At 47.4% G+C, this 288,358-nt stretch overlaps 5 protein-coding genes and 1 non-coding gene across 8 annotated transcripts in view; 2 read left to right on the top strand and 4 right to left on the bottom strand.

The window, feature by feature from the left end:
* Nucleotides 1–894, bottom strand: part of LOC144123456 (chitinase-3-like protein 1) — a 2,275-nt gene extending 1,381 nt beyond the window's left edge. Inside the window, exon 1 of the mRNA XM_077656279.1 lies at nucleotides 418–894. Within this exon, the coding sequence (XP_077512405.1) occupies nucleotides 418–741 (324 nt within the window). The 5' untranslated portion in view covers nucleotides 742–894. The remainder of the gene's footprint in view (nucleotides 1–417) is intronic.
* Nucleotides 895–4,619: 3,725 nt separating this feature from the next.
* LOC144124246 (chitinase-3-like protein 1) lies at nucleotides 4,620–6,324 on the bottom strand. Its single transcript, XM_077656888.1, has one exon. The coding sequence runs from the start codon at nucleotides 6,234–6,236 to the stop codon at nucleotides 4,620–4,622; it is 1,617 nt and encodes a 538-aa protein (XP_077513014.1). The 5' UTR covers nucleotides 6,237–6,324.
* Nucleotides 6,325–7,558: 1,234 nt separating this feature from the next.
* LOC144123455 (chitinase-3-like protein 2) lies at nucleotides 7,559–16,184 on the bottom strand. Its single transcript, XM_077656278.1, has 5 exons — nucleotides 15,938–16,184; nucleotides 14,943–15,136; nucleotides 13,945–14,155; nucleotides 9,062–9,744; nucleotides 7,559–8,381 (listed from the first exon to the last, which is right to left on the bottom strand). The coding sequence occupies exons 1-5, from the start codon at nucleotides 16,091–16,093 to the stop codon at nucleotides 8,090–8,092; spliced, it is 1,536 nt and encodes a 511-aa protein (XP_077512404.1). The 5' UTR covers nucleotides 16,094–16,184; the 3' UTR covers nucleotides 7,559–8,089.
* Nucleotides 16,185–34,264: 18,080 nt separating this feature from the next.
* Nucleotides 34,265–36,163, top strand: LOC144124245 (chitinase-like protein 3). The gene has a single exon (XM_077656887.1). The coding sequence runs from the start codon at nucleotides 34,265–34,267 to the stop codon at nucleotides 36,158–36,160; it is 1,896 nt and encodes a 631-aa protein (XP_077513013.1). The 3' UTR covers nucleotides 36,161–36,163.
* A 53,876-nt stretch (nucleotides 36,164–90,039) lies between these two features.
* Nucleotides 90,040–277,052, bottom strand: LOC144125366 (uncharacterized). Of its 3 annotated transcripts, none has more exons than XM_077658685.1 (4): nucleotides 276,931–277,052; nucleotides 153,540–153,614; nucleotides 113,548–115,898; nucleotides 90,040–90,332 (listed from the first exon to the last, which is right to left on the bottom strand). In XM_077658685.1, exon 3 carries the CDS (start codon nucleotides 115,875–115,877, stop codon nucleotides 114,306–114,308), a length of 1,572 nt encoding a protein of 523 aa, XP_077514811.1. In that variant the 5' UTR covers nucleotides 115,878–115,898; nucleotides 153,540–153,614; nucleotides 276,931–277,052; the 3' UTR covers nucleotides 90,040–90,332; nucleotides 113,548–114,305. The 3 variants fall into 3 exon arrangements, with proteins under 3 accessions (XP_077514811.1, XP_077514810.1, XP_077514812.1); XM_077658684.1 differs by lacking the exon at nucleotides 276,931–277,052 and adding an exon at nucleotides 229,762–230,533; XM_077658686.1 differs by lacking the exon at nucleotides 276,931–277,052 and adding an exon at nucleotides 229,762–230,533 and having other exon boundaries at nucleotides 153,540–153,610.
* Nucleotides 198,662–198,735, top strand: TRNAL-CAA (transfer RNA leucine (anticodon CAA)). The gene has a single exon. It is a non-coding gene; the product is annotated as a tRNA-Leu (tRNA).
* Nucleotides 277,053–288,358: the final 11,306 nt, after the last annotated feature.

The following is a 288,358-nucleotide window of genomic DNA, read 5'->3' as shown; positions in this document are numbered from 1 at the left end:
GCGGTAAAGGAAGACCTTTTTTCTGTGAAACCTCAACCGGTAAAATTTCTCGCTGCCTGTTCAAGTTTACCGCGAGGATCTATCGTAACTACAAGATATTCTTTCTGCCTGAGTGAGGCAGCCCCGGTAATAACAAAATATACCATTCCTGTGTATCAATCGTACAAAGCAAAAACGTCGATGGTGGCACGAGAATTGCACTCGAATCTAGCACCTACTGCCCCAATCGATTAAAGGTTAAGCGCATAAAGCCTTTATAAAATGGCAAGTTCATACATTTTGCAAGCGGACGTCCAAACATTGTGTTCAGCACCCAGAGTGCCGATTAAGAGCTGAAATGCCTGAAATGTGTCGATATGGTTGCGATATGGGTAGACGTACGCCATCGGAAGGACCGGGAATAAAGGGCAATCTGACCTCTTCGTTGTCGAACACCCTCTTCGGCAGATAGCTCCCGGAAGGTGGTCTCCGGCGGACGCCAGACTTGCTGGCATGGCCGGAGGCAGCGGCGACAGCAGCAGCAGCAGCAGCGGCGGCGGTGGCGTTGATGGGCCGCGGGACGCCCTCCTCGCCGGGCGCCGGAGGTTCCGGCTCCAGCAGGTCGAACTTCCCGGTGCGCTTGCGGCCCACGGTAACGCCGCGCAGGATCATGAGGTCGCGGAAGGGCGCGTTCTCTATCATGCGCGTCTGGAGCAGCACGACCAGGGCGAACATTACTACGAGGGTCATCACGATGCACATGACTGAGGTCGAATTTTCGAGTTGCGTCGGCCAAGGGCCTCCCGATGCTCCGGCCGCCTCGGGACCCGCATCGGGGCGGCCGCCAGGCCGAGCGACCGTCACGGGCACCGCTGTCTCCGTCTTGAGGGTTCGTCCTGGGGCCTGGGAGACTGCGACGCGTCCTCTCCGGCCCGCTTGCGCTTTTCTTCTTCTTCGTTTGACTCGCTGCGCGCTCGCGCATTGATGACCTCAGTGACCGAAGCGCACCCTCGTTTCACGCTTCGAATCGAGGAAGCGCTTCTTCTACTTGAAGAGCACCTTTTGGAAATAATTGCGCACACACAGGCAGGACATGAAAAGGGACACACACAGGCAAAAAAACATCAACTCAGTCATTGAAGAGCACCGCTTTTTTTCTGGTTGGTTGCGTTTTTTTCATACTTCCCGGGCCTTTTTCTGCAGGTGCTATGTAACTAAAACTTCTCTGTTCCGGCATATAAAACGGCGCATTTTGTCAAGTTATCTTTTGCCAAAAGAAAGGAACGGGCAGCCCACTGTCAGAACGTTGATGAACCGATGCTGCTAGCCCACTGCACTCTCCTGAGCTTCGGAGAGTCAGGAATCAAGCCGCGGCACGTCGAAAAAGACCAGGAGGTTTGAGTTTAAAATGATGCTTTTTACCAGCGGCGAAACCTTCACATATGAGAGCCGCAGCGTAGGACAAGCGTAGAAACACAACTATATCCTTAAGGTAGCAACGTAGAGTGAAAAAGACGGAGGAGGCAGTAAACAATACAGGTTTGGTACCTTTGTTTTTTGTCTCTGCGCTGTTCATTCTAGAAATGTCGTGCCATTTACCTCCACTTTCTCTTCTGCTTCGGTAAAAAAACTTTTTTTGTGTTATCGCCTTCCTCCAAACCCAGAATTCTTGGACATCAATTTTAATAGTGATGGAACTATGTAACATTTTAAGATAGTGCTATAGAAATATTGAACGTAATGGTACACTCGATGCGTAGTGAAATCTTTGTTTCAAAGTTTTTGCACCGCTCGCATCGAGTAGTTAAGACTCCCACAGAAAGTCAATGGACAACGTTTATGACGATAGCGAAAACGGCAATAGAATAAACGCGCAAGCCTGCCGAGGGAACATCTGGGTATATTTTGATTTTTCTAGCAGAATCTGACGATATAAGAAAAATTGCGTCCATAAACCATTTTTCGTTAAAAACTGCGCTTGTCTAAACTTTCTGGGTATGCAGGGAGAAGAAATCACAACGATCGTTGCCCTTTCCCCTGTCTAATACACTTTGACTGAGAGTACCTAACTGCAGCTAACACGTGCACTGTGACCTGTGGGCACTCATTATCTGCTGTGTGTTGTCATGTGATTCATGGCTACGGGATGATGTTGTACAGAGGCCGAGGCCCCTCACGAGCAGAATCAATCGATCCGAGCAATGCGTGTGTGTGGGCGAAAATTAAGGGAGGAGGCGTGCATTGGTGACACGGTTATAACACATGGATATAACAAATGGACGGTTTAATCCATGGATAGAACAGAGTGAATCAGGAACGTTAGTCAATTTGTATTTATGGCATACTACGCTTCGTCTAGCACCGGCGTCGTGGAGAAGCGGACGGCGAAAGCAGGAGAGAATCTCGTCCTGGATACTGCTACTATGTTGAAGTAAAAACAGAATGAGAACCTTCACTTCACTCCCCTTTTATCTCATTGAAACAAACAAAACATATCTCTGAGTATTCGTCGTCCTACCTTTGAATGATTGGAATGGTGAAAGAAGAGCTAATATTTTATGACAGCGAATCTGAAGTGTGCTTACTGTGAGCATTTGTACCGGATATAACTTTGATAGCGCATCTGCAAAATTAATTGATTGCATGCTTCGTCACCTTATACGATAAGTGAGCCATTCAGTATGCTTGTTAAACGGCGCATAATATTTCCTTGCGGACGCTGATAGACAATGCAAAATGAGCACCACCACAAGTACCACGTATCGGAAGATCCTGTCTATACCGGGCAAACCTTTGCAGGGACCTGCCGCTGGTCTTCCGCGTGCGTGCGCTTGGAGTGATGCTCCTTTTCCAGTTAGTGTAAAGGGTGCATATAGAGCTTCCACTGCCGATCATTCGTTCTCTTCTGGAATCCGGCGACAAGCCCTTTGCGTTGTAAATATTTAAAGCCGCGCTTTCGAATCGCCAAGCCCAGTCAACCGACGCAGCACTACTGCTGCCAAGAACATCGAAGAGTAGGATTCTCGTAACAACCACGAAGGGCGACTGATGGCACGTCGCCACATGTGCGTCTACAAAGTCAGTACCATAACACATAAAGAACTACCACGAGTCATCACTGTGACGACCTACACTCTTCCAAGTGACGCGATTTGTGTAAGGATTCTCGTTCTGACCAGCTGCTCCCCAGCAAGCGCGGAGCATTACCTAGGATACCTTCTAGGAACACAGATTGATATTTTCAGCGAAGCCGAGTGGTTGAAGGCTTCAGATAAGCAGGCTACTTTTCACGCACAAGTGAGAGTTCGTATCCACTTCATAGCACATCGGATTTCTTTTAAAGTCCGTATGTGAATATATGAACACCTTATGAATACTTTTATAACGGAAACTAGCGTCATTTTAGTATTCAGCTTTGCCATAACTTTCGGCTTCAGTTTGTTTGCTATTCTGGAACGATGTTCTACTTCGATTTCTGAGAATGGAGGATAAAAGCATGCCATGCTTAAATATGGTACTGTTAATAGTTACAGAAAAAAAACAAGCCGAAAACGAATACGTTCTTAAGTGAAGTAAGACTCATAGGTGACGCTGAGACACAATAACCGAGTTTATTCCTCGCAAAATTCGGCACTAGAGCAGGGCCTGCATGCGGAGTATCATCACTTGAACCCACTAAAAAAAACGCTTGAAATATCAATAATGGACTCAAAGAAACGCCAACATGCAGAAGCGCTGCTATTATGCAAGTGGGCACCAACGTCTATCTCCTTGAATTTATATTTCCTAGCTCAAAATCGCAGCCGAGCTACAACTGATGCACCCGGCTCCCCGCTGCTTGATCTCACAGCCTTCCAAGTTTCCCTCTCAAGCCTGGTTCGGCTGCAATCAATGATTACTGCCTATTTGAAGTGAAGGGAGGTTGCAATTTTTATTTCATTGTCTCGGCAGATTTGCAGTTATCAGAATACTGTATATCAGCTAATATTGCGCACAATGGCTCAAGCCAAGCTTCTTCAATGTTTCTAATAGTTAATCGACAGCCTTGCTGGCACTCCTTAATACGTGAGTCGCTTTTTAGCTTGATGTAGCCAGATACCAGCATTTTACTGACTGCGCTATAACACGCTTGTGTGGTGGCTATGCAAAAGTCAGCGAGAAAATTATTTCAACTGCACAAACGCTTACGTACTAATGATGTGAACAAGGCGCGAGAGAAACAGATTGTGTGCCAAGCAACAGCAGCTCTGTCTTATGGTCTAGGTGCAGCCCCAGCATAACACTTCTTAAAAAAATTAAATTGGCACGTGAAAGAAGACGACTGTCACCAGATATCTGATGGATCTACAAAGCCCCTGAACAAGTCGGCACTGTGTCCACAGCGTACGAACAGCCATTCTACAAGCAACGTCCGCGATTTGAGCAGGGACATTGACCGAGCCCTTTGTTCATTTTTTAACACCATTCGCCTTCGGTGAATAACGACGGCAGCACATGAAAGGTTTAAAATAAATGAAAACGATACATTGTAGGAAAGAAGAGACTAGCATATGAAAAGATGCGTGCACTAATAGTCAGGTAAGCAGGGTGATGTGAGAAGGAATGAATAGTGAAATAACGGTGCACTAAAGTGCACCGCTTCACGAGTAACCACTCTCGTCTCTGGCACGGGGTGGCCTCGTCGCTTTCCCAATGGCACGCTCCGTATTGAAGATAGTCTCGGCCAAAGGATAAGTCCCGTTGCCACAATGCCCGGCGAAGTCGTCCCACCAGGGGTCCCAGATGCCCAGGCATCGCGTGCCGCCGGTCACCTTCATGAGAGCCCGCACGAACACCTCGAGCGAGCGCAGTGTCGGGTGGGAAATCCACTGGTTTCCGTACAAGGACACCCGACAGTACGGCCGCTCCTGCGTCGTGTCCCAGCGGCTTCGAAGGCACAGCTCGTCGAAGGCCAGTCTGCCCGCCGAACGCGTGCTGCGACCTTCTTGACCGGGACCCGACGCGTCCACACCCTCGTCGGTCGTATTATCTTCGGCGTCGGTCGCGTACAGCGTGTACGATGTGGCTGCGACGTCGAGAGGGTAGCAGAGCTGGAATCGGCCGCTGCGGCGGTGGCCGCGTACCGTGTACTGAGTCTCACGGAAGGCCTCCGCGTAGCGCTCGACGACGTCCTGCGTCCACTTGAGCGCCGTGCGACCGTAGGTGGGTGGAGCGGACTCGGTGGGATCGACCAGGATGCTATAGTCGTCCATGAGGTCGACCAAGTCACGCATGTCGAAGCGTTCGCGGAACCGGTGGTCTAGCGGCACGACGACGCCCGCGTAGTGGTCCAAGCGCCGGAAGGTCGCGCGCATGATGCGCAGGAGGTCGATGAGCCCGTTCATCTCGTGGACCTCGGGGTACTTCCAGTAGAGCAGCAGCCCGTCGAAGTAGTGCGTCTGGAGCCAGTCGACCGCGTTGGCCACGAACAACGAGGCCAGCGACTCTTCGCGCGTGATCGTCGTGAAGGCGGCCCGGTCGTCACCGGCATCGCCGGCCCCCCTTCCGCCCACCGCGAGCCAGACGCGCAGGAATGCGTTCTTACTCTTCAGCTGGCTGAACTTGTGCCAGCCGCGCCGGAAGACGTCGACCGTCGCGTCGCCGGGCTTGATGGTGGCGTCGGAAGCGTTTATGCCGGCGCAACAGTACACGGCGTCCGTGCAGAGGTGGTAGGGGAAGACGTCGATGCCGAAGCTCCGGCCTGCGCGCGTCCGAGAGTTCCGGCGGGCCTTGTAGACGCAGACGGATCGGTAGCGGTGGTACATCACGTCCGGCCCAAGCGTGTACGACGCCGGAGCTGCCGTGGCGGGTGTGGGCGCGTCTCCGGCCTCCGAGGGCTCGGGACGGACGATGCCGTGCGTGGGTAGGCCGCCGAACTGCGCCGCCCGACGAGCGGTCGTCCACCGCGTCGAAGAGACGGATGCCCTTCTCGTTGTGGCGGCGATGGCAGGCGGTCGTGGCTGGCGCGTGGCGTTGGAAACGAACAGTGTATCGGGGTTGAAGCTCATATTAAAGCCGAGTAAGTCCTGGATAGTGGACGATTCCACGAGGTAGATTTGAAGCGTCACCATCAGGGCGAACATTACTACGAGGGTGAGCGCGACGCAGACGGTGGAGGTGAGCGCGTCCTCTTCTTCGCCGTGCGCCGGGGGCGGTCGGGGCGCCGCGCGCTGCACGACGCGGTGTGGGGGCAGCGCCGTCGAGGGTGGCGCCTCCATGGGCGGCGAGCACCTCTCGGGGTCTCCAGGCTGTCGCTGGTCGTCGGCGCTCGCCTCGGGTTCCAGAACGCGTCGTGGGGAGCTGGCCGTGCTTGCGGCCGTTCTCTTGGACAGCTGCTTCTTCTTCTGCGGGTGCTCGGAGCTCGCGGCCTCGTGGTGGCTTGCGCTTCTTCTTTATATTTCGGCTCGTTCGCATCAGCGTTTGAGGCTACGCACGGTGCGCAGACCGGCACGCAGTAACAATGGCTTGTGCTGCAAATGGTCTTATTGCAGCGATTACTCTTGTGCTTAAAGAGGATTCCCCTATTACTTGCAACTTTATGTACAGAGTAAATGATACCGACGTTATATTTGGATTACTGGCAAATGTCTTCGAAAATTATTGCGCTGTCGCCAATGGACGCCACCAGGAGACCAGGAATATAACCGCTGTGGACGGAAGGAGGGGGGGGGGGGGGGTGCGGACTAAGCAATCATGTATCTGGCACAGTTACAATTGGACGTTTTTGGTGTATTTTTTTAAGCGATGTTTATTGCCTCAGGGCATAAAAACTATGAGGTGAGAGATGAGTAAGATGCTTAAATAAATGAAAAAAAGTTCAGCTGATTTGATGAAATCAAGAGAACGATGATATGGACCTTGTGTCCATGCAATATATGAATCCGGATTGTCCGGTGAGGGTCCCACTGGCGCCAGGTGCCGATTTCTCGTCGGCTTCAGCGCCGGGCAGTCCCACAACAGGTGGTGGATATCCGCCTCACAGTCTCTGTTCTTGCAGACTGGACACCCGGGGAGGGGATATAAATCTTTGAAAGTCCCCTGCCGCGCTGACAGGTTGTATTTTCATGTGATGAAGGTGCTCATGAAGGAAAGGAATACTACCAGATACTCAGACATGTTTTTATGACAAGTAATGCGCTCACAAGTGTCCAAGTGTCTCTAAAGTGCGTAGAGCATGCAGTGTAAAATAGGCCTTCATACTATTAGGTATTGACATTACAACTATCTTCATTACGGTGCACAAGCTCTATTTATTTTAAGATAATTTCTAACATTTTTGCATTTCAGAGGTCAGCGACAAAAAAATCAAAGGTCAGCGACATTCTAGAAAGCGTCATGTCACTTGTCACAAACTTGATTAAGTATAGATGGTCAAAGAACAAGTAATATAACCAAGAAAGTATTACTACAGAAAACACGCAAAACAGAGCGGAAGAATCCTTTTAATAAGCACACAAGATATTCAATTACGTTAATAAACATGGATAAATGCTGCACTGCCTGTAGATGAAACACGATATCTCCATATGGAAAAGGCACATAAGCAGGGGCGGAACGCAAACATAAGGTACAGGTGAACAAACATATGAAGAGCAATAATTAGAGCACAGTAACAAGAACAGAGGTTGCACTAAGGAAAGCTTAAAGTAACAGAGCCAAATTCAAGAACAGGTGTTTAATATTTGGGGTTTAAGCGCGTTGTTAAAGTTCGATGTGATAAGCATGGCAAGTTTCACGACCTGCGGAAAGCAGCCATTGGCTCCATCACTTCACGAGGTTGCGAACGTAAAGGCTGGCTGTTGTCAAAACAAGAGGTCGTAAAAGGCATCGAAACGGTGACTGTGCGGCGGATACAAAGGAATAAGAGCAAAAGTGGCTCACGCTACGGGCTCTTTGTAGTGAAATTACCGAACTACTCAAATATCGCACAAACTGCGGTCGTGTCAAACAAAACGGTACAAGTTCCTGCAAGGCAAACAGGTTACGACAGATGGGGCGAGGAGGTTATCGCTTCTCATTTTATTATACGTAATTCGTTATTAGAAAAACGCGCTTATGGAAACACGCTGTTTTAATTAGACGTGCCACGCGACAAGTCTCTGGTTACGGGAGACAAGTGCCGCGAGCGAACTCTGCTCATGAAGACCGTCCTGGTCAGCGGATACGGCTCCAGCTTGGTTCCCTGCGCGCTGCAGTGACCTGCGATGTCGTCCCACTCCGGGTCCCAGACGCCCACGCAAGGAGCTCCGCCGGTCACCTGCCGCATGGCTTGCAGAAGCTGCTCCAGGCTGGTATTATCCTGGTACGCGACCCACTGAGACTTGCGCGCAGCCAGCACGACGAACTTGAGCCGGATACTCAACCTGCAGAAGTAGGCCCCCAACAGCGGAGATAACTCGAACATAAACGTGAAAGAGACGCGATTTTTGAGAACTCAATAAGCCGTACTGCTTTGACTTTCGAAGCATAGCCTATCAAAGGGCGCAGTCCCAACTGCTGCCTCTTATAGTGAGTAGGAGGCACTACGCGATAGGTGGGTCTCGTGTTGCACCTGTTGCACTAGAATTCTTTGCGTATTGAGGCCATAAGGTTGCATTTCTATTTCTCCAGACGAACGACGGTTCTGAGACTACGGGATAGCGCGTATCTCATACTCATTACATCAGTGAAGAAATACAAATTGACGTCTTAATAATGAGACCAGAAATATCTAAACCCTCCATCTTTACCCCAAATCCAAAAGCCTCATTCCTCTTTCGTTTAGTAGAGAACCAAAGCAGAAGGACACTATCAAGGTGAGTGGTCTCTACAGTTGCTTCTTACAGACCTTCTCACGACCCTCGGGAAAACCGGTTTTCTGGGCTGCGGGAAGAACGTGGGGAGCTTGATCCTCTACTTTTTCCTGTACTACGAGCACAACCCAGTGCCCAATATGGCGGCACCCAACAACCTTTTTTGAAAAGGTCTATAGTGAGTAGGCGATACTACACGAGAGGCGAGCCTCGTGCAGATTCCTGTCGCATGTACTAAAACAAGAAGTTACCTTGAGTCGGTGCCGTTGGCACACGTCGCGTCGTAAGGGGTCACCGCCAAGCCGGACTTCAGCTGGAGGTCAGCGACACTTGGCGGCATCGATCTCCGACCCCGGGACGCACCGGGACCGGCCACAAAGTCTTCGAGTGCCAGGGAGTAGCCGGCGATCGAGACGGGGTAGCAGATGTAGCGGTGCTTGCTTCGATCGGTCTCCACAGTGCGACCGAAGAAGTCGCGGTACTTGGCAACGCTGTCCAACGTGTAAGGGAAGAAGCTCCGGAAGTAGGAGTTGGGGCCTCCGCCTCCGGAACTAGTCGCGAGAGGGTCGACGAGCATCGAGTACGGCTCGAGCACGTTGATGAGGTGTCCCACATCGGCGTAGAAGTCCCTGCCGCTGGAGGTTAGCGGGACCACAACGCCCACGGAGAGGCCCCGGACCCTTCTGAAGGTCTTGACCATGTGGGAGACCAGGGCCGGGAATTGCGAGTATCCTTCCTTAAGCGGAGGGGACCAGCGCAGGAAGATTCCATCGTAGCGCCTCTCGATGACCCAGCGCAGCGCCTTGAGCGTGAAGTTGACCACGGACTCGGCGTCGTGAGAGATGCGCTGCAGACTCGCATCGTCGTCGACGCCGATGAAAACGCGCAGAAACGGGTTGCCGGACTTGAGTCCCGGGAACTTGCTGAAGGCGTTCTGCGCGAAAATATGTTTGCGTCTGATGAAAGGTGCTTGAAGTGCGGGAAACACACACGCGACCTTTGTGCACACAGCTGCCAGGAAGGCTGTTTGAAGCTGCTGAGTTTTTGTTTTTATTTCTACTGTGTCTATATTACCGATCGTTTTATGTTAACAGACTATGTTTAAAATTCAATCTGAGGTTCATAAGAGTGTCGTGGACATTCTTTAGGAAAGGCTCTGCATACAAAATGAATATACAAAAGTATAGAGTAACGTGCTGATTCTGGTGGCTGTGGTTATTTTTCATATTAATATTTAATTGCCCGCAAACCCATCGCTAAACCATTCAAAATTCATCGCTGCTTGATTAGTGTAAATGAGTATTCCCCATGAACTGCGCTAAGAATGATGCGGCTGGTTAGGATATCGCCATGCAGTGCATTAGAAAAGTTAGGTTTATGTTCGAATTTATAATTTTCATTAGCAAATTTTTCTGTTCTCATTTGATATTCTCAATAGTTTGTATTTTTATTGATTTTATACTTCCAGAGTTGTGCTGGTTCTGTTAATTCGTGTAGCGCAAAGGTTTCGCTTTTCATGCATTGTTTTTGAGAACACGCTGGTCTTATCCCCCTCCTGTTAAGCCTATTATAAGAACTTGAGCATAACAAAATAAAAACAAAAAATAAGTAAACGAAACCCTAGCTATATGAGTGTAATCATGGAAATAAGCTTAGATGTCTATGCGTCACTTTTAAGTACACAAGTGCAAAGAAGGCTCTCAGGCTCATCACAATTCAAATATGTGAGTTAAGCATGACCCGCCGCGGTGCCTCAGTGGTTATGGCGCTCGGTTACTGATCCGGAGTTCCCGGGTTCGAACTCGACCGCGGCGGCTGCGTTTTTATAGAGACAAAACGCTAAGGCGCCCGTGTGCTGTGCGATGTCAGTGCACGTTAAAGATCCCCAGGTGGTCGAAATTATTCCGGAGCCCTCCACTACGGCACCTCTATCTTCCTTTCTTCTTTCACTCCCTCCTTTATCTCTTCCCTTACGGCGCGGTTCAGGTGTCCAATGATATAAGAGACAGATACTGCGCCATTTCCTTTCCCCCAAAACCAATTATTATTATTATTATTATTATTATTATTATTATTATTATTATTATTATTATTATTATTATTATTATTATTATTATTATTATTATTATTATTATTATTATTATTATTATTATTATTATTATTATTAAGCATGTGGCCGCAAGCCTTCAATACAAGCGGTTATAAAATAACTATCCGCTAAAAAGTGCAGTTCTTTAAACTTCTTGCCTGCCTCTTCAGGACACATCGTCTTGTACTCTTTTAGAGCAAGTCGGTTGTGTCACGTTGCAGACTCCTATCCGCATTTTCTGCTTCGCGACGCATAGTGGCTGCATCTACAGCATGATCATGAATGACGTTAACTTCATTACTTCTGCGGTGGTTAACTTACCAGGAAACCGAGGAATTAGACGAGCCGCAGCCAGAAACGGATATGACAGCATACATAGGCATTACTGATTCTCCTTTCATCTTTAATCGGTAGAGGGGATTTCCAACCGAGTGATAGAATGGGAAATGAATACCCTACTTGCGGATTTTATGGATTTCACCCAGGCTAGGTACACTGACGTCAGTGTGCACAGGCGTTACTCAGTATTCATTCGTTCTTCATTTATAGAGTGGACCCCTACTCTTGCTCTTAATGAAACCGGAATTTTATTTTTGGATTATTGGAGCCCAAAGCTGAAGGCAGATAAGTGTCACTGACGAGGCTCTGGGAAACTAGATGTAGATTACAGAGTTACGTTTAGAGCAACACTGCAGGGCAATGTTTACAAAAAGATACAAATATCTATACAAAATAGAAACGAACACATCTGCTTCATTATTTGAAAAACGCAATTTATAAAGCACCAGGGACCTGGAACGTAACGCGTCAAGCCAACGGGATTCTTTGAAACAAGCACAAACAGTTGAAAGAAGGTAAAGTCTGGTAACACCTAAATGAACGAACCGTTTTGACATCTTGAGATAAGGTGCAAATGAAAGGGAGTTTATGAAAACAAAAGCAACATAAGAGGTCACTTGCATACCATAATTAGTTCTAATGCGACGAATCACATATCGTGTGTGTCTGAGGTAGTGTGCATCATGTTTTGAATTTTGTATTGAATGAATTCAGGTCGGCCTTTATCTCTATGTAGTCAAGTACAGCAGTTCGAAGGAAAATCATGCCTGCTGTAAGAAGTAATTTCGACTTAAAGAAGTAAGTGAACGCTTGGTCTTGCGTTCGTAAACAATAAATAGCGCAAATCGCTTTTTTCTCAAACTGAACAGTATAATAGTCTGATCTGTCGTGTAGCACCAGACAAACAAAAAATACCGTAGTCAAGATTCTATGAGTGAATAGCAAAGTTTGTTTTAAGTCTGGTGGGTAAACTATTTACATATTTGTCAATGGTGGCAAGATACCTTGAGATCCTTATTTTTAATTTCGCTACGTGGGCATTCCAGCATAAGATATGCTCATAGAAAATGACTCCGAGAAATGTTTGCTATTCATTTCGTAGAGTAGTTTAAACAATGTGGAATTAGCTGGTTTCTTGCATGAAACAAGACGTGATTACTTTTCACAGCATTTATTTGAAGCTAATTAGCGTTAACCAAGTGCTTATGTCCTACTAACCAATTATTACATCTTCTTTCCTAGCTTTCAGAGTTTTCATCTGAAAATAATACATTTATGTCATCCGCATATATTACAACTTCTTGCTTAATATAATATTAACAAAATCATTAATATACAATGAAGAAAGGAGCAGACACCGTATTGAACCTTGTGGACTCCCGTACTTCACATTTCCGCAAGATAAACGCGCAGCAATAATTTCAGTAAATTAAGGACGCTTCTGAAAGCATGTACTGCTATGTTTTAATGGCACGCATCTGATACTGAAATCTCTCCCCCCCCCCCCCCCTTTTTTTCAGTAGTATATTGTGCTTAACAGAATTTAAAGCCTCCCTGAAAAAAAAAGAAAAAAGCTGCGGTTAGTTTTTGCTCTTTAGGCTCTTTTCAGTCGTGTCTCTGATCGACAAAAGCGAGTCTTCGGTGTATTTTTGCTTTCAAAAACCATACTGCTTTTCAGTAATTATGTTATAGCGCGAAGATTGGACAGTCGCGTAAAAATGGTCTGATGACATCAGAGAAAACAGGCAGAAGCGAGATTGAACTGTAGCCACTGAAGTCATTTGTTGATGTACCTTTATCAGGCACGATAACTCGCGCTATTTTTAAACTGCATGGTAAACCCTAGTTACCAGCATGTGATTACATGTGTGTGCTAATGAACCACAAAGGGCTCGTGAAGCAGCTTTATTAGATATAACATTTACACTTTTATAACCAAAGCAGTGATCTAGTTTAAGGAATGTGATGAAATTCAGTACCTCTTGAGCATCACAAGGAAGCTGAATATCCTTCTTGCGGATTTTACTCATTTCGCCTAGGCCAGTAGGACAGACCAGAGCAAGCATTTAATTACGTGAACATAAAGAGGTTTCACTTTACTAGCTGTCATGGCCACATCCCTTTCCTCGCTTGTACGCGCATAGCGTGCGTTATGGCAGCTATCCCAAATTGAGCAGTGGCAGAGGTGCCCCAATTAACATTTGGAAGAACCGTTTCTGCCTTGGATATTAAGCTGTTCCATCACTGCCGGTCAAGCGTAGGCGCTGCGCCAGCTGTTCGAACAGTGTCCACCAAAAGTTGGTGTGACGCTGAACTGTAAGTGAACCACGGAAAAAGACTATAAGTAGTGGAAACTCTTCCGTCTGCGGCGACCAGAAAAGGTCACAAGCCCGGGGTGCCACTATCCGGCTGGCGGCGCCTGGCGGCCTGGAAAGAAACTACTGAAATACAACGTCACGCGTGCCCGCTGAAGCAAACACCCGTTTCGTCTGCTTGTCGTCTGGTTTTTGCTTGTCGTCCATTTTTTTTCCTGTTGCTTCTACGAGGCGCCGCAAAGCGCCGCCACTGCATGCGCCCCCGTCGGCGCATACAATTGTGACTGTATCTGGTCACCTGCGCTCGCTCGCGCAGACGGGAGTTTCACCTCCTGTATATTTTTGCTCCGTGAAGTGAACAAATCGCGGTGTTTAGAGGCCGTGCGCGCACCTGCAACACGTCGACCTCGATGTTGGCCGCCTGTAGCCGATTGGCGCCGTCAACGCTGGCGCTCCAGTACACGGCGTGCGTGCACAGGTGGTAGGGGAAGCTGGTCAGGTTGTACACGACGCCGTGGCGCGTCTGCCCCGAGCTCTTGGCATTGAAGACGCAGAAGCTCTTGGGCTCGCTCAGGTAGAAGTCGTTGGCCAGCATCGAATGCCTGCAAGCACGTCACGTGAGGCATACTAGGCATGCACATCGACTCGAGGGCAGTTTCGCGACGCTCTGCCAAGCGCATAGGTGGGGAGATACGGAGCGGATATAAAGGAAATAAAATGAAGTTGAGAATACCAGTGTACCAGAGGGTCAGAAAGCGCATAGGTGGGGAGATACGGAGCGGATATAAAGGAAATAAAATGAAGTTGAGAATACCAGTGTACCAGAGGGTCAGAAAGAGTGATGAGCTTAGAAAATACAGGGGCATGATGTAGCCGCGAGTTGCGCAGGACAGGAGTAATTAGAGGTCAGTGGGAGATGTCTCTATGTTGCAGTTGTCAGAATCAGGGGGAAGCTGACGATAAGCCAGCGAAAAATGCGTACTTTTACGAGAAGTTTGCGTCTAGTTGTTACTCGCATTGCTCCAAAACACCCTTGATTGTAACATAATTCGAAATGAAAATCTAGAAAGTGGACTGTTGATGGTTGCGATGGTAGGCAGGGACACGAGTGGTTATGGCCCCAGCTTTCTTCAGTTCTTCAAACGTATCATGTTAATTTTGATAAACAGAGTGACTACGTAGTGGCGAAGCTGTTGGGCCGCTCACGCTCGCAAGAACGGTGCGTCTGTTGTTCACTCGAGGGCGCTTTGCTAAGCGGGCCAAAATTCGTGTTTTTTTTCCGTCTAGCGGTAGACGCCCGCATACTGCTAAAAAATTGAAAACATGAACTTATTAGCGGGAAGCTGCTAAGTGGAGTGCCGCGACGCGAGTTATCCGCGGACAACACACCTGGGCTTGCCGGGAAAGTCCGGCGGCCGCTCTTCGAAGTCGACGTCCAGCGGGTCGCTGTCCGAGTGGGACATGGGCTCCCCGGCGAGAACATTGCGCCGATCGGCGTAGGTCTGCTCGGCGGTGCGCCACTTGGGCAGGAACTTCCAGTTACTGTCGACGGTCTTCGCAGTTATTTTCTTCACGAGGTATACCTGCAGGCACCATGCGTGGCTTGCGTTTTTATGTGGATGCATGGTGATATGGCTTCTTAACTCTGGCTATTTGGTTTAACCAACTCAGTACAGCAAAATATTAGCTTAATTTAGTTTTAACTTTTTAAACTCTCACCCTTTTGTGCTTGACCAATTGATCGACTGATTGATTAGTTGGTCGACTGACTGGCTGGCTGACAGATTGATTGATTGGCTGGTTGATTGATTCACGGATTGATCGATCGATGATCGATCGATTGATTGATTGATTGATCGTGTGATTGATTGATTGATTGATTGATTGAATGAATGAATGAATGTTTATCAGAAAGGTGAGAACAGTAGAGAGTACATTTTCAAGAGTTCGTGTGTTTTAAGGTCTATACCCCGATCCGCCTGTGTCTCATGGCTCCATCTCACCTCGTCCCCTCGCCCCTGCTCCACTCCCTTCCCCAGGCTGTGCAGTCCACAACACGCCTCCGGTATTTCTCGCATACTGGGACGCATTCCTGACCGGTGCCGCACATCAAGCTAACCGCCTTCGTTCCTGGAACATCGTTCCAATGAGCAATGACCCATGCCAGAATACCTTGATAAAATGAACAGAGGTATGAATTGCTTCTTTTCTTTCTGGGGAATTCACGCTTTCACTCAACTTGCGCAGGGCACAGAAATGTTCTCACATACATGCCGCTTGCGCAAAATTCTCCCCCGCAAGCTTTATCGGCGCGTAATTTCTCCTTCTAAGTAAGTCCCGCAGCAATCGACGGGCGTCAGCTGAGCATGGATTGAGCCACCCACCTGGAACATGACGGCCATGGCGACCATGATGGTCAGTATGAGCGCCACTGAGAGCACGGGCACTAGCGACCCGTCTCGGGCGGCCCGAATGAGAACGCGGGCAGCGCCTCCGCTGGTCCCTCTGCTGCGCCCAAAAGCCACGCTGGTGTCCTCCATCGGACAGGCCTGTCTTTCTGGTCCGTCCACTGAAAGAAACGCGAAAATTGCTGTTCCACGCAAGCTTCACGCCGCCGCTGGCCGGTTTCTGCGTGAGATCGCGGTTGTCAAGCACGCGTTCACTAGCGCGAGCCGCGGCTCGAGAAATTCTTGAAATCTGGCAGCTAGAAGAAGTCAAAGAAATCTCCTGTTATTTCATTAATCCCTCTATTTATTATTATTCTTATAATTTTGAAATCAAAACTCTCATTCCTTTTTTGTTCATGAGGAAGAATTCACCGGTGTTGCGCTCCTACGTGCTTTTCCGTTTTATTAACTGCGTTCAGGTGAACAGCCACCCGATTCTTGGCCGATCTCCCAGTGTGGGTATGCGCCATCTTTTCATAGGCTAATAATAATAATTTTTTGTCAGTTACTGAGTGGCCCTAAGAATATTCTCCGCAAGAAAATACCGCGCCAACCATACCGACGCAATTGCTATAGTACATATTTTGAATGCAATGCGGACACTAATAAAAAAAAGGCGCAGAAAAGGACGAAAAAAAGGAAACACTGGTGGTGAAGCCAGCGGGAAAATATGACACACGAGACATAAACCAAGTTAAACTAGGACATTAATAATTATTTTAAACTAAAAAAGAGTATCTTTTCCCCTGCGGACAAAACGCGACCTTTCTTGACATTTTACTTACTGTCAAAATTCTACGCCGGTGATTACACCCCGGAATGTACACTATGTGGCGAAATAGCCACTTGCGATCACATATTGTGGAACTGGAAAGAGGAGCCGCCACCGCAATCTCTAATACGAGTTCCTACTCTCGAGCAGTGTGAGGCCGTGTTCGTCAGCTCAAATCTGGCCGTTGAAACCCGGGCCATTGAATGGGCTGCTCAGATTGCTGTTAGCCGTGGGCTGATAGCCACCTAGCGCGGATAGTGTGCATTTCGCTTTTTCTGACGAAATAAATGTTTTTGCAATCCAATAAACTACGGATACATACACTTTCCATACCGATGTCGTAGTCGCATAGAACATACTAGAAAAGTTTATATTTCATGAATATTGCTGTAATATTCTGATAGGTTAAATGCTAAGTTTGTCCCTCCTAGGCCAGTGCTCAGACAACGCCGTCAATCCGTAGCTTTAGTCAAGTCGCTTATCTATTTCAGTGAGCGCTTTTTCTTGGCGGTCGCCGCCAGCTGTACTTAGGACATTTTTGTTTCTTTAAGTTTTTCCCCCTAGCTTTTACTTTTGAACATTAACAAGATCCTTAGCATATCTACACTTCAATAAATACCCTTCACTCATACCAGCCCAAGACTGCCATTTCTACCAGGAGTGCCATCAATTTTTGACAATCGCCTGCTGTTGTTTGAGGCATATGCCCAATTTAAATTAAAGCCCTTTAAGCGCGCATGCTCAATAAACAATGCGAGTGAAACTTAAACCAACATTATTTTTTTTATTTTCGATCTTGCATATTTCATATCAGGATGAAAACACGACGTTCCGTGAACTCATCAGCTTTGCTGGACGAGAGATACTACCAGAGAGCTCCTTAGAAGCTTCAGTGCCGCGCCGTCAAATTTCGGGATGAACTCCAGCGCGCAAAGTGGAGAAAAAAAATGAACAAATTTCACTTGATTATGTGCGTTGGAGAAATGTAAGCTTTATGCTTAATGTTATCACGGGTGATACACGCTGACATAAAGGAAAGCACGGTGATTCCACCCATTCCTTAGTTTCTTCTTTTTGCGTTTTCTCACGAATAGAATGAGCAACTTTGTTAGAATAAACCCCGTGCATGTTTTTTTTTTTCGCAAGTTTCCTTGAGTTTCCTTTCGAAAAAGGGAAAAGACGGAAAAGAAGAAGCGCTATCTCGGGAAAATGAGTTTTGCTTTAAGACTCAAAGGGCGCAGGTGGAGAGAAAGTCTCGTTTCGTCGAGCAATGTTGCCGTCGCGTGGTTGCCAAGGAGACGACTGCATTTGCATATTTCATGCACAGATGACACCTGCGAACCGCCAAGTGCCTCTCCTCTATGGCACGGGACTGAAGGGGCGGGAAAGAACAAAAAGATATCAAGCGAGCAAACGCGTTATTCGCGTCAGGTGTATACTGGTACCAGCGCGAAATGCGCCGAGGAAACACAGGCATCGGCGATTTTTTTTTTCGTTATCAAGAAAGCACCAACAAACGGTAAGAGGGCGTTCACTTAGCGCACGCCAGACAGGAACGCCGGAGAAGAATTAGATGTGAAAGAAAAATTGGCGGAAGTGTTCGCGAGCGATTGCCTAAATAAAATGGGGCGAATAAGGAGGAAAGTGAAAAGGAAGCGTACCTTTAGAACAGCTTTTTCATCGCGCACTAAAGGCGGAACAATAGCCGACTTGTAAGGAATTCGGCAGCGAGTTAGAAAGGGAGTCTTGCTCGCCCATTTCATACACGCACGGCACGTATTTTACTCTTATGAAAGGAAAGCAACGGGTGAAGAAAAGAATGAAGGCGTGGCTCGTCTGGAACGTCGGATTATGAAAAGTCAATAACACATTTGAAAAGCTGACGTTGCGAAGAAATATTAGGTGAAGCAACTAAAATTAAAAAAGAAGAAGCGATTGCAGGTGAGTTGAACTGAAATTGCGTGCGTTGTGTTCCTTTATGGAGGGTGCCGTCAATAAAGTAAACTGAGAGAATTATTCAGTGGTTAGGCTGTCAGATGGGGAAGGATGAGTGTGAGAACAAAGCGAGAGCTACGATTGTTCTCTGGTATTTTGCGAGACGTACGAACAAGATGGTTTAAAAGAAATGAAATAAGGCACAGGTGCGCAGGACTCGGATTAGGACGTCGTCAGGAAACGATGAAAAATTGTGTTTTGTGAATTTTCGCGCGTTAGTTATGCGCTTGCCGGATTTCGTTTATTCGAGTATGGATCATGAATACACCTGTGAGCACTTCATTTGCTTATATAGACGGGCGTATACAAACAGCTGCTTATCTTTGTAAGAGGCAAACAGAGTCCTTTCTGCAGTCAGATTTTCCTCGCCGCTGCTAAATCTATCGTGCAGACAGTTGCAAGAGTTCACTGTACTCATGTAATTAGTAACGGCCAATGCTATGTAAAGGACGGATCGCATTGTTCATGTACTGAAGGCATTGCCTATCTAACATTCTCAGTATTAATATAACAGGTCGCACATATCCGATTTAGTGCGAAAGAAAGGAATAGGTTTAAGGAGCGTCAATGCGTACCGATGAAGTGCCGCCATTCCCACGAAACAACCAATACGTTACTTGATTTAATCGAAGACAACTAAACGCAGTGTTAGCGGAATGTTATCTGGTATCGTTACGGAATTATAGGAGAGTCGGAGCCGCGAGACCGTCATGTGTGTCAGGTATTGAATAAGCGCGTTTTGGTACCTACCTTAACGAATCTCGCACCTTTGTTCAAGAGCTGAAATTGGTGATCCCTGTTTCTTGGTCGGAAATTTCTACGTTTCAGGGCTAAAAAAAAAGAAAGGATGTTCTTACATACATATATTACATTCGCAAGAGCGAAGGCAAATGCCCCAAACGGGAGTTTATTTTTTATTGCAAGCGACCATCATAAAGACGAGAACACGAAATTGCGAATTGCGCCAAGAGATGCAGATGACAAACTTATTTAATTTCTGGGTGTCTCATATTTGTTTCTACTGGTTGCAGTGAATAACACGCAAAATACATGACCTGTTTACTAAGTCCCATTAAAAGGGCACCTTGTTAAGCATAGCGGGCTCAGCCCATAACGTTTTAACGCATAAATTCATTAACAGTGCTGATATGAAACAGAATAATGATAGATCATGGAAGAAACACGAGAACCAAGCTCATACATTTAATTCTTGAGTAGGGAACCTCTACCAAAACCTACCAATTTGGTGATGAGAATTCTAAAACAAAAAACTAGGCATAATTAGCAAATAAAAGTAGGCTGAAAATTTGTCGCAGCGATAGTGTCTCCGCCTACAGCGTTGCTCATAGCCTGTGTGCCGTTTCAGGGCGTTAACCCCAACAAAGCACATTAAAATATCTCTTCGTATAGCGACTTGTTAACAAAGGCTAGAACAACACTACATGAGCCACATCATCCATGCGCTACGGGGAAACAGACGCGTCAGATACGTTAACAAAGATTTGACGTCACTCATCTAACTGTCGCGCAGAGTATCAGTGTAGCAGAGAGAACGAAACGATGTAAACTTTTCTCGCATCCTGTTTACATCGGTGCGCTATAAGACCACACGTAAGCTGCTCTTTCAGCTGGGAATTGCCGAAAGGAAGCGAGCATAACAGAAGTGACAAGACTGATAGTCCCTTCGCGCGGGCGCGGAGCACTCTACGAGAGAGAGAGTGGCATCGGCTGCAACGAAGCGCCGGTCGACGCAGCCGGCAGACGAGGCAGAACTCAATTTGCTCTTGCTGCTTAGCGGCTCTCCTTTTCTGGAGGCAACGATCCACCGACTAGGAGCTGGATGGAATGAGAAGAAGAAGAAGGAAAAAAAGAAAGAACGAAAGCTATAACAGAGGCAGAGAGAGGCAGGAGAAAGAGAGCGGCGGTGAATAGAAATGTGTAGAGCACGGGCAGAAGAGGCGCTTCGAGCACGTAAAGTAGGAAGGAGGAAGAGTTACAAGGAAGACGCGACGCGTGTTTCGAGGTAATTTGCATATTTTATTAGGTGCGCAGGCGAGGATGCGAAGTTGGATGCAGACTCGACTTCTAGGTGCTCGTGGCCCTTCCAGAGAGCCCTATAAAAGCAAAAAAAAAGAAGAAATGAAAGAAGATGAAAGGAGCCAGCAGTGAGGGAAAATAAAGCTGTGACCGCGCTCGGAATAGCACGTCATATTCCTTGGAAGGCAGGAGCGGACTTGTTTCGTTACCAAGAGAAATTGCGCATTCTCGCACGCCATGCTTACCTGCCTGCGCGGGCGCTGCGACTCGGTCCCTCACCTCGTGCCCACCTAATGCGTCGCCGTGATGAAGTCACGCGTGCTCTACGGTAGACAAGGCGCGGTTGCGAAATAGTCTCTTAGGTTGCCCAACAGCGCAGTTTGGAATGATGCGGCGAGGGCAGAAAAACACGCTGCAAGATGCCATCTACGTTGCGAAGTATAGGCGGCGTTGGGACGACCTGATATTATTATTATCTTCCTTTTTTTATTATGTCCTCCTTTTCGGGAGCAGACGTGTGGTCGGAAGGTCGTGAAGATTAAGAGGTTGGCGTCGGCCGGTGGTGAAGGACAATCTTTCTTTGACGACGCCACATGATGGTGAGGTTGGAATGAAATCTTTCTCGCGCAAAAGGGGGTCAAACCGGGGAGCTGCGTTTCTTTATGATTTCATTCCTTCTTTCTGAACAGCTTCGAAAGAACTAGGGTTTAAATTATCAGGTTCAATTTGAACTATGAAGCCTCTGTACATTTTCATTTCTGTGACCACAGGCAATTTACTCAAAGCAAACGGCGCATGCTTCGTGAGCCACGCGATGTAAACGACAACTCTGATGTGTCTTTGTCGCAGGTATCAGTACGAAAAAGATAAAAGAAAGACGAGGAGACGAGGCGCCTTTCTTCCAGTCCTGTCCAGAACTGGCGCCTTTAATCGAGGTGAACTGCAACTAACTATCCAACAACAAAATTTTTTAGGTGTGCCCGCTGCGTGTGGACGTTACTTTTGCGTCCTACTGCACAAAATGTCGGACGTGTAAAAATTCTTGTCCTTCGCATAGGACCAGTTCAAGATTCAAGTTGCATCACGGCATAAACACGCACCTTCGTGCGTTCCAAATTGCGTCCAAAGCAACAGTAGTGAAAACAACAAGAATGGCCAGCCGCTTTGCTGATCAACGATTACTGCAAACCTGGGCTAGGCGATAAGTCCATTAATAACCCAGCGCCGAAGTCGGAGCGTTTCGCACTAAACGAAGAACTCCGCTTATTCTACAAATTCTTCCCCCCCCCCCTCTTTTTTTTTCTATCCAACTAATGAACAAACCCGAATTTAAGCGAGCAAAAAAGTCCGCAAAGCAGTTTTCAGAGCTTCTTGACAGTCGTACTACACGCTCTGTCGAGAGGAACCGAGATTCGCTGGAGCTGCGCGCTGCTTGAAAATCGAATGACGTCCGCGATCATTTGCTAAGTGCAGTGTCAACGGAAACGCTGATGGAGTCGAGCCTTACAGCTCTTATCGCGCGTAGAGGAAAATAGCACGTGTGCGTGTCCCGCACGTGGAGTTCGTTCTTCGTTTGCGTTTCTGCGAGTCGTCGAGAGGCGCTGGGCTAATTCAGCTGTCGCAGCGTGCTCCGCGTGGCCGTCCCTCTTACTGACGTGCTCGAAAATTCCGCAGGACGTACGCCCCTGCGAAGGCGAACTGCCTACCGTTGCAGCTGCTTTAAGTGTTTCCGAATGTGTGCGCCTCTCTTTGCAATGACGCTGTATGTGCTGCTTCTTTTTGTTTTTATTTCTTCTCCGCAACTCCACGTGGCGAGTACGTTCGCTATGTGCTCGCTTTTCGGGCGGTAGAAATTGGCCGTACAGGCTTTGATTGCGAGGTCTCTTGAGCTAGGAGATGAATTCTGCGAGGACGTCGATAGCGCTGTGTAACACCGACTGCTATGCCGTCACTAATTTCACGTAAGTGTCAGAGAGATGGCCAAGTCAAGGGTATTGCTGTCTCTATTCGATGCCGAACAAAGCTTTCTCGTCGAAAAATGTTAGTCGATCGGAGGCACCCTTTTTCAGTTTTAATGTGAGACCATTAGGAGGGCCATGATGGCGGCAACTGCCCGGCGTGGGCGTCCTGCCTTCGGCATCTATGGAACGTCGGCGTGTATGTGAAGCCTCCACCTGCCAATCATGGCAGGTGGAAGGGGGCGTTTATTGGGAGTAACTACTTTCCACCTGCCACCACACCAGCTGCCACCTGCTATAACACCTTCTAGAACGCAACACCTGCTATAATGACACACCGACTATAACGAAACACTGGTTGTAGTAAAACACCCGCTATTATACAACAACGGCGACAGCAACTTGCTAAGGCCACATCACTGACAGGTGGGTGTGATTGGTTTCTAGTGATGAAAGTCGCTTAAGCAAATTACATGTAGAGGTAGTGGCTGCAGTAGTACAGTTCATGCTCCAGGCTGCAGAATGATAGCGCAAAGGAAGAGAAGGTTTACAGAACAATGCTTTCGCGTTTCGTCCAAATCAATACTGCTTGCTGGTCTACACCCTAACGCCTGTTTATTCAGTGTACCCTGGATTTTCACAGCTGCTAAATGCTTGCTCCTTAAGCAAAATGCGTCACTTCGCCTTCACGTGCTGCATGCGTTACTTTCTTAGACTGAGGTCCCAATACGCGAGTCTATACCATGCATGGCCACTCATGATGCAAGCTTCGAATAGCGATCCTGTTGCAAGAATGAAGGTCGAAGCCTAACTGGCCTGCAGGCTTTCGTCAGCCTTTGTATAGTATAGTTGGTCTTAAGTGCGCATTCCAGCACCTGATATTTCGTCTGCTGTTAGATATGACTATGCGACAAGCTGCGAAGGTGGCACACTTTTGTACGATGGACCTCGATTAAGCAAGCAGAATGTGGTATTAGGGACGGAAGCTACTTTAACCAACTTTTTCAAGAAAGAGAAAAACACTGTCTTGATGTTCCTGAATAGAGTTGTTCTCGCCCCTACTAGGCTAAACTTAGCCAAGCGGATCACTGACGAAAATATTTCCTCCTGTCCACCAGGAGTGTATTCTTCCGTACTTGACGATGTGGCGAACAGTTCACTTCATTTAAAAAGAACACCCGCGCATCACACGGCATCTCCTGAGAGAATATCGCGCGAAAAAGAACAAAGGGTTGGTAGAAGTACCTTACATTCGTAGAACTGCATTGTTCTGTACTTAAAATAATGATCACTTGAACAGCGGCTGCTCTCTGAAGTTGAACTGGATGCTCAAACCACAGCGAATTCAGAGCATGTTCAATCATTGGTCCTTCAGGAAAACTGCGATTAGTCGGCTTACGTTACGCAGTTCGCGGCTTTATTTCCTTATCTACGCTCTGCGTATAGTTGTGCTTTAACTGTTCCCTAACCAGCAGGAAACAGCTCGCGTTCCAGCTTCGTGCGAAGCACACTGTATGCGGTGTTCTCAGCGAATTCCACATAATCGCCTACAATTTTTAGTTTGCAGCCGAGACAGCGAGCTGCGTGACGCCGAAACAAGCTCGCGAACGCAAGCGGGGCTAATTGCGCAGCGGGTAATTCCATTCCGTTGGCCGCGCGGTGGTACCGTCCCCAGGGGATCCAGCTCTGGCGGCCGAAAACAGAGAGCTCGTCCCAGCCGTTGCGACGGGATGCATGGCTCGCGTGTCTTGCTGCTTGTTCGCTCGGTTCCACGGAACCCGCGGAGTTAGAGCGGTGGTGTGCTTGCGTTTTTTTTCGTTCTACGATACGGTTTCCACTACACGTCTGCCCGCTTCCTCTAACCATTTTACTCGTGTGCAGTGAGGGTAAAGCTAGTCCCACTCACACACTGGGCATTTCAAAGCGGGACAAAACATTTGCGAGTTTGACTAGTCGCTCAAACAGACGTTCCATAGCACGTACTGCTACTGAAGACACGATATATACACCCAACTGCTAGCCACTACCTCGCTAGCGCGGAAATGCACAGGGCGCGGAGCTCGAACTATATATACGCTTAAGCGCTCGTAGTCCAGGGACACGTGAGTGAAGGGGTGCAAATGCATATTTTACGAGCTTGGCACAAGCCTGTACTGTGTTGCATGGAAATGATGAGTTTAGTCTGGCTGTTCTTCGATTCGAGTTAACTACTGGCGGCCGTTCTAGCTAATGTATACTCACTGCAAACTAAAGGCACTTTGTAAACCTGCGCGTGATGCTCGCAAATGCATTACTCGAGCTATCAATCCACGTACAAAAAATAAAGTAGAACAAAGGACATGCCGCTCAGGGGGGCCCACACGTCTGCACGGAGTTCCTGCCCTTGGGCACGTACGTTTGTAAACACGACCTGGCTAAACACAGAGTGACGGCCATTCCTGCCATTGCGTGCCCCGGGGGTTTACGTTCTAGTAAGTTAAAGGCTTACAAGAAAATTCCTTAAAATTACATTTACGTGTGCTTCGAGTTTCTTGGCGGATGCTGTGGCTGTGGGTGCGGCGCAAAGCAATTCCTTGCAGTGCCTCCTAAAGCGACGTGAAAAGGAACATCGGTGCGGTACCTTTTCATGTGCGCAGTCACATTTGTACCGCTTGTGCTGATGTGCCGAATGTTTCGATGGTAATGCGCGCTCTATTTACTCTGAGCTGTCGCACATTTTGGCAACGTTAGGGGTAAAGCAAAATGATAAAAAAGGCGAAGATGATGCGCATGCATTGTCTGCTGAATTGTTTGCATTTATGAAATACTGCTGCACTTATTCAAAACAAAAAAAACTAACAGGTTTGGTTTGGTTTATTAGGGTTTAACGTCCCAAAGCGACTCAAGCTATCAGGGACACCATAGCTAAGGGCTCCGGGAATTTCGACCACCTGGGGTTCTTTAGCGTGCACTGACATCGCACAGTACAGGGGCCTCTAGAATTTCGCCTCCATCGAAATTCCGCCGCCGCGGCCGGCGTCGAACCCACGTCTTTCGGGTCAGCAGGCGAGCGCCGTAACTACTGAGCCACCGCGGCGGGTTAAACTAACAGGTTAATGAATTGCTCAGTAGCTTATTTCCTTGCTGTCTCATTTCCTCGTTTGATATCGATCGATCGATCAGTCAATCAATCAATTAGTCAATCAATCAATCAATCAATCAATCAATTGGTTGGTGGATTCACATGCTCCATGATACTGAAATTTTGTGCACCAGTCAAGCAGTGAGTGCATAGATTGTTTAATCGATTCTCACATTTTCTGAGAAAAATTCTGTCGCTCAATCAAGAAATGTGTGGATCGATTCTTTTTCGAGCCTCATAATACCTGATGTTTAAATTTCGTGTGCCTCATTTTATATTCTTTTGTTTTGTCTCGGCCATCGGACTCGCAACCCGTCGCCTTTCGAATACTCGGGAGTGCGATGTGTGCCGCGTATAATGGAATGGCGGCGGTTGGGCTCGGCGCGCGAGCAGATCACCATTTGCCGGCGCGAACCCGGAGAGAGTGCCGGCATGTTTGCGGCGCTGCTAAGCGTGATGGGCGTTTCGGAAATTGCGCTGTCAGGCCAGATTTGTGCCGCGTCATTTGCCGTCGGTGTCGCAGCTACTCGCGCCAGCGACGCCTCGCGCCGCGCGGCCTGCGATCACCGCAGATGTGACCGCGAGGTCGCACGCGTCCCGTCGAGCGCAGTCTTGCATGCCGGTGGTGGTGGCGGCCGAGAGATTGCTTTCCCTGTTCGCTGCCTTCACCTGACTCCCATCGCTGGGCGAGTGGAACTATCACGAGCTCGCCTTCATTTCACATTTCCCGCCGTTCGTATACTACTCTAAAATAGCTGACGCGTAACTGATTCGTCGCATCATGAGTGTTGGCATTACGCTGGTGATATCGATACAGGATGAGTATGCTTGCTGTTATTCGTTAAATCGGATCTTATACTGACGTAAAAGCGAATCCTTTGTCATTGAGCAGGTTTTCGCAGCTTTGCTTGTTGTGCGGACATCCTGCATTTTATTCACGAAGATATTGTGATAAACTGTTTCTATCAGAAAAGATTTTTTGATTGATATCAATTAGTTTATCAGTTAGCCTAGAAATTCCTGCACCAAGAAAACTGCCATTAAAAGCAGTGAGCAGTTAAGAGGGATGCGATCGAGAAAGATGCGAAATACTAGTTGGTTTGCTTTGGTTTTATGCAGTTTGACGTGCCAATGCGACTCAGGCTATGAGTGACGCCGTACTGGAGACGTGTGGATAATTTAGACCACTTGGTAGTGTGCATGCGAAAAAATGAATAGTGTGCGGTTACATAGAAGGACGAGGATGAGCCACGCGTCTGGGATCAAGCATTGCTATATCAGCAAATTATTAATTCTGCAACAGGCTCCTGCTGGGAGCGCCTGCTGTTGTAGAAGTGTGCGGTGGTCATCTCATTCCGTCATCGCGAAGTGAATTTGCATGGCCCTAAAAGCAGGGCGATGCAGCGACGGCGTAGACGTCCGACTCGCGTGCATCTAAACAAGGTTTGACACTTACGCGATTTTGCAGCGGTACTGCAGCTCAGAGACCGGACACAAATTTTCCAACCAAACAAACATTCTATTCCTGTCTTTCCATTAAGTGTTTTATTTATACAATAATTACCCGCCAAAAACCAAAGCGTCAATATCATCGCATTTCATTGCTCTTTAGGACTTAATAATACCGTCGAAAAAGGAAGTACGCCGTTTTAAGACCGAAACCAGTTCACTGCTACGTGCAAACGTTAGTTTTTACTTTTTTTTTTACTTGTTTGCGTTTATGGGGTAATCGTAAAGGTGGCTCATTGGCAAGTTTGTTGCTCAATCAGTGTTACGATGGTCAGCAGGATCTCATCGCGAGCTTTGAGGCGCACGTTACTGGAGGGCTCTGAATTAATTTCGACCTTTTGGAATTCTTTGACAAACCGGGTGTCCCAGCTAACTTTAGTCAAGGGTTCAAAAATAAATTATTAGGGGCGGGCGAGTGAAATCAGTTGCATTTTGGTGACAGCCATCTTGCACACCACACGCAATTTTCTGAATTAATAAATATTGACTTTCGACAAATAATTCCATTTGAAGAGCTGTCGAGCACCTTCAGAAAACCCCATTCCATCATTTATGACAAGGAAATCCTCACGTGCGTCTTTGTTTCGCAGCTCCAAAGAAAGCCCGCGAGAATACAAAATAAACCACGTGACTAACGCACTTGCGCGCCACGATCGTACTGCTCTCAAGCGTGGTTTGAGCGAACGAAATCCCCTGCAGCCTTGACTCGACGGCGCGGCACCAGCGGCAGGCCGATATGTTGGCGGCGGCCACTCGCACCGCCATGTGTGCCACTGGCTGACGTAGACGAGAAACCACCGCCAATATACCGGCCTGTCGCTGGTGCGCGGCCGTCGACTCAAGGCTGCAGGAGATTTCCTTTGCTCAAACCACGCTAGAGAGCAGCACGATCGTGGCGCGCAAGTGCGTTAGTCACGTGGTTTATTTTGTATTCTCGCGGGCTTTCTTTGGAGCTGAGAAAAAAAGACCCACGTGAGGGTTTACTTATAGTAAATGAAGGAATGGGTGTTTCTGAAGGTGTTCGACAACTCTTCAAATGCAATTTGTTGTCTAATTCAATATTTAATAATTTAGATCATTAAACGTAGACTATTAATTTAATGCGAAACAAAAATTGCCGGTGGTGCGCAAGATGGCTGTCACCAATATCCAACTGGTTTCACTCGCCTGCATCTAATAATATATTTTTTAACCCTTGGCTCAAGTTAGCCAAGACACCCGGTATATCTAAATGTAGACGCCGAACCGACTTGGCAAACGCGGATGAACTGAAAGCCAGATTCAGCGAAGTGCTTGCAGAATTCCTGAAGCTTAATCACGTCGTGAAGCGCCTTCATCGCCGTCGTCGTCACTGGTCAGCTGCGTACGTGACAGCCCTTGCTCGTGTAGGGCTAACAAGTGGACAATGTCAGGGTCCGTCCTGAGAAGTCACGTGAAGTTTCTACAATTAGTAAATGGCGCAGTGGTTTCTCGTTCTGCATTTAGCATTCGAGGGGTGCTGATGCTCTGGATATTGGCTTTTATTCTGACGGCGGCGACTGCGTCTCGGCGACGCAGCCGCTCAACTCGCGCTTCCTGACGGTACGCATTTATTTAACGAAGAGTTTGTAGTTCTGCGGATTGTTGTCAGTCGTTCGTATTCGTTCGTCCAACTTGCATCAGTGAGTTGAAAATTGGCAATAATTCAATCCAGGTTTTTATGTTTGGGATATGTTGCTTGATAATGATGTGTTCAAATGAACGTGTTTAGGTGCACTTTCGATCGATAGGTTCCTAATTACAAGAAAAGAATTTGTAAACTCGGGATCATACATTCAAATTCTATAAATTCTCCTGCTTAGACACTGCAGTCAACATGAAGAACGCGGAGTCGGGGATGCCAGTGCAATTTAAATATAACAGTCTTACAAGTAACCTATGCATCTGGGCTAGTTGGCAGCTCACTATAGACGTGATGCTCGCAGAGGTTAGGACATAAGACCACATCAAGTTTTTCTTAGGCTACCAACAAGACCACTTTCATAGGCTACTTTTGAGGCCCTTTTTGACTTTTACGTTATTTATTAAGTCGGCGTCATTTCCACTTTGCTCGGGGTATCAGTGCGGGCGCGTGGTCTCACCGCTGTCTCGGAGGCCTAGCCGGATGCTCATTTTGTCGCCGCCGTCCGCCATGAAGCATTTTGATGGCGAACGAACTGGTTATAAATGCCTCAGTACTTTTTCATGTAGAGAGATTCTTCATGCAGTAGAGGAATTTGTGAAAAGTATTTAATGTTGCACTCAGTCCCCATTCATTTCATGCAACGTTTTTTTGTAGAAACAAAACTACCGAGAAAAAACGTTATGTTCTTCGGCACAAATGTGACAGGAAATTGTCATACGGTTGTGATATAAATATCGTTACTTCAGGAGCGCAAAGGAAGAAATTCATTGCACTAGAGTACAGTCATAGAACGAAGTTCTCGGGATGCGGATTTTCGGTGTAAGTTTATTTCTACGCGATAGGACAAAGCTGGCCAATGAAAAGCAAAGATGCGTAAGGAAACATGCGTGCTGTTTAAAATTTGATGTAGCGCTTCATCGAATTTCTAAAGAATGATTGACCAACTAGTCCCGCACCAAGTTCTGCTGATGCATGCTTCTTCACCTGGAAAGAATACCACTGGCTGGCTAGCGACGCAAGACAGAAATATTTTTTGCCGCAAATCAGCATGCAGCAATACTTCGTTCATGAGTGTACAGTCAGGCCGGAATGAAATGCGAACAGCGCAAATTAACAAAACATTTGACCTGTATACTTTCAGCTGCAACGTAAAACTTGCTTGATTCCTGTTTCTGGTTAAAGGGTTTACCGAAGTATATTTTTATAAACAGCTGTAAAAGAATACCTCGCTGCAAAGTAGAAAAGTACGACATAAGTGTGTTCACATTTAATTCTGGTCTGACTGTATATGCACATGTTACAAGGTCCTTAACAGGACCAGCTGTTAAGGCGAATGATGCCGGTAAATGCATGATGGTGCTTGTTCCTAAAGAGATTCCGCGATCACATGACCACCCCGTGCAAAGAGCCAGTGCCGGCCGGGCGCCACGCGTTATCTTCGTTAGCAGATGGGGCACATGATTGGGATAAGACGGCACCAGACGCCTGGAAACGCCGCTCAATTAAGATTACATCCTGAGATGAGCGAATAGCACGGCGTCCGGCGCGCTTGCGCAGTAGCCGCCGCAGCAGTTATGAAAGAGCCATCGGCGGCTACTTGGCGCATCCCTCGCGTTGCGGGATTGCCATGAATGTAGCCGAGGCGGAACGTCGAGCCCTGAACGTTGCACGTATGCGGCCGGGAAGAGCCATAAACCAGCGGCTGGTCCAGCATAGGGAGTATGCTCTCGGGGCGCTTGCCGCAAACGCGATGCACGACTTGGTGCCACCGCATTTCTCACACCATTTAGCCCTCGTTGTAACCTCGCCAAGACCAAACCCAAACATCGCCAGCTCATGCGTGGCAGCAGCCTTCAAAGTAAATTCAACAATTGCAAAAGCACAAGGTCGAATAGCTAGTGCTGATCACCCACATTACCAGGGGTGTAATCACCAATAACTTTCCACGCAACTACTCTTGAATTGAAAAATAAAGAGAGAAATGCGCATTACTGCGTATTAACAGGTAATCGAACAACTTGTTGGAATGCTTGTCTTTGAATTGAACAAATTCATTAGTGATGCAGAACGTTTATTAGGCTTGCAATGTTTGACAGTTGCCCGCAGCGCAGCGCCTCATATGAGCTTATTAAACATGCAGCACTAGAACCCGGTAGAATGCAATAGAGTCAGCCTGACCTATGGTTTCTGCCTTATGTTTGCCTTTTTATGTGTTTTTACCGCTAAGCAAAAAACGTATAAATTTACCGGAGTCGAAACCACACTGTCACCTTACCGGAACCCCTGCATTCACGTTCAATCTAATTCGTGGAGCCTTTCTTTCTCTACGTATATAATACATTTGTACTGTCCCGAAAACGTGATTTGTGAGTACACAGTATAATATAATCTTGATTTAACTACCTGCTAGTATTCATTATCATGATTGCGTTTTTTGATGAAGCTGGATCCATTCAAGGAGCTGCAGGTATCTGTGGATTGGTCTGTTCGCTAACTAATTTGCATTCTACTTGTTTCGATCACAACAAGACGCAACGCAGAGCAAATGCCCTTGCTCTGTGCTGACCGGCCATCGCCCGTAACATAAAAGCCGCTTCTATTTCTATGCATTTCTCACAGCGTCAAGGCCGGGAAGTAGGTTAACGCGAGACGCGACGTCCCTGAAGAAGCTCTCTCCGGGCACGTCGATTCTTTTTTCTGTTTTCCTTCCGGGGTAGGTCTCACTCCGGACTCGGAGACAGGTGATATCTCAGTGCAACAGACAGGACTTGAGTGCCAAGCCGTGTCGCTCGCCTGCGTCCGACTCCCGAGCCGTGGGCGGTGTGGACCATAATGGAAGGAGGAATTAGCGGATCATTGTGGCGTTCGGCTAGCCTATGGGGGGCCCCAGACGCCCCGCTATCGCGCTGCTGGATTTCCCAGCGCCCGACGAGGCACTGTGTGACGAACCGTAATCCCCTTGGCGCTGGGGCTAACTCCGGTCACGCCAGGAGAAAAGAAACTTGGATGGTTCAACGCTGACTCACTCAATGCGGTAACGGAATCAGGTAAAGTCAGCTGTACCGTAGCAAATCAAAAACCCACTAAAGAATGTCCACCGCCATCTATATATGCTTTTGCGGTGGAAGTTTTCTTAGCTGTTGTGTCTATTGAAAGGCAGACGGGCGTGCTTGAAACAATGCATCAAAATAAATGTCATGTGGCAATTTCAAGATATGTGTATAACTGCGGTTTCCATCTCTCTCGAGAGAAGAGAGAGAAACGTCAGTAATAGGAAAGGCGCAGACGTTGTGTCACTTGAGCAAAATTTTTCTATTGTAAAGTGGCGTCATTCCTGTTTCTTATTTAAACTATACTTTGCCATTCCTCAGTGAATCAGCAGATTGAACAAAAAATTGACATATGATTCACGGTGGTTTTTCCCAGTTATTCAGGAGGATTGTAAACTATGGAACAAAGATATTACTAAATTATAGAAAACATTCAAGCCGACTGGAATGTTACGGTGGTAGTAACGAAATACCGGTGTTCCACGCACACAAAGGTAACACACGCACATACACACGCGCAAGCGCACACTAACTTACTGAGTGCGTTCACATACGTGCGAGCGCGAGAGGAACAAGTACGTTTACTAGTATGTATGTGGAGTGAAATTCGAATTTTACGAACTACCCTCCCTTGGCTCGGTATAACAGCACAGCCTGCAGTGCGGCACACAAGAGAGCTACTTGAAACAAATGATGGAATAGAATTGTGCGGCCGTTGAAGAAGCATATACATCGAACACAACATCACTATACCGCGCAGTGAAAAGAGACATAGAGAGAGGAAAGAAAAATGTGCCCAGCATACGCAGGCCTTTCTCTCAACGTTAAAAATCAGGCCAGTGTTTATACTTTTTTTAAATGAAAGAGCATCGAATGTGCCCCTTTCTACAATGGTCTCTTGTCCTTCGGCCACAATCTACCCGGTCGACACAGTTCCAGATCACAAATCTCTGGGGACTTCACATCCTCGTGAGAGACAGCGAGATATATAACAGGACAGATAAGCACAGACTGTCTGCATGGGCACGTACTGGGGCAGACAACGTAGAACGAAACATCAACAAGCACAAAGAAAAGGCGGAAGTGACGCTTTCATTTGTCAGACGCATTTTTTCCCCGCCCCTTTTTCTGCCTGTGTTGCTGTGTTTGCGCATTCCTTTTGTTGCCTCGTTGCGAGCCAGGCCTAAGTAATTGCTTTCGCAACTGGGCCCCATTTGTTTCCGCGCAAGAGATAAACTGTCACTGCGTAGATTTGGGACTAATTACCGCTTTCTTCATTAGGCGCTGCTGCGCCTGGGTGTACCATCCGCCGTGGAGTTGTTGCACGGCCGCTCCTCATGCGGTCCGCCTTTACAAAAGAAAGTTTCTGTCCCACATCCTGGGCGCGTGCACTGCTGACACGCAGCGAGCGTTCAGTCGCCATTTATCGTTCATCCAACTGGGCGCGCACTGTTGAGGAACAGAGCGTTGCGGCCTGAGCCAGATACGGAGCACACACCAGAGCATGAAAAGGGGCGGGCGTCTGTGACAATATGTCATCGCTGTTACGCAAGCACTGCCCGCTAGAGATTGCACAACGTCGGTTTGCGACACTGTGTGTAATCGGCTGAGGTCCTGAGAAGTGTTGTTTAAACGTCGCGAGGGCGTCAGAGCCATTACTTTCTATATTAAACCCAAGATACGGACAACTGGCTGCTGAGCTTCAATTTTTGGTATGTTTAGGACGAAAAACCGTCATCCAGAACTGATGAAGGTTCAAATAATAGTTTTATAGAGAAATCATAATAAGGAGAAAAGGCATCAAGACTTTTAAAGACTTAAGAAAGAAAAGTGCGAACTTTTGAGGTAACAGAATCAGCGACTACCATCAGAGAAGAAAACTAGAACTTTGAGGAACTGAGAAACTGACTGCCGCATTGAAAACTTCTTAAGAAACAATGTTCCTGCTTGACTGCGAAGCGCTGAAATGGCAACTCCTCTGCTACATCTCGCCAGCAGTGACGAAGAGCGTAAACTAGATGTTTTTCTTCTTTCTGCCCCGAAGCAGGATGTAGGCATTTCTTGAAGAAGAGGCAGACGAGCCACGAGGTCACACGCGCAGTGTTCACGTGCGGCGCATTCCACGTTCAAAGGAGCTGCGATTTGCTAAGCAGAACACGATGCACGACCGACCTCAGCCCAGCCCTCCGTCTCGAGCCTCCAAGAAGCCCAGACGACAGAGACCCACTGTTCCAACGCAGGCCACGGCTCACCGAGAAGGGGCCGGCAGTAGCTTCGAGTGCTGTGACCTTTCAAGTTGCAGCTACGAGGCCCGCAACGAGTTCCCTTGCTGCCGCCAGCCCAAGCGCCGATGCGGGGCTATCGCTCCCAACGAACCCTGCGGCCTGGCGAATGCCGAGCCGTGTCTGCAAGGCGCTGTCCCGGCTCCACCCCAGAGACAGGCTGTGCACGACGACGCTGAGGCTCCCGAACCAGCTCTGAACGGTCCATTTCCCGTCCTCGTGAATGCTGCTCCCGTTGACCTGCCTGGCTCCGGAACGCTTTTCTGCGCCGTCTTCTTCGTCGCCGTAATGTTCGTCGGTGCCATAGGCGCCCAGGTATACCTCATGCACATCAGCTCCCACCATGACTCTTTTCTAGCCATGCTTGACGAGCACGAGAAGGAAGACGCGCCACTTGCACCGCAGCAGTCGGCAGCGGAGCAAACCGCACATTCCAGGGAGACCCAGCCCACCGTCCCCAGGAAGATAAACCCGGGCTTGGGCTCCAGACCACCAGGCTCAAACTCGCGTCATCCCCGCGCCTACTGGAACACCAAGAAGAACGCTTTAGCCGAAAGTGACAAACCACTCGTCGACAAACGCGAGACCACCGCGGTGCCTGAGCCACCAGTGCTTCGCGAGTACCCTCTCCTGTTTCCTCGCGATTATCAGGGCGAGCGCAAGTCCATCTGCATGTTCCACGCTTTGAGCGCCGGTAGAACACGCAACGGCGTTCACTACAAGCCCTGGAATTTCCCCTACCACCTGTGCACGCACGTCGTCTACTGCTGCGTGGGCATATCCGCCGACCTCGAGTTAGTATCGCGCCACTTGGACGTCGACATCACGGAAGGGTCCATCGCGTATTTCGCCGCCATGAAGCACAAAAACCCATACTTGCGCGTCTACATCGCAATCGGCGGTGACGAAAAGGACCCCGCGGGATTTGCAAGGATGGTCGGCAGCGTCGGACTGAGACAGCAGTTCGCCCATAACGCTGTGACGTGGATGCGACGAGCTCAGTACGACGGCATGATCCTCTACTGGAAGTATCCCTTCATGGAGCAAAAGGCGAGGCTGGTGGACACCATGCGGTACCTGCGACAAGTGCTCCGAGGCGTGGGCCTCACTGTGGGCATCGTGGTACCCCTTGACGAGATGCTGCGCGAGCGCTTCAACGTGTCAGAGTTGTCGCGGACTCTCGAGGACTACACCATACTCGTGGACCCCATCGACACCCAAGAACCGTCGTACGACGCCACCTACGTGCCATTCCGAGACGGCACGGTGCGGATGTACGCCGGTCTGTTCATGAGCACTCTTCGCAGTGCCGGAGGGGATAGGATGAAGGACGGCCGCTTCCGGCTCTGCTACCTGTTTCCGATCAATGCCCTGACCTTCACCCTCGAACAGGCGGCGGAGACCGACATCAACGCACCAACAGTTGGTCCCGGAGAACCAGGCCCTAGCACCGAGGTACCGGGTTTCCTCTCCTACGACGAGGTCTGCTCCGAGAAGTGGGAGAGCACGCGCCGCGTCAACTACGGCTTGGTGTCCACTCGCGGGAACCAGTGGGTGGTGTTCCAGAACCGCAGCTCCCTGTACGAGCTGCTCAGGGCTCTGGACTTTGTCACCGGCCCTGCCAAATGCTTGGGCGTCTGGGACCCTTTCTGGGATGACTTCGCTGGAGTGTGCGGTGAAGGCCCATACCCGCTGACGCGAGCCATATTCGCCAAGGTCATCGGGCGTAAGATTCCCTTCCAGAAGAAGAAGAACCGCCTGAATTTACTTTAGGTTCCACTCCGTGCTTTAGATATAGCATTTTGTTTTGAATATATGTGTTTAATTCTCTTCCTAATCATTTTTCTGTTTTCGTATCATGCTCACCTGGCGCACCACAGATTACATACCAAATAGATGTGTAGAATCTCTAGGGCGTATGCTTTTGTATGGCGTTCATCTCATTATGCCGACGACTTATACTATGGTACAGCACTGATCGATTATGCGTACGTGTAGTCGCTCTTCTTCGTGCTTTACTTTTCCTCTAATTTCCCTCTTTTCTGTCTTTTCTGCCTTTTTTAGACTTTGTAATACGAAGCCTAAGTGCATTGCACTGTCTTGCCTTTTTTTTTACCTGCTCCTGATCTCGCTATTTAGTCTTTACACTTAAAAATATTTCCAGGAGACAACTCCAAAGCCCGCCATATATTCCCTGGTTTACCTCAGAGTATACACTCCCGAATGCCACCTCCACGCTCCGCACTCGCCCACTTTCTGCATGCATGTCTTAGACTGCCTGCAGTTATGTAGTCCCGAGTACTGGAAGGCTCCATTGCTCAGCTCCGACCTGGACGTCTAGCTCCGGTGCGTGTCACAAGCCACCGCGGTCGCCGAGCGCCAAGGACTAAAGGCCACCTGTTGGAGCTGCCACCCCGTGCACGATAATTACACGGCTCATCGAATTAACTTTTCCCTCCTCCTTCCAGTCGCCATCACGCAACCCTAAAACCACCGAATTTAGTTTCGAAAGCATGTCCACAGTGGCGAATTTGGCCAGCAGCTCAATTTTTTGCTTTGTCACGCGTTGTCATTAATGCAGGATACGTCTAATGAATTCCTATTTTCGGCAAAATGTAATGGTGAGGTTCCCTTCCGTGCTCTTTCATAGATTGCTTCCTGCTTACACTTTCTCTGCATGAGCTTACTGCAAGTTACACTCATATAAGTGTTCCAGCGCAAGTACTCGTAGACTGTCATTAAAATAAGCCACCAATAGGAAAGCTGCGTCGTAAGTCAGCAATTAAGGGTCACAATCACCTAGACTATTCGAAAAAAAGGTACGCACGACAGTAATGATCTGTCTCTAAATAACCTGGAAGAAGCAGTCCCGAACCAATTCATCGAGCGATTAGACTATAGCACTCGCAACGTTATTTGCTAGTGCTTTCTGTGGCATTTGCAGCGCTTCTTTTAGTGAGACACACGTGAGCATTTCGTAACTTGTCTTCGACATGAGCTCTTATTCCACAAAGAAATGAAATTGTATACGTCGACGGTGGCTGAAATATCTTATTTTCTTGCGAACAGGAGAACGAGATTATTCTCGGGGATGAAAAAAGGGACGAAATTATGACCTTTTGTTCTAAGAGTCTGCTCACTTGAAACTGTTCCATTTCCTCTTGACATATATTCTACACTCCCTACTGTGCCGCCTTTTACTCGTGCACGTTTAGTTTTTTTTCCCCTCATGATGACGTCGTCTCCTCTGCTTTCGGCGACGGAGGCACTGGGCGAAATCCAACACGGCTGGTGCTTTCGGGACAATGACGTCATTTTAAATTCGCTCGGGTTTCTGTCCGCTTATTCTGGCAGTCGAGTATTTCTCCGGCTCATTTCAGTCCTCCTGTTGCACTCGACGACAGATGAAAAGTCGTGGGCGGGCGCGTAGGCTGCCGCTTATTCGTTTTCAGGCTCGCTAAAGAACCGCGCCTGCCTTGGACTCGGCATTTGGTCTTGATTTATGCTCCGCGCTTCTCATAGGACGCATTTATTCTGTCTCCAGCAACTCGCAGGGCTCGACTTTTCCCCTTCTGACCTCGTTGCTCGGTACAGTCGAGTGAATCGACGCTTGCTTTCAGCTTGCGATGAATGATTCCTAAAGTGTAGAGGAAATACTGCGAGGTCGTTCTCATATTCAGGCGGGAATTCAAAACGAGCATCCTTTAGCTAAGGAGCTGGGTGTGTGTAGTCTGCGAAACTGAAAGGGCTGGGTTAAGGTTCCGTCACGATTGTCTTCGTATGCAGCGAGGAGTACTGCGTAGCAGTATTACCTTGGATAACCTGAAGTAGACTTAACAAAACTTGTTGAGATGAAATACCGATTGTGAAACTCTCAGTTCTTGATCGCTGAAGCTGTAAAACTACGATGAAAGATGTGAGTGCCGTTTCATATTACTAGTCCAATTTCTTGGGTCGGGATCAAGGGTACTCTGGTAGTAACCGCATGATTTGTGTTGACGTCAACAGTTAACTACTCTGGAAAAACGCTTTGCGAAGACGTCAGCTTTAAAACTACCACACTGTCGATCGCAATTGGAGGCCAAAATATATATGCTAGTAAAATTATGACTAAGTGTAAAATGCGGGGTCCTGTTGTGCTTCGCTGCAAAAATAGTGCCTATTTACTGCAACTGCACACTGTTCGATGAGTTTCACAGCGAACCTTCTTTAACTAACTTCGCATTGTAAACAATATTCATTTCCAATTAGAAAACGCTGGAACTTTTTGAATAGCCGTATTAGATAGCTGAAGCGTGTACACATTTTAATTGCAAGGGGAAGGTATGGTTTTTTTTCTTAGCTAAAAGCTACTTACCGCTTTTAGGGAGGTTGTCTTCTTCCAGCTTACAGACGCGCCAACTTTTGAGGCACTTTTGACGGCTATTACGATGACGCACATGATTTTAACAGTGAAATAAATTTCACACAACATTATGCATGATGATCATAAGGATATTCGACGATGTATTATTGCATGACTTTTAGGGGAACCCGCCAACGAATCATATCAGCACAGCTCACCACAGCGTGACACTTTATCCCCTAGCTTGCCTTCTGTACTCGAACGATCACGGTAATGATACCAGTGGGGGAATGGGAACAGCGGGCACGTCCATACGACGGCGAAACAGCGCTGCGGCGGTGGCCATGTCACGCGATTCGCTTTTAACCTTGGCCGCCATAAATTACTGGGTTGGGGGATGATGCGTCCGAGACCCGGCAGCCCTCTGGACTGCGACGACTTTCCCGCCATTCTCACTGCCCGCCCTGCTTACGGCCGCTCCGTGGCGTGCGCGGGGCGTTCTCGAGTTTCGCGCTGTCGCCGACACCGCGACTATAGGGAGAACCACCAACAACACACACGCACGATAAAGTCAAAATGGCGACCCTGGTTCTTACGTCCCTGCCCCGCTCTGCTGGAGCAAGGATGGGCGTAGCGACGTTGTACGTGCGTTGTCCCACAGGCCACGTCCGCTCGCTTGCAGCCAATCGTCCTTCTATGGCAGAGCGCTCGCCTTTCTGGCAACACGGACGCGTTGCGGCGGGTGCGGAGTCGATGGATGATGCACGGGAGCTGGCGAGACACGCGCCAACGCCTGCGCGATCCCCTTCTTCGCTTCCTTTCTGGGTCCAAGCGAAATGACCGACGGGTCTGGTCGCTGACGACTCCGCCCGTCCTATGGACACTTTTCGTGCGTGGGTCCTTCCTCTTTGTGATAGCTGGGGAGAGTAGAGAGAAGTGACAGACTGCGCACGCCCGGAAAGATTACGGGGCGAAGGTTGTTTATCTTTGCCTTATCGAATTAACTCGCTTTTATTGCTTAACTTAAGCGAAGCTGTGAGTGGTTTCAGTGTTTTTTGTACCTGGCTTCCACTTTCAGTATACTTGTATCGTTTACGGTCGAGGTAATATTTTTCTGCTCTCAATTACCTCAAAATGTTTTCTCTCTCTCCCCTATCTTTCCCCGGCATTTATGGATGAGTACTCGATGATGATGCGGGTTTAACAGCAGCGCCTCACGTTCTTAAAAGTGTGCTCAAATATGCGGCTGTATTCGTGGAAATTTTTTATATCCTTTTTTTAGTATTTCCACGGTTGCCTACGTTCAGTGCATTTGTAAGTTTAGTGGGTGACCTTTCTGTGGTATGACTTCCCGCATTTGCGTCAATTCCGTCTTTTTCACGCCAAAGCCGAAGCTTTGATATTTGCTTTACAAAACGCTTGTACGGCAGCACGAAAATACGAGGACGTCATGAGTCCGTAGTCTACATTATAGCAGTGGTGCAATGACGCTCTGTTAGTTCGCAACTCATAGCCGGTTTTGGTGTCGATAACAATATGAATGAACTGTAAATTGTCCCTTGGGGTTACTAAAGCAGCTTCCTTTGCTGCCATTGGCCTCTGTCAACAAAGAAAGTGGTTTTATCTTGATAGGGCAAGCCACTTAAAAAAATAGAGCAAGGTGGCTTCTCTCTCTACTGATGGTACTATGCTTTGGTGTACTTAATCAAGAAGCTATACAGACTTAATTTCCTTGCTCTGTGCGGTTATTTTATTGCTTGGAGGCTTGGTTAGGGAAGCCTGGAGCTCTGACCAACAGAGAGAAGGCGTGGCAACGGGCCTGGAACGAGACGCCATAGGTTGCTTTTAGTCCCGGTTAAATCGATTCAGCCAACTTTGCATTACTAGAAAAAATAGTACGGAAACTGCGCTACTTTAATGCGTTACGAAGCAGTCTCTCACTACTAGTCGTAGACATTGTGAAATGAGATAAGTGGTCTTCGGTTCTAGTGAACACAATACAAAACTCAACCTTCTTGTTATAGAAGTTTAAAATGTCGAAATGAGCCGACAGTCTAATAAGGCAGTGACCCAAGTAAATTAGACACAAGGAAAAGGCCGAGACAGTCATGCTTTGCTGAAGTTAGGTGCACTGGCTGAGGCGGGAATAATGAGGTTGAGAAGTTTGCTGGAACTCCGTGGCTCTGCATAGCCCAAGGCAAGGGTAATTGAAGGTCACTGGGAGACGTATTTAGAACTGCAGTGGACTGAAATTTCTTGATGATGGTGACGGGACGGCAACAACGTTAACGCAACCGAATTTTGAAAAGAAATGAAGCTTAGGCACTGACTAAATTTTATTTCTAGGCTGAGAAATGCGAGATATTCCTGCATACGTGTAAGCAAAACTATGCTGCCAAACCGCTCAGTAGCGGGATCAAGCAAAGTATTTTTCACGTCATTAGCATTAGGACTGTTCTCGGGCATTAATGATACAGGCTTACTCGCTTCCATGAAGGAATCGTGATCTACTGGGCTAATTTTTTTTTAGCAAGCTAGCTTTACACGTTTTCATTTAGCCTTCATCGAAGCATGGCGCAAAAATTGGTTTCGAAGAAAATTTTTTCCTCTCTTATCGCGCGTCCGGTAACAGAGGAAGGTAGGAAGTAAAAACATAAGAGTCACCTAGTGGAAGGCTGCGAAGAATTTCAACCACCAGGGGGTATTTCTTTAACGTGCACCGACATCGCACCGCACACGGGCGCCTTCTTGTTCCGCCGTCTTCGAAACGCGGCAGCCACCACGAGGAAACAGATGAAAGTATTTAAAATGAATAGTTTTAGAGCGTAAGCACTAATTCGATTGGTACGAACCCCGAGCAAAATCCTCCGTTGTCTGTTCTCTTCTCTGTTCGCAGCTTGCCTAACGCGAGCGCTCTGTCCCGTGGAACTGCCCGCTCATCGCCGTATTCAACGTGGCACTAATCCACGCCTACGCAATGGCAAACTGTTACACGTGCCGCAGGACAGTCTTCGTGAATCTAGACGCTGCTTGAAAGTCTGAAATATAGACAGATAATGAAATCGGCCATCATTTGCGTGCGTTGATAACGAAAAAATGCATGCTAATTTCAGGCAAATTTTCAGTTAGAAAAAACAACAACAGTAAAAGGTGTGCTCTCTCTCTGTATTCCAATGTTGTAAACATTCTCTGTAATATTTTTAGGTAAGGAAATGGCTCTGTAACTCTTTCACTTCTCGGTGGGCCCCTCAACCACGCTGTAAGAGAAGAGTGGAAAGCAGGCTGTCGATCTCGACGTAGAGAGCAGATTCAATCATGAAATGCATTACAGGAAAGGCGTACCGCATTCCAGAGCACATGGTCGGCACTGCCTGATTCAATGGGATTTTATATGTATGCGATGTGATCTTCCACGTAAAGTAGTGGTTTATTGATTTATTGGGGTTTAACGTCCCAAAGCGACTCGGGCTATGAGGGACGCATGCGTCGTAAATGGCGTAGCACATTTCAGGGACTCTGTTGTAAGCGCATGCGCTCATCCGGCGGCAGCGCAGCACGTATGCGCCATGGGGTGACTGAAAATTTCTCCCTCGCTGTTCTCCCTCCGTTGCACATGCGGCGTGCCGACAGAGGGGGCTAAAAGCATTTCGTGCCTAATAATGAAAGAGGAAAGCGTGACTCCGACTGACAGTAAGTCCCTCATGTGCGTCCCTCAGTTGCCGTAACTAATTCTTTACAGACAGCAACATTACGGCTTTCTCAGTCCTGTAGTCTGTCTCTTATTACGGCTGACACCTAGCTGACTAGCTCATCAGCCCACATGAACTGCGAATGTAGCCCACTAGAAGAGAAGCCCACCGGTAGTTACAGCTCCTTAGTAATGGCATCTTGTATAATATTGTTGTTGTTGTTGTTGTTGTTGTTCATATCAGCAACCTGAGCGTACGTGCTGCAACTTTGTTCCCAACTCTGGTTAAACGGAGCGAGGAACGGGGGAGCAAACAACACGACGAACGCAAAACAAGGCAGCAGCCAAGGCACCCGTGCACTGCACACAGCGCAGTCAGTTACCAGCATTTACACCACCTCGACTCCGTACGCAACCGAGCGAAGCGCGCGCTCTTACGCCCGAACAGTCCGACTTCCGCTGCGCGCCCGGCTGTGCCGGGTGATCGCAGGTTTTTGAGAAAAGAATATAAATGCAAGTGTGCTCCCAAACGAGAGAAATCGCGACGGCTCGTGGGTCGACGCAAATTTCCGCTTAATTAAACTGTCAGGTCTGCTTCGCGATCACGCCGAGATGCACCGCGAACCCGAAGGTTTTAAAGAGAGAGAAATAAAATTCTCGAACGCGCGACTCTGAAACGAAATTCGCGCTGTCGCTCCGGGCAGCCGAGCGCTGCCCGCAAATCGATAACCGGACGTGACAAACGCGTCGATGTAGCATTGCCGGACTGCAGGATAGTGGGAGAATCGAAGATTTACAAAATGGGAATAACAGTGCCCACACTATAAGAACAAAGTTTTTTTTTTTTCGACATAATCACAAGCAACTCGTCGGCCTTGCGTTTCTGGGGCTGGCAGGGAAATTAGAAGTAAAGAAAGAGTACAAATAGGCGATAACAGCTGCTTTAGGGCACAAATACGTTTTTATGAGAACAATGTAATTTGCAAAAATTTAGTATTGGAGTGAAGCAAACTATTATTCGTACAGGGAAGCTTCCTGGCTTAGCGCATTAATCAGAGAAACCTGCTAGAGCTTTGGTTTAGCTACTTAGCCGTCCATTTGGCCGTGGAATCTACATCGTCAGCTGTAAGAGAAAGCCTATAGTCGTGCGCATGCGTATCATCAAAATCCGATCTGGCCACCTGTCGCCACTTACCCTTTCTTTATCTCCCCTATCGCACTCTCAATCTCCCTCTTTTCTGCTAAACGTGAAAAGGTGTATTTCACTCTTTCCACTTTGCCACCTGTCAACGTTGGCAAGTGGCGGCCACTGAAATCGATTAAATTGCCATAACTTCAATTTCAATTCAATTCAATTCAATTCACGGTAGAATACTTGCACTATATGCCTTAACCAAAGCTGTAACAGCCTTCGCTGCAAAATTTATGAGCGCTCTTAGTCAAAAACACTTTGATTACAGAAAGCCGAGCAAATGCTGTCGAAATTGTGAAACAAGAAAAAGGTAAAAATAATCATGGGGTGTGACAGGTACAGACAGGCAAAAATTACGGTGGTCGCTCTCAAGTAAATAGACTACACGAGCTCCATTACGGCATATCAGCCACTTGTTAATGCCTGGATAGGCTACATAAAAAGAACTACGTACCCCCTCAAGCTTTCGTGTGATCCGTAATTTGATGGAGCTCAGCAGTTAGTAGCAGTCAACGATTAGTAACTTAACTATAAAGTTAAGGGCGACTTTAGTGCGTCTAGAGGAATGCTGGAAACGTCCAATGATGATTTTCTGATGCTTTTTTGTCGGGCTGCCGATGTTGAAAACGTTGAGAAACTTTCACCGCTCTTGTTCTAGCATAGCCTTACTTGGACTGAGAGCTGCCTTTCAGTGTGAAGAAGATATACCGTATCATATGGACGACACAATGAGCTTCGACGCCTGATAAACTCCCTGGGTGTTTGGAAACGAGAAATCTTTGTTTATGGTGTTTAATATCCCAAAGCTACTCAGGCTATGAGGGACGACGTAGTGGAGGGCTCCGTATAACTTCGACAACCTGGGGTTCTTTACAGTGCACTGACATCACGCAGTACACGAGCCTCTAGCATTTCGCCTCCATCGAAATGCGACCACTGCCGCCGGGATCGACGCCGCGTCCGATCATGCTTGCATGCGCAGCCGAGCATCATAACCACTGAGCCACCACGGCGGCTTACAAGCGAGAAATGTACTCAGAAAGCTTTTCTGAATGCGGGTTTTTCGCGCAGAAATTCTCAGAACGGGGTCGAAATAATGTCGCGGCGCCAAATTTCATGCTTGCCTGAAAGAGAGTAACCGTATATTTATTTACACATTACCAACTGTTCCCACAGAGTGGCTCTACTATAGAGCGGAAACACCACAAAAGAACAAACGTAGTATATGTTAAATTATATAGATGACAGTATGTGCAAAACTCTACAGAGATCGATGCACTTCGAAAGCAAAAGCATGACGCGAAATAAAAATGAACCAATTCTGAAAAAGGAACCAATGAGAAAAAAGTAACAGCACATTTCGAAACGCGGTAGTAAATTATAAATACGGGAGCTTTAAAAATCAGCAAGAAAATGAATGAAGCACACAAATATATGCAGAACAGAAAGCACAGCAGTCGTTTTAATAGGAGGTTTTGCAAAGAAGCAGAAAAAGACGTGGCAAGACCCGTAGTGATTTGCGTAGGTTGTCTGTTCCAGTCACTGACAAAATGCATTTTGAATTCTTGATCTCTCATGCCTTTCGAAAAAGGCGTCTGCTTTCTTTAATCTCTTTCTCCTATTCGATCGATCTACCAAACTGCGTTAAATGTATGTGTTAGATGTGTTTAATGTATGTACAGTATGTACGTGCAAGATGTTTGTAGAGATGTATGTATAGTCGAGGACAAAGGTCACTGCACCATGTGCGCCATAAACGAAGTCGAAAGCTCCTTTATTAACCGCCGGCTGGAGATTACACTTTACATCAAATTCAAAATCCAGTTCTTTACCTCCACAAGTGTGGTATCCAGTCGGCGACTAATAGCAGAGGTTTCGGCTTCGTTCACGGCACACTTTGGTCCAGAGACTTTTGTACCTGCCTCTACATACACCTAACACACACTTAACACAAGCATGCAAGTGCCACCTTTCAAGAACCGCCCAATTATTTCGGGACGTACGGCTTACTACAGAGGCTAAATACGCAATAACTACCGCTCTGTGGAAAAGAACGAAATATAAGGGCAGCGCCTCACCCAATAAACACTGCGCACGTCTAGGACTTCTATGCATGTCAGCGGACGTTTAAAGTTCACCCAAATCCATTTCGGGACTCTGCTACGTTATATTTCGTGGCGCCATTTGTCATACGTTCTGTAGCTGCCAGGACTGAGTCACGAGTAAAGTCAAGGCTTAATTCTTGGTTTCACTTCGCTCGAAAGCGCAACATAAAATTCTCATCTCCCCCAAAACCGGCGAGGTGGAAAAAGTGCGTCTGTTGAGAGTTTCGTGGCCCGCAAGTGGCGCCAGGTAACCTCCGCCAACAGCGGCGTCGTTGCCACTGCGTCAAGCGTCGTTCATCGGCCGCCGCCAAGGAGCGACGACGACGCCTGTCGCACACCCGCCGTCGTCGAGATTCCCCAACATCCTTTCGCTGGAAGCACAAGGGCACAAGGGTGCCGTCAAGTGCTGTCGTTATTAGGTTGACTCTGTTGCGCAGAGGCCGGGGCTTCAGAGAAGCGCTCGTACGGGTCGCACTTCGGTCGCTCGCGGCGATGAACGAGAGAAAGCGGAACTCAGCGCGAGTAGAGCTGCCGGAGAACTCTTAGACGGCGCCGACGCTTGATGTGCCTGCCATTGGCACTTATGTGGAAGCAGGCGCGCCCTCTTTTTCCGGCGGAGTTGCTACGACTGAGTCGTAGAAATGGGTTGGCCCGTCTCTGTCGAAGTGCTCTTAATGATTGTTAGAGAGTGTTCTGCACTGCGTGTGAGTTGCTTGCGCGTGAGTGTGCAAGATGGAGAGAAATTTTGGCCACCTTTATGTGATACTTTGATCCACTGAAGCCGAGTGGGGGATATACAGCGCTTTCTATTTCGTTACGTGAAGCATCACGCACGACCTGGGACCTAAATGTGACAAGTAGTGCTAAGCCGAAAAACGCAACCAAGACATACCGGCAAGTAAAGCGAAGAAGTTGCAGAATTACAATTGGACTCGCGATAATGACCATAATTAAAATATCTTCCATTTCGAAATTTTAATTATTTTACCATTTACTGCCGGCAGCACGTTTAATACGAACGCTCGAGTGCGTGTCTTCCACTGACATTAGCACTGCTGTGCGTCGAGCGCTGGGTCTGAGGCAACGTTAGGGTAGATGCAGGGAGCCGGCTGTCGCCTAACGCCGCAAACACACCGTGCAACATGGTCTCGGACCCAGCACCCAGCGCTCAGTGGCTCCAGTGCAGGACGCGCGCTCGAGCGTTAGCGAGCTGTCGGCGGTACTCTGACGGCGCCACGCCGACTTCATTACTGTGCCCGGAGGCTGTGAACATCGGATTACACTGAAAACAGTTGACTTAAAAGTTTAGCTGACTTAGGTTGCTCAGTCATTAATTTTATACAAATGCTTCGCTGCCTTTCGGAGACGGGTTTTTGATACCTCACTGTTTGAATTGCCCCTTGCATAATTCCTCTTATCCCGAAGTTTCATTTACAAAATGGATGACTCAGACCAAGGATACGTTAGTAACGCCGTGTTGGGTGTGGTTAATGTTCTTTTTCCTGAATTGATAAATGCCAATGTTGCCGGCCACGTGTACAAGCCCCACTTATCTGCCATATCCGGGGCAGGTGTCACACCATTTTCTTTTGCTATTCGAGCAGCCGTATGTAGCAAAGGCGTTCTGTGTGGGCACAAAATCATAGGCTGAATTTCGCATCTCAGCAACAAATTTTCTAATCAGATCAAATTTAAAAAGAAATGCTCGTGATTTCTCCACCAGTATAAAAGTCTCGTATGATTCGAAATATCTTTGAGCCCTCCACAACGGTTAATTCAGAGCCGAAGCGGCATTCAACTTGCAAACATATGTTAAACCTCGGCTTTTATTATACATTTGCATTTCATTCTTTTTTATGAGTGTTATACTGATACTCTGAAAAAAAAAAAAAACAAGGAGCATCTGTTTCCGTAGTTACTCATTCTTCACAACGCTGGAGAAAAGCTGTCGCATATTTTGTGCAAGACTTAGATAATTACTTGATACATTCGCTAAGTGGCTTCTTCAAAATAGAGCTTTCAGAAACGTAGAGCTTGGCTGGCTCGCTTAGGGTAGGTAGAGCGGTGAAGGAATTGGTGCGGCTGGATTTACTATACGAAGCCCGAAACCACAGATATACCTTAGTTCCAATGTCAGTAAGAGGCGAATGTGTTGAAATCAATGACGAAAAAAAGATACACCCGTTTACAGAGATTTTATTCCACATGAAAAAATTGAACTAAATACATGCCTTTCTTCGCAAGAAAGTTTCAAACGACCTATATATTACTTCTTGCTGCAGGATAAGAAGAGGTCGCAAAAACTGGATTCGCCTCAGGATGTTTTTACAAGTCGCTAAAAGTCAAGTGCTCTTTCTTCATCTCTCAGATTACAGAATTGTTAGTCTCGTAGTCTACTTTTTGCTGTTGTTTTCTTAATTCCTGCATGGCACTCTTTCTACCGATCATCATCAAAGTTTTTATCGAAGTCTTGTTTTTTTTTTCTTTTAAAATCCTCCAGGCGTCGCAGACAATGTCGAGGACGTAACACTCCGAGTCCTGTACTTTCCTCGAGGCGGCGTATCTCTCGGCTTCTGGCCAGGCGTCGACAACGTTCAACGGAAGGAAGTGCTTTCGCAGATGCGGAAGCGACAGTCACGTATTTTACTTTTCCAGCCGCCGGAACACTTTGTTGTTTTTCGGCTCCGTTGCCAGTCAGGCGCTGCTAAGCGCGTTCCCTTTCTCCTTTTGTTGAAATCAAGAAAAAGCGCGAAGAAATAGCACGAGGAGAGGAATCGGCAAAGGTGAGCTGGCGTTGACACAAGGCTTTGTATCGGTGCTAGCCGGTTTTGTCTGCGCTACTCAGCGGATCGATGCACTGATGGACGAAGTATTTTATATTTACAAGCATCCGGTTTGTGTGTGTTTTTTTAAGAATTTATTAACGGTGTCCCGGAGCATTAGCTAATATGGTCACCTGAGATAAAGAATCTTGTAATGAGGGAGTAATTACTCATTGGCATCCACCCAAGCGCAGCCATACGGCTACAAAAGAAAAGGAAAAAATTCGCCCTGGTCTTTAACTGCGAAGTTTCTGAGAAAGCTGTAAGCTTTCCTTTGTAGCCGTATGGCTGCTTGGGTGGATGCCAATGAGTAATTGCTCCCTTAGTACAAATCTACTCCACCTGCGGGGTTTCCCCTAAACATCTTACCCATAAAGAATCTTGCTTTGTTCAGCTTGGTTCTGCTATTTATCTCCGACTGACATGCTGTGGGAGGCATCGAACACGGAGCTGAGGCCGGAACACCAAAAGGAGCCCAAGGGCCCTATTTTATAAGCTGTCCATTTTAAAACTGCCATGTCACATCCGTATGGTCCTCTGTCATTGGTCACTCAGATATACCCGCCACTTTCAAGCGTCTGTGGAAAGCGACCCAGCCATTGGTTGGCTGGCGACTGGACCTCACCATTGGCTGCCATTGACTGCACTATGCAGCCACTGGTGAGGTGCACCGCAGCGCTCTGTCAACCGCAGGTGACCGGACTTGCCCACTGGCTACCATTGGCTGCGATATGCAGGCAACAATGAGCTCCGGTCGTCTTCTACCCAATAGCTGGGTCGGTTTCCACTGACGCTCTGAAGTCGCGAGTATATCTGCGTGGCCATATCGCACACCGAACAAGATTCAGCGAGTGTGTTAAAGGTGTGGTTTATAATATCCCTCTGGCCTGTGGAAAACAATATAATGGACAGACGGGAAGGTGCCTTAATGATAGGATAAGAGAACATGCTTCATCGCTATCAGGTGCCCCAAGCAGCAATCTAGCCCTGCATTGCAGAGATTGTAAAGAAAACAAAAAAGGCAAACAAGTGCGCAAGTGTGAGCCCAAGTTGCATGAAGTTCAAGTCATGAAAAGGTATGCAGACAAATTGACACGTGAGATCCTTGAGGCATTGGCGATACGGGAAACAGGACAGTGGTGCGTCAGCACACCATCCATCTCTCTATCAAGAAAAGAAATTTCCTTCTTGAACGAACCCCACGGGAGATAAAATCAAGATCTTTTTGACAAGGAAACAAAAAGCGCGGATTTTCCAATAAAAATTGTAGTTGACAGTCAGCCTCGTCTACGTTCTGTGTGTTCCTTTCTGTGTCTGCGTTTTGGTTTTTTTCGGCTGTTCACACCAAGAAGAATGAACCAACTAGCTCAGTTTTCTACTCTTTTAACCAATGACAAGGACCGGACGGACGCGAAATGCCGATTTTAAAATGGACAGCTTATAGATTACGACCCAGATCGCTAGTTTTTTTCTTCATTTGTCATTGCAACCGCAGCTGTTGACAACCACGTCTTCAATCTGCTCCGTGGAATCGCGATAGCTGTCCTTTTCGGTGTACTACAGTGGATGAACTCGATCCGAAGTTCACAAATAATAACTGCAAATTTTCCGAAAGCCAGACAACATGTGTGAATAGGCTATATCAACTTATCAATCAACGGGCACACTAGCTTCGACACCAGATTTTGATTTGGGCTTGGCATCTCCCCAGCTTTTGCCTCCTTGCATCCTCTGAACTGTACCAAAATTAATATTGCCCGATGCGTGAAGAGAAAGCTTGGCATAGCAATCATTCTTGTAGAAAGGGAGTTATGTGTATGGATCTATTTTGCTGCTATCTTGCCGTGTGGAACTGCATCGCTGTATAAAAAAAAAACCAAAGCAACACGCAGACAGCTTGAGCCAATACATCAGTGCAAAAAATTTTGACAATAGGTAACATCATAACTATCAAAGACTAACGCTTATCATTCGTTGTTCACTTTTCATACACGGAATAATTCTACGCAAGCACCTACATGCTTAACACTCTATGTCCGGCACTCATGTAACATTCTTTAGCCACGTTAGCAGCTGAAAATTCCTTTTCAAAAAGCGGCCATGTTTTGGGATCTTTTTGCGATTCTGGAGCATTCTGGCTACGCGCCGCGGTACCACAGGGACTACGCAGGCATTCCAGGGCTTCACCTAATCGCCAGAGAAGGCTTCACTCGACTCAACTAACATTTTTCATTCATTCCTCCTAACTCGAGGTCGCGGCACGAAATCCTGCCCGCGATGGCCGCATTTCGGTGAGGGCGGAATACAAAATCAAACGTGCGCTACGCGTTCTCAGTACTAGTTAAAGAACCTCACATGGTCGAAAATGACATGCAGTCCACCCAACGGCATCACTCAAAGCCCAAGTGCAGCTTCAGAACGTTCAAATCCACATACTTTACCACACGTCGCCATGAATAATGTCGGGCTTAAATGCGTGTTGTGCCCTTTGTTCTGCCTCGTTTTTCCACTGCAGTGAATGCCCGCATCCATGGGCGACTCTGATCTGCACAGCCGAAGCAGCAAAGGCTGTTACACAGAATCAGTTCGTTTTTCAATGCGTCAGCATTAGAACGCCCGTTATCGCAAATAGTGTGCAGCGTTGGCGTGTGAACCGTCGATTGGGAGGAGACAAAGTGCATAGAGAGAAATCCTCCTCTTCACTGTGAAGGGAGATGAGGGAGAGAGATGAAAAGTGGGAGAGGGTGGAGGACAACGGATGATGTGAGGAACAGCGCTAATCCTTCTTTCTTGTTCGTCGTCTCTGCGCTGTTTTTTACTTCTTCAATGAGGGACACCGAGCTAGGGTCGGAGGAGGGGAGAGAATGAGACCGCTCATACGGTCTGAACCCGTCAGTGGCAGCGGCCGTTCCGTCTAGGGGAAACACTAATGCCAACGCATACTCTGCTGCATGAATTGCATTGATCATCTGTGATTTTTTTTTACAATGATAGCTACGAAAGCCCCTTCCTAGGCTTCTTGTCGCTAGAGTAGTAGTAGGTGACGTAATCGGTCTACTTCTACATCTTCCAGGTTTTCTGGGCCATGTCAAGCGGTGATTTACAGATTTTAGCCCAGATATCCTCCCAAACTTCTGGTAAAATAACTTAAATTGAGACACTCGGAGGAGGGCTATCGTCGAAGGAGGAGGATATTACGAGGGCGTAGGTATCCTCAACCGGAGGATAGTTGCAGTGGAAGGAGGAGGGTGTGGCGATAGCTCAGGAATGCATAACCGGAGAGGGGTTGCTACTGGAACCGTTACCCGGAGGGTTGTTACCGCGGGATAAGGAGAGTACGGCGAGAGTTTAGGAAAGCACAACCGGAGGGTGCTTGGAACCACTCGGAGGGTAGTTACCCTGGTAGGAGAAGGAGGGTTAATGTAGAAGGAGGAGGGTTTGGCGAGGGCGGTGAATGAGCAACCAGAGGGAGTCTGCTACGCGAGCAATCTCACGAGTGGTTGCCGTGCAAGGAGAAGTGAGAGTATAGCGACAGAGGAGGATTGTTGCAGGGTTCATCGGTTCTGCGGTGGTTGCAGCGAAATGCGCCGCCTGCGAAGAGGGCCAACGGCGGTAGCACCGCACTACTAGGGCGGCGGAGCGGATGGAGGGGTGCGCTAGTCAAAGAACATGTGTGGAAAACTAAAGAGAGCATTCTATAACAGTAGAAACATAAAGTTGTCCTCATCTTCTCTGCCTAAATATATCGTGAAATATGAATACCTCAGCAGGTATCGCCGAATTTAGCTTTACGCGCCGGCAACCGTCATGTGAGTTTTTTTATATATTTATCAGCGGAGGAGTATCACTGCATTATAAATGACAACGCAGAGTCAAGCCCACATTTGAGAGAATGACATTGCGGAGCATCTTTTGATGGCTTTCCCGCTGTTCAGAAGATTCCGCTCATTCCTTGCTTTGCTTCTACTCTTCCAGCATCGCTCTACAACGGGAGACGAAGGTAGCAGGCGTCATATACGAAATCTTATAACTGAAACTCTTGGCTGAGCTGTCGAGCTCCGGGAGCCAACTAGTCTGTACTGCAAAGCAGCTGGCTGAATCATGAAAGACATCACACTCGCCTCAGAAGTTGCCTCTTCAAAAACGAGAGGAAAGAGAGACAGACGTCTCTCATCAAACGCGTCCGTCGACGCCACAACTCCCAAACGAAGCCGCGGCCCAACTTCTTCCCACGCAAAGTCTCCCGTTTCATCTCTTCCCACAACTTCGAATCTATCTGCCAAACTCTTCAGCACCGAGCGGCGCTGCAAGAACGATGACTCATGCCGATCCGCATAGCTTCTCCTTCTTGTTCCCTTTCTTCCCGAAACAGCGAGGCCGAAAAGGCGAGGCAACGAAACACGCGCATTATTCAAATCGGCCTCGAGCTCGGGCGCTTTCTCTCATGAGGAGCCCGCTGGGTATGCTCCTCTCGCGCCGTTCTCTTTTCGCACAGCGCACTGCTTATTCGGACTAGCAGAGAGAGAGAGGTTGAGACGGAGAGCGAGAGAGGCATAGGCACGGCTGCAGCTTCTGTCGGAGGCGCCCGTTCCCATTGGCGTTCGTTTGCATACACACTCGAAAAGCCAGGCCCAGTCCGGAGCCGTCGGCCGTCGTCGGTGTCTTCCGCACTCCACACGTGAGCCCAATATATATAAAAAAAGAAACGGGGAAAGGAAAAGTAACGTTAGCGCGTTACGAGCGGCTCGTGCGCGAGCTAGCTCCTCGGCACGTCGGCGCGAAGCATCTGCGTATGAATGCGGCGTAAATTCCATTTGCGAGAGTGCAGAACCAGCGCCGCCGCCAAAGCGTTGGTAGACCCGCGTGCTCGCGCGCGCCAAAGTCGATGCGAGTCCTTGTCTTTTGCGGGCTGTTGTGCGTTTCCGGCTCTGTCCTCGCGTGCTTGCGGCCCTGTGCCCACGACCTCTTTTTTCGGTAGCTGTTTTTCTCACGTTATTTTATTTCCTCGCCGGTATTTTCTGCTCAAATGGAGCGTGATGAAAGGGTTCGCGCCCTGTGGATATCGAGCGTTATTTTTATGTGAGGCCATACGCGTGGGAAAAATAAGGAATAAGAAAACAATCCCATCTGTTTCAAGACCGAATGTGAAGAGCACTTGTCGCCCAATACGGGTTCTTTTTTTCTGAAACTGTACTGGACGATGGTGCTAGAACTAGACAACGAACAGTCTGATTAAAAAAAGTTGCTCCGTGGGATGAAAAACGAGAAGGAAAGCGTGAAGTTTAGGCCAAACCACTGTACGAATGAAAGAAGAAACCAGACCAAGTGATCAGAGGCACTATATAGGTTTCCTGACGTAGCTAACGTTACCTTTGAACAAGCGACTGGACAACGCTACAAGAACGCTATTGAACAAGTTGCGCGTGTGGGCGCCGGAACGTCAAATTATTTTTTTCGAAATTTGGCGAGTGCTGTTTTTTTATATATTAGCGTTATTATTCTTCGGAGGAGCGTCTGATTATTCTTTTCGGCTCAGTGACAAGCATTTTTGTTGATGGTCGGTTAGAGCAAGCTGAAGAATTTTCAGGTTTGTTAATAACTCATGCAACGAATTAGTAGCGCTCAAGAAATGAATCCTTAAATCGCCCTCCAGAAAGTAAGCGCTGCAACTAAAAAATTGCATGCCGAGAAAAATCACTTTGAATGGTGTAATCCTAAGAAAGAAATACTTTTCGTTCCAAGCCACTGCTAACCGAAATAAAAATCGTTTCGAAATCATGCTAAAAGCCAGTGAAATCAGCTAAAATACAGTGAAGCCGAAAGCAAACATTTTCTGACCGGCCAGTATTCAGCAGCAAAACTCACAGGACGGTTACGACTATGTAATTAGAGATTCAGCGGTAGCTCTTTTGGCGTTTAGTTACTTGACCACTGGGTGCTAAAGCGTCACGTAACCGGTGGGTGCTAGCGTACCCACCGGTTTCACGGCGACGAGAAAGCCAGGGACGGGCACCTAACAGCTATAGCTGTAAAAAAAAATGTCTTTCTTATCCGAGTGCCGAGAGTGGTATCCGAACGTTGGATAAAATAGAGCAGTTCGCTTCCCAACGCCTAAGACCACTTGGCCATCACCGCATCATCGCGGCCTATGCATTGTAATCCTCATACAGCACTTGCTAGCGAATGTAACTTGTTCGTCGTCATTGTTCATCCGCCCGTCCTGCACCTATGTCATACACAGCAGCTCAATGAAGGCGCACACTAATGTGAGAAGCTGGTCAATGAGGTCGAATGCGTCACTAATGTAGAACAGTGAGCGAGCGCTAAGATTCGTCAGGCATAGAAATCAGTGCAGGACGCTGAGCATGCTGCCCAGCATGAAACAGAGAAGCCGGTGAGTGTGGCCGCACGTAGAGCACCAAAAACATCGAGGGAAGCCGAGCGCGCTGTACAGTAAAGAAACCCAGCTCCTGGCGGCGGCTCCTGAAGCCATTAAGAACGAAGGAGCCCAAGCCTGCTGCCCAGCTCCGCGAAGAGAAACCGGTGAAGACAGCGCAACGTCTAGCAACAAATGACCTGGCCGATATCTGAGTGCAACTACAAGCGTTATTGATCCGTCCTAGAATGCGCTAGTCTTCACTGCAAAACACTGCATGCTTACGCCTACTTTCGACGGCGAGAAAGAATGCAAGTTTTGTTTAAGCGCGCATTTGACGCGGAAAGGCACGAAAGCACTGAGGAATGCGCAGCAAACCTGAAATGCTCGCTTTCAAAAGGTTCTCCGAATCGTGCAGTATGCGGTTCATTTTCGTATTCGGCCAGCTTTAGATCTAAGCTTTTTGAGCGTCGTCCGAGTAACAAAAGAAGTTTTTAGAGTTTGATAATCAGTTCACCTAGAAGAAAACCCTCCCCCTTCCTCCGCTCCAAAAAAAGAGCCCCTTTATTAATGGCTGGTTGACTGACTGTTGGGGTTATTAACCGACCGACCGACCGACCGACCGACCGACCGACCGACCGACCGACCGACCGACCGACCGACCGACCGACCGACCGACCGACCGACCGACCGACCGACCGACCGACCGACCGACCGACCGACCGACCGACCGACCGACCGACCGACCGACCGACCGACCGACCGACCGACCGACCGACCGACCGACCGACCGACCGATTGACCGACTGACTGACTAATCAACTACGTGATTCCATTGGCAAAAACAATACTGTAGACTAATAGGCGCTCCATGGTAGAGGGCTCCAGGTGAGTATCGAGCACTTGGGATTGTTTAACGGTCATTGAAATTTCCATCAATGCAATTCAGCTGCCGCTGCCGTGATACGATTGGCGAAGGTGAGCTCAGCAAACGAACGCCACTTGGGCAGTCACTTTCTGTGATTCTTGGGCTGTAGCTATGCATATGATTCCTTGAAAAACGTTACGAGGAAGGAAAGTTGCTTGAGGAAAGCGGAAGGCAGTGAAGGGGCCAGCAAGACAAAGAACTGCGCTTCCCCTAGTGAGGATCAGTTCTCTTTGATTGTACTAGATGATGATGATGTTATTAAGCAAAGTCTAAGGTAATGTTACTAAACTGTGCGTTAAAGGCAGCAGTTGGTCGCAAATGACCGCATGACGGCGCCACTGTCGGCATCAGGAACAAGGCGAGTTTCGAGATTCTTTTTTATTTTTTCTTTGTCTCCTAACTTATAAAAATAAAATACCAAGCGTTGAGTAGTCGGTTTACCTTAAGCCGATGACAAAAGGAAGCCTTCCAAGACTTTTGGCATTATTCTTATATAATCGCTTTCCCAGACTCGACGCATTTGCATGGCTATTTACCAGTTAACCGCAGGACAGAAGATTTTATAGCGCGAGACGGTTACTGTGAAGGAGTAGTGAAAAACGGGACAACAAAAAGAAAAAGTGAGAGGGAACGAAACATGCCTTTTGAATATTGAGATATTGACTGTCAGTTTGCATTTACTGACATGACATCATGACGGTCATATCAGCACTTATGAGAACGCTAACAGTAGCAAAGCCTAAGGGTATTTTATTTTTATCTCTGCACTCGGTAACCCGAAAAACTGGTCAAGCGACAACGATTATTGATAGACCTTGAAGCCTCCCAACCAAAAAAAAATTGAAAGCACGTGGCAGAATGATAATTCATTTTTCGTGTTCCATCGAGTTTTAAAAAGTGGCTTTCTTTTTTCGAAATATCGCATTAGACTACAGCCCTAATTATTTGCAGAGCCGAATTTTTTCCCCTGGACCTCTACCGCCGTAATGATCCTACGCAATCTAGTAGAATCTCTGGTCGGGGATTACAAACCAGGTCAGTTCAGGTTAAACCCGAATTTCTCGGCAAGTACCTCTAGGGCGCATGCGCTCTGATGTTCTGAGGGTAAACACAAATCATTCAGTTAATAGAGAGGCAGAGTTATTTAAGGGTCTCCCAGGTAGGGTACAGTGAGGTCCAGTATAGGTAACAAGGATGCATGACGCCAATAATGCACTTAGGTATACAAAGGCAGGCTGTAACTTCGCTTGCGGTGCAAGGTAAACAGTGCTGCCGGGTTCATGTAGCGGCGATACTAGCGCGGCATCAAGGAACGGTGTATGCGGCATAAGAGCCCTACGCACACAAGAAAACTCGGCATCACCTGAGTACATTAGAGGTGAAGGCGTAGAGCCATTGTCTCACCCTCCAAGTTTTAGTCGATAAGACAGCACACGTTAGCCACTCGTTCTGAGTGGTTAGGTTATCAGCCATTGCGTACGTGGTTTAACTCGCCCTGATGCAATGCTTGCAGCAGAGGCGTAGATTACAGAGGCATAAGGACAGAAAGACGTAAGACACCCATTATGGAACTGGTGCAGTCAGGGCCTGAAGTTTCTTCTTATCTGTGAAGGTCTGCTTATTTCATTTTGTTTTGATTTTTGCGGGTTTTTCCTCACTTTTCAGCGGTTCTTGGGTCAGTAACCCACGTGCTTCTTTTACGGCGTACCCGGTTAGCAGCACAGTTACTTTTAATGCACGGATTTAATGGCCTAGTTAATGGTCCATGTTTTTAACGCACGCCTATGGTCTTGTTCTGCTAGTTTCTGTACCTTGCAAACGTGACAGCCAGTCATTACTTATTTCTGAAGCTTAAGACTCATAATAAAAGAAACAGGAGACGGAAGCTTTCGGTTGAGATTCACGGCAGTGCATAGAGAAGATTTCAGGAGAAAGACCGCCGGGATACGAAATGGCTGCGTCGTTATCTGATCGGGGCTCACTAATTCAGCAAAGGCGCGATGAGAAAGTAAATGGTGGTTAGGTGCGAAGACGGAGCTGAGAGACAAATCAAGGAATGGCGCAAGTTTTGGGAGTTGGTAGTTAGTGAGGACAAAATAAAATAAAAAAACTTACCCACCCAAGTTTGAGATGCGCCAGCTCCCACACTTGTTAGCAAAAGCTGCTGCCTTCTTTTTTTTCTCCCCATTTACGTACTCTTCGTCTCAGCTCCACCGGCTTTTCCGGCAGAAATTATTCTGCCTCCACCTCCACCCTATTCCCCTTCCAACACCCAGTCTATTTCTGGCACCTCAATTTCAGAGTCCAGATCTCGTTCTTTCCCTCACACTCTCACACGCATTCGCAATTTCTCACTACTGCTTTTGCTTTTTTTACTTGTGCTTACTCGCGGCAAGTCTGAGCCTCAGCCCACAGCACCCAGCTTGGCGCCAAAGGGTAAAGTCGGGTGGGGAGATTGCTTGATTTGCATTTGCAGAAATTTTTCGCAGCTGCAGGAACCCTTCTGTGTGAGTCTTTTCTTGTTTTTTTTTCACACACATTTTTCTCCTTCCGAAGTGGAGAACTAACGCTGCTTTGGTGATTCCGACCCTCCTCGTTCATGAATGTTTAACGAGAATTGTCTGGGTCAGGGTTGGGCTTAGCGGGGCTGGTCGGTTCGCGCCAAAGCTCGGAGTGTGCGAGATGGGGTGAGAGCAGAAAGCGGCCCCAGATGTGGGGAAACCGCTACACGGCTCACAATGAAAATGGAGGCAAGGGGAAAGGGTGTGGGATCAGGACGACGGGGCCCACTGCGCGTCGTTTGTGTAACCGCTGTACATGTGGATACCTGCTTGTAGAGGGCTGCTGCTCCTGATGTTGGGGAGGTTACCGCTGCTGTACTGGGGCGTGGTTCGTTTTGCTATTCCCATCTAAACGCAAATGGAACGCGCCACCATCGTTTGCGACTCCGAAGCAACGATTGGTGCCACGTTATCTGCGCAGTTGTTTACCCATGAGGCGGACCCCCTGTCTTTGTTTTGTGTGTTGTTGTTTTTTTTCCTGCTCTTTTCGTTTACAGTATGTATGCTCGTGGCTTTGTGTGCCCGTTTCCGAAGGGCTGTGTTAGGCTTGTGGGTGATGACAGTGTTTGCTCCTTCTTGGTAACACTGAAACTGAATTGCACTTTCTGTGGGGCCGGTTTGTTCTATGATCTGCCTCATGACAACACGCAAAGACACCGCGGCGGCGTGAGAACCAAGCCTGTACACACAAGTTTCGTTTCGATAAAGGATTTTCTGAAATGCGATTTCGCTGTGCGTTGTTTTCATAACGTAAATCTATTTACAGCAGAGCCCTTTAGATGAAGGAAAATAAAATATACAGGATATTCAACCGAAGTAAAACGTATATGGCAGTTTTCTTTCTTGCAATGCCTGAATAAGTGGTAGTTAGATAAGTTGGTTACTTTGTTTACACTGCAAACAGAATATATTTGCCAAAAGTGGGCTTAAACTGATGTCTTGCTTCTTTTGTTAGTAGCAAAGTTCTTAGTGAAATAGCTGACTCGATTATTTTTGCGAAGCACCCACTCTCCCTCATACACAGTTAGTTCTTACGCGTGTTTCTTTCCTCAGCACAGGATAATGAACATTTAATGATCTGTATATTCGACCTCTGCTATGAAGCAGCTGGGAGTCTTGTTTCTTTCAGTGGGGTCGCTTTTGAGGATCTTTTTTCTTCGCTTCCTAGTTTATGCTTACACAAGAGATAATACTATTATAGGCGTGCTCTGCCTTAGCAGGATTTCCGGTAATTAAAGGCAAAGCGCAAACAATGCTGTCATATTTACTGGAACAATGTAAGGAGGAAATTTAGAATATCCGTTGATCCTATTATCAAAGCAGAAGTTCGTAACCTCGCAGGATTCATCATTTAATGGGGTAAACACAACCCTAGCTGAGTGAACAGCAGCCCATTCCAAGGCAACTAAGTCTGATAGAGAGAACGTAGATAAGGCACAGTGGATCCCAAGCAAATTGTACTTTCTTGTGAGCTGATCCGTAACATGCTTTAAAAATACAGAGCGCAGGGAGCAGCGGCTCTTTGCGCTCTTGGCGGGCAAGACGCCTTCTATCGCCCCTGCGAGCCTCTAATCGAAGCGTGCGCTTCGCTTTGAGCAGCGTAAGAGCCACGGGCCCGGCGCGGGCTACGCCCGGTGGGCGATCCGCACGGTAAGCACGACCGCGCGTCTCCATTCCGCCTAGAGCCGGCGTGCGCTGCCCCTGGCCTGAGTACTCGATAAACGAGCACTTATTGATGTAACTGCCCCATGCAATGAACGCGGCCCCCAAGGTTGCATGTACCGAGCTGGAAGGGCAGGCTTCTTGTTTGAGTGCCGGAGCTTGTGAAGAGTTGTCTCACTATTGGGGATTGCAGTTTGGTCTAGGAACGGACTGCAATGAATGAATGAATGAATGAATGAATGAATGAATGAATGAATGAATGAATGAATGAATGAATGAATGAATGAATGAATGAATGAATGAATGAATGCAAATTCGGGGAATGATGTCTACCTTAATGGTCGTCCGGAAGTGTCTTATTCACCATATCCCTTCTTCCACCTACGGTGTTCCGTGGGCGTTATTAAATTTAAATTTTTTGAGAACGCCTGACTACGCAGCTGAAACTATTGGGGCTCCTGTTAGTTATTTTGTACCGTGTTATATGGTTATAGGCCTCTATAAAAAACGAACAGTGGAACTTCTTAAGGCTGAGCGTGTTACATGGTTATAGACTTTTATAAAAAAATGAACAGTTGAACTTCTTAATGCTGAGTCATAATTCAGAAATTCCATTGAATCTATCCAAAATCGCGCACCTGGATTTATCTTCAATGACTATTCTTCCTATACTAGTGTCACAGCGCTAAATACTATTACAAATAAAGCCGCCGCGGTGGCTGAGTGCTTATGGCGCTCGGCTGCTGTCCCGAAAGACGTGGGTTCGATCCCGTCCGCGGCGGTCGAATTTCGATGGAGGCGAAATTCAAGAGGCCCGTGTGGTGTGCGATGTCAGTGCACGTTAACGAACCTCAGGTGGTCTAAATTTCCGGAGCCCTTCACTACGGCGTCTCTCATAGTCTGAATCGCTTTGGGACGTTAAACACCCATAAGCGAAACCAACCTATTCCAAATATCCTCAATCTAGAAACAAGACGTAAAATAGCCAGGCTCTTTTTGTAACAAAATTTTGTCATGTTCGAACAGATAACACCATAATATCTCCCGCTCACCACCATTCATCCCGGACCATTCATTCCAAGCCAGCATATCCTCCGCACGCGCGCACATCATCGCATCATCATTCGTTTTTACCACATACAACAAAGGACTGGAATGATCTGCCTGAAGAAGCGATACACCACTTCCGTGTGACGAATTTCAGGACTACCATTGAAAACTCTTCTGTGAAGCCGCCTACCCGTCATGTAAATTGTTTTCCCTGTGGCATTAGATTACTAAATAAATTAAGGTACACACGTAACCTGTGTACATTGTGAGGTAAAACGGTATAAAAGCAAGTTTCGTACGGTTTTCTAAAAACATGGAATTTATGTATCATCATATCATGGCGTACAAAGAATGGTATTGCCCCTATAGTCCTGTCTTCGCATTCTGGTCCCTCCGGTGTAACCGTTGTATAGTCACGTTGCACACCACGTCTTCCGCCACACCAATGAGTGAATCTGGTTGGGACTGTGAAGATAAGACTCAAAACTGACACACGAAAAAATAGTGAACTGATGAAGAGCCTTAGCATATGGCTCATTTGGTACCGAAAACATTCCGTTGAATATTGCTAAAAGAAAACTATGCGCAAGGATCGCGAAAGTTTATGATTTTTTTCTCCTTAAAAAATGCATCCCCTTCGCTTTATTTCATTTATTCTCAACCTTATTTCGTTATTTTACTTGCCTTAAAACAGACCAGTTTGGCTGAGCCAAGCAATAGGCGCCTCAATAGGCTCCTCAATAGGCGCCTGTATGCTTAGCAAACTCCCTATTTAACTGTTTGCTTGAAAGCTCTTAATACGGAATGTAATCTGGCTCCTGACCGTCTTTATTCTTAAAATGACGAATTATGTTACTGCCGGTAGCCAGCTATTTAGATCGATTAGTAAGTCTCTGGAGAAGATCTAGCTTTCACTCGCAAATGTAATTTTGACTCATCACATGCATTTAACCATCCACTACGTCGCCATTGGTATACGAAGGATCATGCATTGATGGATAAAAAATATGCCATAGTTTGTGCGCGTGCTTGTGCGTGTGCGTGTACGGGCGTGAGCGCGTGTGTGTGTTCTCACTCAGAGGGAGATGAACATAAGGAGCGTTGAAATTGAAATTTATTCCGCAATAAAAGAATGTCACGACGAGGCCAGGTAAAAAGCTGTAAAAAGCTGTAAAAGCTGTAAAAGCTGTAAAAAGTGGCCTAACCTCCTCGCACACAGAGCAGCACAACAGCGTGCGACGAAGGGGGCACACATATCGACACATATGAAGGCTATCAGCTACATCGTGTAAGCGAGCCAACAACAGTGTGTTTGTATGTACCCGAAATATTCACAGTTAGGAAGACAGAAACTTGTGCGGTTAAAGTATGTACCTGTCTCTGCTGCTATTGTGTTTAAGCAGCCTTGTTCGCATTGCCTGCCTACGATTTTCCCGTACACTACCGCAGTGCCATCAACCAGCATATTGCCTTCACAATGCAACTAAAATGCATACCCGGCGGCCTTACGTCCACACCAACATATAGCGATGTACACCGCCAAAACCTTTCAACACCTGGCTTTGAACTAATCCAATGTGTTTGGTGGGTCCTCCAAACTGCACTTCGACGAAATCCGGTTCTTTGTTTCTATTACTCGCGTAATATCGCCTCTAAGACTATACAAAGGCATCACTTGTTGCCAGCAACTTGTTAATAAAGCTCACGCGGCAGTTTAAGTGCATCGGGAGCTTCGGCTCGACTTTTCTGTCAGCGCTGCCCACTAGAACAACGCACTTCCTCTCCAGGACAGGCCCACTCCGCGTATACGCTGATGCGACCACGTTAGCTCGCCGCCAGACGAGACCACCTATGGAGGTACAGCACCACGTGTATTGCAGCCGAAGAAGAGGGCTGAAGGGCGAGGGTGAGCCAACGGGTGTCCTCTCCCTCTCACTCGCTTCTGCTTCTCCAGGCTGGATGCATCTTCCGCCGGCTTCGCGCTGCCCTCTTTCGCGAGAGGGCGATATTAAACGCCTGCGTCCCCCCGTTCGCGCAGCGCGTGCGTTTCCGAGCGCGCACCAAGACGGAACGGGGAGAGGAGGTCCTTCGCCTCCCATTATTCTCCCCGCTGGGAAACGAGGCCGTTTAGGGAAACCAATTTGAGGAGCGTGCCCCGTGCTCAGATAGTTCCTGGCTCCTTCTGTTTTTCCCTTCTTTTCTCAGCTTTGTGTTTTTTCTTTAATTTCTTCTTCTTTTTATCACGCTGCTCCGATCACCGCATAGCATCGCTCTCTCTCTCTCCCTCTTTTTCCCGCACTGTATCGCTTTCTTGTTCATTCAGCGCTTGCGCGAGACGGGATCGTTCCTGTATTCACTTCCGTTTCCGCATCGGCATGCGCGATGGAGGCTCCCCGAGTAACGACTGTTTACTGTGGCCCCAAGTCTGTAGGCTTCTCCCCGGGCGGTGGCGGCGTGGCTTTTGGGAACGAGTTGAAAAATGGAACCCCGTCTGCACTGATGCGGTGGGTGGTAATTGGAAGAATAGGGAGCTGGGCGGATTTTGGAGGCTTCTTCTCACTTACTCGCAGTGGGGAGCTGGTGCAGCGCTTATCTCCGCCGAATAACGCTGCCGCAATGTTTCGGGGCCATTTGGGGATGTTTAGATCTTCGATTTGACGGAGTGTGCTCTGTTTTTCTTTCACTGAGACTGGAAAAGTGATGGAGTGCGAATAAGACGGCATTCTCTTTTTAATTCACAGTTGGCTGTTATATTCTGCGTGATCAAAATACAGTCGCGTGCGTTGACAGACAAACGAATCAGCTGACGGGTATGCTTTGTGCAACCAATTTTATGCACAGGAAGCGGGTGTCTTTTGCACCAATGAGTTTTATTCTTATTTTACTCTACATCTCGGGATTTTAGCAATGCCCCTAACCAATCTGCTGTGTGTTTTCAGGATGTGGTGGTGGTGCTGGTGGTGGTGGCGTAAATGTAGAGGCGGGATTAGCCATACAGTGGCCTGTCGGCAGTTGCTCCGCCTGAGTCACTGATTTTAACGATTGAGTCTCTACCATAGTTCCATGAGTCCCGTGGCTTCTAAATAATTCAAATGTGCTCGTGAAAGTGGTTGCCGATCAGTTCGGGAACCTAAATACTGATTCTCTTTACTCATCATCTTCCCTGCACCTGCTGCCGCGCTTGACGAAAGCGACAATTGGCGTATCGCATCGGTGGAATACAGATTAGCTTTCAAGTGCATCGAATTCATGTAATCGAGGGTACTGCATTAGGAAGGCGCGTCGCTTTATTGCGACAGAGCGACAGATGGGATTTGATTAAGAGCAGCAAGTCGGCTTTTGTAGTGCAGGTGAACGCTATCGGATCTCATTAGAAATTATGGGAAGGAATTGTGTGTGAGCCAGAAGAACCCAGCTCCCTGGTTTGCACTTTCAACTCCTATTAGTCGTTGTGAAATATAGTGTCCGTGCGTCTGCCTGCCTGCCTGCCTGCCTGCCTGCCTGCCTGCCTGCCTGCCTGCCTGCCTGCCTGCCTGCCTGCCTGCCTGCCTGCCTGCCTGCCTGCCTGCCTGCCTGCCTGCCTGCCTGCCTGCCTGCCGGTCGGTCGGTCGGTCGGTCGGTCGGTCGGTCGGTCGGTCGGTCGGTCGGTCGGTCGGTCGGTCGGTCGGTCGGTCGGTCGGTCGGTCGGTCAGTCGGTCGGTCGGTCAGTCGGTCGGTCAGTCGGTCGGTCAGTCGGTCGGTCAGTCGGTCGGTCAGTCGGTCGGTCAGTCGGTCGGTCAGTCGGTCGGTCAGTCGGTCGGTCAGTCGGTCGGTCAGTCGGTCGGTCAGTCGGTCGGTCGGTCGGTCGGTCGGTCGGTCGGTCGGTCGGTCGGTCAGTCGGTCGGTCGGTCAGTCGGTCAGTCGGTCGGTCGGTCAGTCGGTCGGTCGGTCAGTCAGTCAGTCAGTCGGTCAGTCAGTCAGTCAGTCGGTCAGTCAGTCGGTCAGTCCGTCAGTCGGTCAGTCAGTCAGTCAGTCAGTCAGTCAGTCAGTCAGTCAGTCAGTCAGTCAGTCAGTCAGTCAGTCAGTCAGTCAGTCAGTCAGTCAGTCGATCGATCACGTAACAAAGTTCAATCAGGTGACAAAAAGGTACTGCTCAACTGACTTATAGAGTGACCACATGGAAACAATAAAACTTGCTTATCTACACAAGATAGCCCTACTATATAAACATCAGCTCATTTCTATTCTGCTCTCGAGGGGCAAAACTGAAAGCATTCACTCAGTCGGGGTCATTTTTTGTCAACCCATCCGGACGAGGGCGGAGGCCGAAAGTGGATGCTGGTCACTTGGAAACGGTGACGAGAAGAATGTAGGAGTGCGCGCGCAAACAGCGAACCGAGCGACTGGACGTATTCCCGTTCGCCTTTCCAGGCTAATGCAGTTGTTCGGCTGCGAGTCGCGCAGCGGCCCTGCGAGCTCCTGCGCCGTCCATTGCCTGCGCGCGGCATCGCTCTCCCGTATGCGGCGCCCGGACGTGAGCCGAATGCCACGTCCAGAGCGGGTCCGCGGTGACTAACGCGCTGAAGCGGGGTGCCTGGGGCGCAAAGCGAAGGAAGCCGCGGCTCGGCTGACCTTGGCGAGCCGTCCTGGGTTTCGGGGCCGGGTACGGTCGGGCTCCTTCCTCGCAAGTCACGAGTACGGCAACTTTGACGAAGATGGCACTTCGCCGAGTAAGGCCGAATGGTGCCCTCTCTTGTTTCATAACCAGGCGCAAACTTTTACATCCTACAGTGCTCGTGTGCGAAGCCGAGATATCTGTGTGCGTGAACGCTTGATTAGAGATTTCGAACGGACAGTGACTGTCTGTAGCTGTGCATAAAAATCCACTCGGAGATTTTCTGTTTGCGCAACGTTTTCATGAGCGCACTAAAAATCAGCAGAAACACGTTTTGAAAAATAAAGCCTCAAACTGAGCCTCTTGGTATGTTGAAAAGTTGTGTATAAGTCCTATGTCTATAAGAAGCCGATATAAAGCCTCCTGACGTATCTAATTAACCGCGAAAAGTTATCAACAAAATATAGCTGTATCCACACCGCACCAAGGGATAGTGTGCTGGTTGCAGGGCAGCAGCATGACCGCGTGTGGCCCACATGAAAAGGCCCACTCGAGACCATACCAACTCCTTGGCGAATAAAAAAAAAGAAAAATTATGAAACCTGCGTGTTCGCTCAAATCTAGGTTAAGGCGAGCGTTCAAATTGAGGTGACTTTACTCATTCAGTTCTAGAACAGAAAACAAGTCGTTGGAGCAGATAACGCCAAAATAGCTATTTCATGGGAGGTTCTGCCTATATGGAGTAGTAGCAGTGGGAGAAAAAAATGAATATCTAAGAAGAAAAGTCGTCGGCTGTTCAATGGTGTCAAGCAGTAAAAGCGCACGAAAAACACTCTTTGAATTGGAAAAGGGACATGCAATGTTGGAAAAGTTCTGAACGGTTTCTAACGCACAATGGTTGCTTACTTCAGTTACGTGGAGTGAATATCTTCCCGGTAATTCTTTCTCAGGTGCTGTTCTGCAATCCTTACTAAATCCGCCTTGCGTCTCTGTCGGAACCCGGCTCGATTGTTCTTTTTCTTGAGCAACAACGTAACTCACTTAGGAGAAGTGGTCGTTTGCGGCTTATTTTTTGTTTTTACTTCCCGTAACAGGGGCGGATTGGGCAACTCGCCACTGGTTGGCCGGTGAAAAGATAGTTGTGAAATAGTGCTTCTCGAGTGTTTGAGAGAGCAATGTTGAGTGGGGTTTTGGGAAAACTCTTTTCTTTCATGCGTCGTGTTCAAACTATAAGGTATTGTGCTACTTCAAAAAACAAGTCTTACGAGGGCCTTCCCGTGAAGTCCGTCACTTTGAGGAATACGAACGTTAGTGTTGCTTTTATATATCCGCCTTGTGCACCCTTTTGTCGCAGTGAATACGTTTTTCCTCACCGTTTCGTGAAGATACTTTTCCCGGCTTCTTTGGATTTCAGTAGCCTTACAATGGTTTTGTCTTTTTTTTTTCTCTGAGTAGTAAATATCTACTCTTGCTTAGCAAGAACATTCAGTACTTTAAACGACCTAAGTAACGGTTTTTTTAAGGGAAGAAGACCTTACGTAACCTATTTTAAAGAGAAAAAATGCACCACTACTCTATGTCATGGCACCACCAATGCTCTATGTCAGAGACATCAAGGGATCATGCACGAGTTAAGCCGACCCGAGAATAAAAGCTATTTGAGGCACATGGAGCTTACGGCTTCTGTATACAGAAGACTTTTGCATTTAAACTAGAGCAGTACGTGCGTTACCTGATGCATGCCCAGGAAATCTGGACAAATGTCTTTAGTTCGTATGCCTGCCACCACATGCCGCGTGGCGCTGAACACCCAGATTCAGTGTGCCCACGGAAAAACCACAAAAGAGGCAGTACACTGGGATATGGGCTGAGCATCGTTCGAAGCACGGGAAACTCAGAGTAAAATATTATACCACGAACGCCTGAGGAAATTAGACGACAAACAGGTGGGCGGCTAAGGTATTTAAATACTTATACTGAAAGAGCGTTTACTGACAATGGCGGAAAAGAACTAGGTAACTAACCAGTAACCACGCAGGACACGAGGACAGAGAAAGAAAGAGCATTAAACATTAGGTAGAAAACGCGGAAGGTAAAAACTGGATTAATTCAATAGAAAATAAGCATAGTGTAGAACTATGTAGACAGCGGAAAAGGCAGATCAGGAAGGAATCAGGAAGAAATTTAACGAAGATGAAACATGCGTTGTGGGCTGATAAATCTGTAGAAATAATTTTACCGCAGCGGTGGCCTCGTGGTTGAGCATCCGCCTCGCAAGTGGGAGGTGCGGGGTTCAATTCCCAGTGCCGCCAGTTAACCACCGGTGATACAATGGACACAAGCTTCCCCTGGCCGCATGCCCGGCTTATTCAGAGTGAAATGCTTGAGAAATGGGTCTTTACCTCGAGCAAGCGAAAATACCATGTGTCATGGCGCTATTTGGCTGCAGATGCCCTTGCGCCATAAAAATTCACTATCATTATCATGAAGAAAGAATTGAACACCTCATACACAAATATGATGGTATACATCCGGATGTCGATGCAGGCACACTCTCCCTGAGACTGTATGGTTTAGAGATAATAAAGGTGATGTAAATAAATCTGCGGTGTTTAGCTCTGGTTAAACCTGGAGTGACGCGATAGCTACAGTAGCCCGAGTGGAACTTGCTGAGTTGAATTGCAAAGTTAGTCTTTCTCCGCTCCGTTTCGCTGGGCGTTCCTTCTTCATCTCCGTCCTACTTGACACGGCGCATGCGCACAGCTGTCGCAGCTCGGTTTCGCTGGCGCGAGCTGGTCGTGTGACCAACCAGGTGACGAACCACGTGATCAGCCACGTGACAGCGCGACGGCCACAAGGTGGCAGCGCAGCCCTGTGGCTTCGCCGCCACACTGAAGGCTCGAAGTGCTACCGTAATGGAGCTATCGCTACAAAATCAATGCCCCCTGTCTGTATGTCCCTGTATGTTACCTCTCTCAAAAGCAGAGAGGTGACATACGATTACTAGTGTAGGAAATTGTGTATAAAAAAGCGAATTTTAAGATCAATTCATAACACAGTTAACCAAAAATAACGAAAAGAAGCCAAGCATAATGGCGACTGCCACAAACCCTTTTCAAAGGGTACGTTCCTTCCTTCCTTCTTTCCATCCATCCACAGCGGGAATTTCGAATGTTCTGTACATAGCATTTATTTACTGTGGCCATAGGAAATAGTTGACGTGAGCGCAGGAATTATATATTCGTCTGATTTTCCAGCGACAAATAACAGTCGGCTGTTATAGGCACTACGCTCAGGCAGGAACTCATCGGACTATGTATTTCTCTAAAAAAATTTTGAAGTTTAAGCTATTCCTTTTGAATTACGCGACGTTGCTACTGGCAACCAACAGATAACGCTGGTTGTTAAGTATCCAGAAGAGCTGGGCATGTGCCAAAAGCATGCCCTTTTAAAATCTAAAAACAAAGGTTATGAGCAAAAGCATTATTTACCGACGGCGAACTACTGAAACGAATGTACCATTCTATAAGCGTCACGTTGTACAGGGTCTTTCGACAGGAATGGAAATGGTTGTGTATTTGACCATGGAGCCGTAAACATCGTACTATTGAATTTAATTGAATTGCATTTCTTTTCACAAATATGCAATATATAGAGGATTTAAGGAAAAAGGTCCTCAGAGCAATTCCACGGCCCTTAAACCCTGTCTGGGGGCAGCAGCAGTAAAAAAAGCACTCATACATAGAAAAAACATAAAGTTGGCTTAAACTTAGGCCGTCAAAAAAAAATTCAATAGCAGAAAAAAGCACAAAAACTAGGAAATACAGTTTATACATGGGCAATAAAAGGCAGGAATAGAAATATTTACGTGATAAAGCCTGAGGAATAAAGGAGTAATGATTACACAATTTACAGAGGTTAATACCCAGCAGAAAAATTTAACAATGGCAATCTGTCTCGAAAGCAGTCACAATAAAAAAAATTGGAGGACGCTTAAGCCTCGCCTTTAAGAGTGAAACGTGACGGCGTGTTTCAGCGCTGCCAGGGAGTCCACGGAACGCCATATTCTTTCCCGTTGGACAAATCGCTCGGAGTCTCTAGGAGGCCTCTGAAAACAACACAGACAGTGCTCCACACTAGTACTATTTTTTTAGGACTGTGGAGAAAACGCGACGCAGGGCTCTATAAATTGCTTGGCGCATGCTTCTGTTGGTGTTTTTATACCAAAGTAAAAAAATCGCAGGGAATTGTGAGACACTTCTTCCGTTCCAAGAAGAGGAAATAAAACAAAGAACACAAGGAGACCATTAGTTGTTCTTTTTTTATGTGAATGGCTTATAGACCACAATTAGAAAGCATATGTATTTTTTTAACCAAAATGCCCTCGGCCATTTTGAGTAGGAGAAATATAAACACGCAACATTTAAAACTAACGGTCGCTGTCTTTTAGCATCGACTTACAAGTGTTGCAGAGGAAAGTCAGGCGGCAGTGCTTGTGATAGTTGCTGACTGTGTGGACATTTGGAGTTAGTATTTATTGTACTAACCCGCACAAAGTACGGCGTGTTTGTTTACTCGTTTGTTTCATTAACTGTGTCGTTAATCACAGCTGAGACAAAATCACTGTGGAAACAGTGAAGACTCGTCTAGAAGCATCCGTACTTCTATCTAGCAGTGTTTATGTACTTGGCATGTTTGTGTATTTTGTATAGTTATCTATAGGCAGTATGTGTTTCGCTTTTGCAAAGCCGCATGTAAATGAGTCGGTAGCCGACGTCCAGGAGATACGACCGATGGAGATACGACGCACAGAATACACGAGAGCTCCAAACTTCGCTAAAACGAGATAAAAATCTCTGTTCACAATAGCAACTTGAGCTACGCTTCAGTGGAGCGCAAACTCCCTGCTGATACCCTGCAGCCAACGCTGAGCGATCCGGCCAGTCAGCGCGGAACAATAAAACGGCTCAAATGCGATAATGGCCATTTCGTGTTGTTGAGAGACAAGGGGGAAAAATACTCGAAAGCCGTCTTGGCGGTTTCGCTCTCTTTTACGTTGCTTATATCTTGGCGACTGAGCTTTACCTCTGCTTCCAGCAACGTAACTTTCGGAAGCTGAACGTTGGACTGCAAACAAAGGCAAAGGCGGCTCGAATAGAACGAAATAAAGTGCGGAAAAAAAGTAGCGAAACTAAACTTCAAGAGAACAGCAAGGTGCGACGATGGCTGAAGTCAGCGATGGAAAGGAAGTTGGTATGTACGTACAGTGGATAAGTAAGGAGAAACGTAGGAAGCTAAAAGCGAAAAGGGAGATGTCACGGTGACTGACGAGAGTATAGAGTATTTTTTTCTTCTTCTCGGAAAATTTTGGGGCGGGAAACGTAGTTAAGAGGCATCGGGGACAGGCAGGAAAGGAAGCCGATGAAGCGTGCACGTTTTCGCCGCAGAAGCCGCTTTTTCAAAAGTCTCGTTTGTCTCAACCTAGCGAAAATCAGTTCCAATCGACCGGCGCCGAAATGAGAAAATGCGAGAGCTGCTCAGCGAACAAGAATAAATAGCTGCCGTTGCGCGTACGGGTGTTGGGCTCTATGGTCGGGGGGAAAAGACCCAGGCGACGACGAGAGACGTCGGTTCATGCCACATTACGCGAGAAAGGCGGTCTTCAATGGCCGCTCCGAAAAGAAAAAAAGTGGAAACGCTGCGAAAAGTGGAGTAATAGCAGCGTCAGGATGCCTGCCCTCCCAGAGCTTGCTTAGCCGCGGTGTGGGGACAAACAGAGGAGAAAAGAAGGTTGAAAGAGAGAGAGGAGGGCCGGGGGAAATAAGTTGGTCTCCTGGACGCTCCAGCACGAAAGCGTCGTGCCCGTTTGACAGCTCCAGGCTGAGAAAACACCGCGAAGTCGACGGGGCTGCCCAGAGAGATGCAACCGGGAACAGAGAAGGGAGAAAGCCAGCTTTGGCGATTCAATCATTTCCGTTTGATTCTTCGCGGGCGCTGGTTGCGCGACCGGGGATTCGGCTGCTTTGTTGGCTCAAGAGGCGGAGGGAATGGAAAACAGTGTTTCACGGCGGGGGGAAGGCCCTTTCAGGTCTCATGGCGAAGGGAGAAAAGGGAGGACAGCCGGGTAAAGGAGGGGAAGAGGATAGGGGAGAGAGCTCTGATTTGACCGGGTTCGGTTGTAAACTTGGAAGGGTCAGTCGTAGTGTCGGGGTGTCCCGGAGCTTTTCGGTTCGAGCCCTGTCAATAGAGAGGAGCATAAAATGAAGCCCATTGGAGTGGTGCTTTGCCGCGCCGGATAAACGTTTACATGGTGCTGGTGGCGCAGTGTCGTAAAGGAGGAGCGTGTCGCCTTTCTCTCCGCCACCCCTCCTCTGGTCTTCAACGTTGTGCCTGACGGTGATTCGAAGATTCAATCTGCGGTCCTTTGAAAAGCCCCTTGTTGACAAGTGAAACGCCTACACAATTGCGCAACAAACGTTTTCTCACATGCTTCATAGCAATAGTTCTCTATGTAATCACCTTGTAAGGAGCAAATGTCGTAACCAATGCATATCGAGTTAATTCAAACTATGAAGGCGATTATTAGAAGACGAAGTGACTGAGACCATATACGCAATCAGATAAACTTGTCGCCGAGCACCTAAAGTAAACAAAGTGATGTTGCTGTAGCCCTATCTTTAGCTCTCCGGCAGGAGACTCATTGCTAATTTGGGCTTCCTGGCACGTGAAAGTTTGAGTGGTTTTCTCTTGGGTGTTTACGTCATACCAAGTGATTGGCAGTTACTGAATTGTTGCTTTCTTGTTGTGACAGAAGTGTAAGTTTTTGTTTTTGTTTTTCAAAGGATACGAATGGTCACGTGCTGCGGAACCAACTTGTGTTTTTTTTTTGTTTTTACGTACCTGCGTTCTTTTCTTGAAACTTGCTAAGTTTTTTTTTTTTCGAAGATAACATGGAGGCTAGCATCCAGTTTTTCCTTCTGAATCGGCAATACTGACGTGAGTCATTGCTGTGGAACGAAACTACCAGGTTTCCGCGCTGACCAGCTCCCTTTTCTGAAGCGTTACCGACAAAGCAATGTATATTGCTACAAGCTATGGGCCTGGGCACGGCGATTGTCGGCTTGCGTAAACGTATACTAGGTCTCAACGGTAGCCTAACATGCAGCTTGTTTGTTAGGTAAAGATTTTTCATACATTTGAAGACCCTATTGCGGTACCCAAGCCAAGGTTGTCGCTAGAAATTCAGGCCCGGCGGCCGTGTTAAGATGAAGTAGAACTGCAAAACTGATAACCGATTACCTAAGCCCAATGACTGCTTGCAGTAACGAAGTATATAACAAAGACAGAGGAAACGTTGCAGGGGTCGGGTGAGAGTTGGGCGACGAAAAGGAGATAATGAAATCTGCGGGGATATGTGGTCGTTAGATAATAAAAGACCGGGCCCACACTAGACCGATTTGAGAGGAATTCATCCTACATTTGAAGTAACTTGCGATGGTGATTAATGCGGAAATGCTCGAGGGCCAAGACCTTTGGTCAAGCGAATTAATCTGGAGCCCTCTGCCATGCAGCGCCTGTTAAGCGCTTCGACTGCTTTCACACGTTAAATCTACTGAACGAAGTATAATCAAGTGCTCGAAAAGTGCTAGACACCCTTCCACACAGAGGACAAGCTTGGCGCGCATGGCGCTTTTTAGAAGAGAAAGTGGCCTCGGTAAGAAGAAACGCATTTTTTTTTATTTATGAACTGCTTGAGATAGTCTGGATGAATCTTTTTCCTGTTTTAATCTGCACCAAATTCTGGCCAATCCCCCACTGTGGGTATGTGCTATCGCTTCAGATGCAATAAGAACAACAACAGCAGCCGGAAAGTGTCTCGTAGTGCCCAAACTTGTCGCTTCAAAGATGGAGTCTTGCTGTGCTTTTCGGTGCAGCTGCGAGCGACAGTGACATGTGACAACGCACAGATGGTAGAGGCTTCCTTTCCTGACAAGCTACCATTACCGGATGGCTGGGTGGTCTGAAAGAGGAGCGCCCTTACTCTGGCGACAGCACCGGTAGCTGCGCTCAGCCGTTTGTGCGACAGGCATGTTAGAGCTCCACTTGTTACGACCTTCGTAATTAGAGTGCAAACTAGGCTATCCATTCAGCGACGACAGAAAGGCGTATCCCTGTTCCAAGGATTACATGTTTTCGCGCTACGATTATTTAGAGAGAAAGAGTGAGCAGGTTGTTACGTTCTCAGCGAAACGCTGCGCTCGTGTTCACTTTTTCTTCTTTGCATGTGAGCCAAACAATGCTCGCTGCCGAAAGCACTCTTTAACGGTTTGATGTTTGTGTGCTGTTGTGCATTCCGCACAAAAACACGTATGCTCAAAAGTATGAAAGCGCGTACAATAATAGGCCTCCTACTACTGAACTTCAAAATGTAGCATATTTCAATCACACCTTAATAAGCCGTAATATAATTTGCTGAGTATATTGTCTCGAATGTAAAGCGAGAAAGACCGTGTGTTTTCGCAGACTCAGTGCCCTAACGTGCCTTAACATTCAAGCAGTTTGAAGTTTTTTTTGACACTAAGCATACTTAGAATACTTAGCATAAGAATACTTAGCATAATATGCCCACGGGGTGCGGGAGAAGGAGGCTTTAATTCTTCCTGATTAAGCCTTTAGTTCGTATACATTTCAGGGGCAGTGAACAGCACAATAGAAAAAATACAAGAGGTAGCTGAAAGAAAGGTCCCTGAAAGAACTGGGATACGTTTCTTTAATTAAAAGGTACGCACAATTTTTTATCCGAAAAAGTCGCTAAAAGTGGCATACTAGAGCAAAGTGAATATATATTTTTGACCCTCATTTTAGCGTGAAACAAGGTGATACAAGGAAATATCGATGATATTAAAATAATGACCACAAGTGGTTGAGATCATTTAGAACATAAACTCAGTACCCTATCAGCATTAACTATTAAATGCTAGTAGCCATCATGAGTTTCTCACAAGTTATTCAGAGTAGATGGGAGGACTTATCTGCTGGTCTTTTTCGAAGCTACGATGATCAGAAGCCAACTCCATAAAAACAAGTGCCCGCAACAATGTCAGTCCTGTTTTCAACTGTAATAAATCTTTGCCCCTATCTGCCCCTTAATTTCCTTCTTCCGAAGAATCTGCGTTCCTTCCTGTATAAAATCAAAATGTTGTCGCTGCTCAAATGACTTCATCAGTCAACCTGTCGATTGGCGGTTTTGTCATTCGAGCTGAGAGCGAGCCTCTTTCGTTTATTCATCCCTCTTCCGTCGTGATGGCAAGGCTATAATGATGAAGGAAAACAAAAACGCTCTTTAGCACCTAGACTAGGGAAAGTTTCGGAAAGTGAATGCAATCTTTTCCTTCTGCCGTTTTTCTTTGTAAACATACCCGCGTTATCGGCGTTTACAATCTAAACGAACTTCAGCTGCTTCGCTTCCTGCTCGTTTCATGGAAGATACGAAAGGAACTTGCGCGCTCCAAGCGACCTTCTCGGTGATGGCTCTCGCAATTCTCGCGCGCCCGGAAATGAAAACGAAGCCTGCAAACTGGTATAATGATAGGAAGCGCTTGCCCAATAATAGGGCGGCGTCAAAAGTTCGGCTCTCTATTTGAAGATTTCGGGGAAAAAGAAGAAGGCGGTTCTTTCGTGGCTGGAACAACTATCAACGCTCCGTCATTCTGCTAGTTACCAGTAAGGTTATCTGGAAAGCGTTCTCGAGCGTAATGCAACAACGCGCGATCAAAGCTTGTGGGAAATTTTACAAGAGAAAGAAAATACGTAGAGTCTCAGTCAAAATCCTTCCGGCTACAAGCTCTTCGGCATCTTCCCAAGGAAGCAAAATATGTATTAACATCTGTTACGATCGACGCCTGCCCCGCCCATGCAAAGACCTTTCAAAGGCGGATCAGCGGCCCTTACTCCGCCTCTGCGCCAACACATTGCTGTGCCCGGCAACTCTAAAGCATTTCTCCTGCAGCTGCCCGCACTGTGGGGTGGTGTATTCGGATCTCTACCACACGGTGTGGGCCTGTCCCTCCAATCCCACTACCCCCCTCACCTCAACCCAACCCGGGAGGACTGGGAGGCGACCCTGCTCGGCTGCACTGATCTGTAGGCCTAACGAGCCCTGGCGGCGGCCGACGCCACTGGGGTCCCGAACTAGGGACCTCCGCCTAGTACTCGTAAGGGCTGGCTCCCTCTGGGTCAGCTCATGCATAGCCTCCTGTAGTGTACCTGCTCATAAACGTTTGCCTCCTCCACCACCCCCGACGCCTGCCGCAAGGTGGCCTGTGCATCGCAACTGAGCGGTTTCCTCGAGCCAGGCCGGGCAGAATGGAAGAACGTCGGTAATTCAGGAACTCTAGTTACGGCTATGCAGTACGAAGGGTATTGAAAACCGATTCCCTTTTCATTAAAACGTAACAACCAAAAACCGTTCCCAGAATTCTTCCGCCAACTCCGGACTTCGAGGGTAGACACTTCGCGCGTCTCCCCCCTTGCAGCTTGTTACACCTCCTGAGTGAGTGAGTGAACAAGCACGCCCCGTCCCCTGTTCTTACAACGCCCTGCTACTCGCCAGTCAGGTTCGCACAGCCTGTCGCTGTCTCATCTTGCAGTGTCAGGCGAGGCCTTGTATCCTGGCGTTGTTCCAAGGACTGAGAGATGGGGTGGGGGGGGGGGGGGGGTGGATATGAGGGTGCGGAGGGACGGAGAAAGGAAGAACGAGGAGGGAACCGCTTCTTGTCGCCCTCGCGTTAAATGCGCTCTCGCGAAGCTCTTCTTCCTTCGCTGCTCAGAGAAAGACATGGTTAATGCAAAAAAAAAAAAATAGGGACGCGAAGAATTAGAGCGCCAGAGAGACGCGGTGACGATGAAGGCGGGCGGGGGCACGCCTTGGCGCGCGCCCCCCGCCGTGTTTCACGTTTAATTAAACGGCCCTCGAGGTTTTTTGGGAGACGGCGATGGCCGAGGCAGATAAGAGGCGCGATTAATCACCGCCGGTACCACCCGGGGCCCACACCGCGAGCCAACCCCCCCCCCCCCCCCCCCCTTTTTCCCGACCCCCTTCAACCCGTAATCAGAGCCGCCTTTGACTCGGCGACGCTGCCACCTACGCCAAGAATTATTTATCCCCCCCCCCCCCCCCTCTGAAAAACTAGTCAACTTCCGCTAAGCGCCAAGCTGGCTCGCTGCGGGTGCATGGACCAACTTGCTATCACTAGTAAATCTCTACAGCGCTAAAAGAATAGACCACGCCAAAAGTGGGCTTGGTGCTGGGCTGCCTTTTGAATATTGAAGGGGAAGGTGTGGTACGAATATGGTTGTAATAGTTTGAGTGTGGTTCATACCTTGGCTGATCCTTCATCACCGACTGCGTGTACCTGTCTAAGATAACCTTAGTTCGTCGGTCTGTCAGCGAAGCCTCTTTATTGTTAATCGTACAAAGTACATAATGCAAACGTAAGAAATGTTCCATTGCTCCAGTATGCGTTTTTGTCTCAATATAACAGCAGCATGTCTATCTCAGGTTCTGTGCCGAGGGCTTCGCCATTCGACCGGACTTCTACCTGTCGAAACCAAAGGGAATGCTAGTCATGAATTCTTGACTTGACACTAGCACTGAAGGCAGCCGCTCGGAAATACGGAATAACAGGGCGTTATTATACTTGCCAGCTTTCGGAAGAGAGAAAAAGACATGGGTAACAATTAAAGGCAAGTTTTCATTCATCTGCATGATTTAGCTGTATTTCGAGCTCGCCCTTATTTCAACCCCACGGCTTGTTACCTTTGGAGGTAAAAACGAAATGTATCAGAGAAGGGCGCAAAAAGTTTACCTTGGAATACAGTGAGAACGTTACGTCTTTCTTTCGCTCTTTTTTTTTTCTATAGAAGAGAAGGGGAGATTTCACCGGTTGTAATTTCAAAACCCCCACCTCGTTAGAGATGTTTCCTTGTCATTCGAACTATGAGCACGGTAAGCAAGTTCCATTCCGGTCTGTAGCGGCCGCATTCCTTATGCTGAATCAGAGTGAAAGTAATATTCACCTTTCTGAGGTTTCTGTGGATACCGGAATCTCTATCGGCCTTTCAGCACGTTCACACTAACCCAGCAACCAAGCTCATTACATAGCTGCCCGGACGTATTTTGAAAAGCTGAAAAATTCGCATCGTTCCACTTTTCCTCGAACAAGTCTTGCCTTCAAGAAGTAACCCACCGCTCAAGGCGAACGACACAGGACACAGCGTATTGTGAGAAAAGGCTCCAACATCACCGAATCCTCATGGTTACCACGTTGTCCCTCTGGGCCTGAATTCAGGATGCGGAATACCGATCAAGTGCTCGTTTCAGATTCACTTTGCCTATCTGGGCAGACGGCGCCATGTTCAGAGCACTGGTACTAACATCACATATCTAGAAAAGCTGCTTCAAACGAGAACGTCCTTTCTCGCTTTCGCTTCCAAAACTTCAGATTTCCGAAATAGGTGTCTGAAAGGAACCCTAGCGACACATCCCGTTTTATGTGTAGCCTCTAGAGTTTCGGTGGCGATGCACCGAAATCCGTTGAAACACGAGGTCGGGGTGCCGACGTGTTTAAGCGCGGAGCTATCCCGCGCCCCCCTTCCAGCGCTGTCCGCGTTTTTCGCGCGAAACACGCGGTTCGCGCGCGTGCCATGCGCTCGGAGTGCTCGGCTCGCGTAATTGCAGTCACCAGTCTCCCGCGCTTCAACGCCGCTGCGAAGAGTTCCAACTACTGTCTATCCACTCTCTCCACTTGCTGACGGTTGCTCCTAGATGGCGCTATAAATTTTCGCGCGCGCCGCTTTCCCGCGCGGAGGTGGCGAGCGAGCTGCTTAGAAGATGCACGATGCACTACCTCGCGAGCCAGCATACGCCCGCGCGCGCGCACACATGCAGCCATTGTCGCAGGCAATTGCGGATGGCGCTCTAGCTCGTTCATTACGTCCGTTTGGAGAAGGCTCCTGTCGACGGTTCAATATATTTTCGGGTTTCGAGCAAGCCCTTCTCGGCGCCTGCTTCTCTGTGTAGGAGATTCATTGCTCCGAGTAAGCTTGGGTTCCGTAGTATGTGCCCATCTTGGATTGGAATCGTATTAAACTAGAGTAGGGTGCAGCGAATAACTGTGTTTTGTGAATAATGGGATGGAATTTAGGTGGCGTGGAGCTGAGGAGGTCGTTGTGATAAGAATTTCCGGCTCGAGAAAGAACGAGTACGAAGTTCTCCCCGCGAATTCAGCGCCCTGAAAGTCAGCGCTTTAATTGATATAAAAATATAACCATGATCAGCAATAGGCTGTAGCATGCGAAGATTTTCCTTTATCAGATTAAGACAACTGCACGGCGTGAAATGAAAGAATTGATTTTATACTGGAAGAAAATAAAGTGCGCAGACTGAACTGCGAACTGTGAATTCGTTATTCATTTTCCTTTTGGAGTGGTTTTTTTTTTTAAATGAAACGTGAACAGAGTGACAGATAGTTACTAGTATCCCATTTGTATTGGGGCAATTGCCACCTTGCGTAATAAATAAACATGGTTATTTACTGTATTTCCTACTTTCTTCCTCTTTTTTCATTTTGAATTGCATTCTGATTCTTTTCACTGGTTACCAGATATCGTAATCTAAGCTATATTACATTGATTTCTCTGACAGCTCGTGCAATTTTTCCATTCTGCTTTTGCACTACCGGTAATCTAGTCTTGTCTTGCTCGTCTGTGCTGCTCATGTGTTATTATTGCTTTCGCTATCCCTAAAATCCAACTTTACCGGAAGGCCCAATATGTCCTCTTTGATACCTGGATTATTAGCGTTGCAGTATACCAGGTCATAAACCGACGACTGGGGCTATTTGGTATAGCATTTTTGCAATGGAAGCGCTAACATTGACGGAACGAGACAGGTAAGATGAACAGAACAACGAAACAGAACATAACGTACAGAACATAACAGAACATACCAGAGCATGTTTAAGGTTTTCCACACTGTTCCCGCATCCTACACAAATGCCATCTCCCTGTTGATACTTGCTTCTACACTGCTTGGTTTTAAGGCAACATGAATTTGCCTAAAAGAAGGGGGTACTGCCTCCTGAATTATCACACATCGTTTCCTTCAGGATTTCGCTCTTTCCCGGTCTGCTCTCACGCAGAGGTTCTTTTGTTCTCATTTTTTGCTGCTTGTTATCAGTCTCGGTTTCGCGAACTTTCTTCTTGATGTTCGTGACAACTTCATAACTTTATTTTCTATGTTGTTGCCTGTGAAGCCTTTCGTAACCTTTCTAGTCCTTTTCTTCCATCGCATGTCTCCGTTATTACTTTACAAATACCTGAAGACTCAGGCTGGCCGCCTCTTCTTATTCATTTTTCGTAGTCTCTCCTCAGTCAATATTCTGCTTTGTGCTTCCCGCCCCTCAAGGCAACCGGTTCATATTTTCGTGCACAACTTCACTTGCCTTTCCATGGGCCTCTTGAGTTAGTCTTCCCAATGTTCTTTGGTTAAACTCTGTTTTTTGTAAGCCACCGCGTTAGCTCAATGGTTCTGGTGCTCGGTTGCTGACTCGAAAGACGCGGTTCAATACCGGCTGCGGCAGTGACATTTCGATAGGCGCGAAATGCTAGAGACGTGTACTGTGCCATGCCAGTACACGCTAAAAAACCCCAGTGGGTCGAAATTGCCCGGAGGCCTCCACTACGGCATCCCTCATAAGTCTCGGTCGCTTTGGGACGTTAAATCCTATAAACAAACCAAACGTAGCCTTTGTATCACATCTGATTGTAAGCACAATACCACGTTCACAAAAATCAAACCCGCAACTATGACAGCTTTCCACAGTCCGCATATTACCTCATATCTAACTTATTCCTATTATGTTGTATGCTTCATTATGGCCGCATTCCTATTTCCTTTCGTCTTGGGATGTTTTTCGTGGGAAATATTCTCTTTATTGATCCATCCCCAGCCCTAGGCCTTTTTAGCCCCCTACGCGTGATTAGTGCCATAGAAGGCTCCGCCTGGTGCCGAACTCTGGAACTAAATTGAATTGCCTGAATATTTATTTCTGCGTGGCATTGCTGTCTGTTCTGCGAAATGTTAGCACGAAAACAAAAATATTCGTACTAACTCGAGCCAAAAGGCTTGCGCTAAGCCGTAGAAATAACTTTCGTAAATCAGGATTGAAGCATCATAAAGTGAACAGTGCAATCTGAGACACACCCAGAAGGACGAAGAATGAGACGAGCGCCCACCGCTGCACGAAGGGGGTCAAGAATGTACCTCACAGGAATGCCCGATGAACAAGAAGTGAACTTCATTATGATGTTTGCTTGTTGATTATTCTTTCATTCTTCGTCCTACTGTGTGAGTCTCAGTTTTCCGCTGTTCACTTCATGATGCGCCATAATCAACTAGCCCGCCAGAACGCCAGGGCCGAATATTTTGCTCATTTTAGCTTGCTCATTTAGCATTTTAGAGTTAAGCTTGCTTTATTCATGCAGTTGAGTTTAGCTTAAAACTGCATGCGCGAAGGCTGTCACACCGATAAGTACTTTGCGCCTTACTTAGAAGGCCCTTATTTATTTTGCTTTGTCAGTCCCATTTATACACATCGTCATAGTCCGTATGACCACCTAAGGCACCGATGGCGTACACCAAAAGGCTAATATTATTATCACAGCGACGCCACCGAATTATGCCTGGATAGCGAGGAAATGGCTCCTCCATCACGGAAATTTAATTTCGTATCCACTCCCTCATTTAAGCTGTTTAGCAAACGATAAGTGACATTTGATAAAACTACTGAGTACGCACTGAATTATCCTTGCTCGTGGTCAAAACTGATTCCTGCCTCGGGCATTGCTAACATTAATTCGCATGTATAATAAGCTTGGAAGCACAGGTCAATCCAATATGGAAGGTGACAAAGTTTGAGCATTCAAAGAATGATTACTGAATAAGTATGTGGGACAAGAACACTTTTTCTGCTTTGTAACTGTATTTGCGGTTGGCGTGTGATATCCAAAAGTTATTATTAATTCTTGTAGAAAAATGACTTAAATATTAATCTTTTTTGAAAACTGATCGCTCTCGTTCTTATTTGAGGGACCTGGACATCCTTTAAGGTAGGCTTTATTTTTTAAATGTAATGAAGAAAAACGCACCGCACTGAAAATAAGCAAGCTGGAGAGTCTGGGCAGAAACTGCAAGAACAGAGTCAGATTCATATATTCTAACGTAATTACGCCGAAAAAAAAAACGAGGAAGTGACATGTTTTATGCATAAAGTATTCGTACGCTCAGCTCGCAAGTTGTAGTTAAAATGCATTTGACCTGTCAGCCGTGACGGCAACAAGCATGACTTCCGTGATACAAGGCACAGGAGGCGTTTTTTTCTAATTCTTTATTTTTTTCACTTTCCTATATTTTTTGCAATTTCAGTAGTAATCTTTTTAAAGATCAAAACGCAGGTGAAAAAAAAAAGTTGACCAGTTTTGCATGCGAAAAGTGCTTGATGTTGGCATTTTTTTCTCAGACAACGCTTTTTTTTTTGCAGGGAATTTATAATTGAACCTTTGGCCTCGGATCACGGAAGTCATGCTTGGTGCCGTGACAGCTGACAGGTGAAACGCATTTTCCTTTCTAGCTAAGATTTTATCTTCTTGCGAAGGGTTGCATATACGGCGGTTGCACACACATCTCGAAGTTGTTCCTTAGAAACGAAACTCTTCAGCATGAAGTCTCTTCTTGCGCCGCGTTCAGGCTCCGACAGATGGCAGCACTTTTCACGAGGTGGAAACACTTTTTTGAAAAGGGGTAGCATCCTTTCGCGGCTGACCTCGTGGCACAGACTGTTACTTGTGCAAATGCAGCTTTCATATTAATGCAAGAATTTCGGAGAGAGGCAGTTAGTTGCCTGTAAAATATTTCTGATCAAGTGAACAGCGTATTCCGGATGTTTTCAAGAGATGCAGCGATCTTTGGTCCGTGGTATTATGAATGTTAGTGCACCGGCTCCTGTCTATAGGAATGGATAGGTAAATTGTGGCGTCACTTCTCTGCCATAAACAATTTTCTTGCGTCCATTATTCCTCTATTGCTTCTAGTAGTAATGCTTGGATCAGTCAAACTACAAGCGAACCTTGTTATAACGAAACTGTATTTGACGAAATAATGGATATAACGAAGGAATGACGATTGCCTTTGGAAGCTCGGTCAACACGGGCAGTAACGAAGCTACGGCTGTAACATAGTGATTGCCGGGTCCCTTCAACTTCATTATAACGAGGAGGAATTTTATTTCCTTCCTATGTTTTTTCTAGGTGTTGATATAAATATCCGGAAGGCACTTCGTACTTGGAAAACGAAGCGCAGTGTTCCCGCAAAATTACTTAAAAGCTATATATGAAGCGATAGTCAGAAGGGGGGAGGGGGGAGGATGGATGGGGGTTGAGGCAGTCCTATTATCACAATGGCATTTCTTTAACTTTTTCTCAGCAAAAATAGGGCTTTATTACGGCTTACCCATCAAAAATTTCTGGCTTGGCCGCCTCCCCTTTCGCTTTAAATACCCCTGCTTGTAGGAAATATTTCTGGTTCACGTTATACTTTTCGGCATAAGAGTGACGATAAGCAATTCTGCAAGTGGAAAACTCGAGACATTTTTAGCAGTTATGCGTATGTTATATACGGGACGGCAGTCATTACAGTGGCAGGAATGTGTAATAAAGTCGTCTGCAAGTCAAGTGTATCAGAAGAGCATTGCAGCAACGACTCCTCTCTTCGGTTATTCCAGCCTTATAAACTTGTAGTACACAAAACACGAGTATTCTAAGCTCCCACTTCAGCAGACAGTGCAACAGCAAACTTGTGTGCTGTTCTATCTTTTCTTTTCTTTTATGAGGGTTTAACGTACCAAAGTGACTATTCTATCATTCTAATAATATTCTAGTGTGATTCTATTATTGAACAAAAGTGGACAAAATTGGTGCGTTATTAAAAAAATGGGAGGTGGTTTAGCTCTGGTTAAACCTGGAGTGACGCGATAGCTACAGCTGGCCGAGTGGAACTCGCTCAGTTGAATAGCAAAGTCAGTCTTTCGCCGCTCCGTTTCGCTGGGTGTTCCAGCTTCATCTTCGTCCCAGTTTACACGGTGCATGCGCACAGCTGTGGCAGCTCGGTTTCGCCAGCGCGCCGCGCCGCCGGCAGCAGCAGCTGCTCCGGACCACGCGGCTGGTCACGTGACCATTCAGGTGACGAACCACGTGATCAGCTACGGCGCCACGCCGCCGGCAGCTGCTCCATACCACGTGACCAACCACGTGAGAGCGTGGCGGGGAAGCTGCGGGGCGGCGGCGCAGCCACAGGGTGGCGGCGCCGCCACGCTGAAGGCTCGAAACGCTACCGTAGTGTAGCTATCGCTACAAAAACCTGTGTTGACCAAAGACCTTTCATGACCCTTCGGGGGTCCGGTGCGATAACTCACCGCACACGCTCACCATCATTCGTGAGCTAACGACCGCACGACATTGCAAGACAACGCGTGATCGCTATAGAATGATGCTAGACAAAGGACGGAAGAGCGGCTTAGTCAGGAACTCCGCGGAAGCGCTTGCACGCGCTCTTCGCACTACTGGCATTCAGAACCAACCTTCGAGGCGTTCATCGTCCCGTGCCAGGGTAACAGCGTCTTTCCCTTCCCAACAGCGAAATTGCACGGAGAGCAAAGCTGGCACAGATGCTCCCTATGTTGTAGCGTTGTGTCTTGTTCACAAGGAGCTCAGCCGCTTGTCAGGTGTTCAGTTTAAACAAGTGCAGCATTGTACCGTTAGTTCATTTCATCTACGAGTTTGGCTGCTTCTGGCCTCAAAATAAATCAACGTTTTCCATTCTTCTTGAGCTTATGTTTCTCGTAGGAAGGGTTCGCGGCTTGCGAACCGTATTAACTGAGATTTGTGGCTTTTAAGCCTTTAGATGACTGTGCATGGTGGACAATGCAAATAAGTGTCTCATCAAGAACTGTACGAATATGTCTAATAAAAGTCTGAACCTTTCTGTTACGCACTATCACTTCCTTTATATCAGTAAAATAAGCAAATATGGAAGTTGATTTGTATCCGGTAAATTAATTAGTGAAAATTCTTCCGCCGAAAAAAGTAGCCACTCCCATTGAAAATCAAATGCAAAACGTACGCAATGCGTAAAGTTTCAGTCCCATGAGCTTCATGTTTAAAAACTACAGCTACCGATGCAACTGTTGATTTAGTCTAGTCCTCCTGTTTTACAAGGGCTGGAGCCTACCTTGGCTCACCAACAACCGTTTCGACGCTTTGAAGTCTCCTGCAATGTTACTGTGCTGTTCATATTTAAATGAGGCGAGCGGGCGGGCCGTATTTGTTCCGCAAATATGCCGCCACCGAGAGGCGACCGGAGCGGGCTGTTTTCATAGCCGGAAGCCAAAGGATACACACTAGCGATCGTTGGGCTGACACAAAAAAGTAGGAAGATTCCCCGCGGCAAATTTATATGCTCTTGCTCGAGTGCGGTGGCTCAAGAAGCAGCTGTGCACTCGCCTTAGTGATTGCATTGCGGTGCCCGGTTTTATCCGCCATTTTTGCACAAACACACGAATCTTTTCTGGAGAAGCCAACAACAAGAGCAAGACGAAAGGAAAAAGCTTTGTTTCTAAGAGAGAAGAACCGGGAAGATGGTGGGCCATCTGTGACTTTGGATGTATCCTATCCTTTTCCGGGGAATGCTTCAAGCAGAAGCACTAGTGGGCAAAGGTTATTTTTTATGTCTTTTTAATTTATCTCCCGTTCTCTGTGCTACAAGCCGACCATTGTGCCGAAACTGCTTCGAGTTAACATTGAGACCAGCGCTGAAACTGACTATAATAATAATAATTGTTTTTTTTGGGGGAAAGGAAATGGCGCAGTATCTGTCTCATATATCTTTGGACACCTGAACCGCGCCCGTAAGGGAAGGGATATAGGAGGGAGTGAAAGAAGAAAGGAAGAATAGGTGCCGTAGTGGAGGGCTCCGGAATAATTTCGACCACCTGGGGATCTTTAACGTGCACTGACATCGCACAGCACACGGGCGCCTTAGCGTTTTTCCTCCATAAAAACGCGGCCGCCGCGGTCGGGTTCGAACCCGGGAACTCCGGATCAGTACCCGGGTTCCAAAAACCGAAATTCGCGTTACAGTCATACTGAGATAAAAAGAAAAAGAAGACGTCTTACCGAGCGTCGCAACTTCGATTAGACACAACTCTTGAGAGGCGCGGAGCAAGTAATCTACCCTGACGTCCCAGACTATTCGGGCATCAATGGAACGACAGGTGCGGTACTTGTAACTGGTATTTGTAGAATCTACAGTGGCAAAATCTGGAGACCAGATTTTCGTAATAAGAGATGGCCCAACTCTAAGGATACTGGTGGTGACAGGGTGAAAGCACAGGGGGTGGTGCCTAGTCTAGTGAGGCAAGCGAAGGGGTACAAGACATCGTCATCATCATCATCGTTATTGGCCGCTCTTCATTTGTGGTGCCTTTGTTTTGACTAAAGACGTCCTCGAGAAAACTGAGGCTGCCTCCTGTAGGTGGGACGATGATTCGCGATCCAGCGAATGTATTCAGCACACGAAACGCTACGCGAGTTTCACGCATAAGTATAAAAGCGCCCCAGTGATCGCAATGGCAAGTTTATGGGCCACACGCGCCGTTGCGATGGCGGCCGAGCACATCGGCTGAAGAAGAAAACCGGTGGAACGCCACCCTGCATGAACACGTGCGAGACCTGGACGACACCGATTAGAAGAGTTCAGCTAGAAGCACCTATGATATAATACGCTGCCTCCACAGATTTTCATCAGAACAGCAATTCAGATGAATCGCATCTTTCCTTTCGTGCTAGAGACGAATATTTCTCTACTTGGGTTTTCACTGCCAAAGGTGTTAACCGAGCATGCGGATGCCGTTAATATGCAACATAAAACCAACACTTTTTATAATGCGTGTTTCTCTCTCTTTCTCGTGTTCACTTCTTTGCCTAAACATTAATTAGTTAATTCATTCGTTTGTTCATCGAAGGTTGCGGCCATGTACTACACAACGGTGGCCAAATCCTGCTCTGGTGAGGGTGTGCGTTGTCGGTTCTGGTCACCGAATCAGGCCGCGCCCCAAGACTGGCTATGCAATTCCAGCGACACGCGCAGTTTTTTTTTATACCCGGTGGAAAACTGCGCGGCACCGGGATTCGATCCCTCTTCCTATTACACGCCAAGCGGATGCTCTACCTCTACGCCATCGCCACAGAAAGCTAGATGGGCGGATGACAAAGAATTTTGCGGGGATACGGTGGCCGCAGCTGGCAAAGGGTTAATTGGACAGGGTTAATTCGAGAGACATGGGAGAGGCATTTGCCCTGCAGTTGGCGTGGTCAGGCTGACGATGATGATAATGATGAATTAGTTAATTTACTCACTCACGAACTTCATTCATTCATTCATTCATTCATTCATTCATTCATTCATTCATTCATTCGTTCAGTTTAAACGCTTAGTCTGTTTCGTTTCTTGGAGGCTAATAACCACCTCTATATGCAAATAACACCCACTTTCCTGGTGAGACTGGCACAACAGCGCCCACCAAACGCCGAAAATAGATCACAGCCACGTCGGTCCTTCGAAGTGGCGTGGCCGTTTTCGTGCTCTCCTGCGTATTAATTTGCCCCGTCCAGTATCGCTTGCATCGAACGCGACAGCGTGGGCGGAGGCGGCTTGGCAGCCGCTCGGCTTGAGTGACTCGTGGCCGGCGCTCGCGTGTCGACGTCCCGCGGTCGTGCTTTGGCGGCGCACAGCTTGGGCGTTCTCCTTCAGCCTGGCGGGCGGGCGACGTCGCGTGAGTTTGAGTCGACAGGCGCGCTTCACGTGAAGAAGGTGGACGGCGCCGGCTTGTCAAGCCATGGGTGGTGCGCTCTCATTCGAGCAGATGCGGCTGATTGATGCTTGCGCAACAGAAGGGGATCTCCTCGAGTGAGAAAAAGGACGAACTAGGCTACGCTTGGAAGCACATGAGTATGGAGAAGAACGCGGGGAGGAAAACGAATTAAGAGGGTCGTCCTCATACCCGGCAACTTCCGTCGCGTGCTGTGGTGCTCCTTCATGATCTAGTGCACTCGCAAGTAACAGATTTTGGTGCATGTTTAGAGAATTACTTCAGCGCCTTTAATTTGGCCTGCTGTGAGAAATCATTAAAGACGTGGTATTATTTTCGTATTATAGATTGCTCGCCCTATGCACTTCCAGAAATAATTTACAATATTACTCCTGAATACAGAGGTTAAAATTAAATCGCAGTTTGCACGCAAGCGAAACTTTTTGTATCATCGTTAATTAACAAATGCTCAACCACTTTGTAGCGGATTCTGCAAGTTTTTTTATGTTAATTCTACGTTTCATGTTGGCATACAGGGGTTCTTTTCAGTGAAGTTATCAAAATACAGTGTCACCTCTACTAATCGAAAGCATACTCCGAAGAACTTCTGCGCACCCTACCTCCACGAGCGCAGGAGACAGGCGCGGGCTGAACATGTGGAAAACACACTAGCGCGACTGAGCAATACGGTATACACGGATGCCGCCACATACCCGCGAGGAGAAGACCCAGCGGCCACAGCGGTGGTGGTACATTGCACAGGAAACCTAATCACATGCGCGACAGCGAAAATCGCCAGTACCGCAGAGGCCAAGGAAATTGCCGTGGCGCCGGCGGCAGCAGAAGGTTACAGAACAGGCAGGCCTCTAAACATCCTAACAGACTCAAAGGAGGCGTGCAGGAATGACACAAGGGGCAGGATAAGCAGAACCGCCCTAAAAATCCTCGGCGGGGTCAAGCTCGCCAGGAGAGACATTACACACAAGTTAATCTGGATTCCGGCCCATGCAGGCATAGAGGGCAACGAAAGGGCAGACAGCCTAGCTCGAGAAACCACGTTCCGAGCCGGGCAGTCGCATGCCCCGGAGTATCGCCCACACGCGTGTGGGGGAGGATATACAGACATCCTAAACCTACACAGGGGGACGAGAGCTAAATACCCCCCACCGCATACAGCCCTGACGAAAGAGGAAGCAATGTTTTGGCGCAGACTGCAAACAAACTCCTTCCCAAATTTATACATCCTAAACAAAATGTACCCGACGCAGTACAGAGATACCTGCCCCTCGTGCGGGGCCACACCCACACTCTACCACATCACATGGGAATGTAAACGCAACCAAACATTCCACCAACACAATTACCCGACTGCGGAGCAATGGGAGAGTCGGCTCACCAGCTGCGAGCTCACGGCCCAAAGGGCTTTAGTGCAGCACGCAAGTGAGGTAGCTAGGCTCAGTGGAGCCCTGGAATAAGGGCCCAACCTTGCTTAAGAAGAGGCCTCAAGTCTCCAGCGCAGTGAAGACGACGGAGGCCTCGAGACGCCAATCCCTTGAAAGCACCCAAATAAAGTTTTCTCTCTCTCTCTTTCTCTGTGCATCCGCCTTTTATAACCTTGTGTACAATGAAGAAAATGCATTTATTATTTTATGAGCACTCGTAAATGAGTTGTAAACTTTACAGCGCACAGAGTAGAGTGTCTATGTCGGGTTTTATTTTTCATGCAATGCCTCCATAAAAACGCTAAGGCGCCCGTGTGCTGTGCGATGTCAGTGCACATTAAAGATCCCCAGGTGGTCGAAATTATTCCGGAGCCCTCCACTGCGGCACCCTTTCTTCGTTTCTTCTTTCACTCCCTCCTTTATCCCTTCCCTTACGGCGCGGTTCAGGTGTCCAACGATATATGAGACAGATACTGCGCCATTTCCTTTCCCCAAAAACCAATTTAAAAAAATGCAATGCCCGATGACTACTCTCACACCTCCTGGCACAAGAAAAAGTTGAGAACAATATCATTACATTACCCAGATACAATGACGACCAAGAGTTGTCGCGGTGGAACCGTCACAAAAGTTAACCAGACGACCAAGCATGCTGATTAAATGTGATATCGTCACCAAACTTTCACGGAATGCAGTGATAGTGGAACGTACGAATTGCCTGCGCGTTCTTGGTTAGCTTCCTGGAGCTGTCCAGGGTGCAGCACGCTCCGCATATGGAACTGCAGAGTAGAATGAAGAATGAAACCGTGCTAAAATTTCGATTTTTCGAAAAATCCGGCATCCCAAAAATTTGCAGCGCCGACAGTCCATGCACGGACGGATGGCGAAGCACGACCCAACATATCTGTAAACCATTCCAGTTTATTTATTTTCTTCAAACAACCAAGGCCAGTGAAAGTCCTTTACACGTTTTTCTTTGGGTGGAGGAGGCGAAAGCGGGGTAAAGAAATGGACTAGCTCAACCAAAAGACAACGCAAACTAATCAGTGCTATTTTCTGCAAAATGAAAGCACACACACTACTCTCTGTGCACCGTTAAAAATATCGACTTTTTTGTTTTTGCATAATGGGTGACGTGTAGACAAGGCCTGGTCGAGATCTTCTTGCCTGGATCTGCATCAGCGGGAGTCTGGATATCTGGAATGGTACAAAAGAAGAAAAAATTCGGCACCATTACTGCGGGTAACAGCACTTCGTAAATTAAGGTCACTAAAATGTGAAATGTATCACACTTGACACTTGACGTCGGGGAGTTCACAATCCTACAGTCAAACGCATGAGGAACAGTCACACTTTGGTATATTTTCTAGCCCATTACACACGTACCACCTCCGGAATAAAAAAATTCTTCTAACCAACGTTGAACCAGTGTCATCGTTTTCTAACCCAGGGATTGCAAACTCGCAATTTTAGATCTGACGGCTCTGATTCATACTTTCTGGCACTTCTGCTTGCCTCTAACGTGAATATAAAATAAAAAGAGCACTAGAGATATCTTAAGTTATCAACCGTTAAGAAATGTGACACTAAACCATAACAGTCATCCACGTGGCCGTTGAAAAAACCGAATTTCTCAAGAACTAATCAGCTTTGCTGTGGGCAAACTGAGTGGAGAATTTTTGAAAGAGTAGTCGGTTGAACAGATTAAGCAAAAGGGACTGAAAAAATCAGTGCCAGCAGGACATCTTAAAAACTAATTAAGTGAACTGAAACGAAATGCTTATAATACGGAAGACTAGAGATGACGTAATTCAAGAAAAGGGGAGGGGGTAATCGGAGATATTTCAACCTCGCGGATCATTGTGCAATAAGGAGAAACACAATGCATAACATGATTACATTGAGCGTACGGAGATGTCGCTCCAGTATCTAACAATGCAAACAATAATCGAGCGTACTTCTAGGAAGAGTAGCTGCACTGAGGCTGCCCGTTTCCTTTGGACGGTAGTAAGAAAAAATAAAGAGAGCTGCTTAAAAATCACCGGTGCGGCAAGCCCCTACAAAAACGTAGTTACATATTCACCGTAATCACAGCTGTGGGAGGTGTAGTATCAAGTGATGGGAGGCGGGCCTTATCGAAAGCAAACTTTGCTAGCTTAGAGCTGCCCCTCGATGGCTGTTCTAGAGGATGGCAGTGAAGCTGGAGGCTCTGGAAACAAACTTAAAGAGCACACTTTGAACTTTCGTCTCAAGTTCCCGTTTCCAGACTGCGTGCCCACCTTTAAAATAAATTCGAGGGTAAGACATAATCCCACTTGAGCCGCAGGCTTCAATCCGCGTGATAATCTAGGAGAAATTTACGAGCAGAGCGTGAAATCTAAGTTCAAATTCTGCGGGCGTGCCTTCGGGCTGAAATTGTGTGAACAAAAACCGAAAAGTGCATGCAAGAGTAACAGAAAACCGAATCTTTCAAATTCAGACTCGAACCGGAGAACTGTTTTGGAAACGTACGAGACTCCCGGATTGAAATCCAGCGTCCTGGAAATCCCTGAGCAACCAGGCTGCGTAAACACGAATCACGTTAGGAGGAAGAAGCCCGCCAGAGTCGCCTCTTTCGGGAGTGAGAAATAGCGGCGGCTTAGAAATTCCTAAAAAAAAAAGCACATTGGGAAAAACGCTAGAGAGGCTAATAATCTGAACGCGTGAATCCCGCTTCAAATCGAATGGAAACAAAGGCAGCCACCCGTCGAGCAGAGGCAAAGAACCGACAAGGGAGCCAGCGAGATCAGTTTGCGCCTACAAGAAGCGAAGATTCTTCAGTGTATCCAGTCCTCTCTTCAAACACGAAAAACTTCGTACACGACGGTTTTCCTTCAAAGACGAAGCACCACCGAGAGTCGTTTGTTCGCGCGGCACGGTGAGCTATATGAAATGTGTGAGGTATAAGGCGAACGCGCCTCGCTTCCTTGATCCGGGAGCGCCTTTGTATGAGGATGAGGAGGACGAGGGGAATGATGAGAATGGAGGAGAGAAAGCGGAAAGTATACGATCAGAAACAATGACAATACTTTCGCGCATCGGCGGGCTAGCCCCATCCCGAGTGATGCAGCGAAAACTTGCAGTATAGTCATTCCCTCGACACGCAGTGTATTCTGTAGGCGTGAAGAAAACTCTTCGTTTTCCGTTCAGTTGGCGGAGAAAAGACTAGAGAGAAGCGCGACACAGGGGCGCATATCTGAACGTACACGACGACGATTTATTGAACGCCTGTGTCTCCCTTCCAAGCGCGCGACGCGGCTCTCGAAGCTGTCTCGCGGCGGTGGGAACTTGCTGCGGCGTCCGAAGAATTTGTGCCGCACCAAGAAAGATATGTGGCGCCGCGGCCCGTTGGCTGTGACGCTGCGGCGTTCGGCATACGCTGCGCAGGCCGCCTCTCTCATACATAACGGAACGGAGCTCCACCGCCGCCCTGCCCGTTTCTGTCCCGTATCGCGCGTCGTGGGAAACACGGTGCATTTATCAAAGTTCGCGAATACGCGCTGAGCCCCGGGCAAAACAAACAAACAGGCTACAGGCTGGCGGCGGCGGTGGTGTGCTCGCGCATGCGCAGTGTCGTGTGTGTGTGCGCGCGCTTGCGAGCTTCGCCTCGTCGCCGGCCCACAACGCGAGGGCTTCGGCGTGACTGCGCGCACGTCACATGTCGTGCACAGAGAGAGTCCCCGTGCGCGAGTCTCGGGGCCTTTGTTTACGCTTCCGCTCACCGACAGCGGAAAAAGGGGAGAGCTCAAGCGCTGCCGGCGTCGCCAACGATATGCGCGCATTTACTGCCGGGGTTTTATTTCTTTTTTTCTTCGCTTTCTCCAGGTTTCTTGGATACTCCAGTTTACTCGGGTCGACTGCGGTTCATCGTGTGCCGCAAACCATGCACTTTTCTTTTGTGCTTGGATGGTAACTTATTCTGATGTAAAGCCTAAAAACATGGGCAGCTATACTGGGGCTAAAAGAAAATAAATGCAAGGTAAATAGTGGATACCTGAGGTCATGTTAGGAACTACAGGTTTATATTATATATACGCAAGCACAGGTACCGGGGTGCTCGGAGGCACACCTACAGGCTTAAAAAATTGCGGTAGGCCTACTAGCTATTCATAGCGGCAACACAGTCTGGCATATGCGTGACGTCAACCTCCGCCGCGGAAATTCAGTAGTTATGGTCCTCGGTTGTTGACCCGAAAGACATGGATCCGATCCCGGTCACGGCGGTCGCATTTCGGTGGAAACGAAATGCTTGAGGCTCTGTAGTGTGTCATGTCAGTGCAGGTTAAATAACTCCAGGCGGTGGAAATTATCTGGAGCCCTCCATTACGCTGTTCCTCAAAGCCTGAGTCGCTTTGGGACGTAAAACCCCATAAAATCAAGTCATATATGGTGTCAAATTCCTTGTATACACGTAGTGTGTTTTCACTGCAACTGAGGATGATAGAAATTTTCTTCTAGTTTCGTTTATATAGGCCCGCTTTAGAACGGAATATGTACGTCTGAGGTACCACGAAACCCTGTCATAAACATTTATCGCTCCTTTCCACCTACACAGGAACCAAGCTGAGTTTACCGATGCAAATAAGTATTTTCAATAGAAAAATAAGTCCGTCGTCTTGTTAAGGTACCGTGGGCTTTATTAGAAAGTGTTTCCAGCAAGCAGGCACCGGTTATGTTATATATCTTCAAAAAAAAAAAAACCGCCGCTGCCTGGAGAGGATGTAGCACACTCGAGGGTCCACGAACTCGAATCGTTTTCAAAAAAAAGATGGTAAGGAAAGACTAGTGCACTCGAAAAACTTGAAAGAAGGAATCATTCTCTCTCACATTTGTGATTACTGCGCCTGATCTCGCTGACTGCCGCCCCATCTCCTGGCCTTTCGCATTTCGCTTCTTCGTCTGCAGGCACGTGTGCCACCCCCCTCTTCCTCCAGGTAATCACAGCGCACGGCGTATATAACGCTTTGTTTTCAGATCCACGCCGTTTCGCAACCGGCCAGACTCTCTGGAGTCCGCGGCTCATTTGTAGCCCCCGGGCTGTCTTATTGCGCTTGCCTCCCGTTTCCGTTTCCCGACTGTTTTCCTTTCCTCCCCCTAACCGAGGCCACTGCAGCTTTTCTTGGCCATATCTGGAGTGCGCGCCGAAGCAACTCCTGCTCAGGAAAGGGATTCAAGCCTGGCGCCGAGCTGCGGCGGCTATTTGTTTGAGGCGAGGGAGATGTTGGAAGGTGAGCGGGTAGCGGGTGGGGGGTCATGACAGAGCATCTCCGCACGTGCGCAGGCCGGAGCAGTTTCTCACCGGTTTTGACGGCGTTCCTGGCGCGTTCACAAAGGAACGCGGTTCTTTCCCCCTCTTCGATCGACAAGCAATAACTCCCGACCGGCTCCCCGAATCCTGGGCTTATTCTTGTTTGCACCGAGGGCTCCGGCAGGTCCTTTGTCATTACCGGCTGATGTCTTCCTTGGTTTTGTTATCTCAGCTTGGGCATCGTTAAAATAGGGAGCGGGGTAGGTATGCGCCCATGCCTTCAACGAGGAAGAACGCTGCGCGCACCTCACACCGAGGTTAAGCGGCGATAACAGCTGGTTAGTGTTAGCGGTGACGAACTCTCTATGTGTTGCGGTTGTCGCTATCGTCCATTTTACAACGCTTGAGGGAAATAAGCTTAGCCGGTGGCCAAACAGGTCTCGGATTATATAGGCGTGTTCGGAAAGATTGAGAAATTGAGAAACACGGCTCCTCCTTGAAGGCACTCGTTATGGGCGCCTATGCGCTACGTGCCGTTTTCTGAGAGTTGTCTCTTTTATTCATTTGTTCAATCATTTTACTTTGCCCAGGAATTCTACCTGGAGACCTTAATAACGGAACGCTTTTATTACTAGAGCAATTCATGCACTACATTCGTGACAGCGGGAGCATTACTCATTGCAGCAATAATGCAGTCGCAATAAACGCTGTATGAGTATATAAGCCAATGTCTCCATGGCTGCTAGACTAAGAAAAATGATACTGTGGTCGCATACAGATGTGATCGGACAGAATCCGTTGCAATTTATAGCCGCCATTAAAGTGTTCATTCCTCAAGCGATGTTTGGCGCTCCCTCGAAAGTGAAGTTTCGCGTAATGCTGAATAATGGAAGAGAAACCAGCACGTTTATCGAGCGCGTAACCATGTTTTCCTTTATATTTATTTGATATACGTGCTTCAGCAACCGTAATCGCCGATGAGATGCGTGACGATGTTGCCGTAAGATCACCTAAGCAAGCACGAAGATAAAAAACGAAAAATATAAATAAGATATGTCGAAAACATGTACGAAGTAGCAACATCGAACAATTCGCAGCTTGTTTCTATTTCTTTTTTTTGTGCATAAAGCTCCTTGTTTTGACGGCAGCGCTCGACCATTTGAGCCCAATTTCCTCGCTGCTGCAGCTAATGACTTGGTCTACATCGCTCATTAATTATCTGTCCATGCTAGTCGCGTGCACGCCACTCGATTATGCCAGTCTCACATTGTCTTACTGATCATTACAAGGCCCGCGCCGCGTTCTGAGTGGAGCCCCCGAAACGTGCCCTGCCTTATTGATTCTGGAAGCATTCCTTTGCAGACAGGTACTTAATGAAGCATTATTTATTATATGTAATAGCGTACGACGCATAGCAAATATACTTACACCAGTTTCTACAATATATTTCTGTTGCAGTATGTCAAATATCTGTGCACCTGCTAGAAATTTCCTCTTCCTTTCGGCTGCCCATTTCGAGCGGTTACGCTTAGTCAAATAAGAGTAAAATAAAAATAAAACTGCCGTAGGAAATTTTCCTGAGAACGCTATCGTCTTTTTCTATGAGCATTCAGATCAAATAAGCGTAAAATAAAAAATAAAAATGTAAGAAAGTTTGCTGAAAGCGTGACCGTTTTTTTTTCTGAGCATTCAGGTACTGAGAGCAGTTGAGTCACAAATCGATCTAAAGGTACGTGTCTCTTTTCAGGCTACATTGTGAGCTTTGCTCATGGTTCTGCCTCGAGATATACGTTGTCGTTTTGTATAACTAATACGAGACCATAAAAAAATTTACGAAGGGAACATAAAAGCATTTATTGTATGGTGCTGACGACAGCACCAGACCAACCATAAAGAAAGCACGCTTGACGTCATTATTTTTGACGAAAATGATTGCTAAAAGGGGGAAGCGAGAAATAATAAAATAAAAGGCAGCAAGGAGCATAAAATAAGAAATTACTAACGAGAGAACCACCAGAGTCTTGAGGGAAGCGAATTAATGTTTAAACGGGCTCGGCAAGGCAACGAGAAGAAACTGACGTTCTGTTGTCGTGTCAAACGAGGATGCATCGGCACTCGTTAAAAATTTGTATACCGCGTGGCAGCAAGACACTAAATATTTGATGAGCTGCAAAGGATCGCGCGAACGCGATCGGAGACCGGAAAGAAAAAGAAGAAAAGAAATACAAAAAATCCACAAAGTCTGGCGACGCGGCGCGCCCTCAAAAGCGCTAGGCGTGACTTCTTCTACACGTCTAAGCTTAGTTCTTTCTAATTTTGCGCACCCCCATCCTTCTCGCTCTTTTTTATGTGCATGATTCGCGTGAGTCCCACACCGTGCATAATTTGGTGATTGCAGTGAGGCGGTAAGTACAGCCGCCTTCTTCTTATATATTTTTTTCGTCCGTTCTATCCCCTCCCTCCATAACTACCATTGTCTCTGCCAGGGAACAATTTGTTTCAGCGCGCGTCAGAAAGCAATTTGCATATCGGAAGTCTACAGGGACGCAGACGGAATATGAAGCACACATACACAAAAAAGAAAAAGCGCGCACGCCTCCCACCACCCGTCAGATCTGGACGCAATTTCTCTCGACGCGTTTGCCTGGCACCGCTTGGTTCATCACGCTATGTTTCGCTCGTGTCTACTCGCAGAGCTTTTCTGTTAATTTTTGCTTTCGGGAAACGCCCATCCTTAGGCGACTAAGAGTCGACGAGTCTGGCAGCCAAGAAGCTAGCGTTTGTTTGTTTTTGTTTGTTTTTTGCTTGACCACAACTCGCGCGTTCGTTTTCTGATAGTAAGGTGCCCAAATTTGTCATGATGTTGGTTGGAAAAAAAGAGTGTGAACAAACTGGCGCTCACAAAAAAAAATTAATACTGGAAAGTTGGAAAAGTCATGGATATGAAACTAAGCGTCAATCTAAAAATATAAGGGCAGTAACGTTAATAACTGGTTTTAGTAGAAAAAAACGGAGGGTGGCGAAATGAATGCATATAACAATAAAAAAATTCTAGTTACTCATTTTTCAAGTGTACAGATAAAAACTGTGCCGAATCCTGAGTACTGTATGTTCATGGAGTTTCTTGACTTCTTTTACTAAACACTGTACATTTCACGAAGTCCCACAAGCTTAGTGAACACAGGGCAGCCATTCGTAAGTACCCGCTGAGTATTTCGTACAGTACTGGGTGCTGCCATTATACTGTGGTAATAACGAATTACATTTGCACGCTCTTACGTGTGATCTTAAATCTTAGCAGGAGCTTAGCTTAAAGCTTACTCCATGCATTTCCTGGGAGGTACCAGTCCTACTATTACCGTGGTGGTATATTTTTTACTGCGTGTTGGTTGGTCCACGCTTGTCTGGATATCAGCCCGTACATTTCGCTGATGAGGCAGGGTGCGTTACATGCCAGCGGTCATTCATAAAGACCAGTCTACGCATTGTTCGTCACCTGAAACGGGATCAAGTCCTTCAGAGGTGTTCTTTTCTTGTTGCACAAGACGGTAGTTCGACAGCTATCGTTTGCATGGCATCGAGTTGATGTCGCAAGAAATTCCGCACTTATGTTCAAAGAAAACGAAAATTAAATCTGAGTGAAAGCTGCAACAAAAAACTCAGCAGCGCGGGCGGTCGCTGTTACAGAAGAGTTCCGTTTTCACAACTGATTCGCTTCGAGACAATTTTCTTTTATAAAGTGCACAATTTACAGACACAATCTTAGGCACCACGCAGACTCTTGAGAGGTTGACAGCTTTCACATTTTATTATAATCATCAGGCAAAGAAAGGAAGTGTTGGCTTTACTTATGCTTGTTTATATTCAGTCGTGGACTGTTAAACAATCACACGTAAATACAGTTGAACCTCGTTATAACGAAGTTGAAGCGTCCCGGTGATTACTTCGTTATAGCTGTAGCTTCGCTATAGCCCGTGTTGACCCAAGTAGACTCTTCATTCCTTCGTTCTATCCATTACTTCGTTATAAAGCGTTTCGTTATGACGAGGTAGGACTCTTAGTTATGCTCCTGACTTCACTTAATCGAGCATCTTTTTCATGATAACAAAGGATAGAAGACATAACCACTGCAGACATAACTTCGACGATGTTAGCGTTCCCTCTGAACATCTGACAGTTCGGATATTCTTGGCGTTCAAGAACTGAAGAAAAATAAGAGTTTGAGGACAGCACTCAGTGACAAGTTAGAAAAAGAAAAAACACTGTAAAGTGCGTAGGGAAGGGGAAACAAGGGGAGGAGCCGGAAGACAGTGAAAAAAGGCGAGGAGGAAGAGGAGCTGCGTCTCAAAACCAATAAGAGGAGAGCAGAAGAGCGGCGCTTCTTGCTCTCTAGATGGCGTCGCCGTCGGCAGCGGAGACAGTCGACGGAGCTTGCCAGTCGAGATGAAGAGCGCAGCTCGACTGCAGGCAGAAACAGCGGCGCGCCGATAGAGAGAACCGGCCTCCAATTCGTTCGCCTTTCAGCGCCGTAATCTCTGGAGAACACGGCCGGGGACTTCCAAACCCGAATTACTGTCAGTCCCTAATCCTCGCCTCTGCTTCCCCTTCTCCACCGTTTCATTTATTTCTTTTTTTCGGTCTATGCTTTATTCCTGTCTCCTTGCGAAATGTCGCCATTCAATTCTTTGCCGTATACCTTTCTTTCTCTGCGCTTCTTTCTTTCCTCCCGTGCGGCCTTCGCTTTCTCCTCTATATTGCCGTTTTATTCCTGCCTGGTCTGATCGAATGTGGACTTCGAGGCCGTTTGCTTTATTCCGGTTATCGTTGCGCATATTCCCTTCGCTGATTTTTTTTGTCTTTAGCCTTTCCTGTGGTACTCGTTAAACGCGCTGTTCCCGGGTCCTTATAGTCTGAGAAGAGGTTCCCGCGTTTCGATCTGCCCTGCTACTGGTTTCCGCTGCTTCTAAACCAGTACGGGATGTCGCGGCAAATGAGGGACCTAGAGGTTCGTTATAAGTCGCGGCCGCTTTCGGATAGTGCTTTACACAGGTCGATTCTCGTCGGCACTGTGATAGAAACTTGGTTTATTTTATTTTACTCATTTTGCTTCCATAGTTACTTTAGTTCCCAAAGCATACCGGAACCACTGTCACAGTTTTAGTGCACGATGTTATCCGAGCCAGCTCTTTCATTTGCGCGTGTACACACCGTATTATTCCATATTTATTTTCTTTCAGTACCGTTTCTTTTCTTTAAGTACCAGATTTAGCACGCTGCACTGAATATACTTTGAGGGAACTGGGTGAAATCTGACATGCATACTGTTAGTTGAATTTTCACTTCGTTTAATCTGACGAATTTTTAGGATCGTTAGGGGCAATTGTTGGCATATTGACGGGTACATCTTCTTTCGAAGCGCTCCGGCACCTTATGCGCGAAGCAGCATCTTTTTTTTTTCCTTCCTGACCGCTTGCCTGCAGCAAGTGAGTAGATAACGTTCGTCAATTCCGGATGACGCTGAACGTCGACATTTTGTAAGCGGGAGCGGCGATACCCAACGTGGCGCCAACCCCGAGCTTCTTCGCAGAGGGCGCCACGTGAGCTGTCGCACACACGTGCGCACAACTGCGCCTCTCCCACCGCGAGGTCACACCGGCTCATATCATTACCAAAGCGAGAACAGATCCCGCCGAGCAGGAGCGGACGTGTCACCGACGCCTGCAACTGGCACGTGACGCGACAACGTGAGAGCATCATTTGCATAATTTGAAACCGTCCCGGACGGGGTCGGCGTTCAGCAGCGAAGCGAGCAACAATGAGCCGAGCCAAGCCGCAGCCACGAAAGAAGCGGCTTCTCCGTCGTCGTCTTCGTCGTCTGCTAACAAGGCCGACGCAGACGACGACCGACGGAGAAGAGATTTTCATCTGCATCGCTGTGTGCCCCCCTACGGGCTGGGCTGCGTGGCTTCTTTTAGATGAGCTTCCTACGCGTATATAGATGAGCGTGAAGAACCCGCCTTTTTGCCGTTTAACCGTGTCCTTTCGTGCTCCTTTTTGTACGAGGCGGATGTAGGTCTCGGGCTCCGTGATTGGATTCGCCTTCGCTAAACGTCGCCAGCGCGCTTGAGGGCGCCTTTTGCGAAAGTCGAAAAGAAAGTAAGCGAAAGAATACAGCAGGGGTAGCATAGTTGCTGTTTTTCTTCTGTCGATGCCGGTAGGCCCGATTGAGGTTCCAGATATTTTTTTTCTCCAAGGAGTCCATGTTATTTAGACTCCTCGCGGTTGTTTCGGAGCAAATGAAACCGCCAATCCGAAAAGAGCACGTTTTCGTGACGAAGAACATGCCCACGTCGTTTCTGTAATGGGATAGACTCCGGGGACGTGGGGAGCTAGCAGGTTCAAACGCCAAGATTTCCTAACCGTGAAGAGGACGGAAAAAACTTCGCTCATAGAAAAACAGACACATGCAGAAGCAGATGGAATCGCTGTCGTGGAAAGCTAAAGAACTGCAGAAAAAAAATAGGCAAAAGAAGAGAGTGGGAGAACCTTGCCTGCTATATCACAGCACGAAAAGTGTGGAACGCCGAATGAAAAAAAATGAATACAATGTCCGAAGAAAAGAAGCTGATCACCTGCCAGCATGGCCAAGATCTTTTTCTTCCATATCTAAGAACAGGCTCACTCACGAGGTAAAAAGCGAAATGCTCCAAGACAAAAAAAAAAAAAATATCGCGTTTCTGCTTTGTTATCGGTTCGGCTTTGCTGCAGTGCTCTTGATCCTGGTGGCTGAACTGCATGAGTAGAATTTCAAGCTCGCGTGATTGATCGCGAAAGAGAGGGCCCGAAACTCGTGCTCCCTCTATAGCGCGGTCTTAAAAGCCTGTGAGAAAGGTTGCCCCGCATTCTGTTTTGTTTTTCCTTTATTTTCTTGTTTTTTGCCTCTCAGACTACGGGCGCTTTCAATACGTGCTCAGAGTTCTGACGCTTTCTCTTCCGTCACTGGAGGAAAAGCGAAGCGCTTTACGCCTTCAGCTGTAAGATTGTAATTAAAGAAACTGTGGTTCTAGAGACCGAGGCTAAAAAAAAAGCAAAAGGTCAATGAGCAGCTTCCCTGTAAGCCAGTCGAATAAGTTGCAATGTTGTGAAATCAAAAGCTCCCATTGCTTGTTGCGCAAGCAAACCAAAATCTGAGGGCCCTTTTATTATAAAAAACACAAAAACTACTTTTTTCATGGACACACAAAAAAGAAATAAATGAGAGAGAGAAGCTATTTAATCTCCGCTTTAAAGATTACAAAACGGCAGACAAATGAAATCACCGAGGCCATTGGCCCATCGTCTTTTAAAGACACCTAGGAGATTTTTCAAAGAAGCTACAGAAAAACGGTGAGCTTTAAACTAACCTGCTCGAGCAAAACAAAAAGTAACAGCGCGCTAACGGGCCAAACATGCTGGCTTGTTTACATTTGAGTTTTCGCTAAAGCCGGACCAACGCCGCCGGCTTGAAGCTAGATGTGCTCTCGCTATCATAAAACGGGATCTCCCGGTCCGGTGCCACGAAAAGCCCCATCCCGGAGAGTGTCACCGGACAGGCTCTGAGTCATCCCCTTGGCTGCAAAGCCCCCGGGGCGTTTTAGTGACCGCCCGGATTAGCGCCTCTGATCCGGCGGCGCAGTCATCTCCGCATGCCCAGATGCTCGGAGCGGGGCTCGGGCTCGACCAATAAGCTCGGACGCTGCTTTGTCCGGATGTCTTCGCGGACGTTTTCAATTTGCCTTCGCTGCTCGCATCTCGCGCGGCCAAGCATGAGCGGAAGATGAGGGCGACTGGTGAAGCTGCCCGGAATTCTACGCTCGCTCGTCGAAAGCTCTGGTAATGCAGTCGGCATCGGATGTCACCTGTTCGCATACAGGCCGCGCCACGGGCGACCTATGAGCTTCCGTTGATCCGAGTTGGCGTTGCGACACGCCTCACTGGTTCCGCTGAGATAGTTTTATTTGAGGGCGAAATGAGAGACTCAACCAAACGTTTCTATCGAAGCGCGAAATTCATCTACCGGCCCAGTATTGGCCCTTTCAAAAGCCATTCTGCCTGCTCCGGTGCGGTCTCGTGATAGGCACTGCTGCCTGCACTAAAAGCGTGGACGATTTCAATATGCCATGGCGTGCTGAAAATCTTTATTGAACTGGTTCCTGGGTTTCCGATTGCAGTCGAATGGCTACTTGGTTGGACAGAGATTGCGGTCAGGAGTGCATGGGGCTATGATTTATCGATGAAGGCGGTACGCGGGGGCTTCAAATAGGAGGTGAAGGGTGTGTTAGAGGCGCGGATTGAAAAATAAACGTGTTTTAGTTGAGAGGGATCGACTAGAGCGCATGGTTATTAATCGCTTCTAAAGTGCGATAACCACCAGTCAATATTAGAGAAAACAAAACTCGGTTGCATTTCTTCTAGTTAATATTTTGCTTGTCTTGAATTTGCTTTGTTTGACGCAATCAGCTCCGTTCCTTTACCGAGTCAACTGGTCTGTCCTTGTGTGTAACGTTGCTTCCGAACACATTCATCAAATCATTAATTAGCTTTCGTGCGAAGGGACGCCATGAGTGTTAAAATTTTATAATGTTGGCCATTTTCTTAACTATTGTACTTCCTGGCTATCGAAAGTGAAAGTATATGTCTGACGTAGACTCTCTGTCATTACGTGTCACATCTTTTGCTAAGTGACCTCAAGGTGTTCACGAGGAAACGCGACGTTTAGAGAGAGATAACTCACCTGCTATATGATGCACCCGAATCTTGTGAAACCTGCTACAAGCAGTATGTAATATACATTAAGCTAAAAAATCTGCGCTGAGTAATGCTTCACCGCAATACTACCCGCAGGCGGTAGTTAACTCACCTGCTATATGATGCACCCGAATCTTGTGAAATCTCCTTCTTGCAATATGTAATATACATCAAGCTAAAAAAAGTCTGCGCTGAGTGATGCTTCACCGCAATACTACCCGGTGGCGGCAGTTCTTCAGATTTCTCTTTCCTGATCCCACGCTGTTCTCCACAGCCCTGCATTTTCGTCATTTTTATACTGCCACTTGTATTAATGTGAGAATCTGATGGTATATGTGCATGCTATACCTACATCGTCACAAACGCGAGCTTGAGTAGTACAGGAAGTTATGTAGGCTAACAAATGTTCACAAAAACGTGCAGTTATGGCTTGTATATTAATTAAGCAAGTTAGACACTAGAATCTGCCTTAATTTATTTGCGCATTAGATCTGCTCATTATTGTTTCAAGCCTTCTCCTAATGTTGTAAATTGTGATGCGGCACATGAAAGACGCTGTAGTCGACGGCTCCGGACAAATTTATACCGCCTGGGGTTCTCGAAATACGGCCACCGTAGCAGAGAACGAACCCGCGACCTTGGGATCGGCCGTCGAATGCCAAAGCCACTGAGCCACCGCGATTGGCCCTAATGATTTCTAGTGATTAGCCCTGATAGCTCGACAGGCTTTACTTACGGTACAAGCTTACCTTCAAGGTGTGGGATTGTCTCTATCAGTGGAAAAATCCGGCTTTGTTCTGTTTCCAGGTGTAGGAAGACGTCAATCGCGGTTGAAGGTAGACCTTGGTCACTCTTGCATCCGCCCATTTAATCACACGCGTTTTCTGGGCGTCATTATTGACTCCCGTCTTCAGTGGCGAAAAGCTGTTCACGCGATTGTCTCATCTCTAGCTTCGCGTCTCAATTTGATCCGTAGAATTGCAAGTGAGAAATGGGGAAACCATCCTTTTTCAGTGGTCAAACTTCATGAAGCGCTGGTGGTCAGTCGCATAATGTATCAATTACTTTTAATTTCCCTCTCGGCATCACAGCTTGAACGTCTCGAAGTTTTCCATAGAAAGGGCCTAAGAAGAGCCATTGGAGTTCCTCAGGCGGCTGCTAACAAGCCAGTACTTCATGAGTCTATCGAAACCTCTTAGCCATGTCGCTTCTCAGAGACTACTAATGCATCTTGGCCGCCTATGAGAGACGGTAGAGCTGGGGAATCTCTTCTTCAGCGGATCTGGATGAGATATGAGCCGAAGGCCTACTTGGCACTTAATACTCTTAGTTCTTTAGGCCTTAATGTCCAAAAGCAAAGGAAACGGTCGAAACCCCCCGGTCTTTTCCGACCCTCTACTATAAGCTCACAATTCCCCATGTGAGCGCAAAGCGCAGCTTCCCTTTGGCAGCAACGCGTTCGCTCGTACTTGAACATCTGGAAACAGAGTATGTCCGCCATCTTCACATTTTCACGGCTGGTTCTGTGGACAAGGTCAGACAAGCTAGCGCAGCGGCTTTTTAAATTCTTTCTTTGGACTGTAAGTGGCCTGTACGCTTTACTGCTGTCGTATGCTCCACAACGGCCAAAAGTGTTGCTATTGAGGCGGCTTTACGGAAGTTAGGGTCTCGTCTGGCTCAACCTGTTGTTGTCCTAACTGATTCAAAGTCTGCCCTCCAGAGGTTAGAGCGCGGTTTCCCTACTGATGCCTTGTCTATAAGCTCTCTACGCTTGGTGCAGAATCTGGACAGCAGAGGTTTTACTCTATATTTCCAATGGATGCCCTCTCACGTAGGAGTCAGAGGCAATTAGTTGGCAGACAGTCTCGCCCATAAAGCTCTGTCCATAAAGCTCTGTACATCAAAAAAGTGCCTCAAGATGGAAAAATCTCTGCAGGAAAACAGTGCTCGATCATTTCAGTACCCCGTGGAGAGCGCCTCACAAGCCATGTGTGACCAAAGGACTGAGAAGATCCCTGGCGACTCCACTACATCGAATGCGCACGGCCTCTGCTCGCACTCCTGCCTGGATGCATAAGACGGGCATGGCATCGTCTCCGCTTTGTTCTTTATGTGGTGTGTGCGGGGATATATAACATATTATGTACTGCCCAGAGTACAACGCGGGAATGTATGTGATGTTCGCTTCCTTCAAGAAGACAGAAACCCTTCACAGTACAGTTCAGGACATCGTCTACCCGAGTGGAAACCAGACATGCAGAAGGAAGTCTGCACGCCTTCTTTTAACATTTCTGCAGGACACTGATCTTGCCTCTAAATGGTGACAGCAAGGACAAACTATGGCTTTTTCACGTCAACATGTACCAACTCGCCCAACAATTAACGCTTCTAAACTATGGCCTAATGTGATTGAATGTGTGCGTAGATCGTGTCTTCTGGAATATACCATGTTATACTGTGAGTGAATGTGTGCATGAATGGTGGCACTGCAGTGGACTATGCTCTACTGTGAATGAATATGTGCACAGATGGTGACTTCTGGAGTGGACTTTGTTCTGCTCTGAGTGAATGTGTGCATAGATGGTGACGGCGAGAGTGGAATGTGTACTATTATGCGTGACTGTGCGCATAGCGGGGCAGATCAGACAGGTTTTCGGTCGTTATTAACATATAAGTGGCGCTATGGTGGAGCAATTAACGGCAGACTAAACAAGGCTGATCCCACCTGTAGCATACAACAACTCGACTCAATTCAACTTTTCTCGCGGATTTGACATTGCAAGGAAATCACGCATGACGCTCGCACAGATTACCTGGCTACATCTAGCCGCCCTTTAGGACTTCGTAGAGCTCCTGGAAACAAGTGCCTTCCGCTTTTCGAGGTTTTTTGGAAGATGGCTTCGGGAAAACCGAGCAGATGCAGACCTCACACTATAAAACTAAACTCTTAGACCTGCCAAAGAAATGTAGCTGCGTGTAAAATTGCTATTTCCTGATGCATCGATGGTCATCATGAACCAACACTTTCTATGCGTGGGTGTAGCGAAGACAAATAATTCAAGTCGGTAGTTCAGATGCCAGGTTCGCTAAATGCAGCCAGTACAAGTAGGTGACCTCACAGCTTGGAAATTAACGTCGTAGCATGAAAAGAATTGAGCAAAGTGTACGTTTGGGCTAGTTGGTAAGGCATGATTTGGAGGGGGCTTAGCGCTAGAGAAACAAGGTCATGAGAGTGACATAGGACGAGCGTTAACTTGCAACTGAAGAAATTGGAAGCGAAGTGACGTGCTAGAGGAATCAAACGCGCATGCCAGCTATCCACTGATTTGAGGAGGCGGCTAGATGTCAAAGTAAACTAACTAAGATAATCTGAGGGCTAGAAACTATCAAAGGAGCATGGAAAAAAGAGGGACCATCTCCCCCAGCTCTAAACGCAAAACCAAAGTGATTACAAAAGAGGGACCATCTCCCCCAGCTCTAAACGCAAAACCAAAGTGATTACTCAGCATTTACATGTCACCGACGCACTTATCGCTTCCCAACTTATGAATGAATCACGACTTAAGAGCCTCCCTTGCTAGCTGTTGTTTAGAGCGGCCAACAAATTCAGTTGCTCCGAAAAGTGAATGACAATGGCAACTTGGTTTATGGGTTTGTTTTATAGGGGTTGAACGTCCCAAAGCAACTCAGGCTATGAGAGACGCCGTAGTGAAGGGCTCCGGGAATTTCGACCACCTGGGGTTCTTTAACGTGCACTGACATCACACAGTACACGGGCCTCTAGAATTTTGCCTCCATCGAAATTCGACCGCCGCGGCCGGGATCGAACCCGCGTGTTTAGGTCCTGCAGCCGAGCGCCATAACCACTCAGCCATCGCGGCGGCTGACAATGGCAACTAAAACATTTCTTAGGCAGGATGATAGTTGTGGCTGATTTAAAAGAGGCAGCGTTTTTTCTTAAGAGTTCATTGAAGCAACGGCCAGTCTGCCCTATATAGACACGACGATTTCGCTTCCAATTCTTTCAGTTGCAAGCTAGCTCTCGTCCTGTGTCCCTCTCATGTGCTTGTTTCTCTCGCGTTAAACCCCTCTCGAAATGCCGAAGAAACATCACCAGTGCTGACCTAAATATTACCACGCAACCAGCGGAGAACATTAACAAATATGAAGAGGTCTAATTTCGAGCTTACTAAAGGCAAAGAAGACCTAGGAAATGAGTTGCCACCTAAGAAGGTGCTGTCCATGTGCACCGCATGAGAAATGAACTGCGTTTCACCCCGTCTGAAACTCATCATTTAACCCACTGCGCCACAAAGCCGTTGTGCAAAGTTTGGCCTAAGAATGTTTACACTTATAGTCGTGGACTGTCTAAGTTTTTTTTTTTGTTCTGCGGTGGATGCCATTACCACCGCTAGCTTTGCTACCTGAATTTGGCAAACAAGCATCCCTGCGGTCCCGGAAAAAAGCTCCACGAAGACGTCCATGTCATTCCTTTAACAAGAATCCAGGATCCACCGGATTGAAGACGTCATGTCAAAACAAGCGACTGAAAGCCCGGCGACCGGCCACTTGCTCGAACCTTGCCGAGCGACAGAGCTGTCGACGTGTAGCGTGTTTCATCGAGCGAGCGCAGGTTGGTGCGCAGTGATCCAGTCCGCGCTACGGAACGATCGAAGGAGGGAAGGAACGAAAGAGGGAGGGAAAAGATTGGCCTGGCTTTGTCCTGTCCAGCGAGCGAGGAACAGCCGGACTGCTTCTGCGCTATGGTAATCCAGCCCAGTCGCGTCCGGGACTAAGCCTCCCGATCGTCCAGCCTCCATTCTCCCCCTCCTCCTGTACAGCAAGGCAGGCTGCGCCTACTGTGGCCCGGCCGCATCTCTTCATCCCATGTGAAAGTGACAGGTGGTGACAGGAGACATCTTATTGCTGCGTGGCGGCGCCAGGCCCCTCAGCGTCTGCCGCGGGCGTGTGGGCCCTTTTGTTTCTTGTCTCTGCGTGGCGCTCGGGGATTCCGCCTTGATACCCTGTATAAATTTACACACAGGCAAGCTGCTCTCTCTCCCTTTCTTCTTTCCTTGCAGAAGCGACACAATTGACTGTCACAATAATGACGCGGCGGGGACCTGCTGATTACCAAGTCAGCCGAGCAGAGCTTCGCCTTGGGCCGCTCCTTTGTTAGCCCCCATCGGGGATCGACGCCCTTTGTTTCCTTGCCGGGCGGGGTGAATATAAAAGCCGTAGCCGCTGTGCTCTTCTTCCCGCTTCTATTTTTCCCTCGCAGAGAGGCTTGCGTGGCTGGGCGCTGTAACATGATGTTGATAAACTCGACATAATCTCTGATGTGCAAGAGAAAGCAGGGCAGGCAAGCTTGCTTCTTGATGTTGAGCGCTTTCGCCCATTTGTTTTCCCCTGATTTGCCTCATTAACTCTAAGGTGCGGTGCAGTATTTGGTAAAACGCATGCGCTCTCCGCAGATGAGTTGGCTTCAACGGGCTGGACATTTTCTTCGACATCCTTACAGTGGTATTCCTCAAAACTTCTCAAAGCAAAGCTTCTTTGTCGACGCAGAAAAATATAGTTTTCAAAACGGACACGTAAAGACAGCTGTCAAAAAAAAAACAACTTTCGGAGTATGCGCATCTTTCTCCTCTCGCTAAAAATATTACGTTTTGGGTGACGACGTCACGCGACGTGAAAACCGCGCGATGAGTGGCGAAGGTATTTTCTGGCTCACCTGCTTCATCGCGGACCGCGATATCAGCGGCCATTCGCCCATGCGAGAGCGACTTCGCGCGGAAGGAGATCACGTGACAGGTGTCCACTTCCCAGTAGGAAAGTGGGATCGCTTAGCAGCCGCCACGAGCCGTGCGCATTACGGCGAAACCGAACTCCTCTCTCCCACTCTCAGTCTCTCCCTCGCCGGCTTTTATAGGCTAGTGGAGGCGCTCTGCGGCGCGCTGCTGCGGCCGCTCCCCGCGAATCCCTAATCTGTGCGAAAACAGGGCTGCTTCTCCCCATTCCGGCCGTGCTCTCGCGGGCCGCTGCTCCTCGTTTCCGTCATCACGGCGCCCTGCCCTAATCTCTCCCCGGCCGCCTCGCGCGCACTCCAGCTCTCTCCGGCGAGCTGCGCTCTTCCCGAAGCGTCGGGGCTTTGCCCGGTCTACGCCGCATCGGAAATAATTCTGTGCAGCCAAGAGCAAGTTCAAGCCACGACACCCCTCGGAATAGACCTTTCACATAACCAAAAATTGTGGACAAAAGCGTTTTTGAGCGGGAAACCGCTTATGAACGCAATTTTTTTTCGTATAATGTAAGATTTCACTATAATAATTAATATAGCCGCAGATCCCCCGACGGAGATCTTGCGTTTTTTTTTCTAGTAACGTTTTTGTTAGCATCAAAAACGTTCCCTATTAGTTTTCTATAGCAGTCTTAGCTGTTCGATGCGACGGATGGAAACACTTCAAAAGAAAGATTTTGCTAACACATCAGAAGAATGTGCAATTGCCTTCAATATTTCCATAACAGTGGCAAGTTTCCAATTTCAAAATTTTTTCCCGAGAATGTTAAACATGAGAAAGGACGTAAGAACGGAACGGGGCATGAACTTCGCTGTACGGGGCACTTTGCCATTTTCGCAAGCGTTTAAAAGAACGTTGCTTCCCGAAAATCCGAAACCACTGACCTTTATTGAGGTAATAATTACGCTGAATAGTGGGACTTACTTTAATTACTAAAACTTCCGCGTGCAGGCCCGTGGTTTCATATCATTGTGGTCGTTACTCGACAGACAAAGCCACAATGCTAGCCTAAACTGGTTACAGTCTAACCCAACCCATGCGTGGAATATCCTCCGCCGTACTTTAGGCGTTTTGGTGAGTCAAGATTAATTAAATGCACGCGATTCGTCGAGTATATTACTAGTGCCAGTAGCTTCTCGTGATCTAATAATAATTCGTTGGCGCTTACACATTCCTAGTCCAGCTGAGATCGCGTATCCACGCTTTCCATAAATTTATTGCAATGTTTCAGCGTTCCAATGAAAAATCGGCCCAAAGGACGAACGCGCTGGACATTTCAATGCAAACAGTTCGCTTCAAACCTCTGAGACGAGTTCTGAATTTCTGGAAGCCCCCTACGTCGATCTAAACGAGGTGCATCGTTCTGTAACGCGCGCCTGCTATAAGGACCAACCTTCGATCTAGCAGCACCGAGGCGGCTTCGCCGCAAAGCGACATTTCTGCCAGGCCGCGCCGTTTACATAACAACATGCCCCGCCACGAATCGATGCTACGCGCCACTGTCGCATTTGCGTAAACACGCCAGGTAACGCTTGAATAAGTTACGCTTGTTACTCTTCCTTTTCCCATCGCATAATCGAACGCCAGAACCAATGCTGCGTTTCTTTTTGTCTGTTCAGGGATTTCGGGAATTTAAGGGGTCATTGCGTGAAAGGGACTGGCCCGTGGTTACGTTGCGTTTCGAAAATCCGCGTGAAATTATCCTGAAAGACGTTTTGTGGTTTTGGTTAGATATAATGCGCACAGTTCGCGCGTATTGTACGTCAAACTTCGCACGCGTTGGTAGAGCAACGCTGTATCGTTGCCTGCGCAGTTGAGCCAGAGCTGCACGGAATTCAGTGTGGCCGAGCTGAGCTTTCGGGTCTCTGTGTCGCGTGAGTTCGGCTAGGAATGGGAAGCTAGCTGGCTCTAGCATTTACATGAGCACACCCTCCTAACCCCCCCCCCCCCCCCCCCCCCCCCCGGTTTCCTCGTGCTTTTCGCTCGTAAGCAGATTGCTGGAAGAGGACTTGTTTCGGGGTCCAGCACATTCTCCTGCCTTCCCAACAGTCACCGAGGTGGCGGCGGGAGAAGGCGAGCGGGTAACAAAGGACCGGGCTTTAGAAAGAAACATGGGCCATTAGACTTTTCCTTACGTCCTGGCGCTTCCGAACGGCCGCATCGTTAAATGGCCTGTTTTATGTGGCCGGTGGTTTCCTCTCCTTTAGTCTCTTCTACTGTCTGTTTGTTATGCAACAGGAAAGAGTGGTTCACTTCGTTTTCTTTTTTCGCGAAAGAGAAGTTGTTTTTAAAGAACAGAAAACATGAAACAGGCTTGTACTGGTGTTACAGCTAGTAAAAAAAAAATCTAAGGCTCGTTGAATGCGAGAGATTGCTTGCGCTATGGAACCATTTAGAAAATGATACAAGTGGGAATATCGCGCAAAATTCAACGTATATCCTTAGGGGAAAGCAAGAGACCTTCTCTTCCCTTTTAACCAGCAATAGCCGTCGAGCTGACAGAGCGGTTGTCGAAGTGGCAAAAAGTATCTCTTACGTCCCCCCATGGGTGTACAAGAAATGAGACGTAAGCGTGACTTCACTGTATCAATTGCTTCGTTGCTTACTTTGCAGAACTGGCGTGCGCGGGGTAGCGCGAACACGCCGAAACTTAGTGGCGAGCTAGGACCAAAGCAGGAAGCCAGTGTGGGCATACTTATTCGCAGAAACTCGCCGGTTTTTTGACGCAGCCGCACAATCACAAACTGAAAATTGTTGACACTTGATACGTTGCTCTTAATTGAGTCGTGTACACGTGTTATTTTAATTTAAAAAATTCAGTGTCTTTACGAAGCGTCTGTAGCAAGTTTTCAGTTTTCCACGCTGGTCTTTGCTTGTGGCTTTATCGACTGGCATCAATTTTGTGTCAGTCGTGGCTTCCTTGGCGAGCTAGCAACTAAAGCTTAAAGTCAAGTCTACATTCTTCAGGACGGTGCCACCTGACGCTATGCTGCATACGCTGTGCACGAAGAAGGGACCGGATGTATGGATTCTACGCTGGACCGACTCAGTAGAATATGTACAGGTGCTCAGCATTTGATTTAGGAAGAACCACATGGTGCGTACGGATATGAAAATCTATTAAGCCCGAAGTAATGTGTTTCAGTTTTGAATGACAGTTCGCTTCGTCCCGCCCGTTGTGCCATAGGTGGTTCGGGCAATTTTTATTTTTATTTTTTCTCTTGGCTGCCCACCTTCTAACGCAAGTTCGCTTCACCCTCCAGGCAGCTTGCAGGCGTATGGTAGCTGCCCAAAGCTTAAGCAACCACCCCCCCCCCCCCTCCCAATGTAGAAAACAAGGCGCGTCCTGGTAAACCTTTTGTAGTATGTGAATTAGATCGTGAGCGTGCAACTTTCTCTAACACACACACACGTTTGATCACAAGTTTATCACCAAACTGGGAAAAAAATTGATTTTGAATGAACGCTCGCTTAAGGTGCCGCTGTTAAAACACCAGCTCTTCTCCAAGTTTTTCTCCCACGTAGTGAGGAATTTATGATAGTACCGTATGTTAAGTTACTTGTACGATTTGCGGAACTACATGACACTGGATTGCGACACATCGCACAGGACAGCAAGTTGTTTTGCGTGTTTTTACTGTGCCCTCAAAAAATAGGCTCTAACTGTCCTAAATCTTATTCTGTCCCCAGGACATGCCAGAAACAAAATATAATACGCTCCAGTCGAAGGTAACCCCATAAAGCATCCGTTTGAAATATGAACGCAGGACTAAAACGAAAAAAAAAACAGAACAGGAATGAACCACATGCTGTTATGCTTCTGAAGGTGGCGATTAGAACCTTCAGAAACACCCAGTGAATTTCGTGTCTGATCTCCTCCTACAAATCGTGACCCAGGCATGAATTGTCCGTATACACGCACGTGCGCTTCGTCTCAATAAATACACATTTCTCCAGTGGGCACATGTAATGGCCGAATACTTGTACGCGCTTGGACTGGGATTCACTTCGAGCGGCGGTCTCCCGCTACGTTTGAGCAGACACGATCTCCGAAGCGCTGTCTTACATCTTCACTCCTAATTATGACAGCTATCTTTCAAGTATACAGTTTTGATAGGAAGCCTACTGGTCATATAGTTTGATAGTGCTCCTTGCAGCAAAGCACATTCTTAAATACCGAAATGCCTTGAAAGGTAAGGACGAGGGTATTCCTCATCCTGCACTCTAAACAGAAAGGAGTAAAAGAGGAGAAAGCACTCCCTTTCTTAAAATGTAGTGCGCTAGGCGACAGCTTAGTCTCTTTTTACTACCCTTTAGGCGGATTCCTGTTTAGAGTGTACAGCAATTTGCACCTTCAGTGGTGTCTGAATGACTCCACTACACGGATGAAAGGCAAATCATGAGGCCTGAACACTTTCGACCAAAGCTGTACGTACGCTGCTCTAATTTTAACAGAGACTATGCGAATAAAATGGAATAGCTTGCGCTGAATACAGAATACAGGGCAAAACGAGGTGTATCAAGGAGAGGTACTTACGATACAAAAACGTGTTGAGTGGCGTCGGAGGCTTCTCCTTTGCACATGCCGCCTTGCATTCACTGCGTGTCCTGGTTCCCCTATACGTAAGTCCACATCTACGCTGCACGATTATACAAACACAGAGTTGCCTCAGCGCGGCAGAAAACTGCTGGATATGTCGAGGTGAGCGAAGCCGAGGGCGACGTTCACCGTAGGACTAAGTCACTTCGCCCCCCACCCCCTTTTTTTTTCTGGCCGCAACGTTCCTGAAAACGGCAAAGTACGGCGAAAAGAAAAGAAGACAGCGCAACACGTCCTTCACAAAGAGTTGCACGCGCCGTCGCGTTTGCATAAAATACCGCTCTCGGGGATGGGCGTTGGCACCGCACATACTGGCGCGTCGGGAGAAAAGGAGAGGAAAGCACAACAAAAGCGCAGTTCTTTTTTGGAGATATGTTGTGTTCTGCAACCCGCTGCTGCACGCGCCTTGCAATCTTATCTCTTCTTTCCTTTTTCTTCACTCTATACTGCATCTGTGATCGTCTTCCACCAACGTATAGAAAGAGTCTATGGACCGTGCTACTCACGAATGCAAAAAGAAGAAAGCGTTCCTGCGCACCAAAGCCATCGCCGCAGCGCGCCACGACAGCTGTTGCTACTGCTGCTGCTGCTAAGGAAAGACGGCAGTCGTGATTCGGAAAGCGTCCACACACAGACGTGAGGGTGGATATGGACGTGTTGTTGTGGCTTGCGCGCCGTGGCCGACGGCCGTCGCTCTAGATGTACGCCAGGGGCGTCGGCCTGAACTTGCCGTTGTAGGTGACGTGCGCCGCCGGAGGTAGAGCCATCGCACTCTCCGACTTGTGGAACTGCCCCATGTGCGGGTCGTGGAGGCTGGCCGTGTCCAGCTGCTTCTTGAGGACGCTGGATACCTTGCGACGGTACCACAGCACGAGCGCCAGAACTACGACGGCGAAGATGGCTGTGGTCGACAGACCCACGATCAGGATGTTCCGCCTCGTTCGGCCGTCGCAGTCCAGGTCGTAGTGCGACAGGCCACGCAGAAGTTCCCGGCTCAGGTGAGTCGGGCTGTGGCAGCGTACGTTGGTCCAGTTGCCCGTCTGGTCCAGAGACCGCAGAAGGTCCCAAAGCCAGATGACGCTGCAGTTGCATACAATGGGGTTGTCTCTAAGGTCGAAGGAGATTAGCTGATTCCAGGGAAGGAGGTCCGGGTGGAACGACTCAAAGCCGTTGGCCCTGAGGCTAACTCTGGAGAGCTGACGCAGATTTGTGAAGGTTGCCGGTGACAGATAGCGCAGGCGCCGGTTCTCTTCGAGTACGACTAGTTCGAGTTGCGTGCACTGGCTAAAGGCGCGCTCGTCGATGTGGTCCAAGAACTCTGAGCGCACGATGTAGAGACGCTTGAGGTTTTCGAGCGCCCTGAAGTTGTTCTCCGAGAGGCTTCTCACACTGTTGCGGCCAAAGTGCAGCTCTTCTAGCCTGTGCAGGTCAGACAGCGCGTCCGTCGGGAACGCGACGAAGGCATTGTCTTGAAGCCGCAAGTTAGCCAGCGAAACGAGGCTCGAAAAGGCTCCCGGTTCCAAGATGGCGGTGGAACAGCGGTCCATGCTGAGCTCCCGCAGCCTCACCAGGTGGCTGAAGGCATTGTCCACAACGGTGGGGATGCCGTTCATTCCGAGATCGAGCGACAGCAGGTGCGGTACGTGGTGGAAGGCAGGTGTGGGAACGTGGCTCAGCTTGTTATCCCTTAAGATGAGCGACTTGATCCTGTGCAGGCCGACGAACGCGTCCGGGTCTATCCTGGCGATCTGGTTGTGCGAGAGGTCGAGTCGTTCCAGGCTTCGCATGTCGTGAAACGCTCTGGACGGCACGTAGGTCAGCGCGTTGCGTCTCAGCTGCAGCTCTAAGAGCGTCTGAAGACCCCGAAACGTGTTGGCCTCTAGTTCGGTCACCGCGTTGCTGTCTAGTAGAAGCACTTTGAGTTCGGCCAGCGGAAAGTTGTCCGCTCCCAGAGTCCGCAGCTGGTTGTAGGACACGTCGAGGAACTTGAGTTGCTGGTAGACGCTGAAGGCGGACATGATGTTGCGGATGTTGTTGCGCGTCAGGTGCAGCTCGCGGATCTCGGGGTTTAGGGTGATGGGGATGACGTCGAGCGCGGCGCCTGCGCACTGCACCGTCAGTTTCTCGTCATTGCAGACGCACCGCATGGGGCAGAAAGCGTGGGCCATGTCGCCCAGCGACAGCAGTAGCAGAAACAACACGGGCAGCTCTGCTGCTGTTTGGACAGGCCGCCGGCACCTGCCGGCCCTCCGCTGGTCCCGGATCATGGTGCTGGTCCTTGTCACCACCTGCGAGAAATAAATCAGCCGTTGAGACCAACCTGTTGAACAGACGCCGATGAGTTGCACCCACACGCTTGCACATCGGAACACACTGTTTTGCAGACAGTCTACGAAACATCGGCGCATGACCTTTCACAGAGAGATTCTCTAATCATACGTTTTGGGGTGGCGCACACGAACTGCGAGCGCCGTTGTGTACCGCGTTTCGGCATTAAGCACGCGTTAAGCACGCATTAAGAAACTTTCTTTACACACATAAACGTTACATACTGTGTGGTAAGCAACACAGGGCTATAGCCAGTGCAACGTCACACTTCAAAGGACAGAGAGCTGGACAAGTTGGTTGCGATCCATATTATAACATCGTGGAAGACGAGGACAAACTAAAACCCAGACAACACGTGCGCTCGTGTTGTCTGGCTTTTCTTTTGTCCTCGACTTCCGCACTGTTATGCTATAGGTCATACTTCATTCCGCAACACTGCGCAGCGCAGTGCAGCACTATGAGTAAACGCATATATAGGCAACAACAGACATTCAAACATGAATGATCAACACACTTCCTACTCATACATACGAGTCGTTCAGGCCCTATAGATGACGGAATCCAAATGTCACCGAAACCAAGGAGCATAGGGGATGTCTTTTTTTTATTTGTGGTTTCCATCAATTGGAGGTTAATAAAAACAAAAGAAAAAACAACCACATGCCGCCGGTGGGATCTGAGCCCCCGACTTCCGAGGTGTGGGGGATTGTTTTTTCTTGTGCTTTCATTAATCTCCCATTGATTAAAACCACATATAAGAAAAAAAGACATGCCCTGTGCTCCTTGGTTTCGGTGACTGTTGGCTTCCGTCATGTACGTCATAACGAGCACCTTTTTCCTTTGAAACAGGTTAGCACTAAAAAGGACGAACACAAGGCGAGAGAACGACGACACGACACAGATGAGCGCTAGATGAGTCGTGTCTTCGTTCTCTCGCCTTGTGTTCGTCTTTTTTAGTAGCGCTAACCTGTTTCAAATAAATGTTTAACCAACTAGCCCAGCACCAAGTTTTACCTTTCCCCTTTTTCTCATCTGCTCACCAGGCTCTATTGGTCGTTTTAATTGTCCATTTTTCTATTTATTTAAATGTACTTCAAGATCAAGGTCAGCTGACATCACGTTGTGCAGAAAATGAAAGGCAGGAGCGAGAAAAAGGCTTGCGACGCCAAAATACACGCGAGTTTGATATGGTATGCCAGTTCTGTATGGTTGGTACGGCGGTACCGGAATATATTTCTGACATTTCCTCATTTTTTAAAAAAAATAATTGGCGTCATGCTTCGCTACACATTCATTCCTTAAAACCTTTCACTCTGAAAACTCTCAAGTGTAATTGCTGTGATTGAGAAGAGCGCTGGTTTGGGCTTCTACTGGGACAAAGGGCGAAACTTATGCTCTACATATCGCATAGATTTGAACCGTTTCTTGCGTGTCCTCGGCGCTTGCGTGTATTTTCCACTAATTTCAACACAGTCAAGGAATAAATTTATTAAAGCGTGAAGCTTCGTGCGGAACGCATGAACGTATAAACTTGCATTCTGGCTTTTTAGTACTTTTGTTTTCTTTCAAGGTATATTGCCACAGCGACAGTAACGGCGGAACGTGAGCCCACATGCGACCACTTTCGCACTTGAGCCAGTCTCTTCAGTTCACTAATTACCATGTAAGCTTACCACAACAGCATATAGGTGCTTCAATTTAAGTTAATAGTAAAAGTCTACGATCTGGAATTCGAGCGGTTCCAAGCCTAACGCATTGGCTCTTTGAAACAGCTTCCATATACAAAGACGTCGTCCTAGTGCCCAATCGTAGAGCTGGCGTCGCCTCCGGAACCACGCGCTAACCACGGCTGAGAGAGTGACCGAGGAGCTCGTTTGAATTGCAGCTTAAGTTACTGTCAGTTACGTAGTTAGGTTTAGTAACGCCCATTTATTCTTTTTCTTACCCACACGGTAACTGGCGCTTCCTAACCAACACACAATGAGGACAAGAGGTAAGAGCAGGCCACCCATGCGCAGAGAAGAGCGGACGACAGAAAGAAAATTGCCCGCAAAATACCCTGAACACACACACACACACACACACAAAAAGGAACGCAACCGCCAAACAAACGAAGAAAAGCCGATGCAGGATGCCGGTCCGAGAACCGAGAACGGAAGCTGGACCCACAAATTGCTGACCGACCATTCATGAGTTCGTGGCAGCGTAGATGTTGAAATTGGTGAACAGACGAAAAGAAATGCGAAAAGAGGAAGACAAGGCTGGCGAGGCCGGACGGCGCAAGTGCGGGCCAAGAACCAGAACACACTTCGCCGTTAAAAAATGAATAAAAATGCAAAGGAAAGAAATAAAGTGGGCCAGCGAGCGGCAAACATGGCGCAGAAGACGAATCGGATCATGGAAAGGAGAGAGCGGCACCGGAAAACGCCAGAGGTGATTCTGCCGCCGTTCCCGGCGCAAGATTGAAGATGACGGATTGCCCGCGACCACCACGCTGCCCGCGCTGCTGCGAGAGCCGGAGAAGGGAGCTCGTTCACGCCGCCGGCCAAGGAGGCTAGCGGCGCGCGCTGCTGAGTCTCGGACCTACGCAGGGCTGTGCTTCAGCGGTGGCGTCCCTCGGTTCGGAAATCCTGGCGGCGGCGGCAGAGTTTCACGTTCAGGAGGCCAATCTCGCGCGCCGCCGACTTCTCTTTCCCTGTTCTCGCTCATTTGTTGCTTTCGCGCTCGGTTGCGCTGCAGGAAGCGCCCGGTGCAGAAGGCGCTGATTGCGTCTGGATGCTCCCCTTGGCTCGCTGCCGCTTGGTCGGTGTTTGTGGCACCGGAAATGGACAGCGGGCGAGGAAGCGGGTAATTTCTATTCGCTGTTTATTCCTGTCCGACTCATACTACGCCCACTGGGAGCGCCGCGGTATCCCTGAAGCTTGGATGGGCATTTCTTGCGGGGCGCACTGGGGCTGAAAAGACGAAATCAGTAGCGCGTAAACGAGCCGTACGGAAACCGAACTCTCGCGGTTCGGTCAGGTGGAAACGGCCACTGGATTTCCGAAATCGCCGAAACCTCCCGTCTACGTGGTTAGTCGTTAGTTGGGCGAGGTGAAAGACGCGGCTTGATTGCTGGATTCAGTGGCGGTTACTACAGCGTTGTCGGTGTGTACATCATGGCTTTCAAAAGGGATAGAATTACAAGCGGAGGTAAAGAAATATAAGGGAGCTGATGGTCATTCTTAAAGCAGCACGAAAAAGGCAACGGGCGCTGACTTACAACTGGCTGAGGGTAACAACCGAAATCGGGAAGACAAATTAAATGGGCTTGAATGCGACACGCAATGTGCGGAAATGGTAACCAGTAAAATGCTGTACTGAGAGAGTCGTCAACAAGGGAAGGAAAGGGGCAGGGATAGCCAAAGGTCCCAATGGAGTGACGAGCTTAAGAAACTTGCTGGGACAGTGAGGACGCCGTCGGTGCAGGAGAGGAGCGAAGCGAATGGAGGTTGCTGAGAAAGGCCTCTGTTGTACAGTAGACTCAGTTCTGCTGATTTCGATGCTGAGATGTAATCCGACCTTTATTAGCAGCAAAAAGAGCTTCTCCATGGCTACATCAGAATGAATGCTGTCAATTGAAAATGAAATTTGTCTTTCTTTCAAATTACTTTGCAAAAATTAATTAGGAAACGGCCTGCAAATAAAGCAAATCAATCAATCAAGGCAAAATTTGCACGGGGAAAGTATGTTTGATAATCGTAAGTAAATAAACATACTTAGAATTTAGTACAGGGCCTAGCTAGATGAGCGCGTTCTCGCTTCGGTGTAGGTTCTGACGTACATCACCCAGTGAAATCCAATGCAAACTCCTTGTCAAAGTCTTCAGGGCAACGTTAAACCTCTAATTCTCAGTAAGGTCAGGAAAATCGACGTCCTCACCTTTTAAGCCTCTTATAGGTAACGTAAACACTCCAATATGCCGCTCAAAAACAGACCAACTGTCCTGAAAACTTTTGATCGAAACTGTAATTATGCGAAAGACCTACTAGCATTCTTTTTAAAATAGAAATGGCTATGCACTCGGCTCACTGAAAACTGGGTGGAGAATCAGAAGAAGAACACGTGCGGGAGCACTTTGCAGTGCTGATCTCTGAACAAGGAGAAATGCCTCCGACAGTCTGGCCGAAGTTTGGACTGCAGATGTAAATTTTCTGAAGTGAGACCTTGATAGCCTCGGTGGACTATTTTTCTGTGGCTAGTGACGTGAAGTCTGCCGGCTGATGGCAGCTGCCAGCAGGAACAGCGCCAATGATGTCACGGCGCTCATGATAGCAAAAAAACGTTAGGCAGGGTTTAATCATGGTTATACCGAAAGGTTATACCCAAAGGTCTGTCTGCACAGATGGGCCAGTTAACTCAACCAGTTCTACGGGGTCTGTGGTGATGCCGGTGAGGTCGATCTTGATGAAGGTGAAGACGACTTGCCGCACTTCCTCAACTGGTGCGGAACTAACTGCCCTTCAGGTTGCAGTTGAGTTCCTCAGCCAAGAAGCTCTATATGTATGGTTAGTTCACACTCCGAAACAGCCCTACAAGGCCTGAAAGCTGCTCTACGCCGTGGGTCGCATGAGCAACTCGTAGCAGAGATTCGCGATGTGCACCACTGCGCCATATCGAATTTTTCAATTGCTGCCAGGACACTGCGGTATCTAAGGGCACAACCAAGTGGACGAGGCTGTCCGGGCTGCCCACAATGACTGACATCAAGTCAGTACCCCTCCATCAAGAGTTGACGCCGCATGTAGGCTTCGTAGGTTGGCGTTGAAGCTCATAATTTCAGCGTGGAACGCTGGCTTAGTTTTTCAACCGTCGCCTCATGGCATTGGATCCTGGACTGCGCCTTTGTCTTCCCCACATTATATATTGCGTCGCGGAACAACATTGCTGTGCCGCCTACGGCTCCGTGTTGCATTTACAAAGCAATACGCATTCCGGATTGGGATGGCCGACCGCCTTGATCGTGAAAGATGTGGCTGCGAGGAGAGAATTGCACATTTCCTGTGTGAGTGCTCTGCTTTTGCGACCGAAAGACATACACAGCGTTGTGCTCAGGACCGCCTCGATCCTCGAACTTTAACAGAGGATAACACCTTGTGACCGTGGCCACAGCAGTCGACTGCCCTCAAGGTCTACAAGGCATTGTTTTCCTTCCTGAGAGCGATTAGCTTGAGGGACCAATTGTGACTGTGCCCCTCGCCTCTTGTCTTTTTCTTTTTCCCTTTTCAATCCCATCATCCCTCTTCCCCACTGCAGAGCTGCAAAGTAGTCAGCCAGAATAACCTCTGGTTGACATCCCTGCCTTCCCTCCTCTCTCTATCTCTCTCTCTCTCTCTCTCTCTCTCTCTCTCTCTCTCTATATATATATATATATATATATATATATATATATATATATATATATATATATATATATATATATATATATATATATATATATATATATATATATATATATATATATATATATACGCAAATGTCGTGCGATAGCATTTTGGCAATAGTCCGTGCCAAATTTGGACGTAGCGATCGTGTCGGGGACGCTCAATTATGGTTTGACAATGATTTTGATCCAGACCGGCCAAGGTCAATCTGTCAATGCGCCAAAGTCAATCTGTTTCTATGCTGTGCTTCTGAAGGTTAAACCAAGGTCAAATCAGACACGGAATGGCATGTCCCTGCATGGAAGCATAAGCAGCCGCTCTGAAGCGCTTCCATAATTGGCCCAGGATAACTTCATCGCTTTGGTTCCCGTCGCCTGGCCCTAGCTTTAGCGCATGACCGAAGCATGCACTGCAGTGTATATTATCAAGTGAAAATGTGCAATCTTCATAGCAGTGCCACACGTCGTTATTCGTTTGGAACAGCTGTTTTGCGGTTGCAGGTGTGCTTTCATTTGCTGATTCGCTCAATTGTTCTTCTGATAATAGCTTACCGCTACGACTGCTCTGAAGGCTTCCGAGCAGCCTGCGCTTTGCAAAGTAGACATTATGTTTTCTGAAGAATTGATTCTCTTCTCCCACAGCCGCCGCTACAATTGCAGAGGCATGTTTTCTGTAGAGCCCGTACTGCCATTTACCCTCTCAGCTTCATCTACGCAAGGTAGCGCTTACACTTTCGAAAATTCCATTTATTAAAACTTCCATTCATTCTTTGCGCATAAAAACAGTTTGTCAAAGCAAATAACCACGTGAATGTCTTTCGAGTAACTTGCAGTGCGGCGTGACGTCTATCATTTCCGCGAGTTATGGAAAACGTGCCCATCCCACCAGGAACGCCACTGATAATCCACTAGAAAAGGGAGGAAGTCGGAACGGAGACGTACGTGGATGGAAAGGAAAGTAGGAGGGAGGGCTGAGAGGGAGAGAGAGAGGCATTACGGTCTCACACGTAGCGTCACCGATACTGAGCGCACCGGAAACAGGAAACCCGGCACTGCGGCGGGGCCACATGTACAGAAAAAGCAAAACATGGCAAAATAAGAAGTCCCGAACAAACCAGGCCGGCACAAAACCGGCAGCACTTGACCTAGATAGCGCGCCAACCTCGGCTCGCGACTCCGCCGCGATGCACGCCTCCTCGATTCGTGCGGGTGTACTATAGGGAGAGGTGCTTCCTCGGCCATTCCCGAAAAAAACAAAAACAAAAAAAGAACCGGCGCAGCGCCGGGAATTAAGCGAGAAGACGACGGTCAGAAGGGGAAGGGAAAACGAAAATGAAAAAAAGAAAGTATGCGCAAGATAGCAGCGGCGGTGTCATGAGGAGGTGGAGGAGACGGAGAAGCGGACCAGTCGGCGAGGCACGGCGCGCACTTAAAACGGACGCGATGCGCTCAAGGAGCCTGTGCGCACGAGCGGCACAGAAGGGAAAGAAAGGAAGAAGGGAGGCGGCGTTATTATTACGGCAATTCCGGCGGCGTGCGACGAGCGGGACGAAGCCCGTGCTCTAGAAGCAAATCGCCTCGACGCGATAAACGGCCTCTTTCTCGGACCGCCAGCGGCTCGTCGCTGGCGGTAGAGGCAGGCCTCGGCAAGCTTTGCTTCACGGTGCGTACGGCCCGAACGTGTTGTTTCGCGGCGTCCTTCCAAGCAGGTTTGGTTAGGGAAGCGAAGGGAAGTGCGCCGTCGCTCCGTTTCTGGCCGCAGAAAGTCGGAATAAAGGAAGGGAAAGACAGAAAGCGGAAGAGAGCAGGAGAACGGAAAGATGAAAGAAGTACGAGAACGAACGGTGGTTGGGCATTACGCGTTAATGACATCGGCCCGCTCAGCTGTGCGTTCTAACTGCGGGCCGCCCCTGATGCTTTCTTTTCTCTTTTTCTCTCTGCCTTCTCTGGCACGTACAGACAAACACACGCTTCACAAACGCGTGCGCACGCACGCGTCGTTCACTTATTTAAAGACGCGCGTAGCGGCCGAAACTGCCGCGGCAAACGTGGTCGTGCGTTGTGTTGTTTATGCGTGCACTTCCGCGAGCGAGTGCGGCGTGTCTGTATAACCTGCTGCATTCTCCGCGTTGCTTGCTCCGATGCTTCCCTGAAATGCCGGGATGCTTAGTGGATGTTCTGTGGACCAGAGGATGCGAGGGACCGGCCCGGTTTGGTGGCGCCGCGCCCACGCATTGCGCGGATACGCTTGCCCCGAACTGCGGCGAAACCGTTTAGTTTCGCCTTCGAAAATTTTCTTCCACTCCATTTGCCCTCTCCCTCTCCCAACATACAAGCCAGCCGCTTTGTGATTTTGTTTTTCACTCCTCGGGATCTTGGAAAGCGGAGGCGGTCACTACAGAAACTCTCCGTCTCTTCCGGAAGATGCCAAGTCGTCCATGGCTTGGATGTACAAATTCCGCCGAAATAGGCATGCGTGGCTTGGTTAACGTGGTGTGCCCTAGCATTTTCTTGTTGTTTTACTTTTTCATCTTTAGTTATGTGACAGCTACGCCTTTAACTATTGAAATATTTAAGTGGCAGTTATGAGTGAGAATCGAATTAGCGCTCTCTTGATTTGAATGATTGTAAAAAAAAACACATTGTGCGCATGGACGCGCATACGAACATTATCCGCTGTTACCTTCCATACGTGCCTATATTGAACAAATTGATGTGAATTTGTATGTGCAGGAATAGACAGGTTTACAGCCATGTATAGTAAACTATGATTCGCATGGAGCGAGGAGGTTAGGGTCCTGGAGTCAAATAAGAAATAAACACTGATCAGCAGAGCTGGATGTTTTGTTTGACACAACTCATAATTGTTATTGGTAATGCTGCATCAACTTAATAGAAGAGGACAGTGGTTGCTACTACGTCGCATCAAATGCACTAAGCTGTAGCATTACACTAAACAGTGAGCAGCTCTCTTGTTAAGCACTGCTTCAAGAGAAACACTGTCTGCATGTTGGAAGCGGCCATCTCGATTTTTCGGACGTGGCAATCTACTCAGTTGGATGCAGTGCAGTAACATTCCACTAGATGAAAGACATTCGCATAAACTAGCCGACAGTCGATGTACTCCTCTCTATTGCTGATCCCATATTGATCTGGCTGTTTATATGGGAACAAAACGTGGGTCTATTTCATCGTGGTCTAACGCCTTATTTGATGAAAGTGTTGGTTCTGCAGCCATGTTTAAAGAGGGCAAATAATGCTTCATCAGCATCAGCATCGGCCTGACTACACCCACTGTAGAGAGAAGGCCTCCTCCATATCTCTCCAAATAACCCTGTCCTCTGCCAGCTGCGGCCACCCTATGCCCGTAAACTCCCAACTCCCTTAATCTCTTAATCTTAAGACATTAATACGTTTTACTCACTTTTTGTGTTTGCTTTCTGCGCTTGCTATCGCCTTTATTTAACTAAAATAATATCACTCTACTTGTTCCTTTTGTTTTAGTTGAGGACGCGGGTTTTCGCCGTTACGAAAGTGACTTTGTTTTCTCACAATTTCAAGACATTTATTTTACTTGAGGGCGTTTGTGATAACTATGCAGTGATTTCGAAAGTTTGCTTCACTCTTACCGTTACTTATTACTGCAGGTACATTGGATGTCTAACACGATTAGCCTCTTTGCTTTCATAATGATTAGCTTGCCTTGTACCCTAATTATCTGCAATAAACTTTCCTGGACTGACGGCATTGCTCTAAACTGGTATTTGTGTTAGTGGTGATGTGCTCTGAAGTAGCTAAACCCTCTGTTCCCGTTATGATGGCGTGTTTTAAGTAGTTATCGAACCGTTCTAAAACGAGCTGCATCTAGTAGTTGTGTGAGTTTCATCGTATATATCCGAACACTAAACGATGCACTAGTTTCTGCTGGGTTTCCTATGATTAATGAGGTGTTGTTTTGCATGAAAATAAAAAGTTTACTTATAAGTGGTGAACCGAATCCATCAATCGCTACTTGTTTGTTTCTTAACTTGTTGAAGATAATCAGCCGACTGCTCACAACCCTCCCATCTCGCAGTGTACGTTATATCGTCCAGAAAAGAGCTGAAGCTTGCACCGAACTGTTTTTTTTTTACTGCCACGACAATTCTTAACAGGAATGATCGGCTAGGTTGCCAGCAGCTCTGATGAAATTGCATTGCTCCGCACAGAGGTCATTAACAGAGAAAATCCTTTTGCTGGGGGCGCAGCTAGATCTCACTCTTAATACAAACAAAAAGAGAATACACGATACGGAAAGAGAGGCTTGATCAGATTGAAGAACAACGGGAATTCAGAACCAAAGGAAAGAAATAATAATATCATCAGAAGGGAAAAAAAGGCTGTACGAGTATACCGCGTTATTTCTTTGCCCGACTTCTTCCCCTTCGCGACGAGAGGTGCAGTTTCATTTCAGACCAGCCGACAGGAGCCAGATATCGAGACTTCATTCGCCGAGAGTGGGCTTGTTCAGCGACAGGTTCACCAGCCGTCTCGAGAGGTCGCGAAACCTCGGCACGACAGGTTTATCCCGGCTTTATTTCTCGGCTCCGGGCCCGCGAGCACCGCTCGAGCCCACAGTGCAGCGCGAGGGAGGAAGTGGGGTGAGGCTGGGGAGTCTGGCCGGGTCGACAAGGTGGACCGGCCGCCCGGCAGAAGCGAGTTCGAGAAGTGAGATTGTGTGACTCGCCTCACGACTGCACCCGGCTTGGCTAGATTCGGCTTGGCTTGACTTAAACCTTGCGCGGCTTCTCGCGTGAGAGCCTTGTGTGCAGCTGCGATACACACTGCGCGAAACTGTGGGAACGCAGGGGAAAAAAAGAAGGAAAGAAAGGAAAACGTGTGGTAAGCGGAAAGAGGGTAAGGTCGAATGCCCATCACGAAAAACAAAGGAACGCAGGCTGGCCGAAAAGCAAGCTTATTGTGTTATCGCTTCTCTGGTGTGAAATCTCCCCTCCGGCCTCTGCCTCATCTTTGCCGCCAGGAGGCACCGCTTGCCACTTATTTTGTTTTTTGTCTTTGTTTTTGCTGGTGCCCAGAGGAGCGTTGTTTCTGCCATGCGGATACAAACAACTGTACTTTAAAGTGGTGCTTAGATTAACTAAAATTAATGTTTTTGTTCTTTAAGGTTAATTTTAGTTTTATGTGCCTGCGTGAGTGAGCCTGTAGCGTTTTCTCCCAGACATGAGGAGGTTCCTGCCTCTACACAATATATCCATCGATTTGCAGTCTAAAAAAGAAAGAGTAAAAGTTTCAGTAGCAGACGTTCAGCATCTAAATGTATGTCTCGTTCAGCGTCTTGTTGTTTTATAATTTTGAAGCGACTTAATACAGATTCGTTGATGGATAGCTAGTCTTACTCTTGGCATCGGATCTGGTCTCAATCTGTATACGTGCTCCTTAGTCAGCTGGTCCAGTCAAAACGCATTCTCACAGTGCTTCCTCAAGTAAACAGTGAGACTAAAAAAGTGCTTTTAAAGCATGCACAAAGAGCAAAACACTTGTTTAGAACGACCGAAATATGTGCTTCGCAACTCCCAAAGCCGCTGCGACCAGGAACACAATAAATGCCGACGAAACCCTAAATGTTTAACTGCTCATGCTCACATCCAGACCATTTTTAACCAAATGTTATTGCTAGATATTTCGTGTCAGCTCGAAACACGTCCTGAACATGTTCCATAAGAGCCTTTTTCCCACTGTACTATGGTGGTTCATAGCTGAATTTGTGTAGCCATTAACAGCAACCCGATACGAAAGGCGCCAGTTCAAGTGTTCGAAGAAATCAAAAGCTACTGATCATTACACTGTTGAAAATATCTGTCAGTGCATTCCATGTATTATTTCTTATTCATGGTTCATAGGAAAGCGAAAGTACTCACTTCTTTCATTTTTTTTTCTAGCACTGCAAGCCTGGTATTGAAGGAGTGAGCCATTATTCCAACCCTGCGAGCATCTGACTGCCCATGCTATTTTTTGCTCCATTTGCTTACCGCCCAGCAGTTACGGTTCTTTGTTCTTCCAGAAAAGTTACGACGTCCCGTTTTGGGCGTAACCAGTCAGCATAATTTTCTTCCTGACACATCAGGTCCTCTACACTTTTGTTCTTGGGCATACGTATGAACAAATCCAAATTGTTGACTTATGGCAATTCTCTGAATTAAACTAGAAAACTCAGTTCTCATCATTAAACGGCAATTTTTGAACGCGTATAGATTTAGCACCATTCAACAAGGATGCGCTTGACTTGTTTCTCAAAGAGCGAGACAGCGATCGAGATGTGACATTTCTGCTGCGGAACTGCCTTTGTGAATAGCCGGCACTCTCGGCATTAAATCTGTATTACTGCTTTCGTGTCATGAAATGTCATTCGATTGTTTCCGCACCATTTCTTTTCCACAGCGTCGAAGTATTCTTAACTCAAGTGAAGTGGAACATAACATATCTGATACATTTCTTGATAGGCGTCGTCGTCGTGTTTCGATGAGAAAAATCTAGTTACAACGACGGTGGTATGCTTAGTTTCACTGAGCCCTAGTGGCATGTATAAGCCGTAATTGTCACTCTTAGATGACATTTCAACCTGCTTCTGCTCACGAAACGTGCTGTCTAAAAACAAGAGCTGGAAACATCGTCGGTCGCCGCTTGTAATTATACTCTGGAATGCCGAAGGACTCCAGAGTGCCTATGTATTGAATTTTTTCAGTAGGAAGATTATGCTTTTTAGAAAGAAGACTGTTTTAGCGAAGCGCACAGGTCGATGCAACACGAGAGATAATTTACTTGTATTTAGGCACCGAGGTATCTCCCAATTAGGAGTCATTAATTTAACCGTACCCCCACTCTCCCAACCTTCCTTGTGGTAGCGTTCCTTAGTCATAAGACCCCTTTAATGCGTCTGCATTTTCGACGTCGAAACAAAAACAAATTTTGTTGGTGTAAATGAGAGCTGAGATGCATTTAATGCCGTTCAACATCTGCGTAGTCATCTGTCGTGTGTTCCGCAACGGGTTGAATATCTAATTGTGAGTTAAAACAAAGCAAACAAACAAACAATCAATCAAAACAAACAAACAAAAACAAGGCAAGAAAGGACAGATTAGCATACAGACCAGCAATCGGTTTCCAACTGCCGCCATGATAGGGAAATTTTCCTATCAAGCAGCCTGCGTGCGTTCCTTAGCGGCACGGGCTGCCTCGCGAAAATTTAGGGCGAGTTCGATTCCCGCTCGACAATGGGAAAACGAATAAGCATGCAAAGCCCCGTATTGTTCGAAGCTAAGCCCGCCTGGTAGCCGCGAAATCCGCCTTCCCTCCGCGGAGCCGCTTGCAGCGAACCGCGCTGTAGCTGCCTCCAATTACGCTCGTTGCCGGCGCTGCTGGTCCGGCCGCAATTAGCGGGCTTTCCGCGAACGTAAGCCGTGGCGGGGCGCGCTCTTCCTCGCATGCCGGGAACACGGAGGGCGACGCAACGAGCACATGTTTCCTCCATTGTCATTTGCTGAGCGCGAGCCTCTTTTAACCTTGCTTTCATTTTTTCTCTGTGAGCGGCTGCAATCTGCATAAACGCGTAAGTCGCGTGTTGTCTGAATGCGCTTTTTTATTTCTGCGCGGCTAGAATTACCGTACTACACTTGTGGAAAGGCAGTGAGTCCAAAGTCCTGATGGCCAGAAGTGCGACGTAAGACTCCGTGCCTACTTCGCTGAAACCTTTCTGTGCAGTCGAAAGTAAAACTCGTATGCAGCCTCTACTAGCTACGGGCGAGGCTCACTTTATCGCTGACTTCAAAGGGAGAGTGAGGACAAATTGAAGATGGCGTGTATTAATAGACTAGGGCATTGTAGCGGCAAAGAAGCCACTTACACTGAAAACGGAGCGTTTATAAGCCAGAACAGCTCCGAAAACGAGATATAGGTGTCGCCACCACTGCCCGATTTCGCAAGTAGATTGCGTGCTTCGACATGAGATTTTCAAATCTGATTCTACCGGTTATTCTACGCACCCGTTCCCCTCAAAATGACGGCAACCAGTTTTTCTCGGTGCGGACGTCACGAGTTCGTGTTTAGAAGCGGGAAAAATTTTAAATTCAAATTTTCTGTGCCATAAATGGATTTGTTGCTGCCTGACAAACGTCAGCATGGCCAGAACCTTTTAGAGGATACATTTTTAGTTAGAAAATTACTGGATGGAGTTACCATCAGTTTGCCTGTAAGTGGCAACGTTAAAGACACCAACCAGTCACGAACCGTTCTTAGATGCTAAGAGCTTTGTGACTTGCCCCCTACTCCCGCCCTTTTCGCTCCCTCTCTCAGCTCTATAAGCAGAAAACAGGCCACAGCTTCTGCAACACTGCATGATTTTTGTAATTCCTAGCACAAACCTTAGGAAAGACCTCGCACAGCAGCGTTGGGCGAAGCTGCTGTGCATGATCAGAAATGGCGAGGAGTCATTTCGAAATCGCATGCAGTAAGGGCTAATGTGCTCCCTCCGAGAGTACTTTCAGCACAAAGAGGAGTGTGTATCCCGCCTCTGCATGATACATTTTTTTTCTGCATAAAGTGGATTGATTCTCGCAGGTTTAGCTAGCATCCTCTATATCAACCCATTAGTACCTGCTAGGAGCGCAAGTTGAAAGTTTAGATCTTGAGCTGCTCTAGACGCGTTCGGGTCGCGGCGACTTGTGCTACTAAAATGCGCCACTATATTTTCACCGTCAAGCCGTCCACGCCTCACCCTTTCCTCTTCAACCACGCTATTTTAGAACACCACTTGAAAGGCACGCAACGACGAAGATCGATGACACTCAATGATCCAGGTCTACCCATTTAGTTATGGCTAGTTCCCCTTATCTACAACAATGCGGGACGCTATTTGTTGTTTGAAAGTTCAAAGTTCTATTTTAAACAGAGCCCCAGGAGAAAATCAGCTTCAGTGACCACCGCTTTCACGCGGTAGAGCATTAGGGAAACTGCGCGCCTTTGTTCATCACCGTTCCACATCACGCTCGACCTGACTGCGTGTCGCACACTGCGACATTAAACGTCGGCAGCCGAGATTGGCACTTCACTTAGACGTGAAAATCTCTGTTGTTCGCCGTGGTGTTTGCGCCAGCATTCGAGCCGACGAATGCGTCGCAACAAGAGTAAAAGGAAATATGCGGAAATAATGAAGGTAAAAGACGGCGAGCTTGGACGACTACTTACGAGGCTACATTCGTAGGCAAAGAAGAAAGCAGCTAGGCAGTAGCCGCGATGATGACCGAGTGGCACGCGAAACAGTCATTCTCACAGCTGGAGTTCTCTCCCGGCTCGCCTTCTGTCGACGCCCGCTGTTTCACGTTTTCGAAAGTCGGCGTGCTCCCGCTTGCCCGGGCGAGGAGGATGCGGTGGGCAAACAGAAAGTCCTGCCGATCTTTTTGCCTTCTGAATTTGATCCCGTGCAAGCGATCGGGTCAGCACACAATTTTTTTTTATAAAGTTGTATGAAGAACATTTTGGGTGTTTTGCGAAGACGTACAAAAGCGGGGCCAGGAAATCTGGACCCGACAACTGCTCCAAGAAAGGCATGCTGCTCAAAGATACTTGCTGGTCAAAGCAACGCACGTTGCCTAAGGAGGAAATGGGCTGATCCGAGAGACATGTGCTGCCCAGACACAAGCACTTCTAAAAGAGGTGTGTTGCCGTAAGAGATACGCTGCTCAAAGAAACAGGTGCTGCTCAGAGAGGTATGTACTACTAAGAGAATATTGCCCACGTGGGTGTACGTGTGCCGTACGAAACATGCGAGTAAGAACCCCAGGTGGTCGAAATTATCCAGATCGGTCCACTACGGCGACCCTCATAGCACGAGTCGATATGGGATGTTAAACCCCGTAAAACTAAAACTAAACTAAACTGAACTAAACATGTGAGGAGAGGAGTACGTGCCCTAAGCGAAGTACAGGCTGTATAAGCGTCAACCAGGTGGACCAGAGCGTGTGCACACAGTGCAGCAAAGAGATGGGTACGATTCAACCATCACTGTCACTTCGTTCTAATGAGAGAGGGTGAGAACACGGGGAATCTTTTTTTTTTTTAATGTCATTCATTATTTCACGTTTTCATAAATACAAAAACGACACAAACATTTTGCTATATTGAGAAGTGTAACTTTAAACTTGAATTCATCACCGCACTATCTTGTTCACTGTCATAATAATGGTAACAAATACTCTGACGCGTTCAACGGCACATTGTGAATTAATATGATATAACAAAACTTGAGTGCACACTTAAGCTCCGCCTTACGGGTATGGCGCAACATCATTAGTGGGTCGCTTCGGCGGTCTGGGGTCCTGTTACATGCCAACATATGCGGAATTGCTCATTCTCTACTTAACATTCATAAATGGTGGCGAGTCCTCATGCCATTCCTAGCGCTATGGTGCAGCGGTTAAGCGATGCGCCACTGCTGCGACAGGCGACTGTACCGAACAGAGCCTCAGGTGGAGCTTGTGAGACCCAGGTTGTCCTTCCCAACGAACCTCTCGCGATCTATCGTTGATTTAACTGCCATCTGCCACGATGAGCAGGTTTCTAACATTATAGTGGGCAGGTCGTCACCTTCCGTGGTAGGCAGGCTGCGATACCGTCATGGGGTTACGTGACTTGCATGGCAGGTGGGCCACTTGCTTTCTCGCTCACAACACCGACGATAATACCGACGACGCTGCATTTTGTGCAGAACATGAACCTTAACGCTGTGTCGCGGTGAAATAAGACAGAACTGCATCAGCTATTGCTTCTAATATTGCTCATCACGCTTTTTGTCGCCGCTTTGTAAAGAGGCTGAGAATCACTTTTAAAAAATATGTTCTCATATTGATTGCAACGGCACTTCCCAAGGCTTTGTTCCGAAGTTCTGTTCTAGATAAAGGGATTGGTGCCGCAAGGGAAAAGGTTACAGTTGCCTGAAGAACGAGAACTACGAATATGTGCACGCAGTCAGCTTCGCCTTTGCGATCACGTCACACGGCTTTTGCAAGCGTCTACCTTGTTCATAGCTACTCAGCCTAACAGCGATGTAATCTTCGTTGCAGAAACAGTGCAAGTGTCATCGATAAGGGCCCCGCTACGAGAAAAGTGTGGGCGTGGCAGATATTTCTCACCAGAATCTAAAACTACCATTTATATCCTGCGTCGCAGACAATAATCGAATGTTTCTTCACTTCAAGCTGGCTCTCTTTCGTACGCTATAATGCTTGTAGTAAAATAGTTATGCATTGCTTGTTGCTGGGGTCTCGAAACAAAAAGAAACGCACTTGCTGCGACTAGCTATTCAGACACACAGGAGCCCCCGTACACACACACGAGCAAAAATAAAAAATAACGTGCGAGAGATTCGTTCGAACATCCAGTATATGTCACTGTAGCCTTATTCCTGGCTCCGTCAATATTGAAAATTTCCTCGAAACAATAGCGCGCGGAATTCTCGGGCACATAAATCAAGCTGCGTTTCCCGTTTTCTCAACGGCGTAGCCAGGGGCAAAATGATCCGGCTTCTTTGCATACGCCATCCAATCTTCCAGAGCTCTTCGTTTCGTGCACGCGCGCTCCGGCAAGAAAGTTAATACTGGCGTTATTGTCTGGCGGCCGAGTACGCCGAGGCTGAAACACTAGACAGCGCGACGGCTGCGAGTCAATAATGGACACGATAGGGAAACTGCGCGAGCGCTTTGCGATGCTGTGATCGTGGTTAATGCTGCGCGGTCCCCGCACGGCCAGTGTTTCGCGCGGGTTCTGTGGCGCTTTTTTGAGACTGAGTGTATATCTCTATCGGTTGGAGTATCACTCCCAAAGGAACTGGGTGAAACGGAAGCAGCTAAACGGCACGCACTTACCCCATTCCCCTTCCCCCTCACCTACCCAACCTCATGCTAGGCTAAAATGTAATATGTGGCAAGGAAAGAATATTAACGTCGTGGCGAACCTTTGTAGATGTGAGAAAAATTGAAAAGAGGCTTTTCTGCTCCAACATAAGCTCAAGAAACAATTTATTCTCTTCGCTTAGACTTGAAGGAATCACAAAAAGGTTCCGGTTGGAAGTCGCGTAAGTGGACTCCATTTTGGTTTGTACATAACTGCGGCCGGCGCTCTTTTCAATGAAGTGATTAAGGCAAGTAAAAGCGAATTGACTTTGCTTTCAGGTGCCGTATGATGTCAGTAGAAGACTGCACTGAAGAATCCACGCAGAACACTACCGAATAATTGAACTCATCATTCGCTGGCTAATTAGGACAAATATGTAATACGTGACCATTCTTGAATTTAGCTTTTACTAATAAGACGATTTAATGCTCAGCAGTTCACCGCCTTAACTGGTACCTCACCGCAACCCTTCGCGCTGCGCGATAGGGGCTCTGATGCGGCAGTTCTGCACGAATCATGTCCAAAATTCTTGGACAAAATCTTTGAATACTGGAAATTTTTAAGGTACTCTTATGGTAATATTGAAGGTACTGGTCCATTCTTTCAACGTGTAGCAAGATTTTTCTTTTAAACTTTTTGCATAGCTCGCATGGAGCAATTAAGACTGCCATAAAAACCGATGGGGACCGCTTTTGACTATACAAAAAAGTTAATAGCAAAAAAATGCAAGTCCGTCAAAGGAAGATTTGAGGATATATTCATTGTTATAGTGAAATCTTGCAATTTATGAAAAAAATTGCCTTCATAAATTCTTTTCCGTTCAAACACGCTTTTGTCCGGAATTGCTGGGTATGGACAGCTTGGCTACTCAACATCACTCAACTAGAAAAGTTTATATAACGAGCAAGAGCGCAGCATAACTAACACCAGTCACCTAGTGAAGCTCTCTGAGCGTTTGCTAATGACCTTTTCATGAGTTATATTGAAATGAGTAAGTTCACAAGGAGCCTCTAAGCCATGGTTCAGTTGATCACTACGAACTGCCAATTACGGCGAATTCTTCCGAAGGAAAAAGCCAAGAATAAACTACACCACCCATCGCACTAGTTGCCATCCGACTCATGTCGCGGGGTCATTATCTCGCGTATAGCAAGACAAACGACTACGCTCTGTAATGAGCGAACCACGGAGCCGCCGACCCATTGTGCTGCCGCTGCTGGGTGAGAGACAAAAGGGAGGCACCCATCGCCTTCACCCCTTTAAGGGCTGCCACGAAGCAGAAGCCGGAGATGAGGCCCCTCCTCTTTCTCCTCAGTCCGGGCATGAACGGGGTGGGGGTCAGCGGGCACATCAGCGCGGGTATCCGCGCGGTATGTGCCTAGTCAGCAGAAGCAGCTAGCAAGAGGAAGGAAGCTTTCGTTTTCATTACGCGTGCGCTGCGTGCGTGCGATCGCGGGAGAACGGACGACGCTGTGGAACACGCGGGAATAAAAGGCCGGACCGGTGTTGGAGTCGATAGGGAATCGATACAAGGGTCCGCGCTGCGATGCGAGCGGGGGGGACCGCGAGCGCTGACGCTGGAGCAGCGCCTCGAATCCCTGTCTTTCGCGGCGGTGGTTCGGGCCCGGTTCTTTCTTATACTGGCATGGCTGACTGGTGCGTTTCCGCTGGCATCTGGAACCGCGTTCGCCAGCACTTCCTTCTTGTTCTTTCTGTTCTTCTCTTTTGATCTGAAGTAACGTGTGATTGGAACGCGGCCGCAGCATAGTGTGCGTGGTTTTGAAATGCTCGCGTGGTTCTTGTCGACAGGTTTTGATTGCATTAATTAACCGCTACTGATCCAGTCGCTCGCGTGTGCGCAAGAAAGAAAGCAGAAACTTCTAGCCTAATGCATTGAGGCAACCCTGAGCTACGTCAGTGACACGGTGTGACACTGGATTTAGAGCCAGATATAAAACTTCATTATATCTCTCACTGTTACAGGTTGCAACTCATTCCTTCTCTTACGCATTACTCGCCCATATATCCCTCAAAGAAGATGAGACGTTCATGGTTAAAAAATAACTCTCTCGACTCACCTAACTCATTTCGAAAGATCTGGACCAAGCAGATGATTACGGTTTCAACCATATTTCGGTCGCACGAAACAATATCTGCCTCCCCGATGAAAATGCCGACACAATCTTACGCATGTGTGCAGGAACTGCCATGTACGGCGTTGAAGAGAGTTTTAATCTCCACGCATGAGCGTCTTACCTAAGCGCACAGACGACTGCTTCCGTTCCGTTTCCAACTGGCATACAGCACAAAAACAAGCGCCCTATGCTCTCCACGAGTCCCTTCTTCCCGTTCGTTCACTGATGAGGTAACGTTAGCATGCCTTGATTCCTTGTCGAGTGCGCGAGACAACGTCTGGAGCGGGTTCCTCATTTCCAGATGCCTCAGCCATGCAGAGAGCGCTAATTAAAGATTCGCCCCACCGTCACCGTCAAGAGTTGCGCCGCGGTTCTCATTGTGAACGCTCCCTTCATTCTTTTTCCCGGCATCCGCTTAAAAAAAAGTTTTCGACATTGCAGGCAGGCGTAATTAAAACCGTCAAGACGCGAATAAGGAAGAAAGGTAGAATTTCAATCAATGGGTCCGAGTTTTGCATTAGTTGATGTCTGTCGCTGTTAAGACTTTAACGTTTCACATTTTAACAACATATATAAATGTGTGTGTGTGTGTGTGTGTGTGTGTGTGTGAGAGAGAGAGAGTGTGTGTGTGTGTGTGTGTGTGAGAGAGAGAGAGAGTGTGTGTGTATGTGTGAGAGAGAGAGAGAGAGAGTGTGTGTGTGTGTGTGTGTGTGTGTCTGTGAGAGAGAGAGAGTGTGTGTGTGTGTGTGTGTGTGTGTGTGTGTGTGTGTGTGTGTGTGTGTGTGTGTGTGTGTGTGTGTGTGTGTGTGTGTGTGTGTGTGTGTGTGTGTGTGTGTGTGTGTGTGTGTGTGTGCGCGTGTGTGTGTGTGTGTGTGTGTGTGTGTGTGTGTGTGTGTGTGTGTGTGTGTGTGTGTGTGTGTGTGCGTGCGTGCGTGCGTGCGTGCGTGCGCAATAATTATTGAGACCTCAGGTCACATGGTGTGCTCCTAAGCGGTGTAGGTCAAGCACTGATTGCAAGCAACCCTTGCAAACCAAATATCCTTGAATTTTACGAACGGTTCGTAAGCGCGTGCTACCTATACGTAGTAATTATGCATGCATTCAATGTTTGAATGCCAGTTTCACTCTTCCTGCCATTCTAATTCGCATGTATATATTGCTACTAAATTGAAATTCCAGGAGCACAGAATCTGCCGACACAAAAGAGAGTTCTTTGTTCCTGGACGGACATCGATCGTGTTGAAAACGCAGGCTCTGATGTTTCATCTTCATCCGCCCCGTAATAACACAATGGCACGCGGCTCCGCGCCGTGTTGAGAACTTTTTCACCTTTCATCGGCAGCAGCTGATGCTGCTAATTGTCATTCCTCCTTTGAATTCTTGATTTCCCATCGATCGAATCGACCGCTTAAGTAGGAACGCCAATCTCGCCTGCCATCTACAATTCGCTACGACGGTCTCGAATCCAGCAAATTATTTCAAGCACTGAGAGCGAGAAACCATGATCGAATGCATTTCTGACCCCCTTTTTTTCAGTCCGCTCCGCTATGTGTGAATTGTGTAGTCCTTCGTTGCTTTCGGTACACTGGAATACCGAAGATCTGCATCAAAGGCACAGAAACAAAATCTAATTACCGAGATCCGAGGACAAACTGTCGCCTAAAGATATAACCTTCCTCAAAAGCAGCTCTTAGCGGCGCGCAAGCAATAAGCACGGAAGGATAATTCTTGAAACGAGTTAATGGAAAAGGGAGGTCGATACTTATTTCCAAATTCTCTCCGCCCGTGTCCACATGCGTCCGAGGTACTGCTTTATTGTTCTTTGATAAACGGGTAATGTACATAAAGAACGGAGATGGTGTGGGTGCGTGCGAGGTATGAGAAAACTAAGACCCAAGCAAAGAAAAACTGACATTTCAGGAGGCTTTCCTGAAAATAAGACACCAACGTAAAATATCATTCACCGCTGCACAGGACCTGCAATTCGAGGTAATCAAATTACAGCCAAGCACTTCGAACAAAAACTGAAGATCTTTGTCGAAACGATGCTTTTACGAGCCTGAACCTCAAGTCGCGGTCAGAAGGAATTCATAGAAACAACTCAAGCAGGAAACGCCTGCAATATGAAACGAACTTGCATATCATATAACGCACGTGACGATCGCTTAAATTTTTTATCAGCGTGCTCGACCACGTTAGTGAAGCGAATAATCAGACAAATCATAAGATTAGGTCAAGCTTATGCGTATTTCACTACACGGATCGTTAAATTTGACTATAGTTGGGACTATAGTTTGAGATATAGTTAAGACGTAAAACTGAGCTAAAGTTGATTGAAAAAGAAAATAAATTGCCGTGTTCAACATACTAAAGCAACACATTGGCTATGAGGGGCGCATGCTGAATAGGTGCGCATTAACTTGGAACGCCTGGCGTTCTTCACCCTGGGCTGACATCTCACAGCACACTGGGGTTTTTGTATGTCGCCTCCTTCAAAATAGGGCCGCCGCAGACAGGGTCGAATAAAATTTGATCATTTAGATAGAAATATAATTAAACTGCAATCAAGCTATCTTGCTTCCCGGCAATAAACTTCCGAGTTTGCGGAAGTAACCTATGTTCCAAAATTTTAAACAGAGAGATTCCACGGCAACAGGTATAGCGAGTATATTAATATACAGTTCCTAATATTTGTAAATACACCACAAAGTTCTTCTAGAGCAGCATCATTTGTGGCAGTATCATGCCGCGTGCGTCTCAATTTTGGAATTTTACCTCGTCATTCAACATTATGTAAACTCCAGCTCTCAAGTAGCCACTGATTTTTGTCTATTCAGTATTTGTACTTCACAAGCATTCCACAATCTCAGTCCCCGCCCCACCCCCTCCACGGCTACCTTTTTTTATAGCATGTTTCCCATTAAAATGGTTTCTTTGTATTTTTTGTCAAACACTCCAAACGACACCTAGATATTTTTTTTGTTTTTAACGCGACTTCGTTAAAGGCGCCGTTGACCAGAAAATCCGGTGTCTCCGTTGGCGGCGTCGGCGTTGTGAGCGAAAAATCACGAGCATGGCTCTGGCAGGTGGTGCCCAGAGGGCAACCTAGGAGGCAGGTGGGCCACCTAGATCACGTGCCTTTGAAGCTTCATCGTAGCCTGAGCACCGGATAGTGAGAAAACTACCCACCGTGGCAGGTAGTACGCGTAGTTAATGATTGGCCGCTCGGGAAGAGGAACCTGGGCCTCACAAGGCCCACCGCTAGGAGCACCTGCCATCGCAGAGTAGTGGCGCATCGCTTGAGGCTGTAACACTGCGCAGTGACGGGTATGAGGACTACCAGGGATCTATGAATGTAAAAATGACCTTCAGATTTTATGGGAGTTAACCCAATACACCATCGCGTTATACCGTTATGGCGGAGCTTAAGCGTCCGCTACAATTATTTTTTCATGCTCTTCCTCACGTGACTTTTTGTTCATACTCTTCCTCACCTGACTTTGATTACGCGGTTCACCATTTCTTCCCCTTCAATTCTGATAAAAAAAAAACTCCCTAACAACGTCCACGTGGCCAACAGCAATGCAAGGTGGAAAGGCCTGCTGGCGTAATGCGCTTTTTGTCTTCGCGTATTTCTTTCCCCTATTCCTGTTTCCCGCACAACCGTCGCCAAGGAATTGTGTTTTACGAACACTGTCGACGAAGAAATCGATGTACTAATGGGACCGAAAAAAGAACGCTAAACTGAGTTCTGTTTTACTTTCATTCTCTTTACAAAGGCAGCATACGAGCCACTTACTTCCTAATCGCTTTCAGGTACACAGAAAACCATTTTCGGACGTCTTGGTTTCCGTAGACTTACCGCACGGGCTTACAAGCAAAACACCAGCTCCTTCATGTAAACATATCTATTCTATACGTACGCACTTTTCACCAGAACAACGACCAACGGACATGTGGAAAAGTGATCATCTCGCTTTGACCTCTGCCCTTTCTATCTCTCCCTCCGTTCCCCTTCCCAAGTGTAGGGTAGCATACCGGGCACTGCTTAGTTAACCTCCCTGCCTTTCCGTTTGGCTCTCTCTCTCTCTCTTGGGCGGTGAGAAGCGTGTTTGCTCCTCGGCGTGTGTGTTCTTTGCCATTCAAGCCATTTTCAATGCTAGGATCCAACTTTTTTTTTTCCTGTTTCCTTCCAGCGTAATATGCGTCTAAGGAACTTCCGTTTTATTTTGTTCTGCGTTGGGTTGCAGCGCCGTTCCCTGTAAACGGTTTCTGCCGCTCTTCCTCACTCTAGTCTAAGGCTCCGGCTTATCTCGGGAAGACGGTCGTTTTCGCTACTGTTCCGGAAACTTGGCGGCTGCACTAAAGTATATAAGCGCCCTGCGCTAAGAAAATGTGTACCTAAAATGGTGGCTTCGGAACGCATTGATGTGAAGACTGCCAAAGAATTTTTGGCCTAAATGTAGACGCTCTCACAATCTTTAAATTGACAAATCTACAGTAAATAAAGTTCCTGGCAGACATTAGGCGTGATTTCTCGCCAAACGCGCTAAGAAAATTAAGCACTACAACAGTCTTCTTCGCGCACAGACAGTTATGGACAAGCGAGTGCTAACTTACTTAATGTGAGACCTATGTTCTTTAAGAAGTTTGATAACGCCTAAATTAGCTTATATGTCAAATTCGAACAAGATAGCCTTAAATGGTATGATTTCAGTGGGTTCGATAAGACGACTTGTGAAAGGTGAAAGTCGGAAAAAATCCCTGGGAGGAATTTTCTGGAAAGAAATCTCTTAATAAAGCCAGGGACACACTCAGCATTAGGCCCTCGGGCGCTTTTTAACCTTGTAGAAAAGTTCGGGGGAAAACTGTTGCCCGGTTTCTTGTTTTAATTGTAAATGCGCTATCTATATAACGGGCGTTTATCTAAGTTTTCAGGGCGTTGATGGCTAGTCTTGTTCGCGTGAGGGGAATTAGTTTTTTAATGAGAAGCCCCATGAGGCTGTATTCGTCGTAGGCCATAAAAATCTCCCATTAGGTGGAAGGAGATGACGTCATCAGACCAGAGCACTTCCATCGGCTGGAGAGAAGTGACGTCACCAGACCAAAGCGTACCGATTGGCTGGGGGAAAGTAACGTCGCCAAACGGGAGCATTTACATTGGCTGGACACAAGTGACGTATCAAGCTGGAAATGACGGGACTTGTTGTAAATGCATCAAAAGCTGCTAATTCTACTGCATTGCCAGCACATAATGGAGTTAGGTGTCGTTGTGAATTTCTTGCTTTAATTTTAGTACTGTTGTGGAAGCTACAACATTTATCGCAAGGACATCCCGCCACACGTTCGAGAACTTAGGCGAATACCTATTCATAAATGCGCAGCAAAATGTGTCGTTGTGCTTTCATTTGAGGAATCGCTGCTTGCACCCTAAATAGAACATGTTGCTCAGCCGTACTGCACCTTATTACTTTCTTCAATCAGGGTGCTCCGCGAGAAACTTTTCTGTTTGAAAGAAAAATTTGTACCAATTTTATTTAATTTTGAGCTGTTTTATCAGGTTACAGCTATTTCAGACGGCTACAGTCTTTAGAGCTCTCATTACGGTGACGAAAGAAGGAACAAGCACAAACCGGGAGTTTATTTCTGTTCTTAAATCAACAAACGTAGTGGGGCGGCTCCCGAAGCGAAGCAGTATCGAGGGAAGGGGAAGAAAATGATTGCGCTCGCAAGAGCAGCATAAAGCGAGAATTTCGTTGCCTGAGGCAAATACCACGAAGGAGTTATTTTTGGACCGACGCGATGTGGCGCATAAACACCCCGGCGTCTGGAGTTTTGATTCTGATCGAAGGAAGAGAGGAACGATGAAGAGAAAATTTTCCCGCCTGAGCTGATCAAAGTCATTGATCGCAGTTCCTTGCCCTTTGAGGCAGCGCTGTCGGCGCTATAGTAGTGTATACGGCCGAAATAGTGGGATATCTCGAAATCAGTCTGAAATTAAGGTCTCGCTCGGTGCTTTGCCGCAAGCGTAGGGTAATGTCTATATATTGAGTCCTTCGATGTCTATAAACCAGCAAGGAACATACTTCAGCATGAGAACTTTGGGAAGCACAGAGCCAGGACAAAGCGGGGTTTGAACTCCTTAGTCTCCCGAGCAAGGGTGGCAAACAGCGCCGAACTCCATTCTGCAAACATACGCAGTTTCCAGCAACCACAGCAATACGCCTCCGTCATACAGTTATACTTACTAATCAGAGAGAAACATATTGTACAGTCATGATGATATTAACAAATGTCAGCCAAGGTATATGCTACAGTCTAGAAAGCAAAACAGAGAGAAGCGTGACTGGTGTAAGTACAGAGGCAAGCGAACAAATGCGCGCCCTTCTCGACCGTGACGCGCACGAGTATACGAGATCATCTTCGCCTTTAGCTATACGGAGCCTTTGTCCCCCTCGCTCATCTGAAAGTGATAAACTCAGCAACAAGCAGCGTCAAAGTCCTCATGAAGACATTAGGGACCAGCCAATACACGTTTCCTAAGACCCCATCGCAAAGAGCAGACCTTCCTTGAACACCCAGTCGGAGCAAAACAGCCAGCCTTAGAACCGTGGTTTGGGCGGAGAGAAAGCGGGTGATCGCGTGAGCGCGTGAGTCACCGGGCTTCACCGGTATGCACGTTCACCGCTGCGTCACAGTTCGGCGCGGGGCCATCCCCACCACCGGAGGCGCTGGCAGCGACTACGCGGCTTCCGTCCCCACGGCGCATAAAGAATGCGCCCACATCATCGCGGCGCCATATCACACCGGCGCATCGCACACGCCGACCTCCCTGCCCGCCTTCTTAGCGCTAATTCGAACGCCATTCGCCCTAACCTGGGCGACTGGTCCCGCACGCCGCGTTCATTTCCTGCTACCCCGGCCCGACCCGACTCCGCGTTTAAGTCCACCCTTTCAAAGTTTTCTAATGGGGAGAAGCAGGAGCAGGCAAATTCGAGTTTATTATACGGAGCGAGGGCGCGCTCGCCAGGGTTTATAGGTTCCGAAGCGACGACGCGCAGGTTTTACGATGACGTGAAGTTCCTTTAAGTGACTCACTCTTTTAATTGCGCTCGCGCGACGCGCGCCCGCACACCTAGTGCGCGACCTCCTAAACGACTTTGGTTTAAACGCCGCTGCAAAAGTTTAATGAATAAGCTTTGACGACGGTCCCGCGGGCCGGGCTCACTGAAAGGCTGGCCGGGCATCACTCGTCGCCACCCCCCCCCCCCCCTTTTTGTAGTGCGTCCTCGCGACATGTGTGAGGCGACCCGACGCCATTTGTCTTCGGGTTGATCGCTCTGCAGCCGAATGGGAGCCTGGCGGTGACAGAACGAATGCATTTGCCGTTATCGTGCTATCTCTGTTGCAGCTATGGCTTCGCCATTTAAAGCCGGCAGAACTTTTCCAAAGGGGGTGTTAGCGACATATGCATTTCAGTAGGGTCTTTTCAGTGTCGGCTGCAATGCAACTCCTTTCAGATATAAAATCATTGTACCATCCTTGATACACTTCTCACCACGTCTGTCAATGTTACAGCGATTATTGTTAGACATAGTTGTTTAATCTTGTTAATTAACTTTAGAATGTTTCGGAAAGTTTCTCAAGATCAGGGCTTTCTATTTTTATTCGACTCGTGAACCGCAAAGTACAAGTGCTGCTCTTTTTTTTTTTTCTAAGGCTCCCAATTTCGCCGGCTTGATATCAGTTTCGCCTTCTGCCGATAAGATGAATGTTTTTAATAACTCTGCAGTGAAGCGAACACGTGCAGCCCTGTCAGCCGTTTTGATAGTTTGTTAACACGTTGACAGGGGCGAGCCCAAACGGCGGTCTAATTTCGCAAACGCTACAGCCTCGCTGCTCCGGGACTCGTTATTTAATTTCGCGGCAATCTCGAAAGTTTTCCGGTTCGTCACACAGCAGGCATCGTGCGCACGCAGTGCGAGCTGCTGCTGTTGCTCATACTGCTTCTGGTGCGGACGGCGGGCTGTCCGATCAGTCTTGCACGATTCGATTGGCAGCATCACAATAATAAGCGAAAGTTTGCGCAAGACGGACCAACCGACCAACAGGGGGAAGGAGAACAGGAGAGATTGGAGGAAAAAGGAATGGTCACATTGCGAGGTCCACGGGGTGGTTGGAGAGGAGGGTCACGAGGGGCGGTGCCTGTCATATACGCTTGGAGAAACGCGCTGAAATAGCGGTCCGTGTCAGCTGACAAGAGATGCAGGCGGGGTGTAAAGAGGAAACAAAGGAAAGGGAAAAAGGAAGGGAATACTCCCAAAAAGGACGCGTCGGGAGAGGGGAGGGGGGTCAGACGTGGGCGCAATAGGCATTTAGGTACGCCCGGTCAGAATTCCGGGCATTTCTGGCGTGGAGGAAGAGAAACACGGGGTCGGGCACTGGGTGTGGCAAAGGTTGGCGCACAGCTCGGTCGGGGTGGAGAACAGTCGTGTACACAGTGCTGGTGAACGCGCAAAGACGGACCCACGGCGAGGGGATCTGCGGAAGGAGGGTGGAACCCGAATGGACGGATCATTCGTTCCGCCAGATCGGAAGTCAGATGGCACGCCGAGCGTACGCGAGCAATGCGCCGTGACGGCCGCGGCGAGCCCAAACGCAGCTAGCGTGAAGCGGCGTCCGACTGGTGCTCGTCCCTTCTCGCGGAGGTTCCACGAACCGAAAGATCTGCGAGGCGAACGGAACGCCGTGCCTGACAGGCGCGGGAATTCGGTTCTGCTCCGGCTGTGTGGCGGCGTGCCTTCGTGTGTCCGCCAATCGCAACCGCCGCACTTCCGTACAGCGTCGGCTTGAGACTTGTATAGCGTCTGCCGCAAACTTGGGACAGCTAGACTGCAGAACACTGCAACAACCCTGCAACGCCCAATCTAAATCAGTGAAAAGGGCCAAAGCATTGGCAGATATCAATAACTTAACCGTATAACGGTAGCCCCCGATGTCGCGTGTTCCGGTGCACCATCAGTGAGGGACCAATGTTGGAAGCCTTTCATAACCCCCGTATACACCACATCTGAAGAAACAGAAATAGCATTCGTATTTACACATCTAGATGTGCGCTGCACTGCACGAAACTACCTAGAATACCGAGTGCAGAGAGTGGCTGCTTTCTCGTTTCTCTGCATTCTCTTCCCTTTATTTCTTTATTTCCCTCGCGTATGGATTTCTACCATTTCGCGGAATCGCGCCTCGCTTTTCGTCGTCTCCTGGTGGGCGTGGGCACTTCAGCAGATGGCGCCACCTGGCGTAGTCGCCGTAACGGCTTTTAATTATCGCGGTCACCTCTCTTACTCGTGTGTGTGCTGAAACGTGGGCGCCCGCACACTTTCATCCCACGTTTCGCAACGGTACCTTATCTGTTTAACTGGAAAGAACCAACGCGTATCGCCTTCATGAACGCTAGAAGCTACGGCAATCTAACGACCATCAGTGGACACGATTTTATCATCGGTTTCCTGTAAACTATAGCGAATCAAAAAATAATTTCAAATAAAGCCTCCAACTCAACTCTTTCCATTTGGCATATTTACTTTCATGCGCCCCAAGAAAAGGAGAACCAGCTTTCGGCACGCTTCTATATGTCCAGAGCTTAATTACGTAAACATTTTGCTTTTATTTATTAAAAAACGCTAAAAGATAAGTAAAACATTATTTATAGATGGTTTCCTAGAGAGTGTGCTGAGAAGCGTCTAAATTGCTCTGATATCGTTATTTATACTTTTTCTGAATATTTTCGCCCTCGCTCGCAATAAAGGCGCCTGCATGTCGGAGACTCTCCATGGCGACACTTTGGAGCCATGCTGCTTTTATGGCTATCCGGTGCAAGCGAAGGTGCCATTGGCGTTCTTCCCGCGCGGGAGGATCATTTATATTAAGGAGCCGTTGGAATTGGGGCACGCTTAAGTGACAAGTTTTTGACTGTGCCGCTTTTTCGCGAGACCCTAACTCTAATGGGTCACAGCTGGTCATTATACAAACAGGGGTTCTTCCTTATTTTCCCCTATATCCAAGCTGACTCGCACGACTAAACAACCACCTCTTTTTTTTTTCTGCTTGTACCAGCAGCCTGCTTTTTTTCTCTCTCTCTTTATTTTTCTGCCGTCCAGGGAGGTCGTAAAATGGCCGCAAGTAGCGAGCATAAATTTATGAACTGCGCGCCGCACGCGAGGGTGCGTTTAATGCCAGCGTCGAGGCAAAGAATGGATCATCACGCGGGTAATGGGAAGGGAGCAAAGTATATCCACGGGCTCGCAGGCGCCAGTCAAATTCGCCCTCAACGCTGGGAGGCGGTATGCGTCCTTCACTATAGCTTCTCATTTTATGACGTCCTTTAAGATAAAACGATCAAGCCGGCCACCTCGAGCCTCTGCATGATGTCGAAATATACTACTCACGCATGCGCTCTTTTCTCCGAAGTGTTCTTTCAGCATTGCTCTCTTCGCTTGCCCACCCCCACAAGCGCCCTTCCTTTTCCTTTGTAAAAGTTTCTATGCGAGATCTCTGCCTCCTATACATGTGCGTTATGACAGTGCATGTAACGGTTGAACTTCTCGATAAGGGGGTTTTTCGTTTTTTTTAGGGTGTCCTCCAGTAAGCTTATCAACCGAAATGCCCAGTTCCCCTGGCTTCCTTCATGTAAGGTATACCGTGTTTTGCTTTCACATGCAAGCCCGTGAACGTCACGATCAAATCAATCCAACAAACAGCATGCTCTTCTCAGAAAAAAAAATTATAGACGGTCAATCTGGCTGATTAAGCACATGTAGTATGCGTTAGCATCAGTGTTCCGCCCGGGCGCAGCATCCGCTACCACTGACGAGTTCAGAGCATGCGAGCGGGTGGGGGCGATCCACTCCGCCAATCAGCGTGTTACACGCCGTACACCGCTACAGTGTACCCCACCCGCCACCCTTCGTCCCCCAGTCTCGATTTGCCTTCCCTCTACCACGTTCTTTCTCCCTCCCCCCTCTCTTGTGAAAGTGTAGAAGGGGTTATCACTGACCTTTTCGTACATTTCTCACTTCCCTCTTTTAATTTATTGATAAACCGGCTCTGAGAAGTTGGGAAAGGTGGAGCATAGTGGAGAACAGGGGCAGAGCCAGTATGGGTGGTTCGGTGTCAGAACAACCCCTCCCCCCCCCCCCCCTTCCTCCGAAATTTTCTGAGTGCTGCATGCCCTCCTTCCCACCTCCTTTCATCCTTTTCTTTTCTCCAATGCTATTTACACACCGCATAGATTTATTAAAATATAAAAGGGGAAAAAAAGAGTGGTGGTTTGTTTCTAAAAAATGTTTATATTCTAGAAGCAAGTAGAGCAGAAGCTTTTTTGTTATATTTGAAAGTATTTTAAACAGCGGCGATTTCGTAGGACTGACAAAACAAATGTTCTTTACGAATCAACCACTCTGAGTCCTGTGCTCGTATTTTTATGTAGATATTGCAGTGAACGAAACAACTAACCTTTCGGCTTCATTAAAATGATAACATATTGTTTGGGTGCTGGCGCTCTTTCTTTCTTTTTTTTTAATCGGCAGCGTATAACACCCCTGAAAATATTTCTGGATACGCCATTGGCGGCGAATAAGGAGATTTTCGTTTTAGCATTTGAAATGTATACGACGAAGTCGTCTAAACACTTGGAAAGCTAGCAGCACTTATTGACTAACAATGTATGGCAGGAGGTGTTCAATCTCACCATCCTTTTGATATACCCAGTAGTGCGCCCAGCCCGTCCGAGTGATACCCAGGAATGCTGTTTTATCGCTTTTACTTTCTTCCACCCCGATCGCTTTTTGATTGACCCGTATCAAAGTCCCATCTGGAATTTGGCACTTTCACGTTCCGCGCTGTCCTGAAAAAGTGAGCTCGTGAAGTTCCTATAGTCTTTCGTCACGCTTCCGAAAATGACGTCCTTCTTTTCGTCTGCCTTACTTCGAGAACTCTACTCTTGCGCTCTTAACATTACTAAGCTTTTCTCTCCTGTTAGTCTTTTAGTCTCATTCTCTCTGCTTCGACATGCGCCTGAGTAAGAGCTTAGCTCGACTTCTTTCTAGGTCACCGCCGCAGAGAGCGTCCAAATCCAGCGAACGAAATGACAATTTAATTTCTCCGCGTCTGTCAAAGCCGCGCCACTCTTATCGTCGAGCTCGCACCGCATTAGAAACTCCATTGCTTCCACGATATTGTCCCCGGGCTCATCGGCTCCGCGTTCTCGAGCGTAAGCTAGCTTTTGATAAATCTTAGCTCGGCACGGTTTCTGTGTGTTTCGTCAACCCCCTCCCCCCTGCCACCGAAAGGAGTCCTCGTCGGCTATTGCAGAACTTATTCATCAACCTTGCCTATTCTCTCGCGAATGCTTCAAATGGCGCTATTGGAAAAATAAAAGAAAATGTACCCGCTAGTTTGCTTCGGAGAATAGAAAGATGTCTGCTGGATAAAGAACGACGTGTGGCGTCATCGATCAAGTGAACTATGGCACTGCCAACCATTCATATCCTTTTTTTTTCTTCTTCCGCCTCCTTCGATATTGCGTACTTGTTTGGACCAGCTAACAACTTGAGAATATCGGCAGAAATTTAGATTACTTCCGATGCCTTGACTGATTGCAGGGCGAGTGAGGGTAAATTTAATGAGACTTGCTCGCCTTCGTCATTACTAAATTTCGTTTTGTTCTTGCTTGCTTTTTTCCGGCACGTAGAGCAGCATTGTTCGTTTTTACCTTTTAATCCTCAGACAGCCATTGAACAGAAGTTCATAAAGAGCACCCGGAAAGTTTTCGTATACTTCAGTAAAATCTCATTATAACGAAGTTTGAAGTGCGATTTGAGAACTCTTCAGAGACATTATTTTGAATGAACTGTAAGCGCCAAGAGTGCATTGATAGTATCCCAAAGGCTTCGCAATCCTGCTTCGAAGCTAGCTCAAATCTGGCGGTCCTATTGTAAAGCGGGTGTGCATAACTTCGTTTTCTTGTGCTTGTCTGTACTTTCGGAAAGTGACGTCACACTTGCAACGCATGATGTAACAGCGTGAGAGATCGCGGTATCTTTCATATCGCCCTCTGCCTTATAAAAAAATAATGAGAAGCTGTAAACGAAGGCACGTAGGAACGCTAATTTGGCGTTCCCGGGCCCAGTTTCCATGCACGAATACCTAAATGCCGCGCGTAAAATATTTTCGCAGTGTAGCACACGAAATCTCGCTAACGCCGCAGTGGATTCTCGTATGGAATAATCGTCACAACAACCAAAGAGCAGAGATTCCTGCTGAAAATCTCAGCTCCCCGTCAGTGGTGTGAAACGCACTAAATTTTCTTTGATGCGTCAGCGCAGCGTCATGTCACCATCGTCCCGTACGAGATATGTCAACGACGTGTGACTCACGACGCGACTCACGTGCTCACTCTCGTTTCATCGGCCTTCCTTTCAGGAAGCGTGTCGCAGCACCTTTTTACAAGTCGAGACCTTCTACTTGAGGCCAACTCCTCTTGGCTTGAGCGCGGTCGCACCTATCTGTCATGATCCAGAGAAGAACTGAAACTCTTTTGGAACTATATACGGGGCTCATGAAAGGAATTCCACGCTATAACAAGCTTCTGTTCAATTCCTAGCGGCCCGTACGTATGGCAGACATTGCGCCCTCCCGACTGGTTATTTTTTTGCGCTTGCTTTACTGTACGCCGAGTCCGAAAGTTCTAAGCAGGTCTTAAATTACGCCAAGCTGACTTAGAACATTAAGTGGTGAAAGACGTTGTTCGGGCAGTGGCTCGACGCTTTTCATTTCTGGAAATGAACTTGGTTAGTTCGACATTACGCTACCAGGTATAAAATTAGGCCAGCGGTATAAAATCATCTTTGTCGTAATGTGCAGGAAAATTGTATCGCCAGGAAAAGTAGGCAAGTAGGTAGGCCTAAGGAGAAAGCTGATATAAAGCACACTTATACGCCCTTTTACAGCGCTAGCTTTTAGTGGCACGTTCAGTGCAACCTAATTTTAGTCAGGGAGAAGTGAAGCCGTACACACTTTTTGACGGAGTACATCAGCACGCGGCTTGTGAGCCCACCGTCACTCAGTCGCTCCATTTAACATGGCAGCGAACGCGACCGGAAGTGACGACTACGTCAAGTTCCGGAGTTATGCGCTTGTGAAGCGGAACGAAAGAACCAATGGCGAGAGAATCCTGACACGCAAGATCGCGATGCCCAGAAGACGAGAGAGAAGATGCGTTCAGCATAGCGCGTACCGCTACCGCTTATCGCGTACCGCGCCCCTCCACTGCGCATGCGCAGATCACCACGACGGCGCCAGATGGCGCCACATTCCCGTCAACCGCGCACCGGCCGCACCGCATCGGGACCAATCAGCGCGCGCGCAGTGGCGGAGAACGGTACGTGGTAAACGATAGCGATAGCGGTAAGCGCTATGCTAACAGAATCTAATGGCACCAGGTATGAGAAGCCAAAGCTGTCAGACGCCAGAGACAAGCTAACAGCGATGGGGACATTTGACTTTTCGTGTTCGATTAGCTACAGAATATCATAGATTCTGCGAATTTAAATTCTGGTTGTACGCTTAACCACCTCGCTCATCGGTTACATCGTGTGGGGAGGGTGTTCAGCAAGTATAGCTAGCGCTGAAATCCATAATATTTTTTTTATAGTAAGTAACCTCGTAATCTTTTTCCGCGGGCTTTGGATTTTAATGTAACGCGCCGGAGCCTTCAAGCACGCGCTCTCGCAACCTAATGACGGTAGCGACAATCGCTGCAGACGCGGGGAGCACCATCAGACCCCCCCCCCCCCCCCCCCCATCAACACTGCTTCAGACTGCTTTGCTTGTAGGGCCTGCATCGCTTGCATAAGGGCGACGGCTCGTTCCTTGTCTCGACTGGAAATGTGCGCCTTTTGTTAGGAACGAAGCAAAGTAATACAACCAACGAAACAAACGCGAGGCAAAACCAGACGTCGGGGGAGAAAAGTTGCCATTTCTGCGTTAATTGTTCTCGCGACCCTAATTTTATTTTTGTTTCTTGGTTTGTCCTTCTTCGTCCCACGCTTTTTTTCGTCGTGCTGCTGTCGTCGCAGCGAGCCTTGCTCAACGTGTGAGCAAACAGTAATTAGCGCTTCAGGCAGCAGCGACGCTGGCGCATGATGTTTTAGCAGCGCGGCCGCTAAAGCTGGTAATGCTCTCACATTTGCCGATGTGCGTGCGCTTCCTTGTGCCTCTCGCTCTCGTTTATACTTCCTTTTACGAGGCTGCTCGTCTTTTTTTATTTTTGTTTGTTTTTATTTCCCGAGAGGAGACAGGTAAAAGCCAGCAAGTTTTATGTTTCTCATCCGAGTTTATCCCGGAATCTGCAAACGCATTAACAAAATTGTCGTTGTTCTTTTTATTCACTCTGTCGCAACACAGTTCTAACTTCGATAAAACGGCACCTTTCTGGCCGTTGCCGACAACTTTTTTGCATTTGGTAGTGCAATTGCTCACATTGTGTCCTCGCAGGCTGGAGGACATACCCGCTACGTTTTTATAACCGTGAAAGCCCTGCGCCTACGTTTTGGCCGCCTTGGAGTTAAAGGACAAAATGATGTTTCGCAAAAGCTGGCCAATCGCAATGTTAAAATGACACAGTATTAGTTTTGTTGCTCTAAATTATCTGTACTCAATAGGTGACTACCGTAATGCGTTTACTGTGACAACGACAGTTTGTGTTGCGCTTCCGGACTGTTGCTGCAGACTCTCCTGGGGCAACCCTGTCGCCTCTCCACAGCCACTGGAAATTGTTTTCGAATTGGAATTCAAACTGTTGTTATATTCTACCATTGTTGTAGATGCTGCCGGTAAACAACAAGCTTATGTTGGCCTACAGTGCACTGAAACCTGACATTTAGTTGCATTCACGCAAAATAAAAAAAATTATTACCGATTTTTTCGTCCTTATTATCGGTAAAACTACAAGGTGTATCGGCTAACTCATGCCAAGCTTTAAAAAGCGACAACGTGCTTTATAGAGATTCCACTAGTGAAGAGAGATAGGCAGTCATCTCGAACAGGTCAGCCCATGTTTAAATGCTCATGATTTGCAGTAAAAAAGAATTATCTATATGGTCGTTTTTGCTTTTTACTCAAACTTTTCAACGTGCTAGGTGTTGCACCCCTTAGGAGTTTTCACCCTCACATGGGCCCCGACTAAAGGAAATTGGTTGCACACGCCGCATTGAATAAACAGGCCGCCAGACACAGCAATGGCTATGCGAGGAGGGGGATGGGGTCTTTGACTTGGTGGAATCATTTCGATGTCGCGCAGGCACGACAATGTTGGACTGTAAAAATTAAATACACTTAAGCTTAAAAGCGGCAATGGCGTGGTCGAGCTCCTGCGGAAGCGTCACGATCCAAACAAAAATAAGAACCTGTTCTAAACCCGCAACCACTGCAGTGCTCAATCATTCATTACGGGTTTGCGCAACGGTGTTCCTTGGGTCGGTGCATGATTGAAGGTGCGAAAAGGGCGACGTCAAAGTACAGAGTCATGTGAGGATTCTTAAACTTCTATGGCTGTCTTTGAGGCTAGAGACAAGGAGCTAAGTAATAGTTCTTTGAAGAAAATGGCCTACACGGGCCCTTCTGAATTTTTTTCTGTCATTTCTACATTGAACATTGTGCGCTAAACTTAGAATATAGATATAGCAAATTACATCTGTTGATTATCAAATCAGGCGCATTGAAGAAGTATGCTGACCTGCAGAAGACAATTAATTGCCTATAATCCTGCACAACTTAATCATTCGGAGAGCACGTCGTTTTTTAGACCTTGGCACAAGTTAGCCGAAACACCCTGCATACCTGTTCACAAAAGCTAATATCAAGCTTCGTAGGTTTAAGACGTCACACAGAACCACCCTCCTCCCTTCTTTCTTGCCCCCCTCCCTTCATGCGCATTCACGCACAAGGGCACCCATTGCTTTGTATACACCGCCCAAGCTCACTTACGTTTCAGAGATTTGCATCACCGCTACGACGGGCGGCACAAACGCGGCGAGGGTGACCGAGAGAGTGCTGCCACGGAAGCAGTGTCCGGACTACGCTAAAAGGAAGCGCTCAGCGCAGTGCGGCCAAGGCAGCAAGCGGTCAATGCCAGAAAGTGCGCGCAAAGCAGGGGGTCGCCGCTTGAAAAAGAGCCGACGGCGCGTAGCGGCCGCGTTTACGCTGGCAGCGAAGCTCGACCCGGTCCGGGGGTCCTAAATTACAGTGCAAACTGCGCGCGGCAACTGTAAACACAGCGCGCTTCGCGAAAACGGCGAACGCACTGTCTTCGCCGGCGGGAGAAGGCTGTTCCTGCTGGCTGCGTTAATCTGTTGTCTCCGCCCCTGTCGCAGCCACGGTGCCACCAGTCGCGAGTGCCTGCCCCGCTGTGGAGTGGCGTTTGTCCAACGGTGGCCGTGTACACTCGGGAGCCTGCGCCGCGGGTCTTATTCTCTCGGAAGCTGTCGTCAGCGTTCAGCGTGCTGCTTTAATTGAGCCTGCTTTAAGCACGAAGTCCCAAAGCGTATGCTTGTTTCGGGCCACGCTTGCACTGGGCGTTGTTGGCTCTGTAGTAGTTTTTGTAACAAGATCTACGAGGGTTTATTTTTTTAACTGTACTTTCACCGACAGTCAATGAGCAGTCAAGCTCTTAAAGGTTTAGCTGTCCTGGGGCGCTGTGATCTTGCTTAGCCGCCTGCGTTCGCTGTTTTAGAAAACTGCACCTGTTTATTTTATTTTTCGGCGTTTATCTATTCGATGCAAAAAAAAACTCTTTAAAATTAGTACGTTATCATTATCGCCCCTTTGTTTCCGGGCTATCGGAGTTTCAGCATGGTCTTTTCTGAAGTGGAAAAGTTCAGTTGAAAGCTCTAACACTTTTGACGTGTGTTCATTTCAAAGCAGTTGCATGCAAGGAAGAACATCCTATTAAAATTGTTCTTTTTCTATTCCAGCAGATTTTGATACTGACTGCGTACTAAAGAGTCATGGCATAGCTAGAAAATTAGTCTTCTGCTTACCTAGGAGAGCGCGGACATTGCCTTGAACTCTGCGTTGTTAGCTGGTTGGGCTGTCTTCCACTGGGAGCCGACTGCCTGCGCATAAGGAGAATCGATATATTCCACGCCACAAACATACTGCAAAATCACAAATACACAAAAAGGAGGTTATGCTTTTTCAATGTCCACTGGCGAGCTTAAAGAAACATTGGCGGTTATTTCCGAAGCAAATGCGCCTTCCTGCCGTAGCGGTTCGGGATAGTTGGTGAAATACCTCTCTATGTTATCAGCCACGTGCCTCCAGACTCAATGGTAATGATGATTTCATGTGCTCAAGTGTACAAATATGTGCAGATTTTTTTATATCCTAAGTGATCATAACGTGTAGTATTTCAAGGAGCTAAAACTCCACAGTGTGTTCAGTAGTGAGGTACCCGACGGTGACCTCTTAAAAAAAACGTTAAAGGACCGGCTTTCGAGTAAATTTTATGTGCATTGAAAAACACATCGCCCCTGCCATTGAACGTGTTCCAGAGAATGCGGTTTGTTTAAGTTTCTTAAATTGATGTTTTTCAGCGAGCTTGCAGACACTACACAAACTACATATGTACTGCTTTGTCCTGTGTAGTGTTATGTGTAGAGTGTAGTAGCGTATGTAGTCTGCAGTGTCTGCGAGCTCCCTGGAAAACATTAATTCAGGAAGCCATTTCGACCTCGTCAAAGAGACTGCGTTCACGTGTTTAAACTTCGTTTGGTGTCGAAATCGGCCTTTTTGACGTCTAGGCACTGCTGAAAAGTGGCTACCTTACGATACAGTTTTCTTTTTTTTTTTTTGTCTAGAGGAAGCGTGTCATTTTCGGTTAGCGACAGCCTAACACGTTTGCCACCGGTGTTAAAGTTGAAGAACACAGCTCCCGTCATTTCGCCACAGCGGTCGAACTTCATTAAAATTCAGCACTGAGCGCGGAGATTGCGGTCTTTAGTGTGCAAATGAGTCCGAAACAGCGAGCAGCATCTGGAGCCACCATTCTGCAAATCTCGCGGTAGTCCCTCAAGCTGGCGGAAACCTACGTCGTCTCCATTCAGACCACGTGCCTTCTTAGAGCGAAAGCTTATTGCGAAATCTTTGAAAACGGATTGCGCATTTCAAAGGAGGAGTTGGCGCTGAGGCACTGCAATGAGTGTGAACTAATGACCTTAATAAGAGCTTTTAAAGCTCGGCGTTCTAAGTACGCGGTTTTCCCGAGGGACGCAGCCTCTGAGCGCGTAACAGCCTTTGATTTATTGCCCCAAATGGCTAGAAATTTAAAAAAAAATTGAAAACTAGATCTAGAGTACGCAGACAGAAGAGGCCTAGAATGAAGCTGCTGCAAAGCATTCGGTTTGGAATGACCCTGCAACCACAACTCTACGGCAAATCACTAAGCGACCACGACTCTCTGGATTGTAAGTAGATCGCATAGCTACAGGACCAATTGAGGATCCTTAGCTTTTAGTTTTTACACCTTAACTATTTCCAGCCAGACGCGGCAGGGTGTAATCCGGGCTTATATTTAACATTGTGACAGCTTTAACATTTATCGTCAAGACAATATTCTCAAAAGAGAGTTAATGCTTGTGTGCGGCTGGGAAGACTTCCGAAAACCTGACATCTTTTCGCCCTCATCTCCCTACCTCAGTGCAATGGCGCTAGCGAGCGACTTGCGTTGTGAGACGCGCGCGTTTCGTCTCTGGTTCGAATACACAATGTACCCCTGTCCAGTCCACTGCATTTTAATTTCTCGCTGGTCCCCCCCTTCATTCGGTTGGATTCGCCGCCTACTCAGCCTGCAAGCTCTTTCCAGCTGCCTCGTATTCTTCCTTGCTTTCTGCGCGACGTGATTTCATTGTCACCAAAAACGCCGCTCCTCTTGTGTCCGAACTGCGCACAGACAGCGGCATAATATTGAGAGCATTCATAGTTTGTCAGAAAAAACGAATGAGGCTATCTGTACAACTAGAAAACCAAAAATTTTAGAAAGCGAAGAGGGCGTCGTTGGCCGAAAATGGACACTACCCTCTCGTCCTCTCCCTCTCTCTCTGCTTCTTTTCCTTGCTGGCAGCTTCAATGTGACGAGCAGGAAAAAAAAGAAAGGGGGAAAGAAATGTAGGCCAGAGAACGGGTGCGCGCGCGGCGGCAGCGGAACGTGCCCCGACTAGAGGTCACATTCGCGAGGCTCCATTAAACTGAGCTGCCTACTGCATGCCCCCGCGATTCGTTCTGTGGCTTCCTCGCACTATCGTAGCCGCGCGTTGTTCTCTATATCTGTCTGTGTGTTTCGGCAACGCGGTGTTTTTGCGTCGCCGCCGTGCGCCTAACGTGCTGCTGCCGGCCCACACTGAGAGAGCGCGCGTGTGTGTCGTGGTGTAACGGCGAAAGAAGAGGGGGAGGGGGCTCCCATTTCGGCTGTTTAGGTCTGCGCACGTCGCTACCACTGCCGCGCCATGTGCTGCAGCTACTGTTGCTTTTGCCAGCTTTTGTTTCAGAGGGGTTTGCTTGGTCCTGTTCTCGTAGCAGTCGTGCTTGACGTCACGCGGCGATTCGTATTGTCTGCGGCAGCTGGGAAGGGTGTTTTTTTTTTTCTGTGCCCTCTCGCCGGCTTCCGGCTTGGCACACGCTTCAAATTCTCGAAGCTGTTGTTCTTGTTTCTTTCTTTAAATTTGTTTTTTTTTTGGCGGGGCTTTACTTTTTCACTCAGCGTACGCTTCGAAGACCGCGTCCTCGCTGAGAAAGAGCGTGATCAGCGTATTAAATAAAATGGAGAGTCGAGTGGAATCAGCGCCGTGCTACAACACAAACTGGAAGGCGAAAACATGGCGGTCATTTAAACATAATAGAAGACAACTTCTTGGGAACAATGTTTACAAATTATGGTTGTTCTCACGCTAGGGTTGGACATGTAAGGCTCGGCTGGTACAGTTATTAATCGAGCCGATGGGCTTCCTGCGTATTGAACGCGTGTGTATAAATCGTTGACCGTAATGAGGAGGTAAGCTTCGTAAAAGGTGAAGTGCCCACCACGGGTCGCGGCTAACGCCATTCTTTTTGAGAGAACGGCTGAAGACTGTGGGCCTAAATGAACACGCTTTTTGCCACTTGCAGTGAGAGTGAGCAATATATTGTTAGGTTATCCTTTCTTAAGTTGTTCAAACATAAAAAAAGCGGTAGTTGAAACTCCTGTAGACATTAAAAGCGGTAGCACCCCTATTTGCAGCAGTACAATATACTTGGCCTATGTCAACTGAGTCACCCGCATAACGATGCACGTTCAAAATATTACGCCGTAATGTACTCGTTATGGTGTACATAACGTCAAAAATATTAAATAATTGTGAATAGCAAAATACTGCGGGCTTAAAATCTATAGAATATATTAGACGTGACCCTAACGGCCGCATCCAGGCCCGTAAAGGCATTAATGATAATGCAAGAAAAAATACAATACTGCATTTGTTGCCACTATACGATATTACTGTTCCTTAGAAACGATAAGAACTTCGTTATTTATGTTTTCTTTTTTTTCTCTGGCTGCTACGTTTTTAAAACGTCGGGAAATTGTCGGTACTGAAAGACTATCAAGCAAATAAGAAAATATGTAAAGGCATTTTTGGTCGTACCTCGTTGAAGTTTTGCTTCCCATTAAGAGAGATAGCGAACATCTTTCCAAACTCAACGAAAGAGAGGTACAACAGCTTGTTTGTATCGGTCTTCTTCCGCACACATTTGTAGCTTGCCCAACTGCTGGTATCTTCGATGAGTACACGTTGGAATCACGGTTCTTACCCCTGAACACAACGTGAATGTTATCTGTGAGAATCAGCGTTGCAGTTTCCGAGTAACCGTGTCCTTCCGAAAGGACCCGGACTGCTCTACTCGCGACGATCGCCTTTATTATCCGCCCTCCATTTCGGAACCGGAGAGGCAGTAGAGCGACGAACATGAACCTTTGTTCACGGCTCAGAAGCAGCACGCTGCTTCGCAAAAACGACGGCCAAACTAGAATGGTCTGGTGCGTAGCATCTAACGGCCCCATAAACATTCCCCGGTCCTCAACAACTCCCCGCGCCTTTCCAGCTTCCTTTCCTGTCCTTCCATCTCTAGCACCCTACGCCTGTCTCTCTCTTTCCTTTTTTTTTTCAACTGACGCCCTCTAAACTGAACGGCACGCATAAGCAATCTCTAATCAAGGCTATGGAACGCACATTCAGAGTACACAGAATCGAGTTTATAAAAAGAAAACGTGCGCTTAAATTTAGGAGAAAACTGTCGAAAAACTAAAAATTCGCTCGGTGGCCGTTCGACAGTGCAGCGAGCCGCTACAACGCGGCCGGAGGCCCCGGCAGCGACGAATGCATTTCGTTTCGAGATTGATGCTTTTGTGTAGCTCCTCTGTGCGTTATTCTTCATTTTTATTTTTTCATGCTTAACTCCTCTTACTTTGATCTGTTTTTCTTGTCGCGGTTACTGGGTTATTTTTCTGCCCACCTCTTAATCTTTTTTCTGGCTGCAAAGGTGGATACGCAGCTTTTATGGCGTCCGCGAGAGAGCCACGGCCTTCTTTTACGAGTCGTTCGCTTCGTGAGGCCGTTGGGGCGAGCGTACGTGTCTTCCGGCCCCACTCCTTTGCGACAGAGTTCAATAATGCTGCTGAACGGTTTTTTTAGTTTATTTTACTGTTATCTTCTTCCCCCGGTGGTTACCAGTTATATTCTGGTCTTTTATGCAATTCCTCTTCCTTTCTCCTTTGCCTTTCGCACAGCAAACTGGATCGGTTTCAAGGAAGCGTCGGCCGTGCGATGGGATACGGCGGAACGCACGGACGGACATGACTGCGCGGTGTGGCGTGCAGTCTATGGCTCCCGTTCACCAGGAGGCAATAATGGAACGGGGATGCATTCTTCCGGAGTGGCCGTTAAAAAATTGTTCCTCCAGTGAGTGCTGCTACGCATGGGAGCCGTTGGCCCACGACATTTAGGCGTTTCCTAGTTCAACGTACAGCGCGAAGAAACTGCCAGAATGTACTTGCGTGGGCGCTAGCTGCATTGATGTGCTTTTCAGAACTCAGTAATAGACACAAGGCGAACAGAGTTTTTTGTGCGATTCATGGGTACATCTGACTAAATAAGAAGAAAAAAGTTTTCTTACTACCAATTTGTTTCCTTGATATCTGCTGCTTGTATGTTTTAGACACGGCTTTAGGCTGACCATAGTGTTCCGCGACCTTCGGAACGAGACACGTAGGAGATCTTGCATGACAAGATGTTAAATTACGGGTTCAGTGTGTGCCATTTCCGGGTGAAACTATATATATATATATATATATATATATATATATATATATATATATATATATATATATATATATATATATATATATATATATATATATATATATATATATATATATATATATATATATATATATATATATATATATATATATATATATATATATATATATATATATATATATATATATATATAGCAGACAAGGTAAAGTAAATGAGGGGCCCGTTAGACAAACTTTTGAAGGGAGCCAACAGTCACTGAAACCAAGGAGCATAGGGGAACGTTATTTTTTTTAATGTGTTATGCTTATCAGTGGGATAATATTACTTAGATTAATAAATCGCTTAAAGAAAATTACTAATATAAAGCAGCAGAAAAAACAACCATGCCGCCGGTGGGATCCGAACTCACGACCTCGGAATACCACGTCCGGTGCTCTTACCAACTGAGCTACGGCGACGGCTGTCCAATCTCCTGCTCGCGTGGGTATTTTTCACAGCTGTACTCGTAGAAAAGGTCACGGCTCACTAATAAAATTCGCACGGCGTACAAGAACAGCCAACCACAGAAGGCGCGAACTCAAAGAACACAGGTGAGACCACAAACCAAGCGAGATATACAAACGAATAAACACGCCGCAACGCGGAAAAAAAAGCGGGGAAAAAATAAAGACGACTATAGTAGCAGATGGGAAGAGAAACGGAAGCCCAAGAGTCGGGCGAAGAGTATTCACTGTCCTCTCAGCCATCGCGACTCGTATCTCTTCGTCCCGTAATCGTCGCCAGCATTGCGCTGGGCGTGTGAGCCGGCCCCTTCGTGTTTTGCTGCGTGTAGCTCGGCAAGGAAAGGCCAAGGCAGCGTAGCCCTCCACCCCTGTGGAGGTGACTTCCTTATTCTAAATTGTCTCCGCCTCGAAGAGCGAGCAGCGTCTTGGCTTTTGTCTCTGCTGTGCTCCGAACACTCCTTGTTGCGAGCAGCCTCGCGTTACACAGCGTCCCCAGCTTCTTCCTCGGCGAGCGACAGAAGGAAAAAAAAAAGAAGCAGAGAGGAACAACATAACAAGGCGGCGCTAGTGGTTCCGCTGCGCTTCGTTTCTTCCATTGGGCGTTGAGGAATTGTGCTGCGACACGGCGAATGTGTCGCAGCCTCTTTGTCATCCGTTCTCGGCAGCGTCGGCAAAAATGCCTTCTTTGTTCAGCGCGCCCTCGACTCTGTCTCCGTGTTTTCTGTGCAGCACTGTTCGTCCTTTCCGAAGACGACACCGGGACGGAAGAACTGAGTTCAACCTTGTTACTTTCTCTCTGTGGCAAAGAGAAAATATGCAACGTAACGAGCGAGCTTAAGTAAAGCTAGCTGTTATAGCAGGGGATCCGTCACTGTGCAAACAGAGACACTTTGGTTCCCTGTGGAATCCTTCTAGCTACACAAAAAACACGCGTACTTGTACGGAACTTGAGCGGTGCCTTTTCATTTGGAGCGCGTCATGGGAAATAACTTCGCTAATTGAAGGCAGAAGAGAAGGCAAATAATTTCGATTAAGTCGGGCTTTCCGTCCTGAAATATTTGATTCGGCACCTTCTGCCTCTACGGGGCAGTAAGGTTAGTGGAGCCTAAACTCTGCGTTTACACCGCGAAATGACAAAGTACACGGAAAAGGCAGGATATAAGATCAAAGCCTCAGTTCTATTTGAACGGACTTAGAACATGATTTCGGATTATACGCGATGTTTAAAATTAAGCTCTCACGATTTTTAAAAAGCAAACCATGAGTTGTATGCGCCCCACGTCCTTTTAAAGTGGTGTAGAAGCCGTTTTAGGTTGTAACCGGTGTTTACAACTAGACTTTAACGATGTTTTAAAACAAATTACGAGTAGTGCGCTGAAACTGTCTTTGTACCTACGTCATGCGACCACGCGCACACGAGGTGGGAGGATATATGCTAGCCTCATTTCTAAGTGACCTAGATCAATTAATAGACTTTTATATGCTGTTGTTTGCATGCAAGTTTTTACTATAAATTTAAGCTTGGTCGAATTACTGCATTATTTTATTTGATGGCATTTTAACGCAGCCCAGCCCATTCCAAAATATAGGTCTTCGAATTTCAAATTGAACCCGTGTAATTGCGTATGCAGAGCATTGAAAGTACGTAGGCGGGAATGTCCTCCCCGGATGTGACGCAACTGTTGCGTATGGCTTTTCGTCTGACGGCGGCAGAGAGTAACAAGTGAAGCTGATAGCTGTTCTGTTTTCATTTTCGACTAGTTAAATCGATGACACGCCTTACAAAATGGCTGCACTACATGAGGGAAGAGTTCCGTGATGCTCATCACCGAGTTGCTTGTGTAATTAAGCAGACTAAGTTGTAAACCTGGAACCAAAATTCTAGAAAAACAGTCGTGCTTTGACAGTTCTGCCAAATGGTGTCAGATTACAAAGACCTGAAGGGCTTCAACACAAACATCCACGCAAACTGCTGTGAGAGAAAATTTCTAAAAGCTGATTTTAGTTAATTAAGAAAATTAAGGCTAAGGTAACCTTCCCTTTTTGAGACCAGCTGGTCTAATAACTGAAGTGCGAAAGCAGCTTTTGTGGGCTGCTCACCGCACGGTTTTCCACAATAGACTAAACTAAATTTTGAACCACGCGCACAAAATGAATAACTTAGTTAGGAGTGCCAGTGACAACATTACCGCATTTGAGATGAACGAGTGAATAAAGTTGTTGGGATGAAAGAAGTGAAGTTGCATCAGGAGTAAAAGAGGAGCTTGGAAGGTGAGATACCACTCACTCGGTTACACCGCAAATGAGCAAAAACTAATCCTGTTCAGTGACCTAACACACAAGAATATAGGGTAACAACTTTCCGATCCAAGTACTTAACTTTAAATAATTTTTATTAGTTTTTTTCTTAACTTTGTATTGAAGTTACTTTGAACCCTCTCCTGCTTTCTGGAATTTTGCAACCTTCATAAATCGTGGAGAGTCTTTTAAACTTTTCTGACTTTTATTTTTTAGCACCCAGAAGCCACTCATGAACACGCCGCTCTATGAAATTTTCGCGTGTGTCCCGAATAAGATGTTCAATATTTTCCTCAAATAGTTCAAACAGAAGCACGTCGCTCTTAACGACCTCCGATGCCCCGTTTAAAAATCACCTTGCGCAAGCAAAGCCAAGAAGCCGTCTGACATATTTGCTTCGACAGGACGAGAGACCGTGACCAGAATATCAAACCCTTATTTTCTGATTTATGGGGAACAAACGTGAGTTTCCCCAACTGCTTCCGAACACAAGTGTCCATTGACATCGCAGCGGACATATTGCGTAAACTAGGACGCGTATCGTGTTTTGAAAGCGAGATTAAACGGCGCTCATTTTTCTCATGTGCCACGCACGCCAGCGCATAGACGACTGCATTTACCACTGACTTTAGCCGCCGTCGCCGCCAGTGTTGCCAAGCGCACTCTAGGACCGTCACGGACCTTGCGAAGGTCAGCGGCTGTAGGTAGTTATGTTGGAGCAAAAATATCGAGCGTTTGATGTCCGGACACGGTGGCGACGTTACAAGAAAGATGAAACCCGAAAACGCGTCGGGACTTGGGTTTTGGCTAACTTTAATGGAGCTTGGATACGAGTTTTGACGCCAACGTGCCCTCTGAAGGCAGCGCGTTTCTGGTCAAAATGTTTGGTGCCACTGTTAGCAAGCTGTGTAAAGTAGCGGGCGCGATTGCGCAACTTTTAGCCAGGGACAAATGTTGAGGTGAAAGTATGAAGACATTTTCTGGATAAAAATTGTTTTTCTATCTCTTGACCCTCGAGTAGGTTCGAGGCCTCCGCCTGGTTTTTCACACATCTGGCATTAGCCGAAGAAAATGGAGCAAACGCTGAATTTTGCTAACTTACGGCTGGTCGATTTCTCAAATTTTACTGGCGCTCACGAAATTTTGGTACTATCTTCTTTATGTGCGTGTATCAGCTAGTATAATGCGGAGATATTGATTTTTTTTCTTCCCGGATACCCCCATAGTTTGCGCACTAAAGGGGCAATATAAACCTCTTTCTCACAGCACACTTCCTAACCTCTATCCAACTTCATCAGGCAACGAAGATGGTAGCTTCGAGATTTACTCACCATTTGTCCTTTGTTATGCTGTTTCTTTCTCTTTGCGTTCAATTGCAAATTTACTCCTGAAGTGACAAATACCGACACAAGTCCATCGCCACGCAACAAGCCTCTTACCTGTGTAGTAAAAAATTACGAAATAATATCTGAGGGTGGCTTATATTCTCCCCTGTGAAAGCCAGACAGCGGTTTGAGACGGCGATACTTTTTTCTCGGGTCCGTTCTTTATAGCCATAGCTGTAAGGCGCGCGACAAGTGAAAAGTGGTGCATGATTTATCGATATCACAGCCGAATCCCTTCTAACTCTACCACAGCAGCCAGCACTCCGTAAATGAAAAATATTTCTCGCCTCTCTCGTTGCTTTTTTAGTGGCATTTACGTGTTCGCGGAATGATTTTGCCAAGAGATACGGTGTCAGTGATGCGAGGGGTTATATTAACAGGCGACTTTGAAAATTTAGACACATGAAAGATGATAATCCATCATTCACTGTTGTGTGGATCAGGCATTTATGTTTTTTTTTTTCGTACAAGCGACTTAATTACTGCTATGCTGCCGTGAACGTTATCAGTGAGTGACCTAGTTTTCGTGCCAAGTAACATGTACTGACAGATGCAAGACGAGGGAAATTCGATATCGATCCGTGGCTTTAATAGCATCACGATTTTGTACGATCGGCCGGGGCTGCGCCGATCGATTGAGGAGCTGGCAGACTCGGGTATCGTTATGCTCGCTAGAGATCGTTTGATTGCGAGCACGTGTGCGACAGGGCACATGTGGCAGTTAGGTTGGCGAGACCGAATAGCAAAGTGCGTTATGGTCTACCTGCGATCTCGCATAGTTCGCGTGTTTCAAAGAGGCTGCCGTGCTCCGCAGCCTGGCTGTGCTGTACTAGCGTTCAGGTGATTGTGAAAAGAGTAGGGCAAAGCAGAAACTGCCGCATGACCGGGTTTAGAACAAATCCGGATAAATAGTATAAGAACATCCAAGACTGGCAATGAAATAGAAATGATAAAGTTCACAGTGGACTTGCTTGCATGGCTCGTGCAGACGCACAAGCAGAAAAGGATTAGGGTCGGGACAGGGGAATGATTATTCACGAGTTTCGAACCAGCTCATTGGGTATTTGACAAGCTTCAGACAATTTATGAGCCATAATTCAGGGCATCAGGAACATTCACGTCGCGCCCATAACTTTTCTTGCTTCACTGTGGCATCAAAGTTGCAGGCGTCGCCGTACACCTGGGTCGTTAACGCGCGTCGCCGCCCAGATAAAATAACAATGAAAAAATTCATACGCAATTCACGACCTCCGCTTTCTATTCTTCATACGTGGGGTGAGGCACCGTCAGACGCGTTGTATTGCGTGCCAATGTCGCCCCGTCGCCTTCTGCGAAGATCACGCCCAGTCTTGCGCATGCAAGCTGAATACAGAGGCTCCCGAACCGCACACCACGCAGCCTTCAGTCACGATAAGAGCAAAAAAAAAACAAAAAAACACAAGCCGCTACATTCAGGGGTGCGTGAGCACGTTTTCGTCGATGTGCGGAGCCGGTTACGAAGGATGGCCACGGGCGTGGGCCAGGAAAGGAGATGGGGGGGTGGGGGGGGGGGTGGGGGGGGTGGGGGGGGGGTGAGAAGGAGGCGTAGTGATTGGAGCTGCCGCTGCTGCCAGATATGATAAGCCTATAAATGGCCAGGAAATGGCGCCGTAACGGAAAGCGAAAGGTAAGTGCCCATTTAGACGCCGCGCAAAGCGGGCGGTGGTGCCACGGCTCTGCAGCCGAGGACCTACTCGAAGCATTTCCTCTCTCTCTCTCTCTTTGCGTACACCAGGCGTCGCCGTCGTCGTCGTCGCTGGGGCTGATTCGGCGTCGTTTAAGACTTTGTGCCAACGCCTCTCCCTTATTTCTCCGCTTTCTTTCCGCGTTCACCGCCCCTTCCGTTTTCTTCCTCCTCTTCTTCAACGCTGTGACGCTGCCACTTTATCCTTCCTTTCCCTGTCGACCCATTTCTACTCTACGTTTTTATTCCGTTCGGCACTCCCCTCTCATAAAGCCGCCGTTTCTGTGTAGTCTTCCAAATGGCTGAGGCGTTTGAGAAGCCGTTTGGCGCACATGCTACGCTCTCGCGGCGTGATTTACAAGGCGGCTCACACACAGCCCGTTTCCGCTTTCGCACGGGGTCAAGCGGGACAGTTTATATTCTGTCTGTGTATCTCTATCGCTTTCCTCTGCTCTCTCTTTGCAGCTAAAGCGCCCGTCGCCTAAAATATGACCGTGAATTGAAGTTCACGACCCTACTGTCCCCGCAGGGGGGCGCCTGCAGCTTGCAGGCGTCGCGACGGTGAGTGGCGACACCGCGGGTTCCCGAGCATCCGCAGGGACATCCCCGCAAGGGGATGATGGTGAACTGTGCATCACCACGGACCCGAGCACCCTCGCTTCGCCGTGCGTGGCATCGCCGTGTCCGGGGAAAAGGGGATCCTGGTGGTTGAGCCGATGCCGAGCGTTTGGACCCTTAAGGCCCCTTGGCGGAGGCAACACACCACTTTGGCCCCAGCTTCCTGCAGACGGCACCTCCGGCCTGACCCGACCGGGGGGAATCGGCAGTCGCCTTTTCCTATCCTCCCCTCCATCTTTTACTTTCCTATCTTCTTTCTCACAACTCTCCTATCCCCTACTCACTTCTTGGTTTCTCCTTTTTCCTGGCGGCGAGGGTTAACCTTGTGTGACGAACTACCCTGAGTTGCGTCATATTCGGTTATAGTTGCGGTGTACAGCTGACGCGGGCAGGCCTTGCTTGCAACCGTCTGTCCCGTCCCCATGTTGGGCTCCGTGGTGGGTGGCTGCCACCGCAGCCGAAAAACAACTTTTTTTTTATGGATCCCTTTCCTTCAACAAATGATCGCCCTCATAAACGAGGGCGGACCGATGCCACTACGCAGTTCCTGCAAAAAACAAAAGAAGTTTTCCCTAGGTACCATGTCGTACATAGTGAAAATCTAGATCAACCAGCTAGGAAAATGTCCCCATTCATTGTTTCTAAATCTCTTACCGACGCCCTGGGCCTTGGCTACAAGGTGACGAAGCTAGCCAGTGGCGACCTACTCCTCCAAATCCGAGACAAAGTGCAATTTTCCAAACTCCCATCCATAGTGTCCTTTGGAGACATTCCTGTATCCATTACTGCACATCGATCACTAAACACAGTGAAAGGAGTAATATCTGAACACGATTTCCTGAACCTTTCTGAAGAAGAGATGTTGGAGGGTCTGAAAGACCAGAGCGTCACCGAAGTACATCGTATTAAAATCCGAAAAGATGACAAGGAAATAGCAACAAAACACATAGTCCTGACCTTTGCCTCCAGCCAACTTCCCGAAACCATAGAAGTAGGATATCTCAAAATAAATGTAAGACCGTACATCCCAAACCCCAGACGCTGCTTCAAATGTCAAAGATTTGGCCATGGCTCACAGAGCTGTCGTGGCCGCCAAACATGCGCCAAATGTTCGTCAAAAAATCATGAATCTGTGGACTGCAGTGCTTCACCACTGTGCGCGAACTGCGAAGGGGATCACCCCGCGTACTCGAGGTCATGTCCTACCTGGAAGAGAGAGAAGGAAATAATAACAATAAAGACAAAGGAAAACATAACATACCAAGAAGCTCGGAAAAGACTCCCATCAGCTTTCCAGTTCACGGCAAAAACAAATTTCGCCGATGTGGTGCGCAGGGGCGGCACACCACACCAGGCTTCGGCCACTGCCCAGGAAATGCCTGAGGCAGGGCCACCCCCGCCCCCGGCAGATGCAGCGAAGGCTGCCCTGCCACCTCTGAGCAAGGGCCCGCCGGCCCCTCAGTCGGCCGCCCGTAAGGCTTCCCCCAGTCGGGAGAAGCCCACAAACCGTACACCTGCGGGTTCACCGCGGAAGTCCAGAGCCTCTAATGAGGCGATGGACACAACTCAGAATTCGCCTTTGCTGCAGCAGAGGCACAGCTCCCTGGAGCGAAAAAGAAAAAAGACCCCGGTATTGGCACCCCCAAAACCGGTACCCTAAGTTTTAACTACACTAGTGAAATATGGCGTTCCTTATACAGTGGAACTGCCGAGGACTAATAAATAACTACTCTGACATAAAAGAGCTTTTAAACACAATGTCCCCGGTGGCTTTGTGCTTACAGGAGACCAACTTAGGTCCAAAACAAAAAAATATTTTAAACAAGTACAATATCTTTCGGTGTGACCGAGAGCAAGCAAGCAAACTGTCTGGAGGTGTTGCCATTGTCATCCAGAATGGTGTGGCAACCCGCGAGATTAAACTTAAAACCAAATACGAAGCCGTCGCAGTCACCATTCTTCATTTTAAAACACTCACAATATGCACCATATATCTTGAACCACACCTAACAGTAACACTTCATGATTTAGAATCCCTTTTAGAACAGCTACCGGAGCCATATCTGCTAGTTGGTGATTTTAATGCCCACTCCGGTTATTGGGGCAGTGCACACACTGATGCAAGAGGTCGTATTTTAGAAGATTTTATTCTAAGTAATAATGTTTGCCTTCTTAACACCGGCAAAGATACATACTGCTCTCCGAGCACGGGAAAAATGAGTTGCATAGATTTGTCTTTTACTTCACCTTCTATCTTTTGTGATTTTAAATGGGATGTCATTGATAACCCATACGGCAGCGATCACCTCCCTGTATCAATAAGCCTAACATCCCCACCACTAGTCACCCCAACGAAACCACGACGGTGGAAGGTACAATTAGCCGACTGGGAACTTTTTAGAGAAAGGGCCAGCTTAGATAAAATATTTTCAGATGACCTCAGCATAGACCAACTGAATGAAGCTATCACGAACTGCATTTTAACAGCTGCACGCCTAGCAATTCCTCGGTCATCTGGAGTAGTAAAGCAGAATCACAAAATTTGGTTTACACAGGAATGCAGAGATGCAAAAAAGAAACAAAACAAAGCTTGGGGAATTTTTCGTAGGTACCCAACGCACGAGAACTTAATAAGCTTTAAAAAGGCAAGAGCAAAAGCTCGATATATTCGCCGTAATGCAGAAAAAACTTCATGGCAAGGTTACGTGTCCTCAATAAACAGCTCAATTACGTCAAAACAAATGTGGGAGATGGTAAAAAAGATAAATGGCAGCTACTCCCCATTCACAGTTCCGTTTCTATCAACCCCTGGCATACAGACAAATTTAGAAGAGCAGGCAGATATTTTGGGTGAATATTTTTCTGAAGTATCCAGTTCATCTCACTACAGAGAATCATTCCTGAAATACAAAAACGCAGCTGAAAAACAAAGACTGCCGACAAGTGGCAGTTCAAATGAGCCCTATAATAACCTACTTACAATCCAAGAAATTAATAGAGTACTGTCCGCTGGTAAGCAAACTGCACCTGGCCCAGATGAAATACATTATCAAATGCTGGCTCATCTCTCTGAACCGGCTGTGGAGGCGCTTTTAAATTTTTTTAACAAAGTTTGGGTATCGGGGAAACTTCCTGAAGCCTGGAAGATGGCCGTTATTATTCCTCTATTAAAACCCGGAAAGCCCTCTACCCTTCCTAGCAGCTATAGGCCCATAGCTCTGACTAGCTGCCTAGCGAAATCTTTTGAAAGTGTATTGAACATCAGACTATCATTCGTGTTAGAAGACCGGGAGCTTCTGGATGTCCATCAATGCGGTTTTAAAAAGGCTTGCTCCACCACCGACCACCTGGTTCGTCTTGAAAACACTGTTCGTGAAGCTTTTGTACACAGACAGCATTGTCTCGCTGTCTTCTTCGATTTAGAGAAGGCGTATGACACAACGTGGAGATTTGGGATTATTCAGGACCTGGCTGAACTGGGCATCCGCGGCAGGATGTTGAACTGCCTTAAAGACTTTTTGTCTAACCGTACATTTCACGTCCGCCTAGGCTCAACCCTTTCAAAGAAGTTTATCCAAGAAAACGGAGTACCTCAAGGATGTATTTTGAGCACAACACTCTTTATTGTAAAAATGAATTCTATCAGGAAAATAATCCCGAGGTCCGTAATGTATTCTGTCTATGTAGATGATCTCCAGATAGCCTACACATCCTCGAATACATCAACATGTGAACGACAGATACAGCTAACAATAAATAAACTGGCAATATGGGCAGACCAAAATGGCTTCCGTTTTTCTCCACAGAAATCGGTGGCCATTCTTTTTTCACTCAGACGAGGCATGCAGATAGATCCCACCCTACACCTGAACGAAATAGACTTAGCCGTGAAAAAAGAACATAAATTTCTAGGTGTAACATTCGACAGAAAGCTCACCTTTATGCCTCACATAAATGCGCTGAAAAAGAAGGCTTCTCGATCCCTGAACATACTCAAAGTACTGTCGAGAAAACACTGGGGAGCCGATAGGACATGTCTGTTACAAATATACCGCTCTGTAGTACGCTCTACCCTGGATTACGGATGTGTAGTGTATGGATCAGCGAGACCATCGTACCTCAAACGGCTAGATCCGGTACATAATTTAGGTTTACGTCTCTCCACTGGTGCATATAGGACATCACCCATAAACAGTCTCCATGTAGAGACCAATGAACCATCGCTTACAGATAGAAGAACCATACTCACATGCTCATACATTCTAAAAATCCGTTCACTGCATAAACATCTATGTTACCCTATCGCCACAAAGTGCCTTTCTAGAACACTCTTCAACAGCAAGCCGCAAGCTACTCGGCCTCTCCTCTTGCGATTTGAAGACATGTGCCGGAACCTTAGCATATTAGACGTATTGCCAAACATTGCCCGAAGGCGAGGTCCACTGCCGCCATGGCACAATTTCCCTGAAATCTGTGATTTCACTCTAACACAGTTCCCTAAGAAACAAATTCCGCAACAACATATAATACAAGAATTCCTCACACTCGAGGAAAAGTATACTACTTTCACAGCATTTTATACCGACGGTTCCAAAACAGATGCATACGTTGGAAGTGCAGTTGTACAGGGAAATTGGAATAAAATATTAAGACTTCCACAGTGCGCTTCCATCTTCACTGCGGAATGTTACGCCATTTGTGTAGCCATAGAAAAAATACTAAACGAGAACCTACCCAACAGTATTATTTACACAGACTCACTAAGTGTGCTCACAGCCCTTCATCCTAGAAATGCAATAACCCCGCTGCTTGGCGACCTCATACACAACATTACAACAGCCATAGCCCAAGGACAAAACATAAGACTCTGCTGGGTACCAAGTCATGTTGGCATAAAGGGCAATGAAAGAGCAGATTTGTGCGCTGCTCAAGCTTGTGAAAAGCAAATTAAAAACATAAATGTGCCCTATAGAGATTGCATGAACTTAATACATATTAATGCAAGGAAAAAATGGCAGTCCACCTGGAACAACGAACTAAATAACAAACTACGGTTAATAAAACCAGTCCTAGGTGAATGGAAGTCATGTGTGCACCAGAAACGTTTCAAAGAGGTCATTATCTGCCGACTCCGGATAGGTCACACACACTTCACACACAACTTTCTGCTAAGGAAAGAAGACATACCAGTTTGTACATGCGGAGAAGAACTTACAGTGACTCACATTTTAATTTCATGCTCTAAACTGGAAAGGCTACGGAAAATGTGTTTTTCTCCGTTTTATAACCAGTGCATCCCTTTTCATCCAGCACTGCTCTTGAGTGATAACGCAATTGTGGACATGTCCTGTGTTTTTAGATTTTTAACAGAAGCTGGTTTTCTTAAAAATATTTAAATCATGACCCAGTACTTCGCCTGACACACCTCGGCCATTCCTCATTCCTGAGAAAAAGGGTGAGGTCTGTATTTGATTGGTTGGAAGCCTCGAGATCCTTACCCTGGTAAGGATGGCTGCTGAGGTGACCCGACCCCCTTTAAACGTTTTTAATAGTACCAATTTCTAGCATCTTTTTCCTTCATCATCATGAGGTAATGTTAACTATTTAAGCACTCTGCACCAGCGACGATTTTCACATTTCCATAAAATCATCCAGAGATTTCTCCTATACCTCCAGCTTGGCGCATGATGGCCTTAGTTGCCTATGCGCCATAAAACCCAACACAACACAACACAACGACCCTACTGTGTGCGCAAGCAGCGAAAAATGAAGCTGAGAATAGAGCTGCAGCGTTTTGAAGGCAAGCACAGCTCGTATCAAGGTTATTTAGCGCAAACAATGCATTTCGGATGAATTCTATGGCTAAATCTCATTAACCGCGAAACACTCGCTTATTTTTAGCGGTTTTGAAGGTGAGGTGGTGTGTGCGTCAGTTACGGCGGCCTCGAATTGTCTGATCTATCGAGGAACTTCCATAAAAGCCGTCAGTAGTTAATCCTCGATTAGTTCATAGTGGTATTCTCTTTCAAGCAGACACATTTTGGTATTTGTGTGCTATTTTACTTTGCTAAACACACAGAATAAACACATGTAATTGAACTATTCTCTTTTTTTTTCACACACTGAGGGACGAAAACAAAAGGACACCGCTGGCGCTAACTTGATTTATTTGTTTAATTAAGCCTAGGGAAAGAAAAAATCGTGATTCTTTCATTATAGTTAGCGCATCGGCTGGAAACGAAGGAGAGGTCAAATATTATGGAATGAAACTTGCTAAATACGACGTTTCTCAATATTTTACTTCATAAATTTTACCGCCAAAAATTCATTAAATAGAAAACATATGCTTACAGATTTCACGTGCTCTACTCTCACGTCTTCAGTAGCGCGGCGACGAAGAACAAATTTTGTAAAAGGTGTTTTTGGACACTTGTCGCTAAACAAAAGCACACAATGTATAGATGCGCGGCTTAGGTCTCCAGAGCTAGCCAGCTGTCTAAACAGCATGCTGTCGGATGATCTAGCTTACTGTATATTATTTCCTATACTCTGCTACGAATGAATTGTTTAGTTGCTAAGAAATAGTTCACCTGTTTTATTGCACAGTACAACCGATTGTGCTGCGGTTTACACTGAGAATATGTGACACTCACTAGCAAGCAACAAAAATCGCAAACAAAGCCCAGAATAGGTCACACTGAAGGGGAGGAACACGGCATTGCAGAAATGGCTGCATAAAATGAAATAGGATGAAAGGTGGCTTAATTGAGAGCCTTGACACGTTTGCGAACGGAAATAAAATTTAAAAAATGTTTATGAATACGACAGAAAAAAGAACATAAGTTGATTACGCTTTTTTCACCTTAATCTTCCACTGAGAAGAAAAGTATTTGGTTCATCGTCTCCCTAACACTCCTCTGAGCACATCACCGCATTAAGAATGTCTTTCTCGCCATTCTAATTTTACATAACGCTTTCTTTTTCTAAGAACCCTATTAGCTCGTTTTTATGACCAGTATGCCGGTGAGCCCATGTGCTTTCTTCCCTCTAAAATCACTTACTTTTATCACACAGGAATATTACACTCATATCAACCTACTACAGAACTCGTTGCAATTAGCAATATGAAAATTAATAACCTCGGGGCAATGCGTGTTTTAATGTCCATACCCGTTCTTTCACGCACCAAGCTGCTAGTTTTTAGCTTAATTGAGATCCTAAATCTTAGCGCTGCGTTACCTGTCGTTATAGTGTTATGACCGCGTTACATTATCATTTTTTTTGTTCCCCTCGTATTATATCCCCACGCTCGTAATCCCCCCCCCCCCTCCTTGGGGTCCCTCTCCCCCTCCTTGGTTCCCCCCCCCCCCCCCAAGCACATACGAGAATCTTTATTTTCCATGCTTCTATTTGTTTTCCGGCGCGAGGGAAAAGCAAGCTTCCCTACTCGTGTTTTTTTTAGCCGGCAGCTTTTCCGTGGCGGCCCGACTCTGCTCCTTCCCTTCTGCTCGCCGAACATGAAATCTTCATTAGGGCCTTACCTGGCTTCTCTTCATTCTCGGCTGAATTTCTTTTTCTCAACTTCCTCACCCCCCCCCCCCCCTCCTGCTCTCTATTATCCTTCTCCCCGCTCTTAGCACGTGCTTTAGCTCGTTACAAATCTTCCTTCTTTACTATCGTCCTCTCTTCTTCCCGTTCGGTTTCAGCACCGTGCATTCGCTCCTCCTCTTCCTCTCATTGTTTCTGGGCATTAGCGCACTTTCGATCTTTCTGTTCCTTTTGTTTGTCCCCGAGCCCGTCCACCGCGGCTCGGCTCATTAACGCCCAGCCGGACTGCTTTATCTGCATTATATCGCGCGCGCGCGCCGCTCTTTCGCCCTGGCCCGGCGGTGGTTAGGCGACGCTGCTGCCTGCTTCTCCGCCGCTCTTGCTGCTGTTTTGGCGGCGGCTGTTCGCTGCACTGCCGGCCTGGCCGTAACACGCGTTCCGTTCTTTACGACCGGAGTGCCGGCCGCCGCTGTTGTACCCACTAACTGCTCCCGATCCCCAGCGCCTGTCTTTCCGCCTACCCCCCCCCCCACTTGCTGTCTGTCCTACACCGCGCGTTATGGCAGAGGGACTCGTTGTCGTCCGCTCCCTGCTTCGCCACCACACTGGAGCGTTTTTCGTGTATATACCAGCGGATTAAAGGGTGACGCAACGGGAAGAGTTGGCCTCCAGTTGGGTTAGTAGTTTAGCACTTAGTGTTACCATAAAGGGTGTGGTGTAACGCGTTTTTCAACGTGCGGATTGCAGTAGAACTATTTTTGCGCGGTTTATTTTCAAAGCCATCGTTGAATAGAGTATCTACAAGCGATGGCGCTTTGTAGCCACTTTCGTGCCGAGACAGTCCGTTCTTTGTCGGCTGTCACTTGAAATTGTTTTTGCGCAACCTGATTGCTTCCCCTTCGGAGTGATAGGACTCCGCTGTGTGTCACGCCTCCGCATGAGTAATTGGTGTCGACCATCTTGCTTTCCAGTGCCCTCCACATAGTTTACCAAGACGACTGCTCTATATCGTACTTTATTGTTCTAACGACTCTCCATGTAAGCCTAAAAAACGCAGTTTCTAAACGGCCTCTAACCACTAAAAGTTTATCTTCCTTGCTTCAACTGACGAACCTTTAGTAAATGCTAAACTCCAGAGGAATTTCATCGCACATGTAAGATTTGCTTTTCTTCACTTAAAAGAAAATGTAATACGTCAGGAAAAAAATTGATCATTATGCAACCAATGATCACGCACTGAATTTGAATGAGAATCTTATTCTTTTTTCTCCTTTGGTACTTTTCTTGAATATCCAGTTCTTCAGTGCGGAAAAATTAGTTCTTTAATGAGATCTACCCATTTCTTTTTTATAAATCTTGCGCTTGTGTGGAAGTTCCTGATGTGACTATAAAATTTGCGCATTTTTTTACCACTCTGAGGAGCAAATTGAAAGTTCACTTCATATCATAATATCGATATATTTACTGAAGACTTATTTCATACCGTACTGTTATTCAATCAGAAAAAAGTGAATCATCTGCTAGTTGTTCATGTGCTCGCGGATATCCGCGTGTGAATATTTACAAATTCGAATAGACTCCGAGAAGCTTACATTGCATGATAAGCTTCTAAACCGAGATGGGTAGTATAATAAGATTACTTTGCTGAGTCGCTAAATTGACAGTGCTCACTGAGATAGAAGTATTGTCATTAATATCAGTTAGCCTTACGAAAGAGATTGCGCGTATTAATGCCTTTACTATTACACAATCGCTTGTCCCACTGCCTGCATCACTTTCATTTAGGCTAGCACCCTGCTCTCTTTAGAGCAGAATCTGATTAGAGTCTCGCTTATCTTGTGCGGCCTGTGCAGACTGTGGAGCTGTGCAGTCTGAAAGGATCTGCGTGTAAGTGGCAGCTACTATACTAGCAAGCGCTACAGAAATCGCTGACCATAATTCATAAATCAAACACCTCAGCTGCAGGCTTGTAAGGTCTGCTTCCTCACTAAAACAGTCATATTGCAAAGAAGCAAGCTTCGAAGAAGAAACGCAGAGTCGAACGGTTTTTCTCGACAGCTTTACCGTTGCCTCCCTCACATACCTCAAGAGGCTGCAGTACAAACAACGTACTGATTCCTTCCAACAACTTTCCTTTCACTTCTTAGTAGCCCTTAGCAAAGCACTGACCACAAATCATAACACAACATCGCAACTTCGACAGAACGCTTAAAGCATGCTTTCTCACCAAAATGGTAATATTGCAAAGAAGCACACTTTCAAGGAGGAAGCCTGGACGTGCTGGTTGGGGTCGTTCGGAACGACGAAAAATTTCGTAAAGCAGCTCATGCCGGAAAAATCTCATTGCTTCTGCCGTATTTACATTTATACTGCTTGGAAAATGCCAGGTTTGTGGATGAAAAAGCGCACACTCTGCTGTGCCGTGCGCTCCCTGACTCTTTATACAATCTAGCAAGGCTGCGCAATATTAAACGTGCAGTGCCCCCTGCACTCATGAAATGTGACGCCATGCGAGGTGTTCGGCATTTCCTTCTAGTGTTACCATGTGTTAATGACGAGCCTTAAACTATCGCGCAAACTGATATCGTCGCATGTGCCATTAGAGTACGGTGTTTGAAGTTGGCTCCTGGAGGAATTACGAATTGAGGTCAGGGTGGTTGCGTTGCTGCTTCAGTTGAGTTTAGAAGACACTTGCCTCCCGAAGGAATAATAGGAGATAAAACCATCTTACTTTTTCAATATGAAGGCACAGGCGGAGGAAATACAAAGAGTGCCAGTGTGAGGTCAATGTGTGTTTAGAAGACACTTGCCTCCCGAAGGAATAATAGGAGATAAAAACCATCTTACTTTTTTCAATATGAAGGCACAGACGGAGTAAATGCAAACAATACCAGTGTGAAGACAATGTCACTTTTATTTAAACATACTATCCTGACCGCTGACTGTTACCGGTCATCACCAGAACACCTCCATTGCCCCCCCCCCCCCATTATCAATATTTCTATTACTGTTAAATAATATGTAAAAAACGACGCTTAAGGTGTTTACTAGGTGAAAGAAACCGAGAAAATGCCGTAGGCTGAGCTTGGCTTCCAGTGCCGACATTACCCATAGTTCCATTCATTGCGGGACACGTCCGAGCTCGCTTCGACGCTGTAGTTGACGCCCTTTATACGTTTTAGTTTTCCTTCTAGGTTCTGGAGGTCGATGAGAAAACATTTCAGCACACATATAACTCTGACCACTCTTGTTGGTAGCAAGAAAAGACACGAGTTCCACCAAGAACAGATTTTTTCAGTTTTTAGCTAAGAAATCGACTCTACTCTATCGCTTGTCTATTGTTTTGGCGCATAGTTGTGCAAACAGAAACGTTTAGGGAAACTAGGCCTTCTTCGCCGGCAATTATTTTCTATGGTATCTTGCGTACAGATGTTTTTTTTATTTGAGATACGTTTACTGGTTTTCTGAACGCGTGCATTGATGTGCAAAAAATATTTTAAAATGTCAGGCTGTCAAAAATAAAAGCCGACGTCAAGAATGCAGTATTGCTGAAAACGTCAAGCCTTCCGGCCCTGGGAGTTAATTTATTCGTTACTGACATGCCATTCATTCCTGACCTAACAAGAGTGTCAGCGTGCCAGGTCGTGATCTTTGAGCTGTAATTATTTTCGACTTTAGAAAGCACGAAAGCAACTAAAGTTGTCAGAAAAAACTCCCAAAAAAGAAATCGCCCTTCGAACACCGAGACACTTCTAACCGCTGGTATTATAAGATTTGGCGGAATCCCAACTTGAAGATAATCCCACTTAATGCACCAGATGTGACCGAAGGCTTTCGCGCCTTTTTTCTTTCCTTTGCTTGACCTCTCTGTACCACTTTCAAATCAATAAGTCTGATCTGAAACTGAGTCCGAACGTAAAAAGTTCATCAAACTGTTCGCTTAAGTCTGCGAGGGTACAAACGAGCACAAAGTGACCGATTCAGACTTTATTTCCGGGAGATTTTTTTTCTGAGGTGTCTGACAGAGCAAGCAACGTGACAGCAAACTAAAATAATTCTTCGTGGTACCGCATACTTCGGCTTGCTATCTAAGACGGGTGGCGGCAGTGGCGAGGGTAGGACTAACCTGCTTGGTCTCGAACACGTGCAGCCAATTCGATTGTACAAGGCGCCAGTTGATGCCACTAGTTAGAAGAGCGGGGACATTGGTGAACTAAATACTATCGGCGTCGCTAACGCTAATAAGCATCGATCGGAAGAGACCGGACGGAAGGATGAGTAGGCACCGCTAGTCTCCAGCTCAGCTCGGATATAATAACGGGTATTATAAATTTTGTGGTGACTGCGAGTGCGCTTAGTCTTCAACAAGCGATGCGTACTAATGCGTACTCATTGGTCAGCACTGTCACCCACATCAATATTTCAGTCAGCAAGATTAGTTAACAAACGGAGCACATTCTTTGCTTTCCGCTTTAGAGTGCGACCTCAGGCGGGTGGTCCTGTATCAGCTATTAAAGGCACCCTGACACAGTAACAATCCACAATTACCTACATTATGCGTCTCACGGATCGTTGGCACTGAAACGGAGACGACAGGTAAAGTCAACAACTTAACGACCTATTCCTAAATGCAATGTGTACGTGAGTGCGCTTCGCAACTGGCTCATGCCTGCGGCTTTGGTAATAATGACAGACCTGCATAATATTTCTAGACATCGCTTTAAGCCGCGAACAGATCTCAAAACTCGGCTGTTGATTTTCTGGCGCCAGCTGCGGCTCATACTATTTCGACGGCAACAAACTGTTAAAATGATTATGGGCGTCCTCGCCACTATTCAAGGTTCACACCAGTGCACCGAGCGCTAGACTGGTCTAGCCTATTGATCATTTCGTTTCAACGTCATGCCGTTGTTATCCTCCATGGGCAGGTCTCGGCGATAGGGGGTGCATGGCCTCCCCTGAGCCAACGGTAAAAGCCGTCTAGAATGAAAACAGATGCGTTATATTCTGTTGAGTGTGGTTATCATGCGCCTGCGATAAGCTTTGGGTCCTGTATGCTCCTGTGATGTTTTCAGAAATTTGAACGGAAGTGTGAGCATCAGCCTTAAACGGTGTACAGAAATTTCCAATGATTGCAAACCAGCAAAAGCAAACAAAAATAATTTAAAGTGACTGCGTCATTTTATTACCGCTTCTTTTTGTGAGTTTCACAGAGAACAGCACTTAACTAGGGCATACTTGCGAATGTCATAAGTCTCAATTTCTTAAACTGTATTCCTGATCCCAAGGAAATACACAGGTTTACCAAACCCTTCTCATGTTGCTCTCAAGCATTGTTGACTAAGATCTTACTAAATGGCAGCTAAGGTAGCAGTTTGGCCTCCATATTAATTTTTTTAATAACGGTAGACTGCCGTAATGCGTATACTCTTGTGAAAAGTTTTCAAGTACAAAACAAAACGCAAGATGAAAAAGAAGCTCAGGAAAACTTAAATATCAAATGTTAGATGATTATCTGCGAGCATACCCAAGTATGCAATGAGGGTAATCAAGGAGTAATTAGCGTTTTTTAAGCTTCAGCTTTCTAAAATCGGAGTCAGCAGAATGTTTTTTATATTGAAGATGGAACCACTCGCATAATGGTAGACTAATATTTACCTTTCACTTTTCCGTCACGAGTTTTTAAAAAATCCATAATGCGGTCATCCGTATTCTTAACGACTGCGTACCAAGTGTAATTTGAAATCAATTTTTTTTCTGCAATCCTGCTGTTTTCAATTCTTGTATTTTTTTACGCCTGTCAACTAAGTAGTAAACAAAAAAGTGCTCAAAATCATCGACACTGGAGCCAAAAGACAGTTACCCGTCAGAGCTAATCGGCAATCAAAGACTCATAATGTTCAGTGGAGCGTGGTCTATCAAGACCGAAACATTATTTAAACAAACAGATCGCTGCTGGCAATTCCATTGAGTTCTGTCACGTGGAAACAAATTTTCTAGAAGAAAAACAAGTACCTTTCTACTGTCTGGCTCCATTTAAACTGAGTTCCCAGTGTTTTACTGTAATCTTTACCCTATCCGCCATCCAATATTGACGTTTTATCTTTGCGAGTGCCGCTGATAGATGCAGGATTGTACTATGCTTGCGCTGTGAAGGGCGTGAATTTTGGTGACATGTCTCTAACAACAGCACAGCAGATTTTCATGTGGCCGAACTTTTTGCTGTTCACTTCTGGTACTTTTGCAACATTACTTCTCATGTCACTCATGTACGACGTAAATACAATAGTCAATTTCCGTGCATATACTTTCAGTTAGAAATACATTGGTAAGGTTTCAAGCAGCGCTTCCGGACCTTGAGTCAACTTGTGCATATAAAATGAAAAGAAGCATCAGAGATTTTCATCTACAAAACAATATCGCCTCATATCGACTGTGCCATGCCTCTTCAATGAGAGCGCATGATCAGAGCAAAGATTCACCTCATTTTGCGCGCACAGTTTACTTGACTTGAGCATGAAAATGCATCTTGTTTCGTGTTGCGCCTAAAGGCGCAACTCGGCTACGGGCAGATCTTCGTAGTCGGTAGACATTACAAGGACACCTGAGAAAATGTGAAAAAATTTCACAGCAAAAGTGGGCTGCACGAATGCTGTTGTATGAAGCGCTGTACCAGAAATATCTGGCCAATTTCTGATCACAGTCGCTAGCTGCAGCACATACATTTAGCGTGAAGCATGCGTTTGAGCACGTGCAGCAAGTGTATCGAAGCGAATTAAGGAACAAATGAGTTGCGGGGTGGTAGATATATGAATTCATGCAAAATAAAATGTACTGCTTGTGGAAGCTGCTCATTCCGCGTCCAGCCTAGTGATGTTGGCACGAGATTGACGCTTTAAATTATTCGCTAGCGTCCCAACAAAGTTTTCCTCCCCATCCTCTTCCTCCCTCCTTTACTTTTTTTGCTTCCCAAAACCATCCCGAAGAGTCACTACACCTGCAGTATCAGGAATTTATCCCAACCACACCACAAGCCCACAAGGAAAAAAAATACGTTCCTCGTCATCGGGTCGATCTTTGGGAGGAGCAAAAAAAATGCGCGCGCTGATTTGCAAAATGCGAGGTCGCGCGGGCGTTATCGGCCTCCTCACAGCATCAGCTCGCATCCTCCGCAGCGGTAGATTCCAACGACCCAGGTATGTGCGCTCAGCCACCACACTCGCGCTTCTTTTCTCCGGCTTTTTCTTTGCCCGGTGGTCCACGGCTCTCTGGGCTGATAGGAAAATGGCTATCGACAGCCGCCTGGTTTGGGAGAGGAAGAGCAGTGAGTTGGAGGCGGAGAAAGAGCGGCAACGACAGCGGCGTTGCAGGAGGCGGAGAGAACGCGCTTCCCTCGCCGGAGCGCACGCCGGAGGTCGCAAACCGCAAAATCGATACCTGCAAATTGATGCCTGGCTTCGGAGCAGCGCTGCTGCTCTCGCGCCTGCTGGGGAGTGCGCCGTCGACACTGTTTGGGGCCCGGGGTATCCAGCTCACCGCTGGCGCTGTGCTCGCTTTGTTTGTGCGGTTCCTTCCTTCGCGCAAGTTATACGTCGTACTGGCGACCACCCTGCTGCAGTGTTTCGTTCTAGCTTTTGTTCTGCTGGTTTTCGCACGAAAGCACGCGTTTCTGACACTCTTTTTGAGGCAGGCTTTGTTGTTTTGTTGCTATTCCTTTATACATATTTTTTCCACCGTGTCGTAATCTGGCTCACCAGGAACAGGGAACCTTCGTCGCACGTGACAATACAAATTGTTTTTTGTTATTCCTGTCAGTAACTCTATGTCATGACTTGCCATTTGGAGATGTGTTTCTAAGAGGGAAGTTTGTTGCTCTTTTTCGATTGGATGCTGCGAGGAAAAGTTGCGTGCAAAATGTATTTCATGTCTAGTTTCATCAGTGTTGATGTAGGAGATTTAAAATGTTGTTACTTCTGATCCGATTAGTGAGAATGCATTTCCTTGCAATGAAAGAGAAGACAAAAGTGATGCTAATTATGAAAAGTGATGATAATTTTAAGTTGTAATTTTAATGTTAACATGTGTCTGTCTTCCGCTGCTCTCTTTTTGATTTTTTTTTAATAACTGTGCTCTTCAATTTTACTTCTGCGAATTACTGCGCCATAAACAATTGCCATTAATTCGAATACTGTCTAACGTCTTCATGTAAGTGTATAGAAAGTACATATACCAAGATTATGGCATGAAATGTTTTCCGTGCTTATTGGAAGCTTGTTTATCTTCTGTACAATTCTTTTCTGCTGCTTTACCATCTCACCTCTTCTCAGCTCTGTCAAGTACAAACTATAATTTTCCTTGGACGCGCAGTTACTTCTTCCTTCTTTTCTTTTTCCCCTTTTCACTTATTTTCCATTTCATCTATAAGCATAACACGAAGATAAAGCTTGTACTTCGATAGAGTCTATAAACTGTCTCTTGTCGTTCTCGCTATTGATTTTTTTTTCCTGTTTGGTTCGATCCCTCGGAAAACGTCGCAGCATCCGAGGCCTCCCCAATCTTCGCCGGACAGCGCCGGGTAGCGGCGTTGAAGGACATCCCGCTATGATGGATGAGGCGCCAGAAAAACGTCATTTATTCGTCTATCACGTCCTCCTGGGCCTCGGAGACCGGCGCCTCCTGCTACTCCTGTTTTCCCGCGGTCGTGCCGCGGCGTCCTGGCAGTTTCGATGCTTTATATCTGTCGCTGTTGGGAATGCTGATTAATGTGGCGCGGCGAAATTCGCCTCCGCTGTTGTAGTTCCTCTTTTTCAACCGTGCCTCCACTCTCCCTCATACTTACTCTCCCCTGACGTCCGCCACCGCTTCAGAGTATCTTAACTCTTTGATTCTTTGGAGATAGCATGATCAAATGGCGCAGATCATCATCTGATCGATTGCGGACAGAAAAAAATCGAAACGCTGTCCTGACCGTTTTCTTGGGTATCACGGAACCGTAAGCAGCCGAAACAAGGAAGGAAGAAGGGAAGTCGAAATATGGGTTTAAGAGTAACGCAATAGGAAATTTTATGCCCTGATATCTCTTGAAGTTGCGCAGACATACATTAGGGAAGCAGCGTGAGGTAGTGCCGTGGATAGTTATGTTTAGATTAAGCGGAAAAAACTGAAACCATTGGTATTTGCGTGAAAAGAGGATAATTATAATACATTTAGGAAATGCAATAGCGTTTTAAACTGTTGATGTCTTTGCCGGAAGTGACACCACTTTCGGTCTGGTTACAATCGTTCCCTCCAGCCAATGGGCGAATTTTATGCCTGACGGCAGATTTTTGTGTCCGATGACCGTTTGTGTTGCAAGAAGACAGTGTGCGTGAAAGAGAATGAAAATGCAGAGATTACGAGAAAATCGAACTCTGCATGTCGCAAGATGTAAATAAAACTTGCGAAGCAGGCAACCGATTTCTCTGTTGAGACATATTTAAGTATAGACGTATGTGCAAACTGCGTCAAAATTTTCCAGGCCACAGGGTTTGCTTTTGAGCCCTCTAGTAGGGAGTTTACAATACGCCCGAACCTTAAGATCTCTGCACATGGTATAACAAATATCATTATCACCTCTGAGAACCTTGGTAGCTTCATAGGCGTCTTCAGTGTCACGGTAAACTGCTGAAAAGCAGAACACATGGCCTGGAAACTTTTTGACGCACCACGTGTATGCCATGGTGACGCAGGTTTTGCGGAAAATGCAAGCCTTGTATACAATTATTACAGGTGCACACACTTCCGTTTATACTGCACTCGAGTTTCTTGTTTTGTAGTCGCTACGCGTTGTTGCTTCTGCTGATGTCGCTGCTGCTGTGTCATATTTGTTTTTGCAGAACCGACTACGTTGTTAAGATTAAAAAAGGCTGGCTCATTGTGGCGTGGAGGCTGGTAGCAGTTCTATAAATATTCCGCTTGATGAAGTAGGTAGCCGTTTACTCTAAGGATATTGCAATAGCGAACGCTTGCATTCACTGCAATGAATGCGCTTCTGTCGTCGTTCTTGGAGAATAGCGTAGTTGTTTTGAAGAGCTATGACCAACTCATTCGTGAATTGAGCTTTGTAGCTGCAGTTTTTGGTAACAGTTTTTTCGAGTATTGATGACGACGAGGAATCACCGCAGTGCTGTGAGGCGGGAGGTGACGACCTTCAACAAGTTACCGTCAACGCTTCAATCGCGATTCGTTACATCGCGAGCCTAAAACAGCTAGTAGGCGCGCTATCCAACGAGCCTTGGCGAGAAGCACATGTCCGCGTTGTAGGGCTTGCAAAACGCCGTGACAGGGCCGTCTATGTAGAAGTCCACTTACTACGAACCTCGGATACAACAAATTAAATCTGTACGGACATCGTGTTCGTTTTAATTGGGCTCGCAGTTCGGGTTAGTTCGGAGGAGCGTCGCGCAAGCTGCAGTCGGTGGGAGGAAGCTCGGAAAAGTTTGGAGGAACGTCGCGCAAGCTGCAGTTGGTGGGAGTAAGCTCGGAAAATTTCGGAGGAGCGTCGCGCAAGCTGCAGTTGGTGGGAGTAAGCTCGGAAAAGTTCGGAGGAGCGTCGCGCAAGCTGAAGTTGGTGGGAGTAAGCTCGAAAAAGTTCGGAGGAGCATCGCGCAAGCTGCAGTCGGTGGTAGTAAGCTCGGAAAAGTTCGGAGGAGCGTCGCGCAAGCTGCAGTCGGTGGGAGTAAGCTCGGAAAAGCTCGGAGGAGCGTCGCGCAAGCTGCAGTTGGTGGGAGTAAGCTCGAAAAAGTTCGGAGGAGCGTCGCGCAAGCTGCAGTTGGTGGGAGTAAGCTCAGAAAAGTTCAGAGGAGCGTCGCGCAAGCTGCAGTTGGTGGGAGTAAGCTCGGAAAAGTTCGGAGGAGCGTCGCGCAAGTTGCAGTCGGTGGGAGCAAGCTCGGAAAAGTTCGGAGGAGCGTCGCGCAAGCTGCAGTTGGTGGGAGTAAGCTCGGAAAAGTTCGGAGTAGCGTCGCGCAAGCTGCAGTCGGTGAGAGTAAGCTCGGAAAAGTTCGGAGGAGCGTCGCGCAAGCTGCAGTTGGTTGGAGTAAGCTCGGAAAAATTCGGAGGAGCGTCGCGCAAGCTGCAGTTGGTGGGAGTAAGCTCGGAAAAGTTTGGAGGAACGTCGCGCAAGCTGCAGTCGGTGGGAGTAAGCTCGAAAAAGTTCGGAGGAGCATCGCGCAAGCTGCAGTCGGTGGTAGTAAGCTCGGAAAAGTTCGGAGGAGCGTCGCGCAAGCTGCAGTCGGTGGGAGTAAGCTCGGAAAAGCTCGGAGGAGCGTCGCGCAAGCTGCAGTTGGTGGGAGTAAGCTCGGAAAAGTTCGGAGGAGCGTCGCGCAAGCTGCAGTTGGTGGGAGTAAGCTCAGAAAAGTTCGGAGGAGCGTCGCGCAAGCTGCAGTTGGTGGGAGTAAGCTCGGAAAAGTTCGGAGGAGCGTCGCGCAAGTTGCAGTCGGTGGGAGTAAGCTCGGAAAAGTTCGGAGGAGCGTCGCGCAAGCTGCAGTTGGTGGGAGTAAGCTCGGAAAAGTTCGGAGTAGCGTCGCGCAAGCTGCAGTCGGTGAGAGTAAGCTCGGAAAAGTTCGGAGGAGCGTCGCGCAAGCTGCAGTTGGTTGGAGTAAGCTCGGAAAAATTCGGAGGAGCGTCGCGCAAGCTGCAGTTGGTGGGAGTAAGCTCGGAAAAGTTTGGAGGAACGTCGCGCAAGCTGCAGTCGGTGGGAGTAAGCTCGGAAAAGTTCGGAGGAGCGTCGTGAAAGCTGAAGTCGGTAGGAGTAAGCTCGGAAAAGTTCGGAGGAGCGTCGCGCAAGCTGCAGTTGGTGGGTGTAAGCTCGGAAAAGTTCGGAGGAGCGTCGCGCAAGCTGCAGTCGGTGAGAGTAAGCTCGGAAAAGTTCGGAGGAGCGTCGCGCAAGCTGCAGTCAGTGGGAGTAAGCTCGGAAAAGTTCGGAGGAGCGTCGCGCAAGCTGCAGTCGGTGGGAGTAAGCTCGGAAAAGTTCGGAGGAGCGTCGCGCAAGCTGCAGCCAATGAGAGGAAGCTCGGAAAAGTTCGGAGCTGTAGCCGAATGGAGGGAAGACGATGAAAAACGAGAAACACAGTTGTTTGTACGTGCGAATGCAATAAAGAAGAGGCGAAGAATGAACAGATGCTGTCGCACGCCTGCAAGGTTTAACTACGTTAAAACCCTGCCACTTTTTCATCTTGTGCTTTCCGTTCCTGTCCGGGGTGTGCGATAATTTCAAACCAGCTAGCCCATGTATACACACTGCTTATAGCATGATATTAAAAGCAATAGTTCCTGGAAAAAGAGTTAAAAAATGATTTAGAAACGCGCAAAATAGTGACTAAGCGAACCTTTATTGTAGATCCTGAAATAACGTGATACGTAGCCTACCGTCTGGATTACGTTGGAAATCCGGAATAGCGTTCAGAAGCAGGACAACATGCAGTTTCGCATCTCGTCTAGAACATAAGTGTATTAGTTAAAACGGCGCGCTTAAAACGTATTAAAGACGCTTCAGTAAGCACTGCGTAAGAGATGCTAGTATCGCCTTGTTTTCCACTAAACTCAGATAGATTTTCACGCTCTTTGCTTCGTTTCAAATACCTTACTTCATTATATGCGACCTAAAGTTGAATCCACCAAAACGCTCGACCATATTTGTGCGTTAGAGTTTAGTGTGGTACTTAACTATCACGGATTACCTCTCGTTAAATACACCACCTTGAAATCACCTATTCTGCATTCCACCGCTTCTTCACTCACTCACTCTCTCACACATTTCAACAAAGCTAGCGTGTAGGTGAGTTGCTATTGGCGTCGTGCAGGGCTGTGTCGTGCTTTTTGCCTTTCGTCCACGTTCCTTTCGCGCTGTTGCATTATGGGAGGTAACTTAAGTACTCCATTACTCACTCTCCCACTCACTCACTCTTCCACTCTATCTCGCACTCATTATCTCTCTCAGTCAATCATTCTCTCACTCTCTCCCTCTCTCTCACTTATTGACTCATCACCTGCTCACTCGCTCATACTCTCTCAATCAACTCTGTCGCTTATTGACTCACTCACTCATTCTCCTTCTCACTCATACACTAACTTTCTCAATCGTCCTTTCACTCGCTCGCCACTCACTCACTATTCCGGTTCCTTATTTGACCTGCTTATTTGGGAGCTGATACTTCATGCGCAAGCCATAAAAAAAAATATAACGTCGTATTCGGCGCGATGATTCTTGAAAACATCTAATTTCGCCTTCTTCAAAAGTGTGAAGCACAGCGCGAACATGGACCTTCCTAGATTTATTTCGATCCCCAGCTACCTTCTTTTCCTTGTAAGGAAATGTCGACATTTGTCTGCTGCTATAGCATGTAAAAAGTGGTACACGCCGAGGGTTCAACGCTCAGGTAATGTAATTCCTTTTCAAGACAGCAGTTTCAGCGAAGCCCATGTAAACAAGTCATGGGCAATGCTAGCAGCTGCAGGTACTCGCCGTAAAGCGTCCGCGAGCACCCACACTTGCTCTCTCTCACGCGAACACGCCTCGCGGCTCTCTTCCTGTCTCCTCCAGAAGGACCTCGACAAAATCAATCGACAAAATCAATCACCTTCTCCGTATCTGCCGTCTTTGCCGAGATACGCGGCAAAGACGGATTCAAGAATAATGAATAGGCTGTCTCACAGAGAGACATTTTCTTTCCTATCCTTCTTCTTTTATGCGAGAAGCGTCTTCCTGCGCACTTGTAATCTCAAGAAGCCAATCCTATTACACTGGGCAAACTCAATTTACTTTAAGGTATGCCTCTTGTAGCATGTAAAAGGAAGTACGAAGAGGGAAGCGAGCGGCCAAGCTTAACGTTACAACACGCGTAGCAGCGTTAGAGCAGAGAATCTGCACACGTATCTTACCTCTACATCGTGCAGCAAACGAGAGCATTGAACTCAGGCCGCGCCTGAGTGTTGGTACTCACGAAGTGGTGTCTACAGGATAGTCCAGCTGGTACGATATCAAAGCGCTCATCGCTGTGAGAGGAATTTAATCACCCGCTGCACCACTCGAGGCAATTGAGTACAAAATCGATTTGAGGGAAAGCTTCCTTACTGTTGATGATAACGAGACCCCAATCTAACCTTGATAAACTACGATTACAACTTGTACGCCACAGTTTTGCACCTCCATAAATACCAATTTAACGCTACCTGGTTTTGGTTCTTACTTTTTAGAAAGAAAGCAAATTTATGATGTTCTTGTTTCTTTTTTTCTGGTTTGGGCGGGGGGGGGGGGGGGGGAGGCAACAGATGGGATCATATATTTCTTTTTTATTTTTTAATCGCTACTCTTACGGCGCTCCATGGGCGCTGAATGTGCCGGCATTGGGGCTCGTAAAACAAGCTGGGTGTACAAAATCAATCTTTCTTTTTTCTCGTTCATTTTGGGCAAAAATTATGCTGCCGCACCAATAGGCCCGACTTTTTATGCGCATACTCTCTTTAACTGGATACCAAGACACCTTTGGCCACGACCTATACTAAGACAGCGTTTAGTTATTTAATTTTTTACGGTTATTTGTTTAAGTAACAACAAAAAGAAAGATAACAGAGTTTAGATGCGAGACGTTTGGCTCTTCAGACCCTTTTTTTATACTGGTGATTAACTAATGCTTTAGAAACTTCATTTTGTTTTGTTAATAATAATAAAATTTATGAATTTACTTTTTCCTTATCCGACCGTCGACTGTCCTTAATTCGTCGTTGTTCTCGCATCCTTCCACTAGACAGAACGAAGGACGAAAACAGAGCGCAGAGCTTCATCCTTGCGTATGCTATTCTCTCGCAGTTGAAGTCATTGCCCTTTCCGCCGTCTCAATTCACCCTCTTGACTCTTCGCGCCCGCATCAAGGCAGCTGTGCTTGAATGTCGTCGTCCTCCGGTCTCTTTCAGCGCGGCTTCCTTTGAAATTTACATGCACGGCACTATTTTTTTCCTGTTTATCGGTCTTTGCTCGAAGCGACGCGCCGCAAAAAAAAAAGAAAGCTAGCCGAGAAACACTGGGCAAACAATGGCAGAGGAGTTGAAGCGAAGTGCTTCTTCTCACGTCAAAGCTTTTGTTGGGTGCAGCAGAGCAGCTGCAAGCGTGGCTCATGCCGTGAGGAGTAGCTAGGATAGCCGAGCACCAGTCTCTCGTCAAGATATCGGGGCTGCAGGTTCCTGAACAGGTTTACGAGCTACGTGAGGATAGTTTGCCGTATATGAAGAGATTTTAAGCTTGCCGCGTCCACCACAACATCAAAGGCAAGTAGTGCTGTGTAGTCCGCTTCCTATGCGCGATGAACTGCGTTCGAGTCCCGTCGCCACCAGAACTAAATATTTTTTTCCCATTTCACGCAAGCCTTTATTTGGCCAATATCGGTTGTTCAGTGGCAGAAACGCTAGAAAAAGTTGTCACAAGGTCTCCGAAGACACCGCACTGTGGCGACGGGGCCGTGATTTGCACTGCCACCCATGTGCATTCATCCCTCTCGTATAATAATAGCAAGCAAGTCAGCGACCGCACCGAGCGCCTACAGCTGGACCATGCGCTTAGGCCTTCGGAAATTCACTGTTTTAACGCGAGAGTGTTAGTGCCCCCTTGTCGGAAAAAAATTGTCCGGCGTCGGCGTTGCCGACCGTTTCAAGCCTCGCAGCCAGAGGGAGCGGACCTTGTGGCATCATCACAACCTGGCAATCAGATTATGAGAAAACTGATAATTGTAGCAGGTGGCAGTTCAGTTAATGGTTGGTCGTGAGAGGTTGCTCAGGAAGGGCAACGTGGGTCTCACAAGCCCCACTGGTGGCAGCACCTGCCATCGCAGGGCAATGGCGCATCACCTAATCTTTGCACCACTACGCCAGGAGGGGTATGAGGTCTCCCAGCGATCTATGAATGTAAGCTCATAATGAACGATTCGTCATATATGGGCACTAATCTATTGGCGCTATCATGTCACACCGTTAAGGCGGAGCTTAAGTGTCCTCTCCAGTTTTTTTTTTTTTCTCTCAAATGGGTCACAAGCGCTCGCTGTCCTCGTGCTCGATTTTCTTAGGGAATCAATTGTAGAAAAAAAGTGTGATCCAATCTAAGTAACCGAACACGAGAATGCATGCTCTCAGAGCTTGCGTTGGGTCGGAAATTTCTGTAGACACAGTGAATGAAGTTCTCGTCTAAAACCTTTCGTGTGCATACGTAACCAATGTAAACTTCCCCACGCAGCACATCGATAAACCCTAAATGTGCTGCAGCCTAAATAAACAAAGGAGCTTTGAAAACATTGTTGAGCAATACTAATCACTTGCGAGCGGAAGCAATTACTCGCAGTGCAGTTTATTAAAAAGCTCAAATCCAGAGACAGTATATCGCTCTCCCTTGAGGGCTGACTTCCGAAAATGTGAAACGACGAAGCATACGCAGGAATGTGTCCAGAGCCACTACTAAGGAGTACCGCGGGGTTCATAATGGCACAGTGACTCTCCGAGAATGAAGGTCCTTGCACAGTGCACTACTGATCCCGGATTGAGTACTGTTTGTCACTTGTTAAAATGGCGCTTTCGCAACTGTCTGGCTGTGGAATTACTGGCTGTTCGGCAAGGGGGCTCGAGCTTGTTTCCGCGTGCTCTGCGCCTTGACAGCGCTGCACCTAACTGAACAACTGCGAGGGGGTAAGGGGTTAGCTGCGCGCGGGGGTGAAAAGGTAAACATTACGCGTGCACTAGGCGACAGTGGAAGCAAGAGCGTAGCAGGAGCCGCAGGAAAAAGTACGGCAGCGAAAACAATACTCCGTCTGTTGTTTGCGCTGCCAGTTCGCTTTGCGGAACCAGGAGCGAGGCAATGAGCGGCGTCTAGGCCCGTGTCTTGTGGCGGCCACCACTCGCTCTCCCCCCACCTCCTGAAAGAACAGAACTTTTCGCGGCTTGCGCGTCGGCGCGTGCATCGCTGGAGAAGTTCCACCTTCAGGTGCTGCTGCGAATGTTTTTGCGTGCCTGCACGAGCGTGTTTTGATAAAGCACTGCGTATGAACAATAGCAGTATGCAAAGTTCTTCGCCGATGTTTTCAGCCGTGGGTTCCTAGTACACGGGAAGGCTGGTAGCGTCCGTGTGAGCGGCCGTGTTTCGATGCTGCTACGAATTATTATTATCTGTTTTATTTGGCTCATGCCAAGAAGGTTTTGGTTCGCATCAATTCCAGCAGCAGTTCATGAAGGCAGCGGCACTGCTCATTCGCCTGTCTTCCTCGTGACTCTACGCACGATAACAAATACTCACGCAAGCAACATGCAGCTATTCGCGGAGTTACTTTTGCGAAAACTGGTTAAGGGGGGTTTAACGTCCCAAAGATACTCAGGCTACGAGGATCGCCGTAGTGAAGGGCTCTGGAAACTTCGACCACCTGGGGTTCTGACATCGCACAGAACACGGGCTCTAGAATTTAACCTCAGTTGAAATTCTACTGCGGCGGCCGGGATCAAACCTGCGTCTTTCAGGTCAGCAGTCGAGCGCCATAACCACTGAGCCACCGGGGCGGCTGTTTTCGAAAACTGCCATGACGGTTATACATAAGTGCTAGTTCATCAATAACACACGCAAAAAAAGCGACAAGGGAAGTGGACATTTATCACGAGCATCCGGATAGGGAAATAGATCGCCAAAAGCTATGAACCCAGGTAGGAAATTTGTGGATAAAAATAATGAAATCGAAAATTCCAGACATTCTAAAACAGAAATTAATCACGACCACTTGCAATGCGTGGAAACTAGAACAGGTACTTTTTCTTGTCCTCAAATTAGCACTACTTTTCTTCTGCTTACTGAACAAAATCTGAATATCTCCGTTTTCTTCTTCCATCTTCGGTTCTTTGTACTTTTTCTGCATATTTTGCTTTTTTATGAGCCTCCAACTAAATCTACCAACCTAGTTTTCCTCTCCAAAGTTAGTCTTTTTTTTATTTATTCCCTGCATTGATTTCTATTTCATCAGAGCGCGAAGGCCGCTTTATTCTATTAGCAGTCGCCCGCTTGCCACGAGCCAACCTATCGACTCCCGAGCGCCGGCGACCTCGTTAGCGTACGAGAGATAATCGGAGTTCAAAAACTAAACCACTCCCTTCGCACCCCAAGAGACCAGCCTGGGAGGCACGCAAGGGAGGCTCGCAAGCTAGAAAGAGAGAAAGATCACCGCCAGTCGTTATCTATGCGCGCGACGCATACTCGCAGATCGCGTTCCCAGAAACGTGTGACCAGGCGCCAGTGTATAGCGCCACAACCGCAACCGCCGCCGCCGTTATCGGGTGAATCGATTCCCCTTAACGGATTCAGCAGTGCACTGCTTATGAACCTGTCTGCCGCAATCAGGAGGTCCCGCAGAAACACGTTTATAACGCGCGTGCCTGCACACTCGCACACACTGACGTAGACCTGTATGTGCGCGCCGTGGGCTCCCTTCTGGGAAAGTGCGGGAGCCGGGAGAGGAAGGAAACGGGAAGAAAAGGGAAGAAATAAGGAGTCAACACAATGAAGAAGGGAGTAAAAAGGCGAGGAGATGGAAACGGGGAGAAGTTGAAAACGACCGAGGCGGAGAAAGCAGAGCGTGCGGGACGGTGAGGTGGTGTGGGAAGGTGGGGGAAAAGGCAGTGGCGTGGTTTGGGGAGAGGCGGGGGAAAAGGCGAGAATCGTGGACGACGACGGCGACGAGGGAGGAAATATAGCAGCGCAGTTCCGCGGGGCGCGAACAATGTTATCGCCCCGGCGGATGGTCATCACCGAAGCAGCGAGCTTATCGACTTTCGAGTCGCGGCGCGGGAGGAAAGGACGGCGTCGGGAAGGAAGGAGGCCGCCGCGAGAGACGGCGCGGTTTGTTCCCGCTAGACGGCTCGGCGTATTACTATACGGCACGGGTGGCCCCTTAGCGAGGAACGACTGCGTCGCGCAAGGGCGCTGCGACGGGCCACTGTGAGAAGGCAAGGTACTGCGCTGTGGCGCGGCCGCGGACAGAAAACGCGCCTTGGACGCTGTCACCCCTCTTTCCTTCCCTTACTTCCCGACTCGACGGCATGCCGGTAGAGGCCGCGTCGGCTGCCTTTTAATGCGGTTCCGCGCCTTTCTCTGTGGTGCCCCTTTCGCTGTCGACTCCGATTGGAATGACAATGCCGCCGTCGCTGACGAGATGCGCGCTTTCGACGCGCTGTGCTCAACGGGGAAAAAGGCTCTCGCTCACTGCTTGCTCGGCGCTTATATGAGATGTAGCTCTGCATCTCTTGTCGCTGTTTCGCTTTGATTTGTCTGGAATATCATTACTATTAATATGACCATTATTATTACCATATAGTTGTTGCTGCTGTTGTGTTCTTCTATTCCACCATCATAATTTGCTAAAATGTTGATGCAGCCAGTCAGTGGGCACTGCGAAAGATAGAAGAACATAATGGGACGTAGAGATTTGTAGTACGCAAGTATTGACCTTCCTCTCATTTAAACGCCCTGCTCCCTATATATGGTGTAAATATTACGATTGTCCATTCTCTGAGAAATACCCGCAAAACAAGCTGTCAAACAGAGGGCCTTACTGAATTCAACCCCGTCCGACTTGGCGAATTCATTCTGTTTAAGCGTGTCAAAAGTTGGAATAGTCTGCGACGCTCAAACCCTTCGAATAAGGAAACACGACCGCAAAACAACATAATACGGGAGTAATGACTCCCTTATTACAAATCCACTATACCTTGGGAGATTCCCCTAAAACATTTCACCAATGCAACATAATGTTACCAAGCCCACTCTAAACCGGTGCTCCATACAGAAGCCGCGCTGCGCCATCCACAAAAAAGACCACTTATCGATCGGCCGATTGATTGATTGATTGATTGATCGATTGATTGATTGATTGATTGATTGATTGATTGATTGATTGATTGATTGATTGATTGATTCACTGATTGATTGTACTTTTCTGTCTGAAGCGGTGTTCGGGCCTGCTGAACAAGCACCAGAGAGAGAAAAAGAGAATGTGCTCGATATCTTTATAAATGAAACCGGCATGTGAAAAAATGATTACCATTTCAGGACCGTCTTTCTCTGCTAGCTGAAACATGCCACTGGCATTTTACTTGGGGAGGCTTAACGAAAGGTCAGCTTCATGATAAGGAATTTATTTCGCACGGGCTTCATTCCTTCGCTAAGGTCGTGACCCCGTAAGCCCTCCTCATTAGGCACAAGACTAAACTCATGCCTTCGCCGAATTCCATTATTCAGTGACTATGAACTGCTCATCAGCAACACGTCCCTCTGAAGAAGAAATAAAGGTAGAAGACTAGAAGGAGAGAGACAGCGACCTTTACGCTAACAACACATCGCAATTCAAAGTCTTCATCGCAGCGAACACCGATCGGATTACACATTTGCCGCCTTTCTTCTCTTGCGAGCTAATCTCGCATGCGCATCGGCTTGGAACGCTGCAACACGTGCTGTTCGGAAGGAATCATCTTGCCTTCATTCTTTTCAGAGCCTTGCATACTCCCGCCACGCTGAAGCTGTGCACTTTTGTAACACGATCCTTGCGCGGGGAGGTAAAAAGGGAGAGAAGGGGAAGGTTCCGCTAACAAGAACTGCGACTAGAGGAGCGGCAACACACTGAGAGAGCGAGGAGAATAAGCCGAGCAGTGCAAGCCACTTAGGCGTCGTGTAACACGAACGCCGCCTATTATTATGTAAACGAACACGACGATGACGACGCAAGAGCCGAGGCGCCAGCCTGTGAGCCTGAGCGTGGTGCCGTCTAATGATGAAGGCCACTTGTATAACACGCGCCTGAGCGGCGCTCTATCTGACACGAACGAGAGCAGTTGATGAAGGAGGCAACAAGCAAAGGGCAGCCGACTTCCGCTTTCTCTCCTTTCATCTCTTTCTTTCTATCCTTATTTTCCCTTCCGTTCCTTCGCCAACCTTTGGCGAGCACCGCTACCACTCAGAGCGACGGGAGGCCGGCATATGGCGAAGGAAGAACTAGTAAAGAGGAGAAGGGGCTGTATCAAACGAAGAGCCCACTGAAAAGAGAACGCTCGAAGTGCTAGCACTTCTTAACGAACCTCCACCGCGCCAGCCTCTCATCTCTTGAAGCTGATCCGGTCCTCCGATTTTGATTCTTTTGAATCTCCCTCTTTTTTCACGTCTGCTAACTTTTTTTTTTTCGCTGTAAAACCGCGCTCGGTTGCGGCTCATTAGCACTTGAGCACGTTCTACTCTTCGTGTGTCTACAAGCTTTCCAGCTGGTAGCGGCTTCGCTGCTCCATTTGGCGTCACGCTTTTCGGTGAAGCCTTCGCTGGGCGTACGCGACTGCGGTTAGGCGCCTGGTTTGCAGAGTTTCTCTTCCTCGCTGTCGAGCAGCGTTTTTCTTCGCACGAAAATGTGTCGCTACAGGGTTTATTCAGGCCGGGATTTGTGATGACGATTTTCTGAACTCTGGCTCGTGTATTGTATTCACGTTTTTATTCGGGAAGCTGGTGCAGGTGTGTGAAGTTAAACTTTTCGTTACCTCGTTAGCATCCGAACAGGAACCGCTGCGATGTCGCTTAAGGAATCTGCGAAATCAGGACTTGAAGCGCCAAGGACTCCAAAGGTGCTTGCGCATATGTCGAGTTATGCCTCTTTGCTCGACGATGTCCCTGGTGTCGATATGTATCGTTGCTCTCTAGCTGTAAGTTCTAGGGTCTCATGATTATAATTGATGCGGCGGCAACGCCTTGCAGTTTGTACGAGTTCAACGGCTGGCGCTTGTATTTTCTTTTGAACTTCACACTTTCCACACTAGTGCCTCCATTTTTGCATTCGCCATTTATGATGCAGAGTGGCCTTATCTAAACAAGGTCGCCTGTCTTATTCTCATGGTGTGCTACACCTTTTCTTATACGGTACTATCCTCATGCTTCGCTGCACGCTATGTGTCTATTGAGAGCCAGACAGCCTGCAAAAAAAGTTTATCTTTGTCCACTGAGTGCTCAGCATAAACAGTGACGCTGCAATGCTGTGTCGTTTGTCATAAATAAGCAATGACAAATTTTATCTCGTAGGCATTCATTTGTTGCGGAGCACTCTCTTTATTTTGAAAACGTTCATTTGTGGTTGATTACGCGCTTTCTTTTTTTCTTTCCGACGTAAACTCTCACTGGACGAAAGATAAGGGTGTTTTAAGGCGTAGGTGATGGCCGGGTAAACTTATCTGACACTTTGAACTTTCGCTAGGCAATAGCACCTCGAACAGGCACATACAAAAGCGTGCATACAGGCAGAAGCACTCGGAAGCATGCACAAGGGCATGACAAGATGATGCTTGACGATATGAACAGAAACAAAAATACAGAAAGAATGGCCCAGCTTCGAAAGGCCATTGCTGCGGACAACTAGTATGGCGGTCATTTCTTTTGGAGGGGCATCGATGTAAACGTAGAAGCGGCACGCTAAATGAATTGATTTATGGACGTGTTCCCAAAACCCTGCGAGCCGGAACGGTTCTCCCTCGCGGAGCGCCCGGCAGCGGCCTCGCCGTATCCATCTTGCACTGGGGCGGCCGCGCAGAGACCACGCTGGCGCGGCGCTGGCCTACTTTTCCTCCGTCGAAGCAACCGACGCCACCGCCGCTGCCGGAACGTCACGGTGCCTCCGCGCGTCGTCTACGGCTAGGTGAGTCTGCTCAGGGAATAATCGATGACGCCCAGCGTTCCGACACCACATCCTTCTCTCCTTTTCTTTTCTTTTCTTTTTTCTTCCACTTTCCTTTCGACATCTTCCCTTCTGCTCTTCCTCTTAGCTTCCTTTTTCCCCAAACTTTCCCCACATTTTGTTTGCACTCGGCACGAACGCCCGTATACTTCGCACATTTCGCCTTCTTTTGGCAACCTTCATCCGCGTTTCTTCTTCTCTTTGTTCATCTTTTTGTTTTCTCGGTGTCCATCAGGTTTCACTCATTCTCTTTCTTTCTCTCTCTCTCTCTCTGTCTCTCTCTACCTTCTTGCGTTTCTGTTTGCCCTTCATTTTCTCCTCGGCTCGATTCCTTTGCCTCGATTGTTCCAGTCAGTCTGTCCGGGCCGATGATTGCTCTTTATTTACCGCTTTCGCTCGTCGCGTCGTTGTTTGTGACGCAGTTCACCCTTCCTGTTTTTTTCCTTCCTCCCTTTCTCCTTACCTTTCTCTCTTTGAATCTCCTTCCTCGTCCTCTCCTTCTCTTTAAACTCGATCGCTTTCACCAGACTTCAAATCCTACCTATTCCATTTTCTCTCCTGGCCGGGACGCCATCTCTCCGTACAAAGGCAATATCAGCGCCGCCTCAATCCTTGGGCGGCGTCATTTGTTTTGTTTGTCGTATACGTTATTCCCGCTGCGATCTGGACGCGCTTTGTCCGCAGTGTGCGGCTTCCGTTTACTTTTTTTTCTCTTGTTTTTCCACGGCACTGATTGCATTGTTCCAAACTTCCATTTCCAGGCCCGGCACCGCGCTTTTCGGGGCAACGCAGCGCGCTGTTTTGTTCTTGCTTTGTGCCCAAGATCGCCGCTGCGAAAGAACACCATAAGCATCACGAGTGTCTCCCACTTTTCAGCCCGTCATTTCTGTTTATAGCTAGTAATCCAAGCTGAGAAGGGTTGGCTTATTCGGTACGCGCGGGGGAAATAAAAATGGCTGTAGGCGCCCGAAACGCTAGCGGCTACTCGTGCAGGCAGACAGGCATTCCCACTGATCTATTTTCGCGTTATATTTCGTGTGCCCCCCACCAAGCCGACAGTCGCCAGCGAACGACCTTATGTTGTGCGCATGCGCGAAAATGCTAGAATACTTGTGAGAGCAAGTAACAGCACAAGTGAGAGCCGCAATTTCCTTTCATCCAGAGGGGAAATGGTTTAGCGTTGTGTCTATAACGCATAAACCAATGGTTCGAATCCCCTTTCTCCTTATACTTTTTCTTGCCTGTTTTTTTTTTAAACTAAGCATTAACAGCACGTAAATTATTTACCATTTACTTCCGGGGATGTGTTTCCTTTTTGGTTGCTTTCTGAGATACTTTCTAGCCCAAATCGCCGTTTCAAACACCACAGGATGTCTGTTTCTCGCTCGTCTTTTTTTCCGCTTCACGCAAATCATTTACTTTTCTCTTCAGAATGTTTTAACTGTATAGGTTGCATTCTGAGATGTTTTGGAGCCAAATTCGCAGCTTAAAAAGCTGCGGCACGAGCCTGGAGGCGAAACCTGCACTGAGCCGTTGCGCAGGCGCAGAATAACAGGTCGCGCGTCGGCGGACATCAGGTCTTTAAGGGCCCAATAAGTGAGAGCGGAGAGCAATGGTAATGGCGAGAATTACGATTGAACTTGCATGTAATTCATGTCATATTACCACACCTTTCCTCTTCTTGGCCTTCACTTCCTCCTGCTTTTTCTTACTTTGTTTCTAACGGAAGCTCTCGTAGAAGCTTGCATCGACGCTGGGTAGCATTGATGTTCACCCACTGTTCTCCAGTAGTGGAGATCAGTGTGTTCTCTTTCACAGCACTAGCCCTAAACAAGCCTATACGGTGGCGCTAGAATGTTGGCGTTGTTGCTTCAAAAGCGAGGGCAGATGCCCACGGTGGGGGATTGTCCAGAATGTTGTTGTTGTTGTTGTTGTTGTTGTTGTTGTTGTTGTTGTTGTTGTTGTTGTTGTTGTTGTTGTTGTTGTTGTTGTTGTTGTTGTTGTTGTTGTTGTTGTTGTTGTTGTTGTTGTTGTTTTAAAAACGATTGCATATACCCACGGTGGGGGATTGGCCAGGGTTTGGTGCAGATCCAAACAGAAAAAAACTCATCCAGGTTTATCTCAAGCCGCTCATAAATTCTTCTCCTGTAATACTTGTTCCTCTCCTCATCTTCCTCTTCTTCTAAACTTACATAAATACCACGGATTAGGCTGTCCTCCAACCAAAGCGGCAATTTATTCAGTGTACGCTGGATGAAGACACGGGTGCAATTTATTGTCACCCGAATTTGTTATTTAGTGCGGACGCAAACTTAGATCTGAAGAAATTAAACGTGCAAGATTTAGATTTCATTCCTGCGTTTAAAAAAAACTAAAATTAACAGCACGCTTGGGCTTTCTTTTGCGTGTGCCGCAGAAAGGCGCGGCACGGAGGAGTGCCCTGTGCTTTCGAGCAGATGAGAGCAGCACGCCGACCACATTGGGCTTTAAGGTGGCCTCACTGGGTGGGTACAGTGCAAGAACGCAGATGTCAGCCCAGCTTGAGAGCGAACCTTGAGAGTGTTCACCAGCGCCACCCTCGTCCATAGCGGTGGACGTAGCACGTCCTGTAATACCGCAAGTGTGACGTAGAACGTCATCTAATGGCGAGAGCAGAAACTGTGCGAGAGCCCTCTTATGCTACCTATGGCATCAAGACTGCCAGAACCGAGACCCCCGTTAAGCTATTAGTAGACAAACAAATGAAATGAGGGGCTCGTTTGACAAACATATTATGGAAAACAACAGTCACCGAAAACCCAGGTGCATAGGGGATTTTTTTTCTATTTTTTTTTATTTCTAGTGCCAATCAATTGCCTTTAAAGAAAATTACTTATAAAGCAGCAGAAAAAACAACCATGGACGAGGGTGGCGCTGGTGAACACTCTCAAGGTTCGCTTACATGCAAACATAAATACCCGCGAAAGCAGCAGATTGGACAGCCGTCGCCGTAGCTCAGTTGGTAAGAGCACCGGACGCAATATTCGGAGGTCGTGGGTTCGGATCCCACCGGCGGCATGGTTGTTTTTCTGCTGCTTTATAAGTAATTTTCTTTAAAGGCAATTGATTGGCACTAGAAATAAAAAAATAGAAAAAAATTCCCCTATGCACCTGGGTTTTCGGTGACTGTTGTTTTCCATAATATATATATATATATATATATATATATATATATATATATATATATATATATATATATATATATATATATATATATATATATATATATATATATATATATATGAGAGAGAGAGAGAGAGAGAGACAGAGAGAGAGAGAAACAGAGACAGACAGAGAGAGAGAGACAGAGACAGAGAGAGAGAGACAGACAGAGACAGAGAGAGAGAGACAGAGCGACAGACAGAGACAGAGACAGAGAGAGAGACAGAGACAGAGAGAGAGACAGAGACACAGAGAGAGACAGAGACAGAGAGAGAGAGAGACAGAGACAGAGACAGAGAGACAGAGAGAGAGAGACAGAGAGAGAGAGACAGAGAGAGACAGAGAGAGAGAGAGACAGAGAGAGAGAGAGAGAGACAGAGAGAGAGAGACAGAGAGAGAGACAGAGAGAGACAGAGAGAGAGACAGAGAGAGACAGAGAGAGAGAGAGACAGAGAGAGAGAGACAGAGAGAGAGAGACAGAGAGAGAGAGAGGGAGGTTTATTTACCCTAATCAGGTTCCAGGGATGAAGAATCTAGCGGTTAAGCGTTTGTGTCAGGTATCTATCTCTCCAGAGTGCTTACATTAAAATTTTGAATTGAAGATGAATAACAGAGTTTAATTAGAAGTTTTTTCATTATTTTTACGAATTTTCTCATTATGAGTTTTCTTCCTTTTTCAGTCTGTAAAAGGCTCTTGAGATTAGCTGTGCATTATATTTGAAACACTGCGGCTTGAAAGAGTCGGCCCTTGATTCATATTTCCCAGCTTGGCTACTGAGATTCCAGGTCATTCGGAGTTAAGTAGTACTTCGGTTTGAGCATAACCTCACTGCCTTTCCGTTCGTCATTCTCTCTCTCTTGGTTTGAGGTAGTTCGTGTGCAACCGGATTTGATTCCAGAGACGGTGCAGAAGAGAGAGGGACAAACAAGGCACATGAAAACAACGCCAGTCCCGCTGCCTTCATCCATCTTTCACTGTTCGCGTCCCTTTTGCGTCGTACTTAGAATCCATTTCACCTATGGAGCTCTTCGGGTACGAGATGCTCCATTTTTTTTTTACCTATTTACTGTACAAAGCTTGTTTTCTAACTTCACAGTAAGGGAAACTTCGAGCGCCTTCTTTTATATTCGATTCGGATCGCGAGAATTTTGATTATTTCACTTATACTCTGACAACATCTTCTAGTTTTCGTCTGATGCGACAGGAAGTCAGATGAAGCGACAAACTAGAAAATTTGCTAGAATAACCTGGTCACTGTAGTCGATAACCGTAATAGCTGGACTTCATTCGCAGTGGCCATTGTCCTGGAGCAGGCTCAACTCAGCTGATCCTGATGTTAATCATCATCATCGTTACACCCCGAAAAAAAAGAGCTCTAGGCCGGGGCAAATCTTGTGCGCATTAGAAAACCGGTGGGTACTCGGCGGCACTGACGATCGAACCCAGCACCTTCCGAATTAGAGGGGGATTCTGTACCGCAAGGCGGTTTAGTATCCCGGCCTCTATTAATGCGAAAACATTATATGTTCCATTAGCACAGAAGCCGGCGTGCGTCGATGTTCATGCCACTCAATTCCTCAGTGGCGTCATCATGCTCTCGTATGACGTCAGCAGTAGACCATAAGACAGTGACGTCTACAGCAAAGAAGAAAAATAAAAATTTCTTCCGAAGGCGCGGAGAATTGAAGCAAGGACCTTCGTCGCGAGGCGTGCACGCGACACGAAGGCCACAACATCACTTTTTAACATGGTATTTATTACTCTGAAAATATGTTACACTTACATGAACTATAGTTAAAAAGGTTTTAGGGAACACCGCAAAAGACTCCTCAAAAAGACAGTGTCACAGCGCTATACGGAAGGTAAGGCTGAGCACTTCACCAGGAGAGAGTGCCACTCCGAATAAAACTCGGTCTGCTCACACACTTCCCTCAGTTGAACAATGATTTGGCAGATATGAGATGCCGAAACAACAGATTCACGTGCAGTTCCATCATTCGAGGTTTCTATAAGCTATGTTGTCCAGTCAGAAAAAACAAACATACCAAGAGGTTCGTCCACATTTTGCACTGCGACGAGGTATCGAAATTCATCTGAAAACCGTGTTACATCTTGGCGAATAAAGGTGAGCCTATTGTATGCGTTTCCTTACGACTTTATGCTAATGAGTAGGTGTGTCATTAGAAAGGAAGGTATCTTCAATGGACCGCGCAACACAGCTCATGATGACTGAGTACTTTCGCATCCAAAGCACGTAAGCAGTCTTAAGTGTCTTCTGTAATTTTTTGTTTGTTTTCTCTTTCAGGTATCCGCTTTGCGAAACAGCTTCTTATTTGCGAGAATAGCAGCAACCTGCCGGCTGAAAGTTGTACCAACAGGCACGATGTAACACTTTCAGCAAGGCGGATGATAATGAAGGGTCACCCCCCCCCCCCCAAAAAAAAAAAGCAACAGTTGTGTTTCCTGGTCACCGTTTATAGTTCTCGTCTTTGAAAGCACTCCTCAAAAGTTGAGCACTTCGTCGCTGTAAGAAGTAGATGACAGAATCACGGGTGAGGATGTACGCCGCACAAACCCTCGAAGGCTTTATCGCTACCCCTATCCTCACTGCAAGTAATTTAATCTGTAGGGGAACTGGCTCTGAGTTGCGGTTGCGTAAGCCTGGCGAGTGCGATAACACTTAGCGAAGTCTTTTGAATGCTCCATAGATTACCGAGCTTGGTTCACTGCCCCCCCCCCCCCCACCTCCTCTCATCCAGTGTGGCTGAACAATCAAAGCAACAACAAAGCGCAGCGTGAGTCTAAACACGATCACCCTGCACCCACCATTGCTGCCTAGCTGATCGCAACACACACCGCTACAACAGCCGGTGTCTATTAACGAGCCTTTATCAGGACGCGAGGGCTGCAAAAAGAAAAGCAGAAACTGTACGCCGTACGGAAGGGGCGCATTTAACTTTAGAAGATAAAGAAAGAAACCAAAACGAGTTACCCCCCCCCCCCCCCCCAAACAAAAATAATGTCTGCGGTGGGTTTCCAAACAAAATGCACCCATACAGATGCACACCAGGCGCGTCGCTTCCAACGACTCTCGGCCGCTGCCGTCTCCCTTTGTTTCCTATGGTGGCGCGGCTGCTTTATTTATGCGCTTCCACGCGTCAGATGCTTAGCCCCCAGCGGGGACCACTCGCTCCATCTTTTCCTGAGGCCCGGTCGAGGCAATACTCGACGCACGACACACGGTTATACGGACGGCCGACGCTTTCGTTTTCTTTATTCCCCCAACGCCCTCTTCTCTTCCCAATGCACCCGCCTCGGGAGAAGAGTCCCGCCACAGCACAGGACTTTCTCTTTCCCCTTCCTCCTTTCCCGCCTCGACTGACGCGAGAAGGCGGTGGGCGCTCGCAGTGCGCACACGCTGATAACATTGTGGAGCAGCCGGCGGTCTTTCATTTCAGGCGTCGTTGTATTTCACGCCGCATTGCGTTCATTGAACGGCGGCCGAGTTTATGCCTTCTTGTTCTTATTCTCTTCCCCTCTCGCCGCCGACGTTTTTCGGCAACCCAGCTCGCCTTTTCCGCGCCGCGGTCCCTCCGCGGGGTCCCCTGTGGACCGACGGAAAAAGGAGGAAGCTTCCCTGTTTCTTTTCCCTTCCCGCAGCAAGCTACTCCCTCTCGGCGTTCGCCACGGTATTGGCTCCTTGCTTCCGCTCGCATTGCTGCAAGCTGCGCGCGTTCGCAGCCGCCGCGACCCCCCTCCCTCAAGGCACGCGCCTGTGCTGGTGTCTCGCTCGCCGTCGGTTTGCCGGCCCGTAATCGACGCTGCTCGAGAGGAAGCGGAAGAAGAGTGCAGTGGTGGTCCCCTGGTGGCCGGATGCGGAACTTCTCCCCCTTTCGCGTTCCCTCTCTTTTGACGGAACCGGACGGGGCGATAGGGCGCGAACGCCGAGGAAGCTGTCGTCGGGAATGCAATAAAAGGAGCGAGTTGATGAAGGCGGCCGCCGGCGTCTGCCAGTTTGAGGCCCGCGAATACTTGAACACTCTCTGGTGCAAATGAGTCAGTGGGCTCTGATGGCACTGCTGACGAGGTTGTGATAACAGACTGCGAGAGGGTGCAAATGTTGGGGTAATTACGTGGGTGAAATGGAGGCCGAAATTTGCGAGCTCGTTTTTGCTATAAGAATAATGTAAGGACCAGCATGTTCTTCGCTTCCCTAATCAGCAAATTAATTTCACATTGCAAAAGTTAATTAATGTTCTTCAACACCTTGTACAAAAAAACTTACTTAAGTGTGGCTCTTAGTAACTTTCTTAGCGCAGTCTCTCTGGTGCATAAGTTCATGAGCAGGGCTAGCTGCCCCAGACATTTATCGTAGATATTATATACGTCATTCACTGCCACCTTTATTTATTTTTGTGTAAGCGTGGGCCATGTCATCCGTATCACGAAATTCGTAGTCCTAAAACACGGGATGCTCGTGCATCGCACGTCCACATATCCACATATTTAGCCTAACGTACTACACGACGCGCTTCCAGTCATCATGTAAATTAAGCATACTCTGGGTCAAAGAAGCTCCAGTGGTTTCACTGAAATATGATATAATGCTAGTATAGATACGGCACTGGTTCCACAAAAAAATGAACTGCGTCACCGATACAGATCAAGAAGTTGTTAATTTACAAACTTTAAGACGCTTTAAAGCTGCAGGAAAAGCGTTATGAGGAGATAGGTTGGTATATTAGCGCGGCAGGCAGAAATAGCAGCAGCTGGTATTGCTTATCCATAATGACCTTCCAGGATTCATTTCTGGCTAACTAAAAAAATCACTTCATTGGCTTCGAAATAGTATTACACGGGCCTACTTCATTGTTGTGTCTTTGAGCGCATCTGTATGTTCATTTAACAAGCTTACAGTTTTCTGCACTTTATGAGGCAACACCGCAGATACAGCTGTGTGCTTGTGATTTTATGCAGTCTTAGTTCATCATCACCATCAGCCTGACTACGCCCACTGCAGGGCAAAGACTTCTCCCATAATTCCCCAATTAAACCTGTCCTTTGCCAGCTGCGGACACCGTATCCCCACAAAGTTCTTAGTCGCATACGCCCACCTACTTTATGTAATTGTATGTTTAGGGGGGGGGGGGGGGTAATTTTGCCCGGATGTAGGACGCTGACAAAACCACACTTTATCAAAGTAATCACTGCGAGCCCTAAAGGGAGCAGCCAAGCATCACGGAAGGTTTTTGACGTGCTTTTCAAAACGGCTAAACAATACAAGGCTGAATGAAACGGCTGAATGATCAAAACATAGTGCAAGTTCAGTTTAAACATTAAGTGCTGCACGCACGATTCTGGCATTTTTTAAAATTTTCTTTCAAAAGAGCGGCAAATTCAATATTGATACGGGGCCAGAATGGTTTGCTTAAGTTAACGAGGTTGCACTGCACCGTGAAAGAAAAAAATAAACAGCCCTCTTCTGTATTCAAGATTTCCCTCGAGAAGCGTATTTATCCGGTTGGAAAAACCGCGGCGCGATCACAGTGAATGGTTATATACGTTTGTTTCTTGTAAAAGAGTTTGTACGTCAGCATCATAGAACGTTAGTGCTAACAAAGCACATGTACACTTACAGGTCGTAACGTAATTTCAGTTCACGAAGTGAACATAGTTCATTGTTTTTTAGCGCGTGTCAGTAAGCAATACCACAAAGAGTTTCACACAAAAACTCGGTACAAATATGACGTGTGCACAGTGCAGGCATGTTCTCTTGAATAGAGTTACAAAGGAATTGCAGCCGAAGAGACACCGAGTGTGCAATGTCTGCTACGGTGCCTGCTAGTAGTTTCAAAGCCCCCTATTACGCAGACGATGTATTCCGAAATGCGCACTGTTCTGCCTACTAAATAAACATAGCTCTGTTTAGAAAGGTACCTTTTCGCATTGCGCCCAAGTTTATATTGGAGCGTTGTGAAATAACCTGCAGTTAACCATTGCTATGAGGCTCAAATTTCGTTCTTTAATTCAGAATATTTTCCTAACTTATTTGATTTCGTGCTGATAGTTTGCTAGTCTTCTCACCGATCTCTTCACAGCGCTTTTAAAGAAGAACCGCCTACATCTTGGATACTCCTGGCGCTTGTATAGAATTAACCTAGTACAGACGTTCTGATCAAGAGCTAAAGGAAACACTGCAGCGTCTGACATAATTAAATCTATTGTTAACGATAAATGAAAGGCGGGATAGCTAATTAAAACACAAAAGTATGCGAAAGTTTTTGTCGTTGACACCTGCGAAGGGTGCAAGTTTCTGAGTGATAAAAAGGCCGCAAAAGAAGAGAGAATGCACACGCAAAATAGCCGCGCTGAATTCCGATGCATGAGATTAAAGGCACCGAGTACACATTTCAAGTGGCACTATCTGAACAGCTTCGATAGCAGGAGAAGAGAACTCAGAGGAATCGGCCTTGCGCAGTCGTTGTAGACTAGCGGTAACGCGGTGGCGATACATTTGTTTGCTCCGAGCTTTCAGTGATTCATCCTACTGCAACATTCTTCAAAACATCTGCCGTCGTGTATGTTACATAAAGATTTCTTTAAAAAAAGATTAGCAAGATTACAAAAACAATATTTACGAAAGAATAGCAAGAGCAGGTACCGACCATTAATTAGTGCTAAAACACTGAGCACAAAAATTGAAAAAAAAATTGTGCAGAAAAAACAAACAGGAAACGGTGATGTACGCCGGCGACCAAATATACGCGTATTAGCCGAATCGTACTCCCTGTCCCTCTTCTGAAAATTTATTGATATTTACATTTTTCTACATCTCCATACTACTCTCAATGTAAAGAAAAACAGCGACAAAGCAAGGTAAGGGACCTCAGAAATGTGGTTATCCTAAGCTCCCAAGCTGGATAGCGCTATCACAACAAAGCGGAAAACACCTGCGACAGCCTGAAGGAGGTGTCTCGTCTCGTTTTATGACAACGGCTTCGCTATCAACTTTCAATTACCGCTTCTTGCTAACTTGTCATCACTGTTCCTTCATTTCTTGTTTTTTTTCTACGCTTGGGTTAGGGTCGCCCAGATATGCGCAGAGTTGGGTTCAGCAGAGCCGCACTTTGCTTCTTGCACCTCCCCCCCGCCCCTGATCGTGCTTTTCTTGCCCCATTACTCTCGCGGAGCTTCTTTCTGCCCCGCGCCTGTGTCGGGAGTGAAAGCAGCATCGAGATACACGCTCAGCTATTCTGGCACCCACGCCCGATCCTAATTGTTTTCCCAATGAAAGTGAGATCCGCCATCGCACCTCGTACTCTCTCTCTTCTCAGTCGCGGTACTTCCGCCGGTGCTTCTGCCTCCCTTTCGCAGTTGGGCTTCCCCGGCAGCCGCACTGAAGCGCACTCGGCTTCGGAGCAAAAAGCGAAACGGAGGGGCTGTCTCTGTTTGTTTTTCTTCCTTTTTTTTCGTTTGTTCTTTTGAAATTTTCGCTCGCGCTGCGTGTATTTCCCAAGGGGGTACTAATTCGAGGGCTCGAATAATTCCGAGCCCAATTTGCATATTTTCTTCTCGCACTTTCGTTTTTGCGCGTGCGAAACAATGTTTCGTTCTTGTTTGCCCTGTTCCGCCGTTCTCCTATAGCTTTCCTTCAGTCTCTGCCGTTTCGCCTTTTTTTTATGACATCAGATGTAGTGTTACCCGTGCTCGAAGAATTGCGGTGTGTTCTTTCGATGTGCGCTATCAAAATAAATGAAGACATTGCTCCCTACTGGTATTCTATTTCGAATATTGCTATGCCCCCAAGGGGGGAAGGGTCCTCGATTGCTTCATTGATTCAGGGGCCATGTGACGGTTTTACTCGAACAAGTAAATTCAGCTCTGTTTTTTACGTCTTTATGTGGTCTAGTTTCTTTGTCTCTTCTATTATGTTTCCTTTTTCACGGCAGCGACAATAAACGAAAATGAACTGTCTTTCTTCCAAAACTTGTCACTCCTTTTCGTGCAGTGCAGCGATTCTCTCTACGGGTTCTAACACAAGGAAATTGAACTTGTTAGCAAAACGTACTGCAAATTGATATGTTGCCTTTACTACAAAGTTAGTACAGAAATTGTAGCTAATGGTGTGTGGTTGCGAACACAAGTATGAGATTGAGCCCACTAGGTAGGAAATTGCGACAAAGAAATTTTGACCAAAGCTGTAAATATCGTAGCAAGCGCTGCTGCATTTAATCAAGCGCGTCAAAAACGCTTAACGGTCCTTGCGGCATTGAGCATTTGCATGAGGTTCCCTAGCGCAAAACAACGAAAGGAGAAGACATAAGACCTTTTGTTGTTTTGAGCTATGCAGACGCATGTAAATTACCGATTAGCCCGAACCATCACCTTTATAGGTTCAGCATTTACTTCTTAATATTAAGGTTCGAATACAAGAAAAGAGACTCAGGGAGTAGCGACAAGCAACTCATGAAGGCCGGAAGAGAATGGAACGGCAATTTATTCCAAGCAATTCCAAATCGAACTTTAGAAAATTGTGCATACTCTCCGCGTATCTATTAACGCACCAGAGGATGCTCTGTAGTTTTATTTTTACCGCATAGATATATTAGAATCTCTCTGCCTTTCGTCCTCCTCCTCCTCCTCCGCATAAATATATTAGAAAAGAAAAGAAGTTGAATTGCGTTTCCAACGATGTTCGGGCACCACGAGTAGCTTTGTGCACGTCACCTCGCGTCTGATAAAGAAAATGAGCCGCACCCTCCATTAGTGTTGTTCGTGCAGCGTTACGAACTAGCCTCGATGCGAGTTCGGCGAAGTCGCTTCACTCAGGACGAGCCCACTCATGGCTACCCACGTGCCAAGCACTGGTCGGCGCCAGTGCTTCGTGAGTTGTAATAAACGCATCTGCGTACAAGGACGCTTGAATTCGGTGGCTTTAAAGCGGGTTTCTAGGTACCTAAGTCATAAGTAAACACGCTATGAACAAAAAAGGTATTCCCCAATTTTGCATGACAATGTTCTGGACATGCTTTATGCTTGCCTCTACTTGTATTACTTTGTCACGTGAGGTAAGTCGTGGAAAAGGCTTTATTGGCAAGAAAAAGTTTTTCTTGTAAGTTACTAAGAGGCCCTTTCTGAAAATTACCTCTGTACTTTAGGACAGCCTCACAAATATTCCGACTAATATCGCTGAGCGCTTTCCAATAAGAAATCACTACTAGAACGTTTCTATATAAGAACTGTGCCTAATATTCTATTAATAAGCGGTGTGTAATGTTAATTCATTGCGTAGATTAAATATTTATGCCGAAGTACCATAAAACAATGCATGAAAGACGAAACACAAGTGCAGCGCCCATGTATCTTTTTTCGTGTGTTGTCGTCTTAGCGGTCTGTGAATATTGAATTCTATCAGAAAGTTTTCTTTGCCTTGTTTGCAGCTGCTGCATTCGTACTTATTAAATACTCAAAATGAGCTTCGTACTGCATGAGCTTCTGATTGGCATTCAGTGAAGCTCGTGGTGGGGTGTTGGACGAACTATTTTGTTTTACGTCTGAAAAATGGAAGATGATCGGGCATGCAAATACGCTCGACTTTACTTCACTTGTGTGTGTGTCACTTCACAAAGCAGTTCAAGTTGCATAAACATGGACGAAATATATTTAGAAAGCTCTTATTGGTGTTTTGAGCACCCGCCTCGCATGCGGGAGGTGCGGGGCTCGATCCCCCGTGTTGCCGGGTGCCCACCAGTGATGCAATGGGCACAAGCTTTCCCCTGCCCTGGTGCTCGGCTTCTTTAAGGTGAGATGCTTGGAAAATGGGTCTTTGACCTCACCTTGAGAACAGAAAATACCATGTGCCATGGCGCTCTTTTGCTGCAGATGCCGTTCCGCCATAAAAAAAAATCACAATTATCAAAAAGTTCTTATTGGTGATCAATATATTTTTCCCTTCCCATGACAAAAGTAAAAAGGCTTCGTGTCTGCCTGGTAGTGTACCTTCACACCAGGAGTGATTCACGCCCGGCGAAAAAAGTCCATATAGTGCACCGTGTGCCACCGGAAGTGGTATGCCTTCTTTGCGAAGTCCAGTTACGCAAAAGTTGTACGCACTTTTCACGTATGCGCTGCCTGCACGGAAGCGCATAGTTCTTAACCAACTAGTCTCGGGGTCAACTGATACAACGCAAAACATGACACGAGAACAACCTCCTGCTTTCTTCACCTCTCCCCCAGAGTGACCATCCACAATGGCATTTTCATTTCTTGCCAACACACTCGCATCACCGCGCGTTGATTACGACAGAGCCCGGCTCCTCCCAGAAATATGACCACACGGCACAGGAGCAGGAGCGCTCTTAGAACCGCACATGAACAGCGCTCCATTCTCAATTGAGAAACACGCACAAAAATGCGTCGCACCCGATGAAAAAAAAGGGGGAGGCCGACATAGACGGTACAACATCTTTCCCTTCAATTCTTCTGTGTCTCTCTCTCTCTCTGCGGTGCACCTTTCCCGCGATGCCCTCCCTCTTCGCTCCTCGTTCGGGTCATTAGGCGGCTCGAATCGTCGCGGAGGGCAGAACGCACCAAGCTCACCGCAGCTGCAGCAGCCGCCGCTGAACGGTCGGCGAAATTGAGACGATCATCCAAAAAGACAAAGAACGCATCGCCGGCAACCGCGGCTTCGGCAGGGCTTACTCGCCCACATGGCCAAAAAAGGGTGTGGCAGAAAGAACGAAACTGGTAACAGCAGCGAAGAACCGAAGAAACGGCGCAGAGAGAAAAAGTAAAAAAAATGAGAACAAAGCCCAGAAAGAACGGATGAAACGAAGTAGCACGAAAAAAGTTCGACAGAGCTCAACCAGACGTGTGCGAAAGAAAAAAAAAAATCGACAGTCACGGCTTGCGCTCTCCTATTGTCTCCGCGCTGACCAACGTTGAATTGCACTCCCGAGCACGATGTTGGTTTCGTTTTTGTCTCGGCGCGCGCATGTTTTATTGCTGTCCGCGACAGAAGCGGAGCCCCGGTGTAAGCCCATAGGAAGTGGTAGACGGATTCAGAAAGGGAGAGGAGAGGGGGGACGGGAAGCAGAGAGAGAGAAGGAAGAAGCGAGTCGGGCGAGCGCGCGCACCTGAATTATCTACGTGCCGCACACGGGCCAGCCAGAGAGCCGAGCCCCACCCAAGCAGCCAGCTCGACCGCGCACTTGATTGAGCCCGCTGAACGGCCAGTCACAGAGCAGTCGTAGTCGTCGCCGCAGTCGCGCTCTGCGCTGCCGGCTTTGCCGCACGCTCTGTAGCTGAGAGGGTGAGCCCCCCTGTACACTCTCCTGCTTTCGTCTTCTCTTCGCTACCACTCTTTCACTGGTTATTTTTCTTTGTTGTGTCCTCTGGGGAAGAATAAGAATGGATTCCCGTGCGTCCTTCCCCGGTTGCACCTCCCCCCCCCCCCCCCCCCCTCCGGCGTTCATCCAACTGGGGACTGACCCCCCGGGCGACAGACACCGTGCACTTTTGCCGATTGCTGGATCGCGGTTTTGGAGCGCTGTGGAAAAAAGAGACCCGTCCCGGAATATGGCCTGCGCCCCACCATGGCTCTTGTTTTTGTGCATGCTGGAGTGCATGGGCTGGCATTTCGCCACTACATTCAGCACCAAACGTGCACATATGAAAAGAAAGAGGCTTGGGCATTGGGAGAGAGTTGGCGAAATGGGTTTTCGAGTGAATGAAATGCTATCGCACAGGAAATTCTATTAGCCAAGAAACAGATAAGCATTACGGCTTGCTGTGAGAACAGCATTGATTACCCAAACCTTCCCCTCCCCCCCTCTTCCGCTTTTCCCACCTGTGTTGCTCTTCTGACATGTGCAGTATCAACCACTTCTCATGCCAGAAAAATAAAAATAAACAATACTTTTGTAGCAGTAACAATTGACACATCCCGCCCTGTCTAACTATAATTGAAAGTACGTAGCAGCTATGCTCAGAGCGTAAGAAGTGACTGGATTGCAGTTATAGTATCTAAGATTGTCGGATGCTCTCCGAAGCCCACCCTTCACTGCGGTAGGTAATGAAGCCGACAATGTTGATTCGGCGCTAAACGATGAATTCACCATATACCATTCGCTCGTAGTGATCAGAGCTCCATCGGTGTTTTCAACTAGGCCGTCGGAAATGAGAACGGCCTAAACTACGGATTTGACCGCTTCGCGGCGAACGCAAAGGGTAAAGGGCCGAGAAACAAATACCCACAGAGCACATTCCGCTCCCTTTCACGGCCAGAAAGCGTAACACTGTATCCCTCCGTCTCATTTCGTCCGCCGCGCGAAAACAAACATAAACCTCGCCTTGGATCGCGTAGCCCAGTGTGGACGGAGTTCGATTAGCGGCCGACACGACAGAGGCATGCCGAAGCATTGTGACTGGCTCCAAACTGGGCCGCTATCTCGGCACAGCACGCGGACACAGCAAGAGCGGTCGCGGGTGGAAGAGAAAGAGGAAAGGAATGAAAGACTGGGAAGGAAAGGAAGAGGGGAAGGGAGGAGAAGAAGGGAATACGATCGGCACTGTAAGGCGGTGAAGGCTAAGTTGCTTTCATCGCTTCATTTGTCAGAATGGGGAGCCGTATGGGAAGAACTTACTCGGTAGACAACAGCCCAAAGGAAAGACGAAAGGGAACACGGCGAAGCGCGATCCCTCCGCTTTTGTAGGCGTGGGTCCAGCCCCCTGCGCCAGTGCCCGAAACGCGGCGCAAAACCCTTTTCTCTCCGGGCTCTTATCGCCGTTTCTCACACACATTTCCACGCCGGAGTAGCGGGCGGAGCTGACTCCGCGGACGATGCTTGTCGTTTTTCGGCTAAGGACCAAGGGACTTCCTCACTCGCGAGCTGCGTACCGAAGCTCTAATCTCGGCATCGCTTACTTGCGCACTTGTGCCTATTTGTGTTTACGAAATTCGTGTGCGCCATTCAGATATGGGATTTACGAAAATCGCTCCATGTCCGAGCTTTTTTCGCCCTGGTTATCATTCGCTGGGTCACTCATTCCTCATTCGCTCGCTCGCTCACTCACTCACTCACTCACTCACTCACTCACTCACTCACTCACTCACTCACTCACTCACTCACTCACTCACTCACTCACTCACTCACTCACTCACTCACTCACTCACTCACTCACTCACTCACTCACTCACTCACTCACTCACTCACTCACTCACTCACTCACTCACTCACTCACTCACTCACTCACTCACTCACTCACTCACTCATTGCTCATTTCAAGTAACCTCAAAGGACAAGCATCTTGGAACATCGAGACCGCGTCCGACTCGCGTAATGAACGTGATTTTCTTTAAACTACTTCGACATGGTATAGTTTCAGAAGCACTGAAAAGTATCGACACTTTTTGGTATGAAGGCGATTTCGTTTCTTCATGATCTTGTTACTCCGAGGTATTCAAAGAGGCATATATCCCAGCAGTCTCAAGCCAGCAGCCACTTACAAAAAATCATCTCACGCGCCAACACTGCAGCCCCGTCGTGGTCAAGAGTCATAATATGACTTCAGCGTCTTTTATAACATTTACGTAACGACATATTGCGCCAGTATTCATCCGTAAGTTTGCTAGGGCTGCTAACGCGTCATCCTGAATCACTAAATTTATTCGCAGTCTGAGGGAAGAAAAATGGCACACCTCCAAAGAGAAGCATCAGTTATTTCAGGACTAAACAACCCAGTGTTCTGACATGTGCTACGGCGAAAATTTTCTCCGCTAATATTTATTGTCCGACCTTCAATGTTTGGATTGTACAGAACCTCGCTAGGCGCAGTCATTACAAGCTATCCTGAAATGACGGATCGACGCTAAAACCTACCGGCGGCCGCATGCACCCAGTGCAACACAAACGAGCAGTGAGATGTCGAGATAACGGGCTTGCCTGTGCTCTCCTGCCTGCGGTTTGCCCGTTACCGGTTCATAATCATGTAGCTGCACTGCAAAACTGGTAGTTTGTTGATCATAGCTCCGTCATTTCAATTTACGTTGTTCGTTACCGAACGTCGAAAGTACTCGTGTTAACGGCACTCCGAACATGATTCTCATCGAAATCTCTAAAAACTTTTTCGGAACGGCTCCGGAATAATTTCGACCACCTGGGGATCTTTATCGTGCACTGACATCGCACAGCACATGGGCGCCTTAGCGTTTTTCCTCCATAAAAACGCAGCCGCCGCGGTCGGATTCGAACCCGGGAACTCCGGTTCAGTAGTCTAGCGCCCTAACCACTGAGTCACCGCGGCGGGTACGATGTCAGTAGTGCACGTTAAATCTTCCCAGGTGGTCGAAATTATTCTGGAGCCCTCCACTACGGCGCATATTTCTTCCTTTCTTCTCTCGGTCCCTCCTTTATTTCATCCCCTACGGCACGGTTCAGGTGTGCGCCAAGATTTGAGACCGATATTGCGCATTTCCTTTCCCCAAAAAACAATTTTCATGCTCATACACTTCGTCTCGCTGCCGTATTCACATCAGCATGCGATCACAGTCGCGACCGTTGCAAGCGAAAAGCGCGCATGTGCGGGCGCTTGGCTATAGCCACCATGCCTGACCTTTCACAGCGGCCGCTTTTCGTCGCCGCCGGACCGTCTCTACTTAATCACGGCGCCCCACGCCATCGCCGTGCTACGCGGAGAAAGCTACGCGACGGAGCCTCGGCGCGTGTTTAACGCACCCTCCCCTGCCACCCTCGCCCCCGACAGCAGCGGGTAACATTGACTGAGTTCGCTCGGCCGCGTAATACGCGCGACAGAGACGGCGACGAGCGACGCCATCACTCTCCGGCGCCGAGGCGCACCCTTTCACCGCCTAGTTGCGTGCACCGAGGCCTAAGCGGACGCGGTACTGATTGCTCTCATCGAGGAAGCACCTCATTGGCGGCGCGTATTCTGCATTTTGACGTGCGTATTCTATATTCACCATGCCAGCGTACAGGGCAGATTACTGTTCTCCTGCCCCGTCGTTGTTCAATACGCCCACTTTCCTCCCCCCCCCCCCTCCCCCCATTCTTCATGGCCTGTCTACTTAACGTTGATCCAACGAGACGATCAGCTAGCGCAGGTTGGGCAAGTGACCGATCTGCTTAGCACTTAATATTAACCTTACAATAGAGTATTTTTCTCTCTCTTATATCTATTTTCAAGATTCTTTAATACGCGGCAAAGCTGAGCTCCAGATATTTTAAGCTCAACTTGCTCCGCGGTAGAAAAAGAAGTCCACAAAGGAACGTTTCCGCTTAGAGCTTGCAAAAATGCACTGGCTCGGCGGTTTCATGAAGTTTCAAGGGAAAACTTTTGCCGACAAACAGCCGATCCGACAGTAGGAACTGGGAAGTTTGGGCTTGCAAACTCTTCGTTGATCTCGTGACATTCCAGTAGTTTATTAGGTTCAAAGCAGGGAAATTCAACTGCTTGGTGCAACATGCAAATGCGTTGAAAGATAATTTATTTTAGCGTTATAGAAATTACACCCCTTCAGAAATAACTTCGGCATAGGATGTGAGATTCCGGCTATAGTTCTTCATTACCGCTTGCATCGGCACCAAAATTTGAAACGCGCTATTTACATTTCAATTCATACAAGAAGAAGCCTTTCTTCTGCTTGTACAAAGATATGAAACCCACGTATGTGATATTATTCAAATTGTTTTATCAGTCTAGCAAGAAACCGTCGCGAAGATTGAGCTTCAACAGACGCCGTGCAAACAGACCTGAAAACCGACATGTGTATCGGTCACACGTGCTGGGATTATAGACAGTTTTAGTTTCACGTACGTAGAGGGTTCACGTACGCAAACGTGACAAGTCTACGTAGCCTGCACGCAGGTCGTTTGAAACCCTTATAGTTACACGTACGCGACGCAGGCCGCGTGTTTCTCCTAGCGCTATCTACTAAGAAACACAAACACTAGTTGTAGCCTAAATCATCCAAGACAAGTCTTTAAGCCAAGCCATTCATAGCGAGACGGTTGCTATGACGGCGACCAACGCTACTTCGTCAGGCTTAACAGCTGAAAAATCGCCCTTCTGTCTGAAAAACAAAAGCTATTTGTCGCTTGAAACCTTATGCGAGGGTAAGAATGGGCAAATAGAAGGCGAATACGACACTTTAGAACACGATATCGCGTCGAGGGATTAGCGTCGAAGCTGTTATCGCTGTGAAGTGGCGGGCAGGGCGCCGCCATGTTTGTCAACACTACGTACGCAAGCAACGCAAAGACCGCAACTAACAATCCGAATCTCACGTACGTACGTGAGACTCGCGCATACCCTTTGCGTTCTGCGCATGCGCACTGGTAACCCGTAAGAGCTCTACGTACGTGAAACTAAAACTCTCTATTGTATTACGCAGCGTCTGTATTTGACGCATCCTGAGTGCGGAGCTGCATTAGGCAGCTTGTACAGAAAAGCATCCCATTGAGAGTATCGAGAACTCGGGTGTGTTGCAGGTAACTGTAGTCAGTGTTGTTTCGGGGGCTGTAATTTCCACCGTGCGCGCGCCGCGTGCACCGGCGTGCCTTGAATACGTTAGGGAGTGTTCGCGTCTCTGAGCCGAACGCGGCACACAGTTAATGCCGTGCATCAGGCATTACCCGCATTCAGGTATATGTAGTAACATATACAGACTTGTGTATATGTCACCATGATTAATGGAAGCACTGGTTCGGAACGCCTCGGAGAACCTAATCTAACTGAGCCTATCGGGGGACGTAGCGAGGACAAATACTCAGAATCGACGCGAGAGATCCTGCTGCCCTACCGGCCACATTGTATTTGCTGACGCGGTATTTATTCTTCATGGCGAAAGAAGGCAAATTTGAATTGCAAGAAAACAAAGGAATCATGCACCCACCGCTGCAGTGAAGGCATAAAAAATGAGTAAAAAACATTGTTGCCGCGGTGGCTCAGTGGTTTGGGCGCTCGGCTACTGATCCGGAGTTCCCGGTTTCGAACCCGACCGCGGCGGCTGCGTTTTTATGGAGGAAAAACGCTAAGGCGCCCGTGTGCTGTGCGATGTCAGTGCACGTTAAAGATCCCCAGGTGGTCGAAATTATTCTGGAGCCCTCCACTACGGCACCTCTTCTTCCTTTCTTCTTTCACTCCCTCCTTTATTCCTTCCCTTACGGCGTGGTTCAGGTGTCCAACGATATATGAGACAGATACTGCGTCATTTCCTTTCCCCAAAAAACCAATTATTATTATTATTATTATTATTATTATTATTATTCCTTTCACGCAAAGTGCTTTCAACGCGGAAAGCAAGCATTCAAGGACAATGCGCTTGAAGAATACCTCTATGAAAAGACCCGAATAAAGAGAAACATATACACAATTTAGACGCAAAAAAAAAATGGTGTTTTAACGTTGTGTTAACCGAGCAGGACGAGCGAAAGGTTTTGCGCACAGATGGAAGCTCACGGAGACGACGACCTGCAATCCACAGCGCAAGAGTGTGTTGCAGTTTAACACGAGGTGCGATCAGCTGCGGCGATGGCACTGTGTTTCTCGTGCAGTGGCCAGCGAAGCTAACCTCCGCCGTGGGATCGAAACCCCAGCCGCGCCCATGATATTTTATTTCTGCAGGTTGGCCAAGGTGAACCTCAAGGTCATACCAGCCACAAAATGTTTGGTTAGGTTTAACCCCACCGAGCAGTGCTTTCGCACACACACAAATTAACTGAATGTTTCCGCATTTCCTGTTCACAGACATGTGAGAGCTCTCTAAACTTGAAGGGGCACAGCTACATAGAGTAGCGGTCAGTTACTTAAGCTCATTAGACAACGTGAGTTTAAGCAGCCAGCAGCCAGACTCATTTCATACTTTCGAAAATGCTTCCCATAAACATTGTGCCAGGTGTGTGGGCTGCTAACATTTATGCTTACGCACCTCCCACTAGTCGTTGAATCGCTTCTACGAAGTGCGCCATCTTGTTTCTTGCCATACGCTCCAGCCCGTAAGCAAGCACTCAAAAACTTGCTCGAATACGGAACTGCGTACGAATCTTCCAAGCGGAAGCGAAAAATGATGCCGTAAGACTCAATAGAACCGGCGTCTAGGCTCAATGTTTTCAACTTCACCAATCCGGCCTCGTACATGTCTCGGGAAAAGCAATAACACCGGCTTTGCGCTTTCTTTCCCCCACTCCAAACTGCGCCAAACAGGGTGTTTATTGTCGACAGAGAGCGCGCGCGTTTCGATGCAGTCCGAAAACGTAGTCTGGGCGGCGCGCTGCTGCCCGTCCTAACGCGCGATTCCATTTGTCTCAGGCGTGCGATAATAACCGCATACTACCCCGCGAATTACACATGCTTTAACGCGCCCGCTCGCGCTTTAACGCTGCCGCCCGATATGAACTCATCGATCTCTCTTGAGAAACGACGCTTGTCACGTTCTTGACGCTAGGCGGCGTCCTTCTCTTTTGTTTGTCTTTTGTTATTTCGCGGCGCCACCGGCGCAGGTGTTTTTTTCGCGGCGCCTGCCGCTTTTTCGTGCCGACTATTATCGACAGGCGCTCGCTCGGCACCAAATGACGCGTCGCACCACGCCGCTTCGGGAAATAGATAAAGGAGAAAGAAAGAAAGAAGAATCACCGTCGACACCGCGGGCACAGCGGAGCGCAGGAAAGCTCGCATTTCGTCTGCGGTTTGGCGCTTTTAGGAAGCCGAATTGCGCCCACCATTGCGTGCCTGCTTTTCGTTCCCGCTCGGGACCCGCGTTCAGCGACCCTTCAATCGCAGACGCCCCGTTTAATTCTGTATTTCCTTCCTTTTCTTTTTTGATCATCAGCGTGTACGTCACTAGCGTTCACGGCAAAGCCTGACTTCCATAAATTGTGTAGCAGTTGGCATGAAAATTCCACGGGATAATATATATAATTTATAATTGGTTTCGGGGGGAAAGGAAATGGCGCAGTATCTGTCTCATATAACTTTGGACACCTGAACCGCGCCGTAAGGGAAGGGATAAAGGAGGGAGTGAAAGAAGAAAGGAAGAAAGGGGTGCCGTAGTGGAGGGCTCCGGAATAATTTCGACCACCTGGGGATCTTTAACGTGCACTGACATCGCACAGCACAAGGGCGCCTTAGCGTTTTTCCTCCATAAAAACGCAGCCGCCGCGGCCGGGTTCGAACCCGGGAACTCCGGATCAGTACGGGATGCGGGTATGTGAAAAAAAAAAACGTATATTTCGGCGCCGGTACGCAAGCCAGTTGCCAGGAGTTTCTGCAAGCATGAAGGAACATGCATGCTCTATTGGCCATAAGCAATAACAAACGACTTTTTCGCCAGGCAGCGTTCCAGTTAACTTGTTCCTCAGTTCACGCGTCCCGTAAACATTCGATGCCGACTGCACTTCCGCAGTTCTTTTGGGCTGACGCCAGTAGTCTCAAAAATATCACTCTGTTCCGAACTAAGCCTACCAGCTCCGTCTTTATAATTGTCCGCATCTCTAACGAGTCAAGCAAGCACGAACGATGGTGTAGGTGAGTTCAGAAGGCACCCCCCCACCGCGAGAAAAATTTCGCGGAGGGTTCACACCATGCGCCTATTTACTATGGAATGCAGACGAGAACGCTTGATCAGTAGCTCAGTAGAATTAAATCAGAACCACAACAGTCTAACGGAAGTAAAAAATGAAACTTGAATGCGTTCAAGAAAATGTCCGCAAAATGATTACAAGAGGGCTTGGCAGCGTTAGGTACCTACACATGCCAAAAACTGTGCGTAAAAATGCGTGTGAGGGTAACTTCAAAGATGGCGGAATAAGTAATTCCTTAAAGCTAGAAGAAGCACAGAGAATGGAATGGGCGAAGGCAATGCTTGGTGCGCAAAAAAGACTTCGATCGTATTAAACAGAGGCTGGGATGGAACTCGATGTTTTTTTCTAGGAAAAAAGGCGCTGCTGTTTTTAGATAAAAGAACTGCACCTTGATTGTCATGTAAATGGAACGGGCAGAAAACCTTTATTCCTTTTTCGTTCTTCGTATCTGCGCGACTGCTTGTTTCTACCCGTACGCTCACCGGAAGCTGTTCGGTTTTTTCATTGGAGACGCTTAGGCCAGCCCGAGCGCGCGGGGAGTGCCTCTGAGGAATTGGCTAGAGATGCAAATTTCTGTTTACAGAGCCCGCTTGAGCCGAAAGCTATGCCTGCAATTGCTTCAGCTGAACCAGCAAGATGTCATGCATGGTCTGTACTTGTCATTTATTTGTTATCACTTTTTGTTCTGTAAACGGATTTGGCGGTTGTTCCTGCGGTCATGTTTACAAGCTGCTTCCGAAGAAATTATAGGAGTTGAGTGTTTCTTTACGACGAATGCCCCACAATAACGCATTTCATGTACTGCCTCCTCTAGGTTTTATCTGTGGCGGATATACTGGCTAACTGAAATCAATGGTAAGACTTTCGATCAACTGGAATGAAAGTTCTTAATCAGCATTCAGTAAGTAACTGCTATGCTGCAGATGATACTATGGGAGTATGTGCGCAACTGTTCACAAAATGAGAACATAAAACATTGAGCAGAAAATGTCCCCACTTGATTTAATTCATCGTATGGTATTTCCTTTTGATATTGTGGACCAGCGCAAAACGGACAGCGCATCTAGGACAGCGTCCTATATTGTGGACAGCGTCCTATATTGTGGACATATTGTGGACAGCGTCCACAATATGAATCAATTCCAACTTGCCCAACACAACGTACTGTTAATGTATGGAATTTCCTTCTGCGCTTGTCGGCTCGAAGTTACTCCGCCAGTGCTGATAGGTCTGCTTTTTATCGCTTGGAATTCAACGCCGTAAATATGACACACGTCTTACAGCTATGGATGGATATACAGAGCAGCAAAACGGGTTTGTGAGAAGTAAAAAAGGGCCAGGCTTAGCTTGGTTAAGCCAAGAATGCGTTGCATATCTCGATGGAGTTCCGTGCTGCTCCGTTGACTCGATAGGCTATTGACTCGATCGCCATTGAAACTGCCCGTGTAGCAGCGGTCGATCGCCTTTGAGTCGATAGACTATCGGTTCGAGGGCCCTTGAAATGCCCGAGTGACAGGGGTATAAGACTGTCCCGGCGAAGGAGCGCAGCTCTTTTAAACATATGCCGTGACGTTAATCATAGCGCAGCGCCCCTAGCGGGAGGAGCGGGAGTCAGGTGGTGGCTGCGGCCGCGCGCGACCGCGCCAGTTGGGGCCCAGCTTTTCCTCCGTGACGTCACGCGCCTGCGCAGCGCCCCTAGCGGGAGGAGCGGGAGTCAGATGGGGCTGCGGGCACGCGCGACCGCGCGAGTTGGGGCCCAGCTTTTCCTCCGTGACGTCACGCGCCGGCGCAGCGCTCCTAGCGGGAGGAGCGGGAGTCAGGTGGTGGCTGCGGCCGCGCGCGACAGCGCGAGTTGGGGCCCAGCTTTTCCTCCGGGTGTCGTGACGTCACGTCACGTGGTTTGGTGGCTGCCCGGCCGCGCCCAAGGGCTGAACTGAGTTATTGCAATATGCAACGCATAAAACCTTGGCTGTCATGAGCACATATGCTTCGCTCACATTGTCTCTGCACTCGTGTTAGTTCTCGAAACACGAAAAAGGAAGTTTTCGTACAGGTTGGATTCTTGCTACGTTTCTGCCTGGCCCTTAACACGCTGAGCACGAGATGGAGTTGCGAAGAATACAATAAAGCAAAATTGATTATCAGCATGATCAGCGCCCTTAATTGCAATCAATCAATAACGCACGTGGACAGTTGACGGACAGGGATTCTTGAACTGGTTACTGACTCTGTTGTCTGCTTGAGTAGTAACTATTTGTTCCGGCCTAGAGTCAAATACTCATCAATTAACATTTTTGCGACAACATCCAGTGTTCTCTTTTTCTCTCTCTTTCTCAACGAATTCAATTTCCCTGTTTTCAAGCTCTTTCGGAACAGATGTTATTCGCGACGTATCTCAATTCCCATTTGCTTAGCTCCTTTACTCGCCGGCCGCCTTATTATATCGCCCCCGGGTTTTCATTTCGAGCCTCCTCACTCACTCGCTGAGTGAACAGGGCTTACGATAAAGCATTGCGTGATGTTCTTTTCGGCCCTGTGTTCTTTTAATTTTCCGCCAGTTATAGCCCTCCTTTTGTGGCGCTTTTTTCTGCACTGACAAGAAAGGTGGAAAGAAGGAAAGGCAATTTTATTCGCTTCTTCCTCGCTTCCTCACATGTTTTACGTCGTTCCGTACTTTTTACTCTTTTGTTTTTGCGTTTTCTATTCCAACAACCTTTCCTCTCGTTGGTCGTTTGAACGCCTGGAGCCTTCGTGTCGCAGTTTCGTTTTATCTCTCGTCACTTGCTTCTCCTGTTCTGAATACGAAGGTGTCGTTTCGTACATTTTTTTTTCTCTTTCGTACCTGTCCCCCATTTCTTTTGTTTTCGCCTCCCCGAGCTTTACTCTCGTCCTTACCCCTACTCGCTCACTCCAGAAAAAACAACAAAAAAAGAAAGAACAGAGTGCTCGCCCGCGATCACGTCGCGAAGACCCTATACCCGATCTCTCGCTGGTCTCCCCCAGTGTATGCGATACGCTTCTTCCGCTTATTATTTCTTTTCTCCCCTTTCCTCCCGACTCTCCCCTCTGGTTCGTCTCTGGGGCAGCCGCAGTGTCAGCGGTATCCTTCTTCCATTACGCACTTCTTTCGATGAATTGTCTAGCGTAGCTTTGCTTTTTGGGACGCTGCGTTCCTTCTATCCTGCGGCGGCGTTACGTAATGCCCGTCTCCGCTGGCGGCGCCGGCTTAAGGGAGGAAGCCAAGAGGAAATTCTTCAGGCCCATTTTAGAGTCTTTAGGAAGATTTCGGATGGAGCACCGTTCGCTTGCCAGATAAGGGAGGACACGCACGCACACTGTACCTCTCAGTTCGTTGGCATCGTGTCCTTTACTTTTCTTTTCCCTTAACGTTCTACCTTTCCACCTATATCTTTCTTTCGTTTCTTTTTTTTTTTGCTGTCTCATCCCCCTACCCATCAGCGTCGAGTGAGCAGCGCGCACGGTATGGACGGGGAACAAAAGGAGCCGATATAATACGAACGTTGTCGGAAACTGTGTCGTCTCATGGATTTCTGTGTATATTTCTGCCCCAAAACAGCGCGCGGTAGGAGATTATGACGCTAGCCGACGAGGTTGTCTGGGTTTTCGATTCATTTTTGCGTTCATTTCGAACGACTTGCGGGAAGAGACACCGGAATCCGCTCTATAGTGTGCATACGGTGACTGCACCGCAATTAGACCGCATTTTAATTACGCGGCGTAATACATTGTGGAACAGTCGTATAAGGGCACTGAGCAAAACGCCTGAGGCCCATCGACGATATTATTAGTGCGTGCAAGACGTGAGCCGAAATTTTGCAAGCAGCTGTCCCTTTCTCTTCAAGTGATACTAAATTGCTTCTTATATTCGTCACGTCCGATTGTACGGTTCGGATGAGTGTGTAATGTCATATTGTGTAAAACGTTTTCATGATCGCGAACAATAAAGCATGTTATATGCTTGCAGCAAGAGTTTGGTTTAATATTATTGTTGAAAACTCAAAGATTCACGCCTGCATGTATTACAAATAGCGCAAGTTCTAATATTTATCAAAAGATTCTCTTTGCAGTTTGCTGAATTTGGAGTAAATGACTCTTCTTCCGTGCGCCCTTCCCGGGTGCAAGTATACGAGACATGGAACCTAAGCTGCACCAACTACTCATTCTTAGGCGTGTCATGGTCAGTCAGTGTTCACAGTTCGGCATGTCTGCAAGAATGTGCTTCGCTGTGAGTCATAAGGGCAAAAAAAGAGAAGTTATTCCTCTGGGTTTTAGTTCTTGGAGGGTAAGCTAAAGTTTTACCTCGAAATCGTTTTCTGTTTCCAAGGTTTATATATCCTCATGTATAAACCTAAGTGTATATATGTATGTGTATGTGTGTTTTGTGTACATGTCTTCCGCAGCTATAAATCGACGCCCATTGAATTGGGCTCGAAACGCACTCGAACACGCACACATGCGCAACCGCATTCCTGCCGAACCGCAGTGGCCTTGCTCCCTACGTGGAGAAAATGTAGATTATATATGCGCAGTTTTTTGACCAGGCGCGATTCAGAAACGGCAAATCAAAACAGAGAGGTGAAATAATGACGAAACAAAACTCTAAACACGTCACAATTAATATTGACTGTGTTTTGCTCGTCTTGTCAGCGCATTAGTGCTTTCTGCCACCACATTTTTCTTCTCGTCTAGCAGTAACCACCTCTGAAGCACTGGCGCTGTATGACCTCAAGTGCATTGCCAAATAAAAGAAAATGCAGAGGAATCTCACTGAGGGTTCGCTACTGAAAAAAATTAAAATACACTTACAAATTTTCGAGGATGGCTGTTCGACGTCCAAACTACAATCGGAGGTGAGCGTTTCGTTTTTCGCATTACGTTTCAAAGACTGTGGACAAGGCTCTGGACAGACTATGGTGACGTTACACTGGACGAAAGGGGGTGCCTTAACGGTGCGATAAGGGCAAGAGCTAGCGCAAAACACGGCAATAAGAAATAGTGTTATCTACCAAAAAGATTCGGACAGAGACTAGACGTACTTCATAAAGCGGATATATATATATATATATATATATATATATATATATATATATATATATATATATATATATATATATATATATATATATATATATATATATATAATTTAGTCTTCTCTCTCGTTCACGGATTCCTGCTAGGCTTTTTCTGATTAACCTATCAATAGCTATCAATGCCACCCGATCCTTGGCCTTAACCTATCAATACCTAACAATGCCACCCGATCTTTGGCCTACCCCTCTTGTGGGTACGCGCCATTCGTTATTTGAATGAAAACCAACTATAACGACTTGAGGAGACGAATAGAGGTTATACATTTCAAGTTATGGAAAGGTCAACGTACCGAAAAAAGTTTTTTTTTTTTTCACTAAGGTGTTCTTCGATCCCCCCGTGTACACGACCAGTGCATTCGCGCACCACTAAAAGACGAACGCCAATCAGGCAGCGCAAAACAAAAATAAAAAAATCGCTCATGCCACCGTCTAAGAAAATCAATAGGCTTCCTTCTGCACCGGCAGAAAATCAGCGCACAACTCAGTTGAAAAACAAAAATTGACCTGCACGCCGAACGCGAAACGATATGGGTGCTCGCTCGCGAAAGCTGAAAATAGCTGAGGTAATGTTGCGGTTTTTCACATGTATACTACGGCCAATACCCTTATTTCCTCTCCAGATTTCAGCCCTCCTCACCTCTTCGCTACATTTCTTTTTTTACGCTTTCTCCTTTTTTCGACCTTCTCCACACTATACGCGGGCGTTGAGCACTGCTGAAAAATTTTAGTGGGCATTTTTGCTGGCACTCCCGCAATTTTAATATCGCGCGTTGATTTGACCTACTTTCAGCATTATCGAACCACGTCGACGAACGCAGAACTACTGCGTAGAAGTTCAAAAATTAAAATAAGAAAAAAAAAGGAGTAGGAGCGAAAAAGTGCGTAGGAATATGAAGAGTACACAAAACGAGCGGCTGCGGCGGCGGCGGTTCCTTCTAGACGTGGCAAGTGAAGAAAGATGTATAGCGATGAAGGCTGTGCGGTTTTTCAATAGTTTATTATTATTTTTATATATATATTCTTCTCCCGGGCTGCCGCAGCAGGCCGGCAAGGATCGGAAGGAAACTCGTCGAGCGTGGTGGCGCTGCGCAGTTCCGCGAGCAGCGGCGGCCGGCGCACTGCGTTAATGGATGCGGCTGGCCGGAACCGCCGGCTGTCTCAGTCCGCGACTACGACTGACTACGAAGCGCTAGCGCCGCAAGCGCCACTAGCGCTAACCTCGGACTAGCCATAGGGCAGCCCTAAACACGCGAGCTCGGCTTTTCTTCTCAGCAGTGGTTGCGGCGTCGTCGGATTCACCGGAGGAAAGACGACGCTTGCAGCGCAAGTAGCAGCAGCAGCAGTCGTCGACATCTTCGTCGCGTACGCGGCAGAGAGTCGCTTCTCTTCCTCCCCCTTGACGTTCTGCGCCTTTCATTTTCTTCCTGTACGCAGACGCGTCGTGGCGTTGTTCCTCGTAGCGTGCGCGGAGCATCGCGAATGCTCCTGGATGCGAGCGGCGGCGACGTGCTGGTATACGACCGCTTATTTCGCCGTCTTTCTTGATACCATTTTTTTTTCCGCAGAAGCCTGCAAGATCCGCACGGGCGCTATTTTCCGCGGGTAGCGTTTTTCTCTCCTTGTCATCCGGGCACTTGCGCGCGCAATGAGACAATCTGGGAATGCTATGGAAACAGTCACTATAGTTGATTTAAATAGTTTCCGCGGGTATAGGCGCAGTAGGTTTATTCCCTTTTTTTCAGCTTTCTCCTCCCCCCTCCCTCCGCCCCTTCCGCAACACGTGTGATTCATAAAGATGACTACTCTGTGCGCGGGGCACGGTGGCGCGGGGTCACTGTCCTCTGTAGCGATTTCTCCCAATTGGTTTGCAGGTACGCTGTGAAGCTCCAAATGTGGCTCTGCACTCGGGTTGCTATTGCAGCGCTGAAGCGCTGCTCAGAGTGCCTCTCCTGGACGGCTTTGGCTGTGTATATTCATGGTTTGTGAGATACACACTTTGTTCTTAGTTTTTTACTTCTAGCTTTATATTTGGTCGTTAACTTTTTGCTATCGTTGCTACGACGCAATTTGGTGAAGAGGTAGCCTGCGCAAGTTGTAGCCTGCAATGTCTAGCGTTCGTGGTGTCCGTCTTTCTTTCTTCTGTCCTTGTCTTTAGCGCTAGTTACAATGTGCATTGAATCTAAAGGTCACCAACTAGCCCAGTTGTCCGCTTTACACGTTACACAATGTATCGTGTCTAACCAGATTGCGTTTATTGTTTCAAAGGTAATATTTGTTGCAGAGATTACTAAAGGGCATAAAGCTACCTGTGTTGGCGGCTTACGTGCCTTGTGCACAAAAACAGGAAAGTTCCTGCAGAGGAAATCAACGCAAAAATACTGGCTCTGACACGAATAAGGGGACGTCATTTTCCCCGCACCTAATTTAGAGGTGGCCATGATGCAGGAAAAACGTGCTTGCGCCGTAGGAAATAAAAAGATATAAACAGAACCTGGGTCTCTATTCCCCCCTCAAGTTTTCCTCTTTCGCATGAGTTTACACCGGCTTCCTTTGCACGCCCCACTTGTTCTATATTGTGCAGTTTTTTTTTTTTGCTCAGATTCTCTAATCCTGAACGCCATCGGGCAAACAACGGAACGTCGATTGCTTTTTCTTTGGACCTCACGGATTTATAGAAGACTACAGTGCTATTGTGTGGGCGTATAAAATGGACTTTTGAAACTAAACCTAATCTTACGGTATGTCAATCCGATAGTTTATTGTGTGCTACGTGACGGTGACATCTACTGCTCTTGTAGAGGAAATACCAATGCCATTTCTGGCACTGAATACCACGAATAAGAATAGGGCAAGAGCGCTGCGCTTTAGCTTTCAAAAATTGTTTCTCTTTTTAAATCGTGCATCCAGGCACTATCATGCCACTTATATACAACAGAAGAGTATAGGCTGATACTTTGCAGGATTAGAATTTGCGCGCAGTTATTCCAATAGATTGTCGTTCTGTGGTCTATGCCAATGTTCTGAAGTCAACCTATTCCCAGTTAAGGTGCACGAACAACCGAAGTGTAAGGTGCTTTAGCACTGATAGTCACTTGGAATAACATCACCCCAATCGGCACTATAAAACATTGCATCTCAGCTTTATTCTGACGAGCCTACCGTTACTGCACATACCTCGCACGGGCCATCTAAGAAACCAAACCAAACGTCTATAAACACAATGTACTCGCAGCTACTCTACTGCTTCGCTACTTCACGCTCTTCTTTTCAACTCACTGTGCGTCTCGGCAAGAAATTCATCATCATCATCATCATCAACCTTACTACACCCACTGCAGGGCAAAGGCCTCTCCCATGTCTCTCCAATTAACCCTGTTCTTTGCCAGCTGCATCCACCATTTGCCTGCAAACTTCTTAATCTCATCCGCCTTTACTGCCGGAGAATATAAGCTCAGATGGCTTTCATCACCACATGTAAATGGGCGCCAAGCGAGTTCACAGCGAAGCTATCAGAAAGAACGACCTTCCGGCAATTTCCTCGCAATTCACCGTTTCTCTGTCGACTTATGCACTTAGGACATCGCTCTCGTTATAGAAGTAAGCAGTTTGTGTTCTCTGCTACCAGATCTTGCAAACTACACTCTCGTATTGAATACATATGCTTGTCCCTGTTGAGTGGCGTCATGTGAGTTGCTGCGGCAGAAAAAAAACATTGTATGATACGGTATGCTATGGAGTGTGGCTTTAGGAAGCGCCGTAGCGGAGGGCTCCTGGTTAATTTCGACCACCGGAACGCCGCTGAGGCCAGCATTCGAATCCGAAACCTTGGTCTTAACAGCTCAGCGCCTACGCACTGAGCCACCGACCACGTTGGGAAGAAAAACGCTGATACTAATTCAATAAAGACATAGTGAAACTCAGTATACCAGCGCACAGATATTTTTCACGGTTACGACAATTTACCTGTGTCAAATGTTCTTATAAGCGAACCAGAACGGACCAAATCACAAGAAGAAACACATCGAAAGACGTCACCGTTGCCTTCTATTGCCTCTCGCGCAGACGCTAAATAACGGCGCACCTTAAAGCTCTTTTCTCGCACGCGGGAAGAAGCGGAGAGACCGACGAGCTTATCGCGAAGCGCCACGCCGCCGACCCGCAGCCCAAAGTCGCCCGCTGAAACATCTGTCGGCCACTTAGAGAGAGCGCCGGCAGCCGAGTATGTACACACGCATGTTTACAACAGCAGCCTTCCATTATAGCGTGCGCGCGTTTTCAGCGCTCAAAAGCGTTTCCCATTTTGACTCCTCGCTTGCGCACCTCGCACGCCGGCGGCACGCGAAGTCGGCGAGAATTAATGGAGAGCCAAATTCCCGGCGACAGCCAGGCTGCGCCTCGACCGCCGGCGGTCGCGGCTTTGTGAACGAATGGCACTGCGCACGCGAGGAACAGTGAGAACTGCAACGTCGGCAGCGGGCGTGCACTGCAATGCAACGCTCAGTACATCCATCGGTCTGTTCTCTCGGCAAAGGCTTGAGGCAGGGTCTACGGATTTCATCTCTCGGCCTCTTGAATGTAGCGGCCGCGTTCTGGTAGAGGGATGTATCACAAGAGTTCCCGAGTGTGAAGGCTTCCTTTGAGGAGGAAGAGCAAAATGACTTCAATCTAGGCAGAGCTTGCGTCAGAGAGACTCCTTTGTTAGTTATAATTCACAATTTCTTTTTTTTAGCACAAAATTCAACCTCGACTACCTTAAATGGGTCATTGTTTCACTATTGTTTGACTGTACAAGGCACCCTGTCCAGTCCCCCACTGTGGGTATGTGCCACTCCAACAGAGAACAAGAACAAGAAAGGCTTCAGGAGTAGGAGCGCTTGCTCCACTTTTATGCCTAGATTATCCGCCGAGTTCAAATAAAGCCCAGCATTCCAGGTGAAAGAAAAATTGTATAAAAAATACGAAGGAGGCCTCGGCAGTGTTCCATCTGTATGAGAGGCCGAATTGTCTAAAATAGTTCGAGCGAAACACCTGAGAATGGCTGATGTCCACGGATGATCACAAACCTTGCGATTGTGTAGAATGTACAGGTAATCTGTACTTTCGAGGAGCCGCTGGAGTTTTAGGTTTATGTCACAAGCAACACTCCCCCATTTTTGCTTTCACTCATTAATAATACAATTTCAGCGTTAGTCCTGCGACTGGGAGCAAGTATATGTCGTATAAGGTCATAAATACTAAGCTTTCAAGGAAATAAAAATTAACATACACATTAGGTATATGCATGTGACGTATCGCGTGCTTGAAAAGTGAGCGCTGGTTTGTTTTGTTCCCGGACAACTCGAGGTTCAGTAACAGTGGCAGATTTCGTAAGCTTACTTCCCTCCAAATTAGGTTCCAGAAAGCGAAAGTAGAAAAAAGTGTTTTCATTCGTTCTTTACAAGATGAAAGCTTTAATTACAATAACTCCTCCTTACTCAACAACTGTGGTTGCAAAAAATTCATGTTAAAAAATTACTTCAGGTTCGTGCTTGATATTCTTTAACTCGCTTTTACTAAGTGTGAAACACGTTAGGCTTTCCCCGCAAAATTTTACACTCCCTAGGTAAAAAAAAAAAACTTTGTTCGTAAAATAAAAGCGTACGTTCAACTTTAAATTCATACCTCCGACGCAAACCTAGATGTGTAAGGCCTCGGCCACAGATGTTAGGGTTTCACGATTAGAACGCATCTAATTAACCGCACCGGTCGGGGATGTCATCACTGGTGAGTGCCACTAGGCGAGTTTTGGTCATTGTTGCGGTTCTGTTATTTCAGCGAAATTAACTTTGCCTTTGCGAAACATCGCATGTTGCAACTCTCGCCTGTGAAGGTTGGAGCGGCAATTAAATTCCGGCGCGCGAAGCGACGCAGTTTTCTCTGAAATATCACTCATAACGCTGCGAAAAGAAGTACTTGCGCTAGATATCAAACTTAAGGTTACCTCTTGTGGATAGTGTTTGAAATTTCGAAGCTCAACTATAAAACAGAAAACATTCGTATCCTCGTAGCAAACAATTGGTAGGTTCCTTTAGAAAAAAAAAAACGGGAGGAAAAAGAGTACGAAACGCGCATAGCGCGCTCGCGCGCAAAGACAAAGTCGCGTTCATAATACAGGCGCAGTGTGATCACTCACCGTCAGCTTCAGGTCTCATCCATCGTCGCACCCAGGGCAGGGAGGGTCGTACGCACCCAACGACTCGGAAGCCCACAATCAAATTGTTTCGCTGCCACTGTCTTCACTGGTGCCTCCGACCTGACTCGACTAAATCAAGGCTCTTTCTCTCTTTAAGAATGCACCAAAGACTTTGCTCGAGTTCTTCTCCGATGCTCCTTCCAGAATTCTCCTACCTCACTTTCGCGAGAACAACTTTCGAATCGTTCTTTAGGATGCGAAAGTGTAGACACGCTAGTTCTTATGCTGCAAAGCGGGTGAACCAGAAGTCTTTTCCAGCCAAATTATGGAACCTTCTTCTCGCACCACGGAGTCTAAGGGCGCCGCCAAGTCTCCTGCCTCTTAAAAGTTTCTCAGCAGTTGGCCGTCAAGCACTGACGGAAGAAAGAAGTCGGCGTGCAGCGAAGGAAGAACGCCGTTTTTTCCGTCACTTCCGTCGGTGGGGAATGAAGCCGGAGAGGGAGAGATGCGGCGAATGAAGCGCGTCCCTTCACGTGTCAAAGTCCGGCGCTGCCGGAGGAGGCGGTGACGACGAACCCGAAGGGGAGCGCGGCGTTGTCGTCGGTGGCAGCGCGGCAGGAGGCGAGGAGAGCAGAGCGCGTCATGCCCGCCGGAGGCGCAGCGCCGAGTGAGCCGGCGCGACCCGATGCGAACGCGATCGCGCTGCGCGACTCCTCCCGAAGGCGCCCCGGCAGAGCTAGCTGCACCGGCGCGGCGGGAGGGTTTTCGGCCAGCCGCCGTTGGGCGCTGCCGCGGTGGCGCTGCTGCCGCGTGCCTCGCTCTTTCGGGGAGAGTCCACTGGAGCGAGCCGAGGTTGGGAGGAGGGATGGATGGGGACGCAAAGGTGCGCGCGGCCTCCGCCGCTGAAAGATGCGGCAAAGAGACGAGCGCGGCGGTTCGAGAGGCATGGATTTTCACGGAAGGAAGCCGGGAGCCACTAAGGAGAGAGAGAGAGCACGCTTTGGCTGTGCGTGAGTGTATGTGTGCTTGCGCGGGTCGGCGCTAAGAAGCGCGACCGAGTCGAGCGCCTCGGTCTTTTGAGAGCGCGACCTGCTCGCTGGAAGCAAAGATGGATGGTTGTTTTGACTCGTTCCGCTGGCTGTGGAGCCTTTAAAAGTAAATCGTATCAAGCTTGGCAGCCCTGTTGGATCAGGAGGTACCGGAGTTCTTGTTACAGATACGAAGCCTCAGCGTAGGAGAAAGTAAAAAAAAAATGATGCTTGCTCGTCTGAGTTGCCAAGCTTGAAGAAGAGAAGAATCTAAGAAAAAGACCTGCAGGAAATAAAAAATACACGTGGAATTCTCTAACTTTCACTCGGAGAGCGAGATAACTCAACTTCACCTACTTGCTTGAGCACCGTGTTTAAAAAATATCATGAGTGTGTGCTTTAATAAACCGTGCTTAAAAACTGTCATGGGGTTAACATGAATTGTTAACCCCACTCGTGCAATATCCCTAATAGGGGCTGCAGTATGTAAAAATAAAACAAAAATAAATAAAAGAAATAAAGTAAGCATCACGAATTCAATTTCTTCTTGTAACCGCTTGGTACTCGATGCTACCTGGCAGTGCTAGTTTTCGCACTTTACTTTTGCCAGATGTTTTCTTTTTGCAGCGCAGTTGTTAAGCGCCCTTTCCTTGGATAGACCATCGGTGTTGAGGGCCTTTGTAATCAGAGCATGGCTACGGTTCGAGTGGTTACGTGATGGTTACTGTTATGGCGCCCACCAGTCAACATGCGTGGCGAGCATGGCCGTCCAATTAACAAAAGACGACGTGAAAGCAATGTGTACGCTCTCTCTTCCCGTGCGCTGCGCGGTGGCTCGAAATGCCGTAGGTATGACAAAATACACTGAACTAGTACTTCCTGCGCTGTGAGCGATGCAGGGGGTACAAGTGCTTCGCTGACACGCCTGCTACACACGTCGCCTTAGCGGAGGCTCGGTGCCGGTGGCGTCAGGATCCGGTGGTTACGTACAGGTTTTATTCTTCAAAAAACTTGTTTCGTTGCTCTCTCTGGTAACTTCTCCCACTGCTGCGATGACCTCCCGAAATACGTGCACGGACCTCGTGTTTTAGAATCGGGCCTTAATGGAACATTTCGAACACATCTGTTCACAATCGCCGGCCTTTATTCATAGTTGTCAAGGACTGAGAAAGAAGTGTTGTTTATGTGGGAAAACAAAGTGGTCTACAACTGTACATGTGTCCATGTCACTCTGAAATTCTTTATCGCAGTACATCGCGACGTGAAAGCACCTCTACAGTTGTGCGGAAAATTCGCTTTACCGAGTGTCGCAATTGCTCACTGAGTTTGTTTGTTTTTTTTTCGATGAAAGGAAAACATATATTTCTGCTTTTGGAGCTCCCTTGGTGTCATCGTCATCATCAGACTGACTGCGCCCACTGCAAGGCTAAGGCATCTCCCATATCTCTCCAATTAACCCTGTCCTGTGCCAGCCACGGCCACCATATCTCCGCTAACTTATTAATGTAACCCATCTACCTAACTTTCTGCTGCGCCCTGCTACGCTTGCGTTCTCTTTCAGTCCAATCCGTTACCGTTAACGACAGTCAGTTATCTTGCCTTCGCTTCACATGCCCCGCCCAAGCCCATTTCGTCTCTAGATTTCGACTACGATGTCATTAACCCGTGTTTGTTCCCCAGACCCTCTCCGCTCTCTTCTTATCTCTTTAACTTCACACCATAACTTTACTTCCCATGCTCGCTGCGTTGTCCTCAATTTAAGTTGAACCCCTTCCTTAGCTTTAATCTGCGCTCTATAAATATTTTCTCTGTCTGATAGGTAGAATGCGGTAAGTGCAAATTCTTTCCATTTTAACCTTCATAACTCAGGCATATGGGAAAACTATGCACTAAACATGCACCTAGCTCTCTTCCCTGCTCTTAAGAGAGAAATAAGAAGCACTAAAACGTATAAAAACAGAGAAAGTGGTTTGACCGAGAACAGAATCAATTTATGAGTGAAAACAAGTGATAAGAAAAATATCTTTTTATAGAGTGGGCTCGAGAAAAGGTACGTCGTTGCCATGCGTAAGTTAGGGGGGATACTAGAGTCAAGGCTGCCTAATGCACGAAAAGAAAAAGGATGAATTTAATCAACCTGATTCATGTAAAAGAAAAACGAAAAATGACCATTTCTTCGCAGAGAAGGCAACGAAGGGCGTTTGTAGTAATAGCTTGGGTAGTGAGGGCGTACAGAGGAAGGATAGGGATATAGATGAGGCCGACGGCTAGGCAGGATAGGGCCGATAATATCTAATAAACAGCTTCTTAAATGAAATAAAAGTATGACATTTTTCATTCCTGCTTTGTGTACTAAACACGTATTCAAACAGAAGGCTGTGCGCACGACATACGTTTGAGACTGTTTTGTTGTCTTCTCCACGTCACAACCAAGTTCGGCGGAGTGCTTAACGCACAGGAAGGCACAACACCTGAGCTGCGAAGCGGCGAGCGGGCATGAATGCTTCGTCCCAACGTGATTTAAGTCATACGGTAATTTTGTTAGAATGAACATGTCGAGTACAACAGTATTGACCTATATGCCAGATATAGTGACATATGGTGATCGCAAGGCAGAAAAGTCTTCATGGACACCGTAGTCATCTCTGGGTTGACACATATGTGAAGCTGTGGCTTTGCGAACAGGTTATAACGTGCAATGGGGCTTCCTTGCTGAATTCTGCCAAAAGTGGTCAAAATTTCTATCCTATGTGAGACTTTTACTGCTCCAGTTAGGCCCTCTATTAGAGAATCTCAGCTGTTTCTAGACTGCTACAATGGCGATGTTCCGTTAATCTTTCACATTGAAACCCTTGTTCACATGCCCCAATGGAACTTGTATTGCCGCATCCTTCTTTCACAGCGTAAACCATTCGTTGTGTAGGTGGTTCTACGCTTTACGTTGGGAACAGGAAATAATTCCTGTCGCTGTTTTCCGGCACAACAAACCTTTCGGGCGACTGCTGCTGCTAGAGAAGCAAGAAAGCGAGAAACTCTAATTCAATGTATGTTGCATTCTACGTAAGCAAAGACGCTTGATGACCTTTATTCTAGCGGTAAACACGAGTTGCAGTAGATGTTGGCGGCCATTCTAGGCTCGTAGATTATTTCTTTATTATCCGAGCATCCAAGAGGAAGGTAAACTAGCCGTGTGCGGATGTGCAATAAATATCCTGCGTTCTTGTTTTGTTTTTTTTTGTTCTAGCTGGACAATGATGAACCGCCCGTACTCCCCCGTCATTAGGCAGCCAAGCGTCCGCGCAGCTTTCTTTCCCCTATCAACCTTTGGTCTTATCAAATCAGCGAACGTCACGAGGGAGAAGAGAAAGACAGGTCCAGGGGGAGAAAAAGAGCAAAACGCCGTTGTACGCGCAGGCAAGTGGCGCAGAGCGGAATCACTCGCGCAGCCAGACGGGGCAGGAAGAATTGGTTGGTGCGCGCAATTCATGGCCGCGGTACGGTGCGCCGTTGGGTGGGCGGTTTCCAATAGGAGCCTGCAGCCCCCCAGCCCGCTTTGCCTCGGCCGTTTCTTGTCGCTCATGTCGAAGCGGGCATCGGCAGGCCAGCGTGGGGACGCGTAGATTTCCCGCGGTGCCCTGCATCCTTTCGTCTCCTTTCCTTCTTTCCTTTCCTTCTTCCCACTGTCCTCCTTACCACGGCTTTGCTTGTGTTGGCCGCGGGCGCGACCGATTGGGGAATGGCTGGACGGAATGGCCGCTGCCCTGCTCCTGTGGCGATCTGTCAGACTCCGTGTACTGGACGCCCTTCGATGGAAAGACGAAGAAGAAAAAAGTGCCGTGGGGGACGGGCAGGAAAAGGGAAAATCGAAGCTAGCACTCCCTTCGGGAAACAGAGCAGGAAGAAGCAGGCAAAGACAGAAAAGACACAGAAAGGGAAGTCGCAGAGAGGGATGCCCGCTGGCTAAGGCGGTGGTCTTTCTCGTGGGCCCCACTGAAATAACTTGTGGTCAGCTAAGAGAGGCCGGGGAAAATGCAACGAGAAAGGAAGGCAAAACGACGCTTGCAAAGGTGTTCCTCCTGCTGCCAAGGTTTGGCACAATGTTAAACCAGCAGCCGCGTTTTGTTTCTCACAGGGAGCTCTGGTAGAACGCCCGAATTTGAAACGTTCTTTGGAAGGACGTTAATGCAGTGAACGCATAATTGTAATGTGGCAGCAGCGCTCTTTAGACCGACAAAAAAATTGTTTTGTGGATTGAGAAACGCTCAAAGGCGTGCTACTTTTGCATTTGCCAAATGGCAGTCCGAAATGCCTCCGCGCTGAGCATCACTGGTTCCGGGAAACAACAGTCGCGGGCACTTCACTAGTGATTTTTCGAGTCGTCCGGCCATTGTAAGATATGAGCAGTGCAGTGGATACAGATTTCGTTGGCTTGGCGATTAAACAAGCAGCCCCCCCCCCCTCCCCCACTTCCCCACCCCCAACGGGGTATTTTTGTTTCATCAATATCTCTTGTTAAATATTCCTGTGTGGAATAATAAAATCCGCCAAATTCTGAGAGTTAAAAGGAATCTTGCTTTTTAGAGTGCTTGCTTTGTACTCGAGAGCGGATGCCGTAAGTGCACGTTAACTTGCTTTGGTCATCGATCTAACTATGTCGTTAAATTAATCTCAGTTCCCAGCATGCGCAGCACACGCAAATTTCGCAATAAACTGCTCAAAATACGTTGTTCCAAATGTACCTTTGATCATTGAGTCATTGCGGGTCCCTTTGCGATGCCTTAGTGAAACTCGAATCAAAGGGCTTCTAGAGTACCGGCATCACTTTCCATTGTGACCGGTCCATGAAAAAAACTATAGAGAGCGGGCTCACTTTAGAGCAGTAGGATGATGTCGGTAGTGCGACACGTTGCCTAGTAACAAGCCGACTTGGATATTGGAGAGTCGGCTAACGGTCAGTGATGCCCTGAAAGCCTTTTGTCGCGACTTGCCAAGGCATCGCGCTGCGCGTCGCCTGTCGCCTAGCATTGTCGACAACTCCCCGCTCAGTCGCAGCTGAAGAGTCCTCTGTAATCATCCCCGAATGCTCTTTGGGTGGAATGCACGAGCAAAGATCCGGTTTTGTCGACGCCGCAATACGCACCGCCGGTATAACGCGATCGAACGCAGCGAACCCCAGAGAAAGCGCGGGCGACGGGCGTGACATCGACTTGCTCCCCCGAGCCATCCGCATTCCTGGGTCGCCGGCAGCCGGCTACTTTGGCCGCGCGCTGCTGACGACCGCGCGAAGCTGCTACACGGGAAGGCGGAATTGCCAGACCGCTTCCGAACGCCTCCTCGCTGTCGTGGCTTCCAATCTGTATGCACCGAGGCCAGGCTGTCTAGATCGTATGCGTGCACATACGCGACCGGCCACAAATGTGATATATGTTCCCGCCTTTGTTTGCAGCCGCGGATCCTATGGGTCCTACTATGCCGGGACGGTCACTGAATCGCCTTTGGTGTGGTTTACGCTTGCGTGCGGTGAGAGAGAGAGCCCCGGCGATTTTCTCCTCGACATTCCGGGGTGGTTTAGAGATGTTCAACTTCGGGCACACAGGTAGAAGGAGATAGAAATAAGCTATAAAAGAATGCCGCAACAAAGACAACGATGTACACTTCGTGATTGCTTTTTGCTTAATTTTCATGCACACTTTGTTTCAAGTTTTGTTCAACCTAGCACAAACGAAACTGCAGCGCAATGCAGTCAACGAGGAAGCTAGCCAAATGATATAAAGTTTGGACTTATCCGGCTTCACGTTTCCTCTTAAACTGCTCGTAAAGAAAGCGTTAGAAAAACTCGAAATCGAAACTCTTAGCAAAACACAGCGCCCGTCCTGTGTTACGTGTTTCTTCTATCTTGTCCTCGTTTTGTTGCGCTGTGTTAATCGGTTTCATAGAAAGTACGAGAATCGTTTATGTGTGAATTGCAGCTTTTATTTATATGGCCACCAAGTGACTACAACTTATTTGCATAGTCCTAGTAGGCACAGAGAGCGACTGCGGGATCACTGATAGAACTGAATTATTATTATTAAGTAGTTTTGGCCGGCTAGTTGGCTATGAACCATCATGAAGTGAACATCGCTTGTTCTTCGTCCTACTATGTGTGTCTGAGACTGCGCTGTTCACTTGTTTTCGTTGAAGTAGAGAGCATTTTATGAGCTCTGTTACATCCTGTAACTTTTAATGGACGCTGAAAAATCTGTATTAACATGCGCTACATAAAGAGCGCCCTCAGGCCGTTGCTGCAGCAAGAATGTGTAGAAATTTAAGTCTGGCCTCAAAGGTTCCTGTATGTGTAAACGCCCCGAGAAAAGCTTCTGCTCTTCTCACGCCAACGCTTGAAAAGCGCCCCATCAGCACTAAGACCCATGGTGCCAACAGCAGTTACTCTAACGTCCCATTATGGTCCTTTCTTTATCGAGGCTCTCAAATCACTTTGCTTCCCTCTTCACGAAAGCTGACTTTTTGGCTGCGATCCAACATGCTCGGGTCTCGTTGCAGCAGTGCCGATCTCGACTTATAAACACTAATTTTTTGCTCCCTTTCACAAGGGCTGTTTGACGCACTGCGGTATTACGAAAGGATCGTAATTGTCTTTTTGTTTTCATGAAGCGTATGACTATGCAGTACATTGTATAGAAGTGTTCGGATAAATGCTTAAATTGTTATTTGAAGCTCTTTAAAGTGATTTCCAGCGGTTGTAGCTTTTGATTCGAAGCTCCTGCATTGCTAATCACAAGTGTTTCGCATGCGTCATCACAGCGACAATGTCTGGAATTAATAAAACCACTAATTTCATGACAATTCGCCGTGATAGCTTAGTAGTTATCGCGTACGGCTACTGAGCCGAAGGACACGGGATTGAGTCCCGTCACATTACGAAGGAAGCAGAATGCAAAAACGCCCTTAAAGAAAAACATTCCACGTTAAAGAACCCCAGGTGTTCAAATTATTCCAACGCCGTGAGCTACGGCCTCTCACAGCCTATGCTCAGCTTTTGGACGCTAAACCTCACATACCATATCATAATCCGTGACCGCTATTCGTCGTTTAGTAAATCTCTCTGTGGTTTAATTATTTTCACTTTGTTCGAATACACCCATCTTATCTTGATATCGTTCTCAGTCTCATTCCCTGTTTCCGCTGCCGTCTAGATCTTCGGAGATTCCACTTTCTTCTCGCTGAATTTGCACCGAGGTCAATAGCACTGAAACACTCCAAAGTCTTCGCGCTGCTTTGTCAGTATTCGCAGAGTCCAGCGTGCACGCGCGCACGCTGTGTTATTTCCCAGCGCAATCTTGGGCGAGGCAGATCGCAATCTCGTTGCCGCTCGGAGCACAGACAGACAAACACGTGAAACTCAATACGGCTTAGCTACGAGAAAAAAAGGCGACTCGCTCGGAAATGCCGAGTGAGATGCAGCCGGTTCCTCCAAAGAAGCAGGAACAGCAGCGGCAGCCAAGGGGTTGTGTGCGGCACCGAGCCTATCGACCTCTTTGTCCGGTCATTGTATAAATAGGAGATCGAGTTCGGCCCGTTATTATTCGGATTCCCCTTCCAACCTAGCGTGTTCTAGTCCCCCTCTTCCCCGGTTCCCTGTTCCTTCCTAGACGCATTTCCCGTTCACTCGCGGCTGAATCATAGGGTAGAAGCCTGTTTCCATCGCCCGTGCATTTATAGGCGCGCCGAGGACTAACCCAGTTTCCCCGCCTGCCGCAGCGCGCCACGCCGAGTGGATTGACAAGACGCAGCCTTCGTTTCGGGCTAATCCTGGGTTAAGCCCTTCGGCGAACGCTTCGCAGGGCGGATTTGTCCCCGGGTTAGAAGTAGACCATCCGCCCGCGGCCACCCCCCTCCCGCCCCAGTCTTCTCTTTCTGTTTCACCCGGAGGACTGTGTGAAAGCGCGGGGCTTTCGAGGGGTCGATGTCACGCTGGAGCGTAGGCGTATACGTCTTAGTATATAAGGGGCAGGCCGCATGTACTTCTGGGCGTTGCGGTTGTGAGCCTATTTACGGGGGCTCGGAGGCTTTTCCCGTGACGAGTCTATCCAGCCGAAGTGTGGAAAAGCTTCTGGCTCTGGGCGAGCGACTTCGCTCACTGTCCGCAGGTGACGAAAAGACGGGGCTCGGTGACGTACCGCGTGCTTGGTTTTCATCAAGGCTCTCTACTGAGCTCCCAAGCCTCCAAGCTGCTCCCTCCGTGTTTCCAGCTGCCTCGAGTACTCCACGCCAACGTGGGGTAAATGCTGAGTAAGAACGCGACGCCCATATTAGTAATAAATTGTACTATTAGCAGGATAAAATTGACATATATATTCGAATAAAGTGGTTTTAGTGCTTTTTTTAGGTCCGTAGTGATTGTGGTATTGGCACAGATGATAAAAAAACTGCGCATGGCAGCTTGATTAGGTCCCCGTAACCATTTGCAAGCTCCACTTTTTGACGTGCGGTTGCCCCGATTAATGGCGTCATCCAGGAACAAATGACTTGGTACCAAGCAGATTTCGAGCAGTGATAACGCCTATATTCAGTGCTAGTTTGGCAGCAGTCCTTGCATGCTTTCCATGGTGCACTACCTCCCCCTCACGCACCACGCTGCGACAACAAGTATATATCTCTCTGTACAACGTCGTATTTATTGAGCGCACACACAGTCACAGCAAGTTCTCCTGCAATTGATATTGAAGTAGTGTTTTTATTATTGCACTTGGGATGAGCGACCTGTGTAGTGCTGTTTGGTGTTGGCTGTCGGATTACGAAAGACGTGGCACAGAACAGTGATCTGAGCTTGAGATTTCAGAGTAAATTACACAGCCTTCTAGACAAGACACTTTTTCCAACGCGTTTACAAGGATTATGCAAAACCCTTCAGCCATAATCCACTCGTTCGCTTCCTGGCAGCGGTATCGGTAGCTATCTCGTGGTGAAGCAAGTGGAAGCGTATTCGTGATCGCGGGATTAACTAGGCAGAAGGCCATCCAATGCATGTACACTTTACGCCATTCAAGTCACCTAATTTTTTTTTATTCTTTGGCCTTTAGTTTCAGGACGATTTACTCTTGTGAAAAAAGCGAGTATAACACACAGTTCTTTCGGAATACCAAGGTTGCTTTTGGGAAACGTTTCATGAGCGCATGACTTTAAAGAAATGAACATTTAGGCAACGAACTTTTCGTCTTCATGTGGAAGCACGGCTTCAGACCATGACGATTTCCTTGAAAGACCAACAACGCTTCAAAACATTCAGCGTAGTTCGTTGACAAAACAATAATTCGCGCCGAGGATGGTTTCTCTTGAACAAGGTCTTGCATAATACCCTCATGTAATGTCTCTAGTGGTAAAAGAGGAGGGAGGAGGGGGGGGGGGTCCTTGAGTCTAGGGGGTAGCACCTTCGTCGTGATCATACGGTTGCACGCTATCGAGGACCAGAGTGAAAAGCAAAGGTGAATATAATTACGACGAGACAGATATCTAGGTGCGAGTTTGTGCGCTGTTCTTGCTGGAACAGCGGAAGCGGACGAAAAGCGTCAGGTGGGTGTTCAAGGGCGTTTTTACTAAGTTATCAGTATAACACTCATTCGGTCAAAATACTTCGGTGTGTGAGTCTGAAGCCTCCAGATACCTCCGAAGTCGTACCCCCCCTCCCCCCTCCTCTCTTCCAGCGTTCACACTCCTGCCACCAGAAGCCCGCACATCAGTGGAACGAAAGAGTGACGGTGTCGCGGCGAAATAAAATTCAGACACGCAATAGGAAGGCTATCATTGCAAAAGTAAAAATGCAAAGGCAAAATATAAAACCAGTAGCGCTAACGCAGATTTGTTGCATCCCATCATGTAATTGCCAGTCAATTTTTTTTTCGCTACTTGCCAATAGAAACACGCAGAGGAAGGAGACGTTCCTCTCAAGCGCGTGCATCATTCTGGCGCACAAGTGGTAATAAATTGTATCTTCCAGAGTAAAAGAGGTCTTCGAGAGGACACTGACAGTTATGAGCGCTGTGAAAAAAGTTGCACTGGGACGATACTCCGTTAGACAACTATTCTATTTTGAACCGGACTCCTTTGTAACGCGAGTAACCGTGAACGGCAGTAACTAATTCATATATGTTGCTTATGTATTTTCTGAACGAGGCAGTTAGGAAGTCACTAAGCAGGGCTCTGTTTTACACATCTGAGTACTGAGCTTAAAATATACGCAATGTTCACATCCTATCACCCACATCTGCCAGAATTTGAAGGGCTATTGTCATCAACCGACCACTCGGCCGTTCTAGAAGTTCTGCATGAGGGCTGGCGCGAGGATAGTCATAGGTTGGAGTGAGAGCAACGATCATAACACTGCGTTACTGCTACCGTGGTCGCTTCTCAATGCGGGAACATGAACTCGCTACAAGCGTGTGATCTCATTAGGCCCTGTAATGGAAGCTGAGGTATTGGTCGAGATATTTTTGCATGTAATATTTGAAGGTACTGTGTAAGGTTTTTTTTTTTTTTTAACGACCGACCGACCGACCGATTGGAAGGAGAGGCGGCGTTCTCATATCTGTTTTTTTTTTTTCATAACATGAGGGAACTCCTCTTCCAACTAATATGGCACACTGAGCAATTAGTGAGTAAGATGCGCTGCAAAAAATATACAAGAAAGCAGGTCTGCTTACAACACGTTCTTTGGCGAACCACGAATTTCTGAGGCAGTGTGTTTAAGTAACCATGGTACCGTCCGCCTGAAGAGCGACGAATAGCAGGTGCCTTTTGTCTTCTTCAGATGAGGCCAGCCTTCGCCGTAAAGATACTAAGCGAGCATGTATATGTCGCAGTATTCAAAAAATCTTATTTTGTACCTTATGTTAGTCTCTTTTAATCTCTCATGGATGTGGCGAAGAAGGCTTTTACAAGATCACCTCTCACGCGTGCAACGCTAGACAAAACAAAAATCGAACGGCAAAAATCACAATGCAGCATAGGCTACAGCGCCGAGAAATATGTTCTAAGGTTAAATTTCTGGTCTATGTTGAACTCCGTGGTTCAATTTACTTGCTATAATTATGCCTGCCTGGCCTCAGCATCTAATGTAGCACTTTTCTGTGAAGCTGGAGGTGAAAAGGTAACAGCACTGCTGCTTTCAAAACCGTCTTTCTTGTGCATTACTTGCACTATTCACAAAAGCAGTACAAATGTGCTCTACAAGCAATCACACTAAAGAAATATGTTTCGGAAAGCGTTTCTTCAGCGTTGAAATGCTGAAGATTCCTCAGAGAACCTGCCGTGTTATTTCACGTGCACCCAAGCGCACACAAATTCTACATAACCTGAGGAATCACCCACGGGAACCCACCTTATAAAAACCCCGTGTTACAATCCATGCGTGTCTCTATTCCGAGCTCTTAAGTCTCTCAAAAATGTGTATTCAGGCATAACCGTGATCTTCCGTTTCGATTGAGCCGACAGACTTTGCTCCAGAACACATACAGTGTCGCTGAAAGTCTCTCTAATGCAAATGAGCTGTCTTTAGACAGGGCAGCCCTCATGCTTCGAGCCAATGCCATCGTTCCGACTTCTCGCGTAGGCCTTTAGAGCGCTGCGCACCAAGCGAATATAATTAGGCGCATTTTCATAAAGCAAAACTCGTTCCAACTTCGTCCGTCTTGTCGCAACCAAGCAGAAACTAATCACTGCAATCCACCATTTCTGACAAATATAGCCCTAAATTAGAGCGGTGGTAATGAGAGAGCACGGAGTAGTCGACCTATTTTTCTTCTTTTTTATTATTTGTTTTTCTTTTCTGCACGGTTCCTGTCGAGTGTCGGCGAAGCTCCGGCAATGAAACAAGAGGCGGGGGACAAATCGAAGATGCTGAATCATACCCCCCCCCCCTCCCCCCCAGCCTGCCTGTTTCTTGTTTCCGTTTCGATGGCCGGCGGTACGCAGCAATACTTTGAAAAAAAGAATCAAATAAATGAATCGAAAACTCCTTTCGAGTAGCTCGTTAAAGGTCGTTAGCGACGAGCGAAACAGAAAACGGAGCACTACGTCGTATGCGAGAATCCTGGCTTTGACGAAGCTGGTCGTAAGTAGCAAACTTCCCAAGTTTTCGGCGTGGACCGTATCCTCTTCCCACGCGTTCGCGCTAACATGCTTGCGTAATTGCGTAAAAGTTGCTCAAGCTCGAACTCCTAGCTGCTGCTGCCTCGGGCGCTCGCCTTAGGCCGCAGGTGGGAGGGCGAGCTTTATTATCCAGCGCGCGGGAGTGCTCAAAGAGTCAGGAACCGTGTAACATGGTTCGGCTAATTGAATGTATCTCTTTCTCCTTCTCAGCCAAATGCAGCTAGGGCGCTGCGCTGATTGCCGCTAATTTTGCAGCGTGTTCGCGGCGAACTAAAACAAGGCAAGGACAATGCTTGGTCAGTTGTTTCTTTTTTTTTTCGTTTTGTTTCTGGCGCTGATTTCTATTTTCAGGAGAGGTCGCCCGATGACTTCGTGGGTTGGCCTGTTTTACGTTTTAGCCGCTGTGCAGGTAGTCGGATTAGGCCGGCGGTCCTAATGAAATGTACTGCAGTCGTTAGCGGCAGTCATCTCTTGGGCCGTGCACCGCCCTCTGAAAAAGTTTGAGTGTTACAGCAAAATCGAGAACAAATACAAAAAGTATTATACGTTGCGGATGCCGATAATCATCGTTGACCTCATTTTAAGCGAGGGCGCAGTTTAGTACGTGCTCTATTATTTCAGTGCTTGCTTTTTTATTTACCTTAAACATTTTTATTTCAAATACCAAAAATTCTAAAAAAAGAACTACATTTTTTAAGAAAGGAAGACCGAAAACATAGCCTTCATTTCTCCTATACTTCGCTCATTTTAGATGTTAGTATTAGTTTGTCTGCAATAGAGCTTTCACGTAGAGGTCTAGCGCACTCGTTTGCTAACAATGATGTAATGGCAAAAAGCCCCTGGCATTCGCTTAACAGTCCAACATTCAAAAGCGTATGCCGCTGTTGAAATAAACGGCCATTCGATAGCGAAAGCTGAATGCTATGTATATTTCTTTGTTTGCATCGCAATTAAATCCGCCTCTACAATAAAACGTCGTTGCACGAGAAATCGCAGCACCTCTCCTCCGACCTGTCCAGACGCTTTTCGGCGGCGCACTGGGTTCATGTTTTGCATCCGTCTTGTCCCAGCCAGACGCATCGGAATCAGAGAAAAAACCCACATTCAGTGTTTTCTATTCCGGCGATGCCTGCTCAGATTTTGTTCCATTTGATTAACGAGCCCCTGCACAACCGAAGCACCGCGTCCACTTCTGGCGACTTTTGCTTTCACCGGTCCAATTCTCAAGCTCATCTTTGGCGCATTCACGAAGATGAGCATACTTTCATAGACATTGTGTTGGCTGAATTTTTACATGAAGGAGCATGACGCCATATTTCTCAATGCAAAGTGGTTAATGTTGGAAAAGGCGTAGTAAGTATGATTTGGACACGCGCGCTAAAAGCTAGAGGTTATATACATTAAAGGGGAGTGGTTCTTCTACGGAAATAAGCCAAGTTTTTAATATTTTTATCTTCTTTCAGGAAGCGCAAGGCCAGATGAGGTCATTATTATAGCGTCAGCTTATATCAATAAAAGAAAAAAAAGGACCAAGCATTGGATCCTTTTGAAAATTTCGTTGGTGCCATCCTGCCCGGAACCTCAGCGTTTACTTCAGGTCAACTCACTCACGGCTCCCCAGTAGCTATCTTCAAACAACCAGACGGTTTGTCTTCTATTGTGAATAGCGAGCTCTGGACTCTACGTTGGAGGTTGCAGTTCCCTTAATCTCCGGTGCTCAGTCACACCTCGTGCGCTTTTTGAGTGTCGCAAGCTGATGGCAGTACTCTTCAAACCCGTAACCAGTTGTAAGAAAGGTTAATCTTAATTGATTTTCCTGTCCTCTATCAAATTTGTGAAATTTACCAGCGAGACTTGCGTCAGGATGTGATGTTTTGCCTGTATCGTACGCCGCCATTCCAGCACGATGCCTGAACTGGCCGTATGTCATTAGCCGGCCCTCAAAATCTTCAGTAATCCTTTACGCATATCATGTATCGAAATAGCAATCTTTCCCTCATTCTAATATCCGTCACATCAAATAAGTCCTGTCTCTCTTCCTAATTTTCTACAGGGTGGTAGAATAAGACTAAATTCATCCATGAAGGTTTCATACCTGCATACATTAACTTCCTCAAGGATACAGCATGGCCTCGTTCCGCTGCCCGCACCCTCTTTTTCGCTTCTGGCTCAAAACCAATGTCCACAATAACCCAGGTGCCTAAATCTGCTACGGAATCTGAGCGATGCTCCGGCAGGGCACTCCATATACAATGGGAGGCATGCAGCATTGCTTCGAAGGGCGATCCGTTTAGCTCCCCAGTAGGAATGCCGCGACGCAGCACCAGCGACCAAGAAATAATCCCGCGGCCTCAAGATCATTATCGCAACTCTTTACCCTCGCATAACGGCGCTCCGCGAGTAGCGGCGCGCGTCGCTCTCCCGGCCTCTTGACGAATGCCAACGTGCGGCTAGAAAAAGCTACTTCGACGCGGACTCATCTCCGTCCGCCATCTCTAGCTCCTTGTGGAGGGGGGGGCAACGCTCTCCTTGGCCGTGTCCGCATAAGAAGGCTCGCGCGGCATTTCTACCTCGAGCCAGCAGCCGTGCAAAACAAGAAGACTGTTCGCCTACACCGCCGCGCGTCCTCTGTGTGGCGAGAGGGATCTAGCTCGGAGGCGGTTGCGCACTCACCACATTCCCGGAGCCGGCATATTTTTCTCCGGCGGCCGGCGTGCTTTCGCGTGCCCCGGCTGGTTGGGCGACGGAGCGCCGCTGGTTGCGCAGCGGCGGAGGAGGAGGAGGCAGCGCTGTCGTGTCACGACTCACGACGACGACGACGACACTGTCGCGATGTTATCGTCACACTCCCGCGCTTGTCGTGCGCTCCTACCGCCGCACTCCGTGCAGGAAAGTAGCGCGAGCACAGATGGCGCGGGCGTCGGCCCGCTCTCACGACTGCTAGCCGAGCACGGACTTGGTAAAGAAGGCCCCTGAAGCGAGGAAACGGAGGCAAAAGAATTAGTACGCAAGGAAATAAACAAGAAAGAAAACGAGAACGCTGAGTGTCTTCTGATGAGGCTAGTGGCGCCGATCAAAACGCGCAATGTTACGCTGCTCTCGTGAAGTTGTGTTTATGATCTTCTCAAGTCTGTACTTAAAAAAAAAAACACCTGACTGAATGTATGTAGTGACTATAGCGGAAAGATACCTTCTCAAGAGGATTTGCGGACTATTAAACTAGAGGTGGTGCTCAGTGAGCAGCAGACGTTGCAACCTCAATGTAATTACACTCTGTCCACTCAAAACGCTTCTGTGTTTGTAGACTACGTATCATATAAATACTAGCAGCATGACAGTCACTTTACTAATAGTATTACTAGTAGTTGTAGTATAGTAGCAATAGTGCTGCTAATAGCGAGAGTAGTAGTACTGCTACTACTAGCAGCAGCATATCATAAAGAGGAGTGCAAGGTGCAGTAGCTGAACTATTAGTAACAGTACTGATAGTAGTAGTAGTAATAGCAGCAGTAGTAGCAGAAGTAGTAGCAGCAGTAGTAGCAGTACTCACAGTAATAGTAGTAGTAGTAGTAGTAGAAGTAGTAGTATTAGTAGCAGTAGTAGTAGTAGTTGAAGTAACGGTAGCAATAGTGGTGGTAGTAGTAGTAGTTCTAGTACAGTTGAATCTCGTTATAGCGAAGTTGACGGGGTCCGGCGATTACTTCGTTATAGCTGTAGGTTCGCTATATCCCGTCATGACCCAGCTTCCAAGGGGAATCATCATTGCTTCGTTATATCCATTATTTCCTTATAAACCGTTTCGTTATAACTAGGTTTGACTGCATTATATTATTATTATTATTATTATTATTATTATTATTATTATTATTATTATTATTATTATTATTATTATTATTATTATTAGTAGTAGTAGTAGTAGTAGTAGTAGTAGTAGTAGTAGTAGTAGTAGTAGAAATGGCAACCTCAAGGGCCACCAATGCCCACGCAATAATTCCGCTCCTCTCTTTTTTAGATGCACCGCTGAGCCCTAGGTCTCGAAAGCCCGCGCTGTAAGCGCGAGCTAGACACAAAAGACCTCAGAACCGCGCACTAACTCCGAACTCGCATCGCACGAGTATTCTCCGATATTTTGACGGCAACCACACCGGGTACGACGGCACTTCTGTTGCCCCGCAGACTTCAAGCCAGCCCACTCTGTGCTGCCTGCGAGCTCGGCAAGATCAAACGTAAGGCGACACCCGACTGCGTAGGTACGGGCGTAGGCGCGCGTACGAGACACAAGGAGATATAGACAAGCGATGCAAGCAGGAACAGCCACGCTCTCGCCGAAAGGCGGGAGTCCGGGCGGGCGCCCTCTATCTCCCGACGATGCGGAGAGAGATGTCGAGATGCTGCATCTCCACGCACGGCGGCTGCTGAAAATAGGCTGCTGCGGCAGTTTTGTTCGTCTCTTTTGGACTGGGAAGTCCCCCCCTCCCCCTTCCGCGCACGCGCTTTACCCTTGCGAGCATCGCTGCCGACAAGCGGCACTTGTCGTCGTGTTCAGGGCGCTGCGCTGCGCCCGAATGGGGTAGGGTATGGCACCCTATTCGGCAACAGCTCATCAAGGAGGAATGATGACTGTGCAAGAGACGAGCTGCAGAAAGGGCTAGAGACGTCGCACGCATGCGGCGAAGAGACGTATTCTGTTCCGCACTGGAAATCACGGAACTGAACTCGCTCATGTCGCTACCCAGGTCTTTTATGAGCTTTCTCTCTGAGCAGCTACGAGTAGGAGGTGTTGGGAGAAACTACGGTACTACGAGTACATTAGGTGGGAGGCGCGCAGGCTTCAAAACGAACTGTGGTCCGACCTGAAGCAATTGTTTGAAGACCTGAAGAAGTTGTTTTGTTCAGGGGGAGAAGGAGCAAATTTGGCGGATCAAACAAGGGGACCAATCAACTGTCATTTCCAGACTTTACTCCCTTCGCTGGGGCAAACTAACGGCGATAGCTGCTGCGTAGCCCGGACCCTTGCCGAGAGCTGCCAGTCCCAGCTCGGATCACGTGACCGCAGGCGTCACAATTTCGAGAGCGCTCACTGACGTTACTGCACGGCACTAATGGTCAAAGCCCGCTCACGTATCTTGCTCATGGGCCAGATGATCGACACGATTGCCTCCTGTTACTACGTTCAAAAGCGTTGTTTTTAACCTCAAATAAAGCTGTAAATGCAGGAATGTCTTTAAAAAGTGAAGATAATGAGCTCTGATATTCTTCACGAACTTTTCACAGCGGGTCTCTGTTTTCCTAAAACTATTTTACTTATCTCATGAGAACTACGGTGCCTATAATGTTGTAAACCATGTTTCTGTACATGTCGCGGCATCGGCCATTGGCTGCAGTGCTTTACAGTGGGCACGTGTTTTAATGAAGGATGGTGACCGAGATGCGATGAAGAATTATCGGACTCCTAAAACACCAACACCACGCAAAGAAGGAATACGCGCACGAATTTCATGTGGGGCCGATGTAAAGTGCATGGCAAAGGGTGAAAATGCGCTCGAAAGTTATAGCGCTGGACGTTTTTCACTTCCAAATCAATGAAGGCTCCCTCTTTCAACTCTCAGAGAAGCAGCCACTTACTCTCCGAAAGAGCCGGTTCTGTACCACCGCCGGAGATCTTGAAGGGGCACCACACTTGAGGAGCCTCTCCATCGCTGAGCGTCCCGAACCAACGTTTGCGGTGAACTCTTTCAATCAGGATTCCACGGGGGCTTGATTGGTTACACATATCTTCCAGCAAAAATCTTTATTCTCCAAACTTTTTTCTGAGACGAGGCTCGCTTCCAGATGAGTTAGCATGTATTATGCCGCACGCACACTTTCGCAGCTTTTTTTTTTCCGTCCCGTTAAAGTGCAACCAACCTATTTACAGCGGAATAGCCGCTTTCCATTTTTTTTCCAGACCCATACATAAAAGGCCGCCTTTTCCACATAGCTTTTGAAACATTTCGTATTAAACGTGAAGGGAAGAAAAAACAGGTGAGATCGAGCGAGCCAGACAAATTTTCTTTTTTCGGTCGTTGGGCCCGTGAACTACGCCGACGACCGATGAACGAGGTGCGCCTGAGCAGCAAAGGCAGCGAGGGCAAGAAAACCCAAGGTACGCGCTCTAATTCGCGCATACACATCCTTATAAATGATCCAAATAGTCCTGTTTATTGCGTCAATGGCTATACCCTTTAGCCTCCCTCGTAAGCCTCGCTTATAGAATAGTATAGGGGCTCTTTTGACGGCTAACCATTTAGAATCCCTGTAGGACACAAAAAGAGGCAGTCTGATTTTTTTTTCTTATCAAACAAGCAGTCCTAGGAGAGTTGGTCGAAGTGCTGGCGAGTTAATCTCCTCTCTCGTCGATTCTGGTTCAACGCATCACCGTCAGTGATCCCCAAGCAGCGGGACCTGCCCGGCTCCGACCGCAGCGCGGTCGACGGCACCCGCTGAAATGCCCGAGGTCCGGCGTCGTTGCCCGGGGCAACGGACTCCGGAAGGCAACAGCCATAACGGTTTTTCCCTGCGCGGCCACCGTTCGTCCTGGGAACGACTGAGTGCCCATCGGAATTTCGGGTTCAAGGGTCGCCGATCTCCGGGCCATTGCGCCCGCCCTGGGCTCAGCACTGCCCTCCGACCCGCGAGCTCTCGCCTAAGCACTGCGTTCTGTCAGGCTCGTTCTGTCAGCCGTCACAGTGCATGAACCGCGAATCCTGCGACCACTGTACGGACATGTAAAAAAAGAATAAATAAACGCGGCCTACCTACATAGATGAGCGTACTGGAGTGTTGTTCGTGTGGAAGCTACGAATTCCTCCCGAAAAGGACCTGCCTAGTTGATGCTCTTGTAATGCATAACGTTAGTCGGTGCTGGCACGGGTATGATATTAAGCTCCCTGTAGCTGGAAAGTCAAAAGGAAGAAAGGAATCCTTATTGTCGTGTCTTCCTTTTCTTCGAGTGCAACTTCCCCAAATTTAAAAGCTGATAATTTTATCTTATATTATGTATGTTCTCCTGTAGCTTGTGAGTTGCCGCACAAAGTTTTGTCCACCTAATTGTATGAACCTTACCATTCAATCTCCTAGTCGACACAGTCATGTAATCGCTGACGTATATGCCCATTAACACGTTAAACACGTTAGAGCTTAACGTACGCAACGCTTTCTCTGACATTCTCTACACAAGCAGCGGTCCACAACACTAGAACACAGTGGACTGGGACCACGGTGTAACATTGCGCCAGGTAACTTAGCCATTAAAGGTGCCATATGAAAGGCGGAAAAAATGTGAAACTGAACACTCTATTATGAAGAGGGAAAATCTTACATTATACGTTAATACATTAATGAAATATATCAAGAGCTATCAGGAGTTTTCGACTAAATTTTGTTTTTCTTGAACAAAACTGTCATTTTATTTAAAGTTGAAAGTAATAGATAGCATGAACTAAGCGAAATCAGAGACCACAACAAGCATGGTATGATATGGCATGTTTGGTTTAATGCCCCAGAGCTCATGTGACTTTTGAGAGACGCCGTAGCGGACAGGGTCTGGTTTTTTGGCGACGCCTTATCGTTCACCAACGTGCACCGACTTCGTGCAGCATACGAAAAATACAAAACAGGCAACCAGTTCTACCTCACGATAAATTTCATTCATGCATAGGATCATATAACAAATCGATCACATGATCCGAAAGGTGAACAAACATCGATGATGATGACGCATTTTAGTAGCCCAAGGGCAACTCCAGCCAGAGAGCTCCATGGCAGAAGGTGTTTGCTCTACACAAAGTGAAGTCAAAGACCAACTTTTTAACGATTTCACTCTAGAGAAGTGAGCAGCATGCCAAGAGAAAGGGGTCAGGGTTTCCAGTGGGCTTGTATCCAACGGAAACCGGTGGGTACCCCCAGCGGCACGGGGGTTCGAACCTCGGACCTCTCTCATACGAGGCCGATGCTCAAACCACCACGCCTCAAGCGAAAACTAGGGAACGCGCGTGACTCGTGGCTGCCACGTCTGCCCCAAACCGTCCCCAGCATGTTATTCAAATTAACCATCGCATGTTCTCTAAGCTGCTGGTCATTCTAACATTAAATGATTGCCGTGATAAAGTATGCCTAGTGAGGATGCGGGGTTATCTTAAAGTAGAGCTTTGTAGGCTGCCCAGGTTTCCCACAGACTTTTGCACATGCACGAGAAGGAGTTCTTTTTCGGCTATAAAATATCAGCACGAAAGGTTGTTCACCGAGGTAGCCTGAGCATGCCGATAATTGAGGCTTTCAATCGAGATCACAGAACAATGAGTGCATTAATGAAAACAGTGCACTAATTAAAAAACAGTACACTAATGAAATGTTCTGGTTTAAATAATGTCAGCTCTATCTATTCTCAGTATAACATCCTCTAATAACGCGCGGCATTAAATTTTTGTTATCTACCGCTTGTTCAACGTGCTGGTTTTAAGAAGACTGAACAAATACAATTTTCAGTACCACTCACATGCGTCTGGCATCCCATTCAACTTCTAAGCACGCACTTCCAAACCTCTCTTTGCTGGCTTCACATCCAGCGCATACAAGTTTCCCCTTTTACTGGAATGGCCTTATTAGTTGCGCACTGTCTGAGATAATTTTCACAAGCTCTCATCTGCAGAGCACTCCGGGAAGGAAAAAAGAATGCGCGAACAAACGTATCGACTAAAATAAAAAAATTGAGAACAAAACGCTCGGCCATTTCCGCGTCAGCGCCAGCCAGCTATACACAGCGGCAGCGGAAATCGCCTTGCAGTACCGATAGCGCGCGCGGTTCAAGAAGGCGTTCGTGCGCAGGCGTCGGGGAAATGGCAAAGAAGGCTACCAGCGTGGGAGGCCGTCGCCCCTGCTAAACACTGCAGTGGCAGTTTCGCGCGGTCATTTGGCCGGCGAACGTCTGTGCGCACTTTCCCGCGCAAATCTCCACCGAAAGCGCGCGTTTTTCCCAGCGTTCGCGCCCGGAGTACAGCAGCGCGCGAGCGCCAACTTTGGATTGCACGTGCACGGGGCGGCAGCACCGTCGTCGTCGTCGGTGGTGGAGGCAGCGATTCAATTAATGTCTCCAGCTTGCGAGGCACCATCGCACTCACATTCGGGGAATGCAGCACGGAGGGATGCGTTTGGAACCTTCCCTCGAACAAACGCCATTGAAGGTATGAACAGCACCCCCCCCCCCCCCCCCCCATCCGCTCCACTCATTCGTAGAGCACATATACCCACATCATAAGCGTCCTGGATGCGTACTGCTATAAATGCGGCTATACACTTCCCTGATTTCTCTCTCAGCGTGGATTTCCTTCATACCCCCGTAAACGCGTTCCTCAATACTCATAGCGCCCCAAAACGACATTCTCTGAAAGAGGCGAGCCAGGCTCCGACTACGAGCGATAACGCTTGCAGATCGTAATGAGTCGCCATTTTTTAGGGGGGAAGAGAGCGACACTCGAGCTCGTCGGATTTTGGGAGGAATTGACCATGGTGCTCCGTGTTAGACCCGGCCACTACTCTATGTAACGTAAAACAGAGAGCTGTTCAGTGGGCGTTTATAGTTTACACTTTCTGCATTCAGATCTCGTTGCTTGACAAGATTTTTAGTATTCAGCAATAAGTAGCTTGAGAAGCCCTTTTATGTATCTAAGCGAGAATCCGGTGATGTCTGCTAGAAGAAGTAACTGGTGTCTATTCGAGACGTTTGGCGGGTGGTTGAAGCAAAGATATGGCTCAGAATGGCAGCAGAAGGATATCACCTTACGCAACATGTAATGCCACAGCTTAGGCAGTTTTTGAATGAAGAATAAATTACAACTTGACTCTATTATCTCGAAATACACTTCGCAGCCGAAAACGACAGAGCAGCAGAGAAATAAGAGGAGGCTTGTTTAAACTTTGTTTTCACCAGTACCGGGTGGTACTCTCTCTTATCAGAGACGTAATATCCTATTAATGCATTAATTACGTGTTACGTCTTCGATAAGAAAGAGTAATGAGCTTAACTCGCTAAGCATCAGGAGCATATATGCCTTTTGTCAACAATTCCATAATACACTGCGTTTCCATGGGTAAATACAATTTCAATGTGGCAGCTTTCGTCACAAGATTACGTACACCAATGCAGCAGAAATAACGACAGCATTTATCAGCAGTTATTTTGAATCTATAAGGCGGATAAAAAATAGCTCCAGGCTGCACATTACGTTATGCACGCTACAATGTGTATCGTGCAGTAGCCATTCCGAAGCGACATACAATTACTTTAAATTATTTCCAAGCTGTTCGCGACACTCCTCAGCATATTCTCTCCTCAACCAATACTACCAGCTGCTCTAAATTTTTAAGCACATCCATCCTTTAACAAAGGCAACTGGCGTCTACCTCTATACGTCGCTTGAACTCAAATTCCAAAAGCAGGAGCACACTGCCAGAATGGCTGGCCTCTATACACCTTCGTTCTCTTGCTTATCACAGCGTCAGCAGAGGAGCTGTGCCGCTTGTTTACGCGACTTGAGAACGCGCGAAAAGATAACGGAAGAAAGAATAAAATAGGGGCACCCAGAGAGGAACAACTTTTTTGTTCTCAGCTCAAGAATCAGTGCCCGAACTTCATAGCTTTCTTTGTCGTCTGCTTTCCCTGCATCGAATGCGCTTGTATGCAGTGGACTGATAACTCTGACGTAGCAAAATACGAACCTGTCGGCAAACAAGCTGTTGCTGAACACCTCAATTGCTCCGTGCTCTTCAGTGGCGCTGTGGCGGCGTCCGCATTGTTAGCGCGCGTGCGTTGCTATCGGGCCTCGCTGCCATACCCTCGCGGGGCGAAGAAGAAAATATGCAAGCGCAAAAAGAAAAAAAAACTGCGGAAAAGAGACAGCTCTCACTGCTTCGCGTGCGCTCCGATAGCGAGCAAGAGCAGCGTCGTCACAGTCCTTCAATAACGTCGTCACAGAACACAATTTTTCACGTGCGCAGGGCGCGCTGCTCCTGCCGCTGCTTCGGATGGAGCGAGTGTTGAAAATGAAGAGGAGTCGCGAAGCGCTCACTAAGAGAGACGTAAGCATGCAAACACAGAAAAACGCTGATAGACTCGAGTGCGTATGAAGGAAAAGCACAGGCAAGAGCTCTTAGTCGCGCCGCCACAAAAAGAGCTAGGCAGAAGTAACAACGTACGAGAAACATGGTAATGGAGAGCCGCAACTCTCCCGTCGGGAATAAAGGAACAGAGCAAATGCCAGTTTGGCGGTGAAAAAAATAAATCGATGTGCTGATGTAGGACTTTTGCTCTCTGTGTATAGTGTAGCCACATAGCAGTGGACTTCAGTTGTAGCCTTCGTATAAGCCCTACGTACGGCGCCTTGGCGCTGTTTATTGTCAGTTGCAATCAATGGAGATAATAATAATAATAATAATAATAATAATAATAATAATAATAATAATAATAATAATAATAATAATAATAATAATAATAATAATAATAATAATAATAATAATAATAATATAATAATATATATTGGTTTTGGGGGGAAGGAAATAACGCAGTATCTGTCTCATATATCGTTGAATACCTTATCCGAACCGTAAGGGAAAGGAATAAAGGAGGGAGTGAAAAAAGAAAGGAAGAAAGGGGTGCCGTAGTGGAGGGCTCCAGAATAATTTCGACCACCTGGGGATCTTTAACGTGCACTGACGTCGCACAGCACACGGGCGTCTTAGCGTTTTGCCTCCATAAAAACGCAGCCACCGCGGTCGCCCCAAAACAGGAAAGAAACCTGACTATTTCTCACGTCACCGCTGTTTTTTGCACTTTTGCTTAAACAGCTCACAGAGACTTCAATGCTCTGTGTGTGCCTCCAAATCTCCTCGTCTTCAACACAGAGCTGAACGACTAAAGACCACGTGATTTGTCGTGCCTTCCTTTGCTTTGTAAGTTCTGCTGCTGGGACATATTTATTGCGACATTTTTCTGTTGGACACAAACACAGTGTAGTGCGCTGCAGATGCTGTGCAGAAGCTAAGCACGACCAAAACGCCGAAATCTGGTGCAATTATAAGGTCGCAATGTAGCAACGAGGCCATCTGGTTTAATTCACTTTCCTGTCTAAAACTGCACTCTAAGAGCACACAGAACTGTACGACTCCAGACAACTTCGTCTAACGTGGCTTATTACATCTACGTTGCGTAAGAAACTTTTTACCTCCTCGAGATGGCTTCATCGTGATAGTACGTGCTAAGTTAAACCTCCTGCGTTTAGATACAGGCCGGAGAGAAAGTTATGCCTGTGGGCCCGAAAAGCGAAGGACATGCGGGTATACAGTCGCCTATGTCGAAACTGTGAAGTGTGTTGTCATGTGACTTAAGTCCGACTCTGATTGGCTCATGGTGCGGTGACGACGCTGTGCAACGTTCTTTGTCCATTGTTCGTCGCAGTCGAGATGAAAAACTGCGGGGGATTTTTGTCTGCGCAGCGCTGCGTCACTACTGCGGAAACAATCTACAACGCAAGAACCTGCGTTAACAGCAGAACACCGCGGTTATCAGATTGTGAGGTAGGAAAACGCGCAATAACTGTCTCACTCTCGGTCTACACGCGAATAATAATAATAATAATAATAATAATAATAATAATAATAATAATAATAATAATAATAATAATAATAATAATAATAATAATAATAATAAAAATAATAATAATAATAATAATAATAATAATAATATATTATATTATTATTATTTGTTTTCGGGGAAAGAAATAGCGCAGTATCTGTCTCATAATATCGTTCGGCACCTGAACCGCGCCGTAAGGGAAGGGATAAAGAAGGGAGTGAAAGAAGAAAGGAAGAAAGGAAAATAATTTCTACCACCTGGGGATCTTTCACGTGCACTGACATCGCACATCACACGGGTGCCAGCGTTTTGCCTCCATAAAAACGCAGTCGCCGCGGTCGGATTCGAACCCGGGAACTCCGGATCACGCGAACCGCGCCGTGAGGGACGGTGGGGATCATGACGTCAAAGAAGGAAGAGAGAAAGAGGCGCCGCAATTGAGCTAGAGCTATGGAGTAATTGCGAAGCCCTGGGGATTTAACGTTAAAGTGCACTGACGAAGCATGTCTTGCGTTTCGCAATGTACAAGGTTCCCATGTACTGCTTGATATAAGTGTAGGTTACATATTACGAGGTTCTCGAAGTTATTCCGGAGTCCTCCACTAAGGCGCCTCTTTCTGTATTCATTCTTTCACTCCCTCGTTTATCCCATCCGTCGCGGTGAAGTGCAGGCATCTAGCGAGAGGAAGAAAGTCACTGCGGCTTCCCTTTTTTGATCAGAAAATTATTACATGGGCGCCTTTTCTACGTATTTCGATTTCATCGAAACGTGGCCGCCGCGGCCAGATTAAATAGTCTCAGGTGATCTAAATTATTTATGGGTTTAAATGGGAAAATAAAAAAAAAAACATTGTGCATATCATCGTCAGAAGGAACACGAACTAGACAATAGAAACAAAATCAGATTAACAAGAGAGCCTTAATTGAGCAAGGCTAAAATTTAGCGCAGTTTTCTTTCACTTCGTAGACGCGACAACCCTTTCTTGGAAGTGTTGATAGACTCCCCCCCGGTGAACTTCCTCCCTCGCTGCTAATATTTTTGTTTCTGAGCTCGCGTTTCATTCGCTTTGAGTTTGATCCCTCGCTGATGGTACATTACTCTTTATTAGTTAAGCGTAAGTTGAGTACAGCCGGCGAGCGGTGCTTGATCGGCCGCTTGCAGATGACAGCCGGAGTGTGCGACGGGGCTACGTGCATGCGATACGGGGCTTCATGTGCTGGTATAATATTATAATAATAATAATAATAATAATAATAATAATAATAATAATAATAATAATAATAATAATAATAATAATAATAATAATAATAATAATAATTGGTTTTGGGGGAAAGGAAATGGCGCAGTATCTGTCTCATATATCGTTGGACACCTGAACCGCGCCGTAAGGGAAGGGATAAAGGTGGGAGTGAAAGAAGAAAGGAAGAAGAGGTGCCGTAGTGGAGGGCTCCGGAATAATTTCGACCACCTGGGGATCTTTAACGTGCACTGACATCGCACAGCACACGGGCGCCTTAGCGTTTTTCCTCCTTAAAAACGCAGCCGCCGTGGTCGGGTTCGAACCCGGGAACTCCGGATCAGTAGTCGAGCGCCCTAACCACTGAGCCACCGCGGCGGTATATTACTATATATTACTATTCAGAAAACTGCCAATGCCTACGGCCCATAACGACTACGCATACCTTAGAGGTCATTTACTTTCAATTGGATACTATTTAATGATGAACAAATTCGATTACGGAACTATAATTGTTTTTTTTGGGGGGGGGGGGAGGAAATGACGGAGTATCTGTCTCATATATCGTTGGACACCTGAACCGCGCCGTAAGGGAAGGGATAAAGGAGGGAGTGAAAGAAGAAAGGAAGAGAGAGGTGCCGTAGTGAAGGGCTCCGGAATAATTTTGAACACCTGGGGATATTTAACGTGCACTGACATCGCACAGCACATGGGCGCTATAGCGTTTTGCCTCCATAAAAACGCAGTTGCCAATTAATGAACTACCAGAATGGAAATTGCATGGACAACGCAATCGGTGGGACATCATTATATGGTGGTGTGCAGTGGCTATCTGCGTCAACACTAACGAGGGATCGAGGGCACAGCCGGCGCTACCTGTCCTGTCACTGGCATAAAAGAACAGTCGTGAGCGACGAATAGTGCTCAGTGTAATACGGTTTTGAAGAGAGGAAATGTAAAATGGAGCCCGACGTCCCGTCTGTTCTCCGTCAGGTAGTTACACGCAGTGACCGAACGCTCCGCGAGTTCCACCTTGAACGATTAATAACTGGACGCCCCACTCCAGTTGTAACCACCACAGTGCTGTGCGCGTGTGTGATTTAATTCCTCTTAAATGAACTAATCACGCGCACAACCTGGACACATTTCTTATTGTGTAAATAGTTTGTACATATTACTTCTCCCCCTGTCCTCTATTCCTGTCCCCTCACCTCTTTCATTTCATTTCTCCATTCTGTCTGCTGTCCTTTATTTCCGCTGCCCCAGCTCAGGTGCTTCAGTATCGATGGCAGATGCCGGGGCTAGCAAAAATCTTTTCCTTCCTTTTTACTATTATTTTAATAAAACCACTACCACCACCACCGTGTGGAGTCTGATGCCGGTTTCACGTAAAAGAACCCCAAGTGGACGGATTAAATTCAGAGCCCTCCACTACGGCATCTTTTTCTCTCTGCCTTTCCTTTCATCTGTCTCTCTCTTACTCTGTCTCTCATCATATCTTTAAGCGTAGTATATACATTAACGACTATTTTGGACCGTATTAAGGTGTTCCAGTCTGTTACCAGGCGCATTCCTCCCGGTTTCTATACGTAGAAACCATACGAGCACACATATGTCTTCCATAAGCGAAGCCTAGAGACAAGCAGAGACAGACGCCTTCCGCGGCGTTCACTACGCGAAGCTAGCCCGCGAGCACCGCATAGCTGTCCTCGGCTAATCAATAAAACATTCGGCTGGCAGCAGCTTTATACAACCCGCGCGTTTCGTAGCGGCCGCCTGTAGTAGCGCGAACTACGACCGAATCCAGATGACGAGGTACTCGTGCTGGCGGTGTGGCTGGCTGTGCCGGCGCTGGTCGGCGACCGCCGCCAGATCTTCGTTTCGACCATGAATGAAAACGGATGGCTGCATTGCGGCGAACATTCGAAAGGGAAGGAGCAGCGGACCCCCCACCCCACACTACGGGATCTTGAGCGCGGGCACGGGTTGGTCTTGTCTGTATACCGTTGCGGGGCAGCCTAGCGGCGGGCGGTTACGCACAGATGTCGAAATGCAGTGCGGGAGGGTTTTCCGCTGCTCCTGGAAGGAATGATAAGGGTCCCCCGCCCTCCGGCTGCTTTTGACTAATGGGCCGAGCGCAGTGTTGCTATAGCGCGCAGAAACGAGCGTTCTCTTCTCTGTCTCTCTTGCGCCCACACGCACACACACGTGCACGGTGGTGGTGTAGTGGTGGCGGTGTTGGTGGTTGTGGTGGTCGATGAGCGCCCGCTTGAAAGAACGACGCGGATCGAGCGGGGATTCTGCCTGCTCGAGAGCTGCAGCAGCTCGCGCCTCGGCGGTTCGATGGTGTAGAACACGCCGGAACACGGTGTGTTTGTGGCGCCTCGCGTAAGGGCCTGTATACGGTCGAGCCTTGTTCGAGCGAGGGTTCTTCTTGTTGGCGGTGCAACAGGCTTGTTGCGTGTGGGTTGGGGTCGTGATGAAACCTGGGCGGCCTCTAGTAGCTGTCGAGGCGAACAGCGTCGGTTGAACTAACTAGCTGTAGATCGGAGGAGTTTCTACACCCATGAATCGACAACGAAAGCGTGTTCGGAGTATAAAATATATATAAAGGCGTCAATAAGTGAAAATATAGCGATAAAAAAAAGGTAAACTGAAAAGAAAGTGCGCATAAAAGCTGCGAAAGTACTGTGCCTTATCTTGCCTTCTACTAGTGGCGTGACATCGCTGTTCAAAGCCACGCAGTAGGAACGATGTTTGTATCTTCTTTTGGTGGAACGCGTGCATTAAGCTGACGTTTGCGTCCGGTTATCTGTATCAGTTTGAAACTAAAAAGAAATTGCTGGTGATTTAGCTCGTGTCAAGCCTGCTCGAAACCGAAAAGCTGCATCTCCTTGGCTACGTTTTCGGTCCAGCGACTGGCGGTGTTCATAGATAGCCATACTGACACACACACAGTAGTAGGTACTTTTTTATTTGTTAAACATCTTGCTTTCTTCGAAACGACATTAAAGGCGCTCACACAGGACAGTATATATTTAATATAGCTCCGGTGATATTTACAAATATATTATTGCTCGCTGTATGCGGAGATATGGAACCAAATCCGGTTCGAAATGAAGCGCAAACCCTTTAGATAATTTCAGAAACGTCTAAATTGAAAAAGAAATTAGGTTTTTTTGGGGGGAAAAAGAAATGGCGCAATGTGAGACAGGCGTCATTTCCTTTTCTTAAAACCAACTTTCATTTTCCTTCGCTTACGACGCGGTTAGAGTGTCCACCGAGATATGTGAGACAAGCGTAATTTCCTTTCCTTAAAACCAACTTTTATCTCATTATCACTTTCCCGGGTTCGAACCCGACCGCGGCGACTGCGTTTTTATGGAGGCAAAACGCTAAGGCGCCCGTGTGCTGTGCGATGTCAGTGCACGTTAAAGATCCCCAGGTGGTCGAAATTATTCCGGAGCACTCCACTACGGCACCTCTTTCTTCCTTTCTCCTTTCACTCCCTCCTTTATCCCTTCCCTTACGGCGCGGTTCAGGTGTCCAACGATTATGAGAGATACTGCGCCATTTCCTTTCCCCGAAAACCAATTATTATTATTATTATTATCTCACTTTCCTCTCTTACGTCGCGGTTCGGGTGTCCACCGAGATATCTGAGCCAGGCATCATTCATTTCCTTAAAACCAACTTTATTTCATTTCCCTTCACTTACAGGCGCGGTTCGGGTGTCCACCAAGATAAGTGAGACAGGCGTAATTTCCTTTCGTTAAAAGCCATTTTCGTTTCATTTTCCTTCTCTTACGGGCACGGTTCGGGTGTCGATATCCACGGCATGCGTCGCATCGATCACACCTAGCGTTCCGCTGAACGCATAAGAGTGCACCGGCGTTTTATGCAGAACCCACTTTAATGACCTGCGCATGCGATGCCGGCAGACGTTTTCCCGCTTGACAGGAGGTCAACATCAAAGGTCAAGGGTCAGAGTTTGAAGTCAAGATAGTTGATGTAACAGCCGCTGGTGTGGCTTGCTGTAGCTGACGTGATGTGTCAAACCTGACTACCACCAGTAATGCTCATGGTTTGACCTCTACCTACATTGAAGGTGAAACTTGCGGCCACCGTGACCTCTACCTACATTCAAGGTCAAACATGCGGCCCCGCTGACGGCTTGAAAAGCTGGCGTAATGAAGATTTTCGCGTCAAAAAACAATCTTGTGTAAGGAGTACCTCCACGCTGACCTAGCTCATCCACATTTACGTGATGGCACGCTAAAAAGAAAGCAAAAACAAGTGTGTGAGATGAATGTAGAGAGTCCGTCCAAGCCGTGCTGCAATGAGTATTTATTTAGCTTTTATATTTCAGGATTTTTTTTTGAGGGGATGCAAACGGTTGGACGGAAATTTCGTTTCTCACTTGTTTTTTCACTCGGTAAATTATTCTCAGAAGACGTTCGTTCGATTCTCCTGCAAGTTGCATTAACAATCCCCGCACGATTCGTTCAAACATGTCACATGTTTCCTTCACGTACACTACCTGTTAACAACTTCAAAGCGTATAGGCGTACACTAAACAGTGGTGTTTTGTGTGCGGAATATTATTGCAGATTCCTTGTTCTCAGTTAACGGATTTTAAAATTTTCCGCTGCAGAAAGTTAGGGGCCTTAATTATGAGCATCGAGGTTTTCGCTTCTTCAGGCAGCAACAGTATGACCGCAGCGTCCTGCGATGCTTCTACCGACCGCGCCACCACCACGCATTTGTGAATGCTCTATTGAAATCTTTTCCCTTTAACTGATTATTCAACTGCTGCTGCTTCTTATTTCAGGGATGTCGAGAACGGGCGCCATTGTCCCCCGTAAGGAAGAAATATTTCATTGTAGCATCTAGACTTTTATGTTAATAACGGTTACATATAAATTAGAAAAAAAATTTGAGCCTCACTCGGTCAGTGACTCTCGCACATGCTCTAATTTTCAAAGAGTGGCAGTGATCCACAAACGACTTCAGGACAGCATGTCATTACCTACCTAAGTTAAATTTAATGTTTAAAAAGTAGCACGGCGAGGCTACTCACGATTTTTTTGTCTTGCAGTGTGAGCACCTTCAGACGGCTTTACTGTAGACGGAAACTATGTTGGCATGAAGTTGTTCTGCGCTGCGGGTTCTGTCATTCGAAAATTTAAATAAAGAAATCGTTGGAATAATATACAATTGAAACTCTGAAATCATGAGCTCTTTTATGTGCTTCTTTTGTCGTATCATGCTCTATGTGGCGTTAGCATTTTTTATCTAGCTTTATCGGCAGTTTCATTGAGATTAGGAATTCCTCTATGACGCTGGCATGCTATTGAGAAATGGTGCTTTTCTTCATCTGTGACAGAGGTATTGTTATTTGCTGAAAGAAATAAAAAAAAAACGCGCTCACGCTCATGTCTGTCACTGATGCGCTACCCCGTAGTTCATCATCAACTCTGTATTTTGTGAGCTTTTTTAGTTCCCAGCTTTTGGTACAATGACGCTGGCCTTGCCGTTATCCCAACAGATTCCTCCTCTGCGCAGATTGTTACATGGCACATTGCACATCTTTCTTTATGTTGTGCTGCTTGGCGCTGGCTGCAAAAGAAGTTAATATGCGCTGTTACACCGTAGCCGTAAGGAGCAAATCTGCACGTCTATAGTAAGCTATATGCAGCTCTTTTTTTGGTTTGTTTTCGTTTCTCAGAAAACTGCTAGAAGAATGCTCAACTCATAATTGAAGGTTCCTTAACGCTGATGCATCAAAGCCTCGCACGTACTGCTTCTTGAAAGCAGGAAGTAGAAAGCAGTCCGCTGCCTTTCCAGCGGTCGTAGGCTGTTTTAAAGTGCTTCAAAGCATTACAGAATCCGCTTTCATACATCACTTTTAATAGCAACAACAGCTACCTCTCCGCTAAAACAACGTAGGCGCGAGCCCACAAGCCTTCCCGAGCTCAAAAGAGCCCATGTGAAAGCTCCGCCAAGCATGCAGTACCTTTACCTTTCTTTTTGTTTGCTTCCTTTACCATCGTTCTACCCCGCTTAGCGCTCGCCCATTCTTGGACTGCCTCCAAGTCTCTCTTTAGGGACTCATCAACTATTTTTCTTCCTTTCCTGCCACCTGGCAGTCGCTTCGGCGAGGCAATAATGAAATGACAACATTGGAGAGCAATCCTGTTATCCTAACTGCTTAGCCTCGGCATTGCCGTCAGCGCTTGTTAGTGAAGAGGAAAGCACAAGTTCCGCATTTGATTTTATTTTTGCGAACTTTTAAGCTCGAAATAAACCCAATGGCGCGCTTGCTGCTTATAGCGTAGTGGTACAGATGGGAAGTTTTAATCTTACTTGTTTAGTTCTCCTTCTGGCGTCAAATTTCAGCGCTTCTGTCAATGCTGGCAGCGGGAACCAGAATCAAAATCTAAGGCAACCACATGGTGTGAATCAGGGCTCAGATGATCCAGATGGTTTTCAATAAAAATTCTGCCCGTTCAGTTCTTGCCATGTCAGCACGACCTTGAGGTTTGTTTGACTCATGTTCCCCCCGAAGAATGACATTCATGGCCGTATTCCTCTTCCTGTGGCATAACAACAGCAAAAACAACAAATTAAATGGAATAGCCAACGCTGCTTAACAACATCTTCATTTCCTTCCGCTACTTAAGTATCAAAATTCGAATAAGGGACAGCTTAGCGACAATTAGCATTCGGTTACAAATGTAAGGAAAGAGTTAAGAAAAGCTAAAGCTCTAAAGTTATTAGTTCGCTCCATCTGTCGACGCGTAACAAAGTATGGGAATAATCAGGACAACATGTCACTGCTAGGAAGCATCGTCGATTAAAAGCACCAAATGTTCAAAAAAAAAAGAACAAGACCCCTCTCCTCCGCCGTAGAGAAAATAAAAACTAAGTCGCAAAAAGAGAAACAAGCGGGATAAAAAATATTGTATCTATTATTATTACCCTATGCTCTTCACTCTCAAAGCGTTAATGCGATATTCGCGTGCATACGTCTGGGTCGCATTTTCTCACCGTCTTGCTTTAGTAAAGTGTGCGTCTGCCTTTAATTAATTAGTTAACTTCTACAGATGTCACCGTAAATATACCTCGTAAGCACAGTCCACCACCCGTGCTTGTTCACTCCCATCGGATCAATCACCGCGTCGCAATTGAGATAATTAACTTCTCTCTCCACACAGAAACAGCGCCAATGTCAGCGCTCCGCTTTGACAATGAACGAGTGCCTCTGGAGGTAGCGCTGCGCCATTTAGACTCATGTCCCCCAAAAAGAAACAAAACTCTTGGCCCACGGCTTCAGCCACGACTTCAACCTTAATGAGCTCAAAACTCCAGCAAGGCGCTATTTATGTATTTAAAGGGGCTGTTAAAGTGAGTATCAACAAAGATGCGATATGCCTAGGATGCTAAAGGACGCGGCTTCACAAATATCCTCCAGCAAGGATTTTTTTATGCGTTTTGTGGAAGCTGAGTTATCTATAGTCAAAAATTGAATTTCCGCGTCTTCGCGACTTTCCCTCTCCTCTCGTCCCTTTTTGCACGCTGAAATGTTGGCGCTCCTACGGCGGCCGCTCGCACTCGGCCCTTCCGCCGGCTGCCGACGCGCGCGAACCAATGACAGCAGTCCGCTGTTGACGTTACGAGCGCTAAATGACGCGTTGAGCGCGGATTAGAGCAAAAGCCCGGTGCCGCCGGTTGCCGCGAGGCCCGGAAGCAGGAGTTTTAAAAATTCTATTGTGAATTATCGGCTAGCTTTGGAGGCCTTGTACACGGCATGAACGCTCGTTGACCTCCACTCTACATAATGCAAGCATTTTGCAGCCAACCTCAGACACTCTTTTCAGGGACCGTTTAAGAGCCACAGCTTGAAAGCCTGCTCATGGACACAGCTGGGACACTATTGTTTGTACTAACGGAACACTCATGACCATCGTCACCTTTTTTAAAAACGACTGCCTTAACTCTTTCTCTCTTCTCATTCACTCCCCTTCTCTCTAAATGTAGGGCAAACCGACCGGGCAGTCGGTAACCCGGTTCGTTAGCCCCTCGCGTTTCCTTCCTTCTCTCTTCCTGTCTCTAGGTATGATAAATTAACTAACAAGATTCTGTTCCTGTCTGCCAGCCCCATGTTCCTTACAAAGTCTCTGTGATCGGATTTATGCCTGCATACGCGCTCAACGGTCTTGACAGCACTGCGACGTCTTCCGGTCTCGTTCGCCCGGCGCGGAGGGGACAACTTTGGCGCGCACACACACGACGCGCGATGATTGCGCGCTGCCGCGAGATGGGCACCGCTCAAACAGGCGTCGCTCACCGACGACCAAAAACGCGCCGCTGGTCGCTCTCACAAAGTTTTGAAGCCAAAGACAATAGCACAGCGGCCGCACAAATTTTGGGCGCCGGAAGCGACCGTGACGCCGGAATGTCAACACGGACAGCAGCAGCGACAGCGGAGGAGGCAGCAGCGGCTAATGGCTCGCGCTGATGCAGTATATATAGCGTATAAGCCCCCGCGGCTTCACCGAGAGCGCCCTCTGTGGCAGGAACGACGCGTCGATCTCCCGACTTCCTGACATTTGCGGAAGCGCCAACATCCATCAGGGCAAGAGAGAGGCTTGGCAGGAGAATTGAGGCCCGTTGTGTTAGCGCAGCCCGTCGTAAGTCTTTGCGGATCTCGCCAAACATCGGGAGAGCGCATTAGAACGATCATTTATTCGACGCTTACGAAGGCTTTATCGCGAGATTCGATCGCTTGTTTATTTATTTTTTTCGAGCGCAGTGTTTGCACTGGAAGCTGAGATTCCTTGGAAGGTGGTGGGCTGAAGGGCCCGTAATCCGCGCACTCACCATTAGGATAGGTATATACTGCGTGCCGGAAGGATGCAGCCTTGTCTCCGGTGAGGATAGTTCCATGATTCAGACTTAGCAGTACACCGAAACTCTCGGGTTTGGAGGTGGGGTAATTTTTTATCGGAGAACTAATTGCGGTTTCTCGTGAACAATACAGCACCTCCCCCCTACCTCGGACATTGAGACGCCATTAGTTAGCTTACGGAAGCAGCGCACTAATATTTTTCAGTAGCGACAACCATTTGCTTTAAACACAAGCGCAGTTTTGTACCGAACTTCAGACTGGCCCGTGCTGTGGGGCTCTCGATATATATATATATATATATATATATATATATATATATATATATATATATATATATATATATATATATATATATATATATATATATATATATATATATATATATATATATATATATATATATATATATATATATATATATATATATATATATATATATATATATATATATATATAAAGTTAAAATTTCTCCGTAGCACTCGGACAGATCTCCCGCAATCAAGGAACGAATAAGAGAAGGCCCTTTGCTTAGAAAACATTGTCTGCAGCATAAAGTTTTGTGAGTGCGTCACAGTATTCGCAAAGATCTTGTTTAAATCACGACCAGAATGCACGTGAAATAGAAAAACAAGAATTCCTGAACTGAAGGCAAACAGCCATGTGCTTCGCTGCATGCTTTCGCTTGAACGTAAAGAACCAAAACAATCACAACAACGTCGTTTAATTGCTGATTTTTAACGGCGGCGCTATGGGAAGAGCTGATGAAGAATTCCAATCGCCCCGTGAGCTCGGCATTTGCCTTCGGTTGCGAGTGAACCGGTGAGCGCTCTCCTGTGAACCTTTTGTCCAGAACAGGTTATTTAATGCTTAATATATGGCTATTAATTTCCGAAATACCAGTTCATTCCATGCATGCGCGCACGGCCGCAATCCGTGGTATGCAGACAAAAATCGCTGAAATCACCCGAGGAATAAAAAAAATGCGCATTTAAGACTCTCTACTACACTTTATGCAGTGCCAAAGTAGAATATTTCAGCTTTCTCTATCCGAGTCTAGGAGATGGTTTCAAGAACGCGCTGAATATGAAAGTTTGTCATTCCATGCATAACTGGAACGGCAATAACTGAGCACGTAAGGACGGTAGTTATTGCGTATTCACGAATCAAATAGCGCGCCAGTTCCTAGGAAGTCCCGTCTTCAGTCAGTTGCTTAGCGCTCTCCGGATGCCTCGAAGTCCTTTAAATGGAATGCCTCTAAGAAGTCATTAGCTCCACAAGCGCTTTCCAAAAGTTGCTATTTTCGTATTTTCACGATGGCGAACAACATACAGCGCAAGTTCAGTGCAAAGAAGTCGAATGGAGGGCGATTCCAAATCTGCGCGAATGCCTCTGTTCTGGTTTTAAATAGGGTGGTAAGTATATGCCACCTGTAGATAAACAAAAAAGCGCAAACGTTGGCTGGTTCTCAGAGCAGTGATGATGTGACAATAAAGACACTGTTTTGTTGTGTGGCTCGAAGCGGGAAAGGCTAGTGACTGGAGGTGAGCTTTGATATTTCTGCAGCGCAAGGTGTTAAATTAGTATACACTGTAACACGGCAGCAATGTCGTTTACTCGGCATCGTTTACGAGCCTAGGGCTCCAAACAGCGTCTTATGATGCAGTCTCGTTCGCATGGAAAGTGGATTACTTCACAGGTCTAGAGCCTGCATCGAGGCCTGCAGGCAGCGACAAGTGGTAGAAACGCACAAGAAAGCACGCCGTTGGAGGACTCCAGAGGGTGGAGACTTTTGACGTTTGTAGATGCTTTACTATTAGAGACCTTCGATTTTGGATAACACCTATTTTTACCCGCTTCTTACACCCCGAAGATTTTTTTTTATGTGTTAACATCAGAACATTTATCTCAGAAAAATCCGTCCGTCCGTCTGTTCGTCCGACCGTGTGAAGCCTTGGTTGACAGATGACAACGTGGAGAGAGAGAGGCAAATCTCCCTCTCCCATTCATTATATGTAATATGAGAGGAATATGAATATGAGATAATATGTGAGAGAGGGAACGGTGAGAAAGGGACGACTAAGAATGGGTGGAAAGTGACAGGTGGCGGGTAGAGAAGCCGCGCCATGAGAAACGATGGATGTCAAAAAATTTTAGGTACCTAAACCGATGCAGTCTCAATTCGATATAGAGGCGAAGAAATAGGTGCTTGCCTATAATAAATACGAATGACAAAGGAAAGAAACCGATAGTAAGACAACCTTGGAACAGAAAGTACGACCCTTAGAAAATACTCACTAGCAACAAAAATGCCGGATAAGCCGTTGTTGGAGAGTCATAGGACGGCTACATCTAAGATTAAAAGAAAAAAAGCTTTTTGACAATTCCAAAGTTAGTGGTTTGCTTTTCCAGGCCAGGGCTAGGTGCTTGAGGGCTAAATGTTAGTGGCAAAAATTTGGCAACACAGATGACGTTTGTTGTTGCCCCGTGCAAGAGAGGGAAACGATAGAACATAATCTTATCCATTTTAAGACCCTCTAATTAACCTTCAGTGCACGATGCCGCCGCAGGAATCCTCGAAACACTATAGGTTTCGGAATAATCAGGACATGCTCAATTAAAAAAAAAGTAGAAGTAAGTAAGAGATGACTAGAGGATTGGCGGGTGAGGTCAAGAGAGTAATTTAGAAATGGGAAGAAAATTGGCAGTTAATCCGAAAACACTGAGAACGATAGTAATTAATGGCTAGGTGACGCTTGTCATCACCCCGATACAAAGGGAGGCTAATATCTATCTGTCTATCAGGTGGGGTAGCTGATGTCGTGCTGTGATTGACGGACTGGATCACGCCACCCGCTTCCATGGTCTGCCCCCATCAGTGCCAACTCCGTTCGGAGGAGGGGGGGGGGGGGGCAATAATGCTCGTGCATACTCTGCTGCGCCAATCGCATTGATCGTCTGCAATATCGGCTGCAATCGGCTTAAGTCAATTTCTGCCCAAAAATGCGCCTTCTGCCCAACACGCTTCACCGCAACACAGAACTTCATACACTACATGTCGGCCCTTCATTTATGGGCGTTCTTCCTGCTTGGGATTGCGACCGGTGCGTTCGCGATTTAATCGTGGCACATCACGGCTATCGGCATAGAAATTTCAGAGGGGCGTCCTCATTAACAGAATATTTCAAACTTGTTTTAACGCTTGTTATTCGCGACGCGAAATAGGATAAGGGGTGTCTGGTTGTCATGAAGAAACTGGTGACGATGACGATTATAATTGCTAAATAATTGAGGATCACCCGTAAAATACAGGTCTTTGTGTGAAGGACAGTGATCATCAAAGCTGAAGAGCTCCAGCGCCAACTCAGGTCCCTTTTTTCGCGCTATGAATTCTCACGTTCAGGCACCAAGTTCGATTGTTTTAAGTGATCCGGTACTACAAGTTGAGGCTTCGATAAATACTATTGATGTGCTCGTGAAGCAGCGTCGTAGTGCGCACAGCCTGAAACTACAGGCTAGCCCTGCAGCATCTGCCCTGGCAAATTACTTTGACCAGACTTACCCGCTTCTTCAAGAACCATCTTGGGAATCCCCTCTATTGTAGTCTTCCCAGTTCACTGACAGTCGACCACCAGGTATCGTGTGTAACGTTCACCGTTCAGTGACATAAGCAGAGCCCCCCCTCTCTCAGCAGACGCCATAGGCGCGCTTCAAGCTTACGTGGACGCAAGCACGAAAGACCACAATTTGCACACCAGTCTCGTTTGTCTAGCTCTCGCCGATGTGCGTCAGATATGTTCATGTATCAGATAAGCGCCGCTTCACTCAGTGATAACAGACAGAGCTCGTATCCATTCGTGACTTCTTGTCTGCTTTAAAAGGCCGCCTGTTTACTGCACCACCGATCCTTCTCCTATATACAGGCTCCACACAAGCGGGCTGTACGGCACATAGCCAGTCCCGTGGGCATCGTTCGCGATGTGTGCCACATTGTTCAAATCATATCCATGCCCTGTCCGAGTTATGTGAGCTTGAAGCACTGCTCACCATCTTAGGGAAGCTGACAATGCGTTCCATCCGCGGCAGGTTACATGCCCGCTGTCTTTGGTGAGGCTCTCCACAGGAGACGCCGTACTTCCTGAAAAATAATTTCTGCGCCACTCCACGCGTTCTTTAATTCCACAGCGGGGATCCAGCCTTCCCGGTGGCTTAACTCGCCGTGAGCAGGTGACGTTGCAGAGAATCCGGGTTGGAGCTGCGCTGACTCCTGTGGTCAGGGTCTCCTGGACATCACAGATCCCGCTTCTGAACTGCCCCTTCTGCCCCGCTACCGCTACAGAGGTGACAGTAGATCACTTCTTGACAACTTGGACCAAGTGGTAGGCAAGTGACACCACGGCAGCCAGGAATATTACCCTAGCCAACCACCAGGCACAAGAATCTGGACACATGGGCCTCAACATAGATCCTGTTTGACATTTATATCCGAAACAGCTATGCATGTGTATATATAACTGTCTGATGCTTAAGTGCACATTTGCGCATATAAAAAAAGGGGGGGGGGGTGACCTGGTAGTCACGAATATTGGCTGCTTTCCTGAAAGAACTTGTTACACCAGCAGGTTAGTGTTTGTCCTCTATACATGTCACTACTGAACATTTAAACCTACCTTTGGTTTTGGCTTTCAGGGGTGTTAATTTTGAAATGAATGAGATTTCCATTCAGGATAATTTTCTCTTTTCGTAAATGTGACGACGCACTTTCCGGCGTGATCAAGGATGAGGAGACTAACAAGAAGCGATCCAGAGCACTTTTCGCTGCTGGTTCCGTCCAGATATGGATTTTCACTCTTCCAACAAGGCTGCTTGATTTAGTAGCACTACAAAGAGAAGCTGATCTGTAAAGCTGTAAGCTGTTTTCTAGCAAAACTTGTTTGTTGCGAATCATTTTGTGCTGACTACTTACCGCTTTATTCGAAAGTCTGTATCGGTACACACTCGCAGAGTTAAGCACATACGTTGAGCCATGACGTCCGCAACGCCCCTTGAGAGCGGAAGCAGCACCGAGGTGTCGTTGCCCGAACAAAACATTTCCGCCCTAGCATGCAAACGCAGGTTGGTAACATCGAACAGGGCCGGCAGCGTCTGTTGGCCCCGCTGGGTACACGCAGTCGGACTGAGACGCGTGCGTCATTCTGCTCGATGCAGATCGAAGCTGCGCGAGCACGCGCGCGCATACAACGAGCACGGCGCTCCAAAGAGAAGCCGCAGGCGTACTAGCGCACGTTCTTCTTGGCGCTACGGCGCGTCGTCTTCTTATTTCGCTTCATTTTCTTCCGCCTTTTGGGTGCCGCTGGCAGGGCGGGGCAATTTTTCTGCGCGTCGATTTACGCCCTTGACGTTCGCGGCGGCGCTGATTTTGACATGCGCGTGCCGGGGCTACACGCAACCTTCGATTTCTCACGCCTTGCATCCTGGCAGTCTCATTCTATACCCTTCCCCTCCGCTCTCTCCTCTACCCCTCCCTTCCTCTTTCCCTCCCTCCTCTCTTCTCTTCCAACCAACCAATGCAACCCCCGTGCCACCCGCTTACCTCACCGTCAGTTCCCTGTTTCCGCCACCCATTGCAAACTTCTTTTCCCCTCTCCCTCAGCTGATTGTCCAACTCACTCACTCCCTCCACCCCAGACAAGGAAGAACACCTCACCATCACGCTTTGCTGATCCACACTGTACCTTTTTTTTTCCTCTTTTTGTTTTCGGTTTTGTATCGCTTTCTGAGTCTAGATTCAACGAATCCTCCCCCTGTCATCTGTCAGAATACTTGAGCATCGAAATTTAGAATCTCGTCGTTACTATACGCCCTAAGCGCTCTAGGCTTCCTGTTTTATGCGGCGTTTCTCGCGGGCTGTCTTCATATTTCCCTCTATATCGCACGTATGGTGCGGCATGCCTTGAAACCGCCTGACTTTTCTCTGGACTTTGTTTTTTGTCGGATAATATGAAGAATGCTATTATTTAGCTCGCTGTCATCACGGCCCTTCTTTTATGGGCGTTCTTTTAGCTTGTAGGTGCGACCGGTGCGTTCGATTTAATCTTGACACATCACGGGCTATTGGCGTAAATATTAAAGGAACACCAGCCAATGTAAATAATGCATACACGCTGAAATGTCGATGAGAAACGCGAAGCGAAAGGGAGGCTTTTAAAAATAATAAAGAGCACCAAGAACAATTTTTATTACCCGTAACTGTTTTCACTTTTACTTCATTGGCGTTCCGCAACTAGGGACATTATCGGAACGCGCACCATGGCAGCTAGTGCGGACGACAACATGGCACGACGATGTGCCGTGTTGAAGAAGTAATGCTGCTGAAAACCGCAGAGAGAGCCCCTGGCGCTTTCCTGTGGATTTCTACTAGAGATCCTTTACATTAAGAGGTACGTCAGCAAAACTATACCGAGAAACGACTCTCAAAGTGTCCAAATATTTTTGTCTCATCTTTTTATCCTTTTATTTATTTTGTATTTTCTCTGCGCTTTTGTTGCCTCTGTTAGAACGCTTTCGAAGAAATATAATTATCTTTTTACTTTTACATATCCTAAAATTTCTTATCGGTGCTCGTTTCAAAACCGAGGGGAACAAATCTTTTTTAGCTGGTTTTACGCTCAGAAACATATGGCTGCCGTTTGGCGACAATTAATTGCACAGATTGTGAAAGAGCTACTAATTTTCATGCCGTATGAGGAGAAAACGTGAGGTTTCAAAATACGTGTCATGACGACGAGCGCGTCAAGTTCTCTTCCATGAATGAAAAAACGAAGACCAGACATAAGATCAAGGGTGAGTCATATCCTTTGTTATCCCACAATTCTCGGACATGACAAATTATAACGCGGTCTTTCATGCGGAAAGAAGGCGGGAAAACTTTGGTTGAGTAATGGAACGCAAAGGCACGGACGATTAGCTTTGACCGAGCGGCTCGAGGCTCATGCGGAGTGAAGCCCTGCGTCATTTATGGTTTGACCACCGTTATATAAAAAAAAAACTTAATGCGCCATTCCTCTGGATTACAAAACGACGCTTAATGCGCGACTGGTTTAGATTGTAAGAATGTGAGCTATTTCAAGGCCACCTACATTTCCAACCTTGCATCGCTTAAAAAGAAATAACAGTGATTATGCTACCACCAAAGCGTTTAACCAGTGGAGCAGTCGCTTTTCTAGGATAACGACCAACTACATAACTACATTACAGACTTACACAAGTCTGTAAGTAGCCGGTAATGTGCAGAAGTGCGATGGATAGCAGCAGAAGTTAGATATATCGCATCTCTGCCAAATCGAGCTTCAAATGCGGTAGCGTAGCAAGTTTCTGTCCAGAGTCTTTCATTTCGACCTGTCGAATCTCTTCTGTTTCTGCAGGAAGATTTACTTTTCTCTTTTCTGCAAACAGCTAGTGCTGCTCGTTCAACACAGCGCAACGCGAAGGGCAAACCACCATTGATCGAACTTTTGACAACTCGCTGCCGAGCGCTCATGCGGTATAACACGTACCAACACGCTCAGATCCAAACGAAAATGCGCGCAGCAAATCACGACGCGTGCGGCAGACATGTTTGGGCGGTGCTGATTGAGACGTTGGAAACGTCGGCTGGCAGCCACCCTCGTCGCACAAAAGGCTGCCTCGGAGGACGGAAAATCAAATACCGCGAAAAAAAAAACAACCAAGCAGGGGACGTCAAAATTACGCCCAGCACATGAACAAGCTTTCACACTAGTACAGGCGCGAAAAAAAGCAACAAAATAAACTGACATGTACGAAGAGCCGCTGGTTGCAGAGGCGTCGCTCGTAGCACGTGCAGAGAAGCACCCCACCCCCTCCTTCGATTCGCTCAGCGCTTTTTCATGATATGGATCGAATGTTTCCTTTCCCTGCGTGCTGCAAGTGAAGGGACGGACGTTTCGGGTTCCGCACGCGCCTGTTCTCCTCGTTGGGCCGAAATCGAGGGCTGCTCCGACAACGACGCGGGGTGGGCCGGGAGGGATTGGGGGGAAGGGAGGGGGCGGGCGCTGTTACCGTGTTTGTGATGCAGGCCGTGGGTCGTAGCGTTTATTGGTGATTCAACGCGGGGCGCGATATTCGCACGCAGCGCTGGAAACAAGTGGCCGCTACCACCGCTTGTTCACCTAAAGTGCACGAAAAATTGATCGCAGCGCGAAGCTGCCATTCGATACGTTGCAGCGTCGTGTCAGGCTAAGTAGCGAGGTCGTGACGGTAGAGACGTGGCAGACATTGACGTGCTCGCTTGTGCCTCGCTGTGTGTCTGCCTCTGGTGCAGCCAATGCTGCAGCAGGAACTGCGAACGACGGCCCCGTCTCTTTCTCTTTTTTATTTGCGTGCATACAAAAACCATGTTCACGATAAGTCAATAATGACAGGGAAAGTTTGATTTTCTCTATTTATTTTCTTCCACTTCGTTCCTTTTGTTTGCTTTTGTAGAGGCACTGTGTGCTAATGCAAAGTGATTTTGCGATGCTTCCTATGGCAATGGGAACAACAGGCACCATCTTCCAAATGTAGTACTCAATCTACTGCAGAGGCTGAAGGGATGTCGGGGGGGGCGGTTTCTGATTAAACTTGTTTGCACGGCGTTATGTGGGGATTAACGTGCCCAATCTGCACATGGGCTAGGATGTACTCTGTAGTGGAGGGCTCCGGATTGATTTCGAGTGCCTGAAAGTTCTCAACTGCCACTTACTTTAATGAGTACGTGACAAGATATATTACTAAATTTCCCTCCTTCATTCCCCTGTTAGTGCATATCACATTTAAGTGGAAGCTAGTCGTCCCCTAACCACAAGAGTTATTAGACTGGTGCAGCCGTTGTACAACTCACCATATTCAAATTGCTTCACGATGTGTAGCTAAGAAATAAGGACTGCTCAGCAGAAAAAAAATTCTTCATTATGGGGGGTCTTTTTGTTTTGTCTCGGTATGGAGGGCATATCTGTAATAGTTCGGTGATGGCAAGCTCTTTTATAAAGTTGGCATGATTAGAGCCGAGCGAGTGATGAGCTCCGAGATTGGCTACGTAAAAGTCTGTGGTCGGCAGGCTCCTCAATTAGCCGCTGTCAAAATAACAGCTGCATAGGTGGGCTTGAATGAGCTGCTTGGAGAGGGAACACAGATTTGAGTCCCTGTAAGTGTGAGTGGATCTGAGTTTGAATGAGTGAGTGAAGGCGAAATATATTTATGACCAGGCCACTTCTCATGGCATCGAGGTATGAGTGCATGGCCAAATGTGTCGAATGTCTACAGTGTGCGGGTGAGTCTAAAGAAGAAGGTAGATTCCTACTGTGGCGTCAAGTTGCGAGCACTACACAGCCCTATTAGGCCGTCACTGAAGTCAGTGGCAGCCGCGCGCCGTTTGCTTGTTTCCACCTGTTCCTGGCCACGTCGTCTATCAAGTGTCAAGTGCGGAAAACCACATGCATGCCGACTGCTCTCTTGAGTCGCGCAGCTCGCAGGGTTTTGCATTAAAAACTCTCGCTGGCAAAAACTTCAGAAATTATACGTATTTCGTACCAGGCTGAAGGCTTACCTTAATAATTCGGGACATTCTCACTCGAGTGACAGCAAACACAATTACGCGAGTGAAAGTTACTCCCCCTGGAATGCGCATCTCAATCTCGTGCCGCAACTTGGCGGCTCTCAAGTTGCCCCATCATCGCGACCATCGCTCACCTTAGGGACGACGGGACCAGAGCCAGATCGACGGGGTGAAGCAGAAGAAGAAACGAACTACACCTAAATACGCTGCCACACAGAACACCACTGCGCCGCACACCAAAGTTTCAGGCAATCGGGACAGGAGATAACTGAAAGAAGAATACAAAAACAAAAGAAAAGATAAACGAGGAAGCGGGCCGCGCGCGACAAACTCGTTTACGTATAGATGCGACGCCGGTGCCTCGCGCAGACCCTAAGCAGCACCGGCATGCAGCGGCAGCAAAAGCAACAGCAGCAATAGCAGCAGCAGCAGCAAGCGGCGCTTCGGTTCCGACATGCATCCGAACGCGGTGTCGATGTCGCTGCTGCCTCCCGCGGGGCCGGCGAATTAAATTGGCCCCTCTTCTCTCCTTCTATCCTTTGTTTCTGCTTTCTTACTTATTCCCTCCGCTCGCCATTATCTCCGGAAGCGGCGCCAATCGGAGAAGGAAAGGCGCCATTGCGGAGACCGATCGGGGCTGATGCCTCGGCTGCATGCCGTGTACGCAAGTCCGTGCAAAACAAAACAAAGCAAATAAAAGAAAACAAATGATATGCACGCGCGCTCTTCTTCGTCATGCAGGCGCGTGTGGAGGAGGAGGAGGAGACGGCATTCCTTTCTATATTTGCCGGGAGCGTCCCTTGTCCCCATTTCCTCACGCTCGCTTCTTGTGCATTTCTGGGCGCTACCGCGAGCGCGTGGTTGTTTGTATAACCTTTGCGCGTCGCCCGGCAGTTTCGCTACTGCGTTTGCATTTCCTGTTCTGTTTACATTTTTTTTTGTCTCTCGAGAGGCTGTATAAATCTTCTGCGTTCGCTATCTCGTTCTGTCGCCGGTTCGTTCACGCCTTTCCGACACTTGCCGGCACCTAGATACGCGTACGGCTAAAGTTTCTACGTGTTCTTCTTGTGTGCTCCGCCTCATTCCTATTCTGCAGTTTCCTCAGATTGATTTCAGTTCCTGATTTTGTCAAAAACTTTTTTGTTCAGTCAGTCTCGTTCCGTTGTAATTCACGTCAGCAACCAGCAAAGAATTTCGGCCATTGTTTAGCAGCTTCTACGGCGCCAACTCTTTGCCACAACAACGAGTTCGCTTAAACAGGCAATTGCCAAACACGAAAGTTTGTCAGTTTGCCCTGCATGTGCAGACAAGGAAACGAATCATGCTATACCGGTTGCTGCATTCTGGTCGAAACTCCCTTCCGACTCCCAAGTAACGTAAAAAATCCGAACTGCGCCGCACAGAGAACACAAACGTAGTAATCCATCCGGTTTGGAAGAGACAGCTAGTTTGCAAAGTTTCGAGTCTAGAGCGTATGTGAGCACGCACGCACGAACACGCACGCACACACACACACACGCACACGTACACACACACACACGCACGCTAGCGCGCGCAAAGAAACTCACGTTGAACTTGGCTTGTTTGTACGGAGCGCATTGCATAAAGGACTTCTTGACATCGACTTTACTAAGATCGCTAACAGACCTGGCTCGCTTTGGATGCGCGCCTGAAGAAAAGGAGGAGGAAGTCCGTTTTAAAAACGGAATGCTGGGACGGAAGGCGGTCGGCCGGTGGAACTGAGCCTGGAGAAGGAGCGGGTGGTGAGGAGGGGGTCGCGCGCACAAGCAGCCGATGTCAAGTGAGGCGCGCTCTGATGGGGGTCTCGCTTATAAGAAGCGGGAAGCCCGACCGCAAAGCCTTCTGTTCTTGACAACGGCAACAGCGGCTCCCCATTCATTCGACTTGAAAGGACTCGGGCAAAAGGATCCGAGTAAGAGAGCCTGGCGCAGCGGGAAGATGGATCAAAAGAAGTGCATCGCCCGACGAAAAGAAGAATCGCGCTGGTTCCTTCCTTCTGCCACGCTTCTTTCTGGCTACCTGTTTTTTTTCTGTTTGTTAAATGAATAAATGAAGTTTCTTGTTGATTTGCTTGTGTATGTGGAACCCTCTAGTCTTGAATTAAAAGGCTTAACAGCCGTGCCCCTCCGACCATCTGTTCATCCAATCACGTCTTTTAAGTTTCGGTTTTTGCTTCTAGCTTAGCAAGGGAAGCACTCTTGCGTTTGTGGAAACGAGCCCTTCATTTCGGGCCTGTTACCACAGTGTAGCGTGCGAGCACCGAATTGCAGACGCGCAAACTTGGTTTTGAGGTCTCAATGCTAAAACACTAAATACGTGAAATAACGTGCTGGTAATGAAACGAATGGTCATATTAATGATTCAGTCAGTGCTGAATCGAAAACGTAGAAGCAAGAAAAATATATTTCTTTGCTGAACTGAATTTCATATTATGTCGATATTCGGCGGCTTTCTATAGGCTTCCCATTATGGTGGCTGTGGTTGTTTTTTTCCTGATGTTTACCGTTGGCTGCCTTAAACCTCTGCAAAAAGACCCGAATCGAGGCAGACTGTACCGGTGAGATTACTTTACGAAAAAATAAAGGCTCATAAATGAAATAGTCAAGTAAAAACATCGGCCAAGTCTTGCTACGGTCGCGTATAAGTCCCGACGGTGGAATCGCACTTCCGCGGTCCATCGTTCAATGTAAGACCTAACTTTAGCCTCAGCGAAGGTTACGATTCAGCTGTAAGAGAACGCAGACCCCCAACGACGATGTCCTATACGCGGAATTGAAGTTTCTTTCAGGCTTTCCAGAGAAATATGAACGATGAGGAAACGTACAGCAAAATAAACATATATATCAAACTTGTACACTCTACCTCAGGGTTATTAAATGATAAAGTTCACCAGCCCTCTCCCCCTACTGAAATGGGATGAAATAAAAAAACAATGTTTTTTTAACTTGTGGTAAAATACTGAACATATTTGCCTTCCTATGCATATCCGCCTCTTTATTTTGGTCTGCTCATTGATTTGTCTTTGTTTTCTGATTATTGAAGGACAAGCTAAACAAAACTGTTTCGTGTAATTCGGGTTATCCTGATGACGTCTGCGTTGACGTGTTGGTAATATTTTGCGAGTACAGAAAGATAGAAAGATAGACAGTTGCAAATTTATGAGGAAACAATAAATTTTATGCATTGAAGGATTACCTGTTGCCTCGTTTACCAAAAGCGATAAATGCTCAAACCCTTAGCAAATCTGGCTTTTGACGTGCACAAAGATTCTGCTTTGAACTGCCGTTGAGCCGGTATTAGGATGTCGTCATTGCTTTCCTCGTCGCATCATCATAATCACCATCATCATCACTCCAGCTTCTCCCATTGCTGGGCAAATACCTGTCCTACTCCCCACCCATTAACCTTGTCGTGTGCTAACTGCGAGCACACTTTTCGCTCAAGGTTCATCATCTCATTTCTCCATTTGGCGCCGACTGCTATGCTTACCTTCTCGTCATCGAGATCATAAGTTTCGCTAATTCGTGCCTTGCCCGCGTCCATTTCCTCCGCTTTATTTCAGCTGTGATATTATTAGCTCGCAGTTTTTTTTTTTCCTTACCAACTCCGCCATGCATCTTGAGTCTTTGAGTTGAATCTGTATTTCTTTCTTTCCATAGCTCGACGCGCTCAACACAATTTAATTTCAAACCTCTTTGTTTACTTGAACGTTCATGAATTAACTTGAACACTTGAATATCCTGCAAGTATCCTGCATGTGAGTACTTTCATGATACAACTATTATCCCAATTCTTGAGGGAAGCAAGAAAGCCGCTATTGGCTACCTGATACTACATGCTAAATGCACTCCTCCTCATCAGTGTTCAGCTAAGGACTTCACTCTTATGAAATACGATGTGTTTAAAAATTCATAATCATCATCAGCCTGACAGCGCCCACTGCAGAGAAAATGCTGCGCCCATGTCCCTCCAATTAACTCTGTACTTTGCCAGCTGCTGCCACCGTATCCCCGCAACTTATTAATATCATCCGCGCACCTAACTTTGTGCCACATCTTGCTACGCTTCCGTTCTCTTAGAATCCACTCCGTTACCTTTAAGGATCATCGGTTATCACGGCTTCGCATTACATTCCCTTCCCAAGCCCATTTCTTGCTATTGATTTCGAACATCGTCATTAACCCACGTTTGTTCCCTCACGCACTCGGCCCGCTTTCGGTCTCTTATCGTTATACATATCATTTTTCTTTCCATAGCTCGCTGCGTTTTCTTAAACTTGAGTTAAGCCATTCCCTATGAGAGAAGCCACAGATTCCTTGGTGTTGTCATCGACACGAACCTCTCGTGGAGTCCACATATCTACGACATGAGAAAGAGACTAATTTCGATTGTCCACGTCCTCTCCTTCCTAGGGGGAAAGTCCTGGGGCGCATCAGTGCGCTCGATGCTAAAACTGTACCGTTCCCTATTTCTGGGCTACATGCGGTACAGTCTTCCGATATTAAGTTCCATTAGAAAAACAAATATTAAGACTCTTCAAAGTGTGCAAGCGCAAGCTCTTTGTATCTGTCTTGGACTGCCTAAATGTGCATCAACAGCAGCAACTGTTCTTGTTGCCCGGGAACATCCTGTTACTGCATACATTGCTGTTGACACCACGAGAACACATATTCGGCACCTCACACGGGTTCCCTGTCATCACATCGCAACACTCCCAATAATTAGGCCGCGTACTGCATTCGCCAAAGTCATTGAAGCCCATCGCGCATATCTTCCATCGCAGTTCACCCGTGCGTCAAGACCGAGCTCACCCTTATGGAGCCTGCATGAACCTCGGGTTCACCTCTATATTCCTGGCATTACAAAGAAAGCTGGTGTATCACTGCCCGCTCTCAAACAACTGACAGTGAATCACCTGCATTTTTACCACAGTCACCGCATACATATTTACAGATGGATCAGTTCACTCGACCAGTTCTGCGGCGTCGGTAGTGATACCGGCCAGATCCATCTTCATGAAAGCGAAGACGGCCCATCCAACATCTTCAACTGGTGCGGAACTCGCAGCCTTACGGGCTGCGGTAGAGTTCATCAGTCAAGAACCTCCACATGACTGGACGGTTTTCACCGACTCTAAAGCAGCCCTTCAAGCCCTGCAAGCTGCGCTACGCCGCGGGTCGCAGGAGCAACTTGTTGCTGAGATCCGTCTACTGTACCACGACACCGTTTCCAAAGGTCATGACATCATTTTTCAATGGCTGCCAGGACACTGTGGTATTAACGGTAATCACCAGGCCGATGCGGCTGCGCGTTATGCTCACAACGACGGACTTCCAGTGAGGATCCAAATATCGAGACCTGACGCTGAGTGTGGGCTTCGCCCTTTGGCGCTGAAGCTCACACTTTCAGCGTGGAACACGGGATAGTTTTGCAACCTCCGCCTCAAGGCACTGGACCCTGGACTGCGCCGTCGTCTTCCACGTAACTCAGAACGTTGCGACGCAACACTGTTATGCCGTTTATGGATCGGTGTTGCATTTACCAATTACTATGCTTTCCGGATGGGGATGGCCGACAGCCCTGCATGTGAGAGCTGTGGTTGTGAGGAGACCATCGCTCATCTTCTCTGTGAGTGCCCTGCATTTGCGAGTGCTAGACATGCACTGTGTTGTGCCCTGGACCGCCTCGATCCTCGCCCATTAACAGAGCAAAAGATCCTCGGTCCGTGGCCACAGCAGTCGACTGCCCTCAAGGCATACAAGGCACTCTTTGCCTACTTGAGAGCGACTGGATTGAGTGACAAATTGTTACAGCGTTGTGCGTGTGTGTGTGTTATGCCGTTCTCCCTTCTCTCTTCCTCCTTTTAGTCCCCTAATCCCTCTTCCCCAGTGCAGGGTAGCCAACCGGAACCCCTTTCTGGTTTTCATCCCTGCCTTTCCCTCCTCCTCTTTATCTATCTGAGTTAAGCCTTTTGCTGCGAAATACGGTGAATTTTTTTCTCAAGTTCTTCATCACGCGAATGTTAGACAATTAACACTCTCCTAGCATTACCCAAAGCGCAAATACTCTACAGCATGTACGAAGAAGGGGGCAGACAGGCAGGCAAGCAGGGAGCACTACACCGTTGAGTGGGTATATAGGTGAGCTGGTGTATTAGGCCGGTGGATAGCATTACTTACTGTGGTGGGTAGCATTACTTACTGAAATAGCATGACGAAGACGATATCAGTGGCAGCCTTCCATCAACTCACTCCATTTCGTTTATGTTCTCACAAAAGAAAAAGAAAAGAAGCTGCAACCGCAACTACATTTAACGCCATAGCGTTATGGCTTCGTCATGCAGAAAAGCTGGCGTCGTCGTCGTCGGCATCGTTGGCGTTTTGAGCGATAAATCCCCGGAGAAGCAACTTGGGTGCGCCACCTAAGTAATGTGGCCTGGCGACTTCATCGTAACCCGCCGACCGGATTGTGAGCAAACTGACCACCGTGGCAGGTGGCAGTTAAACTAATGACTGGTCGCGAGAGGCTCCTCGGCAAAGAGAACAACGTGGGTCACACAAGCACCGCCAGTGGCAGCACCTGCCATTTCAGGGCAGTGGCGCATCGCTTAACTGTTGCACCACTGCGCCAGGATTGGCATGAGGACTCCCAGGGATCTATGAATGTAAAGTCGAGTATGACAAATTCGGCATATATGGGCATTAACCCATTAATCCTACCACATCATAACTTTAAGATGGAGCGCTGCAATTTTTCGAAACAATGGTCTTTAAAAGGAGGGTCATTTAAGGGGCAGATGACACGGATTCTTCGTTCAAAGCATTACATATATCAAATTGCAGTTTCCAGTTAATTTGTGTTTGACAGCAAAAGCGTACTTCAAGGGCAAGCTCAAGGCAAGGGCAAGGACAAGTTAGTAGCTCTAAAACATGTAGATAAAAAAACATGAAGCCGGAGAGAAAGAGTAAGAGGGGATGTGTGGCCGTAACAGATTTCGCTGACTCGCTTGAGCACGGCTAAGCTTTCTCTTAGGGCTGGCGATGTAGATTCCACGGCCAAATGCAGGTATAAATGGCTAAACCAAAGCTATAGTAGCTTTCGCGGATTAGTGCGCTAAGCCGATAAACATGGGTCTAAGAATGTTTTACATTCCCATATTTTAATGAGATAAATGAAATAAGGCTTTTACGCATCAGACTAATGTATGTCACTGAATACGTGCAAGCATAAAGGAGATCTGTAGGCAATAGAGCATCATCATGGGCCATCCATACTGTCAAAAATGCACTGGTTGTTTGGCCCTGGGATTCACAAAGGTCATTTGAAGTTCACTGAAAAGGCAAGCCGGATGCGCGAAGTTGCTTGCACTTAAAATCAGTTCCTGAATTCGCGGCATCTTCTTGGTGCCCTGGACTGAAGGCTAAAGCGTATACTCGATTGTATCGCAGGGGCAAATTGATAAATTTTGTCCTTGCTCGATTCGTGTCCCGCTGATTGTCCCAGTGAGCTGCGGGTCCCGCTCGCGCTGAGCTGACTTGAATATTACGACTTTCGTCACTCGCGCGTAACTTCCTTAAAGATGCTGAAACGCTGCGACGGCCACACAGCCATTCGAAGCCGACAGCTACGTCGCAGTATCCCGTGTTTGCCTGGATCACGACTTCATGGCCAAGCTTAAGATTGCGACGCATAATTTTCCTGCGCTGAGCTCGCTCTATCGACCGCAGCACATTAGCGTGCAACTGGCAGGTTATCGATACACCACGGGTCGTTGTCACATCGGCTGTAAATCTCCCCTCTCGCGAGAAAAGAAAGGGTCGATGAACTAGGCGCTGAAAGGTCACGAGGGTTCCATTCGTGTCAAACCCAAAGGAGTGCTTTTAGCACCACCTGCAGCGCCACGCTGCGGCAGCGACGCCAGCGCAGAGACATGCCGATGCACCCACATTCACATTTGCAGCGCGCACAGTCACCACGGACGTCAAAAAGCAAAAAAAGAAAACAACTTCGTGAACGCAAAACGATAGGCTACGATCGAAGGAAACGAGAACTCGCGAGATATAATTAAGAGAGAAAGAAAAAAAACACAGAGAACCACGTCGAAGCGACGGGGACGCCATCGTACCAGAGATGGCCCTAGAAAGAGCGGCTGTAAATGTTTCCCGTAAACGAGCTCGAAAGGGCCGACCCATTAACAAATGGCAGATCGACGAGCCGCAGCTGCGATAAATTCGGCCGCCTTTTGGGAATTAGCTTTTTTTTATTTCTCCGCTGGCGGCGGCAGCGCGCCGAGTTAAAGGCAGGGGTGGGGGCTCTTTGCGTTTTCCTTGAGGTCTAGATCCCTCTTTAACCTCCTCATCCTCTTCCCCTTCCGTCCCTTTGCACCGCGTGTCTAATCCAGGAGGACGTAACCCGTAAAAGGCCACGCCGCGGAAGATATACTGGTTGTAAAACTGGAACCAGCAGCACCCGAATTGCTGAAGCCCACAGGAGAAGAGGAGGACATGAGAGAAATGTGTGAGTGGGTGAGGGTTGGAATCCCTCCTCTCGACGATCAATTTGAGACGGGGTGTGTAAGGAGTGTGGCCCTGAGGTTGTGAGAGGTTAGAGGTGTGAGAACCGCCGCGCCAGCAAAGTGCGAGCTCTTATATCCTTTTTCCTTTAACCCGTGTATAATATACCTACGCCGCTTTCCGCAACCGGCAACTGGAGTAAATCAAAGAAGACTAGCTTTAGCCGATTAGTGCCGTTTTTGCTAGCCTTTCTTTTTTGTTATCTGTCTCTCTCTTTATTCTTCCAGAAGTGAAGCAGACATATGTGGCAATTTTTTAAAAGTCAAATTGGAGATATCGTAGCGCCCTGAATTGCCTTGCGATTCAGTTCTTATTTTTTGAGGTTGGTTGGATGGGGGCCCCGTGCTCATACTTGTGGTTCTTTAATCATCATGCAGATATATGGCGTTATCCCTTTATTTGCTATCGGATTTCAAGAGAAACAAATACCATTATTAAAGCGACTCAGTCCGTGCTTTTGAATTGCTTGCGTATGCTGACATTAGTTTCAGGCAAAAATGAAATGTTCACTTAGCCAACTAACTGAACTCAAGCCTATTTAAATCAAAGTTGCTTAGTAATTCTCTCGTGACTAGATTGTGCCTAAATGTCGTCATCGTCTGGGAGCGCACAGGGTCCGCTGCGCCGAGTGCCCCGGCATCTACGTTAGCTAAGAAAGCAGGACTGTGACGCAAGTCTACGATATCCGATCGGGATAAGCGAAAGTTGAGTGCAGTTCTAGCAACTGACCGCCATTCAAACCAAAATTCCGTTCTTTCAGGAATGCAGTGCATGGACTATAGATGTTGAAATGTTGCGTTTTGCGGGCTATCTGCACGTGCGACATAGTACTAGTTCGTTTTCGATGATGATGATGATGATGAACGGTAATTGCGCAAGACCAGCTTTAGTCAAATAGCGACAAGACACGAGGTATTTTTCTTTTCACAACGTGGGATCGAAGCAATTCACCCGAGAGAAGCCGAACATCAGGCCAGGGGAATGCTTCTATCCATTGTATCCCCGGTGGGTACCGTGCGGAACGGGGATCGAACCCCGATCCGCCCGCATGCGAGGCGGGTGCTCAAACCACTAGGCCGCCGCTGCGGGTATTTTGGCATTGTTTTTTTTAATTGCTCATTACAATACAAAATATTTACGTGCGTATTGCGCGCTCCGCGCGGCGCGAAAAATAAGTGATAATTTTCTTCCTTTTCCAGGCAGAACGGAGTCCTGGGGACTATAGACCGGGTGCTGACTATTATCCGGAAATCGCGGTAAGTGAAGGACATTTTGCAAGAGTTACGTTATAACGTGACGACTGTATAAGAGACAGCTGTGAGTGTAGCCGAGCGCACTCATAACTGCCAACTTATGAAGTGAGCTGTCGCGAAAACAGCCCCTCGAGGGCTAGTTCGACCCGCCAAAAAAGACGACACTTGATCGGATCTCCATGAAATATCTTGCCTGGACCACTATGGAAAGCGTATGAACTGAGACAGATATGCGCGTGTATGCGAAGTTTTCCTTAGGTTACTTAATCGGCTGTAGCACTCGCCTGATTTATATTCGAATAAAAACTGAAATCGCCTCTTCGTAAAGCTTTATTACATCTGGGATACTAGCCCGTAACTACAGATATCGCTCTGCCTTGAAGATGCCACAATATCTTTTAAATTTTTTTCATGCAAACACGTGGAATTTAATACGAACTTTAGATACTGCCGATTTCCCTCATTTCCGCGTTGAGCGTGGTTCGAGCAAGACAGCAGCAGATGGTGAGCATTACAGCTCCTTTATTGTCGCTGGCGCTTTTTTAAGTAACGGCAATTTTTGACGTCTGCCACTGCCTTCTTTCGTACCCGCATATGGTTTTTCCGGTTCCGATTTCCGTTTTGCGCCGGAAGTCGGCGTCCATTTTTTATCTGTTCGCATGGACATCGGACCCCGTCGAGCCGTTATCCGTCGCACACGTTAATCACAGTCGCGCACATCGTTTTGTCGAGACGTTGTTGTACAGTCTGTGATGGAAGCACATAATTCGAGAGCGCAAGTGTTATCAACGAGGTGCGAAGGCGCACCACGGCATCAACAAGTAGCGGCTCTGATCCCTGACCCTCAGCGTTGGTCAACTTCGGGGCTTGAACGCTTTTTATACGGTGTAATTATCGCATGCGGGCACGAACCGCTAGTGCGATATGCTTATTTTTTCGGTACAGTTTAAATAAATAGCACCCAAAAAACAATGCGGCGATGGATGAAAGCAGCAGCGATGCAACGAAGACTCGCCTCGAGAAACAAGACCGGAACTCGGAAGGCTAGATGAGAAGGAAGAGCCATGAGGGAGGGGAGCTTGGCGCTTCTTAGGCTGGTCGGCAGATATGTAAATATTATTGTTTTATGAGCTAGCATTTAAGGGGCTTAACCTGATGTGTTTGTCAGAGATTATAGGCTGCTATTTCATTGTGTTGAATATAGTTTACTCTATATTGATGCGGCTGATGATTCCTTTTCTTTGTACCTTAGTTACTAGCGTTCTTTGCATATTATACTCCTGCAGCTGCTCCTGCCCAGCAAACTCTGCAAGCAGCAAAACAGCCGGCATATTTGACTTCGCAATGCTCTACGTGGTTTATTTTTTCTCAGTGAACCTTCGCCAGCTGCGCAAGCGAACATGAAAGGCAAAGTCGCTCACGCGAACAGTCAGTCGTCCGCTGCAAACTAGTCCCAGAAGGAACGCACATCGCGAACACAGCGAACCACACATTCCAGTATAAAAGGCAACAGCGCCATTCTGAGACAGAGAAAAAAAAAAGAAACAGCGCATATAGCAATGATTTCCTATGCAAGGGAATTGAACTGTGCTCAGTGCCAGCACCAACCACGAGGTGCGAGACTATAGCTCTATCGCTGCAGAGTTCGACTCTGCTGACTGCGTGGAAGAGGCAAGGCAGGCATTTTTTTCTTCGTTTTTCTTTCCTACCCTCCACTTCGTGTCCTTTTTATAACCGTTCTCCGAAGCTCTGAACTCTTCATCTGCATCCTTGAGGAAGGCTATCTGCATGCTTTATTCCTGCGTGCATGCAAGCCAGAGAGTTGAGCGCAGTTGAGAGCCCGAAATCAGCCGTCGAACCAACGCCTGGAAATGCGTAAGCGCGCCATAGCCGAGTGGCAGCAGCGGCGAAGAAACAGAGCCGGGGCTCAAGCAAGCTCGCAAGCAACACGGGCGGCATCACAACTTGAAAACGTACGCACTCAGCGCATAGAGCGCACTCCTCGCTCCAGTAACGGCAAACATTTCTCTTGAGTTCCATTTGTGCCTACCTTGGGGAACGCAAAGTCGCCGAGAACCGAGTGAGGTAGTTCGCGAGGAACGGCTCTTAACGCTTCCTCCGCTGCCTTCTTCGCATTTCTGGCCTTTTTTATTTTTGCGTGTGTTTATTTGGATTTTTGCCTTTCTCTCGCTCACGAGGATTCGCAAACACAATTGTAGTGCGCTACTTTTTTTCCCCTGCCGTTTAAGTACGCTGGCGTCATTTTTTCGAGCGCGCGTTTTGTTTCATACGGCCTAAAAAACAGCGACGCGCTGGAGTTTTTGGTCTCCCGAGGATAGACACCGTGAGGAGTGCCAAAGTGTGGATGCCTGTTTCCAATTTGATTCGGAGCTCTCGCAACTCGTCGTGCAAGGAAATCAAAAAGAAGAATAAGACGTGGAGAGTATTCGCGCGAGAAGTTTTTGCGAAGAGAAAGAAATGAGCTCTTTTTTTTTTCAAATCAGGCATGAGCAGGCGACGTTTATTTGCTAAGTCGAGCTAGCCAAGATCTCATTTTATGTCTTAACGTGCAGGCGGAATTTGGGCATTATAAACAGACTGCCGCAGTCACTGGTGATCACGACATGACAATAAAGCAATGCTCAAGAGGAGAGAAGGGAAGATAGTGCCACTGTTTCCTCGCACCCTAGACAAGAAATTCTTAACACAGCGCTCAACTTCATGATTTGCAGAGGCACAGTGCACGATCACGAACGAATCAAACGCGAACGAGAAAACTAAGGTGGCAACACAAAAACAGCAGCATATTAGCTGCTGAAGAGGAAGTACAGACGAGGCTGATTAACACTTCAGAAGAAGAAGAGAAGTCGAAGGAACATGAGCTAGTATTGAGTTTCCCCTGGCTACCATATACTTCTTTTGCGTTTGGTAGCTCAGTTGCCTTGTTCGCTTTTCATTTCTCTCTGATAGTAGAATTCTACCACTTCCACTGCAAATGCATCCTATCTTAGCATGTCCGAACACGCAGGGTGCTGATTTCACGTACTATACGTTTTAACAACGACTGTAGCAGGATTCTCATCTTTGTACAGATTGCGAGACCCTGCCGACTATAAGCAATGCCTCGGCGTAGGCTTGCAGAGACCAGT

This window comes from Amblyomma americanum, chromosome 3 (assembly GCF_052857255.1).
Source record: "Amblyomma americanum isolate KBUSLIRL-KWMA chromosome 3, ASM5285725v1, whole genome shotgun sequence".
Lineage (NCBI taxonomy): Eukaryota > Metazoa > Arthropoda > Arachnida > Ixodida > Ixodidae > Amblyomma > Amblyomma americanum.
This window is presented reverse-complemented; position numbering and strand designations above follow the sequence as displayed.

Coding starts and splice junctions, on each gene's coding strand:
- LOC144124246 (XM_077656888.1), bottom strand. CDS start 6,236: ATGGAGGCGCCACCCTCGACGGCGCTGCCCCCACACCGCGTCGTGCAG.
- LOC144123455 (XM_077656278.1), bottom strand. CDS start 16,093: ATGGAGGACACCAGCGTGGCTTTTGGGCGCAGCAGAGGGACCAGCGGA. Junction 9,745..13,944: donor TCGAGGTCGACGTGTTGCAG/GTGCGCGCACGG, acceptor ATTTTCGCGCAG/AACGCCTTCAGCAAGTTCCC. Junction 8,382..9,061: donor GCCAACGGCACCGACTCAAG/GTAACTTCTTGT, acceptor CTACTTCTGCAG/GTTGAGTATCCGGCTCAAGT.
- LOC144124245 (XM_077656887.1), top strand. CDS start 34,265: ATGCACGACCGACCTCAGCCCAGCCCTCCGTCTCGAGCCTCCAAGAAG.
- LOC144125366 (XM_077658685.1), bottom strand. CDS start 115,877: ATGATCCGGGACCAGCGGAGGGCCGGCAGGTGCCGGCGGCCTGTCCAA.